We start from the raw sequence: 256244 nt of genomic DNA on the forward strand, positions 1-256244 counted from the left end.
TTATGTATTAATATTATTATTTTTACTGGTACAATTAACAGTCAACAGGTCTCTCTTGCCTCCACCCCCAAATACCCCCTCTCAACCCCACCGGCAGACGGCTGCCAACCCTGAGTCTGGTTCTGTTGTTGGTTTCTTTCTGGGAGGCTGGGGGGGAGTCACTAAGTGTTGCTCTTTGTGGGAACTGTTGGTTTCTCTCTATAATAAAGTAAGGTCTTGACCTTACCCTATAAAGTGCCTTTGAGATCATGTATATTATGATTTGTTCTCACAAAAGTTTACCTGTGGTCTATGTGTAGCACTGAGGCTCAGACTGACTGGTGTGTGAGTGTTTTCAGGTGTGTATGTGGGTGGTGCAAAATTCAAGAGTGTTTTTCCAGTTTGAAAAAAGAAGTGTGTTCCCAACGATCGCATTCAACTCTTGAAGGAGTGTCAAATGTAAGAAAAAGTGTGTGAGCAGAAAATGTGTTTGTACTTCTGGGTACATTGTTTAAGGCATGATTACAAAAAATCAAGATTTGATGCTTTTGTCTAAACATTCACTTTTCTTCTCTTGCAGGATATTTTTCCAACATATAATAAAAGATGCGTGTGTGTGGGTGTGGGTGGATCCTTTTGATGCTAAAACTTTCTCTTCTCCACTCGTAGGTCAGACTGGAGACGGCCGTACACACCTAAATGACAAGTACGGTTACTGAGGGAAAACATGAGACAGCTCTTCAGCCTCCACTCCACCAGCTTTTACACTGCAGATAATACCTGCAGCACAAAGGCCTCCGGTCTCCTCAGCTCTGACCATTAACCCCCTCCACCCATCGCAGTCCCTGTGTGTGTGGTCCAGCTTAGAAGAGCCTGGAAAAAATGAGGAGCCGTGATGATACTGCTGCACCTTCTTCTTCATCTCTTGGAGATATTTGAATTCACAAACTTATAAACAAAGACCACACCATTCCAGTTCACATTAAACAGGCAAGCCTGGGGGATTGCCCCCTGAGAGCAGACACTGGGCAGTCAGCCTGCTGGCACTTTTCACTGTGATCGAGATGGGTGGCACCTGAATTTTGTCCCTTTATTTGAATTCTATACAATCAAGCAGAAAACAGAAAGGGAGAGAGTAGGAGCAGCAAGTGATCTGAATTCGGCTTTCTGGTCTTTGGCTGCTCCTCTTGCAGTTAAATCCACCTGACATCCAATCTGTGTCCCTCCTCTTTTTGGCTTCAGTCGATCGCTGGCATAACCTTTTTCTTTTTCCAAAGGAGAGCGTGTAGCAGGGAGGGAGAAAGAGGGAGAGCATTGAAGCAGCTTTTCTGACCATCTGGACACTTGGATGGCTTACTGGATGAAACACAAGCTGATAATGACTCAACCTAAGTGGAGTGTGTGTGGCTACACCGACACACACACACTCACAGCCCAACCTCCTCAAAGTTCTCTTTTTAACATGATTGTCTTCATGAGCGAGTTAGCTACTGGTGTGTTTGCCTAGAGCAGGATTCCTCGCCCTGTGAAATCCCACTCAGTGCTGCTCTCTTGGTTTGCTGCCATACGTTCCATCCTCTTTCCTGTCGTCTCTTCTCAAAACACAAAGTAAAGGAACTGTATTTTCTTATATAAATGTATAATAAAAGTGTCTGTACATAACCTCTGAGTTGCTTACTCTCACTTCCTTAACTTTAACCAGATTATATCCTCTTACATCCACTCTCCTCTCAGTTTCCCAGCCGTCCTTCCTCTCTGGTGTTCTTCTCCACACACAACCTAGCTTTGACGTCAGACTTTCTTTTTCCTCTCCTTCAAGCTCTCTCTCTCACACACACACAGGATTTCTCAGGGTATGATCTGGCACGAAGAGGCTTGTGGTTTTGGCTGTAGATCTTTGCTGTGATGATCTGTGCTGTGACCTGCTAATCACGAATGGAAAACATGGTCGTCTCTGCCTCGAACACACGAGAGGAGTCCTCAGTCTGCTGCTGCAAATGGTACTGACATATTATCACCTGTAATGTTGTTGTGGTGAACAGGTTAACAGATGCCTACAACATCAGCATTCATGTAGAGCACAGGTATTCAATTAAAAGTCAATGAGCTCCAGTTAGACAATATTTCCTCAAGCAAAGGTCCAGAGTATAGGTCACCCATTCTCTATATAATATAATAATAATAATCACTTTAAGTTCTTTTATCAGTTCAAGGAAAATAACAGCCGTAATAAGTAAAAGCAGAGGGAAAAATTTAATAAAGTGCTTAATTTTAGCTTTTTTCAGCTTTAAAGTTGTACGTAACTTTTCCACATTCAAATGTCCAAAACCAACTAGACGTATATTAATATATTTTTCTTTTCTTCTTACATTATCCCAAATGTTTCCACCAATTCTCAAACCTAGAGAAATTGTGATTTTAATCATGGTAATGATCTGTTTCATGATCCATCCACATGCATTGGTGTTGTGTTTGCCTGTCAGAGGCTCAAAGTTGGCTTTTATTCAGTTTTAAGCCACATTTTAAAGATACTTTTTACACCTCGGTCATTTTCAACTATATATTTTAACCAGATGAAGGATTTCAGTCATCAGACTGGCCTGTGTCTGCTGAAGAGCGTCCTTGAATCACTGTTTTTTTAAAGTGAAACTGCTTTATTCTGGGTTTTTACCAGTTAGAATCACTGGGTCAGTTTGTTTTGGAGAGGAGAACACATACTGTGTGTTTAACACCTCCTTTTCTCTCTCTCCCTCTTCTGTCGCACTTTATCTCTCCAACGTCGTCTCCTACTGACTGACTCAAGTCACAGTCATTGGCTGAGTAGCATCACATGACCAGTGATGTTAAGGCCAGAAAAGCTTCACTGGTCAAAATGTAATAATTCTCTTCATAATTCTGTTAAACATCCAGGTCTGGATAGGACAGAGTCTGGGTCCAGATCTAGACTGAGGTCCACCTCTTAGTGAGCTCTGACGTAGAGCAACTGTTTGTCTGTGTGTGAACAGTCGGTTTATCAGCACTTCCCTGATGAAAACTGCTGCAGCTAGAAAGGATGAGAATGAACCAAAGCAGTAAAACTGTGGCTGCCTGAAAACCAAGATACTGAGCTAAAAGACACTAAAACCCTTTATACTACATATTATAAATAATATAAAAAATACAGATTAGTGCAACTTTAAAGACTTTGTGTTACTTCCTGTTTCACAAATAAATTCAGTGGGAGCTAATGCCTCTAATTTTGAATACTGAGCTCCAGGCAGGGGGAAACATTAAGTCAAGTATCTTGTGACAAATTAAAGGAAAATCCCACATACATTGTCTCATTAAGGGCCAAAGGAAAAACTGTTTCTCAGCAAAGAGAAGTGATTTAACATGTAAGTTATGTTATATTTGTTCACTCAGTTATTCAGGTTTTCTCTTTTAATTTGTCACCTGTCTGTAATTATATCACAAGTTAGATTATATATATTGATCCAAATAAAAAAAATCTAAACAAGAGGCCACAGGGCATTTATTGATTCATTTTGTGCAACAGTGGACGAAAACATGTCAATGTTACATTCACTTCAGCGAAATTTTAGTTACAGTGGTGACGTTGTGTTTAATCAAAGAATCAGCTCATTTCAGGAGCTCAGAACTACCTCAAGTTTCATTCAATACAACAGGAATGTGATTCCAAGGCATTAAGAGATCTTTAGAAAACACTGGGATGTCTTAGATACACCAGTGGTCCTCTTCTACCTAGAAAGTAATGAGGTAAAATATTGGAGAAAAAAAAAATAATAATGGCACACTACAAGTAGGCTATGCATAACACAGCACCAATTACACTTGCCAAATGTGCAGCAAACTATTCTCATACTTTCATATTTCCATATACCTCTCTTTCTGCAAAACAGTGGAATTCATGCAAGGAAAGAGGATACAAGTACTTAACTCTGACCTGGACTAAAAGTGACAAATTCATTAAGAAACGTACGTCATCAAAGGTCTACTATTCAACTACATTCATACATGTTTGTTATAGCTCGTCATGACCTGCATATTCAATAACACATCCAAAGAAGTAGTTTTTCAGACAGACAAATGTGACCACTGTCTATGTTCATCGCAACAATAAGATATCAGATGACTCACCTCACCATGTTTAGTATATGAAGTTACCAAGAGCCTTACAAGATGTCCAGTAATCACATCAAAGGAGGAAACCTTGGAACCATTTGATTGTCTTACATGCTTTATTTCCAACCAAAACTAAAGTCACATTTCATAACGGTTGGCCTTGTCCCTTTGTACCACCTCTGGTCCACAGTCCACGTTTGTTTCTTGATCATTCTTCCTCCAATCACAGGATCTTTTCAGAAACCGCTATACTTTTGCAATACCTGAAGAATCCTTAGGAACGTTGTGTTTAGGCCACTTTATTCTCCAAATGTCCCTGCTGATTTCATACGGAGAACAATTTTCATAGGGACAGCGTTTTACAGGGTGGGATTACCTGAGTGTGCAATAGTTCGCTCATCAAACAAATGTCTTTCTCGTGGTCAGTTTCACACCAGTCCTTTTCTTGGTCTTGCTGCAGAAGCCACACAAAAGCAGCCATCTGGAAATGAAGAGTGGGGGCGGTAGGGGGAGAATTATCTGGCAGTGGATGAATTTCCTTATGAGCAGGGAGGATCCTCGCACGGGGTCAGGGGACTGCAGGGGGGCACTGTGCTCAAGGAGCGAAAGGCGAAGATGGAGGGATCATAGGTGTACCTGGGTGGAGGACGAGTGCCTGTCAGATTCTGAGGAGACAGAGGAAGAGAGAGCGGTGGTCATGCATCTGTCAGAAGTAGGTGTTTGGGTTAATCCAGCTTTTGAGTTTTGCCAGATGTAAAAGGTGAGGATGACCTGCTGTCCCTGAGTTATGCTATTATTGCTCAGTTAGTATACGTCACTGGTGACACTGGGCTCTCTGGCTGCATTATAAAAGTGTGGCTGTGTCAAAACACGGGACTATGAGAAAAGTGGCTGAAAACCACACTGACAGTGGTGGAGAAAATGACTGAAAATGACTGCACCTCATTAAGACATTTTCACAAATGCTTTTCCACTCAGACATCCCTCTCTGAACAGAACCTTGCTTCTTATAGCTCTACAAGCCCTCTGTCTAAAATTAGCCCTGGTCATTCTCCTCCCCACAGGAAACGACAGGAAATGACTCTGTTGGATTTGGCAGTGAGGCAGCACTTTCTCCAGAGCCCGCTGAGGGGGAATGAAGTTCGTGAGAAGGTGGACTGAGAAAGATTAGGACCTTGAGACAGATTCACTGTAGTTTGGAGCTGATGCCATGGAAAAATGTGTATATGGATATGGATAGCTTTATATCTCTGAGAACTGAGAAGGATGCTTCCCTGCAACTGCCTGATTTCATTCATGCCCATTGCCACTGGAAAAGTACTAAGTGACATCAGTGCATATGAAAAGGCCCCAGCCTCACACAGTGCGTGTGAGGCTGCAGGTGTTGCTATGACCTCAGTCAACATCTTCAGGGAGTCAGCACTGACAACTGAGCCACAGCAACACAGCAACAATTCCCAAAAGCAGTTGGAGCTGTTTTATCTACCAATGCTAATATAAACAGGCAAAAAGTGAGATGTGGAAAAACAAATGGCAGCCCAAGAACAAGTTACAGAAAACTTGATAAATGTCAGCTGTGTTCAGATGTTCTCCATATGGTGGATGTGAGCCTGTCCGACTGCAGGGAAGAGTCAAACATCTGGATGGCTACCTATCCACGTTAGCAGTCCCGGCAGAGCAGTTCTGTGGTCACATCTGCAGTATGACAGACATTTAGGGCCCAGAAGGGTCAAGCAAAGTACAAGTCCCAAAAGTACAAGTCCCTAAGTTTGTGCAGACATCAAAAGCAGTGGTTGGAAAGCAGAGATAGGACACCAGGTTAAAAAAGCCTCTTTCTGGAGATTTAATATCATTTCTAAGTTTGTACTGTTTAGAATTAACAGGTTTCCCTTGATGCTTTGCTCGTTAAATATTCCATCTATGGTATTTTGTATATTTGTGGTGAGGCAGGCAGCTTCTCATAAATCTCCACTGTGAACAAAATATGTTTGCTAGGTAGGAAAGAGGTGCTGTTGTGTTATAATCCATCCGTGGCTGGTTTGTTTTTTTGCAGAGTTAGATAAGAAGTTTGCTACTACTCTCATGTCTGCATGGTAAATGTAAAGCTACTGCCAGAAGCCAGTTAGCTTATGTTAGCTCAAAGACAGGATGCAAGGGAAACCAGCTAACCTGGCTCAAACAAAAATACACCAACCAGCACCCGTAAAGATCACTAATTATTACGTTCAATCTATTTTGTTTAATCTGTAGAAAAACTTAGGTATCAAAGACCAATTCTTGTATCCCTGTTTCAACTCTTTGTGCTACCCCAAGCTAAACCAGTTACTGGCTGTAGCTTCTCATCTACCTCTTGTCAAACTATTCCTTTAACATCTGTTTGTTCTCATGCTGGCACCAAAACATCCTTCAGTTACCTCCAAGCCGTGTAGTTTACCAAAAATCAAAAATCAAAGGCATATGCAGCACATTTTCCTTCAGTTTAGTTTTCCCCTTCCACTCTCTCAATATCTGCACAATTTCCCTCACCTCAATCAATCTTCACCCTTCTCTCCACCCATCCTTTACGGTGGCTGAAACCAGACGCCCTCACTCTTGCCTGCTACAGCCTGGGAACCTCTCACCACTCTCCTATTCACCTCCAACCCCTGGAGGGGGAAGGCCTCAGCAGTAGCAACAGCAGCAACAGCAGCAGCAGCAGCAGCAGCAGCAGCAGCCATAGCTATGTTTTCCTAATGCTACTGACCCCCCCCCCCCTCTTTAAAACACAACCACCATCATCAACCTCCCTAACCCTCTTAACAATTCCCATGCTTGAATGCTTGAATCAAGTCTCAAAGCCGGGGCCCCATCCAGATCCAGTGTCTCTTCTGGATCCTGGCCAGGAAACCGGAGGCTGACAGATAAAAGCAGAAAGACAGACAGAGGGGGAGAGGTAACAGCAGAGAAAAGATGTAACAGAGAAAGAGAGATGGGTATGGAGTGGCACAAAAGGTAGAAAGAGTCAACACAAGCCTTGTAAATGGCTCATCAGTCCAAAGCCTGACTGTGTACTTGCTTGAAGAGAAATCTATGAAGTGGCATGTACCCAGTGCCCACAGACGTCACTGACGGGGACAACAACACTACCAACTGCACCAGCGAGAGCAGAGGATAATGAGCAATATCTCTATGTATCAGTGGAGCTAAACAGATAGAAGCCAGCCAGGCTATAAATGGAAAATGACTGCATCCCTGGAAACACTCCACCTCTTCTTCCTCCTCCTCAGCTCCATCTCTCATCTCCACTCACTTGTTCTTCATAAAAGACTCTCAAAGATGATCCTCGGTTTATGTACATGTCTGTACTGATCACACATACCTACCTACATGGAAGACTGGAGCAAACTAGATGCCGCTAGAGTTGATGTGTGTGTGTGCAACCATAAACAAGTGTGTGATAAGCTTCCATTGACACTAGCCCACACAACGTGATAATAACGTCACTTTTCTCACCACACTGTGCATCCTTCTGGAGTACCCTGCTCTGTGCCAAGATGCCCAGGCTTGTTCCAATCCACTCTCCAGCATGCTTTCCTTAACCACTACAAACAAGATCAGCCCATACACAGTTGTAGTACTGAGTTGGTGGATGATTATTGGACATAGTGTCTGGGAAAACCACTTTACAGGAAGATCACAAGGACACGATCTTGGGAAAATACCTCTATGTTTACGAAGCTATTTAGGCGAGTATATGTGCACTTCTAAGACCAGTAATGGTACAAGTGGAAAGCTGGGCTATTAAAGGTTGTTGAGTGAGATCAAGAGATCACGCAAACCTGAAAAAGCAAAGAGCACATTTTTCCTTGATTTTTGTCTTAGGTATCACTGCAGTGACCACTTTAGCTTGGTTTGTTGTTTGCAAAAGGAATCTGACAGTGCTATCAGATTTTCAGACGTCTCAGGCTTGGCTCCGGGCATGAGAACAAACACTGTCGCCAGATGCTGTCCCAGTATGCACTTGGATGGACATCAAGGTGCTCGCAACAAGACAGGCCAGGCTGCTCACAGGGGCTGGGCGACCTTGCAACCTTATCATTGCTGTAATGGACAACCTGATCTGGACTGCCTACTACAGGCCTGCATAAAAGGAAAGGCTGCGTATGTGTATATTCAGATTGGTGTATTAAAGTATTTATCTGTATGACAGCCATCAAAACTGGGTTTTGATGTACCACAGTGTTTCCCATACATTGATTTGTCTGTGGCAGCCCCCCACACTATCAACATTGACTTCCACATGTTGTTAATCTTTTTTTTTTGGCAGTGCTTGCTCTTTGAGTCTTAGTCTGTAAAACGCCTTGAGATAATTTATATTATGATTTGACGCTATTCAAGTAAAACTGAATTTAATTGAAATTGAATTAAAATCTTGTTTCATTGTAGAGCTGTGTGCAGCATGTTGATTTGCTCCGCTCCTCCTTGCTCTCTCTTTTTCTCACTCTCTGGACCGTCTATAAGTCGGACCTACCATCGAGAAATCCGGCTGCAACGGTACCACTGAAAAAATCCATAAGCTTTTACCATTTGTGTGTTCTTACCGGCCCTCTCTGTGTGTGCCTGTCATTCAGGGTGTGCAGTGTCCTGTTTGTGTACTGGGAATGGAGCTGTATGTATTGTTCAGTCATTTATGTCACAAAGTACAAAAATATTTGCTGAGGAGCACCTTAAATAAATATTATGTGGCGGCAGCTACCACCACAAACAGAATCTGATTCTGTGGGAAACACTGTACTATAAACTGTTTGGATTCATCATGACAAATTACTACAAAAGGTTTTGTTCATTTGCTGTGGGAATCTAACTCACCCGAATCTTTATAGTCCGTGTTTTCCCTCCGCAGTTCTTTTTCAGCAGCATTTTCTGTGGAGAACAAGAATAGAGTTCACTTCCTTTGCCTCAACATTTCTGCAGCAGCTTCTCTTTCTGTAACAATCCCAAAACTGTGTGAAAGTTGCTTGCTTGTGTGATTTGTAACACTTATTCTTGTACTGTTCAACATAAATGTAAACCCAAAGAACTGACTGAAGTTCAATTGTCCGAGTAAAGCTCATGCCAGATTTATGTGCATTTGAATATTGATTCTAAATTGAGCATGTTACAAAAATTCTGCCATTTCAAAACCTTTATTTGAATAGTGATCTTACCATTATAACAGCAACATACTGTGTGATGTGACAAGAATCTAACACTGGCAGACAATAAACACTGAATCAAGATGATTAAGGAAGTGAGGCAAATCCAGCTGTCTCACCAAACTAAACACTCGGTCAATGAAGCTTATGCAATATCCTGTCTCCCACTCCCCTCCATGTCCACGCAGCTCCACTATTCTCAAAAACACAGTGGGGGTGGTGGGACCACACAATCATCAAATTGTCTCGTGTTGGGGAGGTAGCTTCTAAGGGGGAAGGGAGCTTAGGAAAGAATGGAAACACAAGACTCCTGCTGTTGTGATGTGGGAGAGAGCTGGTGTGCACTTGCCCTCATGATCACCTCCTGCCAGCCCTTATCTCTTTTCATCAATGGGACTATAGTCGGTTTGGGTGCGTGCTGCTCCAACAACAATTCAAAATGTAAATTTCTACTTTGTGTTTAATTCAGCTTCCCAAAAAAGATAACAAAGATACATTTTTATATTGTATGTGATGAAATGACTCAATTTTAAATATCTTTAAATATCATGTTTACTTCAAACCTTCCATTGGCCTGATGGACACAATTGTCCTCCTCTGATTTCATTCTACACAAACAGCGCTATGACTGCAGCAGAATCACTCTGTTATTCACCACCAGCCCACGCCACCCTCCTCTTACACTACTCTCACACACACACACACACACACACACACGTGTCCAACAGGTCGTGACTTGCCAAACAGCAAACTGTTTTGGCTGGCTGTTTGAGTGTTGTGGTTATCCATGAAGAATATCATGAGGTTTTGGATGATTTTGTTTTGGTTTATGTTTGTGATTGTTTCAGGGGAATTTAAATTTTGAACTGTTGAATTTTAACAGTTTATATTCATACTATAATGAAATGAATAGAAATGGTAGGTAGGAAATAGAATTGATGGGTAGAACATTAACTAACAAAATGGCTATAATATGTAAAAATACTGCTATGGTCATTTGAGTGACAAGTGTGTATTCTTTATCATATTTTATAGAGTTGCACCATTTGCATTCAGAGGTCCGATCTGAATCTTCCACACAAACAGTTGCTCTTTCATGATAATCAGGCTAACCAACAGTGGCAGTGTCACATCTGAGCAATTGGTCATAGATTTGCATGCATGAGGGATTATCAGAGACTAAAAGAAAACAGTTTGCTGACCTTTTAACCCCGCCTTTAATAAAATTAAGAGACAAATAAATTTAAGACTAAGGTGGCAGCATGTGGTCACACTGGGCCATGGAAGCCCTGCAAGCTTTGGCTTTAGAAAGTCCTGGGTCAGTAATGTCAACTGAGGGTTTTTTCTCCCAACAAAATCAATAATTTAATGGTTCAATATGAAAAAATATTTCTCTGTTTATTCCTTAGAACAAGCAGACCATGTGTAACAATGACAACTTTGGTCACAGGTTGTGCTCAGCATCATTCACTATTTAGTATATCTTAAGTAATTCATAGATATAACAAAAAACTTAGAGTAATAAACAACTAAAATGAATTTTTAGGAAGATGGAAAATGGAAACTGTTGTACCACCCATCTTTGATCCCAGTTATACACAGCTCTCTACCTTCTGCATGTATCAGACAGAATCCTCCAGATTTTAACACCTTTAAATGCCAAAAGACTCAGTCATCTTTCTGTCTTCGCTCTAAACTCCAGAAATGACATGGTGTGTAAGTTGAGGCAGACTGTGAGTGGAAGTTGTCCAGCTAAAGGGTTAATGGGAGACTGGAGCTGTGTCTGCTAGCTACCTCTGCAGGCCCCCTATTGTATTCCCTGCAGCACCTCCCATTCCACTTGACCGGGTGTGCACACACTCTAATACATACATACATACACACACACACTCACACTGTGGCAACACACATGCACAGACAGGAGGATGTACAGATGCAGACACAAAAAGACAGGCAGGGTGATAGATGCGTAACCCCCCCCCACCACCACCACCACCCCAATGCGTACGTGCGCACACAGACTCTCTCTCTCTCGCTCTCTCTTTCTCTTTTTTTTTCCTCTTCACCCTGCTTATTTCTGCCCGCTGTCTCTCATCATCTGTTCTTTCCCTCTAAAAACCCCATGGACATATGGACCCCTGAAACCTGCAGTTTCTCTCTCTGCAAACACAAACACACACACACACACTCACACACTCACTGAGGAACACACACACACCCTTTCCCATCTATGGTGTGGGCCAACAAGTCTATTGGATTTTAATGATTAGTGGACCAGCTTCTCCATGACTCATTAGTGGCTGTCGTTTTTCTGTTGTTTGTTTAATCCTCTCCTTCTGCCTCCACCCCTCCATCGTTTCCCCTCGCTCGCCAGCCTTTGTGAGAAACGAGGGCGGACATCTGCCGTCCGTGCCTCCCTCTCCTTCATCCCTCTCCAGCCAGACCACCGTGGTGGCAAGCGTCCGGCCATGGAAAGGGAAAACTTTGTTTGCTTGTGTGAGTGGGCACGTTTGTGTGGCCATGTGTGTGTGGAGGGTAGTTGGGTAGACTGCAGGGGCATCATTGTATTTTTGGACCAAATCCTCGGCCTAACATTACAGTTCGAGCTGTTCGTGGGGGGTAGTGCAAGACTCATCTGCTGTTTGGTACTTAACATTTTCAGTGGACTGAACATGTTGCTACAGATGCTAATTATATCACTGTTACTAAGAAAAATACTTTAGCTAATGGCAAAATTGGGTTTTATACATGAAAAGGCATCCTATGAATACTTTTAAAATTTGTGTGCAGAAAGGAAGACATCACCACACCACCTTGTCAGGTAGTGCATTATCACATGTAACAGAAGAAAAAACATAGTGGGCACTTCTCAACAAAATAACAGGTGTTTCAGAGTGCACAGTGTTAGTTCATTATGGATCTTGCTAATTGAGTATTAAGGTGTCTGCAGGCTGAATATCCTATTGAGGGTTTGTCTGGGTTTTCTGAGAGACAGTTAGTCAATGATGAATTATTATCAGCTCAATTGTTACACTAAGTGCTCTGACAACTGAACTACATTTTGTAGTCATGGATGATCACCATACTTGTACTTTACTTGAGTATTTCTATTTCATGTGACTTTATACTTGTACAGTTTAGATTTAAGTTTTGTTTGTCTTAATCAAATACCTTTGTTTGACTATTATAGTTACTTTACAGATTTTAAATTCACCACATATGCTGACCTTACAAAATATGATGTAGTGTAATAAATTTAACTACCCAACAGTATATCATGTAGTTAAGATTAGCTCCACTTTGACCAACCACAACATGAAAATGCTACTTACACATGAGTAATTGCATAATAATAAATTTTGCAGTAATTTTCAAGTAATTTTCCATATATATATATATATATATATATATATATATATATATATATACATATACATATATACATACATATATATATATATATATATATACATATATATATATATATGTGGGTTTTGCTTACATAAAGGTTGCATGCATCTGAACAACACCCCCATGGTCATGTTGTTAAGTTAATAATATGTCAGTAATATTACCTAATAATATCTTAATAATAAAAGTTCTTGACCTAATTTCTTAGGTCATGCTAGTAGCCCCTTCACACTGCACTCCACCCCTGATCTTAAGTGTGAAACAGAACCAGAGAACTTCTTGCCCATTATATTGTAAGACATGTTTTTGGCAGGGGTTGGTGCTAGTAAAAAAGTCATGAGGTATGTATCCACAGCTTAGACTACTAACCTGTTGCATTTTCTCCAGGTCCAAACTGGGTCTCCCTGGCTCCCCACTGTAGCTGTGCCGATATTTTCTGTAAGGTGCTGCCTGGTCAAAGTGGGTCAAAATAATGGGCCGTGCCACAGGCTGCACCACCTGCAGCTGAAAGCGCACAGGTGGGGGCTTGAGGCTACGTGGTGGGCTGGAGCTGAACAGCACAGGACTGGGGGAAGCAGCCAGGCAAGCGCCTGGCTCAACCAGCGGCCTGGCAGAGGCAGCCGGTGACCTGCAGCCACAGAGGTCCCGCACCTCCTCATCACTGGAGGCGCTGCTGTGGTGATCACTGTGGCGCTGGGGAAGTGCAGATACCCACTTCCTGTTATCACCGCAGCTGATTCGCTCAAGCTCTTCCTCTGAAGAGTGACGATCCAGATTGGCATCTAGAAGGAGGCGCAGGCGCCGTAACCGGGCTGGAGAGAGGGGACCCTGGTTGTGCTGCTGGCTGGTGGCCAATGGGGTGAGGGCGCAATTTCTCCGTCTCTCTAGAGGAGTTGATAAACAGGAAATGTCAAAGGAGAAGGTGGAGACATGGTTGCAAAAGAGTGCTCCTATTAACAAGCACCTTATCTCTCGACTTGAAACATTTAATTATAATGTGTGAGAATAAATTAATGATGGAAAAAGTCATCATGCAGGGGGCACATACCTCTGTCAATCTGTGCAAGTTCCTGGTTCTCCCCCTCTGAGTCGTCACTCTCCCCTCCCTCTCCACTGCCATGGTAAGAAATCTGGAAAAATGGTTGAGTTTATAATGTAGGTTAAATATACCATGTAGTGATGTCTGTAAAATTAAACCCTCACAATCTCTGTTGTGGGTCTCTCCCTCTGTTTTCTTTTTCAAGTCAGAATTTAATTTGGCTTAGGATCAATTTTATTGAATCAATGAAGGATCAGAGTATCAGTTACACAGAGCAAATAAAATACTCACTCAAAATGAAAAGCAAAACCCTAACAATTTCAATGATGGTTTCCTATTCCAATTCCTTATTATGAGTTGTGTACATGTATAATTTCTTATTTTGCCACAAAAACAACAAACTGCAACAAATGCATAATCTATAATGAGCTTCAAACGGAGAGAAAAAACATTAATTTCAGTGTGAACGCTGCATGGTAATTTCTACAATACAGGCAGTCACACAGTTGAGTTGTAGTGTTTTGTGAGGGAAGACTATTTTTTTCTCTCACAACCTTACCCAGCCAGTCTCTTTAAAATGAATTCCTTGTCTACAGCAGTAGCAACAATACAGATGCCCTGCAGACTGCAACGCTAAGAGTTAAGTAATGCGCCTCACACTCGGTAATTACCACTCCAAGGCCTCGCTGAGCAGCTGCCATCTGTGCTTGTGCGTGCGTGTGTATGCTTACACACATACATTCACACAAAAATACAGTGTCCTCCCTTTTATTCTCCAATACACACACACACACACACACACACACACACACACACACACACACACACACACACACACTTCCTTTTTCTGAAGCTTTCCAAAAAGAGGGAGAGAGGAGCCAGGGCCTCAAAGACTATTAAGGGCAGCAGACAGTATTCAATTCATATTAAGTGTGAATTCCAATGTACAGTTTCTCACACTCTTCAATTATATATCATTTTGGTGAAATCAAAATCAGTGAGCTACATCACATACTATAACTGTCCCCCCCTTTTTCACCAGTTTCTGTCACACTGCTATATCTTAAAAATAAAAATATTTTTCTTAAACCTACAAATACTACAAATCTAAAATGCATATTTTCATAGACACCCATATATGACATGTTAAGCAGATATTCAGAATAGTTATACAAAAAAAAAAGTCTGATGGTAACACAATTTTCCATATTGTAAATACAGTAAATACATGTGAAGGTATTAACAGTAAAGGATATATACTAATTTCTAATTAGGATAATCTAATTTGTCGGCATCGACAATGTTGTTGAATTTATTGGGATGAGGCCTGAGAGCAGCTTGCTCAATGGTGCACTAGTCGTGGGACGGATTCTCAATGAACAGGCCCTGAGCCAGTGTACAAGACAAAAAAACCTTGGCTCTCTCAAGTAAAACTGCATCACTTCATGAACTCCATAGGAAAATTACACTGAGGAATAACTGTGGGAAGGAAATGTATTTTGGCAAGTGGCTGACTCAGGGCTTCGGCTACACTGTACACTCCAGTGAATTATTGTTGGACAGCATCCATGAAACAGCTGAAATCCTATTAAAAGTTACTGCTGCAGGACACTAAGAATGAAGTGATGCTGGTGGTTCATAGACTTCATGTCTTAATTGTGCTCTGCAGAGACATGAGTTCAGTCCAAGACACGCTCTTTAAAATCAACAGGATGAAAAAGTTTGAGACTCGGTCAGAGTTAGCAGCTTTAATTTTTGTGCTTCTTCTGCTCTGGAAGTCTGATGTTTCTCCACAGAGTAATCATTGTCTGTACAACAAGAGGCAAATATAGGCTGACAGTAACGATGTGGCCTTTCCTTCCCCTCGGGGAACGCCTCAGAGGTTGTTGTTGATGGATCAGAGAACAACAGAAATGTATTGTACCAATGTGCAGCTCACTTGTAGGACACGGGCTGATGTCGAACAATGAAGTACGACACTACGACACTGTTCATGTGTTTCATGCTCTGTCACAATATGTCTCAGATATACACACTGACACACACATTAAAATGTTGAACCACAACACACAACTTTTGTGAGTTTTGGCTGACACGACAGCTTTTTACTTTCAGTGACTTCTTTACTTCACTGGCACACAGACACACTATTATCATTGTAACAATAACCACCACTCAAAGAGCTACAACACTATATGAGAAATTACTGTTTATGTAAAGTAGGTCTGTCAAAAGCCCAGAAAAAATACATGCAAAATCTCATCTGGGAGTGTAATGCATGAATGTACAAGTATTTGAATAAGTTTCACACCCAATACTTTTAGTTTTAGACTGCCAGTCATGCAGTGGAAACCTGATAGATGTTCTGATATTTGTTTTCTCACAGTTAACTGATATCAGAATGTAAATAATTGTTTTTACCAATGTTATCTGTATGTCATGTCATGTGATTCTGTGTGAGATAGAGAGAGATAGAGTGAGAAAATGTACTTGTAGTCTGCATATGATCATTAAAGTTACAGACAGGTTTCTGTGACAAGCCATTCAGTTCATTCTTTTTTTCAGCTCTTGAATAATGCTGTGGTTAAGCCTGGATTGCACCACTCCAACCTGGACAGGTCGCCTCATACTATAATCCTTGCAACTAAGCATCGGCACTGCCTTTCCTGAAGTGTCAGTTTTGGATAAAGGCTACAACTGCAGTTGTACTGCCCTGACAACAAGTTCATAGTTGGCTAGAAAATATCAAAGCTTTGGTTGTTGTTATTCCAAATTTTGGACCTTGACTATACAGTCAGGTTCAACATACCAACTACAATTCAGTAATGTTTTGATTTTCTACAAAGCTTTATCATTACAGCACAGATAAAATGTATGAAAACAAAACGTTAACCTAGGTGGACCTGCATCTGTCAGGATGGTGGAATTCATGAAGTGAATGGGTGAAATTCACAGTTGTATGCTGGTGTACTTCTCCAAAAGCATCGACATGTACTCTGTGAAGACAACCAACATATTTATGCTACAAGATAAGGAATGACTTGCAAAGTAGAAAGTACATAATGTACACATGAAGCACAGAAACCCAATCAGATGTTCAACCAGGACCACCCACAGTCACACCCTTTCCCACATGCTTATTAGTCATTAGCATTGCATTCACAGTGAAAACAAACCGTGGTGAAGGAGACGTGTTAAGATGAAAACAAGTGTGAAAATGACATTTGAAAGCTAAATGACCTTCACATTTGTTCACTCTATAATAGCTTTTAAAAAAAGAGTCCTGCAATTACATCATTCAAATATTATCTTCAAGTAAATCACTGATGGTAGTTTTCATCAACTTGTCCAACTACTAACTTTGAGTCCACCACTACTTTGCAAGATAAATATTCAAATTATGTTTGAGGTAAGGATTTGGTCTGCTAGCAGCCATGACGGTAGCATCGTCCTGCAGTGCACAATACAAACCTTGAAGGCTCTTTTTCTCACACTTGTCAACTATCCACAAGTTTTCAGCGGGTCGGAACCCCAACCAAAAAAGGCGATATTCATGTAGTCACGTGATCTTCAAACATCATAATCTTCGTACACTAATCAAATCTACAATTATGTAATGCAGTACACAGTGCAATTTGGCACATTTCTCCATGCATTAGAGAATATTAACTGTGATATGATAGCTGTGCACAACTATTTAGAGATAATTCTCAGAAAATATAAAGTGTCAGGGAGAAAAATGACAAGCCAACTGTTATAAATTGAAAGATTTATATCACAGCCTCATGATTTATAAATAGCAAAGTTAAACTTTATTATTCATAGAGGTCTACACCGGTGTGTATCAGGGCTAGTAATTGCAGACAACATGATAGCATTCAGACAGCTGGGACACATAAGCAAAGTGAAAGTGAGACTCTATAAAACTCTGAAGCATAAAAACTGCTTTTGTGCATGCATGCAGAGACAGACAAAGAGTGGTGTGTTTGTGTGTCAAGAACAGTTGAATGAAATCCTTGTCAGTCCCTTACAACGCTGAGCAGCTTGCTAAGCTGGATCAATGGCAATGTCACAGCGTACACACACCACCCAGTTCACACACATATCAGCTTTGCTCTGTCCTTCCACACAGACATGGACACTGTCGCACTCAATTCCCCCTCTCATGAAAACACACAACGCAGGGTCAGAGATGGTTGTTCCACTTTCCCTCATGCTCCAGTGAATCTTCCCCATAGCATAGCAAAGTAGTCTTGATTAGTGTAAGCTCCTGGGATAGGTACTGTAACATTGCCTAAGAGACCTTTAGTCCCTTGTCAATTATCCTGTAATGGTCACTCAGCCTTAAATAAGCCAGCGACCACTGCCGCAAACCTCTACCTCAAATATTATCTGAGTTACTAATGAAAAACTGCACAGTGTAGATAGCAAACCCCTAACCTAAATCAAACAATAATAATAATAGATAATGATAATCAATCTTTAATCAAAACACTGGATGTAAATAATTAGCCATAATGGGAATGAAACAGGGTTTATACCAGACTGCTAACTGAAGAAATCCACTGCCAAACCCAACCTTGGTTTTTTGTCATTAACAACAGTAAACCAGCTAATAAGTAACCATATATAAAAGTGAACAAACAGCTTGCATTACAAACAGGTTGTAAGACACTGGCATTTGTAATGCAGAGAGGGTCTAAAAAAAAGTTTATTTCTACACTGTAAAATGTCCCACTTGGTAAAACTCAGTATCCCCCAGGTTATTAAGTGCACTACTAAGTCACTGAAGTGCTGCTTTAAAGATTAGCTCCAGTTTATTACAACTTGTGTCTTACATTTTTATCCTTCACCATCATTTCTAGAAGTAATAATAATCCTGTGCTTTCCAAAGTTATTTCAGAGAGTTGGGAGATTTGGAGCACTGACAATAAGTCAATGGGCCAAGACATGCGAGTGGTCTGATAATCAGACATCTTTTAAACACACCCACAGATGAGACAACTTATTTGGAAGGAAAAACAAAGGCAAACATTCATCACAGTCAAACAGACATCCTGTGAATGTTTGTTTAGTGATGTTTCCATGTTTCTTGGTGTAAGGAACTTGATGAGCGCAGTGCTATTGTTACCGATATAAATGATGACCAAAACTGTGAACACTGCTGTTCCCCTCATTAAAAAGTGACGCACTGGTTGGTGCTGGATAACACTTTCAAATCCACTGTATGGATGCAAGTTGTAGAGTATCCCAAACCAAGTTTCCTACTAGGTTTGATACTGTCATTAACTTTTATATTACAACAGTTCAACACTACACACGACACTACACTAACTGATAACACTGGTTTAAAAGCTGCACATTAATCCAGTTTTTGTGAACTTTTATGTGATAGCTGATACTGAAATGTGCAGAGACTGCTGTTTTTTAAAACACGTTTTAATCCCTTTAACAAATAGGATTGTTTCAAATGAGAATTCCTTTGTATAAACCATGTGTATCAGTTTCAAGAGTATGAGGCTTAACCTACAGAGCTCTTGTGCCAGCAGAAGGATACAGGCACCAGACCTACTCAGTACTCACAACTCACTTTTCCCATCACGCTAACCACTTTCAGCAGGAAGAATCCTCCAACTGAGCAGAGCAATAAACACAAACAAAAGCAGATAATGAGGATGGCACACTTTCCCCTGTATCCGTGGCCAGGCCTTTGAACAGGAGTGCTTTGGCACAAAATGGCTGCCATGCGACTATACAGTTGGTTGATGCACAATAGCGTTGTGGATGGAGCAAGTAAGTGACCCATGCAGGATACAATTCCCCCTGCTACTCACCAAAAAGAGGCATTATGCAAACTGAGCAGGCAGCAACAATTGAGGAGCACTTACATGACTTCTGTTGGGGAAAATTGGAGGGTACAGATGTAGATGTTGACACTACTGTTTTGAAATATTTGTTTTTTATTGCCTTTGTGTATGTCTCAATGATGAGCCCCCGCCCCCCCCCACACACAAACACACACACACACACACCAGCTTTTCTCTGTAAAGAACGACCCTGGATTCTTCGTTTACACACAAGAGAACTCTGACCATTAAGTGTGGACACAGATTTACTTTCTCAAATGACAAACTATAGTTTATGAGTCAATGAGTGTCCATATGTGAGTGGGAGAGTTTGTTAACATGCCACATGTTTGCTGATGTGTTTGTGGAGCAACGTGGATCTCTGGTTTCCTCTTGTAAACATCTGGCTCGCTCCCGTGTGCCATGAAGAGTGCATTCCTTCTTACATGGTAATGAATGGGTTGAGGTGTTTAGAAGCAGAAAATACCTCCAAACAACACATGCTTGACTGTCAGAACACACACAGAGAGAGAGAGAGAGAGACTCTGTGCAGTGTGTTACCTGTATGACAGTGTGTAACTGTATAGAGAGAGAGAGAGTGTGTGTGTGTGTGTGTGTGTGAAAGAGAAAGAGAAAGGGTGAGAGTGTTAATGAACTCACTATAACCCTGCAAGGTTACAAGCTTGAGAGCTCATAGTGTTTCAGCTGCGCAGTCAACTGGCCCACAAATGAACAAGTCACAAGACAAAAGTAAAGCACAAAAAAGCTCATTTGTTCTCAGCTGTACTGCTCTGTGTTTTAGCCCAGCACAAGTGCACTGACAACTACCAGCTATGCCTTTAAATGGTGTTAAAACAGCAGTCTTATGAAAACAAGTACCCCAGGCAAACTCACCTTCAGTTGGAAAGGATGAATCTCATTGAGTGAATGTCTTCGTAGTTTCTTCGTCAGCGTCTTTAGCATGTTTTGTTGTTTATTTTTTTTTTATTTTGTTTTGTTTTGTTTTTTTCTTCTGAGTAGCTTATGGCTTATCCCCAACAATTACTACTGTTTCTTATGTGAGGGTTACAACTTCATTAGCTAACATGAGCGGCTTTACACATTTAAAAGAAGGCACACGGGATTATCACTTGACTTCAAACTGCCGAGCACAAAAAACAACAACACCGTGAGCAGCTGCACACTCTTAGCTCCAGGTTAGCTAGTGTCAAAAAACATGATACACCGAAAAACGTTGAACTGCGTAGATGTGGCTTCTTTTCAACGGCTGTGCGTAGCAAACTTGTTATTATCGAGTTCATTAGCCTTCGTTGTTGTGTTGTGTCTTTCCTTCTTTTCCTCTGAGAGACGTCTCACTCACCGCAGCCTCGACTCACATCCACAGCTTAATTCAAAGATGTTGGCAAAATAAAAAAAAAAAATATATATATATATATCAACTTGCTCGCATTCAGACACTCACACACGCACACTCACACACATACACACAGCCAAATGCACGCCAGCTCCACGAACACACACAGTACTCCTCCAGCCCGAGCGTACTGCCCTCTGATTGGCTGCACCTCTGCGTGATGTCATATTTTTCTCTCGGGGAGGAGGGCTGAGAGTTAAAGCCACATTATCTTGTATGTTTACTTCCTCTTGCAAGATCATTATTTATGCGCACTTTAACACCCAGGTTTCTCTCTGTCTCCTGCAGAAAGACGTGTCTGGTTTGATAAATGAGCCGTTGCTTTTGAATTTGGAGCCATCATAACCTTAATGTTATTCAATTTGCTGTTAAATTGGAAGAAGTTAGTAAAAGTAAATAAAAGAAAGTAGCAAAAATATCGATACATCTAAGTTGCCGTGCTCTCTTCTTAATAGCTTTACTTTAATTTAAATTAATTCAAATACGCAGGCAATTGACACTTCCTAGGATAAAAAGCACACTACTAATATGAGCATGATGGCTGCGCTTCATTTAGGAGGTATTGTGCTGACTCGGTGACATGGCTTAGGCCACTGAGACACCGGAATGAAATGGGGCCATCATTAATGAGTTCATCAGTGACACCTGTGCTTTTCCTGCTGTGAGTAAGCGCCCACTTAGATCAGCCCTTCCCTCTGACAAGGTGAAACTGAGGCCATGGTCTCTCTGCTAGGACCTTACCTTAAGCCCCTCTATTTAGCGTTTCTCAGCAATATATTAACATTTGATGAATGGTTTATAACACTCTATGATGTAATTGTGCACAGCTATAAGGACGTTTATATAAGTGTTTATTAATATGCAGTATTTGTTTAGAACTGGGCTACAGCTTCTCCTATGAAGACATATTATCAATTGTTACAGCTGTGTTTTACATTATTATCATTTTTCATTATTCACCAGCAGTTACAGACAAATACAAATACATTATAGTGTCTTTTAAACCATTCAGTCAATATTTATATACTGCCTATGAAGACGGGGACTTAAAAAGTAAAGGTGTTACCTTATCTTTTATCAAGTAGGGGAAAAGTATTGAGAACCACACAGATAAAAGTCTGTCATTGACAATCTAAAAGTGTGTATTATTAACAGAATTTACTGAAAGTTTCAAAAGTAAGAGCCCTCAATGCAGGAAAATGGCCCAGACACAATATACTATTACATCATTGCATTATTATTATAACTGATGCATTGCTGTGTAAGCAGCATGTGATGTATTTGGTTGAGGTACAGCTGATTTAAAGTCAGCCTACATTATATACTGATGAGCAGTTTATCCTCTGCATCACATCTTATAAGATCCTTATATGTTTTGAATCTAAAATCCTAATTTGCAAAGTCACTAAAAACTATAGGTGCTTTTTTAGTGTAATGGAGTCAAAACTGTACAACATTTCCCTTTAAACTGCAGGAGAAGCATAACATTACATGCTGGAAATACACAGACAAAGTACAAGTGCCGAATATTTGTAGTAAAACACTTTACTTCCCACCACTACGGTTTACCAAGCTCTAAATTTGACATGATAAAGTTGATATGATTTATATAGTGAGATAGGTTCGAGTCATCAGGTTTATTAAAGTATCATAAACCCGTAGTAAACCTTTGCCACCTTATCATCTTTCAAATTTCTTGTTATGAGCTTGTAATACTGTCAGTAAAGACTGCTTTGGCTGTCAGATAGACATTTCTTGTTAAAAACATTTTTTTTTATCAATTTTCACTTTTGTCTTATATATATTACATATATTTACATCTAAGATACTTTTGCAAACACCTACAGTTCCTACATGTGAGACTTCACACTGTCCGTCATCAGGACCTATATGTAAGTAATGGTTCGGCAGTAGTCTGTGTGAAAACACTGGCTTGTGTTTCAAGGGAAGGAAATCTTTCCAAATCTGAATAAAAGCCAACATTTCCAGTTGTGAGGCTTTCCATCTTTCTTCTCTCTACAGCTGTTGTTCCTTGTGGTATCTCAGAGTCCAACAACAACCACACCTTTCGAGAGACACACAGAGAGAGAGAGACTGAGAGAGAGGGAGAAGGAGGACACGTCAGGTGTAATTGGTAAGTGGGGCATCCAGTTTCAGTGATGTCATTCTTAGCAACCACTGTCTTCACTAAGACGTCGATGCACGTCTGCGTACATGTCCTGCACTGCAGCAGCATTTGTTTGTGCCTCTGTTTTCTTTCTATGATGCTCTAAAATCCTGCAACAAGAATTAAATGTATCCACAAGCTAATTAAACAGTAAATCACCAAAACTGAACTAAGACCATTTCAAATCAATACACACTCTCCAAAACAACATTAACACCTTGCTGTGGAGTTCAATGCCTGTGGCTCACTTGTTTGTGTGTGAGGGGTTTTCACAGTATACACCTCCGGTCAATGACCTGGTAAACTTTCCAGGAACCTGTGACTTGGCTCCAGGTCAAGCTCAATGCAAATCCAATTTGCTGCTGAATATAACCAACAAGTCAGCAATACCCAAGACCTGCGTTACCCCTGAGGGGGTATTTTTCTGATGAGAATAAACTGTCAAAAATAATGAGAAGAGAAACGGTTCATTGTAATTATGATCATGTGTAGCCCTTGTCAAATACTGAAGTGACTAAAAGGCTCGTTATTTTTCGGGCACTTGTCTTGACATTTTTGGCCACATGAGGGCAGCATTTGTGTTCTTTTAGAGGAAAGGAATAAATGGATTACATCAAAGAAGAGATCCTGGATGGCGAGGATGGTCACAAATCCTTTGAACAGCAGTGTGTGCCTGTGGAGGAGGTGGGTGGTGTAGTTCAAAGTTATAGTTACGAATATAACCACTGACCTTTGGATGATGATCAGCCTGATTTTATCTGTTCAAAATAATCCATAATTTATAATATGTCAGTTTTATAAAATATATTACAATGGATAAAAATGCTTTCCACTGTCCTTGTGTGAAAGTTCCTTTTTACTTTTCTGTATCCTCAACAAATACAAACCAACAAGAACCTAAAAAATCTTCCACCAAAATAAAGTAAAGCCCTCTCTGAAGCAATTAATTTCAAGGCCAGATTTGCCCAAAGGTAAAGGTTTATTAATTGTCATAAAACCTAGGGTTTTTAGGGCCTCTGAGATTCTGCCTTTCGAGGCAGTTGTCTGTTGGTAATCCAACCATGTGATGATTTACAGTTTGTTCACCTCTTACTCCCATGTGAATATAAGAGGGCGGGTTGACAGCACGCCCATTTCCAGCACATCACCGCAAAATGCAATGGTTTATTTGTGTGTACTGGACTTTGTTTAATGACTGACTGATCGTAAATGTAACTGGTTCATTTTTACCCAGTGATGCATCATGTTTGCAGTGTCTGCCACAGCAAACACGGCTCCAGAGTAAGCAGGAGTCTTGTTTGCTCTCTGCTGGCAGCTCAAAGACACTGCACAGATCATGTGAGTAGTGTGTGTAGGTTGAAATGGTTCAGCGTGTTACAGTACAAGGTGTTTGTAGAGAGCTGGGGCATGAGAGGTGTTTGCTCATTCTCCTGTGACGCTAAAAGCCGAAAGTACATAATTCATTTATCCTAACATTGCATTACAGTGTTGTTCAATCATTTCCTGTTAAAGGGTCACAGTCTCAAATGTTTCTCTCTTCCTCATTTGAAGTTTAGTCATTTACCGCACAGCTGTGTCTAAGTAATTCCACCGAATGCAAGAGATGTTGCTGTAAGAGTTTAGTATAAAATTCATCATCAGTGTTTCATTAGTGCAAATGTTATCATAAGAGAGGAGAGGAGAGGAGAGGAGAGGAGAAGAGAGAGAGAGAGATGATTCTGGGTCATACTCTCTCACCAGCAGCAGGACTGGACATCACCTAAAGGTGATGCTGTGACACCACTCATTAACCACTTCAACCTTTGTAATGTCTTGGTTACCATAAATGGCACAATCTTATACCCAGGAAATGGTGTTTGATTTCTCTGCCCTGGTGATTGCACAATCAGAGGAATGTGGGGGCAAGAAATGATGCGAGCATGCACTGATGATGTCAACAGTTTTCCTTCTCCCTCATCAGTTGTTTAACATTGCTGAAATAGCTGATGACAAATCAGCCGGCTGACCTCTGAGCGTCATCGAGTCTGTTTTTAGCAGTGTGCACAGCAAACCTCGGCCCACTTGGCCTTAGAAGTCCTTGTCTTTCTCTTTCCTGCTGCCCGCGTCGCCCACACTCTCCCCTGGATAGCGGTGTACGGGCACAGCCTCTCCTCTCGCCTCCACTCCCCTCCACTCTTCCCTCACCCACTGACCCACTGGCGGAAAGCGTGGGGGCCATCTGTGGTGGAGAGGCTACTTTTAGTCTCGCAGGCTGCTATTTTCTCTTCACTGTTTTGTTTTAAAAACACAAAGCACAGGCTGACTTACGCAATACTCGTCTCACTCCCTGGCTCTCTCTTCCATTGCTTCACAGGTCCTGTTTACACAACCAGGCACTTGGCCTGTGGCAACACACCCTTGCAGGAAGAATGATGGTCAAATTTAGACTTCAGATGATTTTTTTTTTTTTTTTTTTTAAATCAAATGAAATGGTTCAAGACAGCAGACTCTCCATTGGAGCCAGATAGTTATATACACATTAAGGGTATAGCTGCCTTTATCACGAAGGAAAATCATTCAATACATTTAAAGCCAGTTTGCATACCTGTAAACCAGTATGTTTCATATCCTATCTTATAATATGACTATACATTTTCAGTAATATACAGATCAATTGTATGTCAAAGAGTGTACTGTACATGTATTTGACAGACAAACCTGTCCTGTGTTGAATCCCAAAAACATTCTTCAACTTTGTTTGACTATTTATTCAGCTTTGAAGTTATTTAAGAGCTGCATTAATGCTCCAAAAAGTAGTCTGTCAAATTTAAAGTGGCACTAGGTGAAAAGTCAGTGGCCACAGTCATCAGGATTCTTTAGTGAGACACCATGACTCACCACCAATCTACATGGCAATTCATCCAGTGACTGTTAACACGTTTCACTAAAACAAAATAATGTGAACTCAGTGGTGCCACTTGCCAAGGGAAGATTCATCCCCCTTCACAAAATCTCATCGCACTCTATCTTAAAGATGCCCAGCTTTTTCAGTTTGGAGCAAAGTGGTGGACTGACCAACCATCAGCCAGGCTGCTGGCTTAGCTCATGAAAATATTGATTATAGACACTTTAAATATTTTATTCTGGAGAGTTTTTCATGTACTATTGTACTGTTTCACATGTGACACAGTTAATATCAACAGCATTGAGAAATGCAAACAAATGCCCTGAGGATATCTGAAAAATAGAAATGAGGTGACATTTCAAAGCACAAATGCTGTTAAAAGGTTAATATATGTGCTTAGCTCTCCTACATTATGTGTATGTAGACTTACTGTGCTGAATGTTGAAGCTGTTACAATGTATAGCATACTCATGTCAATATCTATTTGTTGTCATAATTTTAAAGTTGTTGTATTTTATATGATACTTGAATATGTTGGAAAATATGTTTATGGAGTTATTATGGAGAATTTGCAGAGAAACACTTTTGTGTTTGTGTACTTATAACTCAACTGAAGATGAAATACACAAGTTAGAAGATGTTAATTCATCAGGTGTTGGTAGGCATATAGATATAAGAGTGATGTTGATGCTCTGATCTCACTCAGAAAGAGGGATGTGTTTCAATACAAATACAACCTCACGTTTTAAAACCCAACATATGGCAAGAATAAGCCATTAAAACTCAGCGCATGTTGTCATAGGTGTATAGAGAGGATAGACTGTGTGTGTTGACACTAAACACAGATGTCATAGGTAATGTTGACAAAGGCGGCACATGTCTTTTGGGGATAGTGACAGAAATGTATGTGTCATATGAAAGTATGAAGTCATGGTCTTAGATTTTTGATGACTCCAAAGGAAAAAAGAGAAATGATCTAAGTTGTAGGCTCAACAGCTGATAGACGCCGATGCTAAAGATAGCCACTTTGACCACAAGCCAGTCTTGTGCACTAAATCATGTTGATCCTTAACACATGACATCACATGAGGGAAAACAAGCATTTCTCCTACTTCTCCTACATTCAGCAAAATCAAGCTGAACAATTCCACTTTAGTCCACAGTCCAGTCTGATTTCAACCATAGAAGTGAATGTTTACCTACAGTCACACTTCCTAGGTTAGAAATGTCCCTCCAGGGGCAGGAAGTTAAATATACATATGCAACCTTTTCCATAAGATGTTAGCCACACCATGCTGGCCTTTAAGAGACTTTCCTCTGCAGCATGTTTCTATTTGAGAGTTAGTCCAGTCATGTTCATTCTTGTGGAACAAACCATGGTGAAACTCTGAGTGGAAAATATTGCATCTCTTTCTGGGAACACAACCATGATTAATGACCTGCAGCCAGTTTCAAAAGTCAAATTAATGCGCAATTGTTGCCTGACTATGTCCACACAGTGGTGGATCATTATTTGTGTGTGTGTGTGTGTGTGTGTGTGTGTGTGTGTGTGTGTGTGTGTGTGTGTGTGTGTGGTCATGATGACCTGAAAGAGTACAACTGATTTTTGATTACTGCTAGAAGCCTTATTTTTTTTCAAAAATCTCATGGTTGGATAAAATGTCTTTATTGGAACAAAAATATTTTCTCTAAGATAAATTCAGTAATAAAAACATTGCACAGAAGATCTTCTGATCCTCTACATTATGCATTGACCAAATCATGAAAAATATTCATACAATTTAGGACAAGTTATGTAGCATTTATATACTACATACATATATAGGCTATTACTTTGAGATGCTTGTACACTCAGTATTTCATTTTATTTCAATTTTATGCCACTTTATACTTTTATTCCACATATCAGAGGGAAAGAGTTACTAATTACTTTGCATATTAGGATTTTACTTTATAAAATATTATACTTATCTTATACAGTAGGTTATACTACCAAACAATATATAAAGTCACTACAATTACCTTCTTCTAAAGAATTATGAAATATAACAATGACAGGGGCAATTCTATTGCACAATGAGTACAGTAATTCTACTTTTGATACTTTAGGTACTTTTGAATGCCGGCCTTTTTCATGGAATATTTTTCATGTAGTGGTATTCTATCATTTAATGAAAGATCATCATCCATCACTGCCAATAATAGAGCTTACATAATAAAAATATCCCCTTTAGGTGTCATTTGAGTACTTTTACTTTTGATAACTGTTGACATTTACGTAGTTCTACTTGGACAAAAGGATTTTTTACTTGTAATACAGTATTCTTATAGTGTGTTATTGGTACCTTCAATTAAATAAAGTTAAATACTTCTTTTGCCACTGCTGACAGTATCACACAGTGTACTGTGTATTCTATTTCATCTCTACTCATTGAAACTTCATGCTGTGAAATATTCGAACACAGCAGATCTCAGAGATCTCCATGACTGGAATATATCAGCTCTTACAGAGTGAAAGCACAGAAGAATGATTGTAATGGACAATAGCAAGTTTCGAATAATTATGGGTAAATATTTATACATAAGCATCGTGGTAGTGGTAGACTCAAGCTGCCAGGCTTTTCACCTGACCACATGATCAACCCAGGTTTAGTGTCCTTACACTGGCTCCCAGTATTGAACCTGTAAGTTTGCAGTAGCCAAGCTGCTCACAGTAGTAGTTCTGACCTTTTAGTGCAATGACAGAGGTCTGGATGTAGCTTGAAATCCCTTTCCAGAGCCCTGCTGTTAATATTTTTGTTGTAGAAGTATTAACAGCACAATGTAGCTTTATATCAAAAGTAGAATTCCTCGTTATGCATCAGATTAGCTCTTGTCAATGTAGTTTTGCAGTTAATTTACTTATTTAACAGGGATAATGCAGTTTAACAAAGCTCCATTACAGAGCTTTAAACTGATGTGCTGCACATAGTTTATAGATATTGCTCAATTCCAACTCTTGTCCCCAGCTGGGCTTTACATGTGCAGTCAGTTTTCATCATCATAGAACCATATTACTCTACAGATATGGAAGTAGAGTAAAATATAAATGCTATACTGAAATGCAGTGATTGTTATGTTCAGTCTTATAAAAGAGACAACAAAAATAACAGCAAAACAAAAGACTAAACAAGCAGACAAAGAGAACAATTTACAACATAATAGAATCAGCTAGAAATCGGTGCAGCTCTGGTTTGCTTTTATCAGCACTTAACCTTCATTGTAAAAAAAAATTATATCTGGAGTTCATTTAATTTCAGTTGGTTGTGTTTCAAGGTTTACAGCCCTTCATGGAGGAAGATGATTGTCCACAGTGTTTTATTACTGATAGACTAACATGGTGGAGGAAGGGAGCTTGTTGAAATAACTAATAATAATAACAAATGATTAAAATAGCTTCAACCACGGCAATGCATCATATTTTATAACTGATCATGTGTTTTTATGTAGAATCTTAATCTAAAGTTACAGCTGGCGCGTTAATGTAGTGGAGTAAAGATGGACAGAGGTTTTACAGTCAGTACACTATTAATGATATAATTTTCAACTTCAACCTCCTGTTCAACCTCTCCCTCACAAACTTAACAACAGGGGGCAGCAGAGTGTTTTAGTACAATCAGTGACTTGTCCTCACCAGACGACTGTATCTTGATAACGCTGCAGAGAGAGCTGATTCGATGAGAGCAGTGGCAAACACAGCATGCTCCAGCGGCTCTCGTCACTGGCCTGGTATGGAAGCACTACACTTAGATGAAGGATGAAGCCGGACCGGCCGCGGCCAAGATGAACAGAGGCAGGGGGCCCCGGGGTGCTACTTCCTCCCTTCCATCTCTTGGCAGTGGCATAATTGCTGAGGTTGCCTAGCGACCGGAAGCCTGGAAACAGAAGGTGTCACTTGTTACCTCAGAGCTAGATTTAGCCAAATTGTAAAATAGCCACTGGTGGATCATGAGAGGGGGGGGGGTCAAGTTACTAAAGATAAGCAGCAGAAGGCAGGAGGAGAGGGAGGGATCAGAAAACAGACAGGTCACTGTGATGGCCATTCATTCATGGCTATATATTGTTTTTCTGGACATGTCTACATTTACCATTCACTTAAAGGACAATAATGTAAAACAATATGATTTTATGACAATATTTTACATACTGTGGAGTAATAAATGATATTTTTACTGCATACTGGCCTAAAATGACAAAACACATTTGATAGGGTTATTGGTCTTTACAGATACAAAACAGTATATAACTTATATCTATAGCTCAATGAATATACCCATCGTTTAAGACTTCCCATCCTGTGCACTGTTTGGGAAAAATACAGGTGTGTGTTGCAGTAAGCATGACTAAGGGACCTCAAGACATTTTTAAACATTAAAAAAAAAGAATAAAAGAAAATGACATAGAAGTTTTATTACAAGTGCTTTGCGTAATATTTCTTCACCACCCATTTTGTTTCTGCTCTAACAGCGAGGCTGCTGGGGTCAATGACAGGCCACTGAAAGTGGGAGTGAAGAGCTATAGTCCCTATATGTAGGAGGAGATCAGTTCTATCAGTGTTGATGCTCATCCATAAGGGCTGAGAGAGGTAAATTAATCAATTACACAATTCAAGTAATTACTTCCTAGTAATGATTTAGCAGATATAATAATTCAGGAGATATATTATTTAAAGCAGCAGATATCAATGCTTTTACATTAATAATATAACAAAGGCCTGCTTTGTGTGATGAGCCCACAGAGAGTCCACAGTTACTCTCAACCTGGTAATTAGCTTTTGAAAAATAGTGGTAGTCACATATTTTTCACTGGAGGTGGTGGAGAATAAAACAGAGCTAAAAGCTGACTGAATGAATCTCCATCAGTCGCCCAGGAACATCACACAAACACAGTGGCCATTATTATGTCATTGTGATGATTTTATCTGAACTTGTGAAAAACTTAATAGAGAATCATTAATGCTAGGCCAGTGTTATTATTCATCAACTGAAGGATTATAAACGTGTATTTCTACATTTTACCAAACTAGATATGCTGACCAGCTGAGCTGTAAGCCCACTGCCCAAAACCTCTTCAAATTGTCATTACATGTACAGCATGATTGTATTTGTGTTGAGTTAGGAGTACCCACATGTCACACATAATAGGAACAATAATGACCTTTATTTATAGAGTACATTTGCTCATGTTACAAAGTGCTTTGCACAAAGCAGCAGAATCAGACATACAGGCTCAGATAATTAGAGGCAATGAGTCAAGTCTTTTTTAATCATATATTCCTTAGACCTTAGATTTCCATTAAGAAAAACTCAACAAAAAAATCCATTAACAGGGAGAAAAAAGGGGAGAACCTCAAGATGCTCAACAGAGTATTTATTGAGGATGTATTTAAAGAACAGACAAAAGGATCAGTAGAATTACAATATGGAGAAACAGAATAACAACTTACAGTACATAATATAAGGCAACATAAGTATAATGAGTAATACATTAAAGAGTTTTAGGCAAACTGTAAAAGGCTTTGAAGTGAAGACTCTGGGACCAGATGAGAGAGGTTTCAGTTTTATTCAAGAATAAATTGCACTGTTGTCTTAAGTACTGGCAACATTTGCATTGTGTTATGATTAAGCCTTTGACTGGACACCACGGCCAATGGCACCAATTAGATTAATCTGTTAATTTTAAAACTCTTTCTTCTCAGAATCATTTCCCAGCAAGATCCAGTCATTCAAGTCCTGTCAGTCTAATTCCTGATATTTTTCCTTTCCTCGCTGTCTGTCTTCCGCCTGCTTCCGCTCTTCTGTCCACAGCACCCCCATTATTAGTCTCTCATCCCCTCATCTCCTCCTCCCCACCCCTTCTCTTTCTCCCTGCAGTTTCTCACCCATCCATGTCTCCCTCCCTCCACCAAACCCATCCTTCAGTCTGTACTATGGCTCGCTCTTCTTCTTTCCTGTCCCCATTCATTCATCCCCATTATTTACTTTCTCTGCATCTCCCACTGTCACCTTCTCTCAGGCTTCCACTCGCTGTTGTTTAAATGCCTCCCCTCCCTCTCCTCCACCATATACCTCCATCTCTGCCTCCATCTCTGGTGCGCACACAGCGGATGGCGGCAGCCCACTCAGTCCTCTCAGGGAGCAGAAGGTTTGTCCACTCCCACTCAGGCTTTGCGTCATGGAACACAGAGAAATAGAGACAGAGGAGAGAGAACAGATGGGAGGAGGACACACTGGCTGCCTGTTTTATAACATTACTCCTAACAATGCTGTGGTCATCAGTACGACTATGTAAAGTAGCAAGCTATTGTGGACTCATCAAGCAGGCCTATATATAGGCCTGTGCTGAATATAGAGGAGCAGGACAGGAACTCATACGTTTGATGTGAAGAGGAAACTGTGTCCCACACTTTGGGAAAAGGTTAAAAGATTTAGTCATGACTCTGAAAAGATTCATGGTGATGCAGTCCTTTTTAAAAATCCTAACCTTAGAGAAACACTGACAATACTTCAGTGTGTGGATTATTCCACACAAATAACGATTTAAACAGCATCACGAAATGTTTTTTTTTTTTATGTTTAAGTTACTTATTTTTTCAATAAACTGGACTCAACTTTTCAGACCATAGGCTCACCCTCACAGACCTGTTGCCTATGTGGTAATCCAATCTGAGGGCTTCACTACCACAAGACTGGGGTAACCATAGCGACCTGGTGCACATCAGTGCATGACATCATAACTGACACCATCACTCCCATTTACGCAAGTGGAAAGACAATTCAGACTATTCTGCTGGGCTATTATTATTTCTCCCTGTACCAGCTCCTATCTATGACTTTAAACAACCATTGCATAAGATTCTGGTTGCAAATAATGACAATAAAAAAAGATGCTATATTCTATAAACAGCACAGAGGAAAGTAATAATACAGCACGTTCAAATGCAAATGCTGTTTACTGGATTTACACAAGAACAAAACAAAAATGAGATTTGCGGCACCACGTAAACAAGAGATTACATCTTCTCGCTGCAAAAGCTGAACACGAACAGTCAAATCTGGGTCGCGCTGAAAGCAAAAATCCACCCTGGGAGAGAATCCCCATGTTCTTCCCAATGATCTTAGACAGCTGGATTAAGATATACAGACATAGACAAGTTGCTTAAAAAGCTCCAGAGAGAGAAAGGACCAGTGTGTGATGTGATAAAGCAGCATTTTCTGGAACAGCCTCACTGATAATGAATTACACTATGATTTAAGGACATGTTGACGGTACCCAGGGTGTTTTTCTGGTTATATGAGAATGTCTTTTGGTTCAGTGCTGCGATGTCAGTAAAGATGTGGGTGTAAAAGCATAATGAAATGTTCTGAAAGTCCACAAAATCAGCCACCTCCAAATTGTCAGAGGTGTAGATCTGCAGTTCAGCTCGATTTCAGCATTTTGAGGGCTGCTGAGTTCATTATGATCTTGAGCATTAAATGTGTAATTATATTCAACTGTGGCTTTCACCCTTGAAACTGTGGTTGTCAGGCAACCAAGACAGAGTCCAGTACATATCACCCCCTGTAAAAACCACCAACCTTATCATTTTTCATTTTGGTTTTTGTGCAGATTAAACAAACAGCAGTTATCTTATTTTAGCATAAAAGCATACAAACTGGAAACAGAGGGAACAGCTCGCTTGAGTCTATATGTAAGAAAATCTGCCTGCCAACACTTCTAAAGCACATTAACACAGTCTAGCATGTATGTTTAATCTGACCAAAATTAAATGTAAAAAAACTGCATCTAGATTTTGAGCCAGGTTGACTGTTTGCAGACAGTCTTTGTAATAAGTTAACTGAATGCTTTAGCTACATATTTAAAGGTCCCATCTTGTATGAAGTGAGATTTTCGTGTCTTTTTTTTATTATAAAGCCGGTCTAGGTTCTATATTATAATACTGTGAAACGACCAAGCCTCAGTCCACAGAGACATGCACACAGTCTGGATTCAGAAACTGAGCCTTAAAATGAGCCGTCAGGACTTCTGTAACTTTGTGATGTCACAACAGAACAGTCACCACCCTCAGCCATGCCCCAAGGATTTGGTTTCTCTGAGTGTTTCCCTGAAATCTGTTATATTTTCATTTAATAACTCAGGGTACAGTCAGAGGCTCAGAGCCTCTCTTCTGATTGACTCATTGACCTGTTGTTTCTAGAGCTCCAGAGAGAAGCCTGAGAGAGGAGATGTAAAAACTACATTGGGATGGTTTTTTCACAAATATATATTTCAAATATATATTTTCTTATGGACATGAACAGTTGAAAAAGTGTAAAATATGGGACCTTTAATGTTTAAAGACTATTTTAAACCAATTTTGGTTGACTGGGACTGGGGCCCATACCAAGAAAACCATGGTCCAAGTTACCTTTAAATTAGTAGAAAATATTTATTTCCCACTGAGGATAAATTCTATTTTTTTTGTTTTTCCATGAGACTTGCTGTTTAGTGCCCCCTGCACTGACTTTCCATGAAGAGGTATGTCACAAACTACTGACCATAAACACAAAATACCGTGGTATGTTACAAAACTCATGACACCCCAAGGTTCCCAACTCAAAGCCATGTGGCCCACCCAACAGTCTGATTAGACTAGTTGTTTTCTGGAGACAGATCAGCATTTTTTTTCCCTTGTGATTTTTTCTGCAGGAGTTGAAATTAATGTGACTTCATCTGCCTCAAGGCTTAGGAGTCACAACAAGCTCCATTCAACTGAGCAGTTTAATCAGTCACAACATTCAGCACTAAGGTGTGTCATGACTGATGTCCAAGGTGCTGATCCCGGGACTACCAGGGATGAGGGAGCTGTCTGTGGTACTAACATCACACATCTGCTGACAGGCAGGATTCCTGCAGCTAACACATGAAATCTTCTCTGGTGGTGGGATTTGCAATTCTTAACACAGATTTTACATTAAGGCCATTTTTATTTACGTCTGTGACTTTTTTTCATTGGCATTCCTGCCTTTGTTATTATTCATTTGACGGAAACAGTGTGGAGAGTCAGGAAAGGGCTGGGCTAGATTTGAACATAGGCCACTGCAGTCAGGACTCAGCCTTGACTTGTGGTAAGCTCTCTAACCAGGTGAGCCACCAGAATGCCTTGAGATTTTCTCTTCATCTTAATCTTCTCTGTGCTGATATTAGTGTCACTGTTGTCACTGTAGTCCAGCAACACTTATGACCACCTTGCAGAGGCAATATGGCTGCCCTTCACAACTCAGATTTTTCCCAGAGAATTATTTCTAAAGATTTCAGTTACCCCTGACCCTTCCTTTGGCATCTATTTGGTCACCTACAACAACAGTTATCATGGATACTAATGACCTCCTCAACCTTAACAGTTCTGTTGACCCCTGACCTTTCCTCCAGCAACACAGGCAGGCCACTTTCTCCATTTATAGATAAGAAACATCAAAACTGAATGAGCATGTTTTACAAAGTGGCTTCATATAATGGGATATAATTAAGATCATAGCCATTTAATCATTTAAATGGGCATTTGCTATGTTGGATTTTGTTTATTTCAGTTAGAGACATAATCACAAAACAGTCATTAATGTCACAACCAACACTGTACATTAATGATTTAGTGAATGATTTATTTGGCAGATGAAAGTTTCTCTCATGTTGAGCTGCAGGCAGGGTATTCCTCCTTTGCTTTAAAGGCTGTGCCCTTCCCACACCCTATCACACACTAGGACATTGAGTACAGATGATTTGTTATAGACGGTTCAGATTCAGAAGTGGTGAGGTGACGTGAGGAAAACACTTCATGAGATCACCTTTTGTTATTTATTTGTTCCCTTTATAAAATAGTTAATAGGCCACTGTGCTGACGCAAGCTGGAGAGTTGTGAACCAGTGTGTGGTGTTTGGTGCTTCTGAGTCTGTGCATGTGTGAGTCATCGTGTCACCTACTGTGCTTGGGTTGGTAGGTCAAAAGAACAGCAAACCGTTGTTGTGACAGCCAATAATATGTGAGTTGGGGCTTGTTTGGTGAAGGTGGCCTGTGTCTATGTGTGTGTGTCTGTGTCCATGCGCAGGTGTGGAGTGGAGCTGTGCACATGCTGTTTAAAAACATTAACAATCAGCCAGTGGAAGCAATCAGCATCATTAATCATGCACTTTATCAGCCTGCGCTGTGGCTGTTAATTTAATTACACTGAATAATTATGACAAATGGACTGCATTTATATAGTGCTTTTCTAGTCTTATTGACCATTCAAAGTGCTTTACATTACAAGCCACATTCACCCATTCACACGCACATTCGCAGAGTGCTTTTTCCTACATCTATATCATTTTTCTACCATAGACACACACTCACACACCAGAGATACATGAGGGCAATTTGGAGTTCAGTATCTTGCCCACTTTGACATGTGCACTGGAGGAGCTGGTAATCGAGCCGCTGACCTTCTGATTAGTGGATGACGCACTCTACCTCCTGAGCCACACTGCAAAGGGAAAAGAATTTAGAATTTCCTTATGAGGGGTTACATACAGCAGCTAAAGAGCTGGATATTTCCACTTGGCACTCTGCAGACATCCTTGCAGAGCTGTCACAATGCACCACATTTTTCTGCAATAATGTGAATACACCTTTACATTCATTGATTCACCAGAAATACGACTCCAAATGAAGGCTAAGGTTACCCTGTGTTCGCTAAATGTGCGAATATAGACAATTAGCTACCGTAAACATTTTCCTAATGTAACATACTGTATTCTGTGAATAAGTGTGAGTTATACAATATAAAAAAAAGAAAAAAGTTGTGTGGTCATAAAACATGCATAATGAGCTTGGGGTATGGCTGAGGGCAGTGACTGCTTTGTTGTGACATCACAAAGTTACAGAAATCCTGACGGCTCATTTTAAGACTCAGTTTCTGAATACAGGCTGTGTGCATTTCTCTGTGGACTGAGACTATGATACTTTCACAGTATTAATGTAGAACCTAGACCTGCTTTATGATCAAAAAACACATGAAAATCTCACTTTACACAATATGGAACCTTTAAGGTTGGAGTTTTACAGAATAAAATTCCTTTTCTTGGTTGAATCGAAGTAGTTTGTTATCTTCTCTCCTCTGTTTGGTTTGAAAGCAGAAAAGATAAAAACTGAGAAAACTGCAGATAACATTGTTCACAGGAAGCATAAAGTTTCTCCTGCGGGGTCAAAAATATATGAAACCCATAGTGTTGGTCTTGGTTCCTCTCAAAAATGGTTTTCCACATACAAATGTGTCCCTGTGAGGTATTCAGTAATAACCTGCAAATGAATTACCAGTCAAATTTCAAAAGACACTGAACCTGTACCTGTTCAGCATCTTTGAGTAAGAACCTAAGCTCAAGTGTCTAAAACATAAACAAGTGTGTAATACAGTAGCTGGGAGATAATAGGTGGTAAATGAAAAGACAGAGCATGTGAGATAGGGTGGAGAGCATGAGTGCAATGAAGTGGGAGAAGAAAAGAGAAGCTAACGTCCGGAGTGGCTGTTGAGAGTGCTGAGTGGGTGGGGTGGTGGTGGAAGAGGAGGAGGAGAGCTGAAGCTGGAGCTAGTGGTCTCAGCCTCCTTCTCAGAATTATCCCTCAGTGACGCAGGCTCCTCCACACACATCCTGACAGCTGCTGCCTGCCTGGTTACAACGCTCCTCTGTCTGTCCAATAACATTCATGTTCATTTCCGCTTTAATGCATGGCTTTTCCCCGCTGGGTTTGCCAATACGGCTCCATTTAGGCTCATTAGTACGTGCTCACCTATTACTTTTTGTTTTCATCTAATCCATGTACTAGTGGGACCACAGTGTCGCCTATACACTGGATCTTCTTCTTTTTCTTTTTTTTTTTAATGAGGATAAGCTGTGGAAGAAAACAAGCCATTATTCATACTCCACCCATCTTAGGCATTGTTCTTGCTGAGTGACGACATACAGACAAAAATACACCGGATGCTCGAGAGGTAGTTGAAGAGCCCTCACTGGTTTCAGAGACATGCCACCCCCTGTTTTTATAATGGTTCTCTTAGCTTATATGGCTGCAAGTGCAGCCATATAAGACATAATTCCCTTTCCACGAGATCCTCAGTGAAACATGTAAAGGGCTATAATGACAGACAACGAAAGTGAATTAATAAAAGGCAAAATGACAATAAACAATCAGTAAAAACTGATTTCAGGGGAATTGTGTCTTAAACTGATAATGATACTGACCAAAGGGTATTATGACAACTGGTCCAAGTGCAGGATGCTTGATCATAATATACTGGGAGAGGGACAAGTGTTGATATCCATAAGAAGATATATTTGTGGTTTTAAAAACCAAAAACCATCACAGCGTAGTTTTGCATCTCCTCTCTCAGGCTTCTCTCTGGAGCTCTAGTAACATTAGGTTGGTGAGCCAATCAGAAGAGAGGATCTGAGTCACTTTTCTTATTGGCTGACTGTTTTCTGAGTGATCAAATAAAAAGCAGATTTCAGGTAAACACTCAGAGAACCACAATCTTGCAAGGTTGGATGGTGGGTCCAGGTGCATGGTTGAGAGCAGTGACTGCTTTGTTGTGACATCACAAAGTTCCAGAAGTCCTGACGGCTGGTTTTAAGGCTCAGTTTCTGAATACAGGCTGTGTGCATTTCTCTGTGGACTGAGGCTTTGATACTTTCACTGTATTAATATAGAACCTAGATGTGTTTCATAGCGAGAGAGAGAGGCATAGCTACCATTGAGGACAGTTATTGTAATATATCTGGGGAATAATTGTTGGGAAGTTAAATGACATGAAGAGGAGTTCACATTCTGTGATTGCATACTTATATTTACATTAACCTTTTGACTCACAAGTGAGGGACAACACTAAAGCTTTCAATAAATTAATTTTAATATATTGACAGGATTTATCTGAAAATTAAAAATAAAACAAAACAGTACATTTACAATAATCTGATTATGAGTGTTTTTTTTTTTTTTTTACAAATAAAAAAAAACAAAACAGAATTTTTCATTCTGTAACCTCTGATAAAAACAACCCAACTTTGAAAGATGTCGCCTCTTGGCACTTGTGTTTAAACAAAATACAATGTTTGGCCAGACTGAGGCACTAAAACTCAACTCACCTGGTGGAATATATTGATTGAACATAAAAACTTGTTGAACACATTTGCACCATAACAAAAAAACTCTATATCAATATCAACATGTTTCACCTATTGTACCAAGTCAATCATATTCATTTCCTGATGTTTAAATCTCAACCTATGTCCTTCATATAGGTTGAGATTTATACAGCTCAGAGAGAAATAGTGTACTTTTACTGAACTACATTATTTGACAGCTACTAGTTACTTTACAGTTTAAGATATTTAAAAAATATTATTAGCATTTAAATTACAGAGCATTGTTATTAATATACAGAGTTTAGAATGCATAAAATTAGCTCCACCAGGGCCAGATTCATTAAAATGCTGCTCATTGTGTTAATGCCTCAGTAATAATAATCCAAAAGCATAATATAATGTAATATGACACTGACAGAGGTTGTTTTACTTTTACATAAGTCAAAATATTGATGTAGGACTTTTAGTTTTGGAGCATCTTTACATTATGGTGTTGGTACTTTTACTTTAATAAGTAAATGATAGATTCTTCTTCCACCACTGGCTTATAACAAATATACATGTAGATATTAAACCATTATAATGTCATTAAACCAAAACATTGCCAGTAAGTATCAATCTGTATAGCTTAGCTCCTCTTTGCTGTCGACAACAGTAATGATTTAAATTTCAGAATAATAAAGAGACTTGATTCTTTGGCCTGTCATCATAACATTAACATATAAAAAAACTTAAGGTAAAATTAATTGAACGGTGTGAGCTTAAAGTTGTTAACTACCAGGTCTGTACCATCATGTTACCATAGTTCATGACCCCAGACTTGTGTGAAAGCTGTGATTATTTACATCATGCTTACGTATTCTCTGAACATGCCTGTGTATGGAAACCACTGCCATACCTAATGGCAACATACTTTTCAATATGGAGCAAGCTAAAGTCTCATTGCACCAGTATTTCACTGTGGACACACAAAGGCTATTAAGTTACTACTTTCTGAGGAATGTCAACATGTTTCTGCTGAAGGGGACTTCCACAGTGTCACTGTTGGTATCAGACCCATTCATCTGCCTGTGAGAGACAGGCTCACACTCCATTCCACAGTGTCCTCTGTCTCTTTCCTTACGGCCCATTCCCAAAATCTGAGTTGCTTCACTGAGGCACTATGATGAAGTGCAGCAACTTGTAACATTGTGATCTTTTTCCATGGTGACTTTAATTATTTTATTTATTCATGGAGCTTATTCTAAACTAATTAAGATGAAGTGAAATGAGATTAAGTCAGCAAAAGTGAATGAAAAACAAAAATAGCTTTGGAATTGAAAAAAAAAACCCGCTTTGAGTCACCCTGTTAGATATTAGAGGGAAAACCATTACATGACCACATCCACCACAAATGGATCTGACAGTCCCATCTTGGTCAGAAATTCTTAACAGAAGCTCATTTGCTCTCATGGCAACAGCAAATGTACTATTGCAAAAGAACAAGAAACATGGACTGGAAGATCTTAATGCCCTCTCATCCAGGAGAGGCAGACAAGGTTTTCTATGAAAGGATAAAAAAGGAGATATTCCAATCATATAAAAGAGACTATTTACCAGGTATAACTGATTATAAGAAAAGAAACCCTCTTTCAGTCACCATAGTGCTCTCCTTATGCTCAAGACCTTAAGGCTGTTTAATGCTGAAATGTGCACTACAGAATCTATGCCAAGTTTTACTGATTTTTTTTCCTGCTTCTCTGTCAGGCAGCTGAAATTTCACCTTGTCAAACCAATCAAACATTTCAGTGTCCAAAATTGCTGTACTGGTTCTTTTGAGATAATCAGATATATAATTGTGTAGTCCACTTCAAAAACAAGAATATATTCAGTCCAAGTAAAGTCTACATTGTCTCTGTGTTGAAATGTACATCCAGATAGTAGGAAATTATGTAGAGAAAAATGTGTAAGTGAAAAAGAACAATTCCAGTTGGGAATGAGCAGTGCCTTGTACTGACCTTGATGACAAGGTGATTTTGATGGATAAACACAAACATGTTGCTGAGTACGATGCCCTTCAACAAACCAACTCAGTATTCTTACAGGGTGGTTAAGCTCCTCAGTCAGATCATGGTTTTTAGGTTGGTGAAATATTTGTGCTTTTTTTTTTTTTTTTTTTTGTCTTACAACAACAGACAACTCCTTCTCAGATATCCAATAAAAGACCGACAGTGTGACATCCATCCTAAGTTCTTCCTCCTACTTCAAAGAGGCCAGTGGTTACTTTGAAACTCATTTATAGATAACGTAGCAGAACCATGCCTCCGGCGTGCTCATGTTTGATATTCAGCACTGTTCAGCCTTTAGACACCAAGGAATCCCCAGAATCCTTTCCATTACCATGCCAATTAAATTAGCCTTGAAACAGAACAACCTTATTTCTGTAGAAAATGGTGAACAATAGCTACAATTCAACCTGCAATATTTTGATGTGGAACATATTTATACTTCTATGTACTGATGATGTCTTGATGCTGTGGGGAAAAAGACACAACCTTATTTATATGGTTTCATTACTATTTCACCTCAGTTTCAAAACACTTCAAGTTCACAGTGCGATCCACTGAAACCCCAACCTGTACTTCTGGTTGTGACAGCTCCATGTCTCTCCACTGACCCATATGCCTACTGTATGTCTACTGACAAAACCCATCACATGCACACTGCTGAGGAACATGTGCTCTTTAGAAATAACCAACATCTCAGTCACAGCTGAGATCGCCTGAATTTCCTGTACAAATAAATGACAAATCCATTCTGTGGAAAGAGGCTTGTTTGGTGCAACAGGTATTTCATTAAAGTTTAAAGCCTCTTGCTTTAGTCAGTGACACTTAAGTAAGATCTTTTCACAAATCTGATTCAAGGATTGTTTAGTGTGTCAGTCATGAGTTGTCAGATTTTTGTCTGCTTCTTACAGGCCAGTAAATCACTTTCATCTTATTAATTATTGTGTGTCAGCATTCTTAGGTTAGTGTCATTTTGTTAATCAGCTGTGGGCAGGAAACATTATTATTTAGAAACATGTTATTTTAGAGTTATTTTAGTCATGTACTTTCAAAGGAGATGAAATCAAAAACTGAAGATCAAACAGGTCACTTACTGCACATCCAGATAGTAGGAGATTATGTATCCTCAATGCTTTTTATATACGTACACTCCTCCTTCATTTGGTCGATGTGCTGCCGGGTATACCACTGCTCTGACAAGGTGAAAAAAGAATATATCTTTTATGTGAACTGCTCCTTTAAGGGGACCCGGAAGTGGTTGTTTAACCGGAAGTTTAAAATGCTCAATGTGACTTACCGTGGTTGACGCTGTTATGTTTTAATACCGCCTACGAACAGTAGTTTAGACTGTACAAAATGTTTCTTACCACCGTAAATTGTGAGTATTTTAATCGCTGTGTGTGAGCAAACAAAGAGTCGGGTATTTGCCCACACAAGTCTGTTTCAAACTTAACTAAATGAACAAATCCGTTAGCCTCAACCTTGCTAGCTGTCAGCTAACTCCCGTGTTAGCACCTCAGATGTTTCTGAACTGTCTCTGTCTCTGGCACCATTACCAACAGTTTACCTCTGTGTACCTGAGTGTTACTTGTCGGCATTTCTGTAGCTGTAGCTATCATGTTAAAACGTTCTGAGTTGCTACTGTTGACACCTTCTGTTGTTGTGTATGTAGCGATTAGCTTGAGCTAGTCGCTCACTGCATGACGAAAGTACACCGATATAACTTATACCATTAACTTGTTAAGCTTGAGACGTGTTATCCTACATTATTAACAAACATGTGCCCTGTTTTCTTTCATGCCCCAGTGGCCAAGGCAAAATCAAAGTAAGTAAACGTTGAATATGTTATTGCTGATTTTTATATTTACAATAGACAGATAGATTTACAGTTAGGACATGCACTGTGCAGTGTTGCAGTCACTTTCTTCTTCACCACTGTTTTCTTGTGTCAGGACCATCCTGGTGCAGATGGTGAGCGCTGCAGGGACAGGTTACTTCTTCAACACCAAGAGGAACCGTCTCAGAGACAAACTGGTGCTGCGCAAACATGATCCAATTGGTAAGATGTGATTAACCAGCTGTGTTGGGACTGACTCTGTTCTGCTGAGGCGAGATACACATGAAAGCCCCTTATTATATGTTGCTGAAATGCCCTCTGCTATTACTGAATCACAGAGAAAGGTCATTTCTAGCTCTTGTCCCTAAATGTTTGGATGCACTTGTTGCAAGTCTCTATAGACAAATGCACTGGCCAAATACATGTGATACAATGTCCCCTGACAGTTCTAAAAAAAAAGGCATGTACGACAAACCTGTGTTAATTGAAACAGCTTGTTATCTGTCAGGAAGGCCTTGCTAAGCTACAACTTGCACTTTTCAATGTGGCAGCACAAGCACCTGTGTCTAAACCTGCCAGGTAGGAAAAGGCTGTTTTTAAATGTATTAATGACCCAAAGGGACAATCTCAAACACTTTATCGGACCCTGCAGCAACAAAACAAGTAACACTGACACAGTATTAACTGTTATTAGCAGACAGCTACCCTTGGTGAATTTCTGCTCTCAGGCTGTAGGGTGGTTGCATGTTGTATTGTTAGAAAGAGAAGAGGTCATTCTGTGACCATTATTTAAACACTAAAACAAATAATGCCATTTTGTAATGTCATTTCTAAGCATTATGAACCTGCTATAACTTAGTTATAAGGATATTCAATTAGTATTTTATAGTACATTAATATCCATGAGAAAGTGTTTGATCTAAGCTCATATGGTTCCAGTTCAAATACCATGATATGTTGTAATGTATTATGACAATGTTTGAAAATTATATTTGGGTCTTGTGCATTTATGTAAATAAACTGGTCCCAGTTGCCACTTGATTGCCACTTTTTAGATGTGATAATTTAAGTAAATTGTTCCAGTAAACGATCAATTTCAAAGGACCAGGACAATTCACTTTCTAAATCAAGTCAGCTCCAAGCTCAAATATCTGTTGTGCACAAAAACACATGACTGCCCATCCTCTTTGATATGTGGTCTTTGCATTGCTTATATATAAAGCTTTCTTGTTATTCCATTCAAACCCTGTGACTTATTTAAAATTTGCCTTTTCTCTTTGCAGTGAACAAGCATGTCCTTTTCTTGGAGAAGAGGAAAATCAGGTCGATTTAATAATGCTCAAGAATGTATGGACAACATAAACCTACAAGGTTTAAACAGACGATTTCTATTCTCATGGATTATACAAGGTGTTGGCCAGTCAACATTTCTGATTGGCTGGCTGACGTGTGTTAAGAGGATTTCTTCATGGATCTGTCAGAAGGCCTCTACTCTCCCAACTGCACCAGTTCAGCATGATGCAAACCCGGCCAAGCTTCAGCAAAGTCTTGATTACCACCACCTCAAAGAAGAAACTACTACACATGAGTAAAGTGAGGTTATGGAATGATACTTTAAGGCTGTTGAACAGATCTATACAATATATTTCACTTATTATGATTCAGTCATATATTGTAAAACTTAAATATTCAAACTGGGTAAATGTACTTGAGCCCTTCGTGAAGTATGATTTTATTTGGGGTAATTCACTAAATTAAGTCAATTATGTGCTGTAGAAGCTTAAGTGATGTTTGTCAGTTATTTAACTGTGAAAAACTATTGGGATTAAAAAAGTTGTACAAAATGTACATTTGTGTGTTGTCATTGCTGCGTCATCACTTTGGCACTATTAAGTTATACTGACAGTAAAATTAAAGTCATATTCAGCTTTATATTCAAATAACACATCATTACAGTTCTGCTCTTTCTCAGATTTCTCAGAAGCCAGTGTTCACATTCAGTAAGACCCATTCCCGATTTGGTCCATTTATACTGATGTCTTCTTGCTGACGTTGCTGTTCTCAGAACAGTTCAGCTGGGAGGTCCTTTTTGAAGGGGAAAGACGTCTGTGTGCCGACAGCCTGCACGCTCACTCCTGCCACCTGATTGGCTCTGAGGGCCATCTCCTCCAGAGGCATTGTAGGATAATGAGCCATGTAGAATGCCAGTGCTCCGATAAAGCAATCTCCAGCACCCTGGGAAGAAACAAAATTATACCAATGCTTTATTAAATTTCATCTGTGGTGCAAACAGCTCAACTGTGGAACTCACACAGCCACGTCTTACTCAGCGGAATCGTATAATGTGGGTAGGCTGAAATGACAAGTGTGTATGAAATGTGACTCATCAAAGGTTTATTGTTTTAAAATGTTTCATATATTTTGAAGATTATGGGAAGAGTCTGAGTTAAAAACCTGAACTGATGAGAGGGTTCGTGTGTAAATTCACTAAACTGTGAACAGTAGGGGGTGCTGTGGCATTTGTCAGCTGTTTCTCCAGGTCGTGTGCTTTTGCCTGAAGCTTCAACTGTTAGGAATGAGTTACTGAGTTTTTGCCCAGTGTGAAAATGTGTCTCAGTCAGCTCTTTCAGAGAAACATCTGTATCATGGCCATTAATCATATAAACACACAAAGACCTCAGGACGCTGGCAGAATCATACATTAGATGTAATAGACTCATGAAATATTGTAAATGGTGGTTTGACAGTTGTACAGCATCAAAGAGTTAAATGAAGTGTTTTGCCCTCACATCATAGTGTGTAACTGCTAAATTAGTTAATTTGTTCATTAATTTATTATAATTGTAATTTAATTTACACTGATTTAAAAAAACTATATTCTCAAACAAATATCTGAAAAAAAAAGAAAAAAAAAGAGTGCAGTAATATCAAATAGCTTTTCAGAGTCAGCTGAACAGCACATGCTTGCTTTAATCAGCCATCAGTGACTTCACCATAACTGCCAACAGCTCTGGTTTTGGCTATCTCTATGAACAGATAAATCATCCCCTTTCCTCTCATCTATTGATAGAGATGGAATGTGCCGTCTACGCCCTGGGGGGTGGGAGGGTGGGGGTTTGGCTGAGATGGGACACCGAGGGAAGGGGGGGGGGTGGCTGATGGGAAAAGGCACAATGGTATGTGGCGACACGCTCATGTTTTAACCACAAATGGCCCCCCGACACTGGTTCTCACAAGCCTGCTCCATTACTCATCACTTCGGCTCTCAAAAGAGTTCACTGCACTCTCTCTTCTGAGCACCTCGGTAAAGCCCGGTCCCCTCCCAACACCCTCACCCCCCCAACCTCAGAGTAACCCTTTTGTTAGAGTGAAGGCTGTCAGTTGTGCAGGATGATTCAGTGGCATAAGGCAAAAAACAAAAAGCCTAACCCTGACCCCAGTTGGGCAGAGAGGGCCGTGCCCTGTGATAAACAGGGCATTGGGAACACAGAGGGCCAAACAGGGTCCAAGATGGACGGGGCACTTGGAGGGCACGGCACAGTCGACACATGGATTTTGTTACAAGCACCAAAAACTGGTATCATTTAAAGCAATCTTTGTTCAGCCAGATGATAGATACACCCCACCCCATCTTCACCCCACCGCACGCCACTGGGGTGACTCCCGGACTGGAGAGATGCTGGAAAGAGTGAGATCAGAGCTGAAACATTTCACAGGCCTGGTGGATTTCCATGTTTAAAGCCGTGGTGTGTTTATGTCTCCTGTCTGGTAGCTGGGCTGGGCAACAATACAGCCAGCATTTGGAAATAAGGCTTTGGTGAAGCAGTCCCACTGGTTTGGCTCTGGCCTGTCTCCCAGTTCACATGTCCCAGTTGAAACAGGCCGAAACAGGTTTCTGAAAGCTAATATTAGTTTTTAAGGCTAAATTTGCTAATAGCCAATATTTTATTAGGTTGCTGATGTTTAGACTTAACCGATTTCATGATAATAACTGCATGAGGCCAGAATTGTATTGCTGGAAAAAAACGATGATGCAGTATTTGTTGAGAATATGTTGAGAAACTCAACTGTCCTCACAAATGAATCCCCTTCAGTGTGAGGACATATTGAAAATACTTGACTGACCCCGCCTGTTAGTGATTAAGGTTTTCCCAGGATTTTAAAACTGCTCACTCAGAAATATATCACTCTTCTCCTGGAATTTCTCACCAAGGACTGCAGATAACTAACTGATGTTATTCTTTCATATTTGTTAGATTATGTGGTAAAATAGAGCAACAGTTCCTCTTGGATGTCTATTACTATGAGGTGCAAAAAAAACAACAACCATACGGACTCCTTTCATACATCAAAACAGAGGCTTGAATGTCTGATTAAGTTACTTGTTTAAACAGTCGTGGTTTTTACCTTATTTACCTATTTTACCACAAAGTTTAAAACTCCCATATTGTATAAAGTGAGATTTTCAGGTCTTTTTTTTTATTATGAAGCAGGTCTAGTTGCTGAATAAATACTGTGAAAGTATCAAAATGCTGTGATGTGTGAACTCCTCTTAGTGTCATTAAACTTCCCAACAATGATTCCCCAGATATATTACAACCTAATTGTCCTCAGAAGTAGCTATGCCTCTCTCTCTCTGTGAAACACGTCTAGGTTCTATATTAATACTGTGAAAGTATCAAAGCCTCAGTCCACAGAGAAATGCACACAGCCTGTATTCAGAAACTGAGCCTTAAAACCAGCCGTCAGGACTTTTGTAACTTTGTGATGTCACAACTATACAGTCACCACCCACAAACCCTCCAGCCCTTTTTGTTGTTCCTGTTTTAACTTTAATAAAAACACAACATCAAACAGTCATTTCATGGCTGAGTCCCAGTGAATGGGCACAATGGAAATAACAGGAGCTCAGTTCCTAATATTCACTGTAACAATATCCGTCAGCGTCCCTGCGTCTCTGGTACATTATGTCCAGTGCACATGCTAATGCTTCAGTCTACAGTATTTTAAATAATTAATGAAAGTAACATTATCTGAGAAGGGAGAAAATGAGAACTTTTGGGATAGTCTCTTTTTAATGATAAACCTACATGTACCAGATTTACAGATCTGGTGAAATAGACATAAAACTGGGAAAGAAAAAAAATCACTTTCATCTCACAGCCTGTATCTTCTTTGGTCGGCCAATCCACGTCTAAATAAGTGGACTACTTGAAAACTAACAGCACCAGACTTCACTCTTCAATCAATAGGTCATTCGACTGTACGAGCCACCATCCAACCTTTCTCTGTCTTACTAACATCTCCGTCGCTGAGATTGGCATGTGACACTACAGGATCTAGTGAATGAAGCTCAAAGAGGCTGACAAGCGCTTCCCCCTTCAGCCCCGCTGCCGCTGCCCTCGACACACTTTGGTGAAGGTTAGATCTACAGGCCCGTCAATCAAGTGACACAAGCACTTGCCGCAGATGAGCCATGATGCTCTTGCTGGTCGGCTCTGCCCGCCATCTTGACCTCCGTGGCGTTCCTCTGCCTGTTTTCTGCTGGTGCTCAGACTGAAGTAAGAAATTAGGATGGCAGACGTGTCTGTGAGAAGCTCACCAAATGAACAGTGTGGTTTCAGAAGTTCGCCACAGTTTGACGTGTTTGTAGTGTGACACTGAAATATAAGCACGTGATCAGAGAGCCAGTGAACTTTTTTTTTTGTTTGCTGTGAATTAAACTCCCTCCAAAAAATTGCTTTTCTAGTTAAATTCAATCAAAAGGCATATTTAATTTTAATTTGGGAGCAGAGTGCTAGTTATATAATGATAATAGTGGGGTCGACTTTTTCTCCAGGGCAAAAGGGAACAGTACAGTGCAGGCATGTGCTTCAGTGAGCTGCAGTCCTCAAAGTATCCTGCATGTTTAACTAAAGCTATTAGACGATTGTCGTGTAGTGGAAGTATAAAGTAAAATTTAAAAAAAATTTATGGAAATACTCAAGTAAAAGCTCCTCGAAACTGTCTTTAAGTATGGTACTTAGAGTAAATGTAGTTGATTACTTTCCACCACTACAAGTAAAATTATTTAGTCTTCACATGTATCTTAACATTGTTGAATTATCCAACCAGGTAAAACTCCTGAATTCCTGAGTGAAAACAAAGGGGCTTCCTATTATAATCCTCATATCAAAAAGGTAGAGGACTAAACCGCCACAGGCACACACAGCAAATGAAATAATAAACTCTGTATTGATGTCAAAACTTATCTCTGCAACAACTAATCTTCCACTGTATCACCGCTCAGGACTGAGCACCAGTGTGCACCGGTAAAATTAGATAATATATTTTATATTGGTAATGAAGCAAAAAGCCACCACTGGAAATTAAAGGGCGCGCTATCAGCTAGTTAGCATCGGTTAGCTAAACTGTAACTTAAGGCTAAAGTTAGACACTAGCTAACAGTGGCGTTCATCTGGACATACTTGACACAATCTAATTCAGAAGCTCTGACAGTAGAACATAAAATGCATGAAACAAGCTGGTTCATTAGTTACTGCTACTTACATTTACCTAAGTTGTCTACACGAACCCCTGATGGGAGTGAGGCAGGCAGTTCAACTAACATAAAGGTTAAGAAAAGGTATGGTCCACTGTAGGTGTGTCTGAAATCGTATCACAACAGGCAGGAATATGGGAAATATATTGGAATATTTACAATTACAGGTAAGAATTAATGATATATGTTTCAATCCCCCAAACTGTTGTTTTTTCCTCTTTTGGCGGAATCCAAGTCTTAATCAGGGGGTTTGGCCAAGCCCCCTGTAATGCACACCCTCTTTGGAACAGACTGAAGTATAATATATTAGGATGACTCAACTTGTGTCAATTTAACACTGACAACCCTGTAGCCACAGAAAACTTTCCATTTGCTGTTAGGAACACTTTTGTAACCGGTAGGCTTTCACTGTCAAAACTCCAGGGAAGTGACCTTTTTTACTGCTTCTGACAGCAGCATGAGTGGTGTGTGTGTTTGGAATAAATAGAGAAAGAGCTGAATACTTAACACAAGAAGCAATAACCGCCATGGCTGAACAGACAAACAAAGGAGCTCATACAGAAACTCAGAAGTCCATCAACAGAGAATCCAAGGACAAAGACAGCAGTAGCGCCCACATACTTTGATTGACAATTGATCTTTGTAAAGTGCAGTGCAGAAACACCACTGCGATGAGTGCTGAGCACCAAACACAGACAAAAAAAAAAGCCTATAGAAAATGCAGATCTCAGAAAGAGATCCACACTTCATGTCTTCGTGTTACAGAGTCTGCTTCACCCACTGAACCGTTCAAACCTTCACAACTGTGACTGTATTTCTCACCCAGAGGCCTCCTGCATCTCCCATCCTGGTATGACAGATGGAGCTATGTGCAGTTAGCTCCTGAAGCCTCCAGCCTTTGTCAATGAAAGGCACCCCGGGGAGAGCAAAGACCAACTGAGGGGCAGCGGTGACTCACAGTGGCTTCCACGTCCGGAAGCTTCCCGTAAGAGTTGCAAACAGCCAGGGACGACTCCTCTGAAGTAACAAGGGAGGAGGATTCAGAGATCAAAAACACATTTTAATTGGACCAATTAGAGGGCTAACATCTTTGATCCATCTACAGCGCTTTGTCTTAATCCTCTTTCACCCTTTTGTGTATAACACTGATCAACATGACGGCAGAGGACGGGGCCTGACATCTGGGCTGCTGAACAGCAGCTGGTGAAGCATGTGCAGTTCATTAAAACATGGTGATGTGGCAGTTTTCTCATTGTGTCATGCTGACCCTGTGTTTGCAGGGTTGAGGAATGCAGTGCTCAGGAGGTATTCCCTTACCTTGGGAATCATGCAGTTGGTCCTTACATGTCTCCAGTCATAGGAGAAGACTGGGAATAATTTGACCGTACAGCTGTAATGTCTGGTTTGAACAGGACTGTCTACCTTTCGCCCTACACAGTGGACCTCCCGGAGCAGTGGAAACCAAGGCCACCCAAGTCCTGTTGGGGCTAAAAGACACTGGGTGTGTGTGTTTGTGTGTGTGTGTGTGTGTGTGTGTGTGTGTGTGTGTGTGTGTGCCGCAGCCTCATCTAACTGTCCACACAAAAAAGCAGAGGCTCTGATCTCAGCGAGGAAAGCCTGCACTCAATTTAAGACAAAAGAGAGACAAACGGATACAGCAGGAGGAATGAGGGAGACCCACAGTAGATGAGTGGATTTGCTTTGTTATTCATCCAGATTCATGACCCTGACTCAGCCCATTATTGCTTGTGCTGTGTAAAATGTGTTATTCAGGCAGTTGCAGAAGGAGCAGATGATGAAATAGTTACAGCCAGGAGAAAGCTAAATGATTAAGCAGCCATGTTGGCAATTCATGAACCAAGCTCGACCAATCAATCAGAAATATTCCATTTGGGACAAGTGAAGAAATGCATCCAAACCTGAATGATGCATACCTGAATGGTAAAAAGGTGGATTGTGTTTGATTAATAGCTCGTCATGCCACCCGTGGCACCCAGCTGAACAGCAGCTAAAATAACGAGAAACCGCAAGTGACTCATTGTGTTGATATCGAAGAATTGCCGCCAATTACACGGCTTCAACACACAGTCCGTTACCAGTGAAAACGGAGAGTAACAATAAGAAAAAGCCTGGTGCTGACAATCTTGGAGCTGCTCTTTCAAAAAGACATCTGTCACTACAGCTACACAGCCAGAGAAAAACAACACAATCAAAGCAGAAATAACAGAAGAGGTACAGTAATTATATCTAAGAGGCCTGAGTTACAAGAACAGCTTAGGAGAAGTGAATAATGATCTTGATAACAACCTGTTGTTTTTTTTCTCTCTCCAGTAAAAAAGAAAAGGGCTTACTGGAAGAGGGATTATGATGTCCAAAAGAGTTAAACACTCCAGAATTTATGGGCCCATCAAAGAACAGGAGGGGTGGGGTGAGAGTGTGTGTGTGTGTGTGTGTGTGTGTGTGTGTGTCTAAGCAGGGGGACATGCAGCAGGCCCGACCACAGCTTTCTGCTGACTGATGCAGGCCCAAGAGGTGAGTCATGAGAGAGGACGGGGGGAGGATAGGGGTGGTGGGTAAGTTCTCCTGGGGGCTATTGGGAAGCGGGGAGAGTGAAGACAGTGAATAAGTGAAGTTATGTCTGTCTGCTTCAAAACGTGGGGGCACGAAGGAGTCACACACCATTTAAGAAAGCCAGCCCTTTGTTCTTGAAATGCCACAGCGACCTGGGAGAACAAGAAGATGCTGCCGTTTAGTTCAGCTGCAGTTCCTCAGCAGTGTGTCTGCTTTGTTCCTGCATTACACACACTCAGCACTCACTGCTTTACCCGCACTTTCACAATACCTGCTGTGGGTTTCATGTAAAGCTAAGACCGCGTGCTTGTAATTGCTTCACTCCAGTTTTTACTATACTGTATGATGACCAGCTTTTGGAAATTGTGGCACAATAAAAGTCCCTAGGGAAACTATTCAGTAAAAGAATCCATTACACAAACAATCAAAAAGCTTTAATCAAACCTGGTAATAACAAAGAGGTGATTAACACCTCTGTGTGATGACGCATTTGGTTGGTAGAACACAGGCCCCACAAAACCCTCAGAGACAGGATACGCAAACATCTAGCCAAGGCTTCTGTGACGAAAACAAGCCACAGAGGCCGGGTGTGAAATGAGTCAAGTGACGCTGGCCTCTTTTAAAGATTAGAATCAGGGAGGGGAAACAGCCGGTGGTCACCACATCCCCAAGTGTTCTTAATGTGTTCCACTTGAGCAACAGACAGATCTGTAGCTAGTAGTGCTGTGATGAATGGGCAGATAAAAAGTTATGTGTGACAGCGTTTTATTCTGAAACAGTAGTAACAGTGGAATCTGGAGATTTTGAAAGTTGCTGTAAGGAACATTTCCTGTGTGTAATTTGAAGTTTTGATATCTACCAGAAGATATTTTTGTGGTTTTAAAAACCAAAAACCATCTCAATGTAGTTTTACATCTCTTCTCTCAGGCTTCTCTGTGGAGCTCTAGTAACAACAGGTGGGGGAGCCTCTCTTCTGATTGGCTGATTGTGTAAAAAGTGTGTAAAAGTAAAAAAGTATATTTTTTTATGTTAACACATTGTTATATTGTTCCACATTTACAGAATAACTCTGAAACAACCTACTGAATGACTGACTGACTGTAGATCCTGTAGAATAAAAAGCATAAAACAAAGCAAAACATAAACAAAAGGAGCTGCTGACATTTTAATTTTAATTTAAATTTATATTTTAATTTTAATATTTCTATTTTTTGTTTGGTCGTGGTAAACATGGCAAACATTTAAAACTAAAGGAACCATTTTTTTGTTTTGAAAATTTCAAACATGGTCTCATTTTTATCTAAGTTCAAACTAAGCTGTTCAACAATGCAGCAAGCCCAACGAGACTAATGAACACAGTGTATGGTCTATCACATTTTTCAAAATAAAATAAAATTCCTTCCACTGACTAAAATTTCAACATCAAAGTAAGGAGTACTTCATAGAAATGTAGTGGAGTTAAAAGTACAATGTTATTTTAGAAGTAGTGGAATAAAAGTTATAAGTTTCAAATAAAAATAATAAATAATAATAAGTAAAGTACAGACACTGGAAAAATATACTTTTGTAAAGTACTCAATTAAATGTACTTTGTTACTGACCACCCCAGGTAAAAATATAGGAGCTTTCAGGTAAACATGAAACCAAATCCCGCAAGGCTGGATGGTGGGTCTGGGCAGGCCGGGCTTTGGGCATTGCTGAGGGCAGTGACTGCTTTGTTGTGACATCACAAAGTTACAGACATTACAGTTACAGCTCGTTTTAAGGCTCAGCTTCAAAATATAGGCTGTGCGCATTTCTCTGTGGACTGAGGCTTTGGTACTTTCACAGTATTAATATAGAACCTCAACCTGATTTATAATCAAAGAAGACCTGAAAATCTCATTTAATGCAATATGGGACTTTTGAGCTTTGTGGTAAAATAGGTACTTTTATACACTGTGGGACCTTTAAAGACATTTCTCACAGTTTCTATATTACAGTGAGGCTGGATTAATCATCAAATCTAATGCTAAAAATTCATCACTGTGTAAAAGCACTTAAATTAAATTAATATTCAAAATAACTAGTAAAGGACATTACTTGTCCCCATTCTCTGGTTCTATATTTGACAGTTTGATGATTTTCTCTTTATATTATTATAATTTGAATAGAGGCTGGATATATCTGTAATTAAAAAAACACATACAAAGTCAATACCCTGGGCTCTAGGACATTTCTGACATTTTATAGACTAAACAATTATTTCAATAATTAAGAATAATAGTTAGGAAATGAATTGATAATGAAAACAAGTGTAAGAGTCTACAGCTGTGCCAGCAGCTTTACTTGACTCTACTCTGGCACAGTGCCGCTTTGAACTAAATGCCACGGTCACTGTGCTAACATGCTCACATTGAGAATGACAACATGCTGACATTAAAATCAATAACATCTGCTATTTAGAAATAAACACAAAGTACAGCTGAAGCTGATGGTAATGTTTTTAATTTTGCAGATATGTGGCAGCACTGCAGTGGGACTGTGTGGCATTTTTGCTTAATGAAATGAATGAAAATAAACAATTAATAGATTCTCAAAATAGTCGTATATAACTTTTCTGTTGGTCAACTCACTGGACGAATTGAAAGTTTGACCTGACAATGGCTGTAAATGAAAAGTTAAGGGAGCACCAGAGTGACAGCGATTCTTTATGAGGTGAACATGAACGTGTGACACAAGTTCCACGCAATAGTTGTGTAGACATTACACTAAAAAACACAAATATCAAACTAATGGTGGCTCCAGATGAAAAGTCAGGCACACAACAAAGTCAGTAAGGATTTAACCTATTACAGTTGTCTTTACAGAATTTAATATATCTGCTAGTTGTTGTGATAGTATGACAAAGACATCACCTCGGAGACTGTGATGGGCTTTTTATTTGATATTTCATGAACTATAATGGTACAAAGAATGATTAAATTATTGTGAACGTGCTTACCGTAGTGTCCACTGCTGTGACTGCAGCAGTTGGAACATGTTTTGGGGTAAACTCCTGTGCCTTGAGCACCACACAGCCTTGAGGTCCCAAGGTGATGATGACCGACCCACAGCCTCTCTTCAGCAGCTCCTGACCGGCCCGCTGTGCTTCCTCCATATTAGCTACAGAGGAACCAGTCAGCAGCTCAGCCTGTACGGAGAAGTGCAGGGGTAAGACACTGGGAACATAATGTATAATCACATACACAACACACTCTCCATTTAAACATTTAACTCATTTAGCACAACATCATAATGGCACACTACGTCCCTGACATTCTCTGCTAAACCTTTTTTTTTCTGTCCTGGGTCAGGGAGCCACGTTAATCAGAGGTTAGAATTAAAATTAAAGATAGAGCAAAACCAGCACTGGTGTGGGATAATGGGTGGATAAATAAAGAACTGCATTATGGGAATTCCCCAAGGCAAAAACCCAGGACTTAAGGACTGTGTGAAACATGCCAGATTTCAAAGCAATTCCTTTAATTTTTGTATTTTTTATATCAAAACTAATAGTTTGTTGAACAGAGTCCAGTACAACCATTTACTGTCTAATGACCCCTAATTAGAAGCCTATTACAAGCCTATTACTTACTTGCTATCGTTTACTGTTTTGTATAAACAGTCCTGGCATGAGTCAGTACACACTGACCGTGGTCAGACAAACTCATAAAACACATTAAGTCTGTGAAGGATTTGCTGGATGTGTGAGCAGTCTGCGGGCCAAACATTTTCAGAGCAGATCCTCTGACTACGCTGCTTCATCTGGCTCCAAAATGACTAAACGGTGACAAAGCAGGACTCTACAGCTGAGGTTTGAGGAGCTTCAAGGAAACGCAGAACCACAGCAGTTCTCTCCGGAGTAACTGGCAGCCGTCATAAAGATCCACACAATATTATTTTCTGGGCTTGAGAGGGAATTGCGTGGAAAGTTTATTTTCAAGAGAATATCCTTAGAGAAATGCCAGTCTCTCTGTATTTTGATGATGAAGTTAGTAAATCTTTATAGGATTAAATTAGCATCACATATTGTTTTTATAATTATGTTTAAATATATTTACTATCCATGTTACTTACTACCACTGGCTGTTACTTACTAAGGGTTTTTTTAATTTACAAATTTTATTTTTGTATTTTACTCAGTTTGGTTTCAATGTGCTGAACTGTTAAACCAAACTGCTGCATCTTACCTTTAAACTCAAAATGCTGTCTGTACATACACAGTGCAAAACACTGAGGCACCTTATATTAGCACCAGTTTCAATGTTCATTATAACATGTCAAGGAATTAACTTGACATAGAATGAATGCATTCAGTGTTAACAAACATTTCCTCTTATTTCAACAACATTTCTCTGGTGACAACATTTCTAATTACTTCACCACCACTGCCATGAATATTAAATAGGGGAAAGAGGGAAAAAAAGAAGAAAGAAAAGAAAGCAGCATTATTTCTCTCCTTTTGATTTTTGTCAAAAAAAGGTTACAGCTTATTGTGTGTCTGTCAGAGTGATGTAAATTGTGTTTGAATGTTATATGCTTTTCTGCATTAGTAATGTGGCTTTCTGTATTTTAGAGGACTAGACTCAACTTAATAATGTGTATAACCAAGTGTTGGTGGCTTTAGAACATAAAAGACAAACTGATGCAGTTAAATACACTGGCTATCATCCTTTTGTCTTGCATGAATCCAGGACTTACTGCAATGTTATGTCTTATAAATAAAATGACAAATCGTTTACATCATTTCAAATACTGACTTTGTTATATTTGATACATGAGGAAATGAGCCCAGGAAATTTAGTGATGAAAATATAAACTGTTGAGATGCTCTGATAAAATTACTGGATAAAATATTATCTAATTTGCTTTAGATGTTTCCATTGTGTGTCCTCTGTGAGATTCTGGGGGCCAGAGTACAGCAAGTTGTGTGAACCAAAGGAATAGTAAAAAAAACCAAAAAAAAACAAAAAACAACTGATGTATTATTTTTCCTGTCTATTCATTTATATATTTTTTCTAACTCTCTCCCTTCTTAACGCTTACAGACCTCCACACACAATAGACATCACAACAAACAATAGACGTAACCTTGCACAAACACACACACACACATATACACACACACACACACACACACACACACACACACACTCAATACATGGTAGAACATCTATTTTGACTTCTGCCAATGTAATACATTTTGTATTTTTTCTTTGCTTTGTCTGCTTTGTGTTACTGTAAACAGACATGGACACTGTACACTTGTGTTTTGCTTGTTACTCACTTGTCTTCTTGGTTTTATCCATCACATAAATATTTTATCACTGTATTACACTATATAAAAAACTAGATAATACTTAAGTATACAAATGAAATTGCCAGTTGAAGTTTAAATAATGGATGGCTTCTTATTTTGTTACTTATCTTATGCCACTTATTTTAAACGTGTTAAAAAAAACTCCCCTAATGGGACTAATAGAAATCAAAGTGATTCCTTGTGTTTTCCTACTGAACTTAAAGAAATGAAACAGATTGTGAATTCAATTTTAGGATGAACTTCACCTTTCATTTTCTGCCACAGTTGCAGATATAAAATCACCTTGCTGACAATGACAAAAACATACAAAGGTACAGAGTGACAAGACATTACTTGTTGCTGCTGTCATGCTCCTGTCGAAGTGTGTGAGACCCTTTCAGGCCTGGATGACAAAATGTGGATCTATTTTGGCACGTGAGGTCCTTAGCTGGACATCAAAGATAATTCCCCTCACTATAAAGCACTCCAGCGTAGTATGTGGGCTGAGCATCAAAGAGTACCTGCATTCTGTCATCCTTAAGCCCCCCCATCACGCTCCCTTACCCCTCAGCCTGAGCATGGTACAGTGAGACCACACACAAACACACACAAACACATACCTGTACTGAATGTGTGCCAGCTATAACCCCGCAGGAGAGGGTCAAGACACGACTGACACTTGTGTTGAATAAGGGTCTTAGGTTGTGATCCCCCCCTGCTTTTGTGATCTGTCAAAGTGAACAATGAACTTGGACAGTTCAAAAATAAACCGCGGAGTGTATCCGTGCTTTTAGAGCCCGCAGCCACCCCAGAGCTGTCGGATGCCAGAAGAGAAAAAGAGCTGTTTTGTTAGTCATCAGCTTCACACCAGGGCAGGGAATCAATCTACCTCCCTCTGTGCACAGGAATATGAGAAAGTTGAATTATATGTCTCTTGCTGTCTGTGTTTGTGTGTGCATGTCTCTCTCTCTCTCTCTCTCTCACACACACACACACACACACACACACACACACACACACACACACACACACACACACACACCTATTCTTGAAAGCATATGCAACATAAAGCTGTTGACACTGTGGGTGTATTAAGAATGTATATGCTTATGCATTTGGCTAAAAGGTAGAGATAAAGGGTAATTTTCTATATTTAAATTTTTTGGCAGGATGTTTAATGAAGTTAACTCAGTTACTTTTATACAGTTCTGAAACTTCTAAACTGGTGTTGAACCTAAGTTCAGTCAACTCACATTTTAAAGCAGCAGGGGAACTTAAGCTTCCAGGTTGAACACACTTAAAATGATTTACAGTGTAAAAGGGCAAAAATATGAAAGAAAGAAAACATAGTGTGTTCAATACATTTTGGTCACAATAATAAAGGTTTCTTTGTTTTTAATGAAGCAGTGACTCTTGATTTTAGAGAGAAATCCATTAATTCAACTGCACTAAATCAAAAAATGCCTGTTGACTCAGTCCCTTTTACTTGCAGTACATTGTAATTACGATACTGTATGTGAAGCAGCTGTATGGTTTTTTTTTCTAATTTCAATCAGATTAGCCAAACCTGTCCCTGAGATGTTTTAGTGCTCTTCCCATGCCTGCATCCTGTGTAATGTATAACATGACTACACCTCCATGACCCAACACTGTTTAAAAAAAGAAAGAAAAGACATGTTGTGCTTTCGTCAACTTTCCCTTTCATGTCCCCACACCTGGCTACAGCGTCTCTCCGCCCTGCACCACCACATCAAATACAGGCTCCCAGGCATCCACTTTATCCCCAAGGGGGCGGCTGACTCAGCCAAAGAGCACATCTGCCCTGTTGTTTTTACTACGATTCCCATCAATTCCTGCCCCGCCGTCGCTCATCTTTCGTCAGCTGACAGTCAAGACGTCAAGGTGCCATGACACCAGTTTTTACTGTAAAAGGGTGGAGAGATACTTACTCCCCTCTTCATACCAGGGAGTTTACAGGAATGGCTAAAGGCTACAGTGGGATTATTGATGTGTCGGTGGGGGTCATGACCCAGGAGGTAGAGTTGACTCGCTGTGAAAAGGCGTGTGGGCGCTCACAACATCTCAAACCTCTGATCTGTTCCCTTTCACAGAGGGGAGGAAATATTTCTACCTGTGCCTGACTCCCGGCTGCACAACAAGTCTTCCAGTGTTACTATGTGGTGATTGGACACATTTCAACTGCAGCATCTGATGATTTCAACAATCAGGAGTTGCTTGACCTATCGGGTCTGATCTTTATTCGATCTGGGAAAGTTCAAATCTTCAGCCTTAGCCAATATTATTTCACCTCTATTTTTGCCAAACGCACCTGAACCTGAAAAGCTTTTTTCTGTAAGTAAAACTGTCTGAAAATACAATCGAGGATGATACAGGGCTATGTCAGAATAAAATAACAGTCTGAGTTTTACATGGATCTAGAGGAGTTAGTGACAGTTGTTATTCAATACTAGGCCTACCACTAATGATAATAAAAATAAAAATAATAATAACAATAATAATAATGATAATAATAACAACAATTATGATAATAATAATAATAATAATAATAATAATAAACTAGCACTTTTCATACACAGTATGCATCTTAGCGTTCTCTGACAAATATAAAAGGACAGAGAGAGTTAAGACAGGGAAATCCTAATAAATAAATAAATTATTTAAAGAAAAAAGAGAATTGCAAGAATGAATAGAATGAAAAAATATAAATAAAAGACGAGAGAGCTAATTAACAGCTAAACTGACCAGGTTTCATCTTTCAGCTGTCATTTAAAAATGTCCACTGAGCCCACCCCTCTAATATAGTGTATAGGTAATATAGGTAGTTTAGGTGTATAATGGATGAAGGCCACTTCCCCAATTTTATGATGGAATATTTAGAAGAACTGCTGTAGAAGATCTATGGCCTTGTGGAGATACATAAAACAACAAAGAATAAGTGAAATAAACAGGTGCCAAACCATAAAGAGCTGTGTATAAGTAGAAGAATTTTTAAATTGACAGAAAAATCTGTGGCTCCCTGCTAAAAATTAGAAGCCGGCTTTTGGCACCTCTGTAAGAAATTCAGAATCCGTTATTTCAAAAATTACTGAGCTCTCTGACGGTAAATCTGCCACTGTTGTCACTTAAAATTGCCTATGTCTGCACACGAAAAGACAATTTAACCAATGCAATACATTTCCTTGCTGCTTCCTTGTAAATGTGACTGTGTGCATCTGTGAGAAAGGCAGAAATGCTGCTGTGATAAACACTGTGAGCTGCGTGTATGCGGGTCTGCGTGAGTGTGAGTGTGTGTGTGATTCATCACCTCAGACTCATTACAGCAAAACACATCAGAGACTCTGTAGAAATCTGGATCCAAGTCAGGGATGGCCGGTGCGGGGTTGAATATTGTCTTTACTGTAACAAGAAACCAGGCTGCAATCAATCCGCAAGGCACTCAGTATAACATGTGGTCATTACAACAGTTCAAAAAATATACTTGTTCTCAGTGATAAACCCAGTCATAGTCGTCAGCTTGCTTTTAAGATGATCCAATTTTGACAACATCCCTCGGTGGCACGTTTCACAGTTGTGTGATGTTTCTTTTCCATTTGCTAAGCTTCACTGTCAAGGTCTGGAATTACCTTAATTAAACTTGCAATGGGAACAAAGGCTAGTGGGCTACCTTTGGGGATTGCTCTCCCAGGCAAAGCTCAAGTGGATAAGCTTCTATAAAAAGACACCTTTTAAACGATTAAATTAGCACTCCCTGGAAAATAACACCACAGGAAAAAAAAAAAAAAGGCTGGTGGAAACGGCCTCACATCCTGTAGCTTTCTGTAGTACACTGTAACCGCTGCAGTATCAGAACTGTGTGTGTGTGTGTGTGTGTGTGTGTGGAGACGATAAAACATGAGGCACATAACCCCATATATGTGTGTCAGTGTGTGGGTGAGATGAGTTGTGACCCTTTCTGTGCATGTTAAGGAGTGCAAGACAGGGAGAGAGTGAGCGAGAGAGCAAGAGTGTTTGTCATAAGTAATCCTCTGTACGTGTTGCATATCACTGTCTTATGCATATTCATGAGCATGGAGCATTAATGCATCTAATACCATGATTTCTGTGTATGTGTGAGGATAAGCCCAGCTTGACGAAGCGATTAATTCTGATATCTCTGTGTACAAAATAAAGCCTCATGAAAGTGTGTGTGTGTGTGAGAGTGAGTGAAATATATGTTCAGCGTTGGTGACATCAAAGTCTGTTGTGCAAAAGTGTGTGCCTAGTTGCTGTGTGTGTGTGTGTGTTTGCGTGGGCACATAAGAGAGCAGCTGCGTGGGTTTGTGCAGGGCTTTGGCCACCTGGCGCTTTGAGGTGGATACTGGGCTGCTCGCGAGTAAAAGTGGAAATAATGTCTCTCTCGCTCTCTGTTTTTAACACACACACTCATACTGTACTATATGTATACTCACATGAGCCAAGGCCATGTCACAAAAAAAAGTGACACTGGGCTCGTTCCAGCTCTTCCTGCCTCTCTCTCTCTCTCTTGCTCTCTCTCTCTCTGTTAACTGATTTGCTCCTCAGTTTCCATCGTTCCGGTTTCCAAGACGAGTGCGACATCGCTGAAATGTGATGCCTCAGTTTTGCATAAAAGGAAGCATCTCTGTCTTCCCCCTCGCCTCTAGCCTCCTGTATCTGCTTAACATCTCATCTTTCACTCGAACCACTGTTTTTAACGTCTCTCGTTCTTGTATTCCTTGGTACCGTTGACAGGGTGATGAAACTTTAAGAACAACAACAGAAGGTGACACATGTTCCTGTGTTGCTCATTAAGCTGACTATAGGTTTCATTTCCACTGAGACGACCAACACTCACCCCTGTAATAAGCTGCTTAGGGTCACAGTGTAAATTTTAGATGGTACTATCACATGTTTAATAGCACACTACCAAACTACACTTGCTACTTTGTTCAAACACAGAGTGGTGAGGCCAAGGACTCACATGCAGTGAGTTCAGGGATCCTTAAAGAACAAGGCTAGCAATGTTACTGTCAAACAAACCTGCGAAAAGACCAAAACAAATGTGTTTTATGATGTTTCCCTACTTCCCTACTCTGTCTGTGGTATTCAGCTTATTCAGCTTCAAACCAAGTGGCAACCAGGGCTGAAAAAATGAAGCCACACTGGAGTACCAAAAACTGCAGTACGTCGAGTGGCCGCTTGAGGCTGGCTCCAAAAGTGATTAAATCCCTATAGACTCCCATGTTAAATGTATAACTTTACAGCAGAAAGAAAGATGTTTACAGCCTGGTACATAAATGGTTCTGGTGGTTCTGGAGCTAATTTCGTCCTTTATAACTGTACAGAAGGTGAATTTTTATATAACTCACCTGTTTAAATTTTTATTAAGAATTAAAATTCTGCATAATTGAGGAGGGCGTGGCTGCTCTGAGTGACAGGTGGGTGAGCGTATGCTTGCCAGAAACCAGCTTTCACCAAAGTCTTGGCTCCACACACGCCCCTCCTCTTTGCCAATTTTTGGATTAGCCGGGAGTTAGGTGGAGTCAGGCACTGCCAAGATGATGACGATGGAGCACCCCACTCTGAGCTTCAAAACTTCTCTTCATAAACCTAAGGATGACATCACGGAGGCTACGTCCATCTTTATTTACAGTCTATGGTCCAAACCATTTTGGTCCCACTGAAGAAGTAGGTTTTCAAAAATGAGTTACAAATACAAAACTTGTGTATAAGTGATATAAGTATACAAATGATGATTAATTTTATACCAACATACACGAGAAGTCCTCAAGATGCTCAAAATCAAAAATCACTGTTGTTTTTTAGCAAACATTTATCAAACAGTTTGCTGTTGTTGTTGTTGTTGTTGTTGTTGTTTATTGGGCACTATTTCCAGTGACAGATTAATACACATTTGGTCCTGTGGTGAGTATTTCAGCAGCAGGACAGTGTATTTAGGACTGACTCAAAATAAAGTACAGTGTGTGTGTTTATTGTAATGAAGGAATATGTCACCCTGTTTGACAGTATGGCTCATTTATGTGTTCTTAATTGTGTCAGTGCAGCTCTGTGGCACTAGTTAGCTGGATCAATTATTTGTTGACTACTGAATAATGCGAGCTTTATCCTTAAGCCTGCTCTTCAGGATGCAAAAGGCATTCACAGAAGAGATTCTTCAGGCGGACCAAGGACAGAAGGTAAATAAAAAGTCTTTATTGGATGTTCAGATTTGATGCCTTAGTGTTTCAGTAAGTCTGAATGAACAAATAAAGAAACTTCTACTGTACTTGTATAATCATTATGGTTTGACCATATCTGACCTGATGAAGAGGTCACAACACGTCAGAGTTTTAAACCATTAATATACAGAATTAAACAAATAGATTTTTTTTTGTTTTGTTTTGCCTTGCTTTACTGTATCCTGATAAATATCATTGTATTGTAATAAGTAACATATCAAATCTCAAATCAATACAAAATTAAAGGTCCCATATTTTACACTTTTCTGTGTTTTATTTAAAGTGTTGATATCCATAAGAAGGTATATTTGTGATTTTAAGAGCCAAAAACTGTCTCAATGTGGTTTTACATCTCCTCTCTCAGGCTTCTCTCTGGAGCTCTAGGAGCAACAGGTCAATGAGCCAATCAGAAAAGAGGATCTGAGTCTCTCTTCTGATTGGCTGACTGTTTTCTGACTGATTAAATAAAAATATAGCAGATTTCAGGTAAACATTCAGACAAACAAGATCCTGCAAGGTTGGATGGTGGGTCCAGGTGGCTGGACTTGGGGCGTGGCTGAGAGCAGTGACTGCTTTGTTGTGACATCACAAAGTTCCAGAAGTCCTGACGGCTGGTTTTAAGGCTCAGTTTCTGAATACAGGCTGTGTGCATTTCTCTGTGGACTGAGGCTTTGAGACTTTCACAGCATTAATATAAAACCTAGACCTGCTTTATAATCAAAAAACGACATGAAAAGCTTACTATATACAATATGGGACTTTTAATATATATTCCTAACACTCACTTTTGCAATTCTCTTCAGGTCAGATGAAAAGCATTCAGCAGTCTTTCCTCCTCTCCCTTGTCATGTTTGACACATGCACACATGCATATCAAACGTTGCAGCAAACAAGCACAGAAACATGCAAACCCTGTGCTGATTACGTAAGCTTTATTAATTGGAGCAATTGTAATAACAAACGGGGAGTAATTCACTGGCATTAATAGACAGCCATCAGTCACAATATAAAGTAAACACAAACCACACACTACATGTCATGAAAAAAGGATGAATAGAGTAAGTATCACTGAATCGTGTAAAAGACTTACTCATGCTCAGATTATTGCCAATCATATAATTGTCTCTAGCCATGAACGGAACTGGTCGGACGTCTGATGTTGACTTTCGCTATCTGCGCCCTTAGCTTCCATCTGTGGTGTGACCGCGCTGTTTGTGTCAAGCGTGTAACTTAAGTATTGATTTCAACTGGATAGACCCGGTGCTCATGAAGTATGCACGCAATAAGACTGCTGAGGATGAAAGCTTATCAATGTGCACACAAGAGGAGCTTGTGTGAAATCCCCGACACACAAGGATCTGCCACTGTAGATGTCACATTAACTGGCGTGTGGTGTCAGGTTGCTTTGTTTTGCTCTTAAGGTGTTAGTGAAACCACAGCACATACACAAATACACAAGCTCAGCTGCTGGGACAGATGTGGTAATACTGGGATGTGTGCATACTGAGTCATGTCTGGCTGAGTGTGCGTATGTGTGTGTGTCATGACTCTGGGATGTTTTACTCGGAGGTTCAAAGTCTGGTTGCATGTTTGCAGGCAGAACAGTCCAGAAAGTAGAAAAATACAGAAGTTTGTTGCCGTGGTCGATTCAGGAGGAAAGGTGGATGGAAAACAATGGCAGAGGAAAACACAGTGAGACAGAGATCACGCACACACGCTTACATCCACACACACACACACACACACACACACACACATAAAAGAAATGAGTCATCAGTGAGTATGTGAAAGGGCTTTAAGAGGCTCTAATTGCATCTGGTGAGAAATATAAAGGCGGCTTCTTGCTCAGACAAGGAGGAGGGGGAGGAAGACTGGGTGAAGACAGAGGAAGGAAGAAAGAGTGACACTACACAACTCTAGCATTTCCTTAGAATTAATTAAATTCCATTAACTGGTAGATGGCAATGAACTACATATACTACCAGATATACTACCAGTAAAACATTTTAGAACAGTCCCATTTTTTCAGTTTTTAATGAGGTGTAAGCAGCTCAAATCCAGTGAATAACCTGAAAGGTCCCATATAGTATAAAGTCAGATTTCCATGTCTTTTTTATTATAAAGCAGGTCTGGGTTTTATATTAATACTGGGAAAGTATCAAAGTGCTCAGTCCACAGAGAAATGCACACAGCCTGTATTCAGAAACCAGTCGCCAGGACTTCTGGAACTTTGTGATGTCACAACAAAACAGTCACTGCTCTCAGCCACGCCCCAAGCCCCACCCACCTGGACCCACCATCTAACCTTGCAGTTTGGGTTCCCTACACTCAAACAGTAGGCCAATCAGAAGAGAGACTCAGACTCTCTCTTCTGATTGGCTGACTGACCTGTTGTTACTGGAGCTCCAGAGAGAAGCTCCTCCAGAGAGGAGATGTAAAACTACATTGAGATGGTTTTTGGTTCTTAAAACCACAAATATATCTTCTTATGGATATCAACACTTCAAGTACATCACTAGAGAAGTGTAGAAAATGGGACCTTTAAAAAGTACAAAGGTAAGCAGTTAGCTGGGCATTTTGTAGAAAACAGGCCTTTTCAGGGATTAAGAAACTGGTTAGCTTCCGGTTTTCCTGCAGCAATGGAAGAAAATGAAGCCTTGAAATTTAATACAGCCAGTTCCTACAGCTGCTGCGACTTTTGCTAATGACTTAAGTAACCCTCCATCTGCACAGAGGCAGCGTTGGAGCAAATTGTGTTACTACACTCTCTGATGTACTGTTAGGACTATACTGCACTGCAGGAAGCAGTGCTGTGTGTTGCTGTTGGAGCGGTGAGAAAGAGGCAGGAGACGGACTGGTTGGTCAGGGCTTCATCCTACAGCAAGATAATGATCCCAAACGTTAGAAGAAAAGAACCAGACGGTGGCTTCACATGATGAAGAGCAGCACAGTCTCCAGACTTTAACCAAACCATGGAGCTGGTTTGCGGTGAACTGGACACAAGGTGAAAGCAAAGTAACCTGTAAGTGTAAGACATCAACTTTCTGAACCATATTAGATTTCTATGGTAGAAAGAAGCCATGTGTGTTGTCGGCTGTTGAATGAGTCACACATTTCGATTAAATTTAGTTCAGCAAGAAGATTCCACGATTCCTTGCTTCTAAAATCTTCATTTATTTGTTGAGACATTGAATTAAACAAATTTAAATAACAGCCAGAACATTTGACTGGTAGTGTATGTTTTCTTCTAAAATAATTACATGCAAGAAGAATAAACTCTTCTTGATAGGTTATCTCGACAAGTGTTTCTGAGAGCTGGCATCCACAGTACGTGTGGCTTGATGGTGACATTTGCGTAATTTGAGCGGCGCTTCACCCCCGCGTCATTAAATCCTCGCCGCCAAACCCATTAACACTCATTCTCTCCAGAGAACTGCATTTACGCAATGCTCTGGTGCAGCAATGTTGAGGTGGCATCCTTGCCAAGCATCTTCACTCGCCTTGCCTCTCTCCTGGCGCCACATGCCATGCCTAATCCCGTGGTACGATCAACACGGTGAGGAGGGTGGGGGGGGGGTTGGGGAAAGAGGGTGGCACTCGGCGAGGCCATCTGGGTATCCCATCTGCAACACAGTTATGGCTGCGACTCTTTCGTTCTGGCGGCCTGCAGCGAGCGTTTACCAGCGACAGGCCCTGATGACAGGGGCGAGAGGCTCCCCAGACGTCTTGAATGACGTGGAAGGCTTCTAATAATAGGATGCTGTTAAAGATGATTAGCTCAGTAACCTGTTTATCAAAAAAAAAAAAAAAAAAGTGGAGGCAAGGAAAGGACAGAGGGAGGGCGGTGGTCTAAAATAGACTTTGTTTATGCAGGAGTACAAGGATCCTGTTGGCTTTTAGAAATGTGTATGGACGCGGTGCTTGATGTAGAATATGAGCAGCAGGGACACATCAACTACTCGTGAAAATATTTCAATTGTCCTCTCCTCACTCTTATCTTGATAAAGAGATATGAGTCAGTGATGAGCTTCTCTCTCAAGAGTGTAAATGTGGAATTTGAGCAGAAACTTCACATGACTGTTTTCAAGGGATCCTCTCATCCGCTCCTGTATTTTTCTATCCTACGATGTGGCAATCTCAGGCTTTAAAAAAAACAGACTGATAAATCAATAGACTAATACACGACAGACAAGTTCGGTGATCTTGAGTTAAGTGCAAGTTTCATAAAATCATATTTAAAGGGGCTGTTTGTGAGTTTCCTCTGTCGCCGAGTGTGGTTTCTTGCCGGGAGCAGGTGGTGGTGACTTTCACTTGACAAGAGCTTCAGCCATCATTCTGTTTACAAGAAGTTATAATACAGCGCTACATCTTCAGGGCAGACTGGAGACATGAGTTAACATTGGTGTTGCTTTCCACCACTGGATGCAGCTCTTGGTGAGGAAAGGAATTAAATTTGTTGCTGAAATCGCAGGTTTTCTTCTAGACTGGTAAATAAACAGCTGTCAATGCTAAAGGGCAATAGCAAAAAAAAAAAGCTTTTTAACGCGATGCTATATACAATTTCCTGAATGTACTAGATCCTCTTAATCAGTTGTGGATAAAACCATTGTTTTATAACAAATGTTTATCAGTGGCCTTAGAAAACATGGTCTAAAAGTGGAGAGGAGTCACGAAGTCAACAAACTTGTTCAGTTATCTACCAGCATACATACTGAAGTTTTCCAACACTAGCTGAAATTAGCCATAAGCTACTGGTCACACCAGACCAAGTGAGGCTGTAGCAGCAAAATAAAAAACTTTTTATTTGTGTTGTTTTTGATGCTGCCTGCAACAGCATTCACTCAGATCCTGCAGGCTTGAAGGGTGGCTGAAAATATTATAATCTGCTCCCTCACGGAAAACAGTGACTGCAGTTGGTTTCACACAACATGGAACGGATTCCAGTAGTTTTCCAAAATAAAAATCAATTCCCGTTTCCCCAAAAATACAGCTAAATAAATCTCAGTTATTTTACTTGACAATTTGGTCAGAACTGGTGTGCCATAGCTTAGCCTCTGTACTTTCCTCCTCCCTGCTTGTTGGTCTACATTCCTACAGTCATACTCAGTAGTTTACTGACTGTCTACCAGGCACATCACTCAAACACTCTGTAATCAAAACACGAGACTGAGGGCAGCTAGTTATTCAAACCAAACTCCTATTCAGACATGTGTGTTTAGTTGTGTTCATAAAAACTGCAAGTACCAAGAGTTCAGACAGAGCATTTCCCATGGCCAAAGAGGAGCGGGCTCAACAGGGTCGTGCATCAGGATGAAGAGAAAAGCATGTGTATATAGCCATATTCTGGCAAAACTACGAGGATTTGGAAGATACTGAGCACACAGATGGCCAACAGAGAAGTGGATTTCATTGCAGAAGAGGTTTGAGAAGTTTCTATGGATATTCTGATACTTTTTTGGACACATTTCTTCCTCCATCACTGTCAGGATCCATTGTAACACCATGAATCCACACTGACCACAGCGCATTTCAAGCCCCCATGGGAGGAGCTTTTCTAAAGAAAGATTTTAGTTTGAGTATCACTTAAAAGTGGGTGTGTTCCACATATAAAGCACCCCCACCTCCAAAAGTTAAAACATGGTTTTAATCGGCTGTCCCTCTCAAATTGTTTGATAAACTAATAGAAAACTACAGTATATTTTACGGTACTCTTCAGGGTTTGTGTAAAATAGGAAGAGATCTACAATATATTTCAGTTATGGTCAGTTGGTCATCCATCTAAAATGACTTTTTATTTAAGTTAAACTCTTGTGCTATATATGCAGACAAATGCCTGTAATTTCTTCAGTCAAACAAAGGACTGACTGAGCCTTTCGAGACCACAGGCAGTAGAAATAAACACAGTTAATGGGATGCAAATGTAACCACCTGTTCTGTTTTATATAAGAGCAGCATTACAGTACTTTGTCAAACTTTTCATCATTCTTACTTAAAAACAAACAACCAAAAAACTTTCAGGCTCCAGAAGGACCTGCACATGTGCAGTGGCCACGCCATGGAACACAGTACAGACACACTCACTGACCTTTGTTCTCCTGAGCCATGCGCAGTGCCCGCAAGGATGTCTGCGGACTGATCTCCAGCTGGCACACCAGCACTTTTGCATGACCGATGGCTGGAAGAGCTTCCTGCAGCTCCTCGTTGCCCAGCAGCATGTTGGCACCGGCCACGATCACAATGGCATTCTCACCTGCCCGAGGACACCACAGGAGACGTGTGAAGATACAGGCACCATGTCATCACTGTGAGACTCGTGGGAACTTTAAAGTCCATCACTAGGATTAAATTGAGGCTTTTTAATGTAAGAAACTGTGGTGACTTGTTGTATACTCACATTTGTTGCACTCTTGTGTACAAGTACACTACATAAATAAATAGACTTAAATAACCTATTCCATCTGCCTTAAAAACATTTGTTATATATTAAAAATCACTGTCATTTTAAATGTGCTGCAAATAACCTGTGACCTTCAGGTGCTTGTTAAAATGCCTCATTAATGCTTTAAGTATGCTCTCAATTTGTCATTAAACTATAACCTTCAAAATATTTTAAAGGTCTCATATTTTACACTTATTTAAAGGCTTGATATCCATAAGAAGATATATTTGTGGTTTTAAGCCCCACAAACCATCTCAGTGTAGTTTTACATCTCCTCTCTCAGGCTATTCTCTGGAGCTCTCGTAACAACAGGTCGATGAGCCAATCAGAAGAGAGGATATGGCAGATTTCAGGTAAACACTTTCAGAAACCAAATCCTTCAAGGTTGGAAAGTGGGTCCAGGTGGGCCAGGCTTGGAGCATGGCTGAGAGCAGTGACTGCTTTGTGCTTTGCTCGTTTTAAGGCTCAGTTTCTGAATACAGGCTGTGTGCATTTCTCTGTGGACTGAGGCTTTGATACTTTCACAGTATAAATATAGAACCTAGATCTGCTTTATAATCAGAAAAGACAATATGGGACCTTTAAATTAACCCAATGTTAAACACATGAACCTAATATTCTGATATGTGTCACAGTTTATCTTTGGGTTGATTTCTTTTTCTTGAATTTTCCCTTTCATCAATTAAAGAAATATTGTAGCTAAACACATTTGATTTAATTGACCTTTTCACACAATGTGAAACAGCATGTGCAGATTGTTTTATGGGTCATTATGTCTTAATTCTTAATTTCACAGTGAACGACTGTAAGTTGCACCTCTCTCTTCTTTCCAAACATTGAAATCAAACAGTTAACTGCATAATGACAAATGAGGATAAGCTTTCCTGACTGTGTTAAGTGGTAGTGAGGGGATGAAAATCCAGGAGGGGATCCACACGTCATCACCTGACTATATTTGCTCCATGACAGAAATTGCTCTCCATGTGGATACTCAGCATGGTTTGGTGCACTCAAGCATTCATGTTTGTGTGTGTGTGTGTGTGTGTGTGTGAGAGTGTGTGTGTGTATCCGGTGATTACAATCATTTGAGCATTTGAGCAGTGGTGAGTCAATGGCAGTACTTAATACTTGGGTGTACAGTGTGTGTGTGTTTGTGTGTGTGTGTGTGTGTTTGTGTGTGTGTGTGTGTGTGTGTGTGTGTGTGTGTGTGTGTGTGTGTGTAGCAGCCAGAAAGGTGTGTAGTAGCCAGAGAGAGTGGGCTTATAGCACGCGTGTGCACAAGATCATTTCTACAACTCCAGGATTACGATATGGGCGAGCGGCAAAAGCATTTACCTGCATCGTTGACAATGATGGAGGCAGCTCCTGTGGCTGCGTCAGAGGTCTGACCTACAAAGTCTGAGACAGAGAGGAAAAATGAAAGGTACAAACCAGAGGTTACAAGCATCCATTATTTGTCTGTCCTGCAAAAAGAAATCTGTTGCTTTCCTGCCTTGACAAAAAACTTTCATCAACGCACCTCTGAAAAACAAAATGTTATTCTAACAGTAATCACTACTAAATCCTTGGAATGCATTTGGTTTAGGTCACTATTTTTTTGGGCAGTAAACATCTGAAGTCTGATATGTGCACTGAGCACAACCTTTGAAAAGCATCTACATTTAAAAAAAATAAATAATCAAAATGGTTTCACAATCATTTGCTACAACAACAGACAAACTTTCCAGTACATCCAAAAGCCTTGAGTAACTAAAAAGAATCAACAAAATGCAGGCTAAAAAAAAGCAACACTTGCTCTTGAAAGTGAACTTTCTGCCATGCACCATGGAAATGGGAACCAATTTGGCATGTAAAGCAAAAAACAAAGCCTCCATCTTACCTGTGTGTACACCACTGTCCTTGAAATTCTGGATGTAATTGTCTCCAAAGAAGTCTTTACCAACCTAGAAAAGATTGAAGGCAAAACGATTACAACAAAGAGAGTGTCAAGCAGGGTCAGACTTGGTTAGCGGCAACTTTTGAAAAGTGGTATACTCAAATCTCAGTTGGGATGGATTTTCCTGTGCCCTGCCAGCATACTGGCATGGTGCCGCCGCCGAAAATGTGCATGGACGAACACACAAATTCAACAAACGCACACGCGCAAACACACGACCAGCTGCGCCAAGCCTTGAAGACAAGATAACCCCGCCTTCACGCCTCTTCATGCCCACCTCGCTTTCGTTTTCTTTCCCCTCCTTCCACTCTTTCCCTGATCCGCAGTGGGATGTCCACATCTGTAGCTACTTTGGGTTGTGGAAGGGGTCCCCACCTTGCCCCGAGGCGCCTACTTCGAACCCACGCTTTCCAAAAAACGTGCCAAAATGCGGGCACTTCTAGCTGCCTGTGATAGTGGGATGGGCTGGTATTGGCTGCTTGGCCCCACTCTCTTTGAAGAGCGGCCTTCTGTCTTCGATGTTTTTGACAAGCCCGGGTTGTCTATTTTTGGGTTCTCCCCATGCCCGGAGAGCTCCTCCCGCACTGGGTTGTTATCGATCGGGCCTCTTTGTTCTGACAGAGGTGGGGCTTCGGTGCTTTAGTGCTCAGGTTGAAAGGCAACGCTGTGCTTACTGATTGGAGACTTGGGGTTGTATGGTATGGGAATAGGCTTGTTTGAAGGCGCACAAGCGTGGGTGGGCGTATGCATGCAGTATGGTATTGATCAAGAGAAAATGAGGCATGGGGAGTTGATGTGGTGAGATGACCAAGGTGTGAATGAAGCTATAAGGTTTTGGGGAGTTGTTAACTACTTGGTGGACTTTGGTAGCTGGTGGCTGATTATTTGCACTGAGTAGGACGTGGATGAGCCAAAGTTTGGACAAGCAAAATAACCTTTTTTTCTACAAACACAAAGAAACACAAAGTAACACACACTTTAACACAAACTGATACAGAGTATGGCTGCAAACTTGACTGCGCTGTCATACCTTGCAGACCATAGCAGTTTTGGCTCCCAGTCTGGCAGCCTGTATGCACTGGTTGGCCCCTTTTCCTCCAAAGCCGATGAAGAACTTGTGACCATGGATGGTTTCCCCTGCTTTGGGTAGCCTCGGTGCCTGGCTGAGGGGACAAATAAAATAATAAAAAATAAAAAAAACATTCAGCACAATTTTAAGGAGCACGCAGTCACAAAAACAACCTCATGGTATTTAGGGAACAAAAAAGAAAGAGTCCGCTAGTTAAAGGAATGCTTAGCTTGGATTTTAAGGCTTTTTTCATCTCGACAGTCTCCTACACTGAGGATAAAAGTTTGCAAATTTTTCCATCAAACTTTGCAAATTGCCTTTTTTTTCTTTTTCTGTGAGTGTTCACCAAGGAGGTGTCAAAATGTGAAGCTAACACTTCAGGGCCAAATCTTTCCCTGATGAAACTACGGTATGTGTTTATCACTGGAAAATGTGCAAACACACACAAACAAGAGGTTTCTGTGGAGTCTGCGGAGGATTATATCTCAGTGCTTCATTGATTTGTTTGTGGCAGCCCACCGCAATATCAACACTGACCACAAATTCAATTTCTTTACTATTGCAAATGGGTAAAAAATTCTTTGCAGAGCTGTGCATTGATGCGTTCAGCCGCTCATTGCCCCGGTCTTGCTCTCACTCACAAACACATTGACAATGAGCCTTTTGTCACAGTCGGACTGGCCATCAGGAACCCCGCCGCATCTGTGGACCGTCCATGATTTACCATCTGTCTCTTTACCGGCCCTCACTGTGTGCCTGTCATTCCTGGTGCGCAGACAGTGAGTTCTGCATGGCCCACTGGCCAATCACAATTTGTACTAAACTGACTTGGATCTGGTTGGTGAGGGTTGTTATTTGTTTAGCACAATGTGAAGCAATGGAGCTGCAAATATTGTTATTTGTAATGTTTATGTGTTATTTATTTGTCATAAAGTACTTGGCAATCAAAGCATTCGCAGTGGAGCACCTTAAACAGTATCGCAGTTCCCTCTCTTTTCTAAGATCATTTTCAAGGACTTTTCCAGGACATTTTCAGTAATGATCCAGCTCATATCACAGGATACATCAATGTGCTCGTATCTGTGGAAGTCTGATTTATATATTATATATTTAGATATCATATATTGTTTATATTATTATTATGAAATCATCTTTTACATGCTTTATTAATTATGAAATTATGACAAATTGTTTGCAATTGCTTGGCAAGTGTTATGTAAATAAAATGTATCACAATTATCTTTACTTCCCATTTATTATTATCCAACTCTCAGCAGCAACCCTATAAACCTAATAAAAACTACCACAGTTAGCAGCCAAAGGTGACTTAAGTACATTTAAAGGATAATGTAACAAACCTGCACACACATGATGTAACCTCGGGGCATGTTCACAAAATTTCCAAACAGAACTGAGAGCAGCCTATTAAAAATACTGTCGTCCATAAACTAGTGTACCATTTGAACGTCAACATGAGCTTGAACAGGAGGATGTTGAAATAATTTTCCAGGACAACACGATATTTTCCAGGACATTTTACTTCTCTCATTCTTCACGTGTTTTCCATGACTGGAAAACTGGTCAGCTGTTTTCCAGGTTTTCCAGGACGTGTGGGAACCCTGAGTATCACTCAATCATTAAGACAGCCCCCTCACCCCTCTGCCCTTTGGGAAACATTTTATCTTTTGGTCATGTGAGGATAAACCAAATGCAAACCTTTTCACAGTGGGCACAGGGAGTTTTTCTCCCTGTCATATTTTCCAAACTTAAACACAACAGAAGCAATAAAAACACAGACAGAGACTGGGGTCAAAAACTGCTTCATCACTCCAATAAGTAGACAAGATACTTTACCTAGACATTCAGTCACATATACCCACGCAAGTGTCTTCAACTTTGCAAATGATGCAACCAGCAAAACAAATGTCTCAACTTGACACTGGCCACACCAGTAATGCCTGACTCATCGGGGTTAGGTAGCCCCTCCCCTCAAGGTTGATATGCCACAGGTGGGCGCCCTCAGGACAAGCTGTCTGTTCCCTGATTCCTCCAATCACAGAGACACGGTGGGTGATGAGTAACATGGGGGAGAGACGACAGACAGCTTCATACTGTATGTCGGAGCGCTGTGGTTTGGCCTCAGACCAGCGCTGCCCAGAGCCCATGGGTTTGCGGACGGCAAAATGTTGTCGTAAACTTGTTTTTCACCCTGTTGTTGCTCTTTTTTTATGCTTGTGTATGTGTGAGCGTGTGTTTGTGGCAGGTGTGCTATTACAGTAAGTTCACTCAATCCCAGGATTTCCAGTAAATGAGACGCCGGTGGCAAACACTGGAGGCTGTTATAAATGCTGCTGTTTTTGCACCGGCGTGTGAAAACACTAAAATGCCCAAAGCTATAACAGGATGTGGGGTCAGTGAGGCTAAAAAGTGGTGAAAAGGAAACGGAACAAAGGTCAAACACAAGCGCACACACCTCCTCAACACACACATTACCTATTCTGCTTCTTGGTGCAGCTGTCTTACTAAATTTTTCCCACCTGTGTCACCACCGTGTGACTTCTGGTGGGAAAAGTGGTGCTTGCTCACTCACTCCTACATCTACAAAGTTATTCAATTTATTAAGAGGCTATGTTTAGTCAGGAGAAAACTTTTTTTTAGTGGTTACCATGTCCATATACCAGTAAACATGCCTTATACACAATGTATAAAACAGAACAAAAATATTGCAAGAATACAAAAGACATTATTAAAATACATTTCTCTCAAAATGTCTCCAGTGTCCTTCATGAAACCCACTCAATGCATGTCAATCATAAAGAAAAAAAGGGATACCACTCTCACATGTGTATGGTCAATATGACTAGCGTCTTTGTGCTAAGCTAAGCTGGTTAGCTTAGCTGCCACAAACACACTCTCACACATACACAAGCATCAAAAAAAGAGCAACAACAGGGTGAAAAACAAGCTTATGACAACATTTTACCATCCACAAACCCTTTGGCTCGGGCGGCGCTGGTCTGAGGCCAAGCTAGGCTGGTTAGCTTAGCTTCACTTCAAATCTGGGTGAAACAGATTGACTCTGCCTTAATGTAATAAAATAAATAAATAGCAGCACCTTAAACACTCACTCACAGATTAACATATTCTATCTTACTTTTTGAATACAAGTGTGAGGTTGCCAGACTCACAGTGGAAACAACATTCGAGGAAATCCAGACAAGAAACAGTCAGACACACAACCACCAATAAGACCACAATAAGGCCTAAAATACAAAGAAATACAAAAGACCTAAATCTCAGTCAATAGACTTGACTGATTTAAGAAGAAAAGTGAAATGTTAAAATTATACTGACATAAGCTAAGCTAATTGTGGCTCTTGCTTAATACTCAATTGACAGATATGAAAGTGGTATACATCTTCTCATATAACACTCAGCAAGAAAATAAGTAAGTGCATTTCCTAAAATGCAAAACCATTGTTTTATGATTTTTTATGATTTTGACAAACCACCTGTGACCATTTTCTGTTAGAGGCTTTATCCTCTCAGTGAGTTCTCCCGGTGTCTGAATCCATTCATCCTGATAACCCGTTTATGGTTCTGAATCTAGCTCTACTTCTTCTTTGGTCCTTTCTTTAGTGAAGTGCATGATGCCAGTAACCTGACTGACAGAAAGTCTTTTTGCCAGGTGTTAAGGCTGAAAGTATTATCATGTTTTTTTGTGTCCCTCCTGCACAGGTCAGAAACCAATGTTCTGCCTTCCTATTTTATAAAAGTGCTGAGAAACTGATCTGCTGTGTGTCACAGTTAGTCATGACATTTGAATGCTCATGACAACTGTTAAGATACTAATTTTTGAAATTGGTGATAATTGACGAGCCCCACCTTTGTCAACACTAAAAACACTGTCAGCTTTAAATTTGAACCTAATGACTCCACATTTGGCTGACAGCCACCTGAAGCCGGATAACTGGCAGGTAAGATAAACAGATTTCCAAATTCTTAAATAAACCCACCCACGCTTCTTCATGCCCAGAGAGACACTTGGCTATTGTTGTCTGTGGTGAGTGCACCAAACAAACAGGGCAGTTATGTGCTAAAGTGCAACCTCAGTGCATTTTCTCCCACGGAACCAAAAGGCCAAAGCAGGTGTTCAGTGACGTGAAACGTTTGCTCTAAGGCTGGCTCTTGTTTTCCTCGCCTCCGTCTCTATTAAAGTCATTCCTCAGCTGTTGGCGAGCAGCGAGGGGAAGTAGAAACAGACAAAAACAAATTGAAATGCTTGTTTTCCAAAGTTTAAACTAGAGCTTGTCTTTCTGGTTTCAAACACAACCTTCCAATTCGGATTTATCAGTTGCAAAATAAGTCACAGTCACGTTTTAGCCTGTGTTGATCAATTTTTTCTAAAATGACTGATAACGTTGATGACGTCACAGAGCACACGTTGTGACTCAGACAAGTGGTTTTTCAACTCTATGCAGCGTTAAGAGGAGACGCTTTGTTCTCATCTTGTATAATGTTTCTTGTCCACAACGTCTCTGTAGCTGAAGCTCCAGTAAATCAGGACAAGGTGAGGGGACCTAAAGAACAGGTCGAGCAAAGACAGCATACCTTACACGGACACTGCAAGCCACTGTGCCAACAAGAAGTGCAGTGTCAGAGTAGGATGTGGGCGTTTTTTTTTTTCTTTTTGTGTGTGTGTGTGTGTGTGTGTGTGGTCAGAGCAGTTGTTGGAGACATGTGCATATTGCTATTATTTGCCTGATGGTCAGAAATAGCAGATTTCAGGGGATGTAATCAGCCACTTATCAACCTGTTCTGTGTCTGAATTTGTTGGTGCTTATAGAAACATCACAGCTTTGTTTCATGTTTTTTTTTTTTTTTTACATTCACATAAAAGGCTGTCAGACTGAAACATAGTCACATGGTCTGAAAAGGTTATATTGAAACATTTAGCAGACAAATCAAAGTAATCTTGATCTTTGAAGAATAAAAGCAAAACAGCATTAATGGTAACTAGGAAATAAATTTCATTATTATTTTCTTGATTAACTGACTGATCATTTGGTCCATAAAATGTTAGCTCATGGTAACTGTTTCAGATGTCCAGTTTTATCTGACTAACAGTCAGTTTACTGTCGAAGAAGTGTGAGAGAAACAGAAAATATTCACATCTGGGAAGCTGCAACCAGTCAATTCTTTCCATTTTTGTAGTATTCTTTAAAGATTTGTCAATTATCTAAATTGTTGCAGCTTAATTTTCGTTCAACTGATTAACGGAATAATGTTAATAACCAAGATTATGAGCTGAGGAATCTTTTGAGATATAGTTGGACAAAGGATTATGAGTTCACGAACAGAGACTCTTCCAGATTTGTGACTCTTGGCTTTAGAGCCATTGTAGTGGAAACATTAAATTAAGGTTTGATCACTTTGCTTTAATAGAAACAATCCTGTGTTTCTTCTCCAGAATTTTTGGAAACTCAATGAGCAGGTGAAAAGTGTCTCCACTCAGAAAGCTGTGGCAGTAGGGGGCACTGTATGGCTTTGAGAATGGGTTAAAAGCCTGAGCAGCTCTGCTCCTCCTCTTTGTTCACTGCATATAGTAGATAATTAAACACAACCTTTTACTACCAAACAACATGCTGTAAAACAGCAGCACAGTTCTCTGCAGCCTGACTGATACACTTATAGCTAAACTATAGAGACCTGAGCGTATAGCAACACAGAAGCAGAAAGAGGCACGACGTGAGCGTGTGTGTCTCTACATGTGTGCCTACGCTGTCTGTCAGTCAATTGTACTGCCACCCAAACACTGGCTGTTCAAGACAACTGGATTTCTAACTTCAAAGCCATGCATATCACTTTGAAGGGCTGTGAATGTATTCCAACTACCCTCCCCTATCCGCATTCTGACCTCCATCCAAAAGCCCCAACCCCACATACACACACACAAACACACATGCACGCACACCCTCTCCAAAAACAGGCCATTTCCCGTTAGCTTATTAGGGTTTTAATTGACGACTCCTGCCCTTCAAAGCAGAAAGTCATTGGTTGAATTGCTAATGAGCAACAAAATAAATACTTGCGTGAAAAGCCCCAGTAGGAGAGGGCATATGTTTTTGATAAGTGGGCACTAGTGGAACAGTCTGAGCGACAACTTGTGATGTGACAACCTGAAGGGGTGCGTGCTCTTGCAAGAATGCCAGAAAACTTTTCTCCCAGAGGCACAGGTTGTGGTTGTTTATTCAGAACGCCATTTGCCTGCACTCAGGTGACAGTTATTTTCATATTAATATATAACACAAGCTGTATGACAAAACAGTTGCACAAGCTAAACAAACATGATTCTTCACTCTGCCAGGAGGGCATTTAGTTGTACTGATCCCATGGAGACTTTTGACAATGTTTTTACTCTGTGTCTTTTGAGATTGTGTCATTCCTCACAAAGGTTTTGGTAAATGAGGGTGACAAATTGTTTTCAACTAAGCCTTTGTGCTGGAGTTGATGACTAACTGATTTGTGGGAATGGATCCTGCTCGGCTCAACAAATCTCACCATGCATAAGGATGATGCAATGCTGACGTTTTAGTAAGCAGTAATTATACCAGATCATTTGCACACTTTGATTCTGTGAAACAGAGCCAGGTTATCATGGGATGGTCACACCTGAATCGTCTGTCAGTGACTAGATTGATTATTCAGTTTACAACCTGCAGCAGTAATTAATTCATTTTCATAGCTTAGTACATAGAACAGCAGTTGTTTGTGCAACTGGCAGCAAGTGTTTTCAAATTTAAAGTATTTAGCAAAAGGATTAGAACCGGAAGTCTGCCCACCATTAGCCCAATGGCCTAAAAGCTGTTGGACCAAACTCTGTAAGACCACAGATGTTCTCTATAACATTTTGGGCTTTTAGGGCAAGTACTGAAAATGCAGCAGCATTATCTAACTTTAGACCACTTCCTCTATTCTTGTGTAGACAGGACTGCACAGTCCATTTCAAGCCATGGTGGAAAACACCCTTCAGCCCATATGCAATATTTTCCACAAGCCTGCATGTCAAAATAAAATACCTCAAGGAAAAATTGTGGTCGTGATGGTTAATAATAATAAAGGGAAACAATGTTTTAAAGAAAGACAATTGATCATTTTCTATGCCCTAGTCCTCTTACTGATGCTATGCTTGCTATGCTTGTTGCACATTCCACTCATACACAATGATAACATTTAACCACTTGAAATTCTAAGTATTTTTTAAAACACTGATTTCAAACAGAGATACATAAAATCAGCTTTTTTCATTTCTAGCCTAAACTGTTAGTTTTTCTGTCTGAAATGACAAGCATTGCTGGCAGATTTTAGCTGTAGTTAGCTAGCTAATTAAGCTAATATTTGCTCCATAAGTTGGTTTCAAATTCCATCTCTGGTTGACCTTCCAATATTTCCTGCTAACTAATTTTATAACAAGAATCTTCTAGTTTTCACTGTTAACTTACAAGAGTAAAATGGAGTAAAATGTGCTTGGGTTGAGTGTAAACTTTCCCAAATACAAAAAAGAGCAGGACAGAGCTGCTAATGTTAGCATGAGCTCACAAAAAACATTGTGATGGACAATTACAAAATGGAAGGAGGGGGAAAGTACTGCCATTCTGTACATTTTCATTTGTGTGTTTTTGGTTTTGGAAATCCAAGAAAAAAGACACCACTGTCCACACACTATGAATGTCAAGTGTCACTCAGCAGCTACACGCACACTAGTTTGGAGAAGTCCATAATTTAACAGCTCTGCTGTGCTTAGTAACAGCTGCTACTGCTATGATTGGACAATTACTATGTAGCGCTGCAGTTTAGCAACAATGTATTAGTTAAAACAGTGATTTCCAACCTTTTTTCAGTTGTGAACCTTTAAAATGAAGCAATGTCCAGTTTGTAACCTGTCATCACATCATCACATTTGCAATAAGTTTATCTTTGACTTTTACTTCTTGGACTGATTCAATTTAAGTGTTTTTACTTAAAAGGCATAAACTAGAGAAAAGTTAAATACTTATAATACTTCCTCTTCTTTCCTCAACCTTTAATTTCTCATCTCTTAAATCATCTCTTGATTTTTCACGTTCATCTTGGGGCCCATTGGAGGATTCTGACCCATAATTTGGGAACCCCTGGGGTGATGGTTTTTTTCCTCCAATTTATAGAGATTATTATATACATAGATCATTGATTTATTAGATCGATTAATTTATCTTTTATCAAAAATGTATAACATATATAACAAATGAGTCTTAGAAATCTCTTCCAGCCCCACTAATATATTGCATGGAGCCACATAGGGTCCTGACCCAAGGGTTGAGAAACTCTGCTTTACATTTTTGAAATACATGTCCTAATATGGCAGTGAAAATTTGCCCGTGTGCTTCTTCCTGTTGGACCCACCTGAGGAAGCAGAGGAGTTTCCTGAGCCAGATTTAGCTAGAGATTTAGTTCTCAGCCTTCGCATAAAATATAACATAGATTTATGGCAGAGCGTGCACTGACACAACTTGCTTCACTTACTTGTAGTGATTTATTAGACAAGGTTAAATAAGAGCTAAATTTACTCACCTCACCAAGTCAGTCATACAGGAGCCAACCACCATCACATCGAAAGCCTCTTCGGTCATGATCTGATTAGGACACACATTTGTGTTATTTCTTTAGCAACAACACTCATTTCTGGGCATCAAACATCTTAAAGATTTTTCATTTGAATTATGTGCTGAGATTTAGGAGATTCTTGATTTCTCAACACTCGTCAAGCTTTTGCTGTGAAGCCTATTCATAAACAAGGACACAATCTAAAGCGCAGCAGACTCCTCGGGGGCATTTCAGTTTTCCCAACAGCCTCCAAATAAAAATCATTTGATATTATTTATCTTCAACATTAGCATGAGCTCAACTGAAACAAGAAAGAAGGTAAAAATAGAGCATTCATCGCTGGCTGAGTTGGACAGGCTCCAGTCTTGATGGGGGTGGAGAGGGGTGGGGGTTTTTCAATGCTACACCACGTGACGCCGCAACCCAGCAAAGTCTTTAATTAATTCAATCCTCAGCTTGTATCAGAGCTAATGCTAGTGTGTTAATCTCTTCAAATCTCTTCCTAGGCAGTGGAAGACTTGGAAAGCCTGGCCGCTGGCTGTAGGATGGCTCAATTCTCTCTCCTACATCTCACAGTGTATTGTCTTCCCTCTGCAGGCATGAAAAGCTAGCCTAGAACTGTAGAACTGAAAATTCTCCCTCGCTTACTGAATTATCATGGTGTAGCTGACCAATCTCAGGAAAGTGTTTGTCCGTGCAGCTGAACTATATGCAAAAAAAAAACCAGACTGTGATAACTTTGACAGATGATAATTATGTTATTCTTGCTGGGGTCTGTACTCAACAAGCATTTTCCCTTACGTCTGTTTGTGATTTTGATAATATTTTGATAAAATGTTCACCTGTAACACAGCATAACGTAAAACGTGTTTAACCATTTCACATTATCTACAGAAAAAAGTTTCCACTCAGCTTCAAGCTAAATACTACGTGTGCCAGATGAATGAATAAAGTCATGATTTGAGAGCTGGCACCCACAGTTTTGGGACTAATTGAACAAAGCATGTTCTAAAATGACTGTCATACATTCAAACAGTTTAACCTCAATGCAAATCAAAGGTGCACACAGTGGTTTAAACAATTTAGACTAAGCTGTAAGCAAATGTTGTTGGACCCATTTTAAAAAACTTGTAAGATTACATATTTTGCCTGTCTGGTTACGCAGTCAAGACTTAACTGGATAATGATTGTTATTACAATGATATGACCATTTATGTTTAAAATATACTTTTCAGAAGTTTAGACTATCATCACCAGAATATTTCTTTTACTGTCATCCCACCCCCACCCCCTGAGACACACACACACACACACACACACACACACACACCTAGTTTGTGGCTCTTTTCTTATTTCCAGGTTTCATATTTTCCTAACCATTTCAGAATACTCAAAACAAAACTAAACTGTAACTGAATGTTGAAGTAATAAGTCAACCCCTCGTGTCCTTGACTGAATTACACCAGTGATGGTTGGAAAATAACCAACTGGAGATATTTTGCTGTTGTTGTTTGTGCTGGATACTTCGAGAATTAGTCTGAATCACCACCATGAAGGTGGAATTTCCCAGTTATGAATCAGACCAGCTGCTCTCATTAGAAATACCACAGGTCCTCATCTCTCATTTTTATTTCAGTAGAGTTAAGTCATATAAGATTTCTTTTGACTAAATCAATAAACATCCCTGTATAAATACAAAAAGGGATGCATGTGCAATTACAGTACTTAAACTAGAACTTCATTCCCTTTGTACTAACCAAAGTATTACAAATAAAAAATACTTCTAAATAATGCAGTGTTGAATTGTTGATGTATTCACCTGTAAGATCAACTCCAATGTTATGTTAATAGCTAACCTTACTAAGCCTACTGCATTAATCAACAATGGCCTATATAAATTCAAGGAACACACTATGTAGTATGCCTTATAAATCCTGATTGTGCTAACAACGTATCTATCGCTGTCAGATTAACATCACAGTGTAACAAAATGGTTGATTAAAGTTCAAAGGGAATGTGACCAAGCTGAATTCGACGAAGGTTTAGGTCAAATAAATTATGTCGAGATGAAGTGTTGTTGAGAAACGCGGCACAGTAAATACCTGAAATTCAAATTTGCTCTTGCAGAGTGGACAACTGAACACCCACAAGTGACGGTCAATGTGCACAGAGACAGCTGCATATCGTTGTAGCTATTGCCAGACCTATCGTTGTCACTGGCCCATCGGTGCATATGCATTTAGTGTTGCTTAAAATTTTTCATGTACAATTATGTCAAACGATACGTGATTTATAGGGATATATCACCGAGATGTTTGTCGCTGGGAATTGGAGCTGTCATTTTATGAACAGGCACTATTACAGACGGCTAACTGCGGGGCTATCGAAAGGACCCAAACAACCGGAAATTTTGGGAGCATGAAGTAAACATTGGAGTTAACGCTCAAATTATCTGACTTCCTGCTCTTCAGGTACTTTAACACACATCTCATGATGTATCTGAATCGACAATAATGAACATGTTATAAATCGAGACAGCTGAACGTTAAAATTGTGTTAATTTGTTGCATCATTCTGTGGTAAGCTAACAGGGGCTAACTATACCAAGCTCACGGGCACTGACAACTTGACACAAATTGTGGTGAACAGACTAATTCCCCAACAATTAACAATTTACACTTGCTGAGGTGTAGGGCTTCAGCTTGTGGTTGTACTGCTTTGTGTGTTTTCCATGCAATGTGGCCAGTCTGCCGGGCACTTTATAATGTGGGAGCAGGGGCAAGCAGTCTCATAGCTAAATTTGTCTCCTTTAATTATAAATCGAAACATTCAGGAATATTGGGGTTAGTAAACATACTTAAACACAGATATAGTTTGTGCCAGTAAGCGAAAATCTCGAAACAGGAAACTGATTCTGACGCGCATACACAAATTTCCATGACACCAGGAAATGACAGATATAAATGACCGTACCACATACGTGATGTAGCTCACGTCCTTTTAATGCTCGGCATAAATACATGATTTTTTTCTTTGTAAAATATGGTTGTGGTAAATTTACGTGAAGGAATTTCCGTAAAGTGTTGCTGTGTCTCCACAGACTCCTCAGAGTGGATAAAATGAATAACATGTCCCCTGAGGTTGCACTGCACCGGATCTCACCTGAACTGCGACCCTTGCTGTGCAGCGTGGTGAGGAACGGCCGTGTGGGGCTGGACTCCACAAACTGTCTCCGTGTCACAGACCTCAAAACTGGGTGAGGTGTAGTTCTGCACCAAAACGTCCTTATGCAAAACACAGGATCCATGCAGTTTATTTTGCACTGCAGTGATGCTGCATTTAAGCGATTATGAGATGGGTGACATGCAAGGCAAACCCTGTAAACATTAAATTATGTTTGGCTCTGAAGCAGGAGTAGCAGCTAGTTTTGCAGGTATTTCTCTGAGTGATAACCTTATTATTCCTCAACATAGCAACGCGGGATAATACTAAAGTTTGAGTTAAAGCCATGGGTTATAGATTCCAATTTTATTTTTGAGAATTCGTGTTTTGGTTTTGTTGTTGTTTTTTTTGGTAAGGTTTTATACATAGCAAATGTTTAAAAGTTGCAACCACTGAGCTGAATTCAATAATGGAGAGTGAAACATTTAAACCCATGAATCTATTATTAGGCTTCTATATAACGTACTTTTAGCTCAAGTTTGCCAGTAGCATCGATGGCAACATAGTTTTAATCTCAGTGATTGTATTTTTATCTCCAACCATCTTACCAAAATGTTTAGGTGTTTACAAGCAACAAATAAACTGAGATGTCTGAAGATATCCATAAAAACAGCTTTGTTTGATCCTGTTATGTCACTGACGTGATGAGGCTTTTCAATGGATATTGGTCCTTGTAATGCAATGTGCTGTGTAAATGAATTGCATGGCCTTGCCTGCAAATTAGAGATGAAGTGTGGTTTTAACAGTGGTGGTTTCTATTCATGACGAACTAGGAACAAAATTGCATCAAGGAAATTGTCTTTAAGGAGAGTGGAGAATTGTTGGACTGAGTGTTGCTAGGCAAACTTGAATGGCACTCATGAGAGCGCATACCTCCACCAAGGCCAAACAATCCAACACAAAGAAAGTGATTAAAAATTCATGGATCCATCCCTTTAACCTGATCTGCACCAACATTTAACAGACTCTTCCCTGGACCATAACCCGTCACTCCACTGGTTCAGTACTTTCTGTGTAATCCTGCTGATGAATAAACAAACAAACAAACATAGGCGGGTGAAAACACAACCTCCTTGGTGGGGGTAATTAAACAACAGCCTGGATGATCTTGCAGTTGCACTTACAACTCAACACATCTCAACTAGTTACTAGGTCAGATCAATATACTTACTTACTTATGTATGACTACTCATAAATGACCTGTTTTGTCGTGTGCAATCACTGTGGTCATACTTTTGTGCAATAATCTTGGGACACTATGTGCAATATTTAAGACAGTACTTATTGATGCTCTAAATACAATGTTTTTTTTGTTTTTTTACTATTTATTGAAAATGTAGATAGTGTGTGTGAATGAGTGTGTGTGCGTGTATGCATAGTGTTTTTTTGGGGGGGGGGGTTGCACAGCAAATCTCATTGTACTATTTGGTGCAATGACAATAAAGCTTTTAATTCAATTCAATTCAATTTAGATTATTCTAATGTCATTAGCTGTTGAATTTCACACACATTTCTTGAGATGCCAGGTAACTCATATGATGATTTTAACCAAAATCAGTATGTTATACAGATATATTCAATTTTGATGATTTGTAAATGAACTGCACAAACGTGTGAATCATGTGTGTGATGTGCGTCAGGTCACATTATATGCCATGTTTTGAGCACAGCTTCCCACTTCAAATTCACCAGTCACCAGTTACCATTCATTGTTTTAATATAGATTTGAAAAAGAAAAACATCTTATTTTCTTGCTAAAATAATCAAATACCTCTGCAGTGGTTTATGTAAAAAAAAAAAAAATCACATACTCATCAGGTGCTTGTATTTTAAATGAAAAAAATGGCCATAATTAAAATACTTGCCTCTTTGTCGTCATTAAACAATTTGAAAATATATTTATCGTGTTTGGGTTTACTGAATTTCGTCTGTTCCAAACTGTTCTCCTAACATTCGTCTGCACACAAGGCTTTAAACCAACAGATTTGACATAAGAAGAAAGAGCTGTATTGGCACTGTGAAGAACACAGTGTTGGATTTTACTTGTGGATGTTTACTTGCATTGAAGACTGACTGTGCCTGCTGACCTTTCTCTGTTGTTTTCATTAACCCCCGTGTCCAGGTGTACTTCTCTGACTCCTGGTCCTTGCTGTGATCGCTTCAAACTTCACATCCCCTATGCTGGAGAAACACTCAAATGTAAGTCAATGAGGCTCTCAGGTTTAGCCTCTGACGTTGGTTGAATAAATTAGCCACTGAGTCTTGAGTTGATAAGTTATTGTTATTGTTGCTTTTTGATAAAATAATTTTGGGAGATAAACTATTAGCAAACATTGCTTTGCCTGTAGAAGTGAAAGGACTTGAGGCCAGCTAATCTCTCTGCAGTCTTTAAATCAGTCTGTTAGACTGTATCTGTGTCTGTATCAGTATTTTCTCAGATTACAGAAATGAATGTGGAACAGTTAGAAATGCAATTGTGCTGATTGGACAGTTTAGTCCATTTAGTCCATTTCCACAGATTTGTTTATTCTTTTTTAGACTGAGATGTAATCACTAACAGCATTTCAGTTTGCAGGTTGTCCACTGTGCTCAGGTTAATTGATTCATTATCTAGAGCAACGAGCCTGTACTCGGAAAAGTAATTTTATTTCAGATCAAACATATCTAGCCCACCGTGATTAGTGTCGAGAACTCCACTTCTTTCTCATAGCGGGCCAGTTTAAAGATGAGAGGTGGTTTCAGGTCAACACCAGCTGAACTCACCTGCTTCAATGTATACCTGAAACCATATTCATATTTGTATCCAGCCCCCAACTAAACAGAGCTATGCACAGAAGCTAAATGACTGGTTGTCAATAGAAATGCCAAATAAACATTCTATGTCACTTGAATAGGATTTATAATGAACCAAATGGCACCGTAAGACTGTTTTGTATTTGCTTAGCAACTTAGCACGCAGTGAGACCAAAAACACCCACAGGAATTCCATCACTACAACAATAAGATGAATATTTTTCTGGTGATGGTGATGCTTAATCAGTGAAATGATACCAGTAACATGATGTTTGTCCCTCTGAACTTTTACTGGAACAGTCTCTCGTTTCTGATGCAAGCCCCCACATCACAGACTCTTATGAGCCTGGCTCCAAAAGAACCCAAATGTTAAGAGCCTATAATGATGAATTAGAATGATTTAAAATTGCTGTTACTGTAGTTAGGTTGACTCACAAGACCCATGTCAGGCCCTTCTGTACACACACATCCTGGAAAGTTGCTACCTGTTATCATCATGTATCATATGTCAAGATTCATTAGGGCTGAATTGAAATTGTAATCGAAATTGCATATCAAGATCGCAGGAGCTGCACTTGATTTTTGTTAAAGGTAAGCCATGCCACAACATACATGAAGCATTGTGGGGTTGCTTGGGGGAAAAAAACCTGTGGCTTGTTAGGGGAAGTAGGATTTGCTTAATTTGCAAAAAATGTTCTAAAAATCTGTCCATGCAGAAATGGTTGTGACCTATATCAGGATATTGTGGCTAGAGTCGAGGAATGTGTAGAAGTAAGGTTTAACAACATGCAACACAGCTGTGGAGCTGCATGTAGAAGTGATTTGTCAACATCTGGATGACAGCGGGATGAGAAAAGTTCTGCCACAACATGTCAGCTTTTTTTTGGACGTAGTTCACCTTAAGTAAATGCTGAATGATAGGCCATGAATAATGATGGGTGGTTTCATTACCTGTAACAATAGAAATAATACTTCTGTGTAAAGGTGGGGTTTGTTTATTGTGAGTAGGCCTTGTAATCTTGTAGTCTTTGTCCTCAGGGTGATATAAACTATCATGTACAATATATCTGCTGTTGTTTAGGATGATGTCTTTGATTCATGGAGACATTAAAGTGCAAAAATAACTTCAGAAAAAAAAGACAAAAAAAAAAAGGCATTGTTGCGTGGCACGTGACATCTGTGCAGCTGTTGCACTCGTTGCTGTACTTTCTTGTGCTTTGCCTGAGGAAAATTTGTGCGACAAATGAAGAATGCAGGGCCGCTGGTCGGTCTCCGGACCTGTATCCTCTTGCACGCTAATAGTGGGCAGTCTGTGGACCTGCCCACTGTTGGCGTGCAAGAGCATTGCCCACTAAGTGCTATTAATGCACGCCCAGGCTCCTTCCACCTCGCCCTCTCGGCTGATACTGCTAAACAACAGTTTGTGGCCTCTGTTGTTTCACATATTACGCCCTCATGACCTCAATAAAATGTCTGGCTGAAACAGAAGTAAAACTTTGAGAAGGCCTGTTATGCAGCGACTAGACTGCACTTTTGAGTGAAGCCTCTCTGTATATAAAAGCTTATGTTATAACCTGTAAAGGTTGCACTTCCAGGAGTTCTATTTCAGTCTGGAACCATGCCAGCACGTCTCTGACAGAGTTCCAGTAGTTTGTAACAGATTTACAGCACATCCTCTCATCTTCTCATTTGACTTTTCACCACTGGAAAAATACTTCCATATGTGTATGTTTGTCTCTCTTTTTTTTTTTTGCTGTCGCTCCAATGACAAAAAAGCAGAACAGAACAGTCTTGAAGCGCACAAATAGAATTGTGTAACATAATATCAGAACATTGTGAACCAGACCAAGCAGTGTGTTATGTGATCATGTAACAGTGTCTTGTCCTTGCCCCAGTGAAGGCCATTTCCAGTTTTTATTTTGTCTGATTGCATTGGTCATTTATTTCTGCAGTTTTATTAATTTTTAGCACTTTTTTGTTTGACTATTTATTCAGATTTTTTATAAATAAACTTAAGCCAAACTTGCTTTTAGCAACGCTTTATGTGCACTATATAAAACAAATTCTGTGCACTCATTTTCACAGATCTGTTCGGCTTTAATGGTAAATGTCAAGTTTTCTCATTACTTCAGGTGCTTAATCTCAAAAGCCCCAGAGCTCAAATGTGTATTATGTTGTCAATGCATCCACTAAATGAACAAATGGCTTAACAAGCCATTTCATGCCAGATTCTGCCATCGAGACAGACTGGGTCAAGATTATGTTCCCACCACAGTTTCTCCTGTTTCAGCAGTGTTCTCCCCATCTTCCGAAATGAGGTCAACAATAATAATAATAGTAATAGTCAATTATCCTGTCTTCTTGCAGGGGATATCATATTCAATGCACGGTATCCAGAGCTCCCTCCAGATTTTATTTTTGGAGAAGATGCCGAGTTCCTCCCTGAACCCTCAGAACTACCGGTGAGTGTCTCGACTCATGGAAGGATCACTAATTGCATTTTTTCTGGTGGAATTAAAAAGGCTAATTGCAGTCAAGTATATGTTTGATATATGTGTGACCATTGTGTGTGATATTTTACAGTGAATATATGCATTATTTTGTTGTGCTGCACAAGAAAACAAGTTTACCACATCTTTGTTTTTTTCCCCGCTTTTTGAAGCCAGATCTTATCTTTTCATTTCCTGTACTGGATGGTCAGACACATGCTGATCCCAACTTCACTGATCCCACTGCCACATACACCCTTTGACAAAGCACACTAACCCTCTGCAGCCACTGTAAGAGTGCAGTGTTTCATAGCTGCTAATAATCATTTTCAATAATTGGCCTGTGCATTTCATTTTGCCATGAACTTTGTTTTGACTTACTCTTTATCTGCAAATCTGATTATCTCTGTGAAGCCGTGATTCACAAGGAAGGTAGCCTAAACAGGATAAATGGGCTGTGTGAGTTTGTGTAAAACATGTATGTGAGCCTACCCTGTAATTAAAAACAAGAAAGATCACCCAGCTCCCAGATGATTGGATTGAATAACAGATGATGTGTCTCATAATAACAGATTACAAGGGTCATGATGATGATGCCTGGCATCCAGGACTTTTACCTGGAGGGGAAATCCAATGCATTTGTTTCACCTTAGTTTGTATAACTTTTGAAGATTAATACCACACTTTTAAAGTTTTGAACATTAATATCTTACTCTTGAAGTTTCGAAAGAACATGTTTCCAGTGTTGATGTTTATTTCACCAGAAAATGTTGAGATAGAAGTCTCCAGGCTTGGCAAATAGTTTTGTCTAGTTTGAGAACTGGTTTTCAAAGACTGATTGCATCAGCACTGTTTGCTTCCAAATGAGGTGTGGTTTTAATGTTTGTATATTCATACAAGCTGCTGCCTGAGAAAAAGTGGTTACAACATGACCATAAATTCCAGATAATCCATATGCATGTTTTAACCACACTGGATTTTCTGTCGTCTTGTGTGTTTCTCTAACGGTCTGATCCTGGAGCTTTTGGATCAGACGGGTTTGAGAGGTATTAACTGCAAGTCAGGGAATTTTGCAAAGGGGTTACTTTCTACCTCATTCTAAAATGTGTTTAACTATTTGATTTCACTGTGGGCTTTAGTTTGCTTTCAACGTTAGGCCTGGGCTGTGTAAAACAGACACTTAATGTCAACACACCAGGAAGGAATAACTTTCTAGAAAGTCTGAAAGGAAACATTGGTCCAGACATGAAACCTGTCACTTAATTGCTTTGCCCTTCCTTGTCAGTGACTCAGGTTCTTTGCAAGAGTTTACACTCAGCTTTACGGCACAAATACATTTCACATACATACACAGCAACAACAAAATGAAGCCAGTTGAATGTTTGCACCAAATATTAAAAGGAGTAGATACACTCTTTAACCTCTGCTGAAAACTCTAGCATTTTAAAATTACCCTTTCTGCAATATGGGTGGTAGCCATGGTTAATGTTAAGGAAAGATTGTGCTTATGGAAACTAAATGTGGTTAAGTTACAGTCAGGATGAGGCAAATAAAGCTCTTGGTTGAGGTTAAGGAAAAATCATAATTACATTTAATAAAAAAAAAAAAACAAAACAAATGTTACTTCAGGCAGGTCCAAGATGGGATGTGATCTTGGCTCCTGCATGAAAGTCAGAAGTGCTGGATGCCCATCCACCACCCCGATACCAACACCCTTGGCGGGTTTTCAGGCATAAAACTGCCTTGTGTTAAAACAAGGGCTTCGTGGGCGTAAAGACTGAAAACAGCCCTGCATCAAAATATTAAAAGTGACTGTATTGGTCGGGGCTTGTTGCTTCAGGTGCCAGTGAAACACGATGAAATACGATCCAGAAAGTCCAGTTTGAGTGACAGATCCATGAGGTTGCGGGCAAGCAAAACACTGCTCAGTGGTTCATGAAACTCTTGCACAGGAATTCACAGTTTTGGACAGCTAAGCATGACTCATTTTATCTTTTCATGGTGATGATCACAAAGTAAATGGTAGACATACTGAGCTTCCAGGAATGTGCATTTGCTTGTATGTGATTGGCCGTTCCAGCCCCTTTTGCTAGATGATGTCACATTGCTGACCTGGTTCAACTTCTGTGACGGACCGGCCTCAAATGAATGAAGGCGCTGCTTTCTTTTCACACAGGGTTGTCGTCCAGCTGAACGCGGCATAAATAAAGGACACATTACCTTCTCCACTGGTACTGGACTATGATGTCCAACAGGGTGGTACAGAATCATTCAGCGTGGAAGTAATTTCTAGGGATCCTGGGCTGGACCTAGGGCTAGGAGATATGACCTTAAACCAATATCACAATTATTTCAAACTTTTGCCTTGATGTCGATTAATGAATAATGACCTTGGTGCTCATCAGTCTCTCTCTGCTTTTGAGCCGAGCACTGTTCATATTCGGCAAAGTGATTAAACCCTAAATGATTAAACAATCTCTGTTTTGCATTCACCACTGTCTGGTAGCTGTGATTGATAAGACCCAATCAGGCGGCGAGTCGGGTGTTATTGTTTCCAAAAGTTTCTGCCCGTCCAGAGTACGACACAACCCCGGAGTTTTCAAATTAAAATGGTTCCAGTAATGTTTCCAAAAGTCTCCGTTCTAGGGGCTTGGAAACTCTGGAGTTGTGGATGCCAGGAACAAATATAGCAAAAAGTGATGCATTTTCAAACTAAAACACATTAGTGTGGATGTAGCCAGAGGCTCAGTGTTTGCGCTCGTGTCATCCACATCGCCAGCTTCGCTTTGAGTGAGTGCAGACTTTCGTTAGTTGGACGGGACACCTGACTGAAGATTAGGTCGTATTTTTTAAGGCGACAGTTTATAAACGCACGCATTGGTGAAATTAACTGAATTAAAATGAGTAAGATTAGGTCAGCGAGAGGTTCTAAATGTCAGGATAATTGCCCAGTCCTAGCTTGACCTTTCATATAGTGCCACTCTCAGACCAAACATTCAGCTTTTCTAATGACAATCATCTCTTAACTTACCTCTAAACACACAAAGTTTACTCTGTGCCTCCAGCTGAAGAAGACTTACTGATATCCTGTAATACTGTCATCATACTAAGCTTTGGCTGTCCTTCTAACAAATCAGTTACCTGTTGAATATAACAGGAATGTCTGCTGGTTGAGAGTGACTCAGTATATGGTTGACGGGGGGGATTATTATTAGGCTTCGGTGGAGATCGGCTCACCGCTGAGTACTTCCTGGTTGTTGTTGCTATTAAGCTACCACCATGTAGTTATCCAGTGCTATATTTGAAACAGCCTAGCATGGAGGAGCTAAATTCCCCTGCTTGTGTCAGTGTCTGGGAGAAGAGAGGGGAGTATTGCTCACCCTCTCATAAATCCAGCTGTGCACATAAGGGGAAGTACCTCTGCTGAGCTAGTGCCTGGCAGCCCATCGCTTGTTTATTTTCTCACTTATATTCTCGCTGTGTTTTGCTGTTTTCATAATTCTCCTTCGGCCGCCTCTCTACCACAGATCCTCCTCTGGCACTCACTCCTTTTTCCTGTATGTTTTCAGTAAGTACATCCCCCTCTCATGCTCTAAATTCCCAGCAATTCCTTAGATTTCCCCTCATATTCCCTTGGAAATGTTTATAGTGTGAATTTAGAAACAAATGGACCAGGTGCCTGCACAATATTTCTTTGGGACTTGTGCAACATGGAGTTACAGTAACATCTTTAACAAAAAGTAAAAACATTATCGTGTGCCACTGAAATATGAATGAGTCTTGATACATATAAAATCCACAAGAGGCAGAACTCAGAAGCAATATGTTCCTGGACTTTTTCATCCAGTGGAGGTAAACATTAGGCTAATTTTAGGTCCTCTGTCAGTGGCTGGTTGAATTCCTGATGTCTCAGCAGCACATTGCTCTTGTTTACAGCCAGCCAAGGGTATCATTAGCTTCTCTGTTTAGACATGTGTTTTCCCTGCTGTCACCAGGCCTCGAGTAGGTTTGTTATCCATGTTTCTGTTTAGACAGAGAAACATGTTGCTGTTTCCAAAAAAAAAAAAAAAAAAGAAGACAGGACAAGAACATGCACATAGCACATCCAGTGCCAACCTAGGAAACTTCTTCAAAATAATTTCAGTATCAGCAAATTGGACATCCGTGGAGGAACATGTTGCCGTTAGAAGGTGAAGTAATGAAGAAATCCTGAAAACCTCAGTGATTATTAAGAAAAGGCTTTTCAATATTTAAACCACAACACAAGGGATGAAAGAGACCTAACTACCCCAGCTGGATGATGATAGGCCGCACGTCCCACAAACAACAACCCTTTATAGCAGAACAGTGCCATGAGCCGTGGAATATGAGCAAAGTCCTCCACAAATTTATTGAGGTTCACTCTTACATTGTTGCTCGGGTTCAGAGGTTCACTGGAAAGTGCAAATATAGGCTTAATGGCATCCAGACCGAGGCTAATTGGCCACTGAGGCAGCTTCCCCACCTCAGCTTGCTTTGAAACACATACTGTAAGGCTTGTTTTTAACCGGTCACTCATGTTAACTCTCCCCAGTTTCATGACTTTAATTGTGTTAGGGCTGTGGAAAGTCATCTGACAGGCCAGTGGGTTTAATTGGAGCAGAGAGAAAAACCATTGTTCCTTTTAAAACAGAAATAAATCTTAAATTGAACCAGAGGTTGCCCCTGAAAATATAATCATCACTTAACCACTCTGACACATTTATGGCTGTCTAACCTAAAGATTTAATTGATGCCAGTTGAGAGTTAAAGGGCAGCTTATCATAGATGACTTAATTGTGGTGAGCTTTGAAATACTATGAAACATATGATATTGATTTTACCATGGGAACTGTATTAACGTAAAGTCTAGTCTAGCTTTCATTCAGGGTAGTGCATGCATGCATATACAACTTAATGTGTTAGGTTAAAGTTCGGTCTCATTAGACTGCCCTGCTATTTTTACAGTGAAAAATGATGGCACAGCTCCCAAAGTGGGCTATAAATAAATAATTATCAAAGCAATCACAAACTGCAAAGTTTTTTAATCTATTGGTGTGATGTTCGAACTAGTATTGTATTAAATATGGTGATAAAGCACGTTGGAACTACATGTCTGCCAGAGCCAGCCGGAGATCACACCACAAAAAGAAATGTATGTCAGATATTTGTGCAGGGACAGTGTAATGTGACTTTAACCTTTCATGGAAAAATCAGTTGGATGCAGCCTGTTCAATTCTGGCATTGTGAAGACGTTTGGGTCATGGGGTATAGAAACCGTGTGGCGTTCTGGCAAGCACTTTGTTTGGAGCTTACTGACGCCTTAAATCCTACCTTTATGAGGGTGTTCTGTTTTTGTTGAAAAAGAGGTGTTGATTCGACATGGTGGTGGTTTTGTAGACTGTAGATATAATTGACTGCACTTACAAAGCATTTTTCTAGTCTTATTTACCACTCAAAGTCCAAGGACACTTCGACACACAGACGGGAGGATTAGTGGACGTCCTGCTCTACCTCCTGAGCCACAGTTGCCCCAGATGTTGAATTGTATTGCATTTATGCTGAGAGGTTTTTCTGATATTCTGTCCACCCAGTGTCCACTTGGTCTGTCAGTGAGAGTAGATATTTTACTATTTATATCTACTGTATTGATTATTTCTAGATATTTCTAGATATAATACATAACATATCCATTATATATAGATATTTTATATTCTATATATGTTTTATTCTAAGCTTTATGATCCACAAGAAGATGTATTTGTGGTTTTAAGTACCATGAACCATCTACACTGAAACTACACTGGCTTTAGCAACAACAGGTCAGTTAGCCAATCAGAAGAGAGGCTCTCTCTTCTGATTGGCTAACTGACTGTTTTCTGAGTGATCAAATAAAAATATAGCAGTTTTCAGGTGAACCAAATCCTTGAAGGTTGGACGTTGGGTCCAGGTGTGCTGGGGGCATGGCTGTGAGCGGCCACTGCTTTGTTGTGACATCGCAAAGTCACAGAAGTCGTAAGGCTCAGTTTTTGAATGCGGGTTGTGTGCATTTTGTCCATGGATTGTGCAGTGATATTTTTCACAATGTTTGTTTGTTCACATACACTTGTTTTATAATGAAAAAAGGACACGGAAATCTCCCTTTCTACAATATGGGACCTTTAAAAGTGGCCACAGAATATAGTATATACAGCATCATATATAGCTTTTGTGTTCGTATGTGTGAATGGGTGTGGTATCAAAGGAGATTTGGACATGTTCAAAAACACTATGACAAACCACCTTCTGCAATAGATCCTGTTGCTTGAAACAACGTTTTTGTCATATTATTCTTTCATCTTACCATGTTTGCATTTTGGCTTTAAATAATAAAACATTGTTTTTCTTGACTAAGCTTTTGACATGAGGGAAAACAGTTGTATCACCACTTTTTGTCACATTGGAACTGATAATCTTCACTAGAAAATCTGTTCCCACACTGTTTCCATTGTGGCCTATCAGTGAAAGCACACCCTACACCAGTCAGAACAAGAGCCTAATGCTGATCAAGGCTGCATTCAGCTTTGCTTGGGTGGAGGGGCGGGAGCACAGTGGAGAGGAGTTTGGAAACACACATTCGCCACAACGAAGTAGTGACAGGAATACAACAGAGCAGGACTACCCACGAGTTGCTGGGAAAAATGACCAAAGAGGAGGAAATGACAAAGACAGAGGCAGGAAGGGAGGCATGCTGGAGAGCAATACTTCTTAACCCTTACGTAGAAGATGTACTGTTGCATCACACGGTTCTTTTTTTCTTCCCCAATTCAGTAAATGATGATTACAGAACTGTTGTACAAATATTTGTGTGGAATATCCAAAAAACATACATCCCCTGAATGCTTTTTGTGAGTGTTTGATGTAGAAAGTCCTCATTTCAGTGCACACACCACAGCGTGTTTGGTGATGATTGTTATGATGGAATGTTTTACTTGTTTTTGTTTCGGTGCTACGGTCATTTTATGATTGCGATGCACTGTTCTGTTACCATAAATTGTCTGCCCTCCATTCCCTTCCATGATTTGTTGTAGACACTTACTGTACACACCCACATATGTTCTGTGAGTTATTGTGCAAATTAAATAATATGAGAAGCCATGAAAGGACCAGTGCAGGTGGTTTTGTATGTTTTGGCTCAGTAAATACAAATCATGTGTATCTTAAATCACTGACACTGATTTGGATAAACAGCACAAGTTTATTCGTGGTGACATCAGGGACAGAAATGATGTAAGGCCCATAAATCTCAGAAAGAGGCGACCTCAAAAGGAGCGGGACGATCCACTGTGGGACATAACATTTTGGTGTGTTTCACTACCACTGTCTGGAAGCCCAACAACACTGTTAGGATCTTTTGTCCTTTCTAGCCACACAGCCCTCAGGTATTTTAATACATGCAAGACATTTAAACTAAGACTGTGGATGTCACTGAGCAGACTCTGCTTCTCACATGTGGAGAAAGAGAACAGTGTCGTCTAGATACTTTGTTGCTAGAGACTTATATGTAGTCAACGTATATTGTAGGCCAGAGAACATGAAGTACACTCTTTATCTTCTACCGTGATTTGGGAATAAGTGTGCAGCACATAAGAACAGTTATCTCTAATTGCACCTCTCTTTTTTACTAACCTAATACTACTATTCGTCAGCCCCTCCGTCCCCTTCTTTGTGTGTAATGTATCATTTGTCTGGTCTAGACTTGTCCGGCGATGCGTGCAGGCACTCAACAGTTTGGGAGTTCCCCAGTGTTTTGCATCTTTCTCAGTCTATATGTGTGTGTGTGTGTGTGTGTGTGTGTGTGTGTGTGTGTGTGTGTGTGTGTGTGTGTGTGTGTGTGTGTGTGTGTGTGTGTGTGCGTGTGTGCGTGTGTGCGTGCGTGCGTGCGCCCGAGACCTGAGGTTAGTCTTGATGGCCTCTTTAGATACAACATCAACATGTTTCCACTTATCCGTGCCACAGTTCTCGGCCGTACAGTGCAGAAGCAGGATCCTGTCGAGTTACACTGGCAATTCCAGATATTGTCTCTATTCCACTGTTTTTATCTGGTGTTTATTGCATTTCCACTACCTGGGCAGCCATTAATCAGCACAACTCCCTGCATTTGCATTAATTAAGAGATTTGTAGATTTAGGTTGAATTGGGAAAAATCAACACAGTTTCATTAATGGTTGGTTGGTTCAGATATCTTATCTGTCCACTTTACTTATGCTTGAGTGGTTATGATACATGTTGCTATTTATAGTCTTAATGACAGTCCAGCAGCCCCTCAAATTTCTTAACCTAGATGCATTTTGAGAATTGCCCTGTTCTAGTATACAGAGGCATGTTTACTAAATATGTGCAAAGACTTTTCATTCTTGTTATACTTCCTCAGGGTAGAAGGAGAAACCCATACTTAAACTCAGTTATGTTGGTGTTGGTCGGTAAAAGGGATCATTTTGAATGTGATCAACTCACCAGTCCACTACTGTTATTGTTCCCCTTTAATTTAGTACAACATTTTCTTATTACAGTAAGTGCATGACACATCAGGCACATTGACTGGTTTTCATTTAGAATCTGAGATGTAGAGGTTGTTAGAATAAGTGTGGTGATTCTCTTTATTTATACCATAGAGCTACATCAACCAGTGATCCACACAGGTGGACTGGTAGAAAGAAAATGAAGACTATTCAGACACAAAGACAGGTATTCTTTGTAATTTAGATTCTAAGCCAACTCCCATTAAGAAAATAAAGTGTAAATCCAACCTAAGAATTTTCCCATCTGAGAAAAGGAATCATTCTCAGCTTCACATAACCCCCTGGTAATCCTGAATGCAAAGTATTGGTGAGCATTTCCTATCTGCCTCTCCAGCTCGTTCCCTGTTACTGTTCTAACAATGGACCTCAGGTGGCCCATAAAGTAAAATTATGTCAACCTGGGCATAGTGTACCAACTGTTGCTCCCGCTTCCTTCCTGCTTTAGGGAATAATGTGTTCCAGCTTTTATTAGAGTTTATTATTGGCAGTGCTCACTGATAGGTCTGGGAATGCTTTTAGTGGGCAGGCTATTGTTTGCTACCAGAGATGGCTGGTGGAAAAGGGGCTTAGCGATTCCTAAACACCAGCTGAGGAATGGGAGAAAACAAGAGACACGAGCGCCAAAGACTAAGATGGGACAACGGTATCAGCTCTCACCCTGGATTGATGCTGCGCTAAAGCAGTTACTGAACCTCATGAAAAGTTGTCAGAAAAGTGCTATTCCTGTCAACAAGTTGTACTGCGTTGGACACAAACCACACGGATCACAGTGAAAAAAAAAACACTGGGCTGAGAATGCCAAGTGTCTTAAACACATGACAAGAGCAATTTAGCATGATCTTAGACTTGGCACTCTCCGGGGGCGAAACAGGGTGTGAGCCCACACTTGAATTAGAGACTAACAGAGATTAATTTAATACTTGGGAGTTTTTTAATGCCTCACACTTTCAAGTCTACAGCGATTTATTGGATCAGGTTGCCAGCATCTATAAAAATCACATTTAAGACGTAAAAACAAATATCTTCTCTTGGCCTATATAATTATCTTGCATTTTCAGATGCCAGTCCCTCTCTCATTGGCCTAAGATAAATATTGGATCGAAGATGGTACAGACGGATGGCACAGGAAGACATAATTCTGTCAACTTGGGTCTATTCAGTGCAAAGATGCCCAATTTAGGTGTACATTTTGTTCTTTCAGGAAAACACTGTTTCTGTTGACTTCTTCCCTTAATTTACAATATGTTACACTCACTAAAATTGTAGCTTGAAGGAGTAATTGTGAAGCTGAAATGTCTTCATGGTTTGTTTTTTTTTTCTATTCAACCAACACTACCTGGTAGGTTGTATCAGCTATAGTTGGGGCGTGGTCCAGGTTCATTGTTGGTCAAACCCATTCGCCACTTGGGTCCAGACGGAAATATCTCAACAACCACTGGATGGGTTGCTGTGACATTTTGAATAAATACTCACGTTCCCCACAGTATGTAGCCTACAGACCTCGGTGATCCCATGACTTTTTCTCTAGCGCAACCCTGAAGTTGTTTTTGACATTCCCATCAGTGTCCACTCTACCTTGGTTCTGATTAGCAAACATTAACATGCTAACACACTAACCCCAAGATGGTAAACACTATACCTGTTACACATCAGCCTGTTAGCATTGTCATTTTGAGCATGTTAGCATGCTTCCCACTATTTAGTTTTAAAGCACAGACCCCAAGCAAGGCTGTAAAATCTTGTTCATAACTGTCAGTAGATCTCAGTAAACACAGGTGGCTAAACAGCTGTGTGGTGAAATTTTAATTATGTTAAATTTTGCCTCTTTCACATCATTTGAAAACTGCTGAAGATATTTCCCTGTATGACTTACAAGTTAATTTGTCCCCACATTACATGTTTCTTTGTGAACTAATTTTCCTAATTTTCTTCAAGAACAAACTATTTTCTTCATTTTTTTCAGTCTCAACACTGCACACTGCTAGTATGCCTGCCTAATTAGAAAATGTGTAATTGGAGTAAATGAATCAATAGGCAGAAAGAGCGAGCATTTTTTATTTTTATTTTAAAAGGCACTGTGTTCTATAATATTTATGTCTCCTGTGTGTGTTATTTAGACTTTTCGCACTGGCTTGGACACCCTGCTCTATGTATACCCAAAATGCTAAATCCTAATGCTAATCCAATATATTTTTAATGTGCAGTTTTTAACATTGATATTGAATCAAATCCTAATATCTTAAGGTAATACGATTATAAATTGCTTCCCTTATAAATACGTCCTCTTTTCAAAAAAAGGAATGTATCAGTGGTTTATTTATTAGAGGTGACAGGTTTTATCATAAGCCAAGTTTAGGCTTAATCATTTGACACAGGTTTAGCCAGTGTGTTTTGACAAAATAATTGGATTATAAGGTCCAGATTGAACCACTGAGTATTGTTTAGGGCTAAGATATCTACCCCCTGTGGATAAAGCCCTAAGAAAGATGTTCCTTCCATACAGAATGATCTAGAGGGCATGTAGATGGCTTTTTTTTCACTTCATTTCATCAAATGTTAAATCTCATCTCTCAAACAGCCTAGATTGCGACTATATTTTGTTTTTTTTTTTTTATGTATCAAATCTGTACATTTTCCGCAGGGCTTATCCTATTCATGACAAAAACACATAGATTTGTTTTGGCACACACAGCCTTCAGCAGAGCGTATAAAATCAATTCAGTGAAGAGTCTGTACAGACTCACATGTCTACACACAAACACACAAACACACACACACTGCAACACATGGACATTGCTTTTTTGGCTCAGTGCTTTCTACTCTCTCTCCCTCTATGTTCGACCAATGCTTTACGGCAGCATTCAAGCACTGCTCTGCTAACTCACAGTCAGAACATTCAGTGCAATACAAGATGAGCTAGTGTGGTGTCCTTTTATTGGCTGTAACATGCTAACAGCACGGGATGGTGCTGTTGGTCGGTCTGTCAGTCCACCACTGGTCCAGACTGAAATATCTCAGCAGTCACTGGATTGATTGCACTGAAAGATTCGCCATCTCCAGAGGATGAATCCTAAAGACTCACCCCCCTCATTTTCATTTTGTCCAGTATTTTGGTTTATTACCTGCAGAACCCATGACATTCCCATCAGCCTCAGCTGCACTTTGTGTTTAGTGCTTATTAGCAAGTGTCAGCATGGTCACTTGCCTCTGCCCTCCTAAAATATATACAGTGCTCTTTATTTATACTGGGAGAAGTCAACCTAGCTCTTTTCCAGAAACACCATGCTTCACCTGGGAGACGCCCAGTCAAGGTCCTGCCCCTCTGTCATTGGCTGGTGAATCGCTGCGCTGGAGGCAGCTGAGGTTAACGACTGAGCTGCTCGAGGACATGTGTAATTACTGAGGGAGTGTTTCTCGTTCTCTCCTGTCCTAACACACAGGAATCTGCCTGGTTTCAGTGCTTTTTCAGTTGTGTTAGGGGAACACAAAAGACTTGTATTGCAGCTCGCTTATTTTATTAAAGTAGCTCAGCTTTGTTTACCATTTCACCAATACCCACAAATGAAGCCAGAGCTGCAGAGTCTTAGTGCTGTTTTTATTTGCACTGGCTTACTTGCCTTAGCTCTACATTTTTTTTCTTCCTCCTGTCCCACCTCTTATCCCTCCACCCTGCCTCTCCTTGTCCACAGCAGAGTTTCACTGATATTCTGTGTCACAGTCCTGACACAGCACTTTCCCAGTCTCTCCTCAGTTTCAGCTCACTCCAGCCCCGGGGCACTGGCTGCCTCTTTTGGACAATGCCCATCCTTGTTTGCATCGCCCCCTCGTTTCGGGAATCCCGGCATTGCTGGTAACCACTGGTGGATCAGGACGATGAGGTCACTGTCTCTGTTTAGCCTGCCCTTGCCATTGCTCCCCCCACATCCCCCCTTTTCTTCTATGGCAAGGGGGGATGTGGGTTGCTCTAAAACAATGGAAGCTTTCTCCATGGGGCTGATATTGGGCTGCCAGAGAGGCAGACAGACACACACAGACAGACTTATAGTCGGGGGAGACAAGGTAACACAAGTCAGAGACATCCTGCTTTTGACACCTCAGTGTGATGGCTATTAATAATTACAGTATTACTAGCCCCTATTAATCCCCCCACCCACTCAGTATACACTGGAATGGCTCTTTATTCTCATTCTGTCATCATTTAGGATGACCTGCATTTAATTGGCCTTAGTGCTGCAGCAAGTCAGGGAGAAACAATGATGAACTGTAGTTACACATTTACTTTGGCATTGCAGTTATGTCATCAGGTTGCACAGCTTGTTGTTTGTCTGCTCACAGTTTGAGGAGTATTTCACTTTCAGAATGAGATGGGGGAAGGAATCACTTTCACTTTTCAGGAATCAGGGGCTGCACAGAGGCCTGCGTCATGCCCAGAGCAGAGCTAAATCACTTATGAGCCACTTTATCTCAAATATCATCTTCATATTGAATCTTTTAAAGGGGGGGTGGGGGGAGTTTACCCATTTGCAGATTTAATCTCACCTCGGTGAACAAAATTACGTGGATCACATTGTGTCGATGAGGAAAGGAAGTGATGATGTAAAAACTAGAAATGACAAGAGCCAACTCTTCTAGGTGCTATTTCCTCAGAGGAGCATAAATGTCCTTTTAGCCTATATAGATTCACAGTCATTTCAAAGTCCAAACAGTACAGTAAAGTCATTAAGCCAGTTATATGTTTGTTTTCTTTGCGTTGGCCTTAGTCTCACACCATTCACTCTCAAGAGCTCAGCCATTCATTTATCTTTATTAGACCAGGAAATGTTTGCTGTAATATCCTGTGCATATTCACACACTGTTGTCTGTTATTTATGAGCATTTTACTCCTCACGCATCAGCAGAGAGGAGGAAAAAACGTGTGTTTGGTAGATCTTACCCAGCAGAGGGTCAAGTGTTGGTTGGTTCTGCTCTCTCATTTGTGGCAGGTTGTTGCATGTTATTTTGTCCTGTAAACATGCATCGTGCTTTTCTGCCTCAGTCTGTTGAAGTGTGTTTGCAGTGACTTAAAGCGGTGAAAGGGAGAGTCAGTCTGCACTCTGGACCATTTAGATACGCAAGGTACACTAATAAATCAGCTGAAATGCTTCATGTCGACATGGTTGTAATTGTCATGATAGCAAATACAGAAATGGGCGTCAGCTTTTTCCAAATTTCAGCACCATGATAAAATGATATAAAATAAATTGTCTGGGTGTGTGTGTGTGTATCTCCATGCTAAACTACATACTTCCTTGCTATCAACTGGTGTGGCAGCAGAGGCCAGGGAAGTTTTAGATAGAAGAGGTCAGTTCAGTACTTTTCCATTTCAACCTAAATCACTCTGTGGCAACAGGACATCCTTCAGCACAGCCCTTTCCTTCTGATCTGGTAATGGGAAGTACCCATTTGTCAGGATTAGGCTATTGCTCTCAATCTTTATTTCTTTTTTGCCTCTACCATTAAAAATGGTAGAGGCACTATTTCCTGTCCACTACAATACTGCTACTTATTAATTTCCCAATGTATCTGAATAAGTTTAATCAAAACGATTATTTCTTGTATGCCGGTGGAGTCAGACTGAATATCTGACTGCTGAGTACCTTTCTTTAATACTGGAAATGAATGAAACCCTGCTCAAGACAATGAGTAGTCATCTACAGAATTAAAAAAACAGCTGTCAACCCCAGTGTGTCTTGTCAGGATGGTGCCATTAGAGGAAATTTTAAATCTTGAAATCTTTGGTTCAGTTTGTGCTTAAAGCCCAGCACTCTTTGTTTTTAAAGCCATATTAACATTTTTGTCAGTTTAGAGGATTTCTCTTCAGATCTGCTCCAACAGGCAGAGGAGTGAATGTTGAGTAAGACAGCTGATCCTTTCAATTATTTTGCTCATTGTAATCGTAATAATGGTATATTGACTTTACGTTATAACATGTTGACCCTTTAAAAAAAAAAGAAAACGAATGGCATGTCTTATGTCTGTCCTTATGCTTCCTACCTCAGCACTTGGTCCAGTGGGATGCAGGGAACCCTGAGTGTTTGCTCCAGCTGGTGAAGGAGCTTATCCAGCAGTACCACCACTACCAGTGCCAGCGTCTGCGCGAAAGCTCCAGGCTTCTCTTTGAGTACGACAGCCTGCTGGAGGATCCCAACTACGGCCGCAACATGGAGATTTATGCCGGACGCAAGAACAGCTGGGTAAGGACCCCATGTCCTACCTTTCACAAAACCAAGAGTCATGTGATGGTATTTAAAACATACCTAAAAGAAAATTTCCCACTGAAAACACTGTTCACATGTTATTCCTATAGCTTGGCCAGTCTTCAAAAACATAAATACTTCTGATTGTTAAAGATAAAGATGTGATGGAATAATATGAGCAAGGTTTGAGTTTCCCTGGTTTGTTTTGACCAGTCACGTACATGAGCTTCTGATAAATGTGCGGTCATGTTGTCATTTATCTGTTTGCCTAAGTGAAGACACGATGACAATAACTCATGAAGAGCACATACTTCAGTTTAATTCTTACACCACACCAGAAAATCATACATTATAAATTTGTATATTATTATTTTAGTTCAGTAAGAGTTTTAAAACAATAGAGGGGAATCCCGATAGCTGAATCGTTAATGGCCATGTTTTATAACCAGAAAGTCTCTGGTTCAAGAAAGAAAAATGTAAAAGGAAAATTTACCAGATGAATTTTACCTATGAGCTGCACATTGCAAAACCACATCATAGCTTTACAATGATGGACAGGAGTTTCTAAGCTTTGGCTGATAAAGTCGGTGTTAACTGATGTGGTGAAGTTGTTTGGTTTTCAGTAATAAGTCACTGTGAAGACGATCTCGTGTTGTCGTTGAAGAAAGCTTACTACTTTACCAGAAGTTCTGAAATTGTTGCTGCAGGAAATGGTATTGCATTTGCTGACTATGGCTGCAGCACCATCAGAAATGTTTCCTTAGCATAATCTATGGAGATGTGTCAAATGTTTCCAGCAATGTATGGCTGGTCTGTGTAGGCTTTTTTACTTATCTTTGATCAGACATTTCATTATCTAAATCCAGAAACATTTCTAATTTTAGAATATGTATTTTCTTTAAGCAAGATTTCTTATCTACACTGATGTGCTGAGTTTATTTTATTCATAAAAAAAAATTACAGTTGTATTTCCCAAAGTTAGACATTAAAAACGTTTGGTGTCGGTATCCAATTCAGCTGTATTGCTGAAGATAATGATTTTATAAGATTTTTTTCTTTTTTTACATCATGATTCTTCTCATTTTTTGTATGACCTGTATATTATAAACTTTACCTCTGCTCCTTGTTCTGCAGACGGGAGAGTTTTCAGCCCGTTTCCTTCTTAAACTCCCGGTGGACTTCAGCAACATCCCCGTCTATCTCCTAAAGGTAACCCCACCAGACCTATATGCATTTTCACTCATACTCATGGTACACACCTTCTTCACATTATGGACACACATTAGTCTCAAGGTGGATTTTGTCATTTTGTGTCTCTTTTAGATATAATGAGATATCATGAGTGTCCATTTGTTTACATGTATGTGTGTCCATGTGTTTTGTATGTGTGCAATCATAACAGTAGGGCTTATTTAAATGAACAGCGGTGTGTGTGTGTGTGTGTGTGTGTGTGTGTGTGTGTGTGTGTGTGTGTGTGTGTGTGTGTGTGTGTGTGTGTGCATGTATGCATGTATGCATGTATGCAGACTCCAGTCTTGGGGGCTGTGAGTTGACTAATCAGCAAGCCGTCATTCTCGATCTGCTCTGAGCCGTGTGGTGTCTGGAGGCAGCTTAGCCCGAACACTCTCTCCCTCCCTCTCTCTCTCTCTCTCTCTCTTGTTCTTTCTCATCAGTGATTGCCTTTGCCCCCTCTCTTTATTTCTAGTTCTCTTTTCAATCTGTGTTGCCCCCCTACCCCCGCCCCCCCACCCCCTCCCATCGTTGACTGCCTACACACTGGAGGCCCTGGCCCTCTGGCATTTTCCAGCCTAGCCTCTGTTTGTGAAGAGAAATGATGGTAAACATAAGGGAAACAGCAGCCATCATCAGCCTCACATCAGCCTTTGTCCCCATGTCTCTCAGACCTGGAGCGCTGACACTCGTCCCCTTTGACTGGACTCATCCAAAGTCAGAACCCTGTTTCATGGCCGTGTCACTGGTCATGATAGAATTTATTTATTTATTTATTTATTTATTACCTGTGTGTCTTGAGGCAGGAAAGTTTCTAGACACAGCCCTGAGGGGAGCACTACTGGTGACATGTTTTTTCAAACAAGCATGCTGTCACTTGCTGGAGGTTTCTATGCCAATGCTTTCAAAAGCAAGGCAGACACACTGACACCTTTAACCAGTGGGTGGTGGTCTAAGAAGAACTCTGTAATATTTAGTGATTTTATTAGAGACGAAATCTTGGATGTGAATGTACATTCCTGTCACCCCAATCATATCATGTTCTCTGCCTCACATGTACACACACACACACACACACACACACTCACAGTATTATGCTGTATTTGGCAGCCAGGGTATACATAGCATCACCATGGGAGCACTTGAAGACTAAGGAAGAGTATTGACTTGCAGAGAGAAAAGTAATGAACATCAGCCCACACCTTGTCCACCTACACATTACAGAGGAACGGGATTATGCGGCGTATAGGCTGGACTCGAAGAACACAAATGTACTGTACGCCAAACCGATGACCTGAATTTTCAGTTTGACAGTGGTCGTGCAATTAGTTCTGTCAGTGTGAATGCCGCTTCAGTCAGCTGCTTTTGTGCATTTCTTGAGTGCAAGTAATTCCAGAGATGTGCTGTTGTAGATCAATTGAAGTGCAGTTAATTCTCTCCTACAGTGCTTCCTGACTGAGCAGGCAAATATACCCGAGATATATATATATATATATATATATTTACTGTGAGGGAACATTGAAAGTACACATCTATTAAACTGAAGTTGATTTGTGAACTTGAAAATATGTGACATGCAGGGCCTGATTTGCTGTAGCTCCCCTGCCTGTTTTGCAGGTGCAGATGTGATGTGGTGCATTTATCAAACAGGGACACCAGCTGTCATTAGTGCTTCCTGTATTCAAGGGAGGAACATGCAAATAAGAGGAGGAGACAAGTTAAGGGTGGCTGGGTGATGGTGCTGGATTTACTTATGCCACTCAATTTGCACAAATTCAGTTTACACGACCTACAATAGAGGTTGTACCAGGCTGAGGAAATGTCTGTCAAAGTGAAACGTCAACATATCCATTTGATGTTTTTAATATAATATAAGACATATCATGAGCGAAATAAGCAGCCAACACCATGACTGAGTATTTCCGCCTTGGAACAGCAGTGAACCAATGACAGTCTCATAAAAACCGATTCAGACAGCCAGGGATTCATACGTCATATAACCTAAGGAGCCAGTCCTTCCTGTCAACTTGGGAGGCGGGGGGCGGGACAAAATAAACCTGAAACTTTGACAGCACAGAGAGCCAGAGTTTGCATTAGCACAACCACTAACACTGTGTCAGCCACTGCCAGTTACAAGCTAACAAACAATAAAAGATGCTGACGACGCTAACTGCTCTGATATGTCTGCTAGTCTGGTTCACAACGGACTCGTCATCTGAGTCTGACTGAGGCTCAGACATGTGGCTGAGTCTCTCTGATGTTTCCTCCTCTAACTACCTTGATACTCTCTGCTCTTTCACCTGTCAACAAGCAGCTGTGATGGGCAGGACACAAAATATTGATCATAGCAGAGTATTTTTGCATCGTTTAAAACATGTCTGGGGATGACTTGTAAGCCGAGCGGTTAGGGCGCATACCACATGGGCATTTGAGCATATTTCCATTCTTGAGCCTTATTCTCTCTCCCCACATTTCCTGTCTGTCTCTAATTAGATATAGCATCGTATCATTAACCACTGCTCAGTGTTGTGCTGTCTGACAAAGGTTCACAGTCATGGATCTGTTAGTTCAACTGAATGTCTTCGATCGTATTTCATCATCTCACTGATACCTGTAACATCATGCCCCCACCAACGCAGCCCCTTTGTATTATTTGAACACAGGGCTGCCTTTGGTCTGAACACCCACTAAGCCTTCGAAATGCATTCCAGCCATTTTAAGAGCCGGCCGTCTTTACAAGAAAAACATTTGAAAAATCAAAAAGAATGATACTCTGCAGACGGAGTGTAAGCCATCAGCCAGGTACTGTAGGTAGAGGTCAAACTGTTGACCTTCATTTGAATCAACCTCCCATCAAATCCATGGATGTCCTTGCTTGAGGAGGGAGGGTTTGGCACTGAAGCGGAAATTTGTTCAGACATAGGCTACTCTTCACCGCTAGTGAGCGCCGAGATGTTGCTGGTGGGCGCAGAGCTGTGGAGGACGACTGTTACCTGGAGCGAAGCATCCGCGTGGTCTGAGCTCACCACAGTGGACATGTTTACCTTCCTGCATGGACTGGCCAGCCTCAGGGAGGGGGGAGGAATGCTGGTTTGTTTTATTATTTATTTATTTGAAAGGGGGGCAGTCATAGTCAAAACGAAAGAGTGGAAAGGACACCGAGAGTGGAGATGATCGTGAAATGCACACAGATGGATGTTGGCAGTTTTCTTCCCCTTTAAAGGGCATGTAGTTCTCTTGGGCACCGTTTAAGTGTCTCATCCTTTGATTGTGCTTTGACCTCTGGGTTGTCACCAGTTTGAAGTTGCTTTTACTTATAACATCTCATTTAGCGTTGGTTTTTGACCTCCCACTTCATTGCGTATCCGTAAGGTCTTGTAATGTGGTTGGTGGTGGCAGTAAAATCTGGCTCTTTTATTATGTTCTAGTTCACACTTTTATTGAAAGGTATTAAGAGATAAATAATATCTAATATTCAGGCCTAAATTTAGAATAGCAAAAAGCGTGGATTGTATATCTTCCATCATATGACTCCAAGATATGGATAACTCTTTTTTCCGTTAATCACAACATCACCTTCCCTTTACATGCTGTCTGTTCTATGGCTGTGTGTGTGTCTGTCCGTTGTTGCTCTGTGGAGTACATATATGCGCAGCGGCGGCTTGCCTCTAAATGTCTACACTGATCAGCGTGGAGTGACGCCACGTTCGTGACTGAGCCCTCTGCTCTCGCTTCACTTGAGCTTTGTTTCCCCCACAAGCACTGACCCATGTCACCAGCTCCAAAGCGATTTCTGTGTGTGTGTGTGTGTGTGTGTGTGTGTGTGTGTGTGTGTGTGTGCGCGTGTGTGTGTGTGCGCGTGTGTGTGTGTGTGTGTGTTTGGGGTCCTCAAGCAGCTGCCATTGATCCAATAGGATGTTTCAGGTGACCTAACTCTTGTGTTCTGTTGTGTTCTGCAGTGTTGTAGGTGATAAATGATGGAGCCACATATGCTGCTAACAACCACTGCTACTTGAATCAAGTGTCGCCCATTAAGTGTCATTTTACGCACATGATTTAGGCTTGGATGTGAAATTTTTTTTTTTTTTTTTCATATCAGTCAATATTAAATGTAACTATTTCAGATGATCTTTAGAATTCCCAGGTAATAGATTCAAAACCTGGAAACTGAAGAATTGTATTATCAGCAAACCGAACTCCAGAACTATTTAACAAAATAAATCACAGGACAATAAACAAAAACCTTCAGTCTTGTCAGTATAAATCATTATAAACCCCATGTGAAATGTTTACAGCCGCGGATGTGTGTGAAAGCTGTAAAAAGCACTTACTGTTCTGTTTGTTGCTGAAGGTTCCCCTGATTGCCCCGCTGCTCGTCCCAGCGGATCAGTCTAATTGCTGGTTTTTCACACTGTAAGCTCTTGCGTACTGCGTGTTTTATAGGTTGGTGATGCTTCATGTTAGTCTGTAGAATTCCCCTTATTTCTTGTCACAAGGCATATTATTATTATTATTATTATCCATCATCATAGACTGCCGACCTGTCCAGGGTGTAGCCCTTCTGCTGGGATTGGCTCCAGCTCCCTCGCAACCCTGTATGGATAAGCAGTATAGATAATGGATAGATGAATTATTATTATCATTATGAATTGGCACCGGTAGTATTGCTGCTAATATTGTTAATAACATTATTACACCTAAATGTATCACTCTTAATATTCCATTTATAGCAACTAGTCTGACAGAGCTTGAATACAACAGTATATACAGCTGGTCTCTCTCTCTCTCCTCTCTTCCTTCTCTTCCTTCTCTTCCTTCTCTCAAAACAACTGGTTGAGGTGGACAACTGCACACCCAGAGTTCGGTAATGTCGGATTTTTGTCCGAGCTTTGAGGTTGTTGTTTTCACTCTTTAGTTTCTTAACAGATGAGACATACAACATAGAAAGCTTTACAAGTGCTGTCAGGCAGATTTTGTTACCTTCAAACAGAGCCACGCTCGCTGATGGCCACTCTTAGCTAAGCTAAGCCGTCTAGCTGCCTGCTCAGCCTAACATTTCACAAATAGATATGAGAGTTGAACCAATCAAGCAAATAAGCATATTTCCCAAAATGTGAGAATACTGCTCTAAAGCCTTATTTGTAACCCTTTTTTTTAATCCAAAGCCTCTTCACTGCCCAGTAACTGGTATCCCACTCATCCAGGTCAACTTTGCTTCCTGCAAACCTGACCTGAGGGAGGGCTGCATTGAGCCCTGGGCATCCCTGTATCTTCATTTTGTCTGTTCATGCTGTGCATGCTTCAATAAGAGCACTTACATCTAATTAGTTTTACTCTAATTATTTATTATTACACACACACACACACACACACACAGACATTTTAACCTTGGAAGCTCCACAGGCAGCAGCTGACAGTGATGGCTCAGGGTGAAGCAGAGCCTTGGGCTTTCGTTCTGTCTTTTCATTTGCGGTGCCAGCGTCAGTGACTCAATTATTTCTGTACCTCCTTTTCATTTTCCCGTCTTTTTTTATTCTTTCACCCGAATACCAACTCTTAAATTAGCTTTGAGTAAATGTTCCCAAACGATGCAATTTTTTTTAAATAAATGAGAAATTCAAAATAAAAACTGAATACACAAATCATAATTAAATTAGAAAACAAAATTGTAACATCCTCATACAGTCAATTCCTCTTTGGGGTTGTCTTTCCCAGTCAAGATCTTGATTATAATTAGATTTTTAAAGTAAAGGGGCCTTGACTTTTCTCATTTTAATAATATTCCCTGCTCCTATCTGAGTACTATTTAGTGCTGCAAAGCATTTTCAGTAAACACTTCACAGAGGGGGAGAAAGCATTAAAATTTCCTCCTAATGATCCTCTTCAAACATCCTCCTGATGCTCCTCAGGCCTGTGTTTATCTTCCACCTCAGCAGCAGGAGGGTGAGTGCAGCGTTGTTCCCCAGGAGCACGGTGGAGGAGATGGGGACAGATCGAGGGTATTGCTGGGGTTGGCAGCAGAGTGTGGGGCAAATATGTTGCAGTCTAACTGTCTGTGACCTGGACTGTTGGTTTAAGAGTCCTCACCACTGTCGTGCCACATGAGTGGTTACACATGTTGCTTTTATCAGAGTGTTTCATTTTAACAGTGGGTTAAATGTGAGTAAAAGGTTGTGGTGACGGTGTCACTGTTACTTATTGATTTGTGGACAATGAGTACTCATTATTTTTCTGAGCAGTATCGAGAGTTGTGATTATTTTCTTAATATTTAACTATATTATGGACAAAACAAGATTTTACCAAGCACCATCACAGGACTCAGAGCCTGTACAGCTGATATGATATAATTAAAAGTTTAATTGGGATAATCCAGCTACTCTAACCTCCAGCTGTCTTTCATGTACAGTCAGCAGCTGAAGAGATACCTGCTCGGTACCTGTCTGAAACTGACATTTGGTGAACACCGAGATTGTTTTTGTAGAAACTAGAATTACCACCTTGTGGTTTTATGCCTCTGCCTCTAATAAGTTCATCGTGAGTTCAGGCGAATGTCACATCATAAGAAATTCCCCCTAGGCAGTCTTGAGATATCACATTCAACAAGCCAAAACCAATAATTTGTGAGGTCACAGTGACCATGACCTTTGTCCTTTGACCACCAAAATCTAATCAGTTCATGCTCGAGTCCAAATGGACATTTGTGCAAAATTTGAAGGGATTCCCCTGAGTTCCAGAGAAATTACGTTCACAAGGCCATCACAATGTTTTGTGAGGTCACTGTGACCATGACCTTTGACCACCATTTCCTCAAGGCATCACTGAGAAGAATGGAAGAATGAAAGAAGAAGAATGTTTTCCTCTTAGTCACCACTTTGAACTTTAACTAGATACAGCTTAACATACTGGTATTAATGTTATTAGTTGTTATCAATTAAGTAATGTTAAGTTATGATTGAAATGGCAGCAGATTCCACTGCGCTCAGAATTTAATGCTGAAACATTGTTCAGCCCCAAAGAAAACACATAAAAATGGTTTTAATGCCTTATACTCAGCCTAGTAACTTGAATAACATGTCTCTGTTTTGCAAAGTTATTTCTTGATATGTATTCCTCAGCAAGACAGGTGCCTCGGAGACATTATGATCATTCTTTATATATTAAATATACCTACATATATCTACACCCATGCTGTTTACACTGCTAAACTGCTCAAGGCCATGCAACTCTACTGAGTTTAAAATGTCATTTGAATGGTTAACCTTTACTGAAAGCTTCTCCCGCTGTACCACAGGGATTTTTCTCTGCACAATTCCAGTTTTGATACATCACTTTTAAAAAAAAAGAAAAGCGTTGCTCTAACCTATAGCCCTTTGACGGTTTTCTTACCATTTCAGTGTTAAATGGGTTATGATTGGATCAAACCAGAAGCGTTACTGAAGCCTGAGGTCATCTTTTATTAATTCAGAGGGCTGATTAAGTAGGAGTTGTTTATTTAAATCTGATTTAACCAACCCAGCCGTCACCTCTCTGCATTTCTTTATTGGATGGTATTGATATTGTGTGTCTCGCGAACATTAACAGCAGCCAGTCATGGCCAAGTAATGAACTCATCACCAACACAGCAAATGAAGGAGCGATGGAGTGTTTGCAGAAGAGCAATGATGATGATGATGATTATGATGATGAATGGATGTCATACAGTTCTAATTGGGTTTAAAGCAAAACTCGCTAATGATACATTTTCATCATATGGAAAAATAATACATTCCTCCTTTAAGATTTATGAATCTCATAACATTGCACTCAAATTTGAATTTATGCCTTGTGGATAGTTAATTCATTGCATTAGTGACGCTACAGTTAGTGTGAAGCAGTTTGTGCACATTGGTTTCAGTCACATACAGAAATGTTTTGCTGGAAAACCATAAAAATAGAAGTAATTTCACTTTCCTATTGTGAAACTCAGTATTTACATGTACAGGAATACTCAGCTTAATATGTTTTCATTCAAAAAGGAATAAATGTGATTTAGTTTAGTCATACATCAGGTTACCAGGAAACTCACTGAGCCCCTCAGGAACAGCACTTTGGCTATGGTACGGTGACACTTTGAACCATCTAGTCAAGTTAAATCACATCTGTTTCATGTATTATGTATTTTATCCTGGTGCCATCAGTGACAGACTTGAATCCACACATTGTGTGAGCTAGGCCTGCAACTGATGATGATTTGTATCAATGATATTCATCTTTTTTCCCCTTTATTATTTAGGTTATAAAAATCAAATAGTAAAGAAAAATGCCCGTCACAATGCCCCAGAATCCAGAGTGACTTCTTACATTTTTTTGTTTTGTCGCATTTTGATTAACAAAATTGATTGTATATTGATCAACCAATCAATTCATTCTTTGTATTATTTGTTATTGTATGATTCATTGTATTATGAGCCTGTCTTGGAATGCAGTGTCCGTTTTTCCGAATACATCCATGACTTGAATGTGATCTTTTGGGTATTTATATATTTCAGCTCTTCGTTTATTTGGTTTGAGGGTAAATTGGCATGTTTCCATTTATTTTATCCACGATTTTTCATGTTTGCCTTGGCATTATCCAGAGTAAGTTTATTCTTTCACGACACATATCATAGTTGTCAATCAAATCTTTTTGACATAGACAGAAAGTTCCCCTGATCTGTATTGTATTGTCTTCCCAAATACTCATCAAATGACAATCAAGGATTTCCACTGAAAGCTTCACTCTCTGACTTTTACATTAACTTGAATTTGCTACAACTTTTTTAAAAGCTGTGAAGTAAAACCAGAACTTGAACATGACATCTATAGATTGTTTCCATGAAGCCACAGGAAACAGTAAATAAAGGTAAAATTGAAAAAGTGCCATGATTCTCAGAGTCTTATCAATCTGTGCGCCAGACTTCTTCTTAAAAAAAAAAAAAACAAAACACTTTAACTCAACTCCCCCACACAAAACCCAGATTAAGAGAGCTGGAGAGTGACACAAAGCCACTTATGTGACGGCCTACACCACTGAACCACTACTGGTGACAGAGCACCTTTTGGGTATTCTGGGACAGCATTCATGCTTGTTTGTCTGTCCAAAAAATTTTCCTGTCCTATTTTTGTGAGGACATGGTTGCTACCGCAGCATTCCACGAGGTAACTCAAAAACCTCATCAGCCTGCAGCAGCTGCGGTTACTTTACCTTTCCTGTTGCCACATATTTGTTGCCCCTTTCTCAACTGCTCCTGAGGCTTTCGTTGTTGCAGTTTTTCTTTCCAGTTTACGTCTCCCTCTTCGTGGCAGTTGAGCTTTTGGAGAAGTCGTGGCTGGAGATAGCCCGCTGCATCACATGATGAGTCTTTCACAATTCCCTGCACAGAACCTGGAAAACAACTCTGTAGCCACTGCATACGCACACACACACACACATTAACACACACAAATAGGCATGCTAACGCATCCGTGCACATGTATTCTCACCACATGAATATGTGGATGTGACAAAGGAGACAGCAGCTTGCACATCATCAAGTGTGACTACAGCACCCATCATTTAAGGCCCATTAAGGCTATAATTAAAATGGCCCTCAGTCGTGCATTACAGCTGGCTGTGCTGTCAATACTGTCTGTTGTGTCATTTGCTGTGTCATGAACAGAACAAGGAATTCAATGGTACTTGTGTGTGCTGTGCTCTTTGACTGCCTCACTGATGTGTTGGTTTGACCTGCTGGCTGTGGTTGTTACCACACAGCCTCACACCAGGTCAAAGGATCTACTGTCAGTTGATGGAACCGAATAGCATTGGCTGTGTCTGGATGGTGCAGTCTCAAAAGGCTGCAATGTTACAACTACTGATGATCTTATGACAAAAGGAAACACAAAAAAATATATATATATCTAATGGGCGCCTCCCATCCCTTACCTTTTTGTCTGTCTATTCTCGGCCTGTCTACTATTTTTGAGGGGAAGCTCGGGCCCATGCGTGACTATTGAGCACTCGGTGCCAAAGCAAGTGGTTGTAATTTGTGGCCTTGCCGTGCCCTTGCATGGTAAACACTGACTAAGAGCTCAGGAATCTTAAGAGCTATAAAATAATTGCAGGTTACTCCCATAATGCCCAGACTGATGTGCTGCTCCTTGGCTCAGCTTTGCCTTTTCTGTCTAATCTCTGTTTTTTTTTTTTGGTTTTTTTTGTTGTTCAGTTTCCAGTGGCGCCATACAAAGATATAATGCTTCTCCTGTTCTATGTGCACTCCTTACTCATTACAGTTGCGTGCTAATGACATAAAGAAAGATTATTTTGTCCCTGAAGTGTCATAAAGGTGTAGCAAATGTTAATTGTTGACTACCGTAACCGTTTGGGATGCTGAAAATGAGTTCAATTTTTGAATTGTTAAAAACTTAAACTCATCATTACATTGCAGTAATTGAGATTTTATAGAAATGGGTAGAAGATTTTTATTTTCCCCAAAAACCCCCCTTCCAGATAAATATGCTACATTAAAGTTATCAGTAGTGTTTAAGGTGGTGTTACTGTCCCCTTCCTCACAAGTAATTGTGGTGGGATGTGAAGCCAAGATCCCTGTCCCACTGTGCTATGTGCACTGTCAGAGGACTTGACATGACAATACTGTATGTTTTTAAATCTCATTTACATTGATTGCTATCAGTACTAAGAATGCCGAGCCAATTCCCAGGTATGTTTTGAATAAATTCAGGGTAAACCAAAGCATATCAGAATGCATTTTATTTTCATAGTGACTTTTGAAAGTTCTGTTCTGTTGAGTGATGGCGTATCTGTATAGCATCGAGACATGGCATTTAGTAGGAAAGCAAGTTGCCCAAAAGACATTGTCAAGTAATTGCCAGTTTGGGCTTCACTAATGCAGTGTACGACTGAAATCTGAAAAGGCCAGCCAGTGCTTCCACGCAGATAAACAATTATGTGGCTTTTAAATGGTGGATGTATTATAGCTTGGTATGCTCTTGAAGATGAATTTAAATGTCAGGCGTAACAGCTCTAAAACAGAAATAAGAAGGAGCAGAAAGTGTTAAAATATTCATTTTCATTCTCAAGATATTATTTTATGTTTGGATGTTTTATGTTTGTAATTATAACAAAATTGTAATTGCTGATTTACTCATTAGATCATGCATAATTCAATGTTTCTGTATCAGTGATATCGTCAAATTATACCAAATATGAGTGAACTTTGCTCCTTGACAGCTTTGAGTCCAAACTGATGGCAGGAAATGCACACCCCTCTCCTGAGTTTGCTGACACAGCAAACTGAAACTCCTCTGTTGCAAGATGTTATATGCAGTTGCAAAACAGATTGGATTGGAACAGTGGATTGGTGGGTTGTGGGTTATTATCTAAAGTAAGTGTTACATCAGTCCTTGAGTTGATCTCAGGTTGAGGAGACCAGGGGCCTCTCTCATTTAGACTAATAAAAACATCTGCAACCAAGATAACCACAATTCAGTGTTCATTATTACTGTGATTGGCAGTAATATTTATTTAAACTAACATTTTAATGACTATTTTTTGAATCAAACATTTTTTTCATACCAAAATCATAAATACATTGTCTATCAATGAGGATTCATTTCACAGAAAAAAAATGTGTGGCAATTTTTCAGCAGGCAACAGGCATTCAGTATATTTACACTCTGTAATAACTTTTCTATGTTGTAGTTTCTTTGTTAGTAGCAGAGAGTCTGGCATTTCTGCACAGGTTTCCAATTACCTCCACAGGCACAAGGTATTTGTGCAAAACAATGCAACATGTGACCCAGTGTTATTGTTTGTAATTTAATCTCACTGATATGGCCTCACTGTTCATCAGTCACACTTCTACAGCTGGAGCAGAGCTGCTCATCCAAACTGAACATCTGTTTCTGGTGCTAGATAATAATGAAACCTTTAAGCTGAACACAGTTGAAAAGTTGCTCTTATGTTTGTGTTTCCACATGGAAATCACCAGTACTGTGTGATTAGATGCACTGTCAACAATTGATGATCGCCAACTACTGATATTAAAACAAAATATATATCTTCAGCATCAAACTTTAGTCCTTTATTGGCCAAGAGCTGTCTCCAGTGGTGGAAAGCAGAACCAGTGTTAACTCTTGTTTTGCTTGCTTCTGTTAGCCAGCTAGCACTTGTCCAGCCAGACCATCGCGTCATTTTTCAAACGAGTCACTGTAGCATCTAATCTTCCCTAAGGAAAAAACCCTGCTCAGAAGACATATTATAACCTCTTGTATTGCAAATGCAACAATGGTTGAAGCTCGTGGCAAGGCTGGTAAGTAAACAGCTGTTAATGCTAACACTGGCTATGTAGCAATAGCAACATATACAAATAGCTCCTTTAAAGAAAAAATATTATCACAATAATCATTGTGAGTCAGCACAAGTAACTCTACTGCTTAATTCAAAGCAACCCTTCTGTGTCCCACTTCTGTCTGCCTGGAAAATCAGATTAAAAACCCCACATCTCCATTCTCCATATTCAGGCTCACCAAAGCTTTGCTCTGCACAACAAAGTCTGCAGCATCCAGCTGCATCACATTCCAGCTGTGGCACAGCTGCCAGAGATGATTCGCTGCCATTCTAGCCTTTGTGGGTATGACTGCTTGGTCCATGAGCCACACCTGACCCCAGCTCCTCGCCTCGGCTCTGGTATTTTTATGTGTCAGATCTATCTTTGCCGGACTGGCTCGGGTCTCTGGAGCATGAAACCCACTTTTGAATGTATATAAATACCTGCTTTTGTTGTACTATTGTGTACAGTTGCTTGTAATTAGAGAGAGAGAGAGGGGAAGGGAGACATAGAGTCTCATTCATGATATAGGTGTTCTTATTTCTGTATCTCTCTGTTTCCTTTGTTGAAGTGTAAAATTTGATCTCGGTGCATAAATACTCCCTTAACCAGCTTTCAACCAAGCTGTTGCTGCAGATAAAATCATCATTTTCTGATCACAGCATCACGAACAAAAATACAGGTTAATGACAACAGCTGTTCTATGAGATTAGATTTATTGACATTTCAAATGAGTATTTAACCAATTCCCCACTCTGTAGTCCCACACATAATTAAGAAGCTACAAAACATCAAGATTAGTTTTCAAGAATTTCTTTCTTCCAAGGTTTCCTTGTGAACAAGGTCTTTGCTGATAAGTTTCAGTTTATAAAATTTGGCAAGACCAACCTTGAAGTTCATACACTCTAGAGTTTTTTAGCCATGATTAGGAAAGAGGACACTAGGACTGAATGTACCTTTATCGACTGAAGTCTGCAATTGTTAGTAACAGAGCCTCCTGGCTGGAGATCCAGAACTTTGTATCTGATTTGACTCTTTCACAAACTCCATGGAGTTGAGAACCCAGCTGTGATTACTGCCAGGTGGTTTAACATCTGGCACGCCACAGCTTTCAGCCCGCTGAGAAAAAGTCTCACAATGAGAAAGTTAAATGGAGTCTGGATGAAGCTGCTCTTATTAATAGCAACATGCTTTCATCTCACTCATGTTTCGGCCTGTCACGAAGAGAGGGACAAACTGGAGCTGTGGTGCTGAAATCAAAGGACACCTGTGTACTGCCGTGTAAACAGATAATCTTTAGGAGTAATGCAGACAGTTTAATGTTTTTAATGATTAGTGCATGTTACTGATGTCTGAGGCCGCCTTGAAGAAAGCACCTGTTGTAGTGAGAAACTTTGATTCACACTGCAGCTGCAAAAGCACAGGGCTGTAAAATAAGAGCTTTTGAGTGATTGTGTAATTACTATATTTTTTTGCCGTTTTGGAAGTGAGGTCTCCATTCACAAAGAATTGTAAAAATTTGTGGCTTTCATATCCCTCTCAACATTAAGTTGCCAGAGCCTCCACTTAATTGCATCACCCAAAAACCGATCCGTGCCCTAACTGACATTTATGATGTGCAAGAGGAATCTGTGACCTTCAAAACTGTACAAAACTGCCATTATTACATGAAATCCAGTGCTCTCAAATGGTTTTGCTTTTCCCCTCTTAGCCAACCCATCCCCTCTGTTTCTTCCTGGTGAAAAAATAAATGACTGTCATTTGTCATGTCATGTAAACTACAGCTTTCTTAACTAATTAGATGAACGAATGTAGATCAAAAGCCAGTCAGTTAGTCATGGGGAATGCACCTGAGTGGGCAGGAGTATGAAAAAGGGGACAGGTACGTGTCAGGAAGCACGGGGTTGTTCATTTGTTCTTTATTCTGTGAAGAATGAAGACATGGTTGTGATCACTTGGTTTGATTGATGTTGACCAAACATTACTGATACTGTAGGCTGTTATTACCTTCAGAAAATGAGCAAGAAACCCTAATGTTTATTTAACCGTATATGAATTATGTGCCTTACATTTTACTGGGCCTGGGTAATGTCATTTAACACAATGCTGTCCCATTTTCATATAGTATCTTTAACACTTTCACTTTTGTGGGTTGAGTGTTTAGGGTGGATGTTGGAACTGGGCCTAAGAAAACATAAGAGAAGAGTTCTTGGGAAGTTCTAGTTCTTTGGAAATGTCCAGCTTATGTTGAAAAAAATCGATCCTGCTCAATTTCAGATGGAAGTCTAAATAAGGAGTGTTTTTCAGCCCTGCTTTTGTGTTACTGTTCTGTAGTAGCATGCAATAAACCACTGTACTAATAAATCATGCCCATTTTAAAGTGTCGAAAAGTCATGAGGAGTATGAGGTCGTTATATGTTACAGCACAGTATGACTCCAGCATATTGCCTGTAATAGGTATGACTGGGCATGTAGACAAGTGGATATATTCCAACCTTCATTTTAATCCTAAAAATAGAAAGCCCATGGAAACCAAAAAGTATTTCATCCATGTTCTTGTAAATATCAATTTGTGGTTAGTGATGCCCACACCCTGAGAGAAACACCCTGAGAGCCAAGTGTAAATATTTGAACTTATGACACAACCATTTCTGTTAAACTGCGGTAGCACCCTCCGGCTGGCTCAACTTGCTTTTAGATTATGAGAAGGTGGCTATGATGATATCTAAAGGCAGCCCAATATAGAGATTTATTTTATTTGTTGAGAACCATGCACAGTATTAAACATAAATGTCGTCATTGGTGTATTCGCAATTAAAACATACATATAATGGCTTACGACACTAAACAAAAAGGACAGAGTACCTGATAAGATAGAACTGCAGAACATCACTTATTCCATATCATCATGAAGTGTGACGTCTGTGTGGGCATGTGCAGCTGTGCTCGTTACACGTCTGCCTCATTCTCCTGTTTCGTTGCACCTGTCGGGGCAGGGCAGCCTTCAGCAGGAAAATCAGGCAGGACTTGAAATAATGTGGCACAGTCAGGAGCCTAAGCTGCTGCAGCTAGCTTGGCTAACATCTCTACACCTCTGCTGTTTATTTTCATTCAGCATGCAATTAGGGAAACAAAGAATACTCCCTGAAGGATGGGTCATTTTGATGGACAACATTGAAAATGGCTGCATTCCATTTAGGTGTGCCAAAGGTGTTGCCAGGGCCCTGCTATTGTCTATGCTCGCTTAAAGGTTGAGGTACAAGGGGTTTATCTTAATTTGAAATTACTCTGTGGAGTTTTTAACACTAGTTGCACTATGATTGGGTCCCACACATACATAAAAGGACACAGATGTCCAAGCAGAAGCTTGCAGGTAATGCTAATATGTAGCCCTGCTGAAAGTTTCACACTAAGAAGTTAGTAGTAAATAAATATGGATGCTAACATCTTTACTTCCATGAATAACAGAAGCATGTTTTAGCTTTTACCGGAACATCCTGAGAGTAACTGCGAATGGAAAAGAGGCATGTTTGAGTAACATTAGTTGTTCCACCTCTGCTGTTCCTGCCATCAGGAGTCAGAATGTCCATCATATCAAAGGGGTATTGGTTGGACATTGAAGAGGCTTTCTGTTCTGCAGGTCAGCATCCATCACAGGTGATCACAGATGAATCTGCTGAAATAGTCCAGAGATCACAAAAAGCACATTTATAGATTTGTCAGTCCTGTATGCTTCAGTGGAGGTGGATGATTGGTATTAGCAGAGACTGGCACCAGTGTGGCTGAGCCCTCCACCTCTGTCGTTAAATACACAGTGTCTGGTGACCTCACATTATTCTCAACATTTGTTCCACCTGCTCCAGTTTCAGCCTGAGCAGAGGTCTAATTAGGATAAATCGCTGAAAACACCTGTGCGTCCTGTGAAGTTTTCACTGTTTGTATTCAGAGCATGAGCAGCACAGCCGAAAGACAAAAGTAATAAAGTGTAAATGTGACGATGTCAGAGGGTTCGGCCATTTGTTTGGATACAGGTGGCAGTCGCACGTCCTCATGCCCGTCAGTGCATTTCCACCCACTGACCCATCACTTTCAGCGACAACCTCGGTGCCGCATTGACAGACGAGTTGTCGGGAAAGGTCGCGCCCCTGAGGTGGAGGAGGTGGAGGACTCAGGCAGTCTCCATCATTCCATGTTGTGACATATGACTAGTGGCACCAGAGCCTCGCCACATGATGAGGTGGTTAGCAGCAACAGAAAACGTGAGCTCCTTGACCTTTTATTTCTTTCACGTTGCCTTATGGCCACTCCTATCTACTCGCCTGCCTTTTTGTTTTTCTCCTCCCTGTTTTTCTCTTTCCCATTTTCAATGTCTTTTACACAGCACTGCAGTACCAGACAAGTATTCCTCATCGGAGGTGAGAATTCATCAGAGACACCTTGTTGCCCTCACATCCCATTGATGATGACACACATTTGGCCGATTAAGTCCTGCTGTATCATCTCATAACTAGGTGGGAGCATATGCAGTGACTAATGTCACAGAATGCCTCTGACGCTGGTGAATTGATAATTGTTTGCACATGATAAACAACATATTCCTCGCTGTAACTTAGTCATCTCTTGCCTCATGACATGGAATCATGGAACATATTTACTCAGTATGTCTCATCGCGATGATGATGACACTTGAGGCCACTTGCTTTTATTTGATTATTTTTTTATAATCAGTTTTTTTTTTCCATGTCAAATTTTCCTTAATTTTTTTCTTTTGTTTGTTTTTTCAGTGTTTTATGTGCACACTCTGAAAACATACATTATTTGCAGCTTTTCTTGCCTCTTTATTTACGCTAACACAGTTTTTTTTTTTTTTTTTTTTTTTTTTAGCCTTTTTAAGAAATGGTTTGGAAAAAGCCCACACCCTGTTATTGATGTTCTCTCCATCCCTATAAGTACATATAAATAGATGAAGTGCTTATCTTCTATATTAGGAAATTATGAAATGTAATGTGCCTTTCAAAAGGCATGTAGCATTGGAAGCCTCCCTCACCTCCTTTTGAAGTGAGGAAGTAAATGGCAAGTTAAAAAGAAGAGCCTTAGGAGGAGTGGTTAGAGAGCGCACAGCTCAAATCCACTCCTTAATGCTTCAGTGACCCCAAAATGACCCCCCACTTACCAAAGGTCGTGCCCGCCTCCCTTCTCCCTTGGCGAATCTGCGATCCACAGTTGCCCCCACCCCCCGTACCCACCCACACTGCATCTCCAAATGAAGATTCCCACCCACCTGCTTGTACCCCCAGCTGAGCATCAAGAGGTTTCCAGCATTAGTGTCTCAAGAGAACAACCCCCCACCCCCACCCCCACACTTCTCCACGCCTCCATGGAATTACTTCCATCTGGCCTACTTTCCGCCCTCACTCTATCACATTGTACACTATCTATATGTTGTTGTTTTTTTCTGTAACACCTCCAAATGTCCTTCTTCCTAATCCTTTGTTTGTTTTTTATCTCACTTCAACCCTGATGTTATTCAGCTTTCATGTACCTCTCAATTCCTTGGCCTTTCTACGGGCCTCATTCTGCCTCCTGTTGGGCTTTTATAACACATTGGTGGCTTCAGGGTGAAATTGTGTCTCTATATGTTGCCTGTCTGTGCTCATTTGTGAATCTTGGCCTTTTTCTTACCCTTGGCTTACCAATGACTCCAAGCCCAAGTCTACAGTACCTTCTCCTTCTTCCTTTATTTCCCCAAAGCCATAAGCAACAGCAGCACCAATGGAGGCATCATAGCAAATAGTCTCAAAGCAGCAGAATTTGAAAGCAAAAAATTTCCAGATTGATGTAGTAGAAATTGAACATACAGTATTTCTATTCATCCATTATTTTAAGCAAAAGTATTTATACTCACTTTTTTTTTTTTTTGCAATACTGCAATACTACTCTACACATGTGGTATAGTAGATTACAGCTGTGTGTTACCACAAGCAGTAAGCTATTGGACAAGTAGGCAGGATGTGTGCATGTTGAAATGTGAGCCGTGCAATTTCATAAGTACTCAAGAAAATCTTCATTTTTGTCATGAGCCAAATGATTCGTGATTTCAGTAAATGCCTTTATTTCACGGCTGTTTGGGCCTCAACATGCCATTGGTCCCAAACAGGGGTAAGGGGCTGCTTCGGTTCAAATGACTGGAATAGTTTCATTAACAGTGAAATGGGACAAAAACACGCTGCAACACTATCAGCGAAGCAATATTAATGCAATTACAATTATCACCCCCAGAAAATGCCACAATAACCAGCGCGTTAAGGGTCTGCTCGCTCTTGGCTTTTCAGCTTTTGCTCTCAGTTTGCAATGAGTGTCAGTGCTTTCCAGTCTCCAAAGCCACATAAGATAAAAAAAGGACTTTCACAGTGCAATAAAACATCTTGTTAATTTGAGATTTAAAGATGTTGCGCATAATACCGTCACCGGTCAAAAAGTCCCTGACCTGTAGGTCAGTCTGTATTGTGTCATCAGTATGAATATACCTGATGCATTAATTCTGTTTTTTTTTTTAAAACACACAGGCATGCAGTTATCCATATGCAAACATGCTTGAGTCACCCTTGTGGCTTCAAGCCGTAGCATCACACACTTGCGCTACAGCGAAGGCCAGATCATTGCAGTGACATGCGATCAGTGACACACTATCAGTGACGCTTGGCCATAGTCACACGTATGACTCGTGTTTCTGTGAAACACGGTCGGCATGCTTAAGTGTCTCAATGTCACATCCGTTGGTCATCTGCCAGTTACTGCTGCTAAGAATGTAAAGATTTTGGCCGGTGGCCCAGCTCCTGAGAAAGAGGTTAGATCCCCTTTAGTGTTTTTAAATGTACAGAATAGATGGTAGTACTGCACTATGATGTCTGCATAATACTTGTATTTTTTTCTTGCCACTTGATTCTGTGCATTTCTTTCTCCTCATATGACTTGGGAGAGGGATATTGACTGTGCTGTGGCCCAGCTGTTCGTATTAACCTATATTTCACCCATGCTTATGACTCAGTATTAGGTGTCTCACTCAATCTCATTTCCAAGCAGTGAATGCTAAGCATGTGGCTTTTTGGGGTGGAGACACCATTGGTTAAATCTTTTGCAACACACTGCACTTGTGACTCGTTTGCAGTTGTTCCAGCTTCTATTATTTCCCTTAAAATGGATTAGAGAGACTCATGAAAAGGCCAAAGTGAAGATCAGCACTATAACTGAAAAAGTCTGGACACATAACTGAAACTGTTAGTGGTAGTAAATTGTGGTTGGTTGGTTTGTTTGCTTGTTTTGTTGCTACTTTTAATAACTAAAGTTTTGTAGATTTGGATTAATTAATGAGTAAATTAATGCTTTTTTTTGCATATCATTCAGCCCTACTGAAGATGAAATAAGTCAAATAAAAGTACATATTCATTAATTACATTTCATACTTACATCTGTATTAGATTTATTTCTATAATTTGCCTTGCACAACTCATAGCTGATCAACAGTCTGGCAACTAGTTCTGGAGAGATTATAATTAGTTGCCGCACCCATCATTCTTAAGTATGCTCAACAGAGAGGCACACAGACAAGCATTTTCTTATTCTTCAACTTGCGAACACACCCTGTACACAAAGCTTTTCGACTGTGCCAACAGGGCTGTGTTTAGGTGTGTATGGGTGCTGTTCTACCAGCATGGTTCCAGGTGGATTTATAATCTCTCTACAATTGCTCTAAAGTCAAAATTAAGACTTGGCACAGGGTAGAAGTGTGTGGGGGCACAAAGTTGCCTGGTTAATCATTTACTGTGCCTGTTACATCAGCCTCAGAGTTACAACATGAGTTGAGAGTTTGATGGAGAGGAGAGTCCGAGGGACAGGCATGGGTAAGGGCAGATATTTTAGAGGAGGACGTTCGGTCCTCTTGGACATGCGTGCCAAGTGGGTTGTGTTGACTTGTGTTGCGCTTGCTCTCACATGTTCTGTATTTTGAGGTGGAGGGAGCAGGATCATCATGGCCCCTGGAGTGCACCACGGCTCCACTCATCCCCCTCCCCACAAGCAGCAGCACTGCCACATCATTAGGAACAATATCCTCAACTCTCTTTCTCAATCAGAACATTTCATGTCATGCAACCAGACATTTTGGCGGCCGCCACCTTGACCCCGTGCTTCCCGTCCTTAGGGTGTGATGGCGTAAGTCACTGTCAAACCTATGAAAAGGCTGACACACACATAACTCTGTATGTCAGACATTCATTCACTATATTCTAGATAAGGATGCAAAGTAATTTTTAACCCATTGTACTGATCAGTGCTTTTTGTTTCCACTCTGTTAAAGCTCATTGACATTGAACACTAAATCAATTTTTACGTTGTTATGTGCTGATTGTAACAATATTTACAAGACAACAGTGAAATTTGTGGGAGAATGACAGCAATTTCCAGCAAAGTGAATAGAATAGAGCTCCTATTGTGTAAATCCTGCATATCTGTTTGCCAACACTTTAAGCTTCAAGTGTTTTTAATCGTTTAATTTGGAGTCATTATTAGAATAACAGCGTGTACATACAGAGCTGAACAGCAGAAAGTTCTGCAGTTAACCTTAAAAAAATCTTGTAAAAGAAAAAAAAAGGGAAAGATATTTTTGCTCTGAGACACTGATTACCACACTTTGTTTTTACATAGGTAAAATCAGGTTTTCAATAAAAGATATTCAGATATAATATTAAAAAAAAAAAAAAGGTTGAAAAACAGCAACATTCTGTATTTTTTCCCCCTTTGTTAACATTTATAAACTGGGCATAACATTAAGCTTTTTCAGACACTTGACCATTAGACGAGTGAGTCCAAGGGCTCTATTTTTCTGTGGCTCAACAGACGTGGGCAGTAAGTGCCAACAAACATGTGAGGACATTCACCTATTCAGACGCTCAGTTGAGTATACAGAGGTGTATCTACCATTCTGCTGGTCTGGATCTGGCACACTTATCCAGATCCAACTATATCAACCACAACAACAGACATGTGAATGATTTTAATTACCTAAAAACCTAAGTTTACACATTGAGCATCAAGGACTGAACATAGGCAAGCTAAACAGGAAAGCAGACCTACAGATGAGAGGACATGCAGTGACCCTTCAGCTTATTGTGAACTCTTTAGTTTTTGGTAGAATATATGCACCATATAACAGAACTCTGACTGTTTGCAGATGTAAAATGAATGACAACCTCAGACACAGACACAGAAACACAGTAAATCGCAGCTAGCTGAACTAAGAATGAAAAAATAACGGTTGCAACAAATAGCCTGTAGGTGGCACAAGTCTCAAAATTGCAGGTGCTATTACATTCCTTGCCTCCAGGTGGTGCACACTGGCACATCTACCCCTGCCATTCTGCAACCTGCAGAAGTGAAACTGTCTGTCGTGGCTCTGTGGTTGGACGAAGCTGGCTGGGCCTCTTTCTAGGTGTTTCACCACCCCCATTTGGTTAATTTGTTTTAAATAAATGTACTCAAAAAGACAATAACCCAGTGCTTGTAGCCAATGTTGACTCTTGTGAAATATAGTGAATCTTCTTGAGCTTGAACACCAGTGTTCCTCAAAATCTCCCACCTGGATTACAGCCACCGACCAATACTTACTGTAGCTTTCAGGATTTTCTCGTGGAATCCAAAATGTTGTCCATTCAGTTGTTTTTCAGGGGAAAAGCAGCAGTGTGTCCAGCATTTGTACAGGGGCACTCAAAGCTGCTCGCCTAGAAGCTGGACATGTCCTTGCACAACAACCCTGCTGTCAGTCAAGCCGCCCCACTACGTTGGGCATGACATTTAAAGTTGGGCGAAGAAGGCAGACAAAGTGCCCTTACCTCCTCCGTACTCGCCCTGCAGTGAAGCCCCTGTGTAGCGTTTGCAGATGAGTGTGTTTGTGTGTGTTGTGACTTTGGCCAGACTTGGTCTGGCATAAGGACAGCTGTCACATCTCCAACCTGTCACATGCGATACAGAGCAGATGCCAGAGGCCGGGGCATCAGGAGGCACAAGAACGGACACAAGGAAAAGTGTCTGCACATGTGTGTCTATGTGCGCGTGCATGCATGCATGTCTGAAAGACTAAGGAGGATGAAAGACGTGGGGTGGTGGCCACGTGAAAGGGTTTGACTTGGAGGCACTCGCTAACCTTGATGTCCGAACACATGCACACGTGCACACTCTTCACCCGCTTTCGGAAATCCAGTCCCTGAGCAGTTGAGTCACATTCTCTGGGGGCATGTAGTAAATACTGCCTCAACGTCCAACTACCACCCCTGCAGGACACCCTCCTTGCAGTCTTGCAGTCGTCTGACCCAAGCCATTTCTGTGCTCATTACTTACCAACGAAGAAGTCTCTTCATTAAGGTCCTGCCTATGGCCTGTGGAGCAAAGGCTTTTTTTAATGTTCGTTCTCTGCTAACTCTTTACATAAGCAAGCAGCAGATGCCCTCAAGTGTATTTGGTTAAAAGGGCTGTAGATGTGTGTATGTGTGTACAGAAACATTAATGGCCATTTGGGGGCTTTTATTTCATTATGGAGAGAAAAGCTCCTCTGTTTCAATTTAAGTAATAGTTTCAAGGCAGGCGGGTTAAAAGGTCAACTTTTGTTCTCATTAAGATGTTTTCACTAGCTTCCTGTGTAGATTCGCAAAGTTTTGGGAACAGAAAATTATGAGAAAGATTTCAAATGCCTGCAAATTCTCACCACACTGCAAAGACGCCCCCTCAGCATATTGTGTATTCCATGATCGAAACCAGCTGTCAAGTAAATCATTTGTGTTGCCCTTTTACACTTTATTTTATACGTCCCACTTAAGAAGCATGAAAACTCTGCATCATGAAATGCAAAAGCTTCAGACACAAACATCTTTGTTTAGCTCTCAGTGGTCACAAAAAAACTATTAATACTATAATAAAATTTTAATAATGTACAGAATGGTCCAAAAGTCTGCGACCACTTTCCAATTCGGTTGAATAGGAAACTCGTCTCAGACTTTTAGACAACACTGTATTTTAAAAGTAAGTTATACTTCCTCTATGTCTTAGGTATTGTGGGTTTTGAAGCTACAGTACACATTTATTGATCTGGTTTTTTTTGACTGAGTGTTTGGCAACCACAATCAATTGGCCTTTTTTAATCTTTCCTTTAGTGATGGATGTGGATCTCACACAGCTGCACTGAGGCCGCAAATGACTTGAATCCATTTTTTTTACGGTAATAGTAGTAAGAGTGGTCACCAACCAGTCCAAACATGAGCTAGGATGTACCTGTCATAGAAATATTAGCCAGCAGGATTACACACCCTGCCAACAGCAAAGCATGTTATGATAGTTTCAGTTATACATTGTTATATATTATGGCATTTGAACAACTCTGTCAGCTCTTTTTCATGCAGTACATTTGATTTTATTTTGTCAAGAGAAATCGAAGGTGCAGCATGAAATCAAACACAACCTTCAGCCTAGAAAACAAATCTTCAAATGTGACACATTAAAAAATGAAAAATGCAGCAGCTCTTAGGCAACAGGTGCAATAAAAGCTTGCCATAATAGACAAGGTGTAATGACAGATTTAGTGCACTCATGATTTGCTATGCCAGATTTTGTGATGCATGCATGGACACCCATGTTTTTATCTTGACGGCGTTTCGGAGATCCTGTCGCCCTCTGAAAACAGTGCTTACACAACATTGAAACAACAGTGCTGCACGCTTACACTGTTAGCTTCTCTGATAAATACAATGCATTTGCTGTAGTTCCTTCACAATAAAAGTCTCAATGTCATTTAAGTATGCAAAGCTTTAAATGTAAAACAAGAGCAGCAGTGTCCACTTTGATTTAGCAGCAACTATTTGCAAGATGCAGTCAAGATGTTACTCCAGGAGTGACAACTAACAAATGACCTTTCACCTGAAACACCTCAACAATTATACAAAATTCTACAACAGGTTGATTGTGAGCCAGAAGTAGTGCTGCAGCTATTTTAAATGCAATAGGTGTAAATATTATTTCAAGAGTAAATGTGTGTGTGTCAAACACTGAATTACTGGCGCTAAAACTTTGCTGACAGTGTTTGCATGTTACGTCTCAGTTTTAAACAAAGTTTGGGTTTGTGCAATAATCATGTGAAGTTTGATGCACAGCTTTTCTTAACTAAACCAGACAAAAACCTATTTTTATCTGCGCAGCTTCAGCTCCCTTGCACAGCACATTAATTTAGAATGGCAATAGCTAAAAGTTAAAGGGTCTGCCTTTAGTTTTTGTTTGTTTGTTTCACTGATGCAGTATGACTTGTGACAGCTCTTCGCTGTCTTCTGGGACAAGATGAGTCTGAATCATTCCACAAAAAGGCTGCCCCTTCAACAGCACCCTTGGTCTGACCGAATCGCAGGATGGTCCACTGCAGCCAAAGCGGAGCTGCCCCATGTTCCCGTCCCGGCCCTATCACCTTCCTGTTGATTTTCATTCATCTGTTCACTCTGTTCCAGTCCAAAGGAAGCATCCATTGAATCACCTTTAAAGATGAGAACGGGACTTGACAGCTACAAACTGGAGCAAAATAATCTTTTTTTACAAAAACCCCACGCCCACCCCAGCCCCGCATCGCCATGCCTGTTCATGTCTGTCCCACATCGTCAGCGGCAGAGGCCGCGAGCGCTGCTGTGAGACAGAGGGCAGCTCTTGTTTACTAATGCACACTGTATTGATGTGAGCTGATTCCATCAGGCAACACTTTTGGATGCCACACACCCTGCCGTCTTTCACTGCCTCCCCTCAGCTCCTTATGTCTTTATCCCCTGTATCTGCCGCGACAAAGCAAACCGCGTGACAGTTGGCAGAGCCGCAGCCGTTGTTGTGATCTGCAAGTATGTAAGTGTACTGCTCATTAATGACCCTTATATTTGTGTTCAATGTTAGACACACAGACAAAACTCTTAATACCTGCTGCCTGTGGACCCTGATGTTTGCCATATACAAATGGCTGCAACTAAGTCTGTTTTTTTTCATTTCATTGTTTTGATTATTCGTTCTGTCTTTAATTCAACACTGTGCTCAAAATCATTAGATTACATGCAGAGAAAATTAATTCCGCTCCACTGGGGGAGAACATGTTCAGTGAAGGAATTAAAATTTCCACCCACTCAGACATGTTTTTCTCAAACCAATGGTCACTTTGGTTTTTGATTAACAGACCAATACATGTGTAATTAGTTAATAGGCCTGATCACGTTGTAGGCCGTCTTGCTGCAAACTGGTTTCACTTTGCCTCTGTCCATCATGTATGGTGGTTAGATTTCCTCTCACCACGGCGGGCAGCGATTATAACAAATGGATGAGTTCAAACCATCTGTAAGACATTTGATTAACACTGCCGAGCCTCTGTGGGGAGAGAGAGCCCAGAATTGTGCTTGATGTGGAATCACTCTAATGACAGTGCCTCGGAAGTAGCCACGCTCTAGGAAAAACATCACAGAATGAGAAATTAGAACCTCGGAGAGACAGACGAGGTTTGCAGCGAGCAGCTCCGGGTGGCCTCTGCATCCATCTCACACATGATTTGATTGGTGCTCCCAGTCATCAGCTCAGCCTCATGGTGCAGCTGTTGAAGCTAATGTGGCATGAAACAAAACAGATGTTTCTTCTGGTGTCTTTCCTCTTCTCCTCTCCATCTCCTTCAATATTTTGGGACTCGAACACTTGTTGTGCAACCCAGCATTGGGTTTCCATCACATCTGAACCCTGTAACCAGCACATGAAACATTTTCAAATCTCTTGACATTAGCTACTGACTGTTTTAAATTACAAAAGTTCTAACTTGGGTGGGAAATTCACAGAGCAGTAGCTCAAACTGCTCTAGACAGATAACAGTTTCATTGTAGCTAAATGACAATCTCCATGTGTTCGTCGCTCTTTGCTGCTAAACAACACTTCAGAGTTTAAAGCCTCACCAGCAGCTGTTCCAGTACTTAAAGCTTTAGCTTTAAGCTAAATGGTAACATGCTCACAGTGGCAGTAACACTATCATCATGATGTTCTGCAGGTGTAATGTTTACGATTTTCAGCATCTTAGTTTAGCGTGTTAGCATGCTATCATTTGCTAATAAGCAGTAAGTAAAGTACAGCAGGGTCAGATGGGAATCTGTTTGGTCAGAAACCAAAATAGTGGACCAGTTAAAGTCTTGGCCTGATGATGGCGCAATGAAAAGTTAGTGGGTCACCAAGGTTATTACAGTTCACCCTAAAGGGAACTTTAATGTCTGTGCCAAATTTAATGTCAATCCAATCAAAAAAGTGGTCAAGGCATTTCACTCAAAATGTCGGCCTTGTGGTGGTCGGGAGAAGTCAGAGGATCACCAGTGTCATTAGAGGACATCATCCGGGAACCGGAATTAATTTCTGTACATAATGTTGTGCCAGTCCATCAAGTAGATATTGTGATATTTAACTGGTTAAGTGAAAACCCAAACATCTGGACAGTCTGCATCTTTCTCTGGCAACCATGAATGTCTGCACAAAATTCCATGGCAATCCAACCGATAATTGTTGAGACTGTCGGGACCAAAGAGGTGGACCAGTAGATATCTTAATGGTATTTTGCTCATGTATTGTGTTTTTACTGAAATTATATTCCCATTTCTCAGGACACAGCTCTGGACCCTGGAGAGGATGTGGCCCTTCTCTCAGTGAGCTTCGAGGATGCTGAGGCCACCCAAGTCTTTCCTAAACTCTACCTGTCCCCCAGCATTGAACAGTAAGTACATCACATCAATCAGTCACTTCATCTATTTTCCATTTATCAGTTTTCTCCTAAGTTAGTGCAAATCTTATATTTATCATCCATCACAGGCTAATTCTATATAAGAATGAAACAATTCTACAAGTTTGTTGCAGTAACTCAATTATAAAGACAAGATACCTCAAGAATCACAGGGAGGGGAAGGAAAGGTCAGCCAAAGGTGATGTGTGCTCTCTCGACACTCCCCCGTTTTCTAGGATACAAGATGTAGTTGACGGATTAGCATGAGTGCGCTGTGCATCTAGCGACATATTATGTCATTGTGAATAATCCCACATCCCAGCGTCTGGACTCATCAGTCGGTTCCTCAAAAACAATAAGAGAAGAACAAAAAATGAGATGGATGACACACAGCGTCTGAGCTAGGGATGACTGGATGTCTGCTGACATCTGGGGTGTTAACAGTACAGAGACTGCATGTACATGTTTGTCTGTGTGCATGTGTGTGTATGTGTTTGTGCATGCAGGCTTGTGTGGAATATTTTCTGTGAGTCTGTGGGCAATGTGTGAGTGGGTACTTCAGCAGTGTACGTATTCTCTTTGTTTAAAACCATTTTTTGTCTTGGTAGATTTAGTGTGTATGTACGTGTTGGTGTGCATTTGTCAGTTTACATTTGGATGTGTGTGTGTGTGTACGTGTGTGTGTGTGTGTGTGTGCAGATGGGTCTGTGTGTTGGATGCATGCATGCTTGTGGGTTTTTATATCCCAAATGTATGTCTGTGTTCATGGGTTTGTGTGCATGCCCCAGTATTTGAATAGGCGTTGCTCTCAACACAGTCTAGATAAGTAGATAGATAAGTGTGTGTGTGTGTGTGTGCGTGAGAGAGAGAGAGAGAGCGCGCCAGGTATGGGCCCACTCTGACCTCAGGGCCCCACAGTCTGGGCTTGGAATAATCTCAGGCTGATGTTTATTTACAAGCACACGCCCCGTCGCACCAGGTTAAGAGACCTCTGCTCCCCCCCAACCACCACCACCACCACCACTCTTTCTCACTCTCTCTCTCATCCTCCTGTCTCACCGTGTTTTATTTTTTCTAGCTCATCCTCCATGCTCCTCTGTGGCTCCTTTTTTTTTTTTTGTCCTGCTCTCTAATTGTTTTTCATTTTTACGATAATCACATCCGTCCTTCCCTTCCTCTGTCGTCTCCCATTTTCATTCCATGTTTGCACATTATCTCTCCTTTACCACGTCTGTCCACTTGTCCCTTACTCTCCAATACAACCGCTAAAGGAGATACATGCACACGCACTCACACACACACACACACACACACGCGCGCTCCTCCACTCCAATATGTTGAAATGAACTATGACAAGAACCTATCCTCATGCAGGAACTGCTACAAAATACCCTAATTACACCACACAAAGCAAAGGTCACCTACCTGCTGCTTGTCCTACATAATCCTCATTTTGTCCGTGCTGTGCATGTGTAAGCGCGTATCAAAGCAATAATGTGAGAGATGCTGCTGTATCTCCTTTAGAAGGCACAGCTCTGCTAACCTTGATGTGGAACAACCTCCAGGATGTTTCATTTATTTATACTGTTGTATTGAGCACTGAATACAAAGATCCAGGCTTTAGGTTTTAGTTTAATAACCTTTTTTTTTTTTGCTCTGAGTGGCTCACATGTCACGTGCATTCACAGTCATATTAATTGGCTGTGTTTTAACCAGGAATGTGCTGTTTTGATGGACACGGGAGTAGATCTGTTGCATATGTCTATTTTATGACGGAGCTGTGTGTATGTGAGAAACACTGACCTCAGACCAGACCGAAGCTGCTGTGGTGATGTTAGAGGCTCTGCTCCACTGCCAGTTGTGTGAGGAGAACAGACAGAAGGAGGCTAAAGGCAGTAAAGTGGAGAGCAGGAAGTGGGGAATCTTCGGCGCAGGGGATGGAGAGGGGTGGTTGCTGGCAACAGCGGCGGGGGGGTAGATAAAGCAGGAGATGCTATAAAACCAACCCTCTTCATCCACACCCTCTAAGAAACATGTGAAAATGCAGAGGCTTAACAGTGCTGCGTGGAGCCAAGCTCTCATTTAACACCCTTCCTGTCCTGCTTAATGTTGCCTCTTTGTCTTGGGATATTTGCACATATGCATATCAAGGCTGTGTATGAATGTGCTCCGCTACATGCTTTTGTGCACCTTTTTGTCAGCTGTGTGGGAGTGTGTTAATTCATGACCCAGGGCAAGAATGTATGTCTTCTTCACTATTGTTTGAAGACAAAACGGTTGCATGTGTGTGCGAGTTTGTGCATCAGTGCTGTATTCACTGTGGATGCCACTTAATTTAGCATGCGCGTGTGTGTGAGTCTGCCTTTTGCTGTACATGTGTTTATGCAGATCTGTTACCCTGTTAGTTTTCCTCTGTGTCCTCACTGACCCTTGTTAGTCTTTGGTCTTGTGTAGCTGCCCATTATCTCTGCATTGGCTCCAGTGAAGAGGAAAACTCATTTGTTGCAGTGTGCCTGCACATTTCTGTTTTTCTCGCAAGCATTTGATAGACTACGACATTCAGGAGGTTCTGCATTAACCCGAGCTACCACAAATGTTCACAGTATCATATAATGCCATGATAAAATTTTCATCAAAACAGTTTTTGGAAATTCTTTAAATCAGTTCTGATATTATGAAGTGGTGAACGTAGCAGCTGTGGACAACGGCAAACAAATTGGCTCAGCTTTGGATTTGGCACCACTGGATCTCAGTGTTATTACAGGCTGTCATATCAACTACATCTATTCAGTGTCAAAATATTCCGGGCTTCTTTATGTCCATAATCTTCCTGTCATTTTATCTTTAAATCAATCAACCTCTGTGTAGATGTCCTCCATCTGTCCACACATCCATCCTTCCTTCCCTTGCTCCCTTACCTCCTATTCTGCTCTCCTGTCTGTCTGATAGTTTCTTTTAATCATAGTTTTAATGCACAATATTTCACCCCTAGTTCACACCAGTGGTTACCATGGTAACAGGAAGTGTTTAATACCACAGGAAACACTAATGGGACAGATACTTTGTCAGAAATATAGAAGAGCAGGTACCTGTTTACAATGCAGCCAAACAAACACACATTTTTTTAATGGTTAGTCAATAGATAATAACGTTGGTCAAATATTGAAGTGCAATCAATGATCTGATATCATGCTGCACACAGCACTTGTAGTTTTCCACACAGCAGCAGAGCACGGTGGAGTTACCTCGCTGAGAAGTTGTTTGTTTGCAGTGTGTCACCCATAACTCTTTTCACAGCTCACTGTGGCTGCTCCGGATTCTTCCATTACTCCCTTGCAAAACTGAGGCCTGTCTTTGCAGGAGGCGTTTCAGTCGCATTGTGCAGTTGTCTGTCATACGCAAGTCTGACGAAGAAATCATGATCGCGCTTCTGTTTCAATCAATCCAGCTGTCTATAACCAGAACCCAATGCCTATTTTTAGGTTTCAAGTCGAGCGCTGCTAAAAGACAGGTGACCCACACTCAATATCAAACCTAGACGCATCCTGACATTGGGTTAAAAATGGTCAGCTGAAACTGCAGCAGCAGATGATGACAAACATACTGTGGTCTCTGAGTTGCTTCACAATAAAAGCCACAGTGTGGTTTGCATGTTGAAAGCTTTTAATTTGACGCAGCAGCAGTAGGAAATGGGTTGGGTTGGGTTTTCATTAGCAGATATTTCATGCAGCTCTGACACAGTGTGAAGAGAGTGAACAGTAAACGGTAAGGCTGTTAGCGGCAACGTGAAATCCCTCATGCACAGTCAGACAGTCCAGTGCAGGAATGGCAGACCACACCACTGCCAGTAAAAACTGCTGTAGAGAGAGGTGTACTAACTTTACCTGACCTTACTTTGATTGACATTGCTTAAAAAAATGCAGCCCATGAGAAACTTTAAAAACTTAGCATTATATCTTTACCCAATGCTATCACAGATGTTCACAATCAAATACATAGTCACACCTATAATCCTATCACAACAGTTTGGGAAATAGTTTCAATGAGCCCTAATTATATGAAATGGCAGATGTACTTTGGCACCACTGGATTTCACTGATGTTACAGGCTGTCAGGATGTTCCACGTTTTTTTTTTTTCTGTCTGTAGTTCCTGTCTGTTGGATTTCAATCATTTTATCAATCATCCAATCATTTTGTGCGTTGTTTTTGTTGTCTGTCCATTCATCCTCCCATCCCTCGTTTCTTTATCCATCACAGCTATCATGTCTTGCTTACTTAAAAAAAAAAAAAAACACTTTCTCCAGTTTTTAACTCTCATCTTCTCGGTCATATCTCTCCAACCCACCCCCCCAACTCATCCTCCTCCCTTTCCCTCCTGTTTTTCACATGTCTGCCGCCTGTCTCTTTTCTCTCCATCTTTCTCCGTTTTTCTATCACTCTCCTCTGCTGATCCCTCTGGCTGATCCTCAAAGGGAACTGAGAGAGTGAGTGGGACTTAAAAGAGAGAGAAGCGTTGTGCTCTACCCAGCAAGGTCGTCCCTCGCTCGACTGAAACGCAGCGAGGGAAAAAAAAACAACACATACACAGCACAAGGGAGAGGAGAGCTTTTCCCTCTCTCTCCTCTCTCTTTCCTCCACCTCTCTACTCTTCTCTCCCATCACTCCTGAGTTGTTTGATATCTCACTTTTACTCTCCTTCAGCAGGGGCTCGGATCTAAAAGCTCTGAACGCAAACTCGTAAGCCCCCTGAGCTACAGTGTTATACCTCTATTTCTATTCCCTCTTCCTCTCTCCGTCTTGCTCCTTCTGTTACTTTTTCTTCCTCTGTCTTCAAACAGATCATCACTGTAATGTTTTCTGCCTTACAGAGCAGCAAGGGGGAAAAAAATGATGTTGAAATACCCCGACAGACACCCACGTTTTTACCAATAATGTACAGTTTACGTAGACTGTTGCATCGGCTCCTCTCTTTGATGGGACTGTACCACTGTGTTTGCTTCTTTTTCTGTGGAAAGTATTGATTATGATAAGTCAAATGGATGTTATTCTGTAGGCTTAGAGATTCACCTGCTTAAGATTCAGTGTTCATTTGTTATATAATGTTTTACAGGCAGCCTGGAAGAAAATATACTGTGAAAGGCATGGTGCTACGCTGTGTAGCTCCTGTGATTTTCCCTCCCTACTTATTCAAACTAGCTGTTAAGTGTTAAATAGATGTAGGCATTTAGAGGATTTCAAAACTGTTAGCTTTGGAGGCATCTTTGGGTAGAATTTGTTGTCAAGCCAAATTATGTCTTTAACAGCTAGTGTTGTGCGGAGGTCATGGTGTGATCAGACCAAGTAAGGAGATGTGGGGGTTTTCAAGAGATTCTAATATCCCAGTGAGAGAGAATAGTTATGAGAAAGGGCAGTGGTGAGGTTACTTGGATCAAGTGGGAGTCAGTTGGCTGTACGTTGATCTGGGTCTCTGTACAGTCCAAATAAAGACGATCAGCTATCGGATTGGGCAGATGTTTTCAGAAGATGCAGATCAAATGTGTCCCTGTGGAAATGATAACATCAAGCTCACACAAAGCATCAAACAATGTCTGCAGAGCTAAAGCAAAACAGCTGAGCTGAAAGATGCTAAAATTCTCCATGTGATCAATCATCAATATCAAAATATTGCATATAGCCACTGTAAAGAACTCTTAATTACAGTATGGACTGCTGCTAGTTTTTGTGGTGGAGATAAAAGTGGACTTAAAGTGATAGTTGGGGTTATTTGATGCAGGGTTGTGTGATATTAGCTTGATATTGATATGAACTTATTTCGGTGGGCATTTTTCTAAAGTGGCTAAAACAAGTTTTTGCATCTCCTGCTGCTTCTCCAAGCTGGGAGCGTGCTGATCTGAACACTGACTATGTATAACTACCTCACGCAACCCTACATCAAATAACCCAAACTGTCACTTTAACATCCTGGCATGCAAGAGTTTTTCTGCAATGTGCACACAACGTGCAACAGTTCACCATGATGAATAACAGTGAAATTGAAACCAAAATATGTGGAAAAACTGCCACCTGTGCTTGGCAGGCTGAAGGAATGCCTTTCCTACATGTGCCACTGACGGTGATATTTGAAAAGACATTATGTGTATATTTTCAAATTATCATTTGCATGAATCCAAAAAGTAAGAAAACTCAGTAATAATTCTGCACGTAACTCTTTAACAGATTTGTGCCAGTCTTCAAGAAGATACCTGCAGCAGTCATTAGCATGGCTTATTTATCTGTAATAGTGAAGGATCTGAGTAAGTAATGTGATTGTGTCCTTGCAGCTTGGATCAGTTACGGAGAATTTCACTGTTTAATTCACAATCATCATTAAGAACCACATCTGCAGTCTTTTTTTTTATTTTTATTTTTTGTCCTCATTGCTTTTGTGTCTCCTCCAACTGTTTTATAACCAGTCTCATCGCTCTTTTCATTTTCACTTTTACTTCTCGTTTACCTGATTGTACTGTGCCCATGAGATGAGTTGGATACATCTCTCCTTCCCCCAGAAAACCTGCTGCATTGCATAAAAGAATCGAGTGGGCACCGTCTCTGCCCCCAAACCAGATTTAGGAGCCCAGAAAAATCAACACAGAGAGACAGTTTTAGGCTGCAGTGCACTAATGTTTGTGTATCTGCATTTGCCTTTAGGTGCCTGCGTGTGTGTGTGCGTGCGTGCGTGCAGGCTTGCCTGCATGCTGATGTGTGTGAGTGTGTGTGTGTGTGTGTGTGCCTGTGTGGGTGTACAGTTTGTGTGTGTCCCTTCTCCAGGGTCTGTAGAGGTGTTGTATAGCCTTTGAAAATGTTTGCATTTCGATCAGATATTTTTCAAGGTTTTGTGAACATCTTGTCACAGTCTGATATAATAAATTCACCACGAACCCAGCAAACCCACTCGACGGTCTAAGATGTCAGCGCAGACACATCTCTCACTCTCAGCGGCTCAAAGCACTCTGCCACTTCTTCCTACTCCTTGTCACCTTGAACACTTCTGCATCATGTGTCTGTGTGAAGTGAGTTTTGTGATGCAGCTCAATATGTGGGCCATCTTTAATTCCACTTGTTTAGAATGCAATATGTGTCTTATTGCGAAATATATTGTTACTGAAGCCAAAATATCACTACATTAGAACAAGCGGAAACTAGCGTAACTGAGAGTTTACAAGTCATTTGGAAATTGTATGGCTGTTAATAATAAATGTGTTACCTTGAAACTAGCAATTCACAGGGAAAATATTACAAGTATAATAAGGAGAGGAAATAGGTTATGAGAAGAATATGTGTAAGGAAATGGTAAAAGAGTAATCATACAAAGAACACACTTTTTCAGCTCTGTTTTATTGATTTTATTGAGTGCATAGCGTGCATGTGTGTGTGTGTGTGTGAGAGAAGGAGCGAGAGAGTGAGAGAGAAAGAGAGAGAGACCATGCAGTCTTAAAATACTACACAAAACTAATGGTGGTTTGGTTCATGTTTTTATGTTTATGTATATGAGAAAGACAAGCATACATTGTTGACAGAACATAATTGCTGCCTTGAATATGTTCACTTGCAAACAAATGACTGGCGCTACATGCATGTAAATATAATGCAAAGCATATTTATACCTCAAGTCTATTTTGTCTCACTTCTCATCTCAGTTATGCAGTTTGGATTAAATACTAAGTAAACCTATTGTGTCTCATTACTTTTTTAATATTTATCAAACACCACGATCTTTCCCCAGGCTTAACCAAGAGCTTTGAAAGCCTGAATATAACCATAAGAATCGTTACCATGCTTTGGTCACCACGGGTGGATGTTACATTGCAAGCGTGGCCATCAGAGGGAAAAAAAATTAAATATGTTGTCAAGTGAAGTGATTCATTTGCTTACGCTAAGTGTCAACATTTTGTGGTGTTTTATTTTTTTGTTGATATCCATAAGAACATATATTTCTGATTCTAAGAACCACCTCAGTGTAGTTTGACATCTCCTCTCTCAGGCTTCTCTGTAGTAGCAACAGGTAGGTGAGCCAATCAGAAGAAAGACTGAGACTCTCTCTTCTGATTCGCTCACCAACCTGACTGTTTTTTGAGTGATCTAATAAAAATATATCAGATTTCAGGTAAATATTCAGAGAAACTAAATCCTGTAAGGTTGGATGGTAGGTCCAGGTGGACGGGTCTTGGGTCATGGCTGAGAGCAGGGACTGCTTTGTTGTGACATCACAAAGTTCCAGTCCTGACGGCTGGTTTTAAGGCTCAGTTTCTGAATACAGGCTGTGTGCATTTCTCTGTGGAGTGAGGCTTTGATACTTTCACAGTATTAATATAGAACCTAGACCTGCTTTATAATCAGAAAAGACATGGAAATCTCACTTTATACAACATGGGACCATTAAAAATATTTTCTCTTCATGTTGATTAAAAAGTGTTTGTAAATTCCAGCTGCATTGCATTTCTCCCAAAATGCATACGCAGTTGCAGTTTAGTGGTATATAAATGTAATTTCTAGGTGACACGGTTGCATGCGTGGTACATACTGTGGCATGTATCATTCCACCTTTGGCCACTCATCCTCCTTGTCAAGGAAGTTATTCAGGTCCTGCAGGCTCCACAGTTCCTCAGACACTGCTCAGCTTATTGTGACACACTACAAACTGTAGATCACCTCACCTGCAGCTTTTCAAATGACATCACATGAGTATATTCTGTTGAAAGGGACAGTAATCCATCAGTTATACAGTAGTCCCAACCAGCAGGGGGTCATGCGGAGCTCACGTGGCCATGAGCACCCATCCCACCATCAAATACATCAGCAGCTACCAGTAGCTGATGATGTGACGGTGGGTAATAAGACAATTTTGGCCTGTTGCCCAACCTTATAATATAGTAGCAGGAGTGTGTAATGGTTGTGGCTCAAGGCTCTGATTAATCTGGTTTTGTCCAAACAGATGATGAATAGACAATCAGAGTAAAATTCAGCACTGCCATGCCAGGATGGTCACCTCATAACGGAAAGGTTACTGACTCTTATTGCCACAGGCCAACGGTGCCTTTTCTAGTCACAGAGGAAGAATGGGATGTTATTTAGTTTAAACGGTCAACAAAGAGAGTCATATGTGGGCCTCGGAGGACCCTCCAGGCTTAAGGAAATGAAGAAGGCAATCAAAATGGAAATGTTGCTGCTTTGAAACTACATTTGAATCTCCAAGCAGTTCTTCTTGGACTTATCTTTCACTTGGGTAATGAATCATGTCTGCCCTCTTTACAATTGAGCCTTTATCTGCTCTCACGCTGTCATTGCACTGTCATGCACACACAAACACACACACACACACACACACACACACCAAACCACACATAAACAAACAAGCTGAGCTTCGTCACCATCCACCTGAGTCACACAGGATAATCTCTGTGGTTGATGAAGTCACAGGCAGCTCTGTCACTGTACAGCATGTGTGTATAAATGTGCATGTGTGTTTGTTTACATGTATGCATGTACACTGTCTAGTGTAAATATGCCATACAGTAGGTTACATTGCTCAGAGGGGTTGTGTTAGGCAGCATGTCTACATGATGACTGCAGAGTGTGTGTGGGTAGTGTTGAGAGCAGTGTCACCAGTGGAGACAGAAGCGGGGACTCTTCAGGGTGCCACTTGGAAAGTGAAACACCATTATGTCTAGAGTCTGAGCCCACCCACTGGAAGCTCAATTTAAAGCAATTTAATGCTCATACTGGAAGTCTGATAACGCTGAGATATTGATGAAAGCCCCGTTCCAGTTCAAAAAACATTTTACCTACGCTCTTCTTTATTTGTCATGTGCATCTGCTCGTACGTTAGAGTCAGAAAATTCAGAAAATATTCAGACCCCTTCCGTCTTGAAACTGTCGTTGTGGCCTTTTTACTTCTTGAATTTTAATAAATTTCTAAAAACAAAATTTTCACTTTGTCATTATAGATTATTGAGTGTATATTAATGGGCAAAAATGTGTAATTTTATCAATAAAAAATGTAATCCTCAGCACAGTAAAGTGCACAAAAACTGAAGGGGGTTTCAGTAGTTTCTGAAGACAGTGTATGTAAACTTGACCCAGACTCAAAATGTGCTCACAGATCATCAGTTTCTTGCAGATATTATTTTTAAGATCAATACACCATCACTTTGGTGAGGGCTCTCTCAGCCCACTGTTTGGTTAAAGGGGAATTCCACTGATTTTCACATAAAGGTCAGTCTTTTAGTCATGGGGAGGACTACTCAGCCTGTCTAAACAGCTGTGTAATGCCTTCTGTGGCTCGGGAGGAATCGTGCCAACGCCAAGTCTGAGAAAATAACCCAGATGATGTAATCAGGATTATCAAAATTTGGGATTGATGATTGTGAATTTATAACAGGAAGGCTGTGTTACAGACAGGGAGTATGGAGTTTGAAAGATGAGGACACTAACCAAGCAGAGAGGGTCTAATCAAACAGATCCTGTGTTCTCGGAGCCTGACCCACACTAAGGATTTAAAAGTCAGAATATCTGAGCCTCTGCTTCTTTGATTTTCTTTTTGATTTTGATTTTATGTGTTTTAATCTTTTGTGGGAGTCGCTCAGTTGTATGTGATAGCAAATCACTGAAATAACCCTTTAATATTGTTATTAATGTTGTTGCTGTGTATTGTTATCATCTCTTATTCTCATAACCTGCTCAAGTGTGCAAGTTCATTTGCTGCCTTTTGTCTTATTTGAGTCTCCCCCATCACCTTGACCTTGACCTTGAGATCAGGTTTGTTCCACCAAAGTGCAATTTATTCAGCCTGCTGCAATGAAACATGGCTCATGTTTAAGAAATATACTGTCTGGTCAGCATTTCTTTAGTCGAGGTTTATAGGTCTGTTTAAGGTGGAGGCAGAAATGAGGATCCATTGTGACTAGGTGAGTGGGTCAACTTCATAACAAAATGAATAAATAAATTTGATGTTGACATGTAGCAGATTCCCAAAACAGAATTTTTGTCCCATTTTCTGCTTCCTAATGATAAAGGCTCTGCAACATCTAACTTCACCATGTGACCATTGTAACTCACTTTCTACAGAAACACACATAACAACAAGCTGAAAAACTGTGAGACAGAATATATTCAACTTTGTTTAACTTAAACTGAACACAGTAAATATGAGTGGCATACTCTGGGGTAGAAAAATGAAGCCAACACAGAAGCGCCAAAAAGTGCAGGTCCTCGAACGGCCGTTTGAGACTGGCTACAAATATGAGTCAATCCCCATAGACTCTCATGTTAAAATTCCCCAATTTACAGCCGAAATAAACATGTTTACAGCCTGGTACAAAAAACATTTTTTGACCTTATTGCTAATTTCTTCCTTCATTGTAGTGAATGTCATCTACAACTCACCTGTTTCAATTTTATTAAGGCTTAAAGTTCAGCGTCATTGAGGGCATGCTGCCCTGAGTGACAGGTGGGTGAGCACAAACTGGCATGCACCAGAGTTTCAGCTCCACACACGCCCCACCGCTCAGGCAGAGTCAGAGAAACAGCCCACGCTGAGCTTCAACACCACTCATCAGAAACCTATGGGTGACGTCACAGAGGCTACGTCCATCTTTGTTTCCAATCTATGGTTGAAACTCAGTTTGAAAACACCTTTTTTTTCTTCATTTTTGCTTTTCTCTTTATCAGGCCTATTTACATGTTGTGCTGTAAAATGGCTTCAGGAGCCTAAACAAGCCTGTCATAATCGTGCCTTCAATTGCAATGCTTTTAATGGTTCTTGAAATGTTGCTTGTGAGTCCTAATTGCACCTTTTGCTACAGTGCTTATTTTACTGAGCTGTAAGCCCCAGTCCTGCTTTGAGTTTTAATTTTTGGAAATAAAATGAAGGGTATGTAGCTCACTGGATGTCATCCCTCTCACAGCAAGATGGTCTTGGGTTTGAATCCACCGACAGACAAGAATGGGTGTTCTGTTGGTCTGAGTGTAGATCATGACCTGCAGGGAGAGGCTAAGGCCAGACATTGAACACTGAAAGACCTTTTATTTGATGCCGGCACAAGAACCTGGTGCCTAATCTGTCTCTTGTCAGAGGCAAAACCACTGAAATACAAAATGCATCACATTTGTTCACATGCCTGCCATTGACACACATGAGTGACAAACACACCACCATCTATTTTGTGCCTCTGTCCACATTTCCATCTGAATGATATGGAGCTATTCTTAGACCTGTGGGAGGATAGATGGGCATCATTTAGATTTTCATTTTCAAAGGCTTCCTCTCCTCGTTGCTGTAAGCTATTTTCAATCGACCATTTGTTGGTGCACAGCAAAATGCACAGGATAATGCTAATTATGTGCACAAAGCCTGCTGTAAATGGTGGCTTTGGAGTTTTTGGAGAAAAGGATTTTGACAATGAAAATGGCTTTATGACAGATTGCGCAGCTTCTCTGTGTACATGACCTTATTAATATTCAGTCGAGCATCAGTTCCAAAAAGACTAAACTTAGACCAGCGATCCGGAGTCAGCACTGTCAACGTATTTGAATTTTTATGGATGAGTGTGTTTCTTATCTTCTTCTTCTTATCTTCAGCTAATTTTTAATAAGCTGCTGATTATAAACCAGCTGTTCCCTCGGTTAGTTATTGTGAATGCACCTCTCAGACCATATGTTACATGCACTCGAGCCACTGCTGACCTTTTCCTGACGCCTATTCATCATCATTTTTCCCATAAACATTTGTGGGTTTTGGTCATGACAGTAAGGTGGAGCACATCATGAGGTGCTTCCTCCTTCCTTCTCAATACTCCCACAACCTTTCTTTGGAATTTTCAACATTGTGAAACTCTCAGGACTTCTGCGTTAGCCACTGCTTATCAACATGACAAAGTGTGGAACATATTTTCATACACCAAGGGGGGGGGGTGATTTCATCATGGCTGTGGATGGATTATGTGATGGAATTGGTGGGAACATGACCGTGGTCTATACTCTTCATCTATACTGTTGTTATGTTTCACCTTCTGACACATATTACCATTATCCCGTCACAGACTTTCTGATCAACTAAAGCGCAAGCGCCAGGGGCTGCATCTCAGCATATGTGATCTTTGACATTTAATATGATCTTACAGGATGCACGCTATGTACGTGCATCATGCATGCTTAACCTGGTAAACAGCAGTCATCCACTTCAGCATCGCTTTTAAAATGACAGAGGAGCGTTTGTAAATGTCCTGAGACTGTTTTGCCATAATGAGGACTGAAATAAAAATAGAAAGCAGCGAGAGAAATCCTCTTCTATGTGTCTTTAAATGAGCATTAAAAGCCAATAAGCGGTTCTTTAAGACCTTTAACCTATCCTCGGGGTATTCCCTCTGTTTTTGCCCCAGATCGGAAAAAAAATGAGGGAGTGACTACTTCGGTTGGTTAGTCATTGGGGAGCTGCAGCAGCAGATTTCATGATTAAACAAGCATGCACTAATCACTAATGGAGCTGTTCTGCAGGACTGAATCAGGAGGACGTCAAAAGAATAAATGAACGAGCGAAGGAGTCCGAGGATGATGCCACGGGCATGAGTCACTCCTTTATTTTTTAATCACACAGCTTCAGTATAAAGCAGCAAATTAAGGTGGTCACATAAAGTCATGAATTGGTCCCAGAAACAGGGAGAGATCTGAGCTACGATGATAAATGGAACAAATTTGCTTAAATTTGAAGGACTTTTAAAATGCTTGATAGGCCTCAGAATACAGCAGCTTCATAAAACATTCAGACGCCTTCACTTTTTGCACTTCATTGTGTTATTTTACATGGATAAAACTGTCATTTTATCCATCAATAGCTCATAATGACAAAATGAAAACATGAAAGATGTTTCATGAAGAACTGTAATCTCAAATTTCCAAAACAGTTCAGACCCTTTACTCCAAGTTGTGGTCAGGTGCATCTTGTCTGCATTAATTATCCTTGAGATGTGTCGAGAAGTTGACTGGAGTCCTCCTGTCACAAATAAAATTGACTGGACACAGGTTATATATGCACACATCTGTCTTTATAAGGTCCACAATTCACACTTGCATGTCAGGACAAAAAAAAAAAACCCAACTAGGTCACTCTAACAGAGCTTCTGAGGTTCTCTGCAGAGATGAGAGAACCTGCTGGAAGAACAACGATCTCAGCAGCCCTCTCTGGTCTCATGAGATTAAAAAATTTTTAAAAAGTTTAAAAACTGAACTACAAACACTGTGGCTGCCAAACACCAGGCTCTATTCATGACCTGGATAACACCATCTCTACTGTGAAGCATGGCGGTGGCAGCATCATGGGAGTGCTCCTCAATGGCAGCGACAGGAGTTGTGGGTTGGTCACATGAGGGAAGGATCAATGCAGGCAAATATGGAGAGGCCCTTGAAGAAAGTCTGCTCCAGAGAGCATACAACCTGAGACTTGGGTGACGATTTACCTTTCAGCACGACAATGACCCAGAGCATACAGCCAATAAAATGCTAGAGTGGCCTAGTTTCTGACTGCCCATTTAGTGGCCCAGCCAGTTGTAGCCTGTAGGGACTCGCCCAAGAAGACTTACAGTTGTGATTAGTGCCAATTCCAAGGGTTTGACAAAGTACTGAACTGATGGTCTGAATACATTTGTCAGTTTTTGATTTTTCTTAAATTTCCAAAGATTTGTGAAAACATGTTTTCAGGTTTATCCATTTACAATTAAATCGACAACAAAATAAAGTGTGCAAAAAAAGTGAAGGGGTCTGAATACTCTCTTAAAGTCCCTGTAAATAACATACAGTATAATATGACATATGTTGTATAGAAATAACAATGAACACTTAAAGGCTACCTGTTGTCTTTTTATTTATTCAATCAGTGCCTTGGGAGGCTCCTCTGCACTTCATATCCCAGCATTCCCCAGTGGAGGATGCCTAATTGACTATGTCCCTCAAGTGTGCCAGTTACTCACCAACAAAGTAAGTGTTTGCTATAACTCATTTTACTTACACACAGTGTGGTTAAATGTGCTTGGTGTATTGTGTATGTCAGTGCATTATTGGACATTCTTTGTGACCCTTCATGTCCTGATATCTTGATATTTTAATTAAGAGCAATATTCCTTACTCTTTACACACCTGTGTGTGACAGGTGTGTGAATCATTTATTGTATGTTTGTAAGCCGCAGCGCAGCAAAGCGTACGTCCACCGACGGATGTCTTTTCTTCAGCTGCATGCAGTAATGTGTGTGCGTGTATTCAACCATGTGTGTCTGGCATCTGTCGTCGTGGGCGTACTGGCCAACCTCCACAGGTTGTCTGTGCGCTCCCTGGCCTCCGCAGGTTGACAGGTAGATATGCAGTGTGGACGCACATTAATGCCATTTCCCTCAGGAGAAATGCCCATCCCCCGCAGTCCTCATACACAAAAGGCACATGGATACCTTCCCTCTCTCTCTCTCTCTCTTTACCTGGACTCCAACCAGCATACTCGGGGTGTCTGGAACACTCGTGTCCCTGACTGACCTCCATGTCTCTGATTGTTTACGTCCAGCTGTGGCAGGGCTGCTCCCTCCACCTCCCTGAAAGAGTCATGGAGGCCATTGCCTGTGTTTGGAAAGGCATGTAGAAAAGCAGAGTTGATAGCAGATAAAGGAACCATTACACAGAGGAGGAGGAGTCTTTCTCATAATGTCAACATGACTATTTTGGAGAGAAAGTACAAATTTCCAAGTGTACAGTGTAAGACATCCACAACCCACATCACTCATCACTCCCACATTGATTTCAAGCAGGGCCAATGGCTCCTTTCAGCATGCAAAGTGTAATCAGCACTAAGCACTGCATCCTGGCCAACTGCTGCTCTGAAGTTGTTCAGTGTTTTAAGTTTTAAAATAAATGAGATAAAGTTTTAGTTTGATGGATCTGATGGATTTTAGCAGTTGATGATACTGCGACAGACATTGCTTCCTGGACAGCAGTGTCCAGAGGCACTGCAGCCCGCACAACTGAGTAAAACAGCTGCTGTTTGTCAGCTGCTGTCACTTTTTGTTGATCATTTAAAATACCAATCAAACGTGGGAAAAATTAAATATTTGATCTCAAATCATCTGTCCAAATTCAACATTTACAGTGTATCAGTGCAACACCAAATGGAGAAAACTAATATGCCATGAATGCATAATCATGACACCAAACCATCTAAAAGTGATACGTTTTTTATCGGAGTCTGTTGACAGATAAAAATGTAAATAAAGTCACGAGGTTTGCCGCCTTTTAAAAATCCAACTGCCTTAAAGTTGGGCTGAACAATCAATTAAAGTTTTACCAAAGTCACAGTATGGCCAAGGGCAATATTCAACCGATGTGATGCTGCAGAGATGCCCCGGCCTACAAATCATTTTCTCCAGATGTTGTGAAACATGCTTCTTTGGTACAGACCCCAGCTAAATTCATATCACCATAACAGCAATTACAGTACCTGTCAAAATAATTGCAATTTGTGGGTTGTGTTCAAATGATTCCCATTCATTCCAACCAGATTTTCTTATTATATATTAAACAACTTCTACAAAGAGTGTACTGGCTAACGTTAGGCAAGCTAGTGGATAACGAGTTGGCTAATCAGCTTAAGCAGTTGGGCTGGAACAGTAGTTAAATAACTTCAATACTGTAATTCAGGAAAGTGTACAATTCACCTTAACATTACCACTATTTAGAATTTAAAATAAAAAAACAGGTTTGAGGGTGTAGCAGTCATTTTGGTGTGTGTATATATACTTAATCATTGTCATCATTTTTGGACCTTTACATGTTAACTGTTGTGGTCTTCTGGTGGTCAAGCAAAAATGGACTAAAGAAAAAATTGACAGCATGAAGTAGCAATTAGTAACGTCTCATGATGCCATTTAATAGCAGACACGTGGCTCGTTTGTGTGGCACAAGTAGCACCGGGGTATTTTCTTCTTTCAAAAACCTGAACTTTGCCAGAGTAAGCACAGGTATTGATTTGAGTCATCGGAGCAGGAAGATCGTATTCAGCTTCTGCATATCTGATACTGTTTGAGAGATTTATCAACTGAAGCCGACAAATGGTAAAGAAAAAAGGCATCAGTCTGACATCCCTGACAGAGATTGTTCCAGTCTTTTGCAAGGACAGGCTGTGCAGTCATTTTGTTCTTTTAACACCATCGATTATTTCCTCCCACTTATTCCAGATGCTCTTATTGTTGTGGCACAACTACACCGCCACATACCTCAGCTGTGACTGTGACTGCGGTTGTGCTGGGTAATGGCAGCACCTGGCATCTGCATTACTCAAAAAAATTACTCATGGAAATCAGCTGGAGAAGATATTATGCCCCGCGGGGGTTTCGGGCGTCTACCTCTGCGTCTGATAGCTACATATGTCATGCAAGCACACAAGACGAGGAATTAGGTGATCTCCATCAAGTTCAATAAAATCATCTGAGTTGTTGTTAGGTCTTTTTTGACACCAGAAGTGATAGTGAGCTGGGAGATTGATCTATGAGAGAGAAGCTGAGAGTAATTAATAATAGAACCTGTATAATTAAATGTGTTAAGTGTCTGCTTTAACTGCTTTTACAATTTTTCAGGCCTCTTTTTATTGTGTACGTTCTAGGTCATTGCTGTTCTTCTACAAGAGCACTAGTGTTTTTACAAAGAGGGTCACACCTGGTGTCAAACAGCAGTCTGTATCCAGATATGTTTTCAAGATAATGATGAACTTATACCTGGTATATGTGTATGTGGGTAAACATACACAGATTGTTTACCCACTGCTGGCATTCTCATTACATTTTCACACATACTATGCTAAGTAGACTGTAGGAGGAGAAGCACTGTAAACAAAAACAATAGTAGTGATTACTCTGTTACTAGATGCTTTATTATACAGCCACAGCTAAACAAGCTGCTGTTACGGTGGTGGCATCTCAGCTGTAAACCCACAGTAGTGTATGTAAAGGAAATACATCCAAGTAGAGCTTGAAGAAACTCTGCATGTTGAACTAGTGAATGAAATACAATGAAAATTAAGGTTATCGTCTAACACTGAAAACTGAATAAACGGCCTGCAAACAGACTAAACTTTGCTGTTCCAACAACACATATTTGCATTCTGAGCAGCTTGCTAACAACAGAGCGACTATGTGCTGCCAGAAACCACCTTGCACCATTGTTTATGTTTCCTGTCTGAAATTCCACTTTTACTATGTTATACGTCTGAGATTTTTTAAATTTTTTTTTTGTTTTTGTTTTTTTTTTAAAGACGGATTTCATCTTATTACAGTGCAAGAAATGAAGCAAGCACATAATGGCAGCAGCATGTTCACACCCAGGCTGTCATAACTGTCTTTAATCATTTCAAATTGTTAACACAAACATCGCTGCTTTCTGTATCAGTAAAACTGCGTTCAGTTCAGCTCTGGCACCAACGTAATGGCAGTGTCGCTAAAGAATCATGAATCATCAGACAGATAAATGTATACAGGGACTGCTGTACTGTGCAGAAAGGAAAGAGTAGTGAGTTGTGTGAGTGGATTTCCCAGAAGCTGAGTACACAGCAAACTTCAGAATGAATCATGATATCTCTTACCTGTGAATGGTACTTTCTTACAGTGTGAAGATGCTGTGCAAATTGCAATTCATGACGTTTCATGACATCCTGTGGCTGAATCAATTAGAAGTGCATGCTTACTTCTGTCTTCAACATGTCACAATGACTGTATTTTAATTATTCACCATGTTCTGTCTCCCACTTTCCCAATTCTTTAAAATTATTTTCTTCCAATAATTATTCTTTTTTCCAGTATGATTTTTTTATGGATGGTTTATAGTCAGATATCAAATCAGTCATTTAAATCACGAGAGCCGGGTGTGATGTAAATGTGTATGTGACGGGGGGAGAAGAGATTTCTTAATCACACAGCAGGAAGCACATTTGGCGTTATTGCGTCACAGTCCCCACAGACACATGCACAAACACAATAAATGGATGTGTGGGCGAGGGAGTCATGGGTATGGGCAGGTTTGAATACCTGCAGAGCAAGATCACCTGTCTTGCATCAGTCAAACCTCCAGGCAGCCAATAGAAGGACTTGGCTGCGAGTCGCAGTGACAGCGGGGGCGGGAGTTTCTTTCCCAGTATGGGTGTGAAAGTTCAGTGATCCACAGTTCCCTTGAAACAGGAGCACATACTGGCATTGTAACTAAATAAACAACTTATTGAGTATGTGGCCTTGTAGCGTTTGAGAAAGCTAAGTTGTCCCATGTAAACATAACTGAGCGGGAGACTGAGTCACAGGACGTGTTTGTGTTTAAGAGCTCTTGCGGAGATGAGACCCGTCACACACACACAACTGTGTGTATCAGAGATTACCACTTTCCTCTTTCACAAAGTGCTGATTTCATACATGGTCAATGAGTAATCACTACCATGCAGTAGCAGTGGGTAGCCCAGTACTGTCCGCAGCTGTATCCATGGTCTACCCAGACCTCAAACAAACTGCAGTTTTACTAGGTGCTTTTGACTGCTTACAGCTGGCACAAATAATTAACAGCAGTATATTGCAATACAGTCTTTTATTATGTATCATGGACACACTGGCACCAATATAGCCTTACATGACCATATCAGTCTTGCATTGCTGGAGCAGAGGCGCAGTTTACCTCTCTCACAGACTTTGAAACTGCTCTACTTTCCAAAGGCTCATCCTTTGCCCATATTGTGGCAGCTTGTATTCTGAAAACTGTTTCTCATTGTTGAGGTGTGTTTGACAAAACGGTCTCAAAATTTCTCACCAGAAGATGCTACTACTGTGGAAAATCCTGGCTTATATATCAAACCATATAATAAAACTATCATGGGAAATGTTGTTGTAATATGTTATTGTGGGTTGAGGTTGGATAAAGACTTTTTTGGATCAAAAGCCATCAAACTATCAAATCCTCTTATTCAACCAGTTTCTATTTAAACCAATTTTTGAGTTTATTCAGGTTCAGCTTTCAATAACTAAAACTTAAATATGCTAAGTTACCGTTTGTCAGCTGCAAAGACCAGAAACTGTTTCTTTGTGGCAGCCAAAAATATCTTTAAAGGCCTGATTCAGACATATGAAATTGATGAGCTTAAAATATTTATGTCAGTCCACCAGGCTTGGGCGATATCCAAAATTTAATATTTCAATACAGTCCAGCCCAAATATTGCAATATATGACATTATCACAAGGGGGGTTTGTGTGTTAGTTGTTTTTTATTAAATGTAATTGTATTATTGTATTTTATGTTTCAATAGTTTTTTTAGTAATTATAAAATGGATATTGTGGAAAAATATTGCACATGGCAGGAAATATCACAGTATTCATTATTACTGAATATCGACCGGGGCCGAGTGTCTTTGTGGTATGATGTTTCTTTTCCCCTACAAACAACCTCTGAAGTTCCCCATAGTGACTTACTGGATATGAATGAGCGACAGTGGACACAGTTTAATCTGGCTCTGATGTTTGTATGTCATTGTGAAAATGACCTTTAGCACCAGCTACAAATAAGATCCGTGAATGTTTTGTACATTGCTCTTTACTAATAAGAGGTGTGAGGAGAAACAAAGGTTCAATGAGAAATTTGTTATCCTGAGAACATAAGTTCATATTTATGTGAATACGGTCTATTGTGGGCTTTAGCCTCAGTTCGGAGACTAACATTTTTGCCAAATGCGGAACAGATTCAAAACACAGCTGGCAATCAGAATTCAACTTGCATATAACTAAAGAACTGATGTGTTATGGGTTTCTTCTCTGTTGTTCAGTAATCACAGCTTCACCCCAGTGCAAGGATTAGTCTTTGTATGTGAATAAAGCCAGACACACCTTTATGGCTGGCTGGCTGGCTGCAGGCCCTCTCACCTGCCAGGATGCTTAGCAGTCAAGCGAGCCCTGAACTTCTTGTCTTTGGATAATCATTAATCACACCTACCTTATAGCCTACCTTAAAACAAGCAGCTTCTTTCCTAATATATATATATTAACGAGGTCACTAAACATGCATGTAGCTCAAGATTTTAAAAAAAGCTAATGTTGAGGCTCCATGTAAAAATGTAGACTTAGATGGAGTGAATTGTGTTAAAATGAATGCACTGCCTTTTCTCATTACATTTGACAGGCTTTATGGTAGAGCTTTTAACGCTGTCAAGTGGTAAGCTTAAGACTTTGTACTTGTGTGACATTTAAATTTGCCTGTACAAAGATTGTATGTAATACTACTTTTGTACTCTGAGCCATCTGCTTTTCAAGTGAAAGCAACCATTAAAAAGTTCACCTCTCTGAATCTCTCTCCTGGCCAGGGCATTGTTTACATTCTGGGTAGGTTCGCTCTGAAAGCCTCTGTGAGAGCACGTACAGCTCTGCCAGATTTTCCCTTCAGGCTGCACACAGACTGGGACTGGGTCCTGCCTTTGAGGCCTAATTCAATACACAGAATATTCTTATTGATTACACAGGATCACAGTTTTTCTGTCACGTTCTACTACAATCTTTTTTTCTTTTTTTTTTATGTTTTGAGCCTTGAGAATCGTTTCCAAAAAAGGGGCTAACACAAAAAGTAAAAGATTTTTCACCATAATCATTAAGCTAGATATCATAAGATCATCATCATGGTTTGACATCAAGTACCAACGGATCTTTCGATTCTTAGTAATTACGTTTAATAATTAACTTCAAGGAGCCATTTGTAAGTTTTGTTATTGCTACACAGCCAATGTTAGCATTAACAGCTGTTTAGTTACCAGTCTAGAAGAAAATGCTGCAAGTTTAGCGTTAAACTTGCTTTACTCGCCAAGATCTGTCTCCAGCAGTGCAGAGAAATGCCAATTTTAACTCTTGTTTCTCTCACTTCTTTTCTGCCTCTGAAATTAGCACACTAACCAGCCAACCCATCTCATTTTCTGATAGCGACTGTAGCCCCCAATTTGCCCTGAAGATGTAGCACTGCTCAGAGGGCGGATTGTAACCTCTCGTCTTGTAAACACAATGATGGACAAGTCTAGGACAAGTCAATAATTCCAAAAAACCCCAACTGTGAGGTCATTTTGACCTGTCATAGTTTCAGGTGATTTCTATAATAGCGAAATGGTGCACAGCTAATTTCAGACCAGCGTGGTTATTTCTCATAGGACCACTCCAATAATTTATTACATAAATAATGGATTTACCTTAAATGATTTCAATCACATCTTTGGTCAGATGGGATGTGTTAGCTATCTTTATTTTGGTGTAGTTAGAGTGTCAAATGCGCTCATATGATGTGGTTTTTCACAATTGTTATTTCATTTGTTTTGTGATAGACAAATGCCATCTCTAACGTATTTGCTTATATGCTGCAATACATACCAAGGTACCCAGCATAATAAGCACTGGCCTACACTCAGACCCTCTTTTGTGAACATATTGTGAACTGCAGCAAAGACCTTTAGCACCGATTCATACACACTGCAAACTCAGTTCTGGGTGTGTCACAGTCTACATTTTGATATACTGGAATAGCCTGAAATAGAATAATCTTTGCAATTATTTGGTTTTTGGCATATTTTTCATTTACCTCAGTTTTCAGCTAAGTTCTCATCATAAGTCACTGCTCATGTTCAGATGCTGTTTTGACTTTTTGCCATGCCTTGAATCCCTTACTAACCTTTCCACTGTGTTCTCTATAGGTGCAGTATGTCATTCAAGGCTATCACAAGAGGAGAGAGTACATCGCTGCCTTTCTCAGCCACTTTGGAATGTGAGTCGACTGTCGAGGACCACTCCCTCCACTGCAGTGATCACAACTTGTGTTTGTCACTGTCCCTGTGTTTTTACAAGAAAGTACTGCAGATGTAAAATAAGACCTGGTGACACTTTGCAGAAATGAACATGTGTGTTTTGCAGGGGGGTGGTGGAGTATGATGCCGAGGGATTCACAAAACTCACCCTTCTGCTCATGTGGAAAGACTTTTGCTTCCTAGTGCACGGTAGGAAACTCACAAAACACTCACACACATTCACACTGTGCCCTGTTTCACACCTGATGTAGTTACCTTATGGTCTTCTGTTTCTCCTCCTCTACATTTCTCTCTCTGTTCCTCCGCTCTTTGTAGTGGATCTCCCACTGTACTTCCCCAGGGACCAGCCCACCCTCACCTTCCAGTCTGTGTACCACTTCACCAACAGCGGTCAGCTTTATTCTCAGGTGCAGAAGTCATATCCCTATAGCCCGCGCTGGGACGGCAACGAGATGGCAAAGAGGGCAAAGTAAGCAGAATCTTCTGAATTAAAATTCTATGTATTTTGGAAGCTGTGTCATTTAATCTATATAAGTTTTTAAACCTTAGTTGATATTTAAAGGTCCCATATTTTACACTTCTGTAAAATATGGGACCCTCTGTTGATATCCACAAGAAGATTTGTGGTTTTAATCATCTCAGTGTAGTTTTACATCTCCTCTCTCAGGCTTCTCTCTGGAGCTCTAGCAACAACAGGTCAGTAAGCCAATCAGAGGAGAGGCTCTGAGCCTCTCCTCTGATTGGCTGACTGTTTTCTAAGTGGTCAAATTAAAATATAGTAAATTTCAGGTAAACGCTGAGAGAAACCAAATCCTCCAAGGTTGGATGGTGGGTCCAGGTGGGCCCTCAGCTTGGGGCATGGCTGAGGGTGGTGACTTCATTGTTGTGACATCACAAAGTTCCAGAAGTCCTGACAACTGGTTTTAAGGCTCAGTTTCTGAATACAGGCTGTGTGCATTTCTCTGTGGACTGAGGCTTTGATACTTTCACAGCATTAATATAGAACCTAGACCTGCTTGATAATCAAAAAACACATGGACGTCTACCTTAATACAATATGGGACCTTTAAAAAATTTCTACATAGAAAGTTTGGTTGGAAAATGGTGGTCTCCTACCTAAAAAGTAAAATCAGTTCTTTATAGGTCCTAAAATGCTCTGTTCTCTATAAAGTCAAATGCATTTATGGAGTTTTCTCCTGAGACCGTTGAGCCCATTAAAACTATTTATAACAAAGCCACACCAAGTCATTTATCAAAGTGAACGTAATGTGTGATATGCACTAGACACAGTATAACAGAACAGGACCTTAATGTGTGGACTATGCTACACATAAGCCATTTGTTGATATTCAAAGATTATATTCCACCCTCAGTAAACACAAACTCGCATGACCCCATGCAAGTAAATCTATAGGCGTCAACTGTGGTTTGAACAGTATTTGGCAAAGATTAATAAGTATAAGTATAATTGTAACTATTTGAAAGATCTGAGTGACTATAGAAGGCAATTCATCTGTAGATTACGTGATTGTGTACTTTCTTTCCTAGTCATTTACTTATCTGCTCAGTCTTTATTTCTCCACTTAAAAATCTGGGAACCTCTTTGAATTCGCGTCTCTTAGCTCCTGCATTTGACTGAATGCATTTGAATTTTAGCTCAGCAAATACTGTTTAAACGGGGTGACCTGATAGCTGAGTGGTTAGGCGCATACCATGTGGGCGCAAACGCCTGGAGCAGCGAGTCCCTGGTTGGACTCCCAGCTGGCTGGACTCTTTGCTGCATGTCATTCCCCTGCTCTCTGTCTCTGCATTTCCTGTCAATCTTCTCTGTCCTATAGAATAAAGGCACAAAAATGCCCCCCCCCCACCCCAAAAAAAAAAAAAAAACTTAAAAAGGAGGTAGTTTAACGGAAATTTCAACAATACTGTGGATGCTGTGACTATCATGTAAAGCTCTGCATTCACCACATCCGCTGGAGAGATTTTGGAAACACCTCAGGCTAAAAACAGTGTATATAAAGCAGTCTTGATACAAACACAAACCTGAATGCACCACTTCAATATGTGGCTACATATCTTGTTTTTTTTCCCACACATTTTTTTGGCTTGTATTTGAGTTGTCTCCTGTTTTTCACCCAAGAGTGTGAACACAGAGACAGTACACGTCTCTTGTACATTTGTAGTTGTAACAAGTAAAGACTCACTGCCTTTAATCTGCACTTTGATAAATACTGCACTGGGGCTGGGACTGACCCAGTGAATTTGTTTGATGCTTTGAAGCCGCTGAAACACAATTATTGTCACATTCTGATGTTTCATTTGCTGTACTCCCCATGTGCCCACCCCCACCTCCCTCTCTCTGTCTCCCACCCAGGGCGTACTTCAAGAGCTTCATCCCTCAATTCCAAGAGGGAGCCTTTGCCAATGGAAAACTCTAGTGCTCTCTAGCTTAATGACATGCCTGGAGAGTTGCCTGTGGGAGTGTGTATGTGAGCGTGTGTTTGTGCATGCCATTGTGTACCTGTATACGAGTATGCACAGACGGTACAGTACTTTTCACAAATGAACAGTACAGTGAGAATGACAGTGTGCGTTTTTGCACACAGACTCCACATGTTTGGCCTTGAGGTTGTTGCCTCTTAGTCAGTAACTTCTTTTTTTTTTTTTTTATTGTACTCGTAGAGAGAAGCCACTTTGCTAAGGAAGTTTAGTCATGTGCAACATGCTACAGCTACAAACCAGCCGTAACGATGATTGATTATCACTATCGCTAGAATAGTAAAGGGCCTTTATTTTGAAAAGAAACTCCATATGCTTACAGGAACTTACTTTGACAACCTGTACTGTACAATCTGTTGTTTGACCTAAAGGTAAATAGTATTGTTTCATTGTGTTGTGCCAATGACACCTGGCTTCAAGCAGTCAAACCACAAAGGCTAGGGCTCACAAACCTCCATCCAGAGGTGCCGTGCTGCAAATTTGTTGATATGTAAACAATATGTAAACTATTAACTACACAATGAGCTGTAGGGAGGATGCAAAACACCTCTGTCTCTGTTTGTCTGCCACTCACCAGATTGTCACGTTTGGCTCCACTGTCGATGTTTAAATCATCTCCGACTTGCCCTTTAATTGTTAAAATGCTGTGTGTTTTATTTTTTGACTGTTTGAAGCCTTGATTGTACTGTAAGTTAATGTGTTTTGTCAAAATTTCTACCCAGTAAAGAAGTGTGTCTCCTCTGACAGTGCGTCATTATTTTGTGCATAGCCTGCATTTTTTCATTTGGCCATTGTACTGTTAAGAAATTGATACTGGAAAATGTAAATGGATTAATAACATAGACATAGTTGTCATGACATTTAATACAAACCCAACCATGTCTGAGAATTCAAAGATAATGTCTAAAAAATGTCTAGAAAAAGAAGAGAAGAAGGATTTTAAAAAACATCAGTCAAGAATATGTCGTAGGTTTTTCATTAATGCATCCAGGAGAGGTTAAGATATCTCAATCGATTCATGAAAACATCCACTAGATAAAAAGTCAAGAGATCACCAAACCATTAGACCTCATCCTCTGGGGACCATGAATGTCTGTACAGAATTTAATGGCAGTCCATCCAGTTGTTGAGATATTTCAGTCTGAACCCAAGTGGTGGACCAACCTGCCATCCACAAGCACTGCTGCATGTGGCTGAAAACAAATGGATATTTTTGAAAAAGAGGCAAAGACACTGCAGGACATTTTTAAAGGAAATAATTTTTGAAATCACACATCATCATTATTTTGAACCCTCTTAGTCTCATAATAAAGCTTAAAATTACTCTCTGCCCTCCAGTTTTCTACACAGTAATGCATTTATAAATTGTAGAGATCGTGTGAATTGGTAAAGGAGTGCTTTTGAAGGACCCTGATGTTCTTGTATAATATGGAGCCACAGCACAGAGAGAATGACTGTGTGTGTGCACATGCATGTGCTTGAGCGAGGCAGAGTGTGTGCTTGCTTGTTTTCATCATTAAATATGAGGGTCACAGTTAGGGGTCCTTCCTGGCCTCAGGCACAGCCCTTTGCTATATTTATTGTTGGTAATGCAGCAACTGTCAAGTCTAATTGAGAACTATAGGGTGAATGTATCTGGGGCATTTAATAGCATCAAGGCTCTTAATAAAATAATTAAAAAGCAAGATTCTTTTTGTCTTTTTCACTGCCCCGCTCCATGTTTCTTGCTCTAACCTTTCCCGACCTGCTTTCAAAACATCTATGTTGTCAGCCGCGGGACGAGCTGCTCTCTTTTTGGAGAGCTGGGGGGATGTTAGAGAGGGAAGGAGTTCAAAGGAGGGGTAGAGGGATGATGGGTAGCATCTTTAACAAGCATGAGCAAAGAGTAGTTTCAACTTGACAGTCGACTCTAGACTTTGCGCTCAAAAGGTAGTGACTGATTTGAAACAGTGGTGGATCTCACCGTGGATTCATTCATACGTTATGTGTGAATCTAAACGTGCTGAATCCGAATTGTCGGTTTGAAACACAAATGAGTAATTGAATCATTAGCTTGAAGTGTATCTGAAAGTATTCCACTGAATGCAGACCATGACACTGCGGTGCGTGAAGTGTACATCGCCAATCTGTTAAAAAAAAGGGATCCAATCCAGAAGTTTTCCTTCTGTCTTTGATGTTGACTCAAGTTGACATAAGCCCTTTAAGTAACTTGTAAACAATTCCCTCCAAAGTGGCTTAAACCGTGTCACAGCTGCAATGCTTAGGTCACATGTGGTTAGCCTCCTCCCTCAAAAGTGTCTGCGCCTGAACACGGCTCACCTTTACACGCTCTTAAGCAACTTAACGTGGATTTATCCAGTGTAATGATCCTGTGAAGGTGCTGCTCAAGGTACCTTTTGAAGATGCGTTTCTCAGCCCCCTGAATCACAGTGCAGAGGTCTGCCAACCCTCCGAGCTAATACTCCAAATCCACTAATCCAGCCGTCTTTAAGAGATCTCAACAGCAGTCGGATGGAATAATTAAAGGCTGGAATAATTAGCTTGGAATCTGTGGATGGGGGATGATTAAATTGATGAGTGCTTTTTTTTGGCTTTTTATCTTTTTTTTTTTTGTTGTTGTGGTCCAGCTGAGTTCACGCTTTGCTGGACTGGGACTTGATTTGAGGGACAATTGCAAATGCAATGGTCGTTTTCCCTCAGGGAATTAACGGGCAATTGAGTGGTGTTTTATCTTAATTCTGATCCCCTCTGGACTCGCGAGTGGTGGGACAGCTAACCTAACTCATGCTAACAAAGGAAAGAGTATAAAATGGAAGTTATGGACGCGATGCCTACACAGGCCTGTGTACCCCTGAAGCAGGTGTCCGTAGCTCAAGGGAGCTGGCAAACATGAATATTAGCATTAGATTAACATTAACCGCTCTAGTGACAACCCTATAAGCAGCTAGCTCAGCAGCAGTAAGGACCTGCCAGCCTGGAGAACTGACAAGTGTGTGAAACAGGATCACTTAAAGCTCAAGCACCTTCCTGGGCAATAACCCGGAGTTAGCTCTTGGCATCACTCACCCTGCTTCCCCCCAGGAGTCGGGCGGGTCGCCAGAAACTTTTTCCAAAGAGTGAAAAAAAAAAAAAAAATGTCGAAAGTGGACAAAAAGTTGCGGGCACAGACGCCAGGAGTGCATACAGAAAAATGATAACAGAAAAGGAGGGAAAGAGTGTGAGAGATGATTGAAAATCCTGAATCATCACCTTGTGAACTGAGATGGTAAACAGCCGGGGCAGCAGCGAGGATGAGGTAATCAGAGGGAGACGAGGAGTCTCCAAAAGGCCTGAATATGTCAGAGAGCGGTAAAAGGCGGACAGCTGCCTCATTCAACATTGTTTACTTTCTTCTCCCGTCGTCATGTCCGATTCGGCCGATCTGTCAGCCTCGCCTGCTGCTTCTGTTTTTCATCTCTGTTTTTCGTGCAGCAGCCCTTTGACTTAACATCTTCCAACAGAAAAGACAAAAGACAAACAGTTAGCCGAGTGAGAGAGGGAGGAGGCGGTGAAATCACAAACTCTGACTGCGGGGTACTTTGTATTTTTTCTGTAAGTACAAATTCAGAGTGACATATGGGGAGTCCCCCCCCCCCCCCCCATATCTTCAGCATGTTTGGAGGGATGGTGTTGAAGAGGAGTGTGTCTGTGTGTGTGTGTGTGTGTGTGTGTGTGTGTGAGGAGGGGTGGATTTCAGAGGCATTTGCGATGCAGCGTAGGGTTGTTGATGCGAGCCATGTTGAGGATGATGGAGCTGAGAGGCTTAACTAATTTTGGAAAGAGAGAGCAGGAGGAGGAGAGCGGAGGGGGGATTTGGGGCCTTTTGTTACAGCCTGTTTGATCTGGGAATTTGAAAAAAAAAATGGCCCAGAGATGTCGTGAAAATGAGAGAATTACTGCTCGGGTCCCTCACTCTTCTTTTTTTTTTATCAAACTCCAGTAACACAGGACTTCTAATGCACTCCCAAGTCGAAGCGGCAGATATTTCCCCCACCACACCCCCACCCCCCTCCCTCTTGCTTACAGATAATAACTGGATCTAGTTAAACCCTGATTGTTAATTGCTAATTACTCCTCGCACACTCCGAAGCCAGGAGAGCGTAGCTAAGCTGATCAAATGAGTCTTCGCTCTGGAGCTTGTAGGTTTTCCTGTTTTGTCTCGTCCTCGTGTTGTCGAGGCGTTCTGGATGGGCTTGCTTTCGATGGCTTTTGACAAGATAAAGACAGATTTTTGTCAAAAGAGTGAAAAGTGTGTGGGGTTGTGGTGCCCCCCCCTCCTCCTCATTTTCCTCTGGGTGTGATCATCATAGACGCTTGATTTAAACCTTTCATGGGTTAACCGAAACGCTTCCCGCAGGTGTTTTCTCTCTGCGTTAAGCAAAGCGGTTTGGCCTTGGTTCAGTGTGTTTGATTGTCGTAAAAGATGAGACTCAATTTGCTTAAATATACTCAAACTGGCAACCTGTGTTTTCTTGGTAGAAAGAGGATTCAAAGCTTTAATGGAGGTTTGAAAGGTAACGATTGGCAACAGTCAGAATCACTTTATTATCAGGTGGTTTTGTTAAATTTAGGAAAGCTCAGTCATGCTGAAAGAATTAATTCAGTGTTCACAGACTTTACTTAATTTACTCCTCTTGTTCTGTTGTGTTGTTTTACTCCTCTTGCCTCTCATCCCCAGATTCCTCCCTCCTTGTTTTTTTTTTCCTCCTCCATCCCTCCTTCCCTCCACCAGCTACCTGAGGAGCTGTCAGTCTGGATTGCCGCGCTGTCGGTTCAGCCTGTCAGGCTGAGGGACGCGTTCTGATCAGCCGTGGACACTGATAGACCTGTCAGGTGAGATGACAGCCGCGAGTGAAGACATGCGCAGACAGGTACATGTAATGTGACAAGACTCTTTCATCCCTCCACCACAACCACCACCCCTTCCAACTTCCCTTCACTTCACTTCCCCCCCCCCCTTCCGAAAAATAAATATCCATGCGTTTGGAAGTTGGGAGAGTGCACAAGGGATGAAGCGCGTTTCCTGACGAGTTGAGGGGAAAGTTTTCTTTTGAGGCTGAGTGGATGTGATGCGGCCACGTGATGAGGCCCAGGCATCAGTTTATTCTCATGTCGGCTGCAGTGTGAATGTTATTTCTGCACATGGTCTGCATGAAAGTAATGATCTTCGAACGACATCTTGACAAACAGACTCTCTATGCAGCTGAACAGAATCTGATTGGATGGTGTAGGCTTTACTGCTGACTTGTACCTTCACGATTAGGGATCACAGATTTTCTAATAAGAGTGAACGGCACAAAATTTCAGATCATTCCCTCATGGACTTCAGCCACAGTCATGGTTAGTGAAGCATGTGAGCTACATCCAACTTGTGTTTGATTAAATATTCACCTCTAATCAAAATTCAGACCTTGTTGTAATTCAAATATTTGCTATGTGTGGATTTATACATCACTATATTTCTACAGGATGAACCACACAAACTTGTCTCTTAACAAGAGATTATTTGGTGTAATTATCAGGTGTAACTAGCGTAGCATAGCTAACTGAGCTATGACTTATATTAGCTTGCTAATATATGGCATGTTAGATTTATTTATGTTCATTTAGTGAAAGAGGGAATATGAAACGTTTGTCACATCCAATCGGAAACATAATACTAATGTAAAGTGAGATTTTTTACCCAAATAAATAAATAAAAATAAAAAAATCACTGTTCACCTCAAATTAGAATCATTCTGACCAAGTATCATTGGTCATGTTAGCATAATCACATATTTCCCTCTCCCCCGAATACCACTAACTCTCAAACACGTTCTTCTACAAATGCACGTATAAATGAAACAAAACATTTTGAAAAAAATTTGTTTTACATTATGTTACAGCTTGTGATGCCACAGTAACAGTCTTTAAGTTTTACTGTAAATTTCAAATTCCCTAGGAGTTATTAAGAGCTTCAGGATTTTATACACAAATTTAGAATAGTATTTATGAATAGCTTGTGAAACCCAGTCTGGCTGAGATTGAAGCTGGTATGAAATAAAATCCCAGCTTCACTTTAATATTTGGGACTTTGCTCCAGTAAAGCACAGTATCAACTAAGGTGGGTCCTGCATTATCAGCTAATCTTATTGCCCCTTTGTATCAGTTATTTTAAATAGATTATATTGAGCTTACATGATGCATATAATTAAATAAAGTTTAATCAAATTACTAAAAACAAACTGACACATTGGGGCCAGGTAGTATTACTCTGGTAAAGGAGTACGTCTCAGTGGAGGCAGTGGAGTGTGGAGGTGACAGTGCACACACACGATGCACAGTACATTTTTGCCTGTAGGTCTGCTAACAGGTAAATCCCACCCTACAGCACAGACAGCACCCTGGCTCAACAAAACAGGGCACCTTAAAGGAAATTGAGCTAAAAGTCCAACTTTGAAATTAGAGGTGAGACACAAAACCACATCTTGTCCTCTTGCAGCTACGTCACACGCTCACATCTTTTCAACGCTGGTGTCATGTCCTGTCGGTGTCACATGTGGGTTTACCGCTGTGAGTAAATATAAAACCCTTATCCAAAAACCTACATGTGAGCAACCATCTAAAATTAACTATTACTAGTGCGGTGGTGGTGGCGTCAAAATGTGACACAAGCAGCAAAATAAAAATGGCAGTCAGTGGGTTTGCCCTTCTCTCCGTTCAGCAGTGTATCCACACATCACTGCTCAGTGGCAGCTCCACCACATCAGATCTCACCCACTTCACAACATCTGTGCAGCTGTAAACTGTTGACCTCTATCTGTTCCCGTAGCCCAGTGGGTCATGCCCTGAAGGACTATGGGTAAAAATACAAAAACAGGTACAAACACTCGGGGTGTTGCAACAAATGAGATAAGAGCAAAGGGTGAGTGAGGGTGGGAGGATGATGAGGAGGAGGAGGACAGGGGAAGAGGGGGCTGATGGTGGTGGCGGGAGGGTGGGGGATGGCTCGTGCCAAGTGACACAAACCCCCTTTGGCAGCCTAATTAAATTTTCCACTTTTCCACACTCACATTAAGCCTCCATCGAGCTGGAAGGAATGGACGCACCGGAGGAGTCGACCCCAGGAAGAAGATCACCCACCCACCCCCCACCCCCCCAATTCTTCTGTTCTTCCATGCAATTTCATATTTCTGTTTGATTAATGAGACATTAGAGTCTCAATTGATGACTTTACTTTGTTGTTTCATTAAGATATTGAGGCTTCAAGAGAGGTGCAGTATGTTTCAGTGTGTATTTCTTGATTGACAGGTATCTCCATATAGTCAGTCAGTGGTGACTGCTGCTTACTCGCCCCACTTCAGCTCCACCCTGCCGCTGAAATGCGTCTTTTTTCGCTCCAAACAACTGACAAGATGCCAGCAAGCATCAAAACCTGCCTTCAGAAACCCAGTGGTAATGTCGCTGACTCTATGGCTGTGCTTTTCTGCAGCTTTTGCCCGCCATAGTGCAGCCCAAACTGACAAAAACATTAAGTTGCACTTAGGATGTAAGAGAATGATTAATTTTGTGTGCGAGAACATATGGACGTCTGCATCAGCCTGAATGCACACTCGTTTGGTAAACCCCAGGCACCAGTCAGTGCAGTTTAAAATTACACACAGGTCCCAGTGTTCAGCTGAGTCATAGGTTTTCATCAGAGAACCTCATCTGAGAATTTATATTACATTTTAAATGAAATTGTCCAAAGTGTCTGTTTTTTTTTTTTTTTTTGGTTTGTTTTTTTTTGTTCAAATATTTTTTACCTGTTTTCCATTGTATATGAAAGAACTTTGCCAGAGAGGCTCAGTTATTTTTAGATGTTCTGAGGACACTGATTCCCATCTCAGCCTTGATGGTGGAAAAAAACACAAGGTTCTTAAAGAGTGGAAAACTATTTCACCCCATTTCCTTTGATGATTGCAGTAATTAATTTCTGCTATTTGGAAAAACTGTATTTTACAGTATTGTATTTTTCTTCCTGTTCACACTAAGCCCCAAATTTTCACAGATGTGGCATTGGTGTGTGAATGTGTACATGTGATAGAAAAAGTACACATAGAAAAAGGTGCTGTATGAATGTGTGAGTGAAGGTGGCGTGTAGTGTAAAGTCCTCTGAGTGGTCAATAAGACTAGAAAAGTGCTAAATAAGAGCAGTTCATTTACCTCAGTTACCTGTGCCTCACCACAGTCTCCCAGAGCTGCTGACACGGCTGTACACTCCTCACCCATTCACTCTTCTGTTTTACCTGTGTTTTTTTTTTTACCTGTGCTGGTCAGTGATTTTAACTCTGTCTGGAGCCTGTATGTGAATAATTTTCACCCTGTAGTTTAGATGCTGGATTTGTGAGTCAGTAGTTTTTTTCTGCTGCTTTTCCCTCCACTGCATTTTATCAGCTCAGTGGCAAATTTGAGTTTTGCAGGAAACTGGAGGGAGTCGAAAAATGTTTTTGCTAATCTGTTTGAAAGAAAAAAACAAAACAAAAAAACAATTAAAAAAAAAAAAAAAAAACCCATCAACATCTAGAGCTATTTGGGAACCAAAACAACGTTGAATTAAATCAAAGCCATCAAGAGAGCGAGGCGCCTTAAAGAGCTCGTCAAATGGCCTGTTGTAACATCAGGTGCAGGGACGGTAGGTTCTGGTGTTCTCTGGCATTCTGCTGTTACAGACCACAGCCTGTAATTTCACGATGGCTGAAATGCTGGAATGACGAGTGAACTTCCTGACACAGTGAATATTTTATTCCCTTCCTCCCCTGTGCTTTGTGTTCAGTAGTGTGGTAGAAACAGACATTGCTTTGTTTCTTTTTTTTTAATTTTATCTCTGACTTTGTTGGATTATACTTTTGGATTGAACATTTTCCTGCGTCTGATAAAAACTGTCGACTAACCTCTAATTGTAGTGAAGGCATCTGAATGTCAAGTAGTTATCACAGAGGCAGCGGCGGGGCCAGTCTGAAAGCTAATCACTTACAACACTGATATCTTACCATCTGATTTTCCATTGAGGACCCGATCAAATCGAGCTAGAACAATGTGGATTATTTTACAGGGAGGATAAGCCTCAGAGAAGCATGTGAGAGACTGAGTGAGATTTTGGCATATGTGAGGGAATCTGTATGTTAACACTGAGAAATGCAAGATTGCATCTAAAGACATGCCAGCAGCTCTAATCTTCTCTTAAGCTTTAACAGCACATGCAGTGAAGTTTCCCAGCACGGCTCTGCTTTATTAAGAGACTCAGTTGCAGCATGAATAACAGTGTATCGTAAATCCTTTGTCCAAGAAATGTAAGTCTCTTGTCTTTACAGTAACAGTATGATTCAACTTCTAGTGTAAAAACATTTTTGTGTTTGTTCCAAACACTTTTACCACTTCCTGGGAAAACTCTTTTGCTGTACAGGAAGTGATGTGTTTGTGTTTCCAGACTTCCAGAAGAAACGCGTAGTTAGTTAGTTAGTTAGTGCAGCAGATCAAAAGCCATGAAACTCAAACATCATCAACTGAAAAGCCAAGGTTAAATGATGTCACTGTGCCACCCACACTTTTACTTTAACACAGATTCTGGGAAGGGTAGTGCAGAAAACAAAACAGCATTAAAAGCTTAGTGCTAAAGATCTTCGAGGACTAAAGAAAACAGCAACCTCAAACATCACCTCTTTTAGATTTAGAAGTTGTGTCCTCTTGAAACTTCATGTTGGCTTGGTTGAAATAATCGGCCACAGAGAGGAGGGTGATAGTTTTTCAGCTGAGGTCAAACACCAGCAGGACGACTCAGTTCCCCAACCAAAACCCATTAACATTCCAAGCCGCACAGCTCTCAGACCAGCATACTCATAAATTATACTGACAACCTTGTTGACGGAGTGAGATAAACTTGCCCATTGTGTGTGAGCTGTGTCTGCACAGACATGCACCTCTCAGAAACACTATGTGATTTGACTGTTTCGGGCCAACAGCGACGAAAACAACACACAGAAGGACCAAAACAAACTAATACGCAGATATAAAGTCCATTTTTTTGTCAGGCAGCCAACATTTTCCTTTCCTCGGTTTCTATTATCGGGTAAGGGGAGGGGGGACTTCTGTTTTCTTCCACTGAAAACAAGCAGTCCAGTAAAAGTGGAAGGAACGCCAGGGTCCTGTTTATTTGCGAGCTGCAGGTGGCTGTGTTGACCGCTCGGTGCCTGCTCAGAAGTCCCCCGACCACTCATGGTCTTTTCTTCTCTCAGACCCTGTTATTTGTTCACTTCTTCCACCACATGCTCCAACATTTCCCCTTCTCTCTCTGCTGTTTTTGCCCGAGCAGCGTTCCATTCTTCTTTGTCTCGAGGTACAGCGTGCCTGTGACGCACTTCCTTCCATTGTATCAGGAACTGATACCTTAATGCTTGTGAAGTTACTGTCAAGAGTGCGAGCGGGTGTGTTGATTGGAAGGTAGTGTGTGCTTAATACAGGTTTTTATGTGTGTCTTTACTTGGCTGTTTGCCTGTGGTCACTTGATTAAACGGAGCTGCCCGGTAAATTACAGAATGGAGCCCCTCGCTTCACTGCAATCTGCTGTGACAAAATGTATTTCTGATTTACCAGCTCGTGGACCTGCACAATGACACGAGAACAAGTTGTAGCTGAAGTTGAGCCAGGTGAGGTCATTCGGTTTATTTATCCACTGCAGCAGCAAACAACCAAGAAAACATTTGGTTTCTGTGTGATGGCATTTAATAAGATGCTTCCACCCCCTAATTCCCGTCTCGCAGCAATCCCAGTGCTGCTCTTCTTTCAGTTGGAGGTCCAGCAAACAATGCAAGAAAAGGGTTTGTTTGTCTCATCAAGAAAATCCAATAAAATGCATTTGTTTACTGTAAAAAAAAAAAAAAAAAGAGAGAGAGAGAGATTCAGCTACACATCGAGTAGTGTTGATGCGTGGGCAGGGTTTCAGGTTGTGACACTTGCACCCTGCAGGAAAGTATGTGGCTCCCCCAGCTTCCACCTTTTCTTTTAACCAAGCTGACTGATATTTAAATAAGGAGAGCCTCTTAACATAATCAGTATTCAGCAACATCACATATTTAACATCAAGCTCAATAATTACCGGAGGAAAACCTTGACCTTCCTCCAGTTTGTATTTATATCTGGAGAATCAATCCGTCCATCAGGCTCCTCGACTTCAACCCTTAGAGGAATATTATAGGAACATTTGGTGAAACACGCTAATTTGCTCTCTTGATGAGAATCAGACAAGAAAATTCATACTGCTCTCATGTCGGTTGTTGAATTAGAAGCTACAACCAGCAATCAGCAATCGTAGGCTAAATCCACAGCACTATGTTTTAATATTAAAACAGTGTTTAAAACAGAAGCTCCCTGTCCAGACGAATACACCTGTGAACAGATACAAACATAACCATTCATGTACACTGGGCATGCGCAAGCCAGTGCAAACAGGACGCAGATTGTCTTCTCTGCATTTGATTAGTTACACAAAATACTACAAACATAGCATTGAAATGCTGAATTTACCTACCGGTACACAACAACTGTTAGCAAAGACAAGAGGTCAATAATGCTTGTATTTTGTTATCCGTGTTGCTTTTACCTCTGGCAGTTGAGGCTGATGAGACCCAGTCAGGGTCTCCGTTTTTGCCCGTCCAGACTACGTTTGCGATGATTGGACTGTTGGAAATGCAATATGTTTGTCAATTAGCTTAGCACTTACCACTGTCATTCATCAAAGCTGCATCTGCAAAATGAGACAACAGTCATTTCTGGCCTTTTTTGAAAGTGGATCAGCAGGGAGCAGAGTGGAGGAAGAAGGAGCAGCCACAGTGAGCTGTTCGATGAGGAGCTGCAGGGACACCTCCGGCTTCTCAGCGAGGTAACCCACTCCTTTCACTGCGTCCCGCTGTTTGCGTGCCATGTGCAGCGCAAAATTAGGTCACTGAATTATTTAATTTTATTGCCTGACTTCTTTATTAAAATGACAATAATTAGTTTTGTTGCCCCCAGAAATCTGTGACCTGTAGTATTATGTTACGATAGCAGCTACAGGAGTCTCCAAGCCAACCGAGACTGAAATCTTTGAGACTGATGTGATGAAAAAGTTCATCGTCTGTGATGGTGGATCACATGTGTATAAAGAGATACCATTACCCTGCAGGAGGAAGAATAACAAAGTGGTTTGCACCCAACCTCTCGCCAAGGTTCAGTCTTCTGAGGTTGTGACTCTCACTTAAAATCAGTTAATTATACTGGAGCCCACACGGTTTCACAGAACCCTGCGCTGTTAACTGGACACCACCCCTCAGGTGCAACACTGACATCTTAGTGGTGTTCTTAGCTGACATTGGTGATTTAGATGTGTGCGCTGTAATCCATGTAGAATTTAGTCTTACTGCTGTTGTCTTTGCTGTGTTTGCGACCTTTGTAGGGAGACATGCTCTGTTTGTCTCCCTCGCTCCCGCTCCCATTCGTCTTAATCTCATCACCACCTCAACATTGGGACTTAAGTGCTTGATGGAGTGGGTCCAGTTAGGTGGGTTAAGGCCTAGTTGGGACTAGCCCTCGAGTTGGACTTCCTCTCTCACCCACATGCGCACTTCCTGTCGCCCAGCCCCACTCTCACTGGCACCTATCACAGATGCTACTACGCACTACATGTTCACACATGCACCTCTGTGTGCCTGTGCAGAGCCTCTCTCCCTCTCTGCTCCTCCTCCTCTCTTCAGTCTGCAGGTACACACACACTCTCACACACACATACTTGTACTTCCATCTTTGTGAGGACACTCATTGACATAATGCATTCCCTAGCCCCTTATCCTAACCTTAACCATCACAACTGAGTGCCTAACCCTAACCCTGACGCTAACCTTAACCTAAACCTAATTCTAACCATAACTCTAAAACCAACTCTTAACCCTCAACATGTGATTGGAAGGTGTCTCAAAAAGTGAGGACCGGCCAAAATGTCCTCACTTTCCCAAAATGTCCTCACTCTGTTAGTAAAATACTTTTTTTGGTCCTTACTATGTAGCAAGTACAAGTACACACACACACACACACACACACACACACACACACACACACCTCTTTTCTCACCCTAGCATCCACTCCACTGTTACTCTCATTTAATCCCACAACAGAATACTTGCACACTACCCCATATCACCATTTCTGCCTTGATTATTACATGGCTGCTCATTATTAATTACACCTGATCAGTATTGGTTGATACTTAGTGTTGATTATTATAATAAATTGTCTCCGTTTTGCATCCTTGAAAAGTTCCTGTTGCCTTTGTCAAAATGGATTTACTAGTTTTAGTACTTTAATTGTGAAATATTAAACACCTCAATTAATGGTTAATGATTTTATGAGACTGATTTGATAACCCTACAATTCAGATATAATGTATGACTTATTTTTAAACCAGGGAAAGACCAAGAAAATAATGTTTCTTCAGTGATTTAGGATTGTACCAATATAAAGTAGACGGTAACAGTGTGAGAGAAATTTTAAAAAAAGAAAAAAGGTCAAGATCAATGAGCCAGAGACCAAAATATCCTCATTTTAAGCCTGTCCTGATTTTTAGTTCTTACTTCTGATCTTTAGTGTTTTTGGTTCGACAGTCCTTGCATCATCACTGCCCCATTCCTTTTGAACTCCAAACATCCACTTTGTAGTGCAAGATTTCTATTAAAAATTTGAACTCTCTCCAAACCCAAACTCAGATGACCCCGATGACATCATCAGGGTTATTTTCTGAACTATAAAAAGCTCCCTCCAGAGCCACAGAAGACATTATACAGCTGTTTTCCCTGTCTGAGTAGTTCTCCTTATGGCGACTAAAATGATCTGCTTGTGTACAATTGTTAGAGTGTCCCTTTAATTAGGTGCTCTCTAGATACAGACCGTACAGTGTTTTAAACCACATCATCCCTCCTACATGTCCAGGGTTCATCCATTTCCAGTTGCAGCTGTCACTGAATACTCGAACAAGTGTTAATTAATTGTTATTGCAAATTGAATCTAGCATTCAGGCTAAAGCCACACCAAAGAAGGTTGACAGAACATAAATGTATCTGTCTGCACATGAAGATGTTGTCGTGGAGCTGCAGTTTCGTTGTGTTTGTTTGTTTGTTTGTTTTTTTTGCATACCTGAATGGTATTGGCCTTATTGGAGGATATGCAGCCAATGAATTCATATTCTTCTCTCCACAATCCCACACTCTAGAGGTCAAGAACGATCAAATTAATCCTCTGCGCTGTTGTGCCTCGCTGCTTTACAGGAGTCACCAAGGCAACCAGTAAATGAAATCACTGAAGGATGGTTACTTTAATTCACAGGAGCTGTCTGCCAGTCTGGCATCCAGCCTCTTTTTAAAGCCATGTTCTCTCACAGTGGGCATCCTGATGAAACTGCTGATTAGATTTCTATTTAAGTCTTATTTGCATAACTTGCTGTGACAAGAGAGCACGTTTGCCACTGCATTGTCAGACCAAACCCAGTCATACGGTATATAATTCAATAGATTTCATGTTATTGTCAACAATGTGGGAATAGGACAAGGGAAAACGTTGCTCACTGGCACGTCTACCCACCTTCCTGTGTCATGCAGTAAACTTAGCAGCCATGCATTGCTGCTCCTTTGCTGTGTCGTATCCTGCAACACAACTAAACATAACTGTGTTAACAGGCCACTAACACAACAATAAATCCCACTGTCAGTCACACTGATTGTGCTTTAACCCACTCTCTACCCCCCTAGTCAGCACTTTGGTGCCTACGTGTGTCCTGCTGGCAACACCTGAGCCATGAGATTAGCCATGCTGATCATGTTGAGCTATTATCTAGGTTAAGGTATTACAACATGACAGATGAGTGACACTATAGGGGAGAAAACAAAGGGAAGGCAAGGGCAAAAAAACAAGAAAACAAAAACTGAAATTAAACAAAATTTCATTGTGAATTCTGAACTTGCTGACTTGAGGAAATGTTTCAGTTCAGAGAAAACAGTCTCCCCCTCTCTGTTCCACTGAGCTGTTTTCCTGCCAATAATTTAGCTATAAAGTGACTCAGTAATACTGTAAATGCTATGATTGCACCTTTGAGTAGGTTTACAGTTCATTTGAATCTGTTTCTTCCTTAACAAAAACAAATGGCTTTTCTTACTACCACACACTGCACCTGAATTACCCCTGAATTTAATCCACAGGGACTAATAACAGTGAAAACACCCTCTGTAACTGATCCACATGCCATTCTGCTGTGCTGGTTTCAACTACTTTATTTGCAGTTTAATCAGCAACAGTGCGTCTTACTTTAAAAACTGTAAAAAAGTATGATATTTGCCTTAGAAATGTAGTGGTATGAAGTAGCACAAAATGAAAATACTCAAGTAAAGTACAGTACTTTAGCACTCTCCTTGTGTATATGCACTCTGCTATTTTCCACCACAGAGAGTAGCCTAAGCATAATGTGTGGTGTGGACCTATGTGTTTTAAAGTGTATGAAATAAACTGGACACTATTTGAACTATTAAATAATAACGTAGGTCTCTAAACGTTTCTGCAAGTTGGACCTTTATGATGCAACATCACACATTCAGCCAACAACAGACAAAAGTGCATTTTCCTACGATAGTATATGTTTGGCATTTTACACATTCATTCTATTAAACTGTAGTTTAATTTATTTTTTAGATGCTAAGAATATTCTTTGCTTTAGTTCGCGTTTAACTTGAAGAATCAATGGAGTGTGAGGTTTTCAAGCAGACTGCTTTTTAAAAAAAAAAAAAAAAAAAAAAAAGAATTAATAACAAAGTCATTTTAATACAGGCTCATATTTTCATGGTAAAGCGATTGACCAGACTGGTGACTGCACTTTGATTATAATCTCCCCATTCGGATTTAGCAAAAGGTACCTGAAGGCAGCATTAGGGCCATCAGCCCTCTTGCGTCACGGGCACCTGTATCGCTGTCAGGTAAGCCTCTTGCTTATAGTCTGTCAGTGCACATAATGCGTGTGTGGTCTGCAGGCTGGATGAGATGTTCTATATGCGGCTGATTCCTTATGATGTGTGATGGAGGGAACCGACGCTCCAGTGGCGCAGGACCCGCGGATCATCTGGCCTCAGTGCGCACACTGACCCCAGAGCCCGCTCGTCACCTGACCTGACCCGGTTCCCCTGCGCGTCTGGAGGTGACCGCTCCGCCCCTGCACCGCAGTGCTGAAGCAACCAGCGGCTTTCATAAAGTCTCTGAATCTGTAACTCAGCGTCAAAATCCATGAAACTAATAAGTGGAGCAATCACGCCTGAGTGACAGGCATCACATAAGGCTGTTTGTTGTGCGTTCCAGTTTTTTTGCTTGATATCTCATTATGTACTTAAAGATCAAAATTGGACTCATATAGGAACAGAACCTGTCACAGCGCCATACCTTGCTTTACCCAAATTGACGCCGATGGGTGCATCTCAAATTATATTACTGCATTAATTATAGGACTATGGCAGATTAGATTTCCTCAGGCAAATTAAGAGAAAAACTGTGTCGCTTAGCAACACCGTTACCGTTCAGAAAGCTGCGCCGCTGGCAGATGATAAACATTAATCATTAATTAATATCATTCAAATACAGATTTATTGAACATCTGCGCGCTTTTGAGGAGCAGGAGCTGGAGCAGCTCTCAGTGAGCGCCCCTCCACCCAGGCTGTCACGGTCAAAGGGTGGCCCAGTGCAGCGAAATGACACCCCGGTCTGGAAAGGGTGACATATTGGAGGGCTGCAGTTCCTACAGTTGAATTGACGTGTTCAGGTTATGAGCAAGCACAAAAAAAACACACACAAAAAAAACCTCAATGCCTCCGCGGCGAGTGGTCACCTCAGAAAACCCCCCTGCAGATGATTTTCCCGCCTCATAACTTCCCCGACTGAAACTTTTTGATGGAGCGACTCTCTCTGGCAAAGATATGCGCGGCAAACAGCTTTAGGAGAGCTCAGCATTTACCGGTTATGGTGCTGCAGATTAAAATAGGAGCCGTGGCGGATGGGATTAGACTTAATGCGCCATTTCCTAGCGTGTAACGTGTCACTTTCTGGGCGCTGCGCCCTTGTTTATGAGGTGCGTCCGAATTACAATTAGCCCACATTTCACTGAGATCCCTTTGAAGCAGCTCCCTCCCCCCCCCCACCGGAGCGGGCCGCATTCATTTGACCATTAGTATTTGTGCCAGCCTCCACGCCACCTGTCCAAATCACACACAAAGCTCCGCCGCCAAATCACGCGAAGCCTCAACCCCGCATGTCCAATCGCTCTGAGCGCGCTTCATTCAACAGCAACAGGAGAGTGTGTGTGTGTGTGTGTGTGTGTGTGTGTGTGTGTGTGTGTGTGTGTGTGTGTGTGTCCTCCTTAGAGCTTTAATGTCCTCGTGTCCCTGCGGTGATGAGGAACCGGACCCCTCGCGAGCCGTGGAGCTCCGGGTCCACGGCGCGCGGGGAGGGAATCCCTCCAGCGTCTGACGCGCCTTTTACCAAGGAAACCCACACGCGCTCTCTGACGCAACTGCCCATTTCAGGAAACATGCGTCAATGGACCGGAGCAAGTGAGAGCCGCGGTGCGCTGCGCGGCGGCCCTGACGCCCCTCACTGTGAAAGTACACCCGTCCACACTCACTGCCGCCGCTTCCACTGTGTCCGCGCTTCTCGGTGAAACGTCCCGGTGTCCGCCGGGCGAAGGACGGTCACGGCGGATCTTTCTTTCTCACTGCCTTATCCAGACGCGACCCCTCCCTGGACGGAGTCGCAACGCCCAGGCGTGACGTAGGCTGTTTCGTTGGTGTAGAAAAAGCCGTTGCAGTTCTTCATAGTGCCATTGAAGTGAGTCATCTCTGGGTAGTGTGGTAAAAAGGAAGAGAGAGAGAGAGAGAGAGAGAAAAAAAAAACTTCGAAGTGTTCCGCGAACAGCAGAGAGCGCAGACAGAGTGTGAAGTAGGCAAGGCGACGGAAAATATTCCGAAGATTAGACGAGCAATAGGCTTTAAAGCAAATGTTAACCTGCGTGAGTCACTCTTAGCTCCAGGTTCACGCGTCTCCGCTGGCTCTGACCGCTGTGCGCTGCTGGCTCCAGGCTCAAGTTTGCACACCTGAGAGGATCTTTAATAGCGCAGTGTAGGTTCACCTGCGGCTCAAGCACAATAAGAAGTAGCCCTTTGGAAGCAACGCTAACACAAAAATATTTTATCCTAAGTTGCAATATCTGTAAAATGTTCTAGGTTAGTTTAGAGGAGCGTAACTGCACCATTTCTTTGCCAACTCTTCTGGATATCCCAAATTAACGACGTCTCGAGTCAGAGGATTTTTCTATTGGTGTTTTTTTTTTTTTATCAGCGAGGATTTAAAAAAAAAAAAAAAGGTTTCAGAGCTCAAACAGTCCACTGAAATCTTCCTCCTTCCTGGATCATGTACCAGGACTACTCCGGGAACTACGACACCTCGTCCCGCGGCAGCAGCACCTCTCCGGCCCAGCCAGAGTCCTTCACAAGCGGCAGCAGCACGATCGGAAGTCCGATCTCTACCTCAAGCTACCAGGTAACAAGGAAGCGCCGCGGCTACATGTATAAATACAATCCTAACATTTATATCTTTTAAATGTGATCTTTTTTAGTGCAGAGCCTCCGAGAATTACAAGTAGTTTTATTGTAGCCTATTTATTTATTTTCACATGGGCTCGTGGTTTGATAGACTTTTACTAGGAATTCTCCAGGTCGTTTGGGGGAAAAAACGGATGAACCCAATGACACAGATTGCATCGATGACTCAGAACAGATGCAAGACTCTAGATCTATGCACAAGTATTTTGGACTCATACCATTTGAATTTTGTCATTAGCTGTCTGGACACGGTCTGATGATTTACTTTGATCACGTACCAAATTCATGCCCGGACTGGCGCGCATATAAGCGCTAATGCCAGGCGCACATTATAAAGATTTATTCTTGAATCGGTCACTGTTATAAAACTAAAGTGGCATACAGAATATACTCTGGCATATGTGAGGTGATATGTGCGCGGTTGCGTGCAGGAGAAGAGGAGACACCGAAGTGGGTTTCTCAGCTTGTGATTTCCAGATGTCAGCTTCAGATCCACGATCTCTTGTCAAGTGTTGCCATCTTTCCTATTTCCAGCTCCCCACTGCAGGCGCTTTTTACACGCGTGTATTATAGGGACGATAAATCTGGAGAGCACATACATACCGCGCTCTGAGCTGTGCACACTTTGCGACACTCTGGCAATAACCTGGGCAGAGCTGAAGCTCATCGTGGAGAACGCAACAGGCTTGTGCAGCTTGATACAAACATTAATGTCTAATTTTGACTGGAGCGTTCTGGAGCGTTCCGGACATAAGGCCTGTGTTGCTGCAGAATGGGATGTGAGTTCGGTTAAAGTTGGTATTTGTGGCAGATGTTTCTCATATTGGACTATCAGAAATAACATGGCCATGGATCAGATTGTAGGCTGATTTGATCAGACGGCTCTCGGGGCTGCACATGGCACATTTCCTTCTGTGGGAAGCGCGCACAGACCGGGAGCGCAGCACTATCAAAGCCCGTATTTCCTTACCCGAGAAAATGCCAACAATCACATTGCTGCGCTTAAAACACTAATCACTGCAGTTCATCTCCTCGATTTTATCGGATATTTTGCTTTCATACATTCTCAGTGAGATGTGCCCTGTCCTTGTGCCAGTAGAAGGTTATGAGGATGCCGTGTGCTCATACTCGCAAATAATAGGACATAAATCCGGGAAGAGGCATGTTGTTTACCCGCACCCAAGTCTTGCATAGAGCAGTTCTGTGGAAAAGCCCCGTCAGGCTCACGCAACATTACGGTAAACGACTTTTGGCTCGTATCTATCATTGCTCTGGTTCCCTGTAATCACACACTGGCTGCCTGTTTCCCATTACAGCGGGCTGGAACATGACCTCTTTGTTAGGTTTATTGAGACATATCAAAACAAGGAATTTTTTTTTCTTTTTTTTATTAGACCTGTAGAATTTTTTTTTTCATCAGACCAGCAGTTTTAGCAGGCTTCTTTATGTTTAGTGTAATGACTCTAGTGAAGGTTTATGTCCTTCACAAGCCACTGCATGCGATTTATTTATGACTTGTTTTTACTTTGAGGGAATTTTAATTCTCTCATACTGAAGCCAAGCTCTCCGAAACATTCCGCTCACATAATTCTGGCTAACTATCTGGCTTGTTACAGCTGGCTGCTTCCCCCCTTACTGGAACTGACTGAGTTTCACATGTGCTTAACAAATCCCATACACAATGACTCACCAGATAAACAAAGTTCCAATAGACTGCCAGGATATCCGACGGAAAGTCGGGAATAACGGGGATATGGGGACGTGCGTAAATTACGCACAGACAGGCAGCCCGTCTGTTTGTGGACTCCAGAGACATGAAGTAATACTGATGTGACACCGGTTCTCATACTGGTGATTATTATGCAAGTCATATTCACTCATACCTGAAGACTGTAGATAATTATACAATTGCCTTTTGGGGTTATGTTAGGATTGAAAAGGAGTGTCTTTCTATTTGAGGGGTTGGTGCCAAAAGTTGAGAGGCTTGGAATCATGTTCTTGTCTCTGGACCAGCAGTATACCATTCTGCATCACAGTATGCCTTGTGATGGCCTCACAACTACAGACAAATGCATCACAAATATGTTCTTGGAAGTAAAGGTTGAGTTCAAAAGTAAAATAATCAAATCTGTCACTTACCAGATTTTGTATTTTAAAATAATTCCTTGTGGAATAATTAATTTTCCAGACGAAGGACGACAGTTTATTCCATCAAACAATCCTTTACATTTTAGATCTGCCCAGTCAAAAGTGAATCGAACATGAACACAAACCCCCGTCCAGACATGTGGAACACTTCCCCAGTTCAGTTTTTTTGTCTCATCGTTTTTGTTGTAAAGTGAGATGCGCTGGACACCTTGGGCTTTCCCACATGATTCACAGCATGTGTCACTGTTCTCCTCTACGGGTTACATGCGCAGCGTTCTGCCTTTGTGGACTGAATCATTACTATATGCTTGAAATGTGGAAAAAGTGTGAATTTAATAATGGTGGGTGGTGGTGTGTGTGTCTCAGCGATTGTGCTGTCAGTGGCTCATAGATAGAAACAAAGATGTATGTAGTTAGATTGTTAAGAAGTTGCATTTAGTGACACGCAGGCTTGCTCTTCTACATTCACTGGATCATTTTATTTTATCATGCACCCTCCCCCCGCCTCTCATCACATTTATCCTGTTCCTTATCTTTCCAGAAGTACAGGGTCGACATGCCCGGCTCCAACAGTGCCTTCATACCCACCATCAATGCAATCACAACCAGCCAAGACCTACAGTGGATGGTGCAGCCCACCGTCATCACCTCTATGTCCAACCCTTACTCCCGCTCCCACCCGTACGGCCATCACCTGACCAATGGGCCGGGGCTGTTGGGGCACAACACACTGGCTCGACCTGGGGTCATCCGCTCCATCGGGGACGCCAGAGTCCGACGCAAGAGGGATGAACAGGTGAGGAAGCTGGGATGACAGTCAGGGGAAGGGGACTGCAAAAATGTGAATTTTCAGGGAATTTATGTGAATTTGTCTCTGCAATGCTGTTAAAGTGTGTTTACTCTGAAAGCAAAGCAAAACACATGACTACCCAAGATTGAATTCTTTGAATGATTGTTATTCTGCTCACAGTCAGCCAGTAGTATCATCCAGCTCTGGTTTATATTCTTGCTTCTTACCTTATATTGATTGCTCGCATCTGTCAAACAGCTTTTTTTTTACCTTTCTTTGCTTGCCCTCAGCTCACCCCGGAGGAAGAGGAAAAGAGGAGAGTGAGGCGTGAGAGGAATAAGTTAGCTGCCGCTAAATGCCGCAACCGCAGACGGGAGCTCACTGAGATGCTGCAAGGGGTGAGTAGATATCTGAAAACTGGAGACACACTGAGCAGATCAGCTGTGATTATATAAAACAACCACAAATCAGTGTAAGTGCTGGAGCATCTTGTTCCCCTTATGTGGCAAACAGCTCTAGCTAATAAACACCCAGCTTCCTGTTTGTCTTGGCAACATTTGTCGTGTTTATTGTTAATGCAGAAAATGCAGAAAATGTCCAAAAAGCGACTAAATGAATTATTTTAACACAGAGAATACACAGCACACTGGGTGGGGGTGGTGGTGGTGGTGGGTCACAGCTGCTCAGAAGTCTGACAGCAGTGCTGATTTCCAGACTTTTGAGGAGTGATTGAACTCCACACCTAAATTTACAACCTCACATTACTGGTTTGACTCCGGCTGTGTCTCTGAGTGCAAGGTCTAAGTGAAAAGATGACAGGCGATGAAAAGCTTTTTGTCTCGAGCAGCTGTAGACAGAGGTAGGGCTGTCTCGCGGCCCTGCCTGGCAGACAGTAACGGCATCTAAATGGACTAATTAGCCGAATTACAGTGAGGTTGAGCTTGTCAGGCCTTAAAAACCCCCAGGAATGGAATTTGCTGTAGGCAGCTGTCTCCATGAATCCAGGACATTTTGTAAAAGGGGCAAATTGCTTGTCTCACAATCCTACATAGAGACATGCTGCTTGCACACACACACATATAACAAACACACACCACAGCCAACGCTTCCAGGAAAAAAAAAAAAAAAGCCCTTCCTTCTTCACATGCCTCTTTTTTAAAATTCCAAATAAGGAAGTGTCGCTTTCCAGTGAAAAGAAGGAGCAATATTCCTACAATAGCTCCTCTTTGATATACTGATACCATTCATATAAGTGTCTCACCGGGCACCTCCTCTCTTGGCTTCCTCATACCTTTACCCATGAGTCAAAGTTCTCAGACAGTAAGTCAGCTTATCATTATCTGCCTGATGTCTAAGACTGGCAATCAGCTTTTTATAGTCTTTTACGTGAGATATTAACGACACATTATAGATGCAGATCCCATATATCTGAGACACAAACAGTGAACAGACATTATGTGAAGCTCAAATTTGAGCAGAAGGCGTCGAGATTGCGCGTCGTAAGTCTAAATGGCCCGTGTCAAATTCTTGATTTAATGTGTTGCTTGTGCTACTTTCTGTGTTTAAGAAACAGAGCAAACAAACAGTGCCCTCTTTTGGTGCTTTGGAGGAACACTCCCACAATCTGACCTTATTGTTGAAGAAACTCTGGTATCAGCTTATCATTATCTGGCCTTATAAAGCCATGATTTGGCTTAAGAGATTGTTTTTGTAGCTTTGCGTTTTGCCACTGAATATCCATGAAAATTGCAGTAGTTGAAAGTTGCAGTATTTGTTTTTTAGCAATTTGTTGACCTCATGGTTAAGGCACCAAACCACAAAATATATTTGACTGGACAACTTTGTTGCATGATACTCCCCCCCATTGGCAGTCATCCCACTTCTGTCAGTGACAAATGAGGGCAAAAAAAATAAAGTTAACAAAAATAAACATGTTCGTACTCAGGCTCAAGTGGTCACCCGTATTTCTTGTTTCTCCGTCAACAGGAGACTGAGAAGCTGGAGGAGGAGAAAGCAGACCTGCAGAAGGAGATCGAGAGCCTGCAGAAGGAGAAAGACAAGCTGGAGTTCATGCTGGTTGCCCACAATCCCGTGTGCAAGCTGCCTATTGACGAGCGCCACCCATCATCAGGGCACCAGCAGCACCAGCAGCACCAACAGCACCAGCAGCACCAGCAGCAGTGTACCCCACTCCCCCTGACCATGCGCCCCAACATGGGCACCCGTGCTCAGATGAATCAGGTGGTGGTGAAGCAAGAGCCAGAGGACGACGAGGAGGACATGGGCAAGACTCAGCGCTCTGTCATCAAGCCCATCTGCCTGGGTGGCGGGGGTGTCAGCGGTGGGATATACTGCACAGATGGAGACAGCCTGAACACACCAGTGGTGGCAGCGTCCACCCCGGCTGCAACGCCCAACGCCCCGAGCCTCATATTCACCTACCCGAGCATGCTGGAGCCCGACAGCCCCTCGCCCTCCTCTGAGTCCTGCTCCAAGGCCCATCGGCGCAGCAGCAGCAGTGGCGACCAGTCCTCAGACTCCCTCAACTCGCCCACCCTCCTGGCCCTCTGAGCGAGGGCTCCGCTCGGCGCAGCTGAGAAACTAACACTGTGGCTGAAGGCAAGCATGAGGATCGACTGCGCGCCCCCCTCCAGTGTCTTTTAAAGACCCAAGAGCACATTCAAAAGTCCAGACCAAGCTGACCATGTGAGCCGTTTCCCCTCCACAGGGAGAAACACAAGGGCTACGCTGCGTGTTTCTTCTTGTTCTGCTTCAGTGTAAATTTTTTTTTATTTGTAAAAGTGTGTGCACCAATCCTAAAAAGTGTCATCCCTTCGCCATTTCAGCTCGAGTGTCAACTTGTTTACTGGGCAGGCAATTCTGAAGAAAGACATGCCTAAACGTGGCAATTGTGAGTTGATGTGACTAAAACTAGAGAGCGTGTTCTTAATATATTTTTCTGAATCTGTTGAAAAAGCCATGCTGACACTTGCACTCCGCCAAGACGAATCAATAAATCACTCTATGAGGTCAGCATTGTACTGGAGAGAAAGAGACAATGAGCAAAGACTTCCTCGTCTTTTTTCCACTTAGATTTGTCCTGTCATAACTTGGACCTTGATTCAGGAATTGCTACCAAGAGTGTGTACACATTTCTGATGTTATTCCCATCTCTTTAATTGTATTTATGGACTGTGCTGATTAAATTTTACAAAGTGTTTTGTTGAGATATCGTCCTCTCCTTAATCTGCCTGTAGAAAAGCAAAATTGTCACCCACAGGGTGACTTAAGCACTCCTCAGTGTTGCAAACGATACGAGCCAACTTTCAATCAATGACGAGTTCCTCAATACTCTATACCTTCTATTTTGCCATAGTGGCTTGACTTTACAGTAGTATTGGTGTGCTTTTCCTCAGTGATTCTGTACCTGAACTTTACAACCTGTTTATGACAAAGTGTATGTGATTTACATTGATATCGGGGACATCTCTCTGGTGTGGTAGAACCCCAAAGTGAAGAGCATTGCAGAACTGCAGGCTGTTGAATGGTCTAACCAAAGTGTTGCAGAGTTGGTACTATACATGTAGGGACGATAGACTTCATTACTTCATTGTGTCACATTGGGAAAAGGTTTATCTTTTTGCCCAGATGTAAAGGTTTGAACGAAACCCTCCTCCACTGGATTCCGTACTTCTTTGTTTCGTACGTTCTCTAAATAAAGGTCTTATCTTTTTCAACACGGCCTCTCAGGGCAGGTCAGGTTTCAAAAAGCCAAAAAGGTTTGTATGACACATGTAATCCTGTAATTCGTTCGTCTTTGTCTAAAAGGAGGGATTTTGCTCAAATTTGAAAAAGCCACTGTGGTCTAGACTGTCGCCAGCTGCCAATGATGTCAACCCTGTTTATACTGTGTTTGTAAATCTGTCACTTTTAGTAAAGAAATGATGTTTAAATTCAACTCAGATGATTTATGGGTGTATGAACATATGCCAACATTGAGGTACTCAGTAGAAACTTATTGGAAGCCTTGTTGGCTTTAAACAAGGGCCAGACATAGTCACTTTTTGACTCTAAGGAAGGGATAAGAAGACTCTCTCTACAGCTGGCCTGAGATGAAAGAGGGGACACCTTGAGAAGAAGATGTAATATTTCTGAAGTTTTATGAAGCACTTCTTTTTTTTTTTTTTTTTTTTTTGTTATTTTTACGTGTGTATCGGGATTGTTTACGGGATTTCAATACCGTGCACTGAGAAGGACACAAACAGCGATATTTGGGACTTTTTTTTTTTTGTTTACTTCAAACATTCCTAATGAATATAATGTCAGGGGTTGAAGGGGGTGTCATCTTTGTTGGAACCCTTTTTGTTATCAGAGGAGTAAAAGCTGTGGTTGGACTTTTGTTGCGCTGGATGCAGAAAACAGACTTTGAAATTCAATACAAGCTGCTGCTACTTGTTTGGAAAAACCATGTGGGTTGTTTATATTTCACTGATGTTGGGTTTAACATCACTGGCTGTAATATCATGTGATACAACAGGTCGTCTTTGATCCTGTTTGACAACATAAAGAGGTGAAATGACAACCAAAAACATTACTGTGGGCAAGTCTGATACGTCTGTATGTTGAGATATTCTGAAGCCCCTCGACACACATAGGAAAGCCATTGACTGTAGATCTTCTACTGTACATGTCATCTACTGTCTGTCGCCTGTTTTCAACTATTACTTCTTTTCCAAATGCTTTAACTGTTAAAAATGAGTCAAAATTAATAAAAACAGCAATATGTATAGCAGTGTTTGTTAATTTAAATGAATAATAATAAAAAATCATTTTGAACTTGGAATTGTCCTTTTTCATTCATTCCTTTTTCATATTCCATCATTCCACGCTAAGAAAGACTATTTGACACTGTTTTTGATTGGCGGGATTGAAAGAATGTAAAAATGTAAAATAATTAATTAAATAAATGAATGAATGAATAAAACATCTCGGTCCAATGACACAGAACATGATAGACAGTCGACAGTGTACTCCGAGGTAGGCTATCTATATGTCCAATAGAGGCTGAATGTTTGAAATCATTCCTCAAGAAATGTAATTATTTTTTCTAGCGCAGAGATGACTCTATCCCTACACCCTAGCCCCCACCAACCCACCCCTCCCGCAACCCTGTACAGATAAGCAGTATAGACAATGAATGAATGAATGAATTATCCTATATGTCAAATAATATCAAAACAAATCAGTTCAGCATTTTTTCTGTGTAATGCTGAGATTAAACTACAAGAGAGACAACAGTCTTTAATTTACATTAGTGGTTCTCAAAGTGGGGTTTAGGGACCCCCAGGGGTCCTCGAGGGGATTTCTGGGGTTTTCCAGCAAAACTAATTAATTTTCACTATAATTCATAATCCATGACTTTGGGTCGCGGGCTTCAAACATTTTCTGTAATAAAACATCTAAAAGCAAAAACCTGGGACAAAATCATCTCAAATGGTGGTCTGTGGTCTAATGTGTGTCAGTTTAGGGGTCCTTGATTTGAAAAAGTTTGAGAACCACTGATCAACAGTATATTCATAGTCATGTCAATATTTTGCTCAGTTTGCCTAAATGCAGCATTTTACCATTCTTATACTCCAACAGTTAATTGGCATTATTAAAAAAAGAAAATTAAATGATCCTAATCAAATCCTCATTCACAGAATAGGTTTGTAGTTTTTATAGTTCTCCAGGCCCACTTTGTACTACACTTTTATCAAGAGGACATTACTGTGCTTCTACACGTGTATCTTATCGTTAATCTGGAACTGTCTGACAACAAATTCATTTTAATACAACATCCCTGTGCTCTCATTGAGAGCGTTTTGCCCCTGTCTAGTAGTGGAGATAAGATTTACCGCGGTATTGTTCAGCCTAATTGTCTTACTTTGAAAGTGGACATCAGAGGTGTTCAGGCCCAGTCTTATTTAGGGCCTGCCTTTGCTGTGAAAGGTTGTGATGAGCCTGTGGTTTAAAATCATGTGCATTTCCTGCCCTCAAGTGGTCACAGAAAGAATTACAACAGTAGACTTTGTGTGTAGGTTCAAAAGACGCAGATAATATAAAACTATGCATATACAGACAATTAATGCAACTGGTGCCAAACTGAGGCGTGGGTACCACTGCTTGTTTCAAAGCTAAGAAACTGTACTATTTTGGGGCCTTACGTCAACTTTGTACATTTTATTTTGAACCCTCTTACCGGAAGTGCTAGTATGTTTTACATGTACGAGCAGAGACAACGCTCTCCTGAATCATGTTCATTGCCTTCCAGTGGTCATCGTGAGAGCCCACAGTTGCACACTTACCATTCTCATGCTTATTTAAATGTGGTCGGTATAATTTTAGGAAAGCTGCAATAAATGCTTGTCCACTTGAAGAAGTGTCTTAGGGACATCTCACCGGAAGCATCGCTCATCAGCGCCGAGGCGCATTGATACTGTTGGACTCCTACGCCTCCCCGCGGCCGTGAGAACTAACAACCAGATCATCATCAAGGCAGCTGCTCTTCATCCTCCTCCTCCTCCAGCGGCCGGCAGCGAGCGGCTACACAACTCTACTCTACTGTCAAGTCAGATTCAACCACATTATAGGAACACTTCCGCTTTAAACATTCAAAATAAAACTTTAACGTTATTAAGCGATGTAGTTCTAAATAATGACCACTGGGAGGCAGTGTGAGCTCATAAAGGCTCGGGTTTTATACATACAGAAAATTTGATCCAACCTTTGAGAGTATGATTGTATTTGTAAATCGCCACCTTTCAAATATGAGTAGTTGCTTTTATTGTTGTTGCAATTTTGACTACTTTACATACTGGTTGACTCATTCATTTAAGTCTTCACAGCACAACAAATATATATCCAGTTATATTATTATAGATACACATGCTGTATTGACTGTTGTCAATCAAAGTATCTGACCTCTTAGCAGCTGCATAACTACCTACTGAAAAAGAAGTTACAGTGCTTTGGATAATGACATAGTTTAAATGTCAGCCTGAACGAAAGGCTACAGGACTGTGACACCACAGGCAGCGGTTTTATTTGCTGATCTACGGGTCTAGAGCTCAGTGTTTACTCACACTGTACAACCTGAACTAGTACTCCTGGATCTGGAGACCGGTCGCAATGCATGGGGGTAATCTTCCTTTAGTTTCTGAGAAGAGAGAAGGAGAAAAGGTTGAAATTATTTCAGGACATATAATGACATGTGAGGCCTGTTGCTTATAGCTTTCCATTTTAAGGGATGAGAAAATGCCATGTGGGCGGTGGTTAGCACTGTCACCTCCCAGCTTTATTATTATTGAACCAAAAACTACTGTCTTACCATAGTTACATTAATGAACATTTCGGTTTCAGATCACAGCAGTGGGAACTTGCAGTCTGATACTATGAAGATAGGCCACCAAGTGAATGCATTTCCTCTGAATCAGTCACCTATCACCCAAAGTAGCTTCTTCTGAGGTTAAACAGGAAGTGCTGAGTATAGCTGCTGAAAATGCTTTTGTAAAAAACTGAGCCTGACCTTCTCCTTCATTCTCTGTCTTCCTCAACAATGGTTTACTTGTACTGTTGTCATGTTGTGAATGCCTGGTTTTCAATGTTTGAACAGAACAGTTGTGTTGGCACAAACAAGCATACAAGATGTTTTACTATAACCAGCGACTGTTGACAATGTTGAGAAATGATCTCAGCTCAGTCAACATTCAGTAACATGTTTTGAATCATTTCAACATATTTCAACTTTTATACTAAACAAATGACCTCAACCAGAACATTTGATCCAAGCAAGTGTAGCTGTGCTCAGTTTCCCACAACCAGCATCACACTGACACTGTTTCATCATTTTAAAATGACAGGAGAGTCTAATATCGTATTTGTGGATCAGATATCAGTAGCTGAAATCCTAGCATGGACACATTTCTTGAAATCAGACCCTTTCTGGGATCTTTGTGCCTGTTTGAGCTGAGTCAGGTGGTTGGCACAGAGACACGGTGTAATTCAATCGTTACAAATGAATTTGCTTGGCTTCCTCAGCTGTGACAAGAACATGTTAGAGACCTGTTTAGCGTGAAAGTTTATCTAGTTGTTATTTGTTACATTACTATGACGCACGTACAAGATCAAGCCAAACAGAGTGGGGAACATGTGCAGCAGCCGCTGTAACCGGGTCGTGCTGATGCCTCTGTTCTCTCTCTTTCCTGTCACTCTCATGTGCTTGGACGAAATTGATTTCTGCTGTGAGATCTGATTACAGCTCACAGTGAATTCAACATACACACATATATGTACATAAATGTGACCTTGGCCCTTTTCTTTTTACCTGATGTTTCAGACAGAGAGGGTTCAGGCTGTTTTCCTCTCCTGTAAGAAGTGCATTTGAAGAACACAATCCATTCACTGTGAGTGAATGTGCATGTGCTGAGTTAGCAGAGCAGCTGATAAACCCACAGGGGTAATTGAAGGGAAATTGATTTCAGTCTTGTGAAGCTGCTGTGAAACTAACAAAGCAGTAAAAGCCTAACAACAGTGTTAATGAACATTAAGCGTGGAGATATTGAGACATGCGGCTCAAGTCCTGCTTGATAGCCAGTAAACTGCTGTGTAGCCATTATTATTTGCTGCTGAAGTAAGAGAAACACTGTTAAATGCCACGTGATATCCCACCTTTAGAAAAGAGTAGCTAAAAATGATCTCAATGCTCATAACCCATAATCAGCTGTTTTGGAGTATTGCTGAAGTTGTTTTAATCATCTTGACTGTAGAATTTGGGCTAAAGTTTTTAAACACCAATAGGTTCACATTTTTTTTCACATAATGTGAAATGTCTTAAAGAATACCAACATGCCTGTGTGCTGTATACATTCAAATTGCTGTAAACCCAGTAGGGTTCCTCCTGTTCATACTGATTGTGAAGAGATGCTTGTAAAAAAGGGCTCAACAAAAGGCTTCAGCCAACTGATCAGTAAAATCAGATGGAGATGTTCTAAAGTTTTTCAGTGAAAAATTCTCTCTTCCAGTTTCCTTGTTGTGGTGCAGTGGAAGGGCAATAAAACAAAAAGGGGATTTCATACTAAAAAGACTGTAAATGTGCTAATTATAAAAAACAAAACAGCTTGAAGGATTGGTGTCTTGATGGTGCTGGTGGTGGATGTTGAGCTTGAGGAGATGGAAGAAGCACATAGGTGAAGCTAAATACACCGACACTAAGGAGATGACTGGCTCTTGCGTGGTTTCGTGAGGTGGGCGCTTTGGACTAAAGTATTTGCATGAGGTCAACCAAGGGTGCTGCATCTTGATTTTAAAGGCACAATCCATAACCACAACAGCATCATTCCACCACCAAATTCAAGACAAGGAATTGGCAGGTTTGTTTACACATCAGTGGACACTGCAGTAAAACCAGCCTTTATTTTCAATTAGGATCTGTTGGGAAACACATGAAATGTTTATTTTCCAGCTTATTTTAGAACTGCAAAAGCTTTAACTAGCCTATGTACAGTCAAGCCACAAATTATTCATTACACTTCTTTTTTTTCATTTCATGTTGCAGCTTTATGCTAAAATTAAAAAAATCCCTTTTCCCCTCATCAATCTGCACTTATGTCCCATAATGCCAAAAGAATTCTAAAATTCAAAGATGACGAAGATAAATGGGAGACACCTGAGCTACGAGTGTCATAGCAAAGTGTCTGAATACTTATGTCAATGTGATATTTCTGTTTTTTAATAAATGCGCAAACATTTCTAACCCTCTGTTTTCACATTGTCATTATGGGGGATTGAGTGCAGATTGATGAGGATTTTTTTAATTTTAGCATAAGGCTGCAACATAACAAAATGTGAAAAAAATAAAATAAAAATGGGTCTGAATAATTTGGGGCTTAACTGTATGTACAAATATCTGTAGTTCATAGCATGTGATCAAAAATACTGAGAGGGTCTTTAACAAACATGCTACGAAGTGACAGGAGCGAAGACTTGTGAATCAGAGAGAGTAATGAATGAGAGCATGAATGAAGTGTATTAATGTGCACTAACATTAAATAGACAAACAACCTGAAAAGTAGCTCAGTTCATACATATTATATATATTTCATACATATTTACTTATTATATATTTGTTTTTGCAAGCAAAGGCGTGTCCGACAGTCTTTTTGTTGCATGTCATCCCGTCTACATGTTAGTTGTTCACATACATGTTTTATCATCCAGACAATACCTTCAGCCTCGTGCTCACAGCCTGACGGGGGTCACTGGCATGTTGAGGCTTTTAGTTTTGTTAATGATCAGAGAATCCGAACAGCGCAGATACAATCTCTTTGTTCCTCTGTAGAAACCACCTGGCTGTCCTTCAGCACTGAGATGACCACAGATATTGCTGATGGTGACTTTCACTTACAAAGACAAAAGCAATGAGCTAAATCAGAGTGCTGTACTTTGACTTTCAGCATAAAAGAAGGAAAGGTGACCATAACCCTGGGTGCTGATGTAGGCATTTATTTAAGGGCTGAAGCCATGAGCTACTTAGCAATTCCCTGACAGCTGATGGCTGCAAAATACTCTAAATGTTGTGATAACCTGCTGTCAGAAAGACGAATCCCACCAAAGATCACCATCTCTGCACAGAAACAGTTTTACAGAGGCTGTGGTTCATATGAAATTCAACTAAGTTGCTGTTGACTACAGTATTGGCATCCTTTGAAGGGCAGCTCGGATATTTGGTCTGTTTTCACTGATCGGCACATTCTTGTCTACGGAGGAGATAACACAGAAAACCACACAGACACTGTTAATGAAGGTGACTGCAGCAAGAGAAGGAGCAGGAGCATTAAACCTCTGCATGACTGAATGCTTAGCCACATACAGATTCAATACAGATGTGAAATGTAACCTGTTAAAAGCCCTGACATATATCCTGCTGATGATAATTAAGAAAACAGTCACAACAACTTTATTGTCAGGTTTATTATTCTCTGGTTAAAGATTTGCGATCCTCATTGTAGGATGAATGGGGAATTCAGCACCTTCTAAGGATTTTCTTAGTGACTTTAACTGTTTTTGACACGGGCACATTGATTAAGAACTCCTTACAATGATGACCCAGCAAACAGCAAGAGGCCCCTCACTGGACTGAGCAATTAAAAGCCTTTTGAAACAAAATACAACAGAGACATGACGACACAAGACTCGTTGAATCAATAGCAGATGAGGACTGCAACAGCGTGGTAGGGAAGGAGACAGGCTCGGACAAAGGACGTTCATCATCACTACGGACTGCTGCGTCACCGCTCTGAGGTTTTTCTGCTGTAAATGCAGGAAGGAATGCGTCTCACTGTTCTGCTGTCAAACCTGCGTAACAGACATTGAAGCTAAAAGATTCATCAGTTCATGAATAAATCAACTGACAAAAAAATTCTGTGTACGTTTTAGAAGACGTAAGTTGAATCGAGGACACCCTTGGCCAGTTCAGTGCACTCTGCAGTTTTGGTGCTACAACCTTATTCTAAATAAATATTACTGTGTAACTGGCTTCACCGAGTCAGGTCACTGTGCGACTGTTACTCTGTGCTTTAACATTTACCATTATCTGTCTCACTTCAAGCCAAAGTTCATAGAATTAACTGGTTCTCCCTTCTCAAAGGTGGAAGTTTGCTGGTTTTCTTAGGATAGTTGGTTAGACAAAACAATATGGCGACATTAACAACTTTTTGACAGTTTTTATACATTCAGTTATGCTGAATTGAAGAGAATAAGACTTGCTCAATCCCCATTTAATGAAAGTCACTTTCATACAGCTTATATTTTGTTCTCCTTGCTCATAGAAAATGATGAACCAAACTTAATCCTGATTTTAACTTCTACCTGAGGTGTATGTGTCTGCTAATGCACCTTCTCCTGAGATGTAAGTGATGATGAGTTACTAATTCAAAATATCGCTTCCTGATAGGCTCTTTGGAACAGGGAGGTTTCAGTTATTGCTTCGTCTGAGATCAATGTGTTTTTGCCTCTGGTAGAACTTGGAGAACTTGTTGAAGATGTTAGTAATGGGCAGAGCTACAATCAGCAGTCCACAGACGATGCACAGGGTTCCTATCAATTTCCCACCAAACGTAACAGGGAGGGTATCCCCGTAGCCCACTGTGGTCATGCTAATGGTGGCCCACCACCAGCCAATAGGGATAGTCTGCAGCTCTGACTCTTGAGATTCCTTCTCTACAAAGCAAATGAGAGCAGAGAACATGGAAATGCCCACAGACAAGAAAAGCACCAGCTGCCCAACTTCACTGGAGCTGTGTTGCAGCGTGGCACCGAGAGAGCGCAGGCCGGCCGAATGGCGAGCCAGCTTTAGGATGCGAAAGACACGCATCAACCTCAAGATCTGCACCACCTTGCCAACGTTCTCCAGGTCTGTGCTTTCACCCTCATCCATTATGTCACAGGCTATAGTGACATAGAAGGGCATAACTGACATCAAGTCAATAATATTGAGAGGGCTGCACAAGAACTTCCTTGCTGATGGTGCAACAGCCAAACGAAGAATGAACTCTGCAGAGAAGAAGAGCACACAGAGGTTTTCAAAGAACGACAGCACTGGGTTCTCAATCTCTTTTTCATTGGCATCCACCTGGTGGAAGTCTGGCATGCTATGAATGCACATGGCTACAATAGAGACAATAACTGCACTCAGGGAGGCTACAGCCATCACTTTGGCTGAAGTAGAGTAACCTGGGTTCTCAAGTCGAATCCAAATATTCCTGCGGACATCTGCACACCAGGAACCTTCAAACATTTCTATGTTCTCCTCCAAAGCTGACTGCTCCTCGATGGAAGAGTCTGAGCTGTTTGGCTGCAGGTCATCGCTCCTCTGATCCCAGCACTTATCCTCAGCAAGCTCCATCAGTTCATGGAATTTGTTGCTGCAGCATAAGTCCAGGTGACGCTTCTTGATACCCCAATACTCAATCTCTTGACAAAATGAAACTATGCACAATCCGTCTGCCAGGTGGATTTTACCTGTGAGGTAAAAGTTGAGAACGTAACAGAAAAATCGTGGATTGCGATCGAAATAGTACTCCATATCAGAGGGGCTGAAGTCGTCGCAGAGCTCCAGGATCGCCTCTGTAGAGCTGCAACACAGAAGACGTCCGAGGCGTGTCTGTGGGAATCTTTTCAGAACGGTGTGCTCCATCCGCTGCTTGAAACCTCCAACGTTGACATTGATGAAGCAGTCGTCAGAGCTGTGCTGATGAAAGACCTGACCGTACACCATGGTGCAGCAGCGGCTAGATGCTGTTCACTGATCCCCTGTGAAAATCTCAGAGGTGTTGTTGCCTGCATAGAAACACACGGAAATTAGTGCACCTCACTCTTTCTTGTTTGTCATTTGAGTACATTGAGGAGCATTACATTAGAGCCGGCCAGTATCAAGTAGCATCTGGGTTTCTGTGCCGGCCTGTAATTGGATGGTTAAATGACAGAATCATCTGCTCTGTGTTTTTTTATTCACAATTTGCAGATGTTTCCATCTAATGTTACAAAATACAGTTACAGTTTCTATTTGTGTGGCAATGGTTACACATTACACATCATGACAGCACTCTGCAGTGTGTCTGCATGCCGGCTGGATGTATTGTATTGCAATTAATGAACGTCATTAAACTTTTTAAGATTAGTTAGATATTAGCTATATTTAAAAAATCCTTCAGAAATTAACCTAAGCCTCAATACGAGAGTGCTTGTTCTAATACATGGAGTTATTAGTACAAGCCCCAGCAAAAATCACATCATTTTTAACTTAAAATTAAAAAAATTTAAATAATTACCACTGAAATCGTGACTCATATCGCAACCGCAGTATAACATGCGGTTAAAAATCATAATTGCAATATGATTTTTTTTGCATATCCTTCAGCCCTAGTTTTAATCTTCAGTGAGTGCACCTACTGTGTATTTTCAGTTAAGCAATGAAAACTATCCAATATTCTTTACATGCAAACAGTGAGTTGGTATTGGACAACAGTCATCAATACCTGCAGTCTGTCCTGCTTGTAGCTCTAAACCCAGCAGCACTGTCTTACTTGTATTGTGTTACGCTCTAATATAGCGTTTCAAATTGCAGCGGATGTCGAGCCAAGGTCAGATTTGACACGTTTGTACAGCCACAAAAGTTGTAACTGACTCTACAAAAAAGGAATCGATAAACAGTGGAAAAAACAACCCAGAGTCCTGTGGCTCTGAGAGGCACATGCAGCAAACTCTCTAAAACTCTGAAACTAACACAAATGCTCAGCAGGAGAATAAGGACATTTCCTGTTCAAACATCTCGTCCCGGACACAGAAGCTGGGGGAGGCTGCTGCAGGGAGCTCACCTGGCCACATGTGCTGCTCCGCAGAGGTCCTGTGGCTGCTGTGCGTCCCTCAGTCCGGACTGTGCGGCGCACAGCGCAGTGGTGAGGTGTCCCCCCGAGTCCAGCGTGGGGCGGGACGCAGCCTCTAACAGGACAACTGATCACACGGCTGGTACCTCACTCCCCACTAACAGGCTGTGATGCAGAATACATTTACACTCTGATGTGTAGGGGTGTTGCCAGCCAAACTTATCACCGTAAATATTTTATGATTATTTAGACTAAGTGCCCACATTATTCTTTAAAACCTGCTTGTTGTTTCTAAATTGTTTGCATCTTACTGCATTTGAGCTAAATTAAATGAGATTAAACTTTGGAAAATATGATACAGGGTATGTGGGGGGATATAAAGCATAAAAACAACTAAATAATCAATATGTTGCAAAGGAAATAAAAGGCCCATAGTGTAGTATATCAACTTCTGCAAGTGCATCATGCATACACTGTTTGGTAACATGCACATGCAATATTGATGCAATGACAGAAGCACAGAGGAGTAAAGGTGTACAGGGCAGAGGATATAGTGTGAGAATGGGTCAGGCTGTCAGTGACACTTCCAGTAACAACAGGCCACATTATTAGATGGCATAATTTTGAGGTAGCACAAAAACAACACTACTGCTCTTTGTGCTTTCAGTCAGAGCTAAGTTAAATTAATGAGTAATTAAATTCTTCTTGGCCATTGGGGATTGCAGATGTGTATGTTCAAAACATTCATGTATTGATACTTTTGAATGGCCAGTGGATATGACATTGAAGAACAGTTTGAAAAACTCATTTGAAACAAATGTGGGAGAGGGACAGTCATATTATAAGTGAATGGGTCAAATGAACTGCAGAACCCTTGTGTGATGCAAGGTTACTTAAAATATGATGAAACACTGCAACTCCTGATTAAAATTTCAATTAAAAATCACCCAAGCCAAGCAAAGCAAAAGTGAACATTCACTGTCAATATTGATCATGTCCTGACAAATCAAGCTGCACTGGCACAACCAGTCTTTAGATAAGATAAGAAAAGATTAGATAAGATAAGATAGCCTTTATTAGTCCCAAAGTGGGGAAATTCACAGTGTTATAGCAGCAAAGTGGCAGTGCAGAGAACAGGAGAGCTGCAAGAAACTGCAATAACAAATATTAGTAGTAGTAATGAAAATTAGCAGTATGCTCACCTAGAGCAATATATAGTAAATTGTGGAAAATTTCCTTAAAATATGCAGAACAGAGTACTATATATGTAGGTGAAGAGCCTTTATGCATATAAATACAGCCTTTCTTTTGGTTGTTTTAGGTTGTGTGGTCGAAGTGGTGCCATTTACTGACAGCAGATGGCAGAAGAAGACTATCAGAGACAGATCAGCGTGCATGGGTCCAAACAAGCAGGTCAGTTCAGTCCAGCCTTCAGTCATGGAGCCATTAGTTCACTTCATTAATGTTATTTTCTGCAACCATTAGGGATGTGTGAATTATTTACCATGTAATTAATGTTGCAGGCTAAGTTGTTTACGACTGCGTTCAGGTAAATGTTATGTGAATGTGTGGACTGGTTAATTCCATCTCACTGTTTCAAGTATCAAGAATTAAACCCACAATCAAAGCAGTGTTTGTTTGATCTATGTGTTTATTGTCCACCAAACTGACCTCTGGAGAGCATGTGGGGGTGGGTGGGTGGGTGGGGGGGGTCCGAACATAAGTAAGAGCTTCTAGCAAATGGTCTGCACAGACACTTGTTCAGCGGTGGATACTGTGGGATCTCTAGTTTTCAAATGGTCTACTCAGTTAAAATGGGTTGCAAAATATTTTCAATAAAAATACATTTTCATACATAAATTGTAGTATGTGACTTGAATACAAAACTAGCCAATAAAACAATGATATTAATTCAAGTATTTTACAATATTTATGGTGAAAGAAAAACAATATGAAACGTATTCAGCTTCAGGCAACAGGACTGTGGCACAGTGGGCAGCAGTTATATTTGCTGATCTCCTGCTCCAGAGCGCAGTGTTTACACACACTGCACATCCAGAACTGGTACTCCTGGATCGGCAGCCCGGTCACGATGCATGTGGGTAACTTTCCTTCTGCCCTGAAAGGGGGAAAAACAGAATGAATCTAAGTAATGTCAGGGATTTTACTTTGACCTTTAGTATGGCAGCAGAAAAAGAGTAAAAGGCTTAAAATGAACAGGGAGCTTCCAAAAGTGGCCAAATCAACTGTGTAGTTTCCACCAAAGCTATTCATATGTCCCGGGCTCTGGTGCTCTATGCTGTTTATTGCTTCCTACCTAGTATTTACTTTGTTTGCTTAAGATAGTGTCATCTGACATAGTACACAGTATAGTATGGAGCAGTAGGACAACCTTCAAAACTCTGTTTATTTGTATAATGTAATAAAATGAGCTCTTTTGAAATGACAATGAGAAAAATACCAAACTTTCTCTTCTTTAAGGGAAGTGAAATAACAGTGAAGTGATTTTGCAGCCACACAGTTGAGGGAACTGTTCCTCCCATCAGTGTTTGTGTCCACACTTTGACCTGAGCTCATTGGTGCCCTCACCCCTCTGATGATCTTTCCCGCTCCATCGTATGGCTGTCCTTTGGGGTGTACTTGGTGAAGATCTCCAGGGCCAGATCCTCGTAGAGCTGCCGCTGTTCAGGCTCCAGACTTTCTAGGGATTCCAGTTTGATAAAGGCCTGTGAGCATGTGCCGAACGCCCGGTTGGCCGTGGCACAAATGGCAAGTAGCGAGTAGATCTCCACCGCTGGGATGATGTCCTCATACTTACGCAGGTGTAAGGCTTTAAAATGGAGATAAAAAGTGAAGAGTTAGACTTCCGCTCTGTTTCACTGAGTCTAAGACAGAAAACTAACTGAACTTTGTAAAGTCAAACTGCCAAAGTCAACAAATTCACACAAAGTCCACTGACAGCATATGACTGCTTGCTGGGATAATTCCCCTCCATGTTTGCCTTTGTTTGACTAAAACATGTCTCCTGTCCTCACATGCAAAGACACAGTTTTGCATAGGCCATGTTTGCATGGTAAAAATGCGCTCACTATGTATATGTCTGCTTACAGTATGTCCACATAAAAAGGGACATACAGGAACATGATTTTGAAAAATGGAGTTGATTTTAGAAAAAACATTCTTATTCTTAACCACTTCAGGGAACACCTAATTTCTCCTAAAGGCTGAGGAAATACTAGGGCAAATAGGCAAAGGAGGTGATAAATTCAGATTAAGACAAGCTATACCAGTGAATTGCTAATGAGACTTTAACACAACTAACCATTCTGAAATGATGTAGTGAGCAGCAAAAGCTCAGTCCCTTTAGATTTAGTTTGTGGGACAGTTAGGAGACCACGGACACTGAGGAGGATGATATGATTTAAAAGGTTAAACAATGTTGTCTGGGTCTTTTCAGACCCAGTTAGTAATAAAGGAATTTTAAAATAAATCCTAAAATGAAATAGGAACCAGTTACTTCGCTGTCTTCAGGTACTTTCTGTATTTTTAATAGCTTCTGTAACTGGTTAGGAGATTGATCTACTGACTGAGTACTGTCTCATTTATTTACAGTAAATATACAGAGGCATCTAACTTAATGTGATAATGATATATTGTTGTTTACAGATGATACACATCAGTGTGTGCAGACAGCACCTGGGCCATAATATCCATGGTCTGGCTTCTAGGATATATGACGAAGACATATGCTCTCTAAGACAATCTAAAATCTGATGCATGGTTTTGAAGATAGAATTTACTTAGTGTAAGTGAATAACAGCCTGTTACGGCCGTAGTGTCGTGCTGTGTGTTTTTGTCTGCTGTCCCTCCAGGTACCGCCCTCCTGCGCCAAGTGGATGAGCGCACCGGTGTCCCATTGCTCATTAGAGCGGTACAAAGGCTGGGAGTGGAGATGTGCAGGTGCCAGTGGGTCAGACTGCAGCGTGAGGCTGTGTGTGAGCTAGCGAGTGGTGACGGCTCTGATCATTGTTATCGGCCAGTGGGCCAGTTTTTGTGTGTGCACCAGATACTGTCTGCATGTTACTCCCTGTGGCTGGGAGGGTGTTCTGTTTCAACTTACTGTTTCCTGTTTGTTGCCCTTTCTTTCTTTTCCAGGTTCTACCGGCTTCGCCCGTTATCCGGAGTTTGCTTTGTGTTGCCGTGAAGGGTTTTTTTTTTTTTTTTTCTTTGTTTTTTTTAACTTTTGACTGCAGTTTAATAACTAGCAACAACAATTACACAGCATCAAGTCAGAAGATTTTCCAGATTTCAGGACAGTTTGGAGAAAAAAAAAGAGGCAGATTTCAAATAAAGCCCATGGACTTAAAATCTTGGAGGAGGTCAGGAAAATACTTGGGCTGCAACTAAAGAGTATTTTTCATTACTGATTAATATGTCGATTATTTTTATGATTAAACAGTTAATGGTTTGGTCTGTAAACATGTTGGAAAAGAGTGAAAAATGCTCATCACGGGTGTTGGGCAAGTTACTCAGGAAGAGTAATAAGTTAGTTATTTACTAATTACTCTTTTAAAAGTAATCTTATTACTTTACTTATTACTTCATATCAAAAGTAATTAGTTACATTGTTTGTGTATTACTATATTACTTTCACTTTACAAAAATATTAAGCATTGCATATTTAGGGTAATACTGTAGCTTCCTGTTTTGTTATTTCAGCATATGACCTTGTTCACATACTAAACAAGGTCCCAATGTTCAGAAGTGAAATAATGTTATATGTCACAGCAGCTTCTCAAACCTCTGATCAGACAGTCTGTGAGCACCAAACCTCCTGAACTAAAAAGCTGCTCCTCGTGTGCACTAGATGGGGTCGGAGTGCTGTAGGCCTACTTCATGTAAATGTTTTTGACATTTGAGAACGGGTTCAGAGTCTCAACTTCAGACCCCGTCGCCCTTAAGTAGTTCATTATTTCTTTTTCTGCCAAGTAGCTGTCCTTGGACCCTGTCACAAAAGCATTAAAGTCCAATTCATCATGACTGACTGACATAGTGGACACAGAGGCAGACTCCTCTGCAGGAGCGTGACACTGCTGTGCTGCCCTCATCTCTCAGTCATCGGAGTTCAAATTCCTGACAACTAGCAGCTGCAAGAAGCACATCTTTGCTATCCAGGACATCATCAGAACAACGTCATCGTAAGATAGCCTGCCTAAGCCAAAAAACAAACCACGTTCAGGTAATTGCTTTACCTGAACGTGGTAATGATAGGATTAGTAACTGCAATATTATTACCGTTTTAGAAGTTGGAATCCCTTACACTACTTGTTACTGGGGAAAGTAATAATATTACAATAATTTGTTACAAAGTAACACATTACTGCCCAACACTCCTCATCATAGTTTCTCTGAGCCCAAATGTTCAATGTTCCAATGTTACATTTGACATAATATGTCTGACCAACCAAAGAAATAGCAAATCCTCACATTCTGAGTATAGGAAACAGTGAATGTTTAGCATTTTTCCCTGAAACAGTGACTCAGAAGATTATTCCATGACCGTTACTTCTTCGATTTACTAATCGATTAACGGATTCAGCCCTAGAGAACATCTACTTATTACTATGGTGAAGTGTGCTATGTGATTTGGTACCTGTGCGCATGGCGTTCTCCATATAGCCTTCATATAGCTGCCTTTGAGCGAGCAGGAAGAAGTGATAAGCCTCCGCTCCTCGCCAGGCGTTGTCCACAATACGATTGTCTGAAGAAGTTGCATCTTCCTCAAGCAGCCCAGCCAGTGCAAATGTTGCCTAATTATATCAAATAAAGGACAAATATCAAGTGATTTCAGCATCAGTACAATAAAATTACTGGAGTATGTGATGAATTTCTGTAACTTAAAATATTGTCTTGACTTGGTACAGCTTCATAGATCAACAACGATACTTGAAAGCTATAAAAAGTATATTGTAGATATTGGTTACCTCAGACTTCTTCCCTGTGGCTTTGCTCTGCTGTGATACTTTCACCTGCTCGTGGTAGTTTTCAACAAGACGTGCTGCCAGCACATACAGCTTCTTCACCCGCAATGGTCGCGTCCTTTTCTTTGCCTCCTCATCTGCTATCTGCAAAGTGGAGCCACAAATTCCACTGTACTGGGCGCATTTGTTGAATAATTGTTCTCTCAGTTATCAAATAGCAAAATATGTTTTTGAGAAACTTAGTTTCTCCATGACATGAAAATGACCAGCAAAGACAGGGTACCAGGTGTGATTCACCTTTATCCAGATTATTATCACTGTTAAAAATACAGCTTTAAAAGTGCTGGTGGAAGCTGAAAATATGTGATAAATGATGACCAGCTGATTCCAGCACTGCTTTTGTTATTGTGGAAGTGACCCCCACGTTTGAATGTAGAATCCACATAAAATGTCATGGAGCTACTAATCAGCATGAAAAACAAGACTACCTTAAACATGAGTTTGGCTGCATCCAGAAAATGGTGGGCTTTCCGATACAGTTCCACCGCCTCCAGAGTTTTATTCTTCTCAAGAAGATGTGAGGCATATTTGGAAAGAAGAGATTTAATCTCCTTCATGTTGTGGGTCCTGGCAAGTTCCACTGCTTTGTTCCACTAAAGGAAAATGACAACATACATTTAAAAAACATAATCACAACATTATTATTTTTACCTTTAGATTTTTGTACACGGTATTGAACAAAGTGTCTGTTATAAATTCAGCCTTCATTGAGATTAGATCTCAGTAAAACCTTGTAATTTAACAGTAATTAACTGTTGTAAAACCTGTAGGTGCATGTCTTTATACAGTATGAGCACTGTAATTTTTAAAACCATCTGTGGCAAAAGCAAGGTTGAGCGGAAGCAATTGAAGTGACAGCCCATTCATTTCATTGTCAGTAACAGAGCTGGCTGGAAGAGAGGAAGTTGGAGCTGGCAATGTCTTCTCCTTTTGGATGAACAGAGGGTCAATTACAGCACAAATTTAACATCCCTTAAAGCAAAACCAGCTGTGCTTAAACAGACCAACAGTTGGAGTTTGCACAGAAGATGCTGAGGCTGTAATCTTGTCAAACATATAATGCTAAAAGTTCCTGTCTTATGTGATGTCCAATGCTGAGTCATTTCTTTCTTGAGCCAAATGTGAAAATTTATAGAGGAAAAGTTTGAGAGTAGCATTCACACTCCTGAGCTAAATATCACTGAGGCTGAGGACAGGAGTGGGAGGACAGCAGGTGCCACAGTGACTGCTGTGGTCCACAGCAGTCAAACTGTGTGCTGAATCTGAAGATCACTGAGGGAATGCCATATGTGTTCAGAGAGTCACTGAAAAACTGTGGCGCCACAAGCTTTCTGTCTGTCTCTCACCTGGTTCAGATGGACACATGTGTCAACAGCAGCTTTGGGCTGGTTGCACTTAAGGTAGGCATTCACAGCTTGTTCACACATGCCCACAGTGGCAAACATCTGTCCGATCTCCTACAACACAGAGATGAAGAATGGCAATAGATGAGATGTTAGTTTTATTTAAGGAAACAGATTTAGAGTCACTGCGATCTGAACATTCACATACAGCTCAAAGAGAAGATAAAACATCTTTGGTCAACAGTAAACATTTGGCTCACTGGTAAAAGTTTATGATTCTCTGGCAGCACAGTGGTCAGTCTCTCAAGGTCATCATATTCCTCTAACATGTAGTAGCATTCTGCCAGCCTCTCCTGGTTACGGCCCTGAAGGTAGTACTGCACTGCATTAATCCTGGACAGAGAAAAATTGTAAAGACACTTTTTTATTGGGTCATGATGATGGAATATTTTTATCAACAACCATAATATCATAGCTGATACATAATGAGAGACTAACTGCTAATTATCTGCATTTTTAGGCACTGTGAATATATTAAATAACTGAATAAAACAAATTATATTCAATGGTGTTGAGACTGAATTCTTGTGTATAGTTGTATATTTTGTATATTCACTGTTGCACTTTGCCACTCTAATAATCCATATCCCCTGCACAAAGAACATAAAACACAATCCCTTCGCTTTAGCTCCCCTATTTGGGATTTATAAGCACCATGTGTGTTAGAAACCATGTATTCAGTGTTTATTTACTGCTTATAAATGATAAATGGGAAAAATGTCAGTGTTAACATACAGTATGTCAGTATAACTTGTAATTAGAGTACACAGTATTTACGCACTAAAGATATAATCAGAAAAATCCCAGTACCACTTCTGTCTGTCAGCAAAGTAGTCTCCGATTGCATTGTACGCCTGTTCTAGCAGAGTATCATCACAGTCCCCAGAGCCAGTTTTGAGCAGCTGAAGCACCCTGAACCAGTCTCCCAGCTTGATCCTGAGGCTGATGGCAAGGTCCCTACAGAGAAAGACATGTCCATTGTCCACTGTTACCATCATGCCCAAACAACTGGGGGCAACTCTCAAGGCAAAGCTGACCTTAAGAGTAACAACACAATCAAACGTGCCCAGACAATTTTGGTTAAATGTACCTGCGATCCATATCCAGGTACATCCGCTCAGCTTCCTCAAACCTGCTGAAGTAAGCTGCCACCTCTGCCTGTTTCATGGGCTCGCTTTGCAGGTTGCCCAGGCGCTTCACAAACTCAATGCCCTGGTAGTCTTTGCAGCGGACAAAGGCCTGCTCAGCTGTTTTCAGATCCAGCTTCTGCAGAGCTGCCTCAGCCAGCAGACGCCTGACAGGTTGATAATAGAGAAGGGTTAGTTATTATTACCAGCAGGATTGCATGACATGATGTATATACATAAGTCCTGTTACCAGCTACATATAAACTGTAATAAAGCTATCAATAGAACTGTATGACATCACACTAATCTAGGGCTAAGACTGTTATCTGTAACTCTAAATCAATATCTAAGTCGTCTTGACAAAATATTTGTCAGTTAATTATTCATTAAACTCATTGATTCTATTACTTTGTAACTCCATTAGTTGAGTGTGAAGAGTATATTCATGTTACAGACTGGAAGTGACTGCTAGATCAGGAAGGGCCATTTTTTTTTACGTTGCCAGATTTTGAGGGATCCTGCAAAAACTGACACACCAGCCAGAAAACCCATGAGCAACAGCGATCACACTGCTGCTTCACAAAACTAACCACAAATCTATACCACTCAGCCACATCAACCTCCTGCACCAACATATATGATAACAAATTGTAAAAACAAGCAGCAAAAGCAGCTTTTTTATTTGTGCTGACCTGAGAACAAGGTTCAAATTACTCTTTTTATTTCTCTCACCAAAATCAGGCAAACTCTAGGAATCACTTTCAAGAATCCAGTTTGCTGCTTTCTATCCTCAACCTGAAATAAAACAGCACCGATTAAAGTGCTTATATTATTCTTGGGTTATTCCTTTTCCTTTAGCTTTTTGGTACATGAAAAAGGTCTGCTAAGTTACAAAGTCCACGAAAAAGGGAGTTATTCCTCTTCCACAGAAAACACTGCTCCTGAAGAGCCTGTAATGCCTCATTTGTATTCCAGGCTTTTCTTCCATAACTTGGCTACGTCACTATGTAACACATTTGCATAACACCCACCTACTGGCTAGTTTAGCACACCCTCAAAAAAAGCTAGTTAGAGCTCAGGCCAGGAAGGTCGAAGGGATGCTGCCTTTTTGGGTATGAATGCAAATTCCCTTTGTATTCAAATAAACAATGATGCATGTTTAACATACAGTTGTTGGTGACAGCAAAATAACATTTTACAAGCACTGCTATTTCCTTACAGCAGACATTTTGAAAATTGTATGAACAGATTGTGATTGAAAGACTAAATCCACTGTTATGTCACACAATAAGCAGGTAATGAGTGTAATATTTACTGAACAGCTGCTATAATCTTTGTTGCCATGGATGTTAGTGCTGTCTGCTTTCATATTCCAGACAGGATTCAGGTCAGAAAATGCACAGATGGATTTCAGAAGTTTCCATTTCCAAACAATCATGTTATGTTACTTGGTTTTAGGAACTAAATATCTGCAGTTTGCCTTCAGAACCCCCACACCAGTAAGAGGATTAGGCGAAGTGCTGGGCTGCCCCTGGACAGGCTTCTAAAGTTTGGCCAGATAAACTGGGCTTTTAAGGAGGCCTCTCAACTGAGACACTGTATAACAGGCAGTTTGAGATAAATGTTTTTGTTTTTTTTATTGTGAATCATGCAAAGCTACTCTAAAAAATATAGAGCTGGCATTGAGAATGACAGGTCCAATTTAAACCTATAGCAAGTTCATGAAAACTTTTACATTTACATTTATAAATGATGTTTTTGTTTATCACAAAAAAACAACACCAACAAGAAAGACCTTGGTAGTTGGCATGAGCAGTGATGGCCATCTGATCACAGAGACACAAACTTCAACAGAAAATACATGGAAAAATACACTCAGTTGTCACTTTATTAGGAACACCTAGCTAAAACTAATGCAGTCCTGCAATAAATTCTACCTCAGTGAAAGTTTTGTTGTTCAATTTTTATCAAAATTTTGTTGAAGAGGTTTTGACTCAACTGTATGATCGTTTTGGAGGCTGCAATTTGCCAACACCTGCCAACTTACAGTGCCTTGAAAAAGTATTCATACCCCTTGAATTTTTTTACATTTTGTGACCTTACAGTCACAAACTTTAATGTATTTAGTTGAGATTTTATGTGATAAACCAACACAAAGTAGCACATAATTGTGAAGTGGAATGAAAATGATATATGGTTTTCAAAATTTTAAGCAAATATAAATCTGAAAAGTGTGGTGTGCATATGTATTCAGCCCCCTGTACTCTGATGAATACAAATACAATGTAAATACAATCCAGTGCAATCAGTTGCCTTCAGAAGTCACCTAATTAGCAAATAGATTCCACCTGTGTGTAATTTACTCTCAGTGTAAATACACCTGTTCTGTGAAGGCCTCAGTGGTTTGTTAGAGAACACTAGTGAACAACAGCATCATGAAGACCAAGGAACTCACCAGACAGGTCAGGGATAAAGTTGTGGAGAAGTTTAAAGCGGGGTTAGGTTATAAAAAAATATCCCAAGCTTTGAACATCTCAAGGAGCACCGTTCAATCCATCATCCAAAAATGGAAAAAGTATGGCACAACTGCAAACCTACCAAGACATGGTCGTCCACCTAAACTGACAGAGCGAGCGAGGAGAGCAGTGGTCAGAGAAGCAGCCAAGAGGCCCATGGTCACTTTGGAGGAGCTGCAGAAATCCACAGCTCAGGTGGGAGAATCTGTCCACAGGACAACTATAAGTCGTGCACTTCACAAATCTGGCCTTCATGGAAGAGTGGCAAGAAGAAAGCCATTATTGAAAGAAAGGCATAAGAAGTCCCGTTTGCAGTTTGCCACAAGCTATGTAGGGGACACCACAAACATGTGGAAGAAGGTGCTTTGGTCAGATGAGACCAAAGCTGAACTTTCTGGCCTAAATGCAAAGCGCTATGTTTGGCGGAAAACTAACACTGCTCATCACCCTGAACACACCATCCCCACTGTGAAACATGGTGGTGGCAACATCATGCTGTGGGGGTGCTTTTCTTCAGCAGGGACAGGGAAGCTGGTCAGAGTTGATGGGAAGATGGATGGAGCTAAATACAGGGCAATCCTGGAAGAAAACCTGTTGGAGGCTGCAAAAGACTTGAGACTGGGAAGGAGATTCATCTTCCAGCAAGACAGTGACCCTAAACATAAAGCCAGAGCTACAATGGAATGGTTAAAATCAAAGAATATTCATGTGTTAGAATGGCCCAGTCAAAGTCCAGACCTAAATTCTATTGAGCATCTGTGGCAGCACTTGAAAAAGGCTGTTCACAGACGCTCTCCAGCCAATCTGGTTGAGCTTGAGCGATTTTGCAAAGAAGAATGGGCAAAGATTTCAGTGTCTAGATGTGCAAAGCTGGTAGAGACATACCCCAAAAGGCTCGCAGCTGTAATTACAGCGAAAGGTGGCTCTACAAAGTATTGACGCAGGGGGGCTGAATACATATGCACACCACATTTTTCAGATTTTTATTTGCTTAAAATTTTGAAAACCATGTAGTATTTCCGTTCCAATTTACAATTATGTGCTACTTTGTGTTGGTTTATCAAATAAAATCTCAATAAAAAAATATTTAAGTTTGTGGTTGTAAGGTGGCAAAATGTGAAAAAGTTCAAGGGGTATGAATACTTTTTCAAGGCACTGTAAGTGCTAGGGTGTTCTCTAGTAAACTGACAACTGAACCTATATCACTGTATGATCACAAACTAAAACCTCATTCCTAAAAAAGTCACTTTTAGAGCCCTGTTCAAATCAAAAGTAAAAGTCACCATTTTACATTTACCAGAGTCTTGGGTGAGGATTGTCTTCAATGAACTGTGAGGCATCTTTGATTCCCACTTTTTCAATCAGTGCACGACTGTCCCTCAGGGAGCGGATCTCAAAGTTGATGAGGTTGTCTTTGTTCGGCCTCTCTGGATCCTGTAAAACCACAATCCCATAACTGAGTGTCTCATCCAATAAATTCATACAAACTTCACCTTTTCAGGTGAAACAAAGTCCTAGTTATATGAGGAGTCTCTCTTCATGTCTTTTAACACTACAAAGTGAACTGTTATCATTTCACAGTCAGTTGTTACATGTTAGTCCTCACACAGATAAGGCAAGTCAGACCATTGTAATTCTTTACGCTTTAAGATATATACGATGAAAAATAAAACTGTCAATTCAAACACCATGATAAAAGAAGTTTACTGATATTAGTACAACTGGCTACATTTTAGATGTCAGTGTAATTGTGTTGGGAATTGAGGCAACTGAAATACCACTTGTTTAGAAGATTTACCTTCATGATTTCATCAAGCAAGACAGATTTGATTTCCAGGTCCTCAAAGTTGCAAATGTATCCAGATGTTTGGATGGGCTCCTGTTTTTTAAGACATAATCAATAATTGTAACAGTTGCTAAATATTTATATAGTAACAACACAACAATTCATTTGAGGTTACAGCTCAGATCAGATGTAACTTGACCATCATCAAGGACCAAGCACTCACTTCTGGGTCTAGGTTTCTGAAGACATACATCCTGGTCTTCTCCATCATAGCAAACAGATCAGGGTTGTCATTTGCCCATTTCATGTCCCAAACATCTTTGCGCTCAAACTTGGATGGATCTCCTGCAGACACCTGGTTTCCAGTGCTGTCATCTGTGGCGGCACGAACTTCCAGGTCCAACAAAGTCAGCACGCCTGCGATGTCGATTATCGCCAGACGACTACAGAAAATAATGATTATATATGACAGCACTTCCCAAAATACAAGATAAACATCTGTACACTGTCTGGTTTATTAACACCAAAAACACACCGATGCTTACCTGGAGTTGCAGTTCAAGGATAGGTAGTAGGCTCTGTTGTTCAAAGTGTATTTCTGGATGAGGACAACATTTGGCAGGCTGTATCTGTGGAGGGTGCCAGACTCACGGCCCTACAAGCACACATACACCCACGTACAGTGTTTCACTTTAATTTTACTGCACTATTCAAAATATTATTAAAAAACAGAAATGTACATACCACAATCAGGGTTTTATCTGTTGCTGTGATACAGCAGATGGGATCTCGAGTTGCCTGAAACAGACCAGACACAAACATGAACCATGACAATTTATCTTCTTCATGAGAAAAAATATGGATTCCTTTGTGAGCTAACAAAGAATGCCATTTTTATTACAATTATTTAACATATTTGTTAATTTATTAGTCTTATATAGAAACTTTAACAATTTAACAGTAATGCCTCTGACTGTTTCAGTGAAATGTTCTTATTTCACAATACTGAAACTACCAACTTAAATAAAAAAAACTGCATTCATATGCATTAAAATGCCTCAGAAATGTTTTTGTCACTTACTGTGAAGGCTTTTGCAAAATCTGGACCACTGTCGTTAGCTCCAGATGGATTGCTGTCAATGTGATAGACCCTAAAATGGCAGGAAATGAAAACAAATGAGAAAGAGCCTGAGAGGCAGCCAGACAGACAGACAGACAGACAGAAAGACCCTTTCCACAGAGGTGACTTGTGATTTTGATACTAGGATAGTCTTGGCAGAACATTAGGTCATGCCCAGCCTGTCTGGAACCTCAGTGGCATTTTATTCAGATGAATGAATCCTTTTCACGGTGCTGTCAGTACCACCAGTAACACTCTACACTGTAACAGTGAGCCAGTGATCCAAAGGTTTCATCCACTGACTCACAGAATCTAGCCTTGTGGTTATCTTGCCTCCCTGTAACTTTCCATGATCTCCTTGATATGTACTGTTAAGTTCTGACGTTGTCGTTCCATTTTGTCCCCACCCACTTGTACCTGGCTTTTTTTTAAAATACAAACCTGATGTCCTCCTGACACGTGACACAGCGTCCACTGTAAACTAATTGTTATTCCATTTTCTGAAGAAAAAAAAAACAAAAACTCACCTCTCTCGTCCCTCCTTCTTAGTTCTGGTCACTTGGTTGATCTCCAGGGCAGTTAATTTCTTTGCCACTCTGTACTGCCACAGGTAGAAAGCCTCTTTGGATGCAGCAATCACATGTGTCTTTGTCATGGTGACAAACAGTGGATCTGACCAAATTAACAAGTAACAGACTTAATTACAAAGATGAAGATCAGTGTAGAGTATATATATATAATGTTTGTAGTTTGGGAGCAAATTAATTTGGATCAACTATTTGTGTCGTTTGGAGAATCGTGTGTGCTCCACTTTTGACCTCAGATTTCAAATGCAGTGGACTGTGCTACAAATGTCACCAATCAAGAGGCTTTCAGAGCTTTTTGTTCTTTCTCCAGCCTCAGTGCATATACATCAACAATAACTAGGTGTTCAAATTTCATTTGACTGGTGAAAAGCTACATAAAATACATTCTATTCACTTTCAGTATACTTTACCACACTACATTGAAAAAATCTGGCAGGTAAATGTTTGTAAATCACTGTAAATATTTTGAACTATGAGATTCTGTGCACATTTTCTGTGTGAATAAATTCCAACATGCAGGTCCTGAGAGGACGATACAGTGTGTTCTCAAACAGATACACTTTGACTAATCTGTTGAAAAAAGCACAAGGTCACAGGAGGAGAACCTTTTGCACCAAAAGGTGCACACTTGAACTCATCCTCTCATTATTTACCAAGGTGGGATATCTCAAACCCATTCAGACCAGTCTTTCAAACCTGCAGACTTTGAACTGTCCTGGCATGAGCTCCTCAGCAAACATTTGGCCATGTCTGAATATTTGTGAGATAAAGAGACGCCCTGTACTCACTGGCTATTTGCTATATGATGCTGTCGGACCATGAAAGGTGTAACTGTAGGTGGCAGGAGGCAGAATGCCAACCACCGTTTCACATCTATCTATACACAGGGTGTGATCTCTCACATTGTCTTGAAAAAATACACCAGCTTTATGGTAAAACCAGGACTTTTATCAACCCACAGTTGTGTTTGTTACCCAGTTCACTTCTGTGTGCTCACTGTATGCAAGCTTCCAGGGCACACCGCTGTTTTAATGGATAGTATATTTTGAAAGATGTGTTGATGTGATATCCGTTTACTGTATGTGCTCACCAATGTCAATGTATTTTGAGTCCAGTGGAGTTCCAATGGAGTTGCACAGAATCAGGACATACTGAAAAACACACAGCAGAGCAACATTATTCTGCAGGTCAAGTTAAGATTCTATATCAAAACAATTAGTCCTCATTTTGGGAGTGTGGTTTTAATTTGTACATTACCCTTGCATGACTCCCAGATTCTAACTCAGCATCCTCCTGTGTAGCATTAAATTAGAAAAATGGGAGGCAAGACAGCAGAGAAACATTTGTGATCCTTAGCTCACTCTACATCTACTATATACTGTATCTTCCCTAATGTATTTCTCTGAGTCTGCTCAGTAGAGTAAGTATTAGTATAGAGTATTAGTATAGATCTTTTCTTTTATAGATTATTAAAGATCCTTTTTTTGCTTCCTGCTTACCGTTACCTTGTAAGGTTGTGTTTGTACCTGAGGCTGGGTGTCATCTGCCTTGCTGGCCAGGATGCAGAAGTCCCCTGAGGTTGTGATAGACATCAAGCTCTTGACATATTTAACAAACTTCTCATTGTTTTTGGTGTCCCAGAATACCACACAGTACTCCTGTCGCTCTGGCTTTGTGTAGGCATACACCACTGTGCTGCAACAGTAGCCCCACTGTTAAGAAACATGAAAGAGCTGGTGAGATTCACCTTCTGTGTGATGTTTCTAAACCCTGGAAGTGTGTGACTAGAGATAGTTTGGTAGATTCAGACAGTGGTTTTTCATTGGTCTCTATCTTGATCTATGTCTCTCTGTTCTTCTATACCATGTAAATAAAAAATGTAATAAAAGACATACTCCTTTAAATAAGTATTTAATAGTTTAGTGGTGTAGTGATGAAGCCACCTCCCTCAAGTAGTAATTTTTACTGTAGATTCATGGGAAATGTTTAAAATACTTGGATTTGACAGTATGTGGAGTAGAGTATAGTGGAGTACTTCATACTTACTTTCTAAGCCAGCTGACCACATCTTTTTACTGTACTTTGACTAATTTCACCTTCTTCATTTGAAGTAGATCACATGGTCAGTTTCAGTGTGTGACAATATATGATTTGGACAGAGACACTTTGACAGGAACATATGATCCAACATTTTTTGGGCAGATTCTACAAACCAGATGTTGTCTTTAAAGAGTGAAGACAGCTGCTTCATAAACCTCTTAAAATACCAAAAGAACCTACAGGCACAACTGACACATGTATACACTGTCCCTATACAATCCAAACAATTCACTGATTTACTGTTTATTCGGATTTTTAGCTCAAAATTAAACCAAGTTTTATTTAATCTATTTTAACTCTCCCCTATACCCTCAGTTTGCAACTGGCCAGCATGTTAACCTTACTAATGCCAGATTAATTGGAATTTTTCTATGTAAGAAGATCTTGAAGAATTGTTTCTTTCAATCTTTAATTAAAACAAAAACAAAGGTGTTGGCATTTACCTTGTAATCTGGTCTTATGTTTGCAAAGTAGATGTAGGAATCCACAGCCAGGCCAATACGTAGCCCTCCTCCCTCCCAGGCAACTCCTGTCATCTGCTTCCCAGGAACTTTGAGAGTCCTCAGATGCTGTTTAAACAACACATAGCATTTAATTAAAACATTTAGCATTTTCTTAAATAAAAAAAACAAAAAAAACAAAAAGTGAATAAATACATAATACACAAAAGATTCTGTGTTCTTTATCAACTCAGTCCATTTTATGTCAGTTCCTCTGTTTGGTCCCATATATAATAATGAAACAGTACTGCACATGTCTATGTTCATGTATAAATCTCTAAGTAAGGGAAGACAATCTTGAGACCCTCACCTCTCCAAATGGTGTGTAGAACTGCACAACATTGAATTCTTTATCCAGATTTGAGGCTCTGAGAGAACCAGCCACCGCCAGAACACTGCCACAGTGATTCCACTGGATACTGACCACATTCATCAGAGTGTCAATACACACTGGGTCTGCAGAACAAGGCAGCAGCATAACTCATCATTACTGGTAAACATTTCATTGAAGTGTTACCTGGAGAGCATACTGTAGTCTTTGAAGGCTTTTTTTTCTTTCTCTTACTTTCATCATTCTCATAACGCATGATCTGACATCTTCCATTGTCGAAACAGATAGCAAGACATGGACAGTCTGGCTCAATGTAACCTCCAGTTCCTGCATACCAGTGGATACCTGCTATACTGACAGCTCCAGTCGCATTAGTGAGGCAGCTGATGGTCATTTTCATCTGAAACATAACACAGATTTTAAAATTCAAGATACGCTAATATATAATCAGTAAAATTGAGCATGTGATAGGATGTGCTTGAAACAAATAGTGAATCACTTTCAGGCCTATGAAGCCACTAATCTGTTTTCAGGATAGTTATCCTACAAAGTCATCAAATTATTAATATTCTTTATTAATTTCATGTGGGCACATGATGCAAAGTGTAGCTTCAAGCAAGTAATGGAGTTTCTTGCTGAAAGTTGCCATAGTGTCTTTTTCAATACTACGAATAGGGGCTTGAACACCATCCACAATTTTTTCTGGACCATGCACAAAATAATATCCCTCCAATGAAAGCTTTCAAGAGGCTAATGTTTTGCACAGTATAACCTCTGATAATGTATGATAACAGATTCTTCCTAAACCCACTCTGTTTCCATGAGAACTGAAAGCCATAAGCACTGAAAGCCTGCACCTACAGTAATAACAAGAGGACATTGCCATTCCCTCTGCACACTTAACTCTGCATTGCACCTGCATTTTTATTTGTAAAAATTGCACCCTGTGAACCAGGAGACCATGTAATGCCACATGGGTACATACTAAGATGAAATAACATTTCTATTTTACTTAAACTTATGTACTCACTATGAAGTTTCCTTGATTGTCATAGATTTGTACTTCCCCGTTGGCCATGCCAAAGAGGAGGATCTTGCTGTCTGGTGACCATGCCACATGTGCAAGCTGATTTCCCTTTAGCTCCTTTCCCCAAATACGGTTACCTGCAAAAACAAGGCTTTTATGAGCTACTCATTTGCACAGTATGTAAACAAAGATCACTATTAATTAGATTTTTCGCTATCACAGTGTGAAGCTTTTTTACCATCTACAGAGCCAACAATGACAGCTCCATCTTCATACACAATGCAAATCTTCTGACCATCCGCATTCCAGCTCATGCTCCTCACCACTGACTTGTTCCTGTTGTTGATCATCTCCTCATACCACGCACCTTAGGAAGGGAAAAAGACAATGAACTATTAATGCCAAATGTATTATAATACAACTTGCATTTTCAGTTTGCAGCAGAAGTCACCTTTGTAGAGCATCCATACAATGATGAGTCCATTCTGGTCACTGGTTGTCAGCTTTTCATACTGTTCATTCCATGTGACCACTTGCACTGCACCTACAAGTGTAATAATTGTCAGACAATTTTTCTATGGCTCACTTAAGGTTCTTGCATTACAAGTTGTGGCATCTTTCCTTTTGTGGACACTGGTTGTTTATAACATACTATAATGATAATAGGTTTGGCAACAACTGAATATAACTTACCACTGTGTCCCTCTAGAGTTTGGTTCATTGACAGATTACTGGGTGCAGCAAGACCTTTAAGTTTTGCATCATCTGTTGAGAAACCACAGTAAAAAAGAGTTTTACTTGTAGAACAGCAAATAATTAAAAACAAGTAATTCTCAGAAACCAAATTCTGCCTTTTCTGAACTGTGATTTTTTATAAGTCAGACACTCTAACAGTAGTGTGGAGATGAATATCAGCACAGACTATTTATTGTGTCTTTTTGGTGAGTGGTTTTTGACATTTGTTTAACATAATAACATTAGGTCTGTTCAACAGACGGGTTGGGTAAGGTGGTACCATTTCTACTTACAGTGACTGGACCCTTAGGTACCACAACAGAGCCAAAGGCTTGTGAAAGATTATTTACACACTGTAAGAGCCAGTATCAATACCCTTTAAATCTCAATCACATGGGTGTTAGATAACAGCTTGGTCTGTGACAAATAAACTTTAACACATAGCTCAATGAACACGACATTATTCATATAATAATAATATATGTAGAACATTTAAATATGAACAAGGACACACAGTCTAACAGATGCAAAACACTTAATAAAAACTAAATAATGCTCAGCCAACATCAGAATATCAGTAATCAATATAATCAATAGTGGACCTTTTCATGACAAACTTTGCATGTTGTTGTAACCTTGGGACAGACTTCTGTATGTGTGTGAAAAGTTGTGGATAATGCCATGTATTTTTTTAAAAGTTATGTTGGATGTGTTGATGACTAAGGCCAGGTGTAGCAAGAGAGCCTGGAAATCATGGCAGTGTGCAGAGGAGCCATGCAGCTTGTTAGCGCCATACCCTGACTTTACCTGTCTGTGTTTCAAGCTTGAGTACTCTTAGGAGACCGTCGTCCCCTCCACAGGCAATGAAGCCTTGATCTTTGTTCCAGGAGACACATTTTAGATGGATGTTGTTGGGGATAGCAATCTATAAAACATGGGAAAATGTTAACATTAACCAACGATCTACGCTATAACAAACGTATTGATAAGCGGTTGGGTAGCCCAGGAGAATGTGCGAGGCACTCACCTTCTTGCTGAGGTAGATAAACATGGTAGTGGTGATAACGTTACAGACCTCTATCACTCTGTTGCTTAAAGCGGAGTTATACTAGTTCAGAGCAAGACGCTAACCCAACACCAGTTAGCAAACTAGACAGTTAAAGTGAGCTAACCAGCTAACATTTTCAGCTCAGTTTACATCATGCAGCCTCGACCTGGCAAATGTGACGTTAGCCTTTACCGTTAGCTTTACTAGTTAGCTAGCAGTTAACGGATACGGTTATCTAGTGCCCAAGACGATTGACGTAAAGTGTAGCCTGATAAAATCAAGGGTTGACTATATGGTGAATAACGTCAGCAAAGGTATTGGAAAAAAACAGCTCCAATTCGACTTCTCGTTGTTTGTGCTGGCAGACTCCAGCACTCAGAGGCTGTCGCTTCCCCTGGTCTCCCGTGGTAACCGTAAACCAGAAGAACTGGGATTAGGGTGACGCTGGTAGTTGTAGTTTTCGCGCTCCAGCGGTGGGCATCCCCCCCCCCCCCCCCCCCCCACACACACACACACTTTATGGAGCCCTTCATTTGTTTTTAACTTGGGATTCCAGTTTTTGTGGAAAAGCTGGAAACACTTTATTTAGCTTTTCTGTGCTGCCTGGCACTTACTTTAGCCTACAGCAAAACTGTGGTAGGCCCCAGAGTAATGGACCACCAAAATCCTAAAAAACCAACACTAAACAAATACACAGAAGCATTTTAAAACAGTAGTGCATTTTGTTATGTTGGTCAATGCACAGCAATACAGAAAAACGGTAGTCCAGTGAAGGAATCATATAGTGAGTCTCAAGACTGCTGCTGATGGTCCATATCATAGTTTTAATCTTTTAGCATGCGCAGTATAGCAAGTATAAAGCACACAACACAGGAGATTTGGATCCATTGTTTCAGAATGTTTATTTTCCATGTACAGCTTTAATCCCAATAGAAAATATACAGAGAAGTTGTTTTCTTGCACAAAAGCAACAAAACATGTACTCAGTTTGCACATAGAGGCCTTCACCACAACACCACTTTTCACTTTTTTTCATGCATTTTCCACAGATAGGAGTAGAAAATATAGGACATGAATGTAGTGTATGAAGACCTATTTCTTTAACTGGTTACAAAACTATAAATCTCCCACTTTCATAACTTGCATTAAAATAGTCTTTCACGTCCAGGACTGCTGCTAGAAACTTTAGTCCATGGCTTGCCAAGTATGCAAAGTACTGAAGCAGTCAGAGCTCCCTAAACTTTTTTTTTTTTTTCCTATTCCCCCGGAACAACTGTACCTGTCTGTTACAACCAAAACAATAATTACCAATCCATGTTGTGCAATATAGTTGTTGAAATGTTTCAATTTAAAGTACCAGTAAAGGATTATAGTAATTCTGTGCTTTAACACTGCCAGGGGCCAATTGGATCAGGTTTTATTTTGGTCTTTTCACTGCATAATGCTGCAATCACGGGGAGAGTGACAATGCTCTTGTTGCATAAGAGATTAGTTGTTGTGTTACAGTTATGCATGGAGTCTTTGTGTTCTACCAAGAACACCAAGCAAGAACACTAACCAAGAGATGATCTCAGAGCAGTGAATACACAACAAGGCTGTGGTACAATGCAATTTTTAAAGATGTTAACACTGCTAGCTTTTCAACAAGTCACTAAATATGTTACAGTGCATGAATCTGAACTCTATGGCTTACACTGTTAGGAAGAAATGTTGGGTTTTTGTACAAACACACAGGTATATGTAAACATTTACACCAGTTATACCTGACTTAATAATGGACAGCGTTGTGAATGCAAAAATGCAGGTTTATAATATAAAACCATAATCCTACCAGTATACTGCATAAGAAATTAATACCATGCAGACCTCTATCAAATCTTTGACACATCATAGACATGAAACATCGAGAGATTTTGAGGGTTTTACAGATGACTTCCACTGGTCAAGAAAAATGGATACATTGCCAGTCTTTAACGAGTCTTCTGACAGCATCGCTGTTCTCAATACTGCTGATGACCTTCAATCAGATTCACTTTGTCTGAAAGTTCATCAAGTGAACAGGCAGTCAAGGAAATGGGTTTTTCTAAGTCGTAACGTTCGTAACCAGTTCACCATGACATCAGATATTCATAAAAATATGCAACTATAGATTAGCAGACTTAACGTTTAGATTCAGATTCAAATTACTGTAATCAAAAGCACTAGTAGGAACACAAATATCACTGCTTTCCAAACTAGTATTTTTAGAGACACAAAACAGATATTTCTGTCCCAGGATGTTCACAGTTAAAATCAAACTTCATGTGTGGATTCTCCCACGCCTCAACCTGCAAGAGGTAAAAGGATATGTTTTCTGCTCAGCTCGTGAATGGTTGACTGCACTTTTTTCTGGAACACAATCTGAGCTTCACACATGCAGGCATCTTGGGTTATTTCACTTCTCATTTCCTCTGAAAGAATGAGAAGAAATATGGAGAAAGTGAGTGGTGTTTCACCATGTTTAGTGTAGCCTCAAACACTACATTTGGCTGCTTAGTATAAAGCACTGCTGACATGTTTCTCTTTGCAGATCGACAATAGCAGCGCACATTTTTTGAAACTGACAAAGAGTCAGTGTTCATGTTCAATATATACCTTTTTTCCAAACATCTTTCAGGTGACATAATCTTGGATATTGAATCAACAACATAGCTGAGATTACGTGCAATCACGATTCTTCTTTGTGAGTGAAATTAGAAAATATATTCAGAATGTTTCAGTCACTTCAACTAGTTAATCACAAATTAGGAAGGTCAAGTGTGGTTAGATTTAAGTAGGATTTTAAGACATAAGTTCATTATTTGAGCAATATACTCACATACATGTTATATACCAAATCACTGAAAAGATACAATCACAACAGACAACAAGCAAATTAATTACAACCATTTTTCTTTTTGTCCTTTACTCAGACTACAGCAAGCTCACACTACGACTTCTAATGCCTCATGTCTCTGATTCCTTACACCAGCACAGCACACTTGTATGATCTGTAAACTATGCTGTAAATGGCTGGACCAGTAGTAGTGCTGTATTGCTTGTCGCTGGACACAGTAGCTCTGGTTGCTGCAACTATAGACATTTCCACAACTGGGGAATGCAAAAAGAAAGACATAAAATGTATGGTAAATGTTTTAATTAAAGTAACACACTGTAGGCAAAACACCCTATCATTGTTATAGACTTGACCATGCTCCTACCTGGAGCACTACACTTCAATTTACATAGACATAGTGGACATAGACAATAAGGATGTTTTTTTTCTTTTCTATTGAAGTTGGCTCTTTTTGCTGTGACTCAGTCTGCAGTCTGTCCCTCATTCTGTTTCACATAAGGTGAACTTGAACATCTCCACTGGGGTGTGAGGTATTGTGTAACTAACCATGGGTGCTCCATTGGTATTTAGAGAGTTCTGCTGTAGCTGTCAAAGGAGTTTTAAATCGAAAGCAACTGGACTTGGTTATTTGTCTAGGAAGACGTTTCACCTCTCATCCAAGAGGCTTCATCAGTTCTTTCTCGCACCTGACCAGGTGCAAATAACCAAGTCCAGTTGCTTTCGATTTAAAACTCCTTTGAGATACTATGACCTGGACAAATGAGAATATTCACAGGCTTCCTGCTGTAGCTGCTGTCACCTCCTCAAAAATGTCAAAGCTGCTTGAGTTTCACAGAAACCACAAGAAATGTGACTGGTCTACGTAGGTGGCTTTTTTTTAATTTCTGTACCGGATGTTTCTGAAGCTAGAAATGTTCTGATAAGGTAAACCACATGGAGCAGGATGTGAATTATTTGAACTATTTTTCACCTTTTTAGTAATTTGTAGTTTCATCTACAAAAGGCATCTGATTGTGACATGTGGTTTTTATAATGAAAAATTTGTAGGTTTTCCCTGCTGTCCAGTGTGGTTTCTTACCAGGAGTGGTGATTGTCACTTGACAAGACTTTCAGTCATCATTGTGCTTACAAGACAAGAGGTTATAATATGCCCTCTGAGCAACGCTATGTGTTTTAGGCAGATTGGAAGCTACAGTGTGTTGCTATTGGAGAGTGACAAGACGGCCCAGGGCTGGCTAGTTGGTGTTCTTCAGTTGAAGAAAAGATGTGATACAGACAGAGATGAGGTTAACTTTGACTGGTACTCTTCACCTCTAGGTCTAGATTTATGTTTGTAGATGCGGTCACAGTCAGAGTCACGGTAGCTGTATGGCCAAATCAGCTTTCGTACAAAAGATTACACTCATTCTGATTTCCTGGCCAAACATGCAAATTTAAGTAATACTCTTTGTAGAAAATGGTCAAGTCTATAGACCCTTTTAGAGGCCAAATCTAGATTGGATTGTGGATTATTAATAAGACAAAATGCATAACATTTGGAAAACTGGCATCTCACCTTGCATCGTTTAGAATGGTTTGAGAATGGCTCTTGTCAAGTCAAGATCATAGACAAACCCATCTTTGTTAAAGCCTCTTCAAGTATCATAGAGAAAGAGCATTAAAAGAACACCTGGACAGCTTTTGAAACCTTGGCTGATACAGTCATTGAGAACCATGTCCATGTATGCAACAGTCCCAGTCAGGCTGAGCTCAATACTTGTTGCAATAGAGGATAATGGTTTGAAGCTCAGGGTGTGGTGGGAAATGCTGGCCTATGAGAACGTATAGCCTACAGCATTGACAACCTAGGGTACAGTACAAAGATATCATTACATATGTACTGGAAAAGCGCATTCTTACGTGAGCATGTTTTCTGGTCTGCATTCAACACATATCCCACTCGACACTGGCAGATATACGAGTCATCACTTTTGACACAAATGTGCTGGCAGTCATGTCCAAGGGCGCATGCATCTGAACCTGAAAAGAAACACACTGACTATAGTCTATAAGTCTATAAACATATCAAAAGCAGCAAGAACATCAAAGTGACCAGAAGTCATTCATTTTATATGCGAGCTAGCATCTCTTGGCGGCAAGCAGTGGCATGCCTGTTGGTGGCGTGTCTTGGGCGGTGTAGGTGTCAGAATAAGTTGAAGTCCAGGCAACTTTATGGTAATGAGCTATGATGTGGTTTGGTGGCAACCAATTGGAAAATTAAAAGGGAGTTTTTCCTCCCCCCTGTCGCCAAGCGCTTGCTCGTTGTGGGAACTGTTGGGTTTTTCTCTGTAACAAAGTAAGGTCTTGACCTTACCCTGTAAAGTGCCTTGAGATAATGTATATTATGATTTGGCGCTATACAAATAAAATTGAATTGAATTGAATTGAATTGAATTGAATGTAGGAGTGCTCTGCTGTAGACAACACTAGAGAACACAACCCCATCCTTTACAAAATGTCCCTGTTTGCTTACAGGGTGTCTGACATTGTAGGTGTTCAAGGTGAGTTAGTGATGTGTAGATGTAATGTATATTTTTTGAAAACAGGAGGGATTTGCATACTAACTAGTGCTATAGTTGCTTTACAACTTGATGTGAATAAGTTTGTAACGTTAATGTTGCACATTTCATGTGATTAACTTACACCCTACATGTGGTAAGTTGGCACAAAGATATGGTCGGCTTTGCAGGCCCAAATGCAGTTTGGAGGACCAGAATAGAGAACAGAGCAGATCATATCCACCTTCTTGTCCAAATATGGTTTCTTTTTGTTTAAAAAAAACAAGATGGCGACAGCCAAATTTCAAACGTGAGGCTGGGTGACGTTACGGTCGGTTGCCACTTGAGCCAGAGGGAATTTTTTTGCTCTCGCTGATATTGGTCTGAACAGTCAGTCAAGGACCCCTTTGTCCACTGTGAACCCTATGATTATAGCTATTTTCTCCATTTCTCTCAGTTGAAAGAATCATCATCGTTGATACAAATATGCTGGAAATTATGTCCTTGAGCACATGCATGAAACAAGACACTCCCATATCTAACTGACTTGGTAATTCAACAAACCCTTGGTTATCATTCCCTTAATATTCATGGAATCGTGTGCCAAACCATTACATGCATGTGTATAGCATAATACACAAGTGCCTCAGTAGCTCTCCGAGCTGTTACAGAATAGAACAAAACATCTTGAGATACTGTGAAATTGATAAAAGGAATCTTCTTACGTGAACATGTTTTCCTATCCATGTTCAGAACATATCCCACCCGACACTTGCAGATGTATGAGTTCCCATTGTTGACACATATGTGCTGGCAGTCATGTCCCTGGGCACATGTATCCAACCCTGAACCTGAAAAGAAAAGCTCATACTTCAGTGACTTAGTCTTAAGACATTAAAAACAATCACTTGGTCTTTTGGAGAACCTTTGATCACAGTTCCCTTTAAAAGCAGTGGGTCCCACAACAATGTCAACCCATATATGTTAACATGCTCAGTTTCCCATATCGCATTCACCCAGATGTAAGTTTTGCACTGCTCAAATCAATTTAGAATGATGGATGATATATGGCATGTCCACAAGACAGACTGCCTCACCAGCCCCTACTGTCCGGATGGAGTCTTTAAAATTTTGATGAACCAGTCCAGTTGAGACACTTTGAAACTCAGAAAGTGGTGCTTTGTGGAGTATCTGTGAGGCCGGATGACACCACGGACACCAAATATGCATATTGAAACAATTCAGGTGCTTACGTGAGCATGTTTTCTGGTCTGCATTCAACACATATCCCACTTGACACTTGCAGATATACGAGTCATCACTGTTGACACATATGTGCTGGCAGTCATGTCCATGGGCACATGCATCTGAACCTGAAAAGAAACACTTCCACATCTAACTACAACAATCAAAGAACCCTTAGTAAGTAATAGGACCTGTGATGGGACTGTGGTCAAGTACTAATGAATTTTGAGGCAAACCCTCTTAATCTATCACTCAAGGATCTCTTTATCCATTGTGAACCCTATGACTGTTGCCATTTGCTCCATTTCTCTCAATGCATCAGACTGAGGGTGTTCAGAATGAGCTCAAAGACTGAGCTAAACTTCCCAAACAAATTCAGTCAACAAATTCAGCTAATACTCACTAATACTCAGCTAATACTCTACACTTTCAGTCTAGAAAATAACAGTGAAATCCTGAGAATATGTTAGAGGGGTCCAAGTTCTTCCGTGAGCATGTTTTCTGGTCTGCATTCAACACATATCCCTCTCGACATTTGCAGATATACAAGTCATCAGTGCTGACACAAATATGTTGGCAGTCATGTCCCTGGACACATGTATTTGCACCTGAAAAGAAGAAACACTTCCACATCTAACTACAACAATCAAAGAACCCTTAGTAAGTAATAGGACCTGTGATGGGACTGTGGTCAAGCACTTCTGAATTTTTTGGCAAACACTCGACACTTTAGCACATCTAAAAGACAGCTCAATGTTCTTACGTGAGCATGTTTTCATATCTGGATTCAACACATATCCCACTTGACACTTGCAGATGTACGAACCATCACTGTTTACACAAATTTGCTGGCAATCATGTCCATGGGCACATGGATCAGAACCTGAAAAGAGACATGGACATCAAATGTCCACGCATTACGACACCTCATGACATCATACATGCAAGGATTGGACTCTGTCCAGCTATGACTCCTTTTACAAGGTATCCAATTTTGAAAAGAGACACTCCACAGTTAAGTATCACAGGACACTTGTGTAGCTTATACTGTGTCACCAATCTCTTTACAGTCTATATTTAAATCATGGCTATCTCAACCAAACCTCTGGGTCTATGAGTCTATTTAAAATAAAGTCACTACTGGCAGCACCAAACTATTGAGGACAATCTGCAAGGGCTGATATGTACTCTAAGTGTAAGAACACTTTAGGGGCTGTAATATTACTATTAGCATTATCAAATCATCCAGAAGAAGACTTTGAATGTAGTCAAGCACCCAGAATAATGGGATTTGATGGGAACCCTGACACAGTGCTCCAGGATACTGTATGAAAAAGTTTTTCGTTGTCTTTCGAGAGCGTGTGTTCTGGTCTGCATTCAACAAATATCTGTCATGACACATGCAGAGGTAATACCTAACATTTTTGACACAAATATGCTGGCAGGCATGCACCTGAAAAGATACACTTACAAGTCTAATTGACTTATTCCAAAATACATCTATCATGGATAACTTAAAGCTTTTAATGGGTCACCCTCCAATTTAGCTAACGCAGTCACACCAGCAGTTATGAAATGCTTGGTGTAGCTTGTGATTGGCCCAAAATCAATTAAAATGTATAAAGGCAATGAAATATATTTATCACTTTCTGCATCTAATCAAAATGATATATTGGTTTACAACCGTAATGATTATTGTAAACCAGAGACACTGCATGCACAGCTGCTAATAAAGCCACAGTTTGGTGAACTTGTTTTCTGGTCTGCATTCAACACATGTCCATGTTGACATTTGCAGACATACAAGTTATTACTGCTGATTCATGTCCCTGGGAATGTGAATCTGAACCTGAGAAGAAACATTCATATTTGTAGATGAACCAAACTGTATTTGTCAAGAAGCACTTAGCCTGCCGGACTTTTACTGCACCACCACTCGATTTATAATGTAAGTTACAACCATTTAGGGGAGACTGGCGACAGTTACAACACTTTTTGCATTTCTTTCAGTTAATCAGCAACTATTTGGACTAGACCAACTTTTGTATACTAAATCTCAAGTCTATTTATTTATTTAACAATATTTATCAAAGAACAGTTATTGAGCTGTGAGATGGATAGGACATAGGCCTACCTCGAGTCAAAGTACGCACAATTTATCCATTATATTGTAATCATAAACACAACAGTCAATTATATTTGAGAGGCTCACAAAATAATTTCCAAAATATGTTGAATGTGTCTTCTGTATTCCTGGTGGGGGGAGGGTCTAAGTGAGCATGTGCAGTATGAGTGTCATCGCTTTAGCATGTTTCTGATTGAAGCAATAAGACTTGTCGCAACTGTACTTTGCTGCAACCGTCCCCAGTCTCCCCTACCCCATGCCTTTATGTGCATCAGTCCCAGTCTCCCAACTTCCTGCTCATTTAAAATATGAAACCCTCACATGCATACAAAATATATAAGAAAAATTCAGCTTCTTACGTGAGCATGTTTTCTGGTCTGCATTCAACACATATCCCTCACGACACTTGCAAATGTAGGAATCACCATTTCTGACACAAATATGCTGGCAGTCATGTATATGGTCACATTTATCCCAACCTGAAATGAGACACTTCCACAGCTAACATTGACAGCATCAAGGACCGGCCAACATCTTTTTCTACCTCTATCCAAGCATATGCATTCTTCCGTTTTGAAAAGCACTGGACTAAGACATGCATATCATAAGGTCCAAGTTCTTACGTGAGCATGTTTTCTGGTCTGCATTTAACACATATCCCTCTCGACACTTGCAGATATAAGAGTCGTCACTGTTTTCACAAATGTGCTGGCAATCATGTCCACGGGGACATGCATCAGAGCCTGAAAAGAGACAGGTCCACATATAACTGACATCTCATGACATCAGTTCAGGTGAGTTTGGACTGTTGAAACCTGTCTGGCTTTTCTTGCTTTAACTACTGATGTTAACTTTGATTACATCAGTCTCCAAAGTCTCTGAGTTATTCAGGCTGAGCACAAAACAACTGTACAGTGCTCAGAACAAACTGTATTATAGGTCACAAGGGGCATGAAGAAAGTGCTTGAAATACCTTTCAACTCTTGGTCACTCACATTTACAGTATTTTTAAGTCCACATGAAAATGATCAGTCCAATTAAACAGCAATACCTCATGGTTTCTGTATTTAATTAACTGCAAAAGTAGTTCTAAGACATGCATATCAAATCTCATAGCACAAGTATAGTGGTCTGCATCTACTATCAATTTGACCATACGCTCTGAATCTACTGAAAAGATAAAGTTGCTTACGTGAGCATGTTTTCTGGTCAGCATTCAGTACATATCCCAAATGACACTTGCAGATGTAAGAATCATCAGTGTTTTCACAAATATGCTGACAGTCATGGCCCTGGGCACACGTAGTTGAACCTGAAAACAGACACTCCTACATGTAACACACAAAGCTGTGGGTATTCTTCTGTGCTGTGTTCAGAAACCTGAGAAACTGCACCAAGAAATGACATGTAACCAACTGTAAGGGTTCTTACGTGAGCATGTTTTCTTGTCTGCATTCAACATATATCCCTCGCGACACATACACAGGTAAGAATCGCCATTTTTGACACAAATATGCTGGCAGTCATGCTCATGGACACATTGATCCAAATCTGAAAAGAGATACACCTACATGTAACTGATCATTGCAGAGCTCAGGAACCAGATGTGGTACACCACTCAGGGAAACATCATAAAAATAGTCACAAGAGCTGACTTGTGCCTGAATACAAATTTAAGCTGACTGAGAATTTGCTCCCCTCTTTTCAGAATAACCCAAATCCAAACAGCAACCACCATAAGTGAAACTGAAGCTACTGTAAAAGCATATGCACATGTACAGATCATTAGTGCTGACACATATCATCCCTGAGAGCATCCATCCAAACTGGACAGGAAAATCTCCACTGACATGAAGCTCTTATTTGATTGATAATTAGTAATGTTCCAGTTCATATAAATGAAGCAGCTTCTGTTTGGTCAAACAAAATGGGGCGCACAGCACAAGGTGACTGACCAGCTCTTGCTTGGTGTATTAAGTTTACAGGTGTACTTAAAAATGTGAACTATTTAAAGCTTTGAAGCCATTTTTTTTTTGTTGAAATATTCAGTTATGCAAAACACTTTCCTGTAGAACTGGCCATAAACCAAACAGCGAACTTTATCAGAAGTATTTGTGTTCTTACGTGAGCATGTTTTCTGGTCTGCATTCAACACATATCCCTCTCGACAGCTGCAGATGTACGAGTCATCACTGTTTATGCAAATGTGCTGGCAGTCATGTCCATGGGCACATGCATCAGAACCTGAAAAGAGACACTCCCACATCTAACCAACTCAGTCTAATTAAACCAATCAAGAAGCCAAGTGTTAAATGTATTTCATCTACACAAACACATCACCCACAAAATGAACACTAACAGGGGTTAGGGATTACACATCCTTCAAGATGCAGGAACTGAAACTTTGGGTGAGGTCATATATGTTTTATCCATGTATTTCCATGGATAATTATGGTTGCAATAATGGGTATGGTGTTTAACTGAGCTCAGTAAGATTGGTGGGTGAGAGAGCCATGATGGTGGCCTTTGGCTGACAGGTTGTTGCTCTTACACTGCAGTGCACAGGGCCTTGTTTTGCCCAGGCTGGCTGTCATCCTTCAGCACAGGTATTTGACGTGAAGCAATAACTCTAGCTCACTGAACAGTGATAATCAATCGAGCCTGTGACCTGGAGAAAGGATCCACTCGTCCTTTCAACTTCAGCTGAAGCACTTTGCCCATGGAAAGAGAAAGAAACTTTTGAATGGGTGGACAAAACTGGGGCACAGGTGCAAAGAAGGTGGGCCCATTTAGACATTAATAAGAACATGTTAAGACTCAAATTTAAAGCCCTGCTCTTGGTCATAATAAACAGTTTTTTATAGTTATATTGTTTATTCAGCGTAATAAATTAATGTCAAATAAACAACTTTCAATATTCTAACATGAAATGACATCAATTAGTAGCTGCTGAGGTCACTCTGTGTCTCTTTGCAGTCTTTTTTCATCAGTTTGTGGTCTCTTTGTATTTTTTTGTCTCTTTGTAGTTGTTTTGTGTCTCTGTGGTCACTTCACTGACTTTCTAACAAAAAATGTTAACAGTCACTTCATACAGAGATTCTGATACTAACAAGTCACCTACCTAACACCTCCTTACTCTGGTAGAGGGCGGCACTCCGCCTCTACCTGGGACAGAGCCACTAGTTCGAGCTCAAGAGCTCAAGCTGTCATGCTCATGTGGCAGCTGGTTAAATCCTACTAGAGTCAAAGTGCATAGGATTAGGGTTACAATAGAATATCACTGTCAAGGAGATGGGATGATGATCTTTTCATCATTTATGGTGGCTGTCACTCTTCTGTCCTAGTCTTTCAAGTTTTATGATCATATAAGCAATATTACCTGCCCTAATGTGTTTATGCATAAACTCTATGTCAAAGTAACTGAGATCATGTTATATTTACAGTATGGATTGAATTATATAGTGTGAAAATATGTTTGACTGTTTGACATTCAAGTAAACAGACACATCTGTCACCTCCAGTATGCTTTAACACTTATTTCAAGATCTGGAGTTTCAAGACAACAATGTCATGTCGGTCTATTCTCAACTTAATCTTGGGACAAACTATCTAACTTTAGTGTTTACACTTTTGCTTGCATGAGTTTATTTATTTCAACCTGTCACATGTCACATTTGTGCCTCTCATCAATCCAGGCCTTCATCATGTCCTGCTTATTAATTTGTACTGAATAGTGTGCCCTAATCTATTTAGGCCAACCCAAAACATTGGTAACAAGAGATGGTATGCAGTGTGGCCACAGTATGAAATGCCTCACTAACTGAAGTTCAAGAGGAGCTTCAAAAGCTCATAGACTTAGAATTCCAAGGCTCTATCCAAATTCTTACTTTAATATTTTATAAGTTAAACATTTCTGCCTCTATTGAAGCTTTTTTTTTTTTTTTTTTTTTACAATAGAATATCACTGTCAAGGAGATGGGATGCTGTTCCTTTCGTCATTTATGGTGGCTATAACCATATGCTCTGTCACTCTTCCATCTTAGTCTTTCAAGTTTTATACGTTTTTACAAGTTTTTTATTTTTTTTATAAATTAAACATTTCTACCTCTTTTTCCCATCTAATCCCAAATCAATGTTCAAGGAATATTCTGTCAAAACATAACTTTTAGCCACATTCAACAGTGGTTTTCAGATGGTGAATCATGCAAAAACACTGCTACACTGGACAAAAACACCACGACAAAGATAAAGATTCTTACGTGAGCATGTTTTCTTGTCTGGGTTCAAGACGTAGCCTGAGCGACACTTGCAGTAGTATGAGTTGTCACTATTGACACAAATGTGCTGGCAACTGTGTCCCTGAGCACATGCATCCAAACCTGCAAAGAAACATTCCAGTGTGTGATTGGCTCAGGTCTATAGCTAAGTGAATCATTTGTTTGTTATATGGATGTTAGTAAGTTGTAAGTATACATTGATTAATTGCAAGGTTTTGTTTTACGTAGCCACATGTCGATTAGATCACCTGATCTTTGTGCTTCAACTACAGTGATGTTATTGTGATTTTATTTTTGTTGTTTCAATCCCTGCGTTACCAGTGAAGGATGAGATTTAGTCATCTGTATCTTAGTCATCAGTGGAACTTCGAAACGTTACACTGGCTTTTGAATTTAAGTCACCTGAAAAACTTTCCACCTTAATATTCCAACAGAATATTCCATGCAGAACAGACCATGCAAACACAAAATCGAATGCAGGCAACACTCTTTCACAGCAGCTTCATGTATTTAGTCATGACGTCACCGTTGTGGACGACAGAATTCGGTCTCTGTGAAACTCAGAGGCTGGTTGAACTCACTCCTCAGGTTCAAGCTGTCATTCAAGAGCAAGGGTTTGAACTGGAGGAACTGGACACGGTTTGCAGTAAGTTTGACACCAGGGAGAATGTTACATTAGAGTGTTAAATGTTAAATAAATTTAAAAAAAATATCAAATATTGACATTAACTATATAAATTACATATTAATATTAAATATATAAATATTGACATTTCAAAATACAACTTGAGTAAAATTACTCAAAAGTACAGAGCCCTCGAAAAATCATGGTGGGATTTTGTTCCTCTGAATTCTTTTCATTCCCTGTCAATAATTTTTGCATTCCCCCTACTCCATACAGAAAGGCCAAGCTGTAGCAGCATGCTTGGCAGAGGGTTGAGCTCTGGCTGAAGCTGTGGCTGAGGCTGTGATTGTGGATATGTTTATTGCTACAAGACCACAGCTGTGGTTGTTTCAGTCTCAACTAACATATTTACATTAGCTGAGAAAGAATCATGATGCCATACACTCAGAGTTCGAACCCCGTGCTTCAGATATGACAATATACACCACAGGAGGTCCAGCGTTTCTTCACCTCAAAGCTTAGCCAACCTTCCTCTATGGATCTGAGTGAATGCAAAATGTATTGTGAAGTAACACAATAGCCATGTTATGCAGGACTGCAGATGAATTAAGAGGGAACAAAAAGTCTTTGCAAAAGTAATTTAGAGTAAAATGTGACATTTTCCTATGTCTTGTTTTTCCAGCTGCGATATAGCACCCAATGTTATCACGGCAAGCAGCGGTTTGGCTGGATCAAGCTTCCCTGTAGTCTACAAGAATTAAGTACTACAATAAATATAAATATACACTTAGTAGAAAATATCATCATATGTGTTTCACCAGTGCCTTTTTTTAAAGGAAAAGTTAGACTTTTTTCTTTTTGGAGTCATATTGTCACTGTGAGGTTGCCAGGCAATGGCCATAGACATCAGGAAGTCACTGCACCAAGCCAAGAAATAGTCTTAACTCTTGTAAAAAAAAAAAAAAATACAGGTCGATGTTTTTACACTTTGCATTGATTGAACAAATTAGAGATAAAGTGAAACCTATTAAACTTTAAATGTGCTGGTAGGCAGATTTTGTTACCTTCAGACAGAGGCAGGCTAGCTGTTTCCTCCTGTTTCCCATCTTTGTGCTAAGCTAAGCTAATTGGCTGCAAGCCCTAGCTTCAAATTGAATGGATGAAGACGAGAGTGGTATCGATCTAGTGGTATCTAACTTTCCTGCTAGAGGGCAAGTAAACTTTCTTTTGCCTTTTTCATTTAATTAGAATATCTGAAGATAACAATGTTGATGCATGCATTCAGAAGGTAATTCAAGCAATAAAGCAGTTTAAGCAATTTAAGTTTCCTTCAGAACATGAACTTTTCCACTCAACTATATTTTAGTCATATTTAGTGCAAGCTAAATTAGTTTTTGCCTGGCAGGTTGAGTGGCCATTAATATTTGCGGAAGCCCAAATTATGGATCTGTGCAGCAAAGCACATCTTCAGGTAACTGGCACAAGGTAAAGCGCAGAGTGCAAACAGCAGCGCGCTCCCTGTGAAGGGTATAGGCAGCATCATTTTAGGTTTCAACCATTTTAAAGTATTCAAGTGTGGAGACTTTGCTCTGAGTCAGCAGATCAACCAGTGATCAGGGACTTGTCTTCTTCTTTAAGTTGGTTAGTAGATGTATTGTTGTGTACATTTTAATGCTAATTGCATTAATACTAAACCATGTTTTCCACCATCTCCATGGCAACAGTTAGTACACATAATTTTGTAGGAAATGCAAACACAGCAAGTGGCAGTTAATCACTGGTTACTTTTCCCTTTTTTCTTAAAGACCAAAGAAGAGGACCGTTTAGAATGGAGATTCCCTCTATGGTGCTGCCCATATAATCACAGGTAAACTTAAAAAGATGGATCCGACATACCGTTGTTTCCTTTATCGTCATTTTCATTACTTATTCCATTACCGTCTTTCCTGTCATCTAGGCCTAGTCCATAATCATCAATTCCACCATTTATTGGAATATCCGCACTCCCAATATCATCATCCTTACCACACAAGGTTTCCCTAAATTTGGAAGTGAGCTTCTCTATAACACCATAGGTCTCCACATAGAAGACATGGTCATCATGTGGGGGACTGGCCATGAGGCGGAGGGACATCATATCAGCTCTGTCTACTCCCACTGCATAGATCTCAATCCCAGATGCACGAGCTGCCGCTGACACTTCCTCCACCTTGTCCTGGGGCCTCCCGTCTGTCACTATGATGGCCACTTTGGCGATGTTCACAGAAGTAACTCGGGCCCCTGCCTCTGCAGTGAATGCTTTCTCCATAGCCGTCTTAATGGCCATGCCTGTCATGGTGCCTGAAGCAAGGGGCTCAACACGGGCCAGTGCTTGCTTCAGGGAAAACTTGTCAAAATATGTCTTCAGCAGAAACTCGATCTGCACTGTGCTGGCGTAATTGACGAGGCCTACTCGTGTGGCATCGGACCCGATCTCCAAGCTGTCCACCATGTCTTGCAGGAACTCCTTGGCCTTCTCAAACTCAACGGGGCGTACACTGCGGGAGCTGTCTATGATGAAGACCAAGTCTATAGGCCGATTTCTGCAGTTGGATCTTGTTGCTGAAAAAAATATATCAACATTTTATTTGCATGTATTAAATCTATTTGAACTGAAGGTACAATAGTAAAAAAGGAAAATATCCTGATCTTCTCACAGGCTACAGAGTTACCACATGGGGTTTCTGATGCTGGTGGAGGTTGTTTAAAATGAATACAACATGAGACACTTTGAAAAAACACCTTGTGATCTACTCTTCTCACTGTAATCCCCCCCCCCCCCCCCAATCACAGTGACTGTAACATTAATACTGAGTCTGTACTGAATTAACAGGTGACTCTTGTTAACTCTGAATCAAGGATGGAATGGATCTGGCTTAAAGCACAGACATTTCTTCCACTGTCTGCCAAGCTCATCAGTTCCATCAAGAGTTTTTTTTTAATTATTACTAGGGAAGCAAAGATGGTGTGCCAGATGTTGGGAGACCAATGATAAATACTAAAATAACATATGTAACAGTCAAACTCTTACCTCACAAACAAGTGAATGACAATCAGTGTTTATGATTTGACTGGCCCTTCAAAAGCTAGATTTAAAAATACAATCACTGAAATGTCACCTGAAACAGTGAGAAAGAAATCAGCAAAATCAGGGAATGTACCTTTAAACTTGTTTTTAAAACATATAATTATTCAACCTTTTCTCCAGCCAACTAATACCATTAAACCTTGAAAAGAAAGAATATTCTGAACAGCATGGCTCAGTATTAAGTAGTAATTAAAGTTCCTTGAAATTGATCAAATTGTGTCCTTCACCTAATGTCCTTTTGACATTGTGGCATCACCATGAGCAAGATTTGATTTCCAACTGTGACTTTTCCCCATTAAAATGTCTACAAATGACCAGACCTATGTTATATGTTTTGCTGAGTTGTGCACTTACATTATCCCAAATGTTTACAGCAATTGTGAAATGTAGTAAAACCCATAATTGTAATCAAGGTAACTGTCTGTTTCATTTCATCGCCTGCAATGGCGTCATATCCCCTGTGCACAAGCATCAGTGTTGTGGTTGTCTGCCAGACAGACAGACACAACACACCAAACTCTCTCTTTTGTTATTGTTTTGATTGAGAGACCCCTGGCGGCGGAAAATTACATACTGTGCATTTAAATATCAGTGGACTTTTATCCTGTTCTTATATCAGAAAAAAATGTTAATGTTTGCAACCTAATGAATCAGAAGCAAATTTTATTGGAAAAAATTACATTATAACATATATAATAATTTTAATTTCAACTGCAAGTGAGATCTATACATGTGCCAGGAAAGACAATCCACTACTCAATAGCTGTCTTGTTGGGAGTTAAATGAGAAAGTGTTAATTGTGGCTACCTGCACCAGCTCTGATGGATGCAGGAGAGCCACTTGTGTCTTTCGCAAGCTGCCAGGATGTAAATGGTGCAGCACTGTGATGCAGCTGTGAGGAGAGCTTGATTTTCTTTGGCAGTGGGTGATGGGCAGGCTGATAGCGATATAACCTAGAATTACTGCCACCAGCTTTGCCAAGCGAAAGGAAAAGGCAGAAGGAAAAGCATTAGTGCAGTTGTTACTTGGGTTTGAGGCAAGCAAACTAAGATGCCACATGGCAGGCAGTGTGAGTGATAATATGCTTAATATCACTTTCCATGTGAATGTCACTGGAGGAAAAAGAGAATGTATTACAAGGTTTTAGGGCTGTTGTCAAAGACATCATGTACACATCATATATAGTCTGATCTGTACATTTATCCGATCTGTATATGCAATTATATTGCATATATATATATATATATATATATATATATACACACACACACACACATATACACATATATACATATACATACACACACACACACACACACACACACACACACACATATATATATATATATATATATATAGGCTATATATATATTGCATCTGGTTAAAAAACAAAAACAAACAAACAAACAAAAACAGAAGGTCATTTGACAATACTTAGGCTACTACTGTTCAAAGGATATGAAACAATATTCCATTAGCTTTGTTATATTGATACGTTAATGTATTAGTATTTATTTTCATACAAAATAACATGTATTTGACACTTGTATTTTCTTGTCTGGTACACTATGAGCAAGGAGATGACATTTTGAGCCACCTGGATACCAAATATATTTGAGACACTGGTTTAAAAAGAAGTAGTTGCGGCGCACACAGCGTGCGAGGCAGGTGGATGCAATCCCGACATGTACCAACCTCCGCTGCCTGCCGTGCGTCCCTCCTGCGGCAGGTGGTTGCTGGCACCTGGCCGGACACTCTGCTGCTGCTGGAAGCCTCGAGTGTAATCACCCAGCTGCACCTCCTGAAAACTTTCAGCACTTGGTACTCCGTCAGGGGTTTGTTCAGTAGATTTGATCTCAAAGCGCTGACGGGGCCCTGGGGCGATTTGCGGGGACACTCGTGAAATTAAAGGACGAACTGAGTGACTCTGTCGGTGCTGGGACCGAGGCTGGGGGACAGTTCCCAGAGTTCCCGATGCCAGGACGCCAATGAAGCAGACCAGTCCCCACGTTAATGAAGTCATGTTGCCCGCACACAGTCCCCGTCCCTCTCTGGGTGGCCTCTGGGTGTCCAACACTTCAGCTCAGTGTAGCCTACTTATACGATCTGATCCACGGCCCAAAAGGCGTGGGGACCAGAGGCCCAATCCAGAGACAGCTGGCGTTGGCGCAGGAAGGAGTTTCTCTGGTGAGGCTGGCTTCAGAGCAGCTGTTACGTTTCTGTAACTCTGCTCTGCAATGTAATTACTTTGATTTCCAGGACGTGATATCCACATTACATTCACAGTCATTTTTATTATTATGCATATATGATGTTATCATATGTCAGTGAAGCAATGAAAGGCTTTAGGTACACAGAGGTGGAACCTAACTACATATAAACGCTCTACTATATTATGTTTTGAAGTTTTGTACTTTTATTTTTTTCATTTCAGAAGCAAATATTTCCCTTTTTCCTCCTCTACATTTTGTTGACGGCTAGAGCTACCCTTAAGATCAAAATTTTATCATTTCACCATTGTCATCTTCATGAGCAGAACATATAATAATGAGATATGATGCTTTGTCATAAATGAATCTACCAGCAGTATATAGAGTAGCTAAAAAACCAAAAACATTAAAATAAAGTGAAATTATGAATACAGCACATAATACTAATACTAACTGCAGTTATATATACTCTGCTGCCCTCTCATGGCCTAAAGTGCAAACTGTGCCCTCATGTTTTTGGGGTCACTGACCTGAATAAAGGGCAGTGGTGGTACAGTGGTTAACGCTGTTGCCTCACAGCAAGAAGGTTCTGGGTTCAAACTGAGGCCTCTCTGTGTGTAGTTTGCATGTTCTCCCCGTGTCTGCATGGGTTCCCTCCAGGTACTCCCACTTCCTCCCACATTCCAAAGTTGATTTGGTTGGTTAGATTGGTTAGGTTGATTGGTGACTCTAAATTGCCCAGAGAGTGTGTGTGTGGTTGTTTGTCTGTGATGGACTGGTGACCTGTCAGTTGGGATTGGCTCCAGCCCCCCCTGCGACCTGGTTTCGGATAAGCGGTATAGAAAATGGATGGATGACCTGAATAAAGGGGTATGTCTTGTCCAAACCAGTTTATCAGATGAAGATGGGAGATGATGAAAACTGATAATGAAACATATGTTACCGTAAAAGAATAATCATTTGTGAGCAATTCAAATCACCCTGTTGTTCTCGTGCCGATCTAGTGTTTTGAGGATGTGTAAGTAAGAGCGATATTTTGCATAAAGTTACAGATTCTGTCTGTCAATGCAAATGATCTTGTCTGACTTCCCACAAGGGGAAGTTATATGAGAGGTGTTGTCCAGGAACCTGGTCATACTGTAGAGGGAGGAACAATTGATCACATATTTACACATATATATTTTATCTCTGTGTATCCACAATGTTCTTATTGTGGTTTTTTGTCAGAGTCATGAGTGTATTTCACTCTTGTTCGGGAGATTATGGTCTACTGCATGAACACTCACCTGGGGACATCATCATTGGAGGACTTTTCCCCATTCACTTGAAAACCAACAGAACCACAGCAGTCGGACCAATCTCCTGTAGTGTGTAAGTATGGCCTGACTGAGATTAGTCCATTTAACATGACACATAGCAAGACGGAATCAATTTGTAAATTTCATCTGTCCTTGTCAATATTTGCAGCTATGACTTCCAGATGGTCTTACGTGCTCAAGTTATGATATATGCCATCAGAGAAGTAAATGAACGCACACTCAGGGTTCTACCCAACTTCACCATAGGATATGACATCTATGACACTTGTGGAGATGTCAGCCTGGCCATCAGAGCAACGCTTCAGCTGCTCAAGAACCAGTCAGACCCTCAGAGCTGTTTACTACCTACAAACATGCATTCTGCTTTACCTGAACCCCAAACAAAGGTGGTGATTGGTGAGAGGTATTCTGAAGTATCAATAGCTGTAGCACGAGTTCTTGCTCTGTCATCAGTTGCTCAGGTTTGTTCTCTCTGTTAATACCTATGATTATATTATGACAGAATTCTGATATAAATCTAAGGTCCTCTAACTTTGCATTTGCAATAATGCCAATAAATATAATCTGTCCTTGAATTTAAATGCATCACTGTTGCAATCTGCATGCAGAACAATTTCAACATTACTTTTTTCCTGTTGGCTACAGATAAGCTATGCATCAACTAGTGAGCTGCTCAGCAAGAAGTTGAAGTTCCCCACTTTTCTGCGAACAATATCCAGCGATGAATATCAGACAAAGGCCATCGCTGAACTGGTGATGCAGTTTAACTGGAAAACAGTAGCCATTATAGGAAGTGATGATGAGTATGGGAAGTACGGCAGTGACCGCCTTGTAGGCATATTCAGAGAAAAAAGAGTCTGCATTGAATTTACTGACATCTTGCCTGGTTACTTCTCCCAGAACAATTCCCAAACCCATACATACCTGGCTAATCTGATCAGCAATATCAGGAAATGCACTGCTGAGGCCATCATCATGTTCACCAAGGACAGCAATGTTGATCTCATCATGGAAGCAGCTGTTAAAGGCAGACTCAACAGGACTTGGATTGCAAGTGATGCATGGTCCACCTCTACAAAGATTTCTGAAAGGCCCGGCATTGAGTTGGCTGGGCAAGTTTTTGGATTCATCTCTAAGAGGAATGAGGTGCCGGGTTTTAAAGACTACATCATCTCAAGGTTCAACAGAACCACTAACACCTTTCTTGAGGATTACCTGAATCGTTATCCACTTTGTAATCAGTCTGAGGACAATAGAGAAAATAACTGCACACTCAAAGACAGCCCAGAGTGGTCCAAGAACTGTCTGGACCCAAGGTGCTTGGCCAACTACATCGACAATGATGAATCATACAACATATACTTAGCAGTTCAAGTCATTGTTGAGGGTCTCAGACGCTTGCTAAAGTGTGACGACCAAAAGTGTGAACGTAGAACCAAATTTACAGCCTCGGAGGTACAGTGAAGATATCTTGCTGCCATACAGTTTTTTACTTTGCTACTATATGTCTTTGAAGCAATAGCTCACCATTTTTGGAAGTACACTTATTTGCTTTCTTGTGGTTAGATGATACCTTTCTTATGTCTGTCTAGTAAATATGAAGCTACACACAGCAGCTGGATAGCTTAGCCTAGCATAAAGACCGGAAAACCAAGAGGGAAACATTTAGCCTGGCTCTGTCCAACAGGAAGAAAGCCCAACTACTTTCTAACTTCCTGAGGTCATGTAATAATATTCTACTTATACCGCAATGTTAACATTCTCTCAGTCTCCTATATGACATTCCCCATTTTATGAACTTTTGTTTCACCAGTAATTGAAGTAATAACAAACTAAAAGCAGTCTGGTTCTGTTTATGTTTGTCTTCAGCTTCTCGTGGAAATCCAGAGAGTCAACTTTACTGTGAACTCCACGCGTATATCCTTCAACACCAACGGAGACCCCAGTTTAGCATATGATATTGTATATTGGAACATGAATGAATCCACACGGCACACACGCATAAAAACCATTGGAGGATACTGTCCAAATGAAAAAATCCAAATCCCAGATTATCTTGTTCATAATATGTGCAATGTGAATGTAAGGTCAATATTTCATCATTTTTATCATTTATCAGAATAATTTGTGACTATCACAATGTGCTGATTCTGTTTTGTCCTTCAAAGGTAACTGTTTTCAACTGCTCTAAAACGTGTAAACCAGGGCAGGAGCTGAAACAGCAGGGTAAGAAGTGCTGCAAAGATTGTGTTCCATGTGCACAGGACGAGTTTTCCCCTGGAAATGGTAAGTGACCAGTGAACAGTCCCCTTTCCACACGAAAAAATCCTGTCTGCTCAGAGGATCCCTATAATAAGAATGTAACATTCACACCACAGGGGATAGTATACAAAGTTATAACAATAGTTTGAGATTTTGGGGTTAAGCCCATAAAAAGGAAATTTTATTTCTAATAAAAAGAATATTTGAATGAGCATTTATATTTATTTATTTATTATTAGCTGTTTGAAAACCTGTTACACTTAAAATGTTAATAGATCAAATAGGACTAATCACACATTAGCTACTAGAGAAAATAAAGTATTAATACAGAGACATTACTTTTGTCTTCTGCATATGGCACCATTATAATCTGTGGGTGATGTAACAGTTTGATGCATCAATTTCACATTTTTTTCAGTTTTCAGTGACAACAACAACAAAACATAATCGCCCCTCTTTTTTGTCTCTTTTCTTACCTTCACCCACTAATAATTTTTGTACACTCCCTAAGTAAGTGGCTGTGCATTTGATTACATCACCAGCATGTGTTTGATTAGATCAACAGCATGTGTTTTAACATCTGCTCCCCCACTGTTAAAATTATCAGCACTATGTTGTAAGATAACAGCAAATAAAGGAATACTCTTTTACAACAAGGGGCAACAGGTTAGAATGAATAAAAATGGCTAAAATCTACTAAAAGTTTCAAACTTTAAGATCTCTTATTTGTGAGTGGTATATTGACGATGATATTTAGGTTTAATTCTCACTGTTGCCTGCCAAATGTCAAAAGACAATTTTACATGAATTTGCAAACGTTGCATAACTTTACACACTACTGTATTGTGAATGTAATCAGATGCCATGGTTTGGGTACTTCCTCTTTTATGTGAAACAAAATATTCTGCGTTTCAGGAATTCAAAGGAATTCATTCATTATGCCAAATAAACAAAAATATCCCTAATTTCCTCAGTTAATTAGCATTTTTTTGTTTACATCTGTAGGTGAGGCGTGCAAGAGCTGTGGTCAAACGAGGTATTCGACTCCGCAGAGGGATATGTGTCTCAACAAAACTGTTGAATTCCTGCACTGGGCAGATCCATTTATTATCATTTTGACTTTGTTAGAAGTGTTCGGGATAATTGTGACCATTGTGTTCACTATTGTGTTTACTATCTATCGTAGTACTCCCATTGTGAAGGCAGTGGGAGGTTATTTGTGTTTCTTGGAACTTTTATCCCTGCTCGGCTGCTTCTGCCTTACATTTACCTTCACAGGAATGCCCACTGAGGTGTCCTGCATGATAGGCATGCCTCTCTTTGGCATAGCTTTTTCCCTCTGCATCTCCTGCATTCTGGCCAACCTATTCCAAATCTTAGTGGGCTTCAACTTTGAATTGAAGAAAGGATCCTGGCTGAAGAAGCTCAATCAACCAGTGGCTGTGGTGACCGTCGTGTCTGGGATCCAGCTCGCCCTGTGTGTCCCATGGTTGTACTATAGCCCCCCATTTCCAGACCAAGAGATATTGCACATGGCTATCCTGAAGCAGTGTGATAAAGGCTCCTCTAAGTTCTTCGCCGCAATGTTGGGCTACAATGCTTTTTTGGCCCTTATTTGTTTCCTGTTTGCATTCAAAAGTAAACAGCTGCCAGATTTGTATAAAAATGCTAATTTAATCACCATCAGCATGCTGCTGTTTTTGATTATTTGGATCCTCTTCATCCCGATTTATATCAGTTTGATCGGGAAGTACAAACGAGCTATAGAAAGTGCAGCCATACTCATATCCAGCTACAGCATCCTTGGCTGTCACTTGGCCCCTAAGTGTTACATTATGCTGTTCAGGAAAGAGATTAATAATGAGAATGCTATTACTGAGTACATCAGGAAGCATTATGAGCAGAGAGACATGGCTGTGGTGAAATCCTAATCTCAGGCGCACATCCATAAATTCTTTGCGGGTGCTGGGTAACAATTATCCGCAGAGAAATATGTCTTTCTGTGGTGAAATCATAGCCAGTGTAGCTCTGTCTGACTCCTTTAACATATGTTTGTGCCCACGAGAAGCTGGGTTAGACCTGAGCAGAGAGCAGCCTTGATGCTCTAATTATTAAAAATGTACAACCAAACAACACACTCTATGTACACTATGTGTGTTCCACTACTCCTTCTTCACTGCTGTTATTACCACTGCTGCTAAATGATAAAAAAAAATAAAACATACATATAGATCAAAGGTACATTGTGCAAACAAATATTGTGCTTGCGAGGTAAATATACTGTAGGTGTTTCGGTAAGTAATGTGGTTAGCTTGAACTTTTTACCCACCTGAATAATGCTGTCCAGTGTGTGTATATTTTTTAGTATTTAATCGTTTTGAGCAGATACGATAGATCAGCTGACAGATGAAATGACAGTTGATACCTATGATATGATGATATGATAGTTTAGTGGGAACATGTTTATAATCAATCAAAGGTTTACATTTTTTTTTAATCTATTGTTTAGTTAGGTTGGGATTGTTTTATTGCTAAAGGGCAATTTTGTTTTTCTTTTCTGCTACAGTGAACTTCATTACTTATAGTTTGTAATGTGATTATATAGATCTAGGTAAGGTTTTTGTGTGTAAACAGATGTTTTTGGAGAAATGTTACCCTGTGAATGGCTGTCAATATGTTTAATTTAACTTTAATCCTCTGTACTGCATCTTCCATATACCTTGAAATCTCATCCACATAGAGGTCACTTTATGGACATTGCACAAACACAAAGAGCTGCCTTTTGACGTTGTACTCAGAATGATATCTCCAGCAGGAAATGTCTACCTAAGCTGGGGTTTGAAGATATATTTATACATCTTGAACTTTTTTCAGGGTGTATAACTGCACTCTCTGCACCTAGAGTACTTGTTTGGCCTGTAGTCCAGGTGACCTCTGTGTGATAACTCCCATAAGACACTGATTTTATACAGAGCTACAGTTACTAAAATGTATCCTTAAAATGCATTATTGTGTACGGTGACATAATAAATCACAAGAACAAAATACCAGTTTGACTTAAAGGTTGTCATTTGTAATAATACAGTATAAGGCCAAACAGAATTTGCAGACTAAATTAACTCAAACTTGCTAAAACAAGTAGTAAAAACAAAGATAAAATGATACAAAGCTGTGCATTAACGTACAAAAATCAACAATGATTTTTGAAAGGAAATGTCAATGTGCCTTTCCATTACTAATACTACCAAAGTGGATGTAAGATTACTGATAATAGAAAATTAACACAATTTGTAAATGTAAACATGTTGTAAATGGACGGTAAGTGGACCCAGGTGTAGTGAATAGAAAGTACATAATACTGTTATTGCAGGGTAACCAGCTGCCCTTTAAAAATAGACAAGATTACCCAAATCACACAAAATATATCCCAGCTACCATCCTTAAGGTGAACAGAAATTGCTCTAAAAACTGTTTTGTAGATGAAGTGACTCTCTACAGCAAAGCTGACTAGTTACATTTAAGATTAGACGTTATACAAACCAGCTGTTGCTTTGTGTAAAATCTATAAAGTTTGGACTTAAAGTACAATTGAAGTACTGTTCATTATATTCCAGGGACAGGCGAGCATTATTATATTTATAACCTATTTGATAAGAGTTTGTTGCAGGGTGTTCATTGTACACCAGTATGCAAAATGAATTCCCTTGTGTGTGTTTGAAGTTGTTGTGAGTGGGAGACAGATGACAGTGAAAACCAGGAGCATTCATCTATGTCACAGCTGCTATTTTTGGAGTCTACTCAACTGTGTATATGCAAAGCTGAGTGTCATTCCCTACTGTGACACTAGATGGAGCTCTTGGAACATCCTGTGAATAGCTTTCTAAAGGTCCATGACTACACAGGTACTTCAGTGATTATTTATATGTGGTCCCATTTGTACAAAACACACAACATCCATATTTCAGCTCTGCACCTAAAGTTTTATTTATTAAAAAAATACAAAACTTCAAAAAGTTTCCATAGGAAAGCATCATGAATTAGCAATCCCATCTCTTTCGAGTCAATTTCAAATGTATGGTTATACACTGCTTCTTATTAATATCATAAACAGATTTCTTGCCTTATACAAATAACAAAAACAAAAAAAAAAAAAAAAAAGAAAAAAAACACATAGAAAGACAGAGATAAGAGGGAGAAGAGAAGGGTGCAGTCTGTTTCTTGAGTCCCCGTGTTTAAGTGTTAATCTTGAAGATTTGTTTTTGGTGGCACCTGCAGTGTCTGGTCACCAGGACTAATATGAAGATCATATGGCTTTAACTAAAATGTCTGTTTAGTGCATGTATTGACATTGCTGTCTGAAAAGTTTCAATTACAGCAGCCATATAAGCACACAGTTACTCTGCATGGTGTTTCAACATACAGAGTATGATTCATGCATGTAGTATTTCCAGTGAGCATACATATTCAAATTTTGCATGGGAAGTAGTAGCTCAGGCCATATAACCAGCAGAGATGCACTTATAGAACATAACACACCGAATAGCTATTAAATGAATAACAGTTTAAAAAAAAAAAAAAAAAAAAAAAAAAAAAAAGCGAGAAAAAGAATAAATAGTGTTTGATATGTTAACATCTTGAGGATTAACACTTGAGGGGTTCTGTACAGAAGAAGAGATCATGGAAAAGATAAATATTAAAATAGCAGCCATTTTTTGAGGAATTAAATCACCCCTCCAACCACCTCTTTGCGAGTTACTAGCCAGGGATGTGACTTCAGCTGTTTACAGGGCTTTGAAGGGTCAGCTCTTAAATCGCCCACCCCCTTTTATATTTTCCAGGGCAAACAGCACTGGTGATTGCTTAAGCCATAAGCAATCTGCTACTATGCAGTTAAATATTAGATTAATAGCATGAGTAACCCTTCACCTCCTGGACTAATGCTACAATTTCAAGTGTTGTGAGTCCTGTGGTAATGATAAACCTTCAGCAAAGTAGTTTATTATTGTTTATTTTCCCCAGACTATTCCAGTTCAGTTAATGGGTTCCTCATAAACTAGAGAACTTCAGTTCTTACAGTCATTACCCCAAGTTAGGGCAGGAAGACTGCTCTAACAAATTCAAGTACAGAGTTGCCCTGTAACACTTTGCCCGGAACCCACAGAGACACTCAGAGTGTGATTCAGCCTCATTTCATTGAGGGTTGATCCCCAGCTTCCATACAGAACACAGAAATTTTGTGCAACAACATGTCCCTCTCATTCTCCTGTCAAGTAACTGGCCTTGAAATTTCACGTACATTTAAGGAGAAGGGGAAAGGAGAAAAAGAAAAAAAAAAAAAAACAACCCCCCCCCCCCCCCAAAAAAAAAAAAAAAAAAACCCCAAGAGAACCTTTGCCAAAAATTAAAAAAAAATAAAATAAGGATGCTAGATCTGGAGAAATAACATTGCTGTGTTTAAACCACATGGGTCTGGCAAGGCTTGGTGGGCATCTCCAAGCTGCTCTCTTGGCCACAGCAGGCTGACACCTCAAACAGGCCAGACTCCTCTGCAGGAGCCGGCATGCCCTGGGAACAAATCTGCTGCACTTGTTGCCTGGAAGAGATAATGCAGATGAAAGTTAAAATTCTCTCATCTCACAAGATGCGCCTGCAAAGGATTTCAGCTTCTGTGACATCACTCACCAAGCAGGGCGGGACATGACATAGTGAATGTCAGGTCTTTGGAAGCCGTTGAAGGTGGAGGAGGCAGCCATAGTGTAGGCACCCATGTTCTCAAAGACCAGCCAGTCACCCACCTGCAGGTCGGGCAGGTCACACTGCTCGACAATGCGATCAAGGCCATCACAAGTTGGGCCCCAGATACTGCAGGGGTACATGGCTTCATCTGGCTTTGGTTTCTATTAGTAATTAATGGAGGGGGGAGGGGGGGTGACAAGATGTTTACTATAACCATTTGTTTCACCTTTCATATGAATGATGAACTTTTGCCGCCATTTCAGTCCTTTATGTTCCAATTACCTTATGCAGTGTTGGCAAACAGTGAGCATGGTCGAATAGTATGCAGTTGAAAGATCCATACACTCCATCATTGACGTAGTACATCAGAGTCTTGTCACTGGTCTCTTCGTCTTCCTCTGTGAAGAAAGCATGAATAAGTTTACTGCTGACACAACTTACAAGTCTGCTTGCACAATAAACTGTCTTAGTTTAGTCCATGGTAATTTTTTTACATAAAGGCTGTTACCATCAGAGCCTGACTCCTCGTCCATGATGACCTTCTTGGCAATAATGTTGACAACCAGGGTGAAGGCAGAGGCTACGTAAAAGCGCCCTGGCTCAGAGATGATCCTAACACCAGAGTCAGCAGGGAAATACTTGTCCAGGGCTGGGTTGAGTACAGCTGTGATCTAGAGAGGACAAAAGGGTTCATGTGTGAATCAGACTGTAAGCACTTGTCTTGTGCTCATACTACTGATGCTCTGGCTAAACAAAGGCTGCATTTCCTTGTTTTATATAACTCTGAGTGCAATAACTATCTTTAGCATGTGTGTCTTACCTCTTCAAATTTGAGTTCAGCATTGTCTGAACCAGGGAAACCACCACCAATGTCCAATAGATCCATGTTGAAGCCAAGCTCATCCTAGAGGTCACAAAAGTAGGGTTTTGTTTATTTTACTGGATGAAAACCCTCATAAATCAGTTGTTTATATGTCTCAGTCATAACTCACCCCCATGTGAAAAACACAGCGGGCATCAGCAATAGCCTGTGCATAGGTCCTGGCATCAGTGCAGCCACTGCCAACATGAAAGCTGACGCCAATCACATTAAGCCCCAGCTCTTTAGCCCGCTCCAGAAGACCTCGACAAGCTTTGAGTGGGGCCCCAAATTTCACACTTAGGCGACACATCGCCTTTGAGTCATCAGTGGCAATACGCAGAACCAGTCTGGGCACAAAACAGAAACAAAGTTATTTAAAGGGCAAAAGTTCAGAAAATACAGCAGGTAAATAAATATAACCACCTAAGCCTTTATATTATAGACGATTAAGAGTCTTACTTGGCATTGGAATGACAGCGGGCCACTTTCATGAGTTCCACCTCGCTATCAAAGGTCATCATCTGCACCCCATGGGCAGATGCATACTTGATCTGAGAAACTTGCTTGCAGGGGTTGGCATAGATGATTCTGCTTGGATCCACCCCCAGAGACTGAACCATCTGAATTTCCATCTAAGGGAGGACAATATGTGCAAATTTAAAAACAGAAGCTGCCTAAGCAATTTCAGATAACCATCAAGAGATGTTTGTAGTCTGAGAACATGAAGTGCATTGGAATTTTTCCCAACACACAAATTTTACCTTGCTAGCACAGTCAAAACCGCTTCCCAGAGATGCCAATGTCATAACTACAGCCCGGCTGTCATTGCATTTAACAGCATAGAAAGGAGTCACGCGAGGCAGGGCTCTCATCCATCGAAGGTGTTTCTTAACCACATCTCCCAAGTCACAGACGTAGAAGGCATCCCTGTCATCCTGTAATGGAGTAGATGAAAGGACAAATGCATTTACTAAAAGCAGTCTTATAACAAAATCAATCTTTGAATACAGAATACATGTTACACTGCAACAATAAACTACTATATTATGTTTCTAATATTATAATACCAACAATCATTTGCACCAAGGACTTAAGAGTAAGAGTATTCAGTATTTCAGTGAAACAGTTTGTTTTCAGTTACATCCTGATGACATTTGTCACCTAACAAATGGGGCCATGTGTGTCCTCTGAACAATGCCAGCACAAGACACTTACCGTCATAGACTCGTTGATCTTCTGCTCAACAATATCCCGGGCAGAGAAACCCTCCTCCAGGAAAGAGAATTCAAACTCGGTGGGAGTGGCAGTGTTCATGGTGACAAGGAGTCCTTTTGATTAGTCCCTACTAAACTGGAAGACGGGGGGGGGGGGGGGGGGGGGGGTAATTGAGATTACATTCAGCTTTGAGAACTAAAAGGCTGTTTTATTCCCCACTCATGGAAATGTTTCAAACAGTCCACAAGTCAGTAATTCTCAAAAATTGTACTTGAATTAATGATAATTTGACAGTATTATCAGTGCAAGATTACAATGCAATATTGAACTAAGCTACAAACAGACAATACTTACTTGGCTACGAAAGAGATGGAATTTCGTGTTGCTGTTACTCAGGTGCAGAGAAGCCAAGGTGGCTCACCAGTGAAGTTAAATCCCTTCAAATAAGACTCAAGGCCAGGGCCTGCTGAGTAGCCAGTGTGTGATTTCCTAGAGTTATGATTCTGTGGACAAAAGGAGTTGACAGAATTTTAACAAAAACTTAATTTCCTCTTGGGGGGGGGGGGCAGCATCAGGAAAGAAGACAAACTATTTATGGACCCTACTTGAGTTTAAGGCTCAAGAACAAAGTGAATACAAATTCCAATATACATTTAGTAATAGTAAAAGTAAGTTACGGATTATTCTATTAAAACCCATTATATCTGACGAGACTTCAGGCATGCCAAGACATACACACGCTAGTGGTCAATAAACCCGTAGTTCCTCTGTCTTTAACAGCGATCCATTTTATAACTGTCTCATGACAACTTGACGCCATACGCAAAAAAAGTCATTCAAAGCACCCAGCGCGTAAAGCCCTCCCACTTAAGATTTAATCCAATTAGCAAAAGATCCGCCTTTAATTTAAAAGAACGACACGAAGATGAACCAATCAGTGACTACCAAAGGACTCTACGTCAACATGCCGGTTCCGCTTCTTCGTGCCATGCGGCGATCTAGCGTTGGAACTTACCGTTAACGTGTTCTATCCAAGTTAACACAAGCAAATCAAAACCGTGTTCTCCGTAACGTCAACACATCGAAGTCAATGTTCTTGAAAAGTTCCCATATCAGGCTTAGGTTATGCCCGTTAGTTACCAGGGTTAGCTAACACAGATAAGATAACCGTTAACTAACCAGCCGTCTGCCACACCGGCCACGTCGTAGTGTTAGCTAACACTCGCTTCAGTTTGGGGATTTATAGACGTTAGGGTTACTGTGGAACAGCAAGAACACTCATCCCCAGTATCTCATTTTCATTGTTCTTTCCAACCCGCCATAACTGAATCAGCCTGCTAGCTAACGTATTTTTTTAGATAAGACTTTAAGATAAAATGTGGCGTACTTGGTACCATGACATCGAAAAGTCCTTACATACCTTAAAAAGCATTTACAAAGAGTTTGTCCATTAGACCAGAAAGCTGGGATAAAAAAAAGAACACGGCAGTTCCCCTTCTCGACGAAGTCCGCTGCCGGAGGTGTGGCTTCTCTAGCAGTGCTGAAACCGGAGTGAAGGCTGGCGAGGAGACCCAGCTGTATTTATAGAGAGCTCGTTACTATGGCAACGCAGCCAGCTGAAACCGGCCTCCCATCCACGTATGAACCGGTTTAAGCTTGTCACCTCATCCACATGGTGGGAAAGACAGACGGACAGACAGGGCCTAGACAGCTACCACATTAAATTACTTAAGGTAACAGCCAAGTCCACCTGGCCTATCAGAGTAAACGGTAAGCCCGTCAAGACAATGTGGTTAATACCAGACTGACAGGGCCCATCAAGTGCTCGCAGGATTGTTGTGGGCCAGCTTTTCACATTAAAAAAATGACCTGCGTTGTTTGTTTCACCAGGTTTTCTTACTTCACAAAAAAAAAAATTTCTCCTTTTTATTTCTTTTTTTTAATGTAAAAAAAACCCGATATCATTTAGTGATACTAACAAGATTTTGCAAATGAAATGACATTGTCCATATGTTCGGGAAACATTTCATATTATACATTAAGAGCTGATGATTAAAATTAATCTTATAATTATTTACATATCATTTTTCAAGCAAAAATGTAAGCAATCTGTTATCAACCCAGAGGATTTGATGCTTTTTTTCTTATATATAATATTAAATTGAATATCTTCTTTTTCTTTGTTTTGGACTGTGGTTCAGATTAAACAATCAATCTGAATAAGCCACATTGGGCCCTATGGAGTTATAACATTTCCATTTTATAGACAAAGCAATCAATTAAGAAAACAGTTTTTGTACAGTATTTGTATTTCATAATGAAAATAATCATTATAGCGGCAGCCCTCACAAGCGTTCATGCTTAGATCTGACTTCACGATGATGACAATGACTGTCAGTGCAGGTTCAGCATGGCCAGCTGTGATGGTAGAAATATGCACTGCATTTGTGTTAATCCCGGGGATGCTCACTCCCGCTGGCAGACTGCAACAGTCGGCTGCTCTCTGCACGTTCTCAGTGATGTGACCTGACTCGACAGCAGTCCTCTCAGTCGCTCTCTGAGATCTTGACCTGCCTGATGGGATTAAAGGAGATCTTGGGATGGGAAGGTATCAACACAGGCACATATGTCACAACAGCTCTGTAAAGTCAAGTTCTGTAGATGTAGATGTACAATTAATGCACTTGTGAGTATTTCTTGAGGAAGTGGCACAATTTTTATATTTATATTCCTGTCCAAAAGGTGAAAATGGTGTGCAGGATTAAAAAGCAGCCTCTTATGGTGCTGGTTCGTCAAGGCAGTAAAATACTTTCTCCCCTCACTGCACAGTCTAATCAGCCCAAATGTTTCTTTCATAGACATTTGGTTTGCAAGCAGACATTACCAAATGGAGGAAAATGAAGAATTTGGTTAATGTGACCCAACAGTACATGTGGAAATGTTGCACAGACATCAGTTCCAGGATACTAACAGGAAACTTTAAGGCTTCATGAGGACCACATATCTGTGGGTTTAACTTAATATCTTTTCCAGGTCTTGGGGCCACAATCAACATGGCATTCTACTTGTTGCACAACAGGGTTTCCATTCAAGTCTTCTGCAGAGTTGGTGAATTAAGTCATGTTTTCCAAGCAGTTTAATTATCATAAAGTAAAAAACACAGCCTTTTCTGAATTGATCAAAGAGTTAAAATGGGGTTAAGTGGCAAACTTGTATGATGACACAATCTGCAATCATTTTTGTACATTACAGTTTTCCCTGTGGTCCTGCCCTGACTGTGAACTTGAGCAGGCCTCCTGTCATATGCAAACCCCATACCTTTCAGGCAGGACGTGGGCTCACACTTGGGGCACTAATTCGTTTCCAAAGTTCAACATCACAAGATCACAAAACCCTTAAAATGTATAAACAAACCAAATAGATTCTCTTCACTCCAGTTATTTCCTTTTGTTTCCTGTTTTTGTCTCCAAATGTCTGCGTCTCTACCATCTCCTTCACCCCTCTCCTCGTCCTCCCCTTGTAATGTCTATCTCTTGTTCTGTGTTTACTTCTGTTATCATTGCTGTGGAGCATCGTGGCCTGACCCCCACATCTACAAGGGTTCACGAAAGACAAGGGTGATGATTGTTAGTGGCCACCCACAAGACACAGTGCAATGCCTGTATGAGGCGTTTGTATTTCCCTTAACTTTTTTGTTAGCGCATAGTTGCATAATGTAATGCCGCTGCTCTCCTGTGCTACCCAGCTCAGTTTGCATAACATATCTTGTGATCATAAGCAATAATCTAACAAACCACAACTTTCCCTGATGTTCCTCTAGAGAGTTACAGTAGCCTACTTTATTTGTACCGAGATGAAGACAGTTTATTTATATAACATCACTCAAGTGAAATTCTCTTGCGCACATTGGCCCTGCATCATGCAATGTTTAGGTGAGACATCGTGTTTGGAAAGGGTCCATTTACAATAAATAGCCTAGTGTTTCACTGGCATCTGATAATTATCATATAAGAGTATATACTGCCTGTAAAAGGTGCTCAGTTGTCAAGTAATAACTGACACACAGTTACACATATAGTTAGTCTGCATAAACATGTTGTCATCAACAGCAGCTGATTCATTCATTCATTTCCACTGAGTCATTCATTCAAACAACTACACAGCTGTGGGGTCAGTAGTGGAGGATTGCAAGTGTTTAGGCTTCATAAGAGGTTAAAGCTTGACCTTAATATACCTCAGCATTTTTACCTGGCCCAGACAGCTATTTATGAGACCGGAAATCTTAGTGTCTCTTTGCATGGCCTTAGGCTCATGTGAGCAGATGGTCCTGGGGTGTTTCTTTACTCTTTTGACTTTAACTCACTTGTCATTTCAAATTAGACAGGGTGACTTTGACATGACAAAACCCCCAGCAGCATGTTGAAACAAAGATAGCTTAATCAACTTAAAACTCTGATGACGCCACAGACTCCACGCAGACAGCTGGGTAAAGTTAAAAACCAGCGCAGCAAACAGCCACTGAGCTTCAACTAGCCAGCCACAAAAAGGAAGTGCTTTGTTGTGACTTGTATTGCAATCCCTGAATTTAGGCACAAATCTGATGTTGGTTTGGTTACGTTAGTGCAGGTTTGCGTGAAAGGAGTGGGAGATGCAACACATCAAACAAGTAAGACTACTTATTGTGACGAAGAAATTCCACTTGAAGGAGGAAACGTCCAGATCGGTATTTTCATGGAAATACACAGACAGTGGGTGGCTTGTAATTTAAGTCCTGCTGCAGTGTCTGACATGTTACCACAATACCTTTAAAAAAAAAAGTAAATTGAACGTTAGGTCTCGTGGGTCTCTGTTGACAGGGCTCATCCATTCATTCACAAGGCTGATGCCACAGTACTCCTTGTCTTCTTGTCTGGATAATCTATTTTTAGATGCATGTGCTCACCCTCTGCACCGCACACAAAACTGCATTTTTTTAAAAGGGCACTGTTTGAACTATACCTCTTTTTACTGCAGTGCTGGAATTTATTATTGGTACACCACCATCAATAAAGTCAACACTCTTGCTTTCCTTCTGTCTTTTTAAATCTAGCCTTTGTTGAACAGTAACAGCTGTGCTGCAAGTGGCAATTATGGAATAATGATCATTTATTAAATATATATTAATGTAACTTAAAAGGTAATTTGTCTGTCCCCAGTGGAAATAAAGTATGTTGAATTTGTAGCACAGTTCAATTGTGGTGTAATAACATAACTTTTAATTAGTTAAATGTGAGAAAACGGATTTTGGACTGTACACATCAGAAAGAAACAATGCACTTACCATAGATACATGACTTTTCCATATGTTTCCTGTTTTTTCTTAGCATTCACTAAGAAAAAATATTTAGACGACTGGTACGACTTTCAAGATTTATATTCTAGTTACTTTAAGCTCATGACATCAAGGTGATGGAACAACTAATACATGTTATAGTGGACTAATCACAAATGTTTAACGCCTGCAGGCTCTGTCCCTGCTGACTGTGACTGTGTCTGTAGACTGCACACAATAAAACCAAACGGCCCCTGGACCAAGCGAACAACCTGCAGCAGCTGCAAAGCATGACGTTCTGAAGAAATATAAATAAATGAATTAACAATAAATATGAAATTTGCAAGACAAATTATCTAAAACCTCAAATTTAATTAAAAGAAATGGTTTAAATTAGGCCTAATTACAGTCAAATGATATCAAATGGTCATTATGATGAAATTAGCCTTTGACCGCGTTGCTGCCCCAGTTGCCCACTTGTCAGCTCAGTCCCTGGAGTGAGAGGAGAGTTTGTTTAATCTGGCTCTCTGCTGACTCATCATTTCTTCTTCTTTCAAGGTTGATTTGCCCCAGAGTTAGTCCGCTCAGCAGTGTGGAGACCAAGGCAAAAAAAAGGAAAAATGGTGATCATATTTTCACTGAACATCTTTTGTGCTTTCCTGGATTGGCCTGATGCAGGACAGGCTGCATCAGCACATTTCACTCCTTTGATCCTTTTGGAGAAAGAAGGCTGAAGAGAAAGCTCACTGCTTTGCATTTTAGGTGTCATGGTTCTACCATTAACACAGTCTTATTTGCTCTATGAAATTTGGGATGAAATGAGTTGAAGCAAAAGAGCAAATCATTGCATACACCTTAAACCTCCATACGGACACAGCAACTTTGCAATGGTTGACCTAATCAAACTTCAAGTGCTCGATACTGAGGGATTTCTATTTCACAGCTGAGACACTCTGCATTTGATGCTGTGAAGCCTCCTTCCTAATTGGGGAAGATGGACAAGGGATGTGGCAGAATGGCTGTAGGTTGTAGACTCAGAGAGGGATCTCAAGGAATAGAGTGAAGTTCATTGATAAAGTACAACCACATTCCACCAAAAACTAACAGTTTAGCACTGTGGCATCATTATCCCCACTGACATGCTGTAGTATGAGCTTAACTCCATGCCATATTTGCCTTCATTTTTAAAAATGAGCAAACAGGTAGAAAGAGACTTTTAAAAGGAAAATGACAAATCAAGGGAAGAGCAGGTTACACAACTTATCACATCATAGACTTATTACAGAAGTTGCACCTTGGGGCGTCGTGAACTGAACAAGTTTGGTCACCATTCACATTTCACACTGCAGTCTCCTTTACGCAAACACTGAATGTTTGAGCTCAAATAAAGTTGGTGTTTTCACGGTTTCTCGTGTCAATATTTACTAATATGTTTTACACACTTTATTTTTTTAAAGTGGGCAAAACAGATAGACAGGAAACATGGAACGAAAGCAAGGGAATGACATGCACCAAAAATTCCTGAGTCAGACTCAAACAGGGGCATGGTGATTGCTCATGCATCTTAGACCGCTAGCATGGGGACATCCCCTGAACTCCACTCTAGGTTATTAAGGCTGAAAATCACTATGTGATGGTGAGAAAGTAGCAGGTTTGTAAATGAGAAACTATATTTTAGACATTACTTAAGGTGGCAACAGACATTTAAAAGTTAAATTAAGTACTTTACACTATGCAGATACATGGGGATTGAGGACTGTGCAGGTATGTGCAGTAGGCGAGTCAAGGTCTTAAATTATGCAATTTGAAAAATTCTCTCCTTTAAGCAAACACTGAATGTTTGAGCTCAAGTAAGGTTTGTGTTTTTAAGGATTCTCATGTCAATACTGACTAACCATTTTACAAGAGATATATCTGCAGGCTATGTAGCTTCACACTTTTACAATATGTGTATTAGGCTCAAATGCACACAGTTGTTTCTTCATATTTGCATATTGAAGCAAGTATGGGCCAAAATGTGTCCAAAACCATACTGATGTTGCATTGGCCACGTCAGCCTATTCACAATATGTCAATGTCGTGGCCAATATAATAATATACTAGTAAACCCAAGTGAATGGAGGAGCTGCAGTTTTCAAGGTAAGAATCACTATAACATTTACATTTCTCAGCTGATTTCAATGAGTTTTTATATTCAAATGTTTATGATGTATGTGGATATCAGAAAAGTTTTCTCAACATACCTGCTCACAAATATCTATCTGAGGAAACAGGAGTGATTCTATGATGGATCCACAAACCTCCATTAGATATTGTATGTTTTTCAGTCATTGATAAACTACAACCACAAAGGATGCCTAGTTTTGACTTCTGTGTTTATAATTCAGTCTGAAACTGAACAATTCTCTGTTACGCTCTGTCCTAATGTCCTGCTGGGACCAAGCTGTGATTTGCATTGATCTGAGTAAGCAATATTTTTGATCATTTTAAGTGAAAACATTGGCTTGCCGCATGGCTTCCCGCTTGATAAATTCTGCAAGAAATCTCTAACTATCAGGCATACTGTGGATTTACGTAATAATTTGGGTTTCAAATCTTACAGTATATCAAATTGCTAACCCCTGCCTCTGTGGAAATTCAGTTTGTTTCCTTATTCTTTGTGACAGCTTTGGTTGACCCACTTCCTGTGGCCTGATTGCCAGTTGTCATGGTGAAGTCAAAGCATTGTGAGAGAAAAAAGGGGCAAATTGCCTGGAGCCTGGACTAAAGAACTATACCAGATGACACAGCTAAATGATGTTGTCTCCGACAGTGGGGCAGTGTCACTGGTTTCCCAGCAGGAAGGAGTAAACCAGGATGGAGCTTTGTCGTCTCAGTAACACACTTTCTACCAATAGAAATCTCTCAACAAATACTTGGGTAAAAAGCTTCCTGTTCATCCTAGTATGATGAGCCCTGGGGGGTTCTTGGGATCATTGTTCTGCAGGTAGCTGAGTGGTGTATCTTAAACACTTGGGGTGCCCAGTGTGTTCCAGTTTACATAACTCTAGGCTGCAGATGAACCACTCTCTCTGCTCCTCTCCACATCCTGGGTTTGGTCATGTTATATAGTTTTGGTGGATGTCAGAAGGGAGAAGTAATTGTCTCTGACTGGTTTGGTTTGCAAACTCATTTGAGGTTATTATGCACATCTTTTACATTTGAGTTTTTAGGAGACAAGCTTCCCCCTTGTATGCTGAAGTGGTTGATCTTAACAGGAGACCAATAAGTTTCTTGTATTCACTGTAGGTGAAGACAATGTAAAGGGAGCATTTCCCTGGTTTGTAGAGGGTTGCCTCTTTAGTCCTGGTGGAATCAGTACCCACCACCAGTATCTGTCCAAAGACGAGGATTGAGACTAGTTGGGAATTGGAATTAGTTAGATAGGACTGGCGAGCCTGGGCTCTGTTGTAGCTGTGACTTTACCGATGCTCTTGTTCTAGTACCTGCACTAATGTTTCTGTCTATAGGTCTGTAGTTTGAAACATTCACTAGCTAGCGTTGTAAAATCTCTACCCATTGTCTGGTTATGTAGGAACTTGAGCCTGGCATGCCTCATGATGTCTAGGCATGGGGTGTGGTACAATTTGGTTGGGTAAGCGAGGACCAAGAATATCTGCAGTGAGGAAGTAGTCCACCACAGATGTGTGAAACTTGGAACTTGGTAGCTTTGTAAGCACTACAGCTAGTGCTTCGTTTTGTGTGAGCATAGTTGTAGCAAAGGTTCCCTCGTTTTCATGCCTTGGGGCAATTTGGTTGGCTACAGAGTCTTTTTTTAGAGGGACCTTTGGGTGCACTATTTTGTTGTTGTGCTAGATGTTAAATCCAGTTTTGTATGGATACTTGGAGTTTAGAGTAGGCAGGGCCTTGACCTTGCTTTGTCTAGCTGCGTGCCATGTTTTGTTGGACATATGTGATGAGGTTCGGTGCTCATCTTGGTCAACATCTTGATATGAACATATGAACTTCCCAGCATATTGACCATGGGCCTCTCTTTTGTGCATTCTGAGGCGGGCCCTGTTCCTCCAGCCCCAGGGCAGGACATTAAACTTATCAAAGGCGTGATGGATGCATTCTGCTGTGTGGTGGGGTAACATGAGTTCATGAGCTGAATGTGGTGAAGTAGATTTGACACTGCAGACTGGCTAGCTCAAAGTGACTCATTACCAGGATGCCATTCCATGTGTCTAGAAAATGTTGAGTGTAATATCCTCATGAGTTTTTGTTTTCTTGCGTGGTGACATTACTCTTGGGTACAGAATAACTCTCTGCTCCTCTGCACAGGAATCTCGCATCCTGGGCTTGGTTATGTTTTGTTCTGCATCTTAAAACACCCACTCCCTTCTCTCACGCACAACACACATCACTGAATTTACTGATTAGCAAACCCCATGTTAATTTGACACTTAAATTTGGTTTGATTTGGTCGAATAAAAATTTTCTTTATTTATTGTTACCTGTGGCGTGTCTCCCTTTTGTTGTGGCCACCTGAGCCAGGTCATAACACCTACAAAGGCTTCATACCAATGACTTTCTTTTTTTAAGAAAGTTAAACCCTGACCCTGATACACCATGCCATGCCAATTAACATGCAAGCTTAAAGAAATTATTTGTTTGAAGAAATACATTTATTTGCTTTGTGGCTGGGAATTAGATGAGAAGATGAGTACCACTTCTCATATGTGGGCAGTAAAAGGGGAAATATTCAGCTGAAGCCTAGCCAGCAGCTGGGTAGCTTAGTTTAGCATAAAGACAGGAAACTGGCTCTGTCCAAAGGTAACAGTTCCACCAACTAACAACTATAAAGCTCACAAGTTAACAAATTACATCTAATTACTTAAATCAATACAAGAAAACAAAGTGTAAAACAGCTATTTGCTGTATTATAGAGGGGTTACATGCTTGTCTATTTCTTGGCCATCATTAGTGTCAGCAGCTTTCCAGACTGCTTTCCAACTGCTCTCTTACAAGAAATAGTCTGGCACATAACCCTCTGTCATTTAAAAATCAATTTTGTTTTTTGAACGCATTAAATAAAAAAGAGATATGTGGACCAAGCCAGGCTAGCTGTTTCCCAATTTCCAGTCTTAATGCTAAGCTAAGCTAACTGGAGTTTTGCAAAGTAACT

General features: G+C 40.6%; 11 protein-coding genes across 21 annotated transcripts in view; 5 read left to right on the forward strand and 6 right to left on the reverse strand.

The window, feature by feature from the left end:
- slc4a1ap (solute carrier family 4 member 1 adaptor protein) overlaps nucleotides 1-1638 on the forward strand; it is a 10453-nt gene extending 8815 nt beyond the window's left edge. Inside the window, exon 14 of the mRNA XM_071471257.1 lies at nucleotides 649-1638. Within this exon, the coding sequence (XP_071327358.1) occupies nucleotides 649-698 (50 nt within the window). The 3' untranslated portion in view covers nucleotides 699-1638. The remainder of the gene's footprint in view (nucleotides 1-648) is intronic.
- A 1834-nt stretch (nucleotides 1639-3472) lies between these two features.
- LOC139614059 (uncharacterized) lies at nucleotides 3473-21063 on the reverse strand. The gene is made up of 5 exons (XM_071471154.1): nucleotides 20466-21063; nucleotides 13735-13816; nucleotides 13056-13570; nucleotides 8950-9003; nucleotides 3473-4766 (listed from the first exon to the last, which is right to left on the reverse strand). The coding sequence occupies exons 1-5, from the start codon at nucleotides 20532-20534 to the stop codon at nucleotides 4641-4643; spliced, it is 846 nt and encodes a 281-aa protein (XP_071327255.1). The 5' UTR covers nucleotides 20535-21063; the 3' UTR covers nucleotides 3473-4640.
- Nucleotides 21064-42512: 21449 nt separating this feature from the next.
- mrpl33 (mitochondrial ribosomal protein L33) lies at nucleotides 42513-44959 on the forward strand. Its single transcript, XM_071471106.1, has 4 exons — nucleotides 42513-42652; nucleotides 43081-43099; nucleotides 43227-43333; nucleotides 44395-44959. Exons 1-4 carry the CDS (start codon nucleotides 42631-42633, stop codon nucleotides 44442-44444), a joined length of 198 nt encoding a protein of 65 aa, XP_071327207.1. The 5' UTR covers nucleotides 42513-42630; the 3' UTR covers nucleotides 44445-44959.
- On the reverse strand, nucleotides 44706-84119 carry rbks (ribokinase). Of its 2 annotated transcripts, XM_071471104.1 has the most exons (9): nucleotides 83990-84119; nucleotides 81855-81916; nucleotides 73206-73338; nucleotides 72119-72182; nucleotides 71575-71637; nucleotides 69886-70050; nucleotides 60869-60960; nucleotides 55207-55395; nucleotides 44706-45346 (listed from the first exon to the last, which is right to left on the reverse strand). In XM_071471104.1, exons 2-9 carry the CDS (start codon nucleotides 81911-81913, stop codon nucleotides 45173-45175), a joined length of 939 nt encoding a protein of 312 aa, XP_071327205.1. In that variant the 5' UTR covers nucleotides 81914-81916; nucleotides 83990-84119; the 3' UTR covers nucleotides 44706-45172. The 2 variants fall into 2 exon arrangements, with proteins under 2 accessions (XP_071327205.1, XP_071327206.1); XM_071471105.1 differs by lacking the exons at nucleotides 81855-81916; nucleotides 83990-84119 and adding an exon at nucleotides 75099-75217.
- Nucleotides 84120-84251: 132 nt separating this feature from the next.
- On the forward strand, nucleotides 84252-159703 carry babam2 (BRISC and BRCA1 A complex member 2). The gene is made up of 12 exons (XM_071471103.1): nucleotides 84252-84358; nucleotides 84988-85143; nucleotides 87232-87308; nucleotides 90270-90364; nucleotides 105009-105203; nucleotides 106341-106415; nucleotides 133478-133587; nucleotides 148501-148600; nucleotides 156350-156420; nucleotides 156567-156649; nucleotides 156776-156929; nucleotides 158835-159703. The coding sequence occupies exons 2-12, from the start codon at nucleotides 85007-85009 to the stop codon at nucleotides 158896-158898; spliced, it is 1161 nt and encodes a 386-aa protein (XP_071327204.1). The 5' UTR covers nucleotides 84252-84358; nucleotides 84988-85006; the 3' UTR covers nucleotides 158899-159703.
- A 17184-nt stretch (nucleotides 159704-176887) lies between these two features.
- Nucleotides 176888-185450, forward strand: fosl2 (FOS like 2, AP-1 transcription factor subunit). Its single transcript, XM_071471255.1, has 4 exons — nucleotides 176888-177607; nucleotides 180359-180613; nucleotides 180898-181005; nucleotides 182594-185450. The coding sequence occupies exons 1-4, from the start codon at nucleotides 177479-177481 to the stop codon at nucleotides 183176-183178; spliced, it is 1077 nt and encodes a 358-aa protein (XP_071327356.1). The 5' UTR covers nucleotides 176888-177478; the 3' UTR covers nucleotides 183179-185450.
- Nucleotides 185451-192483: 7033 nt separating this feature from the next.
- LOC139614144 (delayed-rectifier potassium channel regulatory subunit KCNS3-like) lies at nucleotides 192484-195157 on the reverse strand. 2 transcript variants are annotated; one of them, XM_071471309.1, is made up of 3 exons: nucleotides 195022-195157; nucleotides 193379-193984; nucleotides 192484-193198 (listed from the first exon to the last, which is right to left on the reverse strand). In XM_071471309.1, the coding sequence occupies exons 2-3, from the start codon at nucleotides 193920-193922 to the stop codon at nucleotides 192621-192623; spliced, it is 1122 nt and encodes a 373-aa protein (XP_071327410.1). In that variant the 5' UTR covers nucleotides 193923-193984; nucleotides 195022-195157; the 3' UTR covers nucleotides 192484-192620. The 2 variants fall into 2 exon arrangements, with proteins under 2 accessions (XP_071327410.1, XP_071327409.1); XM_071471308.1 differs by having other exon boundaries at nucleotides 192484-193984.
- A 1506-nt stretch (nucleotides 195158-196663) lies between these two features.
- wdr35 (WD repeat domain 35) lies at nucleotides 196664-215776 on the reverse strand. Of its 2 annotated transcripts, XM_071471306.1 has the most exons (28): nucleotides 215331-215500; nucleotides 215111-215228; nucleotides 214262-214333; nucleotides 214020-214112; nucleotides 213807-213935; nucleotides 213572-213705; nucleotides 212776-212941; nucleotides 212521-212666; nucleotides 212154-212279; nucleotides 211137-211322; nucleotides 210868-210903; nucleotides 210701-210761; nucleotides 209551-209695; nucleotides 208985-209054; nucleotides 208648-208701; nucleotides 208449-208558; nucleotides 208127-208346; nucleotides 207916-207996; nucleotides 207415-207551; nucleotides 203565-203768; nucleotides 203285-203431; nucleotides 202675-202807; nucleotides 202418-202528; nucleotides 201500-201664; nucleotides 201015-201155; nucleotides 200684-200840; nucleotides 197620-197860; nucleotides 196664-197149 (listed from the first exon to the last, which is right to left on the reverse strand). In XM_071471306.1, the coding sequence occupies exons 1-28, from the start codon at nucleotides 215352-215354 to the stop codon at nucleotides 196999-197001; spliced, it is 3558 nt and encodes a 1185-aa protein (XP_071327407.1). In that variant the 5' UTR covers nucleotides 215355-215500; the 3' UTR covers nucleotides 196664-196998. The 2 variants fall into 2 exon arrangements, with proteins under 2 accessions (XP_071327407.1, XP_071327408.1); XM_071471307.1 differs by lacking the exon at nucleotides 210868-210903 and having other exon boundaries at nucleotides 215331-215776.
- Nucleotides 215777-216234: 458 nt separating this feature from the next.
- Nucleotides 216235-234324, reverse strand: LOC139614127 (matrilin-3-like). 6 transcript variants are annotated; one of them, XM_071471289.1, is made up of 14 exons: nucleotides 233858-234324; nucleotides 232970-233134; nucleotides 231061-231636; nucleotides 228393-228512; nucleotides 226258-226377; nucleotides 225565-225684; nucleotides 225326-225445; nucleotides 224757-224876; nucleotides 224493-224612; nucleotides 222017-222136; nucleotides 221489-221614; nucleotides 220126-220245; nucleotides 217700-217801; nucleotides 216235-217404 (listed from the first exon to the last, which is right to left on the reverse strand). In XM_071471289.1, the coding sequence occupies exons 1-14, from the start codon at nucleotides 234183-234185 to the stop codon at nucleotides 217352-217354; spliced, it is 2310 nt and encodes a 769-aa protein (XP_071327390.1). In that variant the 5' UTR covers nucleotides 234186-234324; the 3' UTR covers nucleotides 216235-217351. The 6 variants fall into 6 exon arrangements, with proteins under 6 accessions (XP_071327390.1, XP_071327389.1, XP_071327392.1 ...); XM_071471288.1 differs by having other exon boundaries at nucleotides 230932-231636; XM_071471291.1 differs by lacking the exon at nucleotides 232970-233134 and having other exon boundaries at nucleotides 230932-231636.
- Nucleotides 234237-240480, forward strand: LOC139614126 (G-protein coupled receptor family C group 6 member A-like). Of its 2 annotated transcripts, XM_071471287.1 has the most exons (7): nucleotides 234237-234349; nucleotides 235600-235743; nucleotides 235840-236152; nucleotides 236337-237146; nucleotides 237561-237773; nucleotides 237860-237977; nucleotides 238959-240480. In XM_071471287.1, the coding sequence occupies exons 2-7, from the start codon at nucleotides 235604-235606 to the stop codon at nucleotides 239882-239884; spliced, it is 2520 nt and encodes an 839-aa protein (XP_071327388.1). In that variant the 5' UTR covers nucleotides 234237-234349; nucleotides 235600-235603; the 3' UTR covers nucleotides 239885-240480. The 2 variants fall into 2 exon arrangements, with proteins under 2 accessions (XP_071327388.1, XP_071327387.1); XM_071471286.1 differs by lacking the exon at nucleotides 234237-234349 and having other exon boundaries at nucleotides 234820-235743.
- Nucleotides 240481-241912: 1432 nt separating this feature from the next.
- Nucleotides 241913-247346, reverse strand: odc1 (ornithine decarboxylase 1). Of its 2 annotated transcripts, none has more exons than XM_071471296.1 (11): nucleotides 247187-247346; nucleotides 246121-246269; nucleotides 245767-245896; nucleotides 245313-245486; nucleotides 245011-245183; nucleotides 244682-244898; nucleotides 244510-244593; nucleotides 244198-244360; nucleotides 243972-244087; nucleotides 243636-243850; nucleotides 241913-243546 (listed from the first exon to the last, which is right to left on the reverse strand). In XM_071471296.1, the coding sequence occupies exons 3-11, from the start codon at nucleotides 245863-245865 to the stop codon at nucleotides 243408-243410; spliced, it is 1380 nt and encodes a 459-aa protein (XP_071327397.1). In that variant the 5' UTR covers nucleotides 245866-245896; nucleotides 246121-246269; nucleotides 247187-247346; the 3' UTR covers nucleotides 241913-243407. The 2 variants fall into 2 exon arrangements, with proteins under 2 accessions (XP_071327397.1, XP_071327396.1); XM_071471295.1 differs by having other exon boundaries at nucleotides 245767-245901.
- Nucleotides 247347-256244: the final 8898 nt, after the last annotated feature.

Source organism: Trachinotus anak, unplaced genomic scaffold (genome assembly GCF_046630095.1).
Source record: "Trachinotus anak isolate AG129_WGS33_773 ecotype Australia unplaced genomic scaffold, CSIRO_AGI_Tana_v1 ptg000033l, whole genome shotgun sequence".
NCBI classification, from domain to species: domain Eukaryota; kingdom Metazoa; phylum Chordata; class Actinopteri; order Carangiformes; family Carangidae; genus Trachinotus; species Trachinotus anak.

Coding starts and splice junctions, on each gene's coding strand:
- LOC139614059 (XM_071471154.1), bottom strand. CDS start 20,534: ATGCTAAAGACGCTGACGAAGAAACTACGAAGACATTCACTCAATGAG. Junction 13,571..13,734: donor ACTTGCACAGATTGACAGAG/GTATGTGCCCCC, acceptor CAACTCCTCTAG/AGAGACGGAGAAATTGCGCC. Junction 9,004..13,055: donor ACCTGGAGAAAATGCAACAG/GTTAGTAGTCTA, acceptor TGTTCTCCACAG/AAAATGCTGCTGAAAAAGAA.
- mrpl33 (XM_071471106.1), top strand. CDS start 42,631: ATGTTTCTTACCACCGTAAATT. Junction 43,334..44,394: donor GCGCAAACATGATCCAATTG/GTAAGATGTGAT, acceptor TTCTCTTTGCAG/TGAACAAGCATGTCCTTTTC.
- rbks (XM_071471104.1), bottom strand. CDS start 81,913: ATGACCGAAGAGGCTTTCGATGTGATGGTGGTTGGCTCCTGTATGACT. Junction 70,051..71,574: donor CATCATTGTCAACGATGCAG/GTAAATGCTTTT, acceptor GTCCTCGGGCAG/GTGAGAATGCCATTGTGATC. Junction 45,347..55,206: donor TCACAGCAGTGGACACTACG/GTAAGCACGTTC, acceptor GTTTCTTCCCAG/GGTGCTGGAGATTGCTTTAT.
- babam2 (XM_071471103.1), top strand. CDS start 85,007: ATGAATAACATGTCCCCTGAGGTTGCACTGCACCGGATCTCACCTGAA. Junction 105,204..106,340: donor CCGGACGCAAGAACAGCTGG/GTAAGGACCCCA, acceptor CTTGTTCTGCAG/ACGGGAGAGTTTTCAGCCCG. Junction 156,421..156,566: donor TTTCTCAGCCACTTTGGAAT/GTGAGTCGACTG, acceptor TGTGTTTTGCAG/GGGGGTGGTGGAGTATGATG.
- fosl2 (XM_071471255.1), top strand. CDS start 177,479: ATGTACCAGGACTACTCCGGGAACTACGACACCTCGTCCCGCGGCAGC. Junction 177,608..180,358: donor TCTCTACCTCAAGCTACCAG/GTAACAAGGAAG, acceptor TTATCTTTCCAG/AAGTACAGGGTCGACATGCC. Junction 181,006..182,593: donor TCACTGAGATGCTGCAAGGG/GTGAGTAGATAT, acceptor CTCCGTCAACAG/GAGACTGAGAAGCTGGAGGA.
- LOC139614144 (XM_071471308.1), bottom strand. CDS start 193,922: ATGGTGTACGGTCAGGTCTTTCATCAGCACAGCTCTGACGACTGCTTC.
- wdr35 (XM_071471306.1), bottom strand. CDS start 215,354: ATGTTTATCTACCTCAGCAAGAAG. Junction 212,942..213,571: donor ACAATCAAGGAAACTTCATA/GTGAGTACATAA, acceptor GTTATGTTTCAG/ATGAAAATGACCATCAGCTG. Junction 210,762..210,867: donor AATCTGGGAGTCATGCAAGG/GTAATGTACAAA, acceptor TGTGTTTTTCAG/TATGTCCTGATTCTGTGCAA.
- LOC139614127 (XM_071471288.1), bottom strand. CDS start 234,185: ATGACTTCATTAACGTGGGGACTGGTCTGCTTCATTGGCGTCCTGGCA. Junction 233,135..233,857: donor ACGCACGGCAGGCAGCGGAG/GTTGGTACATGT, acceptor CGCTTGGCAAAG/CTGGTGGCAGTAATTCTAGG. Junction 222,137..224,492: donor AGACCAGAAAACATGCTCAC/GTAAGAAGCTGA, acceptor GTTTCTTTTCAG/GTTCAGATGCATGTGCCCAT.
- LOC139614126 (XM_071471286.1), top strand. CDS start 235,574: ATGTTCTTATTGTGGTTTTTTGTCAGAGTCATGAGTGTATTTCACTCT. Junction 237,147..237,560: donor CCAAATTTACAGCCTCGGAG/GTACAGTGAAGA, acceptor GTTTGTCTTCAG/CTTCTCGTGGAAATCCAGAG. Junction 237,774..237,859: donor ATAATATGTGCAATGTGAAT/GTAAGGTCAATA, acceptor TGTCCTTCAAAG/GTAACTGTTTTCAACTGCTC.
- odc1 (XM_071471296.1), bottom strand. CDS start 245,865: ATGAACACTGCCACTCCCACCGAGTTTGAATTCTCTTTCCTGGAGGAG. Junction 245,487..245,766: donor AGATCAACGAGTCTATGACG/GTAAGTGTCTTG, acceptor ACTCCATTACAG/GATGACAGGGATGCCTTCTA. Junction 244,594..244,681: donor GCTGTGTTTTTCACATGGGG/GTGAGTTATGAC, acceptor TGTGACCTCTAG/GATGAGCTTGGCTTCAACAT.